This window comes from Rana temporaria, chromosome 9 (assembly GCF_905171775.1).
Source record: "Rana temporaria chromosome 9, aRanTem1.1, whole genome shotgun sequence".
NCBI lineage: Eukaryota > Metazoa > Chordata > Amphibia > Anura > Ranidae > Rana > Rana temporaria.
Genome location: NC_053497.1, coordinates 166,932,893 through 167,221,250, shown reverse-complemented (window position 1 = coordinate 167,221,250; position 288,358 = coordinate 166,932,893). Strand labels below are relative to the sequence as shown.

At 46.5% G+C, this 288,358-nt stretch overlaps 3 protein-coding genes across 3 annotated transcripts; all 3 read left to right on the top strand.

Annotated features, from left to right (window-relative positions):
- Positions 1 to 46,608: 46,608 nt before the first annotated feature.
- On the top strand, positions 46,609 to 76,005 carry LOC120914300 (class II histocompatibility antigen, M alpha chain). The gene is made up of 5 exons (XM_040324933.1): positions 46,609 to 47,081; positions 53,814 to 54,071; positions 59,990 to 60,271; positions 67,595 to 67,723; positions 75,753 to 76,005. Exons 1-5 carry the CDS (start codon positions 46,994 to 46,996, stop codon positions 75,764 to 75,766), a joined length of 771 nt encoding a protein of 256 aa, XP_040180867.1. The 5' UTR covers positions 46,609 to 46,993; the 3' UTR covers positions 75,767 to 76,005.
- Positions 76,006 to 110,462: 34,457 nt separating this feature from the next.
- On the top strand, positions 110,463 to 159,314 carry LOC120914299 (HLA class II histocompatibility antigen, DM beta chain-like). The gene is made up of 6 exons (XM_040324932.1): positions 110,463 to 110,670; positions 114,203 to 114,490; positions 119,167 to 119,442; positions 122,392 to 122,508; positions 150,410 to 150,466; positions 158,704 to 159,314. The coding sequence occupies exons 1-5, from the start codon at positions 110,502 to 110,504 to the stop codon at positions 150,436 to 150,438; spliced, it is 879 nt and encodes a 292-aa protein (XP_040180866.1). The 5' UTR covers positions 110,463 to 110,501; the 3' UTR covers positions 150,439 to 150,466; positions 158,704 to 159,314.
- Positions 159,315 to 172,263: 12,949 nt separating this feature from the next.
- On the top strand, positions 172,264 to 242,444 carry LOC120914293 (class I histocompatibility antigen, F10 alpha chain-like). Its single transcript, XM_040324924.1, has 7 exons — positions 172,264 to 172,399; positions 204,101 to 204,361; positions 209,758 to 210,036; positions 224,410 to 224,685; positions 230,153 to 230,275; positions 232,270 to 232,311; positions 242,183 to 242,444. Exons 1-7 carry the CDS (start codon positions 172,300 to 172,302, stop codon positions 242,185 to 242,187), a joined length of 1,086 nt encoding a protein of 361 aa, XP_040180858.1. The 5' UTR covers positions 172,264 to 172,299; the 3' UTR covers positions 242,188 to 242,444.
- The last annotated feature ends 45,914 nt before the right edge of the window (positions 242,445 to 288,358 follow it).

Here is a 288,358-nt window from a genome sequence, read left to right as displayed (position 1 = left end):
TTCCGGTAAGCCTGCACTTTTTCCGGTGATGGGATTGTCACGTTAAAGGAGTCACGCTTTTTCTATTTATTCACCTTTTCACTTGAATGACTTGTGGATGTTGATGAACTTTGCTACATACCTCGGATCATCACACTTAGGAGTTTTTGTTGGACTTTGTTTTTATGTTTGATACCACCTTAGGTGCATCAGTTCACGTGCCAGTTGGCACTGTTGTCACCCCTCGCTACAGAGGAATCTCACATGTTTCACAATTTGTGTCTAACATTTATTAATGTTATATGTGTTTTATTTTTTACTATACACATTTTTTGGTATTTTGATATTCATTTATTAATTTTAGCGCTACACATACGTATTTTTTTGGTTGTTTTGCTTTTTTGAATAAGCCGTGTCAGCAGCTACCATTTACGCACACCTGGCAGCGCAGGGTATCCACCCCCCCACAACCATTTATTCATAAGTCCTTCAGTTTGTAGTCCATATAAAAAGATTCTAGCAATGTGATCGGTTGTGTAACCATAAAATGTCCATCCACAAATGGAAGTCTCCACAAGGGGATTAGTAGCAAAATCCAGCAGGAGCTCCAGAGTATAAAAGAGAAGAGAGGCACCTGTAAGTGTAGCAATATGTTACTAAATGTCGTACCTTCATTACATGTAACCATATTGCTCTTAGAGGTGCCTCTCTACTCTTTTATACTCAGACATCGCTTGTAGATCAAGTCAAAACTTATCAAAGAAATTAGCTTGTCTTGCAAAATACTCTCAAACCAAGGTTTTACTTTATATACAAAACAACAAAAGGTTGCTGACCTTATACAGCAGCGGCGGTGCGTCCATAGTGGGCGCAGGAGCGCCGCCCCCTCTTTCCCCTGCGCCATCACTCAAGTCTACAATACATAGAGATTCATGCATTGCATGAATCTCTATGTATTGTCGCCGGCGCCGCTGCCGCCCACTATTCAGATGACCGGCCCCCTGGTGAGCGCCGGCCATCTGAATAACAGCAGTTTGTTGGCTTTTGGAAGTTTCTATCAGAGCCAGTGGCCTGTTGACTCTAATCGGCTTCCAAATAGTTAACCAGGGGACGCACATGTGGTGCGTTCCCTGGTTAACACTGACACGCGTCTCAGCCAGTCAGGTTCACCAGGTCTGGTTACCGGTAACCTGATTGGCTGAAGCGACATCGAGGGCAGGACTCGGGAGAAGACATTGCGGGAGCGCGGAGGGAGGATGGCTGACCTGAGAAAGGTAAGTGCCGGGCGACTGGGGGGGGGGGGGAGCAATCTGGCGTTTTTAGAGGGGGCACAGTGGCGACAATTGATGGGCACAGTGGCGACAATTGATGGGCACAGTGGCGACAATTGATGGCATGGCACAGTGGCTGCGTTTCATGGCATGACACAGTGGCTGCATCTGATGGCATGGCACAGTGGCTGCGTTTCATGGCACAGTGGCGACAATTGATGGCACAGTGGCAACAATTGATGGCATGGCACAGTGGCGACAATTGATGGCATAGCACTGTGGCGACAATTACTGGCACAGTGGCGACAATTGATGGCATGGCACAGTGGCGACAATTGATGGGCACAGTGGCTGCATTTGATGGCACAGTGGTGACAATTGATGGGCACAGTAGCAAAAATTGATGTGCACAGTGGCTGCGTTTGCTGGGCACAGTGGCAGCAATTGATGGGCACAGTGGCTGCGTTTGCTGGGCACAGTGGTGGCAATTGATGGGCACAGTAGCTGCATTTGATGGGCACAGTGAGGCTGCAAGTGATGATTTTAATTTTTTTTGCTTATTTGCGCCCCCCCCCCCCCCTCAAAATTTTGAGCACCAGCCACCACTGTTATACAGTATACCCCAGGCAACACCTGTGAATCCCAAACTTTACGCTGTCCTGACACGGGTACACTGGTACTCCAGAACAGAGGTGCAAGTTTGCCAATATGGCAATATGCGTGCCAGGAACTTCTGCCGGTATCCTGCGTGGGTACGCTTGTTTGTACAAAAATGCATGCAGGTTTGTTTAACTGATGACTGTGCATGCATCCAATTCAAGAATGGCACCAAACACCCTATTTAAGGGAAGAAGCTGTGACAGATGATTGCTGGTTGATCTTCAGCTTGTAAGTGACCCATGCTTCTGTGTATCCTCACTACCTGTATCCAACTCGTATTCCCCTCTGTCCGATCTCTGGCTGTGACTGCGGCTCTTTTAACCTCTTGCCGACTAACCTCCGTCACGATCACGTGAGCTGTCGTAACTGTATGTCGGCTCCTTAAAGCGGGATAGCAGGCGCACACGCTGTGGTGCCGATGCTCGTGACTGCCGGCCACGAGCGGTCGTGGGCATGAGAAGCAGAACAGGAACATGTATGTGTAAACACACAAATCCCTGTTCTGTGAGGAGAGAAGATGCAGATCGTGAGTTCCTAATAACTAGGAACCGCGATCTGTCATTTCCTCTAGGTCAGTCCCACCCCCTACAGTTAGAAAAACACGAGGGAACACAATTAAACCATTGATCGCCCCCTAGTGTTAACCCCTTGCCTGACAGTGAAATTTTTACAGTAATCAGTGCATTTTTATAGCACTGATCGCTGTATAAATGCCAATGGTCCCAAAAATGTGTCAAAAGTGTCCAATGTGTCCGCTATAATGTCACAGTCCCAAAAATCGCCATTATTAGTAAAAAAAAAATAGAAATAATAAAAATGCCATAAATCTATCCCCTATTTTGTAGACGCTATAACATTTGCGCAAACCAATCTATAGACGCTTATTGCGTTTTTTTTTTACCAAAAATATGTAGAATACATATCGGCCTAAACTGAGAAAGAAATTTGCTTTTTTTTTTAAAAAAAAATGGGGATATTTATTATAGAAAAAAGTTAAAAATATTGGGCCGTATTCAGATACCTCAGCGTATCTGTCCGGCCGGCGTAACGTATCTCCGATACGTTACGCCGCTCTAACTTTGGGCGCGAGTTCTTTATTCAGAAAGAACTTGCGCCCTTAGTTACGGCGGCGTAATGTATGTGTTGCGGCGTAAGGCCGCGTAATTCAAATGGGGATGTAGGGGGCGTGTTTTATTTAAATTTATGTTCACCCCGCTTTTTTTACGTTTTAGTTGAACGCGCATGCGCCGTCCGTAAAATTTCCCAGTGTGCATTCCTCTAAATGACGTCGCAAGGACGTCATTGGTATCGACGTGAACGTAAATTACGTCCATCCGTATTCGCGAACGACTTACACAAGCAACGTCAAAAATTCAAAACTTGGCGCGGGAACGACGGCCATACTTAACATTAGCTACGCCTCATATAGCAGGGGTAACTATACGCCGGAAAAAGCCGAACACAAACAACGTAAAAAAAAAAGCGCCGGGCAGTCGTTCGTTTCTGAATCGGCGTAAATCCTCATTTGCATATTCCTCGCGTAAACAAACGGAAGCGCCACCTAGCGGCCAGCCTGGAATTGCAGCCTAAGATCCGACGGTGTAAGACACTTACACCTGGCGGATCTTAGGGAGCTCTATGCGTAACTGATTCTATGAATCAGGCGCATAGATACGACCGGCCGGACTCAGAGATACGACGGCGTATCAGGAGATACGCCGTCGTATCTCTTTCTGAATCCGGCCCATTGTGTTTTTTTTTTCAAATTTGTTGCTCTTTTTTTGTTTACAGCGCAAAAAATAAAAACTGATAATCAAATACCACCAAAAGGAAGCTCTATTTGTTGGGGAAAAAAGGATGTCAATTTTGTTTGGGTGCAACGTCGAATGACTGCGCAATTGTCAGTTAAAGCTACGCAGTGCTGAATCGCAAAAAAATGGCCTGGTCATTCAGCAGCCAAATCTTCCGTGGCTGAAGTGTTTTTTCTCCTACTGATCATCTGTGCATGACCCCAGCTTTGTTTCCTGACTACTCTGATGTCTTTACCCCTCTAATCCTCTGTGTATGATCCTGGACCTGGCTCCTTACACTATTCCAGTTCCTTTCCTGCTGGCCATATCCTGCACTAGCTTTGCCTATGACAGATGTCGGCATCCTGCCAGCTGTTGTGTCTGACCTGCTTCTTCCACAATGTTTCCTTGTGTTCCTGCTGAGACCCTTGTCTGCCTGAGAGCTATCTCACTGATCACCTCCTGGAGCAGCCATTAGCGAAATGGTCTATATGCACCCCTACTCTTTTGAGCCCTGCACTCCCTGTCATCACCTCCAGGGGAGTCGCAAGGAAACCCCCCTCATCCCTTCCGCATTCAACCAGGTATGTGACAGACACATGCAATCAATATCCAAAAAAATAGGGTCTACTTAGCTATTTACTCAACTGTACATTTAATGCATACATTTGGATATACAGTGGAACCTCGGATTGCGAGTAACGCGGTTAACGAGCGTTTGACAATATGAACGCTGTATTTTTAAAAATCGTAACTTGGTTTGCGAGTGTTGTCTCGCCACACAAACACGATTCAGGCCAAAGCAGTGTGCAGTACCACATTTGGCCTGAGGTGGGGGGGGGCGCCGGAGTCGAACAGCGCCGATCGTAGCCGATCGGTGCCCTTCGCAAATGCACAAAAAGTCCCAAGGACAGCTCGGCTGACCGCCGCAAACCTCGGGAACAGAGTCTTTCTGAGGTTTGCCGAGGTCAGCTGAGATGTCCTTGGGCCTTTCCGGCCATTTTCAAGGCTCTCCGGCACCGCCCCCACATCTGGCCACATGCGGTATTGCATGCCATTGAAGTCAATGCGGGAAAAAAAATATTTTCGTTTCCATTGACGTCAATGGGGAAACTCGCTTTGATATGCGAGTACTTTGAATTACGAGAATCTCCTGGAACGAATTATGCTCGTAATCCGAGGTTCCACTGTACAAGTTAACACATTTTAAGATAAAAAGCCTCGAACCATTCACACAGTGGGCCAGATTTAGATAGAGATACGACGGCGAGTTCCGTCGGTCGGATCTATGCGATTCATAGAATCAGTTACGCATAGATCTCCCTAAGATCCACCAGGTGTAAGTGACTTACACCGTCGGATCTTAGGCTGCAATCTCACGCTGGCCGCTAGGTGGCGCTTCCGTTTGTATACGCGACAAATATGCAAATGAGGAGTTACGCCGATTCAGAAACGAACGGCCGCCCGGCACTTTTTTTAAACGTCGTTTGCGTTCGGCTTTTTCCAGCGTATAGTTACCCCTGCTATATGCGGCGTATCCTATGTTGAGTATGGCCGTCGTTCCCGGGTCGAATTTTTAATTTTTTACGTCATTTGCGTAAGTCGGTCGCGAATACGGATGGATGTAATTTACGTTCACGTCGTAACCAATGACGTCCTAGCGACGTCATTTGGAGCAATGCACGCTGGGAAATTTAGGGGACGGCGCATGCACAGTTCGTTCGGCGTGGGGACGCGCCTGATTTAAATTCTACACGCCCCCTAGCCGCGGAATTTGAATTCCGCCGGGGGATTTAGGATACGCCGCCGCAACTTTAGAGGCAAGTGCTTTCTGAATACAGCACTTGCCTCAAAAACTTGCGCCGGCGGATCGTAAATCAGATCTGAATCTAGCCCAGTGTGCTTATTTAGAAGAACAATTGTACATTGTGGTGCAGCGCATTAAAGTATAACTAAAGGCAAACTTTATTTTTAGTTTTGGATAGAATGGAGGTGGATTATAACACCTGTCAAGTTTTATTGCAGTCTGTGCCCCCACTACGGAGATTCACCCTCTAAAACCATCCATAGATTGATTGAATCTCAGCCGGTTCAGCAGGGACCAGCCAAGATTCTGTCCATGTATGGGCGCACTGACTGCACAAAGTAATCATTGTGTTCTACCGGAAGCGAAGACTCTCCACCGGCAGAACACAATAGCTTTTTGGGAGGAATTCCCCATCAACATTGACTGTATTGATGGGGGAATCAAGCAATTACCGTATTTATTGGGGTATTGCGCGCTCCGGCGTATAGCGCGCACCCCTAAAGTGGACCCACATTCCTGTAAAAAAAAACATTTTCGTACTTACAGTTTTGGTGTCTTGCGCGGCGTCCATCGGTGGCCTTGTCGGGTCCGGCGTCCGTCTGCAGCTTCGGCGGTATCCTCCTCGTCGGGTCCGGCGTCCTTCTGCGGTGTCCACCCTGGTCGATCCCCGCTTCCCGCACTGAGTTTGAACTACTGCGCCGGCATATACCGAGCGCAGTACACTCGTGTATAGTCAGGCAGGCTCGGCTCCTCTCGCGGTCACGTCCTGTGCGTCCTGTACATCCAGGACGTGACTGCCAGAGGAGCCGAGCCTGCCCGAATATACACGAGTGTACTGCGAGAGGTATATGCCGGCGCAGTAGTTCAAACTTGGCGCGGGAAGCGGGTATCGGCGTATATCGCGCACCCACAATTTTGCCCTGAATTTCAGGGCAAAAAATTGCGCGATATACGCCAATAAATACGGTACATAATCTATGGGCTGCTTTAGAACTTCACTAAGGCCCCTTTCACACTGGGGCGGGAGGCGTGGTGGCGGTATAGTGCCGCTAAAAATAGCGGCGCTACACAGTCGGATTTGCCGAGGGATTTGGCCGCTAGCGATGCGGTATTAACCCCCCGATCGTTTTTTTTCCATCGGTTAATTTTAAAACAAGTTTCACATTTTTTAGTCGATGGATAAATAACCGATGTGGCCCACACACGATCGGTTTGGTCTGATGAAAACGGTCCATCAGACTGTTCCCATCGGATTGACCGATCGTGTGTACGCGGCATAACGGTCTTTATCACTGAGAGAAAGAGTGAAAGAACCAGAACAGGAATAAAAGGGAACTCTTTCAGTGGGGACACTAGTTCTGGTGACAACCGGGGATTCCCTGACTTTGGAGGGATTTCCTTTCATTTCCTGTTTTTGCTACGGGACAGGAAGTAAAGGGAAATCTCCTAAATTAGACACAGATGGCAAAAAACTGAAGAGGCTATAACCCTTCCCTACTCTATCTAAATGGAGAAAAGAAAAAGCATGTCCAGTTTTCTGGTGCCCTAGTAGCCAATTCAGTGGTGGCTGGTGCTCAAATTTTTTTTTGGGGGGGGCACAAACTTACTGAAAAAACAAAACATCAATTGCAGCCACTGTGCCCATCAAATGCAGCTACTGTGCCATCAAACACAGCCGCTGTACCCATAAATTGCCGCCACTGTGCCATCAAACGCAGCCACTGTACCCATAAATTGCAGCCACTGTGTCATCAAAAGCAGTCACTGTACCCATCAATTGCTGCCAGTGTGCCCATCAATTGCCGCCAGTGTGCCCCATCAAATGCTGCCAGTGTGCCCATCAATTGCCGCCAGTGTGCCCCATCAAATGCTGCCAGTGTGCCCATCAATTGCTGCTACTGTGCCCCATCAGATGCTGCCAGTGTGCCCATCAATTGCCACTACTGTGCCCATCAAATGCTGCCAGTGTGCCCATAAATTGCCACTACTGTGCCCATCAAATGCTGCCAGTGTGCCCATCAATTGCTGCTACTGTGCCCCATTAGATGCTGCCAGTGTGCCCATCAATTGTTGCTACTGTGCCCATCAAATACTGCCAGTGTGCCCATCAATTGACACTACTGTGCCCCATCAGATGCTGCCAGTGTGCCCATCAATTGCCACTACTGTGCCCATCAAATGCTGCCAGTGTGCCCATCAATTGCCGCTACTGTGCCCCATTAGATGCTGCCAGTGTGCCCATCAATTGTTGCTACTGTGCCCATCAAGTGCTGCCAGTGTGCCCATCAATTGACACTACGGTGCCCCATCAGATGCTGCCAGTGTGCCCATCAATTGACACTACTGTGCCCATCAAGTGCTGCCAGTGTGCCCATCAATTGCTGCTACTGTGCCCCATCAGATGCTCCCAGTGTATCCATCAATTGTCGCTACTGTGCCCCATCAAATGCTGCCAGTGTGCCCATCAATTGCCGCTACTGTGCCCCATTAGATGCTGCCAGTGTGCCCATCAATTGTTGCTACTGTGCCCATCAAGTGCTGCCAGTGTGCCCATCAATTGCTGCTACTGTGCCCCATCAGATGCTGCCAGTGTGTCCATCAATTGTCGCTACTGTGCCCCATCAAATGCTGCCAGTGTGCTGATCAATTGTCGCTACTGTGCCCTATCAGAGATGCTGCCAGTGTGTCCACTAATTGTTGCTACTGTGCCATATCAAATTCTGCCAGTGTGCCCATCAGTTGCCGCTACTGTGCCCCATCAAATGCTGCCAGTGTGTCCATCAATTGTCGCCACTGTGCCCCATCAGATGCTGCCCGGCACTCACCTGACTTGGAGTGGGTCAACAGCGGTCTCCTGCATGTCCTCCATGTCTTCTTCCGTCCTCTCTCAGGCGTCCAATCAGAGAGCCTGATGTTTCAGCCAATCAGGTGACCGGTAACAGACGGTTCAGTGTTAGCAAAGCGATTTCCTTCGCTTTGCTAACACAAAGTGGAGTGATCAGCGAACGCCTAGCATGGCGCCCGCTGATCACTGTTTTGGGCACCAGGTGGTTCCAAAAAACACACTCTCCACTGTAATTCAGGTACCCTGCGCCCGAAAATGGTCCGGGCACCTGAATAGGGGTGTCAGCAGCGACCATAGATAGATTCATGCACGCACCGCCGCAGAGCCGATTCAAGGTGAAATGACTACCAAACACAATGCACATTAACACATGAAATAGTAGTAGAGGTATAAAAGCTGCCTCAAGGTTGTTTGAAATGACTTATTGTTGTGCGTTAAAACGCATGTACCTTGTAGCGTTGAAGTGCCATTGAAATTGACTGTCCAGGCGATGTACCTGTGTGTTGTGCGGTAAAACGTACGCTTTACCACAATGTAGAAATATGAATTCGCTCCTAACCAAAAGTGAAATCTGCTGGGTCAGTCTCACTTGGGATGTGTGACAAGGACCTAATGTAATCCTCTTTGAATAGATCAAGATAAGCTTGGGGCGAAAAGGCAGATAATTGGCCCCCGCCTTCCTATACGAATATTCTATTCCATGTCAGCTTGTAACTAATCTGCAATTCTATGGATGAGGCCACAGCTTTTGTTGTCAAACAGTTCTGGCCGTGTAAGAGAAGTCTGAAAGACAGCATGAGACGCTAGAAGGATTCTAAAGCTGGCCATACACTGGTAGATTTTCACACAAACGTTCATATGAATATTCGTATGAGAATTCTCATCAATACGTTCTATGACTTGATCAATGTCATTTGTCCTCAAAAACAGTGGCGGCTGGTGCTCAAATTTTTTTTGGGGGGGAGTGGCGCAAACGAAAAAGAAAAAAATTGCAGCCTCACTGTGCCCATCAAATGCAGCCACTGTGCCATGCCATCAAATGCAGTCACTGTGCCATGCCATCAAACACAGCCACTGTGCCATCAATTGTCACCACTGTGCCATGCCATCAAACGCAGCCACTGTGCCCCTCAATTGTCGCCAGTGTGCCAATTGTCGCCACTGTGCCAATTGTCACCACTGTGCCCTTTAATTGTTGCCACTGTGCATGTCACTGTGCCCTTTAATTGTTGCCACTGTGCCCATTGTCACCACTGTGCCCTTTGTCACCACTGTGCCCATTGATGTTACTGTGCCCTTTGTCACCACTCTGCCCATGGATGCCACTGTTCCCATTGTTGCCACTGTGCATGTCACTGTGCCCTTTAATTGTTGCCACTGTGCCCTTTGTCACCACTGTGCCCTTTGTCACCACTGTGCCCATTGATGCCACTGTGCCCTTTGTCACCACTGTGCCCATTGATGCCACTGTGCCCTTTGTCACCACTGTGCCCATTGATGCCACTGTGCCCTTTGTCGCCTCTGTGCCCATTGTTGCCGCTGTGCCCTGTAAAATGCACTTACCTTACTCCTTCCACGTCCCTCGATGTCCTCTCCCGCCTTGGTGACGTTTCAGCCAATCAGGTTACCGATAACCAGAATCGGGGAACCTGATTGGCTGAGGCGGCCGTCAGTCTTATCCAGGGAATGCACCCCCCCCCCCCCCCCGTACGTTCCGGGAGCCGAGGGCTGGCTCTGATAGACACTTCCGCACAGCCAACCAGCTGCCGTTATTCAGGTGGCCGCCGGCGCTCAAGTTCCGGCCATCTGAATAGACCAGCGGCAGCGGCAACAATAACATACATTCATGCAATGCATTAATGTATGTTATTAGACTCAGTGGCGGGTGAGAGCCAGAGGGGGCGGCGCTCCAGCGCCCTCTATGGACGAACTGCCACTTCTCAAAAATAAATGTTATTCTAATGCCTCGTACACACGACCGGTTTTCCCGGCAGGAAAACTGCCATGAGAGCTTTTGGCCGGGAATCCCAGCCATGTGTATGCTCCATCGCAGTTTTCCCAACAGAAAATCTGCGGGGAAAAAAAGAGAACGTGTTTTCTTTTTTCCCGCTGGCGGACTTTTTCCCTTCGGGAAAACCACTTGTGTGTGTGCTTTTCAGAGGGGAAAAAAAAGCGTATGCTCAGAATCAAGTACGAGACGGGAGCGCTCGCTCTGGTAAAACTAGCGTTCGGAATGGAGATAGCACGTTCCTCACGCTGTAACGGACTGAAAAGCAAGAGGCTGAAAAGCGCGAATCGTCTCTCACCAAACTTTTACTAACACAAGGATCAGCAAAAGCAGATCAAAGGGTGGCGCCGTTTAAATAGAAACTTTCCCTTTATAGTCCCGTCTTACGTGGTGTACGTCACCGCGCTTTGGACGGGCGGTATTTGGCCTGAATGTGTGTATGCAAGGCAGGCTTGAGAGGAATCCCATCGGGAAAAACTTTGGGTTTTTTTTCCTGCCAAGAAAAAAACGGTCGTGTGTACAGGGCACGATGTTTGATTTTGGAGAAAATAAATTTTCTCAAACAAGAACATTCACTGTTAGATAATGTTTCACTGCGGTTGAAAACAAATGTGGATTTGACCCCCACTAATCATTAGGAAAGCCGCTTAGGGTGCACTGCTGCCTAGGAGCCCCCCCAACAACACATTTCCCCCTTTACATCACAGTAGGGTTGCCACCTGAGTTTTGACTCATGTGCCCGGGTTTCAGTCCTCTTGAAACCTCCACACATTCAGACCGGACTGTAGCTCCCTCTATGCAGACTTCCAGGAGAGTCAGTTTATTGCAGAGGGATGAGGATGGCAGGAAGTGGTCAGTATAGTGTACAGACTCCTCCCTTTACAACATGGGCTGCTCACCACAAAGGCTCCTCCCCCCGTACACGGTCCTTGCACACTATCACTCTGCCCAGTTCACTCACATATCAGCATTCCGGTCAGTGCAGACCCCCCCCCTCCCATCCCCCGTTCTCTCTTTATCTTTGCAGCTGCATGCATGTCCGAGATTGTCCCAGGTCTTTTACAATCTACAAACAAAAAAATTGTCACGTGCTGCTAAAGTGTTCGGGTTTGGCTTGAAGAAAGGGTGGCAACCTTACATCTTTGTTAGATCAGGTTAGATCAATCATTGTTTGCGTTAGATTTACACAGAAGAAGCAATATTAACAGTTATTTGCTGGGGGGGCTAACCCGTCACCAGCCCCCCCTTATCAAATTTTCTGGCCAAAAATCATTCAGGCTAATAGATATTCGTTAGATCCGGTAAGATCAAGTGGTAAATATCTATTAGCCTGAATGAGTTTTGCCCAGAAAATTTGATAAGGGGTGGCCAACCCGTCCATATGTCCATCCATAGGTACCACCTAAAATCTATTTTTCTATGTGGAATATCTCAGAAACGATGTGAGATGTAACGTTAAAACCACTTGATCTTACCGGATCTAACGAATATCTATTAGCCTGAATGATTTTTGGCCAAAAAAAATGATAAGGGGGGCCAGCCCCCCCTCATTAATCACTTAATAAGTCTCTAATTATATGAGATATAATGTTAAAAACACTTGATCTTACCGGATCTAACGAATATCTATTAGCCGGAATGATTTTTGGCCAGAAAATTTGATAAGGGGGGGCTGATGACGGGTTAGCCACCCCAGCAAATAACTGTTAATATTGCTTCTTCTGTGTGTGATATAACGCAAACAATGATTGATCTAACCTGATCTAACAAAGATCTGACAAACTAAATAAAAAAAGTCAACATTTTTTATATGGGGGGGGGGGGGGGCTAACACGGCAGAGGTCACAGACACCACTATACATCACAGTACCCCTTTACATCAGTGTCCTCATCCCCCCTCTAGATCACAGTTCTCCCTTTACATGACAGACATCCCTCTACACCACAGTACCTCCTTTACATCAGTGTCCTCAGCCCCCCCACTCTACAACACAGTTCCCCTTTACACCACAACCCCCTCTCTACATCACAGTACCCCCTTTGCATCAGTGTCCTCAGCCCCCCTCTAGTTCACAGTTCCCCCTTTACATTACAGACACCCCTATACATCACAGTACCCCCTTTACATCAGTGTCCTCAGCCCCCCTCTACATCACAGTTCCCCCTTTACATCACAGACACCCCTATACATCACAGTGCCCCCTTACATCAGTGTCCCCATCCCCCCCATCTACATCACAGTTCTCCCTTTACATGACAGACACCCCTCTACATTACAGTACCCCCTTACATCAGTGTCCTCATTCCCCCTCTAGATCACAGTTCTCCCTTTACATGACAGACATCCCTCTACACCACAGTACCTCCTTTACATCAGTGTCCTCATGCCCCCAGTATAACATAGTTCCCGCTTTACATCACAGACACCCCTATACATCACAGTACCCCCTTACATCAGTGTCGCCAGCCCCCCATCACAGTTCCCCCTTTGCATGACAGACACTCCTCTACATTACTGTACCCCCTTTGCATCAGTGTCCTCAGCCCCCCCCCAGTTCACAGTTCCCCCTTTACATTACGGACACCCCTATACATCACAGTACCCCCTTTACATCAGTGTCCTCAGCCCCCCACTACATCACAGTTCCCCCTTTACACCACAGACACCCCTATACATCACAGTACCCCCTTTACATCAGTGTCTTTAGCCCCTCTCCCTCTACAACACATTTTCCCCTTTACATCAGACACTCCTATACATCACAGTACTCCCTTTACATCAGTGTCCTCAGCTCCCCTCCGCGGGGGGCACTGGATGAAGAGGCGGAGCCAGAAAAACCGGGGGACCCCAGAAAATGAGGACTGGTGGCGCTCTGTGCAAAACCCTTGTAAGTAAGTCCTTTTTGTTATTTAAAAAAAAAAAACCTTTACAATCACCTTAATATTAGTTACTGTATTTTTCGCTCAATAAGAAGAACCTGACCTTAAGACACACCTAGGCTTTAGAGGGGGAAAACAAGAAAAAATATTCTGAACCAAATGATGTACTAAAATATTTACCAGTGCCCATTTTCTGGGGGTGGAAAGTGCGTCTTATGGATCGAAAAATACGGTAATCTTTATTTTATTTAACCGTTATTATTTTCCTAATGCCTTAGTTTCCTTATTCCTTTTGCGACCTATTTTTATTTTTTAATGCTTTTAATTAGCATTTGTTTGTGTTTTTGTGGCAAAAATAATTTGCACCAGAAATGTACATTTGTAGTTGAAATTTCTGTTTTCCCTTATTATTTTTACTGATGCCCTGTACACACGATCGGAATTTCCAATGGGATAAAATCCGAAGGAATTTTCCGTCGGAATTACGTTCAAGCTGTCTTGCATACACGCTGTCCGACCAATTTCCGACCGTCCAAAACGCGGTGACGTAAAACACTATGACGAGCCGAGAAAAATTAAGTTCAATGCTTCCGAGCATGCGTCGACTTGATTCTGAGCATACATGTTTTTTTCTCCATAGGAATTCCACACAGCCGATCGTAATTTCCGATTTCCATCAGGAAAAAAATAAAACATTCTATTTCTAAACTCCGACGGAAAAAAGTCCGATGGGGCCCCCACACGGTCCGAATATCCGATGAAAAAATTCCGTCTGACTTTTTTCATCAGAAATTCCAATCGTGTGTACAAGGCATAACTCCTTCATTCCCTTTCCTTATTTTTTTTTTAACTGCTTAAGGACCGCCTCCTGCACATATACGCCGGCAGAATGGCATGGCTGGGCACAAGCACGTACAGGTATGTCCTCTTTAAATGCCCAGCCGTGGGTCGCGGGCACGCGACCCACGGACCCGGACCCGATCGCCGCTGGAGTCCCGCAATCAGTCCCCGGAGCTGAAGAACGGGGAGAGCTGTTTGTAAACACAGCCTCCCCGTTCTTCACTGTGGCGCCGTCATCGATCGTGTGTTCCCTTTTAAAGGGAAACACAATCAATGACGTCACACCTACAGCCACACCCCCCCATACAGTTAGAAACACAAATTAGGTCACACTTAACCCCTTTCAGCGCCCCCTTGTGGTTAAATCCCAAACTGCAATTGTAATTTTCACAGTAAACAATGCATTTTTAATGCATTTTTTGCTGTGAAAAGGACAATGGTCCCAAAAATTTGTCAAAATTGTCCGAAGTGTCCGCCATAATGTCGCAGTCACGAAAAAATCACTGATCGCCGCCATTAGTAGTAAAAAAAAAAAAAAATTATAAAAATGCAATAAAACTATCCCCTATTTTGTAAACGCTATAAATTTTGTGCAAACCAATCGATAAACGCTTATTGCGATTTTTTTTACCAAAAATAAGTAGAAGAATACGTATCGGCCTAAACTGAGGAAAAAAAATGTTTTTATATATTTTTAGGGGATATTTATTATAGCAAAAAGTAAAAAATATTGCATTTTTTTCAAAATTGTCGCTCTATTTTTGTTTATAGCGCAAAAAATAAAAACCGCAGAGGTGATCAAATACCACCAAAAGAAAGCTCTATTTGTGGGAAAAAAAGGACGTCAATTTTGTTTGGGAGCCACGTCGCACGACCGCGCAATAGTCAGTTAAAGCGACGCAGTGCCGAATCGCAAAAACTGGCCAGGTCCTTTAGCTGCCTAAAGGTCCGGATCTTAAGTGGTTAAATCCTGTGTTAGTTTTTGTAGTGCGGAATTAAGGGCCTGGATGGGAGCACATCCTCTCCCTGGGTACCAAAGGACATCCTTTGGCTTATTTTGTCCTATGGCGTAAGACGGACCATCTTCTAATCCAAGCATTCTGATGACAGTAAGGTCTTTACGGTGTACTGAATTCCAGCTCTGTTGTGTCTGATTCATACTGCAGTACCTACAGCTGCCACCAGATCATTTACGGATTACGCTCATGACTCATTCTACGCCAGTAAATCCACATCACTCTCCTGGAAATCAGCTGATTCACGAAAACATCACATCTGTCACTCCAATCCCGATGTACAAAACAAACGTACCGAGCGTGTGCTAAAAAGTGAAACAGCTTGGGGCGCACTCACATTTATAGCTTTGACATCTATGGTATCTATTTCCTTGACACAATCTCATCTTTTATGTATTACCAAAAAATGTCAAATTATATTGCGTTTATGTGCAGTAAAATTTGTGATTTTTTTTTATTTTTTTTTACTGGTTTGACAAACAATTGTGCTTAGAAAAAAATAAAATTACCATCATATTATCCATAAAACAAGGAAAAAGTCTCCGGCAGCCGATTAATTAATCCTCATTAAATACCTTAATACGTAGCGTACTAATTGCATTTTTTTGTGTGTGTTCAATATTATTCACCTATAGAAAACAGAAAAAAATAAAAATAAAATAGATAATATGCTGTATATGTATGCATGAAACAATAGGGGTGTAAATGTTTACCAGCAGCTTTTACAACGCAGCGCGTAACAGCTGTAAAGCAGTATTTGCATATGAAATAAGAACACTCCCACAACGGTCATGTCCTTCTCCAGAAAACTGTCATTACAAAATAAAATAACGGCGAGGATCTCTAGCTCCCTCTAGCTGCCACCTTGAAATACTCGTTTTCTCCTTTCCACTCCAGTCTGGATGGAGCCTTTGGCCCGGATTCACAGACATCGGCGCATATTTATGCCGCCGTAGCGTATCTCCTTTACGCTGCGCCGACGCAGCGCAGAGAGGCAAGCATGAAATTCACAAAGGACTTGCTCCCAAATCTGCGCTGGGTTTCCTCGGCGTAAGCCGGCGTAGGTGGAAGTAGGCGTGAGCCATGCTAATGAGGCGTGACCCCATGCAAATGATGGGCTGAGTGCCAGACAGATACGTATAACGTACGGCACATGCGCCGTCCCGTGGACGCATCTCAGTGCGCATGCTCACAATCACGTCGAAACTACTCCCTAAGATACGTCGGATTACTGCCTACGGCGTGAACGTAACCTACGCCTAGTCATATTCACGTCCTACGTAAAATACGTAAAATACGCCGGCTTGTGTTCCCTGGTGCATCCCTTTGCATGGATGCTGCTGAGTTACACCTCCTTTATGGGGCATAACTTTATGCCGGACGTATGACTTTACGCGCACTGCGTCGGACGGACGTACGTTCGTGAATCGGCGTATCTCCCTCATTTGCATATGTTAATAGAAAATCAATGGGAGCGCCAAATACGTCCAGCGTAAATATGCGCCCACTCTACGCCGGCGTAGGCAAGTTACATCGGTCGGATGAAGCCTGTTTTCAGGCGTATCTTAGTTTCTGAGTCCGGCGCATAGATACGACGGCGCACATTTGCACTTACGCGGCGTATCTGGTAGATACGTCGGTGCAAGTGCTTTGTGAATCCGGGCCTTTGTGTCTATAGAAGGGCTGTGTGCTGCGTGTGCTATGGACTGAATGCAGACAGCTCAATATCAAGAACATCATCTTTCACATTATACACAAAAAAAATCGGGCTAACTTTAGTGTTTTTAATTTTTTTTTATTCATGAAACAGTTGCTTTCCAAAAAAAAGTGCGTGAAAAATTGCTAAACAAATACTTAAAAGTTGCAACGACCACCATTTTATTCCCTAGGGTGTCTGATATATATATATATATATATATATATATATATATATATATATATATATATATAATGTTTGGAGGCTTGGAGTAATTTTCTAGCAAAAAAATTATGATTTTTACATGTAGGAGAGATGTGTCAGAATTGGCCTGGGGGGGCATTTGTCTTTTAGACACACCCCCTTCTATGACACTGCAGTGAGAGGCGTGCCTCCACTGCAGCATTTTTATTGGAAAGCTTAGGCCAAAGGTACTTTACCATTGGTTGAAGACTCCAAGCTGTTCATTGAGCTCGGTGCCTCTGACAAGAAGACCCCTTTCACACCGGGGCGGTTTGCAGGTGCTATTACACTAAAAATAGCGCCTGCAAACCGACCTGAAACAGCGGCTGCAGTTTCTCCAGTGTAAAAGCCCCAAAGGGCTTTCCACACTGGAGCGGTGCGCTAGCAGGACCGCTCCAAAAGTCCTGCTAGCCGCATTTTTGGAATGGTGAACACCGCTCCTCCACCGCTTCTTCCCATTGAAAGCAATGGGAAATCGCTCCTATACCGCCGTCAATGTGCCTCTGCAGAGGCGCATTGCCGGCGGTCTTAACCCTTTTTCGTCCGCTGGGGGGGGGGGGAAACCGCACCACTAGCAGCTGAATACCGCTGCAATTCCGACGGTAAAGCGCCGCTAAAAATAGCACCCTGTGTGAAAGGGGCCGAAGTGAGGAGAGGCACTGTGAGCCCATCCTCTCAGTCTGCTGCAGAGTGTGCCAGCTTGTATTTAAACTGGCCGCTCTGTATGTAGCTTCTGACAGGATACGCAAGGAGCCATGTATCTCCGGAACATAGATCCTAGGAGCCTAGTGGTTGACCAATGGTTGGGTAGGACTTCATCTACCTACCCCCCAAATTTAGGGTCTCTGTGTCCCCAGGTTGCCGAGGTACAACCCTTGAAGCTCGATTGTTTTTATTTTTATTTTTTTATTTTTATGGCAGGTGAGGCTCTGCCTCACTTGCCTCCTCTGACTGCACGCTCATGGTACAGACCGCCTCCATCCAACTTCTCAGTACAGTCCTCCAGCAAAGGACGCCCCAATCCCTCAACTTTATCAACAGCCCAAAGCAGCGGCAGTCCAGAGTGAAGGGAAGTCCTCCCCTGGATCTGTCATATGACCAGAGCAAGGAAGGAGGTTCCCTTCACACTGAACTGCCACTGTCAGGGGAGCACTGGGTGCTGATTTTTAGGGGTGCTATGACCACCTGACATACTTTTGTTTGAATGTCAGGCGGCCACAACACCCCCAGTGAGTGTGAACTGTACCCCCCCTTAGTACACCACTGGGAAGACTATCGTAAACGTACTTTGTGAAGATCCCCACACATTATTTCCTGGAATTCTTTGACACGTACTCACTATGGGTGTTATTTAGGCAAATCCACTTTGCACTATAAGTGCAAACTACAAGTGCAAAGTGCACTTGAAATTGCACTAAAAGTGCACTTGGAAGTGCAGTCGCTGTAAATCTGAGGGGTAGATCTGAAATGAGCGGAAGCTCTGCTGATTTTTTTATCTAATCTTGTGCGAGCTAAAATGCTGTTTTTTTTATTTCCCTTGCATGTCCCCCTCTGATCTACAGCGACTGCACTTCCAAGTGCAATTTCAAGTGCACTTTTAGTGCAAAGTGGCTTTGCCTTTTGTAAATTACCCCCTGTGTCTTGTATTGTTATTATAATGTTGATGTTATAAAAGTAAAGTGTATGCTCAGCCTGTGACTATAGATTTCCTTTAATGTAATCCATACAAGTCATTTTCATTGTTCTTATATCTGCAGCTTCCGTTGACATAGTTTTGTTGTCACCTTGTCACATATTTTCCCACACAGACCAATCAACAGCACTGTGGGTGGAGACATCTCCAACTGCCAGCTATTTTATTGTATTCTGACAGCTGTGAGCACCCCCCTGTGGTTAGTATGCAGAAGGGCAGCTACTCAACACTGGTCAGAGATGACAGCTGTCTATGACTATTCCTGACTACTTCAGTGATTGTCGGCTTCTACGGGAATAGGCAAGCAAGAGATATGGAGACTTACATTGATCCAAACCAGAGTATTTATTACAATTTAAAACCTAAACTTCAGCTTTAAAGCAGTACTGAAGGCAACACTTTATTTTTAATTTGGTAAGGATAAGGAAGGGTTATAACCACTGTATCTCCCTTCACTTCCTGTCCCGTAGTCCAATACAGGAAGTCCCAGGGTGTCACCAGAACTAGTGTCCCCATTGGAACATTTCCCCTCTATTCCTGTTCTGGTGACACCTCAAAATGTTGGATATTCTTTTACTTTTATTCTCAATGATAATGGTAAACAGGACAAATAGAGAGGATGAATCTCCCTGACGGGGACACAGACAGTAATAAAAACCTGACAGGGGTTCTAATCCCTCTCCACTATGTCCGAAAAAAATATCAATGGTCAATGGAAAGAATGATCCCCTTGCAGTGGAAGACAGAACACCAATAAAGTAGTTGTCAGTGAGAAGAGTGCCCCCCCCCCCATACATTGGTGGTCGGTGGGAAGAGTGCCCCCCTTACATTGGTGGTCGGTGGGAAGAGTGCCCCCCCATAATTTTTTTGGTCGGTGGGAAGAGTGCCCCCCATACATTGGTGGTCGGTGGGAAGAGTGCCCCCCATACATTGGTGGTCGGTGGGAAGAGTGCCCCCCCATACATTGGTGGTTGGTGGGAAGAATGCCCCCCTTACATTAGTGGTCTGTGGGAAGAATGCCCCCCTTACATTAGTGGTCTGTGGGAAGAGTGCCCCCCTTACATTAGTGGTCTGTGGGAAGAGTGCCCCCCTTACATTGGTGGTCTGTGGGAAGAATGCCCCCCTTACATTGGTGGTCATTGGGAAAAGTTTCCCCCTTACATTGGTGGTCTGTGGAAAGAGTGCCCTTCTTACATTGGTGGTCAGTGGAAAGAGTGCCCTTCTTACATTGGTGGTCAGTGGAAAGAGTGCCCTTCTTACATTGGTGGTCGGTGGGAAGATGACACATCAGTGTACAAGCTGCACTGTATTATATTTGTGTGCTCTGAGAATTAGTGCACAAAAACTGCAAATGTGTTTTATTTGAAATTGGTTATAATAAATGTGTCTAGGGCCCCATACACACCATTAGATTTTCTGCAGATTTTTGTCTTCAGATTTACCAAAACCATATAATATGAGGTCACACCTTAAGGCTTAATTTCCACTGACGTTTTTACAGCCACTTTTCTGAGCGTTTTTTTACAGCTTAAAAACGCCTGTCCATGTTATTCTATGGCATCATGCCCACATAGGCGTTTTTAAGCTGTAAAAAAAAGGCTAACACAAGTGGCTGTAAAAACGCCAGTGGAAATGAAGCCTAAGAGTTTCCGTTTGTATGCGATCAGACAGGCCCAGACCACTACATGGTTTTGGTAAATCTGCAGAAAACATAATAGTGTGTATGGGGTTCAGGACTAAAACTAGATCGAAATTTGCTGCCAAAAGTAACACTGCGAGTGATGCAAGTTTTGTGTGTCATGCGCCCTCTAGTGGACCGCTTGTAAGAATACATGACAGGTTCACCTAGGCTGGTGATAGTGGTAGGTTGACTGAAAGGGAGAGCTCACACTGTCATGGCTGTGGTCAGGGAGAACTCTCCTCTGGAGTTGTGTGTAGACATGAAGACCTTCCCCACTTCACCAAAAAATGAAAATCCCTTTGTGGGTAGAGCTGCTGCTCTAAGGAACTTCCGGCTGAAAGGGAATTTTAGATGCGGTTGTTGAAAGGAAACTGCAGGACCACCCTCAGCGTCTTTGTGGGCAGCAGTGGCGGCTGGTGCTCAACATTTTTGAGGGGCGCAAAAAACTGAAAAAACAAACAAACAATTAATTGCAGCCACTGTGCCCATCAAAGGCTGACACTGTGCCATCAAACGCAGCCACTGTGCCCATTAAACACAGCCACTGTGCCATCAATAGCCGCCACTGTGCCATCAATAGCCGCCACTGTGCCATCAATAGCCGCCACTGGGCCCATCAAGCGCAGCCACTGTGTCCATTAAGCGCAGCCACTGTGCCATCAAATGTAGCCACTGTGCCCATCAATAACCGACACTGTGCCATCAAACGCAGCCACTGTGCCCATCAAACACAGCCACTGTGCCATCAAACGCAGCCACTGTGCCATCAAACGCAGCCACTGTGCCCATCAAACACAGCCACTGTGCCATCAAACGCAGCCACTGTGCCATCAAACGCAGCCACTGTGCCATCAATAGCCGCCACTGTGCCATCAATAGCCGCCACTGTGCCATCAATAGCCACCACTGGGCCCATCAAGCGCAGCCACTGTGTCCATTAAGCGCAGCCACTGTGCCATCAATTGCCACCACTGTGCCATCAATTGCCACCACTGTGCCATCAAACACAGCCACTGTGCCATCAAACGCAGCCACTGTGCCCATCAAATGCAGCCACTGTGCCAACAATTGCCACCACTGTGCCCATCAAACGCAGCCACTGTGCCATCAAACGCAGCCACTGTGCCCATCAAATGCAGCCACTGTGCCAACAATTGCCACCACTGTGCCCATCAAACGCAGCTACTGTACCCATAAATTGTCGCCACTGTGCCATAAAACACAGCTACTGTACCCATCAATTGCTGCCAGTGTGCCCATCAATTGCTGCCACTGTGCCCATCAATTGCCGCCACTGTGCCCATCGATTGCTGCCAGTGTGCCCATCAATTGAACGCAATGCATGAATCTATCTATGGTGATAGAGGGGTGGCAGGAGAGTGGGCTCGGTGCCCGTGCGCCTCTTATGGAAGCACCGCCACTCTGCTGAGTAACACTCATTGTGATTAACTGATTTATGTTAAAAGCATAGTCCACCTTTTGAAAAAAATAAATAAAAAAAATGCACCAATGATAAAATAAAAAATGTATGTTTAAAGTTTTTTTTTAAAATAACAAACATGTTATACTTACCTCCACTGTACATATGGTTTTGCACAGAGTGGCCCTGGTCCTCCTTTTCTGGGGGCCCCGGGCGGTGCTGGTGGCTCCTCCCTGCATCGAGTGCCCACGTTGGAGAAGGCTCTCCTAAGGTGGACACCCGCACCCGCTTCTGTGTCCATTCACACAGAATGCCGGTCTCGGCCCCAATGCCTGGGAATGCATTAAAGCGGTAGTTTCCCCTCAAAAAAATTGTTACCCTTAGATTGAGGCTCATTTAGTCTAGGGGAATCGGCTAGTTGTTTTAAAATCGAAGCAGTACTTACCGTTGTAGAGAGCGATCTTCTCCGCCGCTAGACCTATAGCATTGCTTACATCCACATTCCCAGGTCCATACAGAGGTATAACCTTGTTATGTGGATGAGGGCATTCATGGACTACAAGTGTACTGACGTGGGACGTATAGCATCTTCATTGAGGGCTGGCTCACACCATAATTTGGTGATACTGGTGCATTTCTGCACGCACATTCTTGATGCGTTTTTTGTGTGTTTTCAACGTCTTCCAATGGGTCTTTTTCCTCTCTTTTGGGGTACACTCTTGTTAATTTTTTAAGCACTTAAGGACCGCCTGCTGCACATTTACGTCAGCAGAATGGCACGGCTGGGCACAAGCACGTACATGTACGTCCTCTTTAAGTGCCCAGCCGTGGGTCGCGGGCGCGCGCCTGCGACCCGGTCCGAAGCTGCGGGTCTCGCGGACCCGATCGCCGCTGGAGTCCCGCTATCGGTCCTCGGAGCTGAAGAACGAGGAGGGCTGTGTGTAAACACGGCTTCCCCGCTCTTCACTGTGGCGCTATCATTGATCGTGTGTTCCCTAATATAGGGAAACACGATCAATGACGTCACACGTCCAGCCCCGCCTCCCTACAGTTAGAAACACAGCTGAGGTCACACTTAACCCCTTCAGCGCCCCCTAGTGGTTAACTCCCAAATTGCAATTGTCATTTTCACAGTAATCGGTGCATTTTTAATGCATTTTTTGCTGTGAAAATGACAATGGTCCCAAAAATGTGTAAAAATTGTCCGAAGTGTCCGCCATAATGTCGCAGTCACGAAAAAAATCGCTAATCGCCACCATTAGTAGTAATAAAAAATAATAAAAATGCAATAAAACTATCCCCTATTTTGAAAACGCTATAAATTTTGCGCAAACCAACCGATAAACGCTTATTGCGATTTTTTTTACCAAAAATAGGTAGAAGAATACGTATCGGCCTAAACTGAGGAAAAAAAATGTTTATATATTTTTGGGGGATATTTATTATAGCAAAAAGTAAAAAATATTGATTTTTTTTCAAAATTTTCGCTCTATTTTTGTTTATAGCGCAAAAAATAAAAACCGCAGAGGTGATCAAATACCACCAAAAAAAAGCTCTATCTGTGGGAAAAAAAAGAACGCCAATTTTGTTTGGGAGCCATGTCGCACGACCGCGCAATTGTCAGTTAAAGCGACGCAGTGCCGAATCGCAAAAACTGGCCGGGTCCTTTACCTGCCTAAAAGTGGTTAATGGGACTCAAATAATATACATACATGCACCTGACCTCAAATTCATCACAACACATGCAACAGAAAACATCTTGGATATGTTTTTTGGTGTGTGGACTCCCCCCCAAAAAAATCCTATATCAATGTGCCTGTAACATTGTGAGGCCAGGCTAAGCTCCACCTACAATTATCTGTCTAATGAGACTGGCCAGTAAGGGTGCGCCCATTGCACAGGGGGGGTGGCAGTTAGTGGCGCTTATCTTTGAAGTCAACAAAAGCCAAACCTCTTCTGCAAAGTGAAAAGAAGGACCAGGGCCCAGGGTTGACCAGTTTCAATGGGCAAATGCAGCTTGCTTTTGATATTAATTTCAGAGTTCATTCCGAATTTATTGCAGGTGCAGCTGACCTGCTTTACAGTGAAGGAAACAGCAGAGGGCACCAGCTAAGTGCAGTATATAGAGAAAGGCCCGGATTCACAAAGCACTTACGCCGACGTAGAACAAGATACGCCGACGTAAGTGCAAATGTGCGCCGTCGTATCTGTGCGCCGGACCCACAAACCAAGATGCGCCTAAAAATAGGCTTCATCCCGCTCCCATGGATTTTCTATTTAAATATGCCAAAAAAAAGACAGACAATTTTTTTTTTTTGTAAATAAGTATGTTTTCTACTTGAATGACAGGCACTGATATGGTGGCTGCACTGACGGGCACTGATAAGGTGGCACAAATGGGCACAGATGAGGTGGCGCTGATGAGGTGGCACTAATGGGCACTGATAGGCGGCACTAATGGGCACTGATAGGCGGCACTGATAGGCGATATTGATGGGCACTGATAGGCGGCAATGATGGGCACTGATATGTGACACTGATGGGCACCAATAGGTGGCACTGATGGGCACCAATAGGCGGCACTGATGGGTACTTATGGTGGCAATGATAGGTGGGCACAGATGGGCACGGATGGGTGGCATTGCTAGGCATCACAGATTTAAAGGTCTTTTACAATGTTGCCAATCAGTACCCATTTGTGGTCACTGATTGGCACATATTTGGCATCAATTTGCATATGTGGATGGCCATGTGGGATGTACCTGGCCATTCATATGCTTGGGGCTTCCCTGGTGGTCCAGTGTGGCGATCCGAGGAGGGGCTGCGCTGATAAACAATCAGTGCAAACTCCCCCTGTCAGGAGAGCCGCCAATCGGCTCTCCTCTACTCGCATCTGTCAGACGCGAGTGATCAACGGCTCTTCCTATTTACATCGTGATCACCCGGAGGCTCTTTACTGAGATCGGAGATGCAGGGTGTCAGACTGACACCCCGCATCACTGATCACCGCTCTGCGTGCCCCCACGGGCGCGTGCCGACATGTTATCCTGCAGGACGTCAATAGACGTCCAGTCAGGATAACAGAACCACTTCCCGGACGTCAATTGTCAAAACATCTGCCTCACTGACAGGGAAAGGGTTAAAATCCTGACTTTCCATTAAAAGGTGTAAAGTCAGAAGTAAAGCCAAATCCTCAAAATATCCTCCTTACATTACTCGCGTACAAATGCAAGCAGAAAATGATGCAATTAATATATATATATATATTTGTTCTTGCTAACTGTGTAAATACAACTTGTTTTTTTCAAGAACACGACCCACGTGACCAGGCAGCCGAATATCATTCCCATGATGTCATTATGCAATCGTTAATAAGTAACAGGAACTGTTCACCTTTGTATCTCGGAGTATAAAGGCGTCTCCTGGATTCTTGGCTCGTACAATGCAGTTCTATGGAAAGTCCCTACGCTATGCGGACGTTATGCAGGTATATTACAGAAGGACGCCTCTGATTCCTCCAAACCAGCCCAGTCTGGGGAACTAGTCATCTTTTTTCCCTGTGGGTCACCAGAGAATTTTTTGCTTTTATTATTCTGTTTTCTGATTGTCTGCTTTGCCACTCTTCTATGCTGTATACACAAGCCATGGCTTGAATCATCATTACGGTTAGAGCCGAAAACTCATGACTTGCAGTTTCCAACTGTCCCTGATTTTCTGAGATACACTATATTACCAAAAGTATTGGGACACCTGCCTTTACACGCACATGAACTTTATTGGCATCCCAGTCTAATGCCGCATACACACGATCATTTTTCAGGTTGTAAAAAATGAAGTTTTTTTTTAATGTCATTAACCACTTCCCGACCGCCTCATGTACATATACGTCGGCAGAATGGCACGGACAGGCACATGTACGTACCTGTACGTCCCTGCCTTTCCGCGGGTCTGGGGTCCGATCGGGACCCCCCCCCCCCGGTACTTGCGGCGGTCGGGTTCCCTCGGGGAGCGATCCGGGACGACGGCGCGGCTATTCGTTAATAGCCGCTCCGTCGCGATCGCTCCCCGGAGCTGAAGAACGGGGAGAGCCGTATGTAAACACTGCTTCCCCGTGCTTCACTGTGGCGGCGTATCGATCGAGTGATCCCTTATATAAGGGAGACTCGATCGATGACGTCAGACCTACAGCCACACCCCCCTAAAGTTGTAAACACACACAAAGTGAACACTAACTCCTACAGCGCCCCCTGTGGTTAACTCCCAAACTGCAACTGTCATTTTCACAATAAACAATGCAATTTAAATGCATTTTTTGCTGTGAAAATGACAATGGTCCCAAAAATGTGTCAAAATTGTCCGATGTGTCTGCCATAATGTCGCAGTCACGAAAAAAAATGCCGCCATTAGTAGTAAAAAAAAAAAATTAATAAAAATGCAATAAAACTATCCCCTATTTTGTAAACGCTATAAATTTTGTGCAAACCAATCGATAAACGCCTATTGCGATTTTTTTTACCAAAAATAGGTAGAAGAATACGTATCGGCCTAAACTGAGGGAAATTTTTTTTTTTATATATATATATGTTTTTGGGGGATATTTATTATAGCAAAAAGTAAAAAATATTGAATTTTTTTCAAAATTGTCGCTCTATTTTTGTTTATAGCGCAAAAAATAAAAACCGCAGAGGTGATCAAATACCACCAAAAGAAAGCTCTATTTGTGGGGAAAAAAGGACGCCAATTTTGTTTGGGAGCCACGACACACGACCGCGCAATTGTCTGTTAAAGCGACGCAGTGCCGAATCGCAAAACCTGGCCTGGGCATTTAGCTGCCTAAAGGTCCGGGGCTTAAGTGGTTAAAAACGATTGTGTGTGGGCTTCAGAGCATATTTCGGGTTCTGAAAAACGGAAATTTTTTTTTCGAACATGCTCAATTTTTTAACGACGTTTTTAACGTTGTTGTTTTTCGAGTTGTAAAAAATGGTCGTGTGTGGGCTTTAACGACGTGAAAAATCCGTGCATGCTCAGAAGCAAGTTATGAGACGCGAGCGCTCGTTCTGGTAAAACTACCGTTCGTAATGGAGTAAGCACATTCATCACGCTGTAACAGACAGAAAAGCGCGGATCGTCTTTTACTAATGTAGCGCCCCCTTACTTTCAGTATGGGCACTACGCTAAAGTTAGTGGGGAATGGGAAAGTTATTTTGCTCCCATTCAAAATTTGCTAAATTAGGCTGCTGTCATTCCTGAACTATCCTGTGGGTCAGTCTGCGCTCCAGGGGTGCTGTTCCCACCCCTGGGCGACAGGTGGCGCTGGAGGGGTTCTGGCAGAGCTACTTTCCCCAGCAGCCAATTAGAGGAGTTTTCCCTCGCAGGGCATGCTGGGGAGGGGTATATCTGTGGCAGACACCATCTTTATTGGTTCTTCCCGCGGGTTCCAGGTGCGGCATCCACCTTTAGGGTGCGCGCATCCAACGGACCCCGGCGATGGCCTTCCAGGCTGGGGTCGCATGCTACGCGGAGCTCCATATTGCGGAGAGGGGTCCCAGTGACTTACTGGGTCCCCCGCTTTACTGAGAAGATCCCAGGCTGGGTGCCGCTCGATTGGGGGATCGGCTTGAGGAGAACCCGGAGGCAGGTTGTCCAACAGGGCTTGAACAAACCATCGGGGATCTGGTGACCGGGACATCGGCAGGTACATTTCAACTGTCACCCGGTGACCCTGACTTGATCTACTGGGAGGATCAGCTCAATTAATTCAGCTCATTTAAGTGTTAGGCCTGTGGCAGAGGCCTGTTCCTCCCAGCAACATAAAGTGACACTTCGGCTGCCAGGCTTGTGGCAGAAGTCTTTCCGGGGGTACTTCCCCTTTATAGTGTCATCGTACGTCACTGCGCTTTGCTAGAGCATTTTTTTTTCACGATCGTGTGTAGGAAAGGCCGTTTTAATGATCGGGTTGAAAAAAACGTTGGCCCAGATTCAGGTAGAATTTGCCCCTTTCTTACGGAGGCACAGGGCAGCATTTTTGCCCTGCGCCCCCGCGAATTTACTGCGCGACCCGCGATTCACGGAGCAGTAGCTCCGTAAATTGCGGGGGCGCTGTGTAAACTTGCCCTGCGTAAGGGCGCCTAATGTAAATGATCCCGTAGGGGGCGGGAATCATTTAAATTAGGCGCGCTCCCGCGCCGAGCGTAGAGCGCATGCTCCGTCGGGAAACTTTCCCGACGTGCACTGCGGCAAATGACGTCGCAAGGACGTCATTTGCTTCAAAGTGAACGTGAATGGGGTCCAGCGCCATTCACGAATCACTTACGCAAATCACCTAAATTTCGAACGTCGCGACGCGGGAACGACGGGTATCCTATAGCATTGGCTGCGCCTGCTATTAGGATGTGCAACCTTACGCGAAACCCGACGTACGCAAACTACGTAATTTGCGTACGCAGGGCTCGCGCAACGTTGTGAATCGGTGTTAGTATGCAATTTGCATACTATACACTGATCACAATGGGAGCGCCCCCTAGCGGTCATCGCTAGAATGCAGCCTAAGATATGCGTGGCATAAGAGCCTTATGCCACGCAGATTTTAGGCTGCAGTCGGCGTAACAAGCTCTCTGAATCAGGAGCACTCGTTACGCCTGGGCAACTAAGCAATTGCGCTGCGTAACTATGGTTACGCAGGCGCAATTGCTCTCTGAATCTGGGCCGTTGTTTTTTAGAGTTTTTTACAACCCGAAAAAATGGATCGTTTTCATCCGACGAACCGATCGTGTGTACAGGGCTTTAGACATGATGGCTGCATTCATTTTCTTTTTCAAAAGAACAAGCTCTCCAGCAGAATGTATCAGTTGCAGAGAAGAGACAAACCATTTAAAACTAGCAGAGTGCTTACAATGATCAGCTTTTATTTATGTAAAACATTGATCCCAAAAGGGGAAATAAAAACATTCCTGTAACTGCTTATAAAGTGTGAGCTGGAGTTTGGCTTTAATTTGTAATTGTATTTTAAATTGTACTTAAATCTGATAGTCCATCTAACACTCCCCTCCCCACCAGAGTGACAATGCTGCTGATTGCTATGCCTCCTGTTCTCCTTCATACAGAATGGGGGCACTCTAATACAGGAGGTGTGTTACTGGCCAGATCATCAGGTGAAAACAGAGGGGAAAAGGCCTAAATAAAAACGAATGCAGCCACCACAGCTGCAATATATGACATTTTTGGTTTTGGGTTTAATACCACTTTAAGTCTAGTGGTAGAGGAATAAGGTGTAATTCTGACTTTATTTCTCAGTCTCACTGGCAGACTTTGGGGGCCAGATTCACGTAGCTCAGCGGATCTATAGATCCGCTCGATCTACGTGAATTAAGATCTGCTCCCGCAAGTTTGAGAGGCAAGTGGCTAATTCACAAACCACTTACCTCCAAACTTGCGGCGGCGGATCCTAAATCCCCCGGCGGAATTCAAATTCCGCGGCTAGGGGGAGTGTACTATTTAAATCAGGCGCGTTCCCGCGCCGATTTAAATGCGCATGCGCCGTCCGGGGAATTTCCCAGCGTGCATTGCTCCCACTGACGTCGCTAGGACGTCAGTGGTTTCGACGTGAGCGTGACTTGCGACGCGCGTGCTTGTGAAGCGGCGTACGCAAACAACGTTAGAAAATTCAAATTCGACGCAGGAACGCAGGCTATACTTAACATTGGCTGCGCCTGATAAAAGCAGGGGTAAGTATACGACGGGAAAGCCGCTACGGAAACGTCGTAAGAAGACTGCGTCGGGTCCGCGTACGTTCGTGAATTTGCGTATCTCGCTGATTTACATATTATTCAAGGTAAATCAGCAGGAACGCCCCCGGCGCCATTTTTAAATTGAAAAAAAGATCCGACAGTGTAACACAGTTACACCTGTCGGATCTTAGCCCTATCTATGCGTATCTGATTCTATGAATCAGGCGCATAGATAGGACCAGTGTAAGTCAGAGATACGATGGTGTATCTGTAGATACACCGTCGTATCTCTTTGTGAATCTGGCCCTGGATGTTTTTCTCTACTCTCTGATGCTCCAGGTAGAGGTAATTACATACGATGCAGGGCTATTGGTTCTGCATTGTACTTTAAGGCCCGGATTCACGTAGATGCGCGTATCTTTGTGCGGGCGGAACGTATCCTATTTACGTTATGCCTACGCAACTTTGACAGGCAAGTGCCGTATTCTCAAACCAAAGTTGCAGCGGCGTAGCGTAAATAGGCCGGCATAAGCCCGCCTAATTCGAATGTGGATGATGTGGGCGTGTTTTATGTAAATTACATGTGACCCCGCGTATGCTCAAAATTACGCCGCAAATCGTCTATGCTTTAGACGTGAACGTAAATTACGTACAGCCCTATTCGTGAACGACTTACACAAACAACGTAACATTTTATAAATTCGACACGGGAACGACGTCCATACTTAACATTGGTACGCGTACGCCTCATATAGCAGGGGTAACTTTACGCCAGGAAAAGCCTAACGTAAACGGCGTATCTGTACTGCGTCGGCCGGGCGTATGTTCGTGAATTGGCGTATCTAGCTGATTTACATATTTCTAGGCGTAAATCAGCGTACACGCCCCTAGCGGCCAGCGTAAATATGTAGTTAAGATACGACGGCGTAAGAGACTAACGCCGGTCGGATCTAATACAAATCTATGCGTAACTGATTCTAAGAATCAGGCGCATAGATACGACGGCTCGGACTCAGAGTTACGACGGCGTACGTGAAGACCTCAGCATGCGACTTTCCACTGGAAGACCTTAGAGAGATGGCTTTGGGAATAGGAGACCAGTCATTTAGGGGGAGGGAGCCTGCTGGAGCTAGGTGTAGCACCCTCCTAGAGTAGGATGCTAAATAAATTCAGTTTTTGGCTCCTTCTGTAATCAAGGGAGAAGTGATTGTTTGGTCTGGTCTGTTCAGGTTTTCACAGGCTGGGAGTTTGATTGCTTCCCCCTGCCTCTGGAAGAATCTTCAAGAGCTTAGGGCAGGAGATTCAAAATGACAAGCCTGAATATTTATCAGGTTCCAGGCAATCCCTGAAGAGCAGTGTCCAGAAGGTGGATGAGATGGTGTTAAATAGTCTGAAGCACGGGAGAGCTGGGTTTCTTTTTCCCAGTAGGGTTCCAGAGCTGGAGGGGCTGCTGCCTTCAGGCAGCCGATGCACTAAACAGTGTTTCTTGAGGCCTCAGCGTTGTCAGGGCTGAGGGCCTGGATGCCCTTTGCTGGAAGTTGATTGCAGAACCTCACCACTAGACATGTGGCCTGGAGAGGGACCATCTTACTCAATGGACCGTGTCCAGAGGGAGCTGAAAAGTGGCAGCTGTCCTGGGGACTTGTGAGTAAAGACCCTAAACTTATCTCTGTGACTGTGCAGTGCTCTGGAGATTGCATCCGCACAATGTAACCAGATTCCAAAGAGACTTGCCTCATAGTCCTCAGCTGTTTGGTCCTAGACGGTCCAACACCCACAATTACTCAAGGTGAAGATTGCTCTCTAATCACTAAGGCCCAGATTCTCAAAGGGCTTACGATGGCGCAACGCAATGTACGCCGTCCTAAGTCCTAATCTGGGCCGTCGTATCTATGCGACTGATTCTTAGAATCAGTTACGCATAGATATCCAATAGATCCGACAGGCGTAAGGCTCTTACGCTGTTGGATCTTAAATGCAATTTTTTTTTTGCCGCTAGGTGTCGCCTCCGTCGTTTATGCAAATTAGCAAAATACGCAAATTCCCGAACGTACGCGCGGTCGACGCAGTGAAGTTACGACGTTTACGTTAGATTTGCGCGGCGTAAAGTTGCCCCTGCTATATCAGGGGCAGCCAATGTTAAGTATGGCCGTCGTTCCCGTGTTGAAATTTAAAAATTTACGTCGTTTGCGTAAGTCGCCCGTGAATGGGGCTGGACGCCATTTACATTCACGTCAAAACCAATGACGTCCTTGCGACGTCATTTAGCGCAATGCACGTCGGGAAATTTTAGGGACGGCGCATGCGCATTACGTTTGGCGCGGGAACGCGCTTAATTTAAATGCTCCACGCCCCCTACCCGGCTCATTTGAATTAGGCGGGCTTGCGCCGGGGGATTTACGCTACGCCGCCGCAACTTTACAGGCAAGTCCTTTGTGAATAAAGCACTTGCCTGTAAAACTTGCGGCGTTACATAAAGCAGATATGTTACGCTTGCACAGTTTTACGCCCAGATACGAGAATCTGGGCCTAAGTGCTAAGCGTATCCCATGCCCTAACCCCTTATCCCCTGTTGAAGTTCTTCAAGCAATAAATTACAAAAAGACCAAAAAGAAAACTCCTAGACTGATTGATTGGAGCCAGAGTATATGGACTGGTGCTTGGGTGACTGGCAGCCTCTGTACTTTGAGGGAAGATCCAGCTGTTGCTAAGGGCCTCTACAAGCAATCTGCACCCCATTGGTTGTTTTCTCTTCACTTCCTGTCCTGTAGACACAACTGAAAGTGAGAGGAAGCGTTTTCAAAGTCCGAGGAAAATCCGCTCTTAGACAGTGGCCATCAGAACAAGACCCCAGTTTAAAGGGGTTGTAATTGTTTGTGTTTTTTCACCTTAACCACTTAAGACCCGGACCTGGCCAGTTTTTGCGAATCGGCACTGCGTCGCTTTAACTGACAATTGCGCGGTCGTGCGACGTGGCTCCCAAACAAAATTGGCGGCCTTTTGTTCCCACAAATAGAGCTTTCTTTTGGTGGTATTTGATCACCTCTGCAGGTTTTATTTTTTGCGCTATAAACAAAAATAGAGCGTCAATTTTGAAAAAAATGCAATATTTTTTACTTTTTGCTATAATAAATATCCCCCAAAAATATATAAAAAAACTTTTTTTTTCCTCAGTTTAGGCCGATACGTTTTCTTCTACCTATTTTTGGAAAAAAATATCGCAATAAGCGTTTATCGAAATTTATAGCGTTTAACAAAATAGGGATAGTTTTATTGCATTTTTATAATTTTTTTTTTTTTACTACTAATGGCGGCGATCAGCGATTTTTTTTTTTCGTGACTGCGACATTATGGCAGACAATTTTGACACATTTTTGGGACCATTGTCATTTTCGCAGCAAAAAATGCATTAAAAATGCATTGTTTACTGTGAAAATTACAATTGCAGTTTGGGAGTTAACCACAAGGGGGCGCTGAAGGGGTTAAGTGTGACCTCATTTCTGTAGGGGGGTGTGGCTGTAGATGTGACGTCATTGATTGTGTTTCCCTATAAAAGGGAACACACGATCAATGACAGCGCCACAGTGAAGAACGGGGAAGCTGTGTTTACACATGGCTCTCCCCGTTCTTCAGCTCCGGGGACCGATCGCGGGACTCCAGCGGCGATCGGGTCCGCTGATCCCGCGGTCACGGAGCTTCAGACCGCGTGTGACCGCGGGCCCGTGACCCGCGGCTGGGCACTTAAAGAGGACGTACCTGTACGTGCTTGTGCCCAGCCGTGCCATTCTGCCGACGTATATGTGCAGGAGGCGGTCCTTAAGTGGTTAATGCATCCTATGTATTAAGGTGAAAAAACACCTCGCTGTCATGGGCCCCCCAGCCCCCCTGTTTTACTTACCTGAGCCCGTTTACCTGCTGTGCGTGTCCCCCGGCATCCTCTTCTCCACTGAGTCTGGCCATTGATTGGATAGATTGATAACAGCGCAGCCATTGGCTCCCGTTGCTGTCAATCACATCCAATGATGCGGCCGCCAGGGGGGCGGGACTAAGTCATACACTTGGCGTCTATGGATGCCAAACTGTATGACACAGGAGCGCGCCCGCCAACTAACCCCCTCGGGAAAGAGATTCCCAGAGGGGGTTAGCTTTAGCGGGGAGGAGCCGAGAGAGCCGCGTGTGACCCCAGAACAGCAGGATTGGGACCACTCTGTGCAAAACAAACTGCACAGTGGAGGTAAGTATGACATGTTTTTTATAAAAAAAAAAAGGAACCTATACAACCCCCTTTAAATTTTCCTTTATTTTCTGTCCCAGGAATAATGGTCACTAGAACAAACAGAATCTCCTCAAAAAGCATACAGCCAGCAACAAAAACCTGGCAGGGGATCTAACCCTGTCCTACTCTATCCAAAAACAAAGAAAAACTTGTTGGCTTTAGAAACACTTACTGTAACGCAGAAATTTAGGTAAAAAAATGCTAGATTCATAAAGGAGTTACGTCGGCGTATCTCCAGATACGCCGTCGTAACTCCGAATGCGGGCCGTCGCATCTCGGCGCCTGATTCATAGAATCAGATACGCCTCAATGTTGCCTAGATACGAGCGGCGTAAGGCTGCATTCACACCTCCGCGACAAGCAACGCCGCGTACGCGGCATATTTTGCCGCGAATAGTGTATCTTTTTATTTTTTTCAAATCCTTCCCATTGCTGTCAATGGCCGAACGCCAATGTCGCCTGAAAAAAAGGGTCCGGGAATTTTTTTTGGGGGGCAGGCGTACGGCGTCTATGAGATGTGAACCATCTCCAGAGACAGCAATGGGAATTCTCCCCTCTAGCGGCAGAAGCGTCCGGCGTCGGGCGTTTTGTCGCCTAGATGTGAATGGGCTCTTAGTCTCCTACGCCGTTGTATCTTAGGGTGCATATTTACGCTGGCCGCTAGGTGGTGCTTCCATTGATTTCCACGTAGATTATGCAAATGAGATAGATACGCCGATTCAGAAACGTACGTGCGCCAGGCGCATTGTTTTACGTCGTTTACGTAAGGCTTTTTCTAGCGTAAAGTTACCCCTGCTATATGAGGCGTAGCCAATGTTAAGTATAGACGTCGGGACAGCGTCGAATTTTGCGTCGTTTGCGTAAGTTGTACGCGAATAGGGCTGTGCGTAAGTTACGCTCACGTGGAAAGCATTGACTATTAGCGGCGTGATTTTGAGCATGCGCACTGGGATACTTTCACGGATGGCGCATGCGCCGATCGTTAAAAGCGTAAATTACGTGGGGTCACGATTATTTAGCATACAACACACCCCCTACCAGCCTATTTTGAATTAGGCGGGCCTACGCCGGCCCATATACGCTACGCCACCGTAACTTCGGGCGCAAATTCTTTCAGAATACGGGACTTGCCTGTCAAAGTTACGGCGGCGTAGCATATATGAGATACGCTACGCCGGCCTAAAGATAGGCATTTCTTACTGAATCTAGCCCATTGTGTGCATGCTCAGCAACTATCTAAAAAAATTGCTTAACCACCAACCGACCGCGCACCGTCATTATACGGCGGCAGGTCGGCTCTCCTGGGCGAGAGCCCGTAGCTATACTAGGGGCCGCTCGCCCCCGACTCCCGTGCGTGTGCCCGGCGGGCTCGATCGCCGCCGGGCACACGCGATCGCTCGGTACAGAGCGAGGAACGGGAGCTGTGTGTGTAAACACACAGCTCTCGGTCCTGTCAGCGGGGGAAATGCTGATCTTCGGTTCATACAATGCATGAACAGAAGATCAGTGTTTCCCCTAGTGAGGCCACCCCCCCCCCCCCCCACAGTAAGAACACACCCAGGCATACTTAACCCCTTCCCCGCCCCCTAGTGTTAACCCCTTCACTGCCAGTGGCATTTTTATAGTAATCCAATGCATTTTTATAGCACTGATCGCTATAAAAATGCCAATGGTCCCAAAAATGTGTCAAAAGTGTCCGAAGTGTCCGCCATAATGTCGCAGTACCGAAAAAAAAATCGCTGATCACCGCCATTACTAGTAAAAAAATATATTAATAAAAATGCCATAAAAATACCCCCTATTTTGTAAACGCTATAACTTTTGCGCAAACCAATCAATAAACGCTTATTGCGATTTTCTTTTACGAAAAATATGTAGAAGAATACGTATTGGCCTAAACTGAAAAAAAATATGTTTTTTTATATATTTTTGGGGATATTACAGCAAAAAGTAAAAAATATTAATTTTTTTCAAAATTGTCGCTCTATTTTTGTTTATAGCTCAAAAAATAAAAACCGCAGAGGTGATCAAATACCACCAAAAGAAAGCTCTATTTGTGGGGAAAAAAGGACGCCAATTTTGTTTGGGAGCCACGTCGCACGACCGCGCAATTGTCAGTTAAAGCGACGCAGTGCCGGAAGCTGAAATTTCGCCTGGGCACGAAGGGGGTTTATGTGCCCAGTAAGCAAGTGGTTAAGGAGCAGAGAGATGGCTACATTGTGTGCATGCTCAGCAACTTTCGAAAAAAATGCTTAAAATCCCGAGTCATTCTGGTCGCAGAAGCAGAACATTGCGCTGGCCATTAAAGGATTAAAATGCAAATGTTTATTTTTATTTATTCTAATAGCTTTTGTCGCAATAAGTATATGGCTTAATGGATTTGGGACAATCGAGTGCTTAGATAACCAATGAGATCAGCCCATTATCCCTGGACTTCTCTATATTATACAGAATTTGGAGGGCAGGTTTTGTTTTGAAAAACAAATATTGAAAGTTCAGGGACTTCCCATCACTTTTCACTGCTTTCGGTTTGAGTAATTCTGTGTGATGTATCCTCTATTCAGCCACTGGGATGGCTGCACACAGCAGTGGAGATGATCACCACCCGGGGGAGCTGTAACTCTATGTAGCTCAGCCCAGGAGTTTAATATTGCCACTGACATTATATAGTGTTAGTACAGCTACCTTGTATGGGCAGATGGTGGCGCTATTTTCTGTATGTCTGCAACTGTGAAAAGGGGATTTCCACTTTTACAAGAAGACAGGGCGGCCCCTTCTGTTAATAACGACTTGTTTTGGAAAACCCCATTCTGCCAGTTCTCATGATCTGCATATTCTGGTACGAGGGACTTCTTGTTACACCTAATTGTCTCATCCCTGCTGAGTAGCGCTGTATATTCAAGTACAGTCAAACCTTGGATTGTGAGCATAATTCGTTCCAGAAACATGCTTGTAATCCAAAGCACTTGTATATCAAAGCATTTTTTTTTACAGGGTATAAAAGAGAAGAGAGGAGCCTCTAAGTGTAGCAATAGGTTGCTAAATGTTGTACCTTCATTACATGTAGCCATGTTGCTACACTTGTGACATGACGCTACTCTTATATCAAGAAATAAGATGTATTAAAACATTTTGCTTGTCTTGCATAACACTCTCAAACCAAGGTTTTACTGTATGGCATCTTCAGTAATTGGAAGTATAACCAGGCAGCCTTTCTCACCTTTGAAATCATTTTCAGGTCTCCAGGTATAACATTTTATAGCGTCACCAGCAAGTTATTGATATAATACCAAACACAAAAATAAAGAATATGATGTACCTACAGTAGGTTTGACATAAAACAGAATTTTTTTAATACTCCTTTAACCACTTAAGACCCGGACCTTTAGGAAGCTAAAGGACCCGGCCAGGTTTTGCGATTCGGCACTGCGTCGCTTTAACTGACAATTGCGCGGTCGTGCGACGTGGCTCCCAAACAAAATTAGTGTAGTTTTTTCCCCACACATAGAGATTTCTATTGGTGGTATTTAATCACCTCTGCGGTTTTTATCTTTTGCGCTATAAACAAAAATAGAGCGACAATTTTAAAAAAAATGCAATATTTTTTACTTTTTGCTATAATAAATATCCCCAAAAATATATATTAAAAAAATATGTTTTCCTCAGTTTAGGCCGATACGCATTCTACATATTTTTGGTAAAAAAATCGCAATAAGCGTTTATCGGTTGGTTTGCGCAAAATTTATAGCGTTTACAAAATAGGGGATAGTTTTATTGCATTTTTATTATTTTTTTTTTTTTTACTACTAATGGCGGCGATTTTTTTCGTGACTGCGAAATTATGGCGGACACTTCGGACAATTTTGACACATTTTTGGGACCATTGTCATTTTCACAGCAAAAAATGCATTTAAAATGCATTGTTTATTGTGGAAATGACAGTTGCAGTTTGGGAGTTAACCACTAGGGGGTGCTGAAGGGGTTATGTTTCACCTAGTGTGTGTTTACAACTGTAGGGGGGTGTGGCTGTAGGAGTGACGTCATCGATTGTGTCTCCCAATAAAGGGGATGACACGATCGATGCAGCCGCCACAGTGAAGCACGGGGAAGCCCATTTGGCGTCCATAGTCGCCGAGTGCAGGACTCGGCCCCGCCCCTAGCGCCCGCGTCATTGGATTTGATTGACAGCAGCGGGAGCCAATGGCTGCACTGCTATCAATCTATCCAATGAAGAGCCGAGAACCCCGGGGAAATATCAAACACGTTCTCAACGCGGGACTTTCCAGGGCTCAGGTAAGTAAAATGGGGGGCTGATAACTGTCAGATGTTTTTCGACCCCTTTAAAGGCCATGCAATACGAAAACAAGGATCTTTACCAGTACACTTTGGCATAGTAATAATCTTATTTGTCATTTGCATATACTAGTGTAGCACCCTGGAGTTTAGGCAGGGATGCGCCTCACACATTTACCTGCCAGGAGTAGTTATCCTGATTGATTGTAAAGCCTTGTACACACGATAGGTTAACCAGAGGACAACGGTCTGAAGGACCGTTTTCATCGGTCAAAACCGATCGTGTGTGGGCCCCAGAGGTTATTTAACCTTTGGTTAAAAAAAAGACAACTTGCTTTAAAATTTAACCGCTGGTTTGGTAACCGATAGGTCAAAACCGATCGTTAGTAGGCACAACCATCGGTTAAAAATCCACCCATGCTCAGAATCAAGTCGACGCATGCTTGGAAGCATTGAACTTCGGTTTTTTTCAGCACGTTGTTGTGTTTTACGTCACCGCGTTCTGACACGATCGTTTTTTTTAACTGATGGTGTGTAGGCACGAAAGACCATCAGACCGTTGTCCTCTGGTTAACCTATCGTGTGTACGAGGCCTTAGCGATCTATTGATTTCTCCCTCAAGCCTCGTACACACGACCGAGGAACTTGACGGGCGAAACACATCGTTTTCCTCGTCAAGTTCCTTGTCAGGCTGTCGAGGAACTCGACAAGGCACGTTTCTCCATTCCCGTCGAGGAAAAAGAAGACATGCTCTCTTTTTGGCTCGACGGGATCCTCGACAGTTTACTCGTCGAAAAATGTACACACGACCGGTTTCGTCGGCAAAAAAAAAATCCCAGCAAGTTTCTTACTGGTTTTTGCCGAGAAACTTGGTCGTGTGTACGAGGCCTAAGTTTGGCCTTGTTGCACTTTTCCTCTTCTACCACTAGGTGGCCAGGTACTTTGTGATATTTGGTATGAGAAGGGCAACCCAAGGCCAGGTTATGGGTATATGGGGTATCTCAGCCAATGCGCAGGGGTTTTCTTGAATCCCTTGGCCTGCTGGGAGAGCCTGTGTAATCGGGTGAGGTCAGGTGATCTATGTTCTGTGCCACCTGGACAGCTGTCTGGGTGAATGTGTGTCATGTTCCCCCGGGCTTATAGGCCAGAGATTGTGCCTATCCCGGAGGCGTCTGGCTGCTAGGCTGTCTGAGGGCCTATCCAGAAGCAAGAGAGCAGCGCAGGGTTGGGATTGCAGCTTGCAGTCCAACCAAAAGTGACGGTACTGTCGGCCGAAGAATCTATTAGTGGTCGAAGGTAGAAGGGACCAACCACCTTATTACCAGGGACCACAGTGAGTAACTGAAGCAAGTACCGGAGCAGTATTCTCATCGAACGGGCACGTGGAGAATCGGGAAACTTTAGGCAGTGATCAAGTCAGGGACCCAGCCAGTGGAGGTGATGCTTGCAGAGCAGCCTTGTGTGTCAAGCTAGGGGCCGAGCAGGCCAGTGGGGTGAAGCTTGAGAAGTATATGGAGTGCCAAGCTAGGGACCCAGTAGGCCAGTTGGGTGAAGCTTGAGAAGTATCAGGACCCACCTTGGTGATCAGTGGGAGAGGTGCTCTCTTACCTTGGTGATCAGTGGGAGAGGTGCTCTCTTACCTTGGTGATCAGTAGGAGAGGTGCTCTCTTACCTTGATGATCAGTGGGAGAGGTGCTCTCTTACCTTGATGATCAGTGGGAGAGGTGCTCTCTTACCTTGGTGATCAGTGGGAGAGGTGCTCTCTTACCTTGATGATCAGTGGGAGAGGTGCTCTCTTACCTTGATGATCAGTAGGAGAGGTGCTCTCTTACCTTGATGATCAGTGGGAGAGGTGCTCTCTTACCTTGGTGATCAGTGGGAGAGGTGCTCTCTTACCTTGATGATCAGTGGGAGAGGTGCTCTCTTACCTTGATGATCAGTGGGAGAGGTGCTCTCTTACCTTGGTGATCAGTGGGAGAGGTGCTCCCTTACATTAGTGGCCAGTGGAGAAGCCCCCCCCCCTTACCTTGATTATCAATGTGAGAGGTGCTTCCTTAGACTGGTGGCAAATGAAGAAGTCCCCCTTACCTTAATTGATCAGTGGAACGGGTGCCCCCCTTAATTCATGACCAGTAATGAAGCCCCCTCTTACCTTGATGATCAATTGAAGAAGTGCCTTCTTGCATAGGTGGTCAGTGAAAGAAGGCCTCCTCAACATTAATGGTCATAGGAGTGCCCTCCTACATGATCAGATCAGAGGGAGAAAGAATGCCCCTTACATGGAGAGCCAGTGGGAAGAATATCCCCTAATTTGGTGGTCATTGGTCAGAGTGAGGAAGAATGTCCCTTACATTGGGGGTCAGTAGGAAGAATGTACCTTCCATTGGGGGTCATTAGGAAGAATGCCCCTTACATTGGGGGTCAGTAGGAAGAATGCCCCTTACATTGGGGGTCAGTAGGAAGAATGTACCTTCCATTGGGGGTCATTAGGAAGAATGCCCCTTACATTGGGGATCAGTAGGAAGAATGCCCCTTACATTGGTGGTCAGTAGGAAGAATGCCCCTTACATTGGGGGTCAGTAGGAAGAATGCCCCTTACATTGGGGGTCAGTAGGAAGAATGTACCTTACATTGGTGGTCATTGGTCAGAGTGAGAAAGAATGCCCCTTACATTGGGGGTCAGTAGGAAGAATGTACCTTACATTGGTGGTCATTGGAAAAAATGTCACCTTTACAGACAGCTCAAAAAGTTAATTGATGGCAGTGACTACATATCAGAGGGAGGAGGGGAGAGACTTCATTTTTCCAACACCACTGACTCTGCCAGGTGACGTTGGCCTCACTATACAGGCACCATTGGGCAAAAGTAATTCTGCAGCTGCTCAAAGAACCCCTAGCAATCTTTGGAGGAATACTAGGGTTCGATAGAGCCCTGGTTAAGAAAATTAGATAGCAGTTAGTCACCCTGTAAAATTGCTGGTGGTTGGTCAGCAAGTGGTTAAAGATATTGTGAGGGTTTCCTCCTGCAAAGTGCAAGCTTTGCAATCTTAACCGCTTCTGGACCACCCCATGCAGATATACTGCGGCAGGGCAGCCCTCCTGTGCAGAATCACGTACCTGTACATGATTTCATGCATGGGGTCTGGGTTGCACGTGCATTCCCTTCGGGACCCGCTGATCATTCAGAGGAGAGGCAAAACGGCAGAAACATGGATCTCTGTCTTCCCCCAGTCAAAGCACCCCCCCATAGTTAGAACGCATTCCCTAGGGACACACTTAACCCTTTCATCGCCCCTGATGTTAACCCCTTTCCTGCCAGTGCAGGAAATTTAGCACTGATCACTGTATTAGTGTCACTGGTCCCCAAAAAGTGTCAGTTAGGTGTCCGATTTGTCTGCCGCAATGTCGCAGTCCCGCTAAAGATTGCCTCCATTACTAGTGAAAATAAATAAAAAATTCATCAATATATCCCATAGTTTGTAGATGCTATAACTTTTGTGCAAATCAATAAATATACGCTTATTGAGATTTTTTTTTTCAACAAAAATATGTAGCAGAATACATATTGGCCTAAATTGATGAAGAGATTCGATTTTTTACATTTTGTCTATTGGGCATGTTTTATAGCATTAAATAAAAAAATATTGGGCCAGATCCTCAAACGAGATACGACGGCGTATCTACTGATACGCCGTCGTATCTCTGTTTCTAACTATGCGACTGATTCTTAGAATCAGTTACGCATAGCTAGCCCCAAGATCCGACAGGTGTAATTGAATTACACTGTCGGATCTTAAGGATGCAATTCTAGGCCGGCCGCTAGGTGGCGAGGCCATTGCGAGGCCATTGCGGCCGGCGTTTCCGTCGAATTACGTCGCGTAAAACTAGGGCTGAGTCCTATTTGACTAAGCCATGGTAAGTATGGCCGTCGTTCCCGCGTCGAAATTTAAACCTCAACGTCGTTTGCGTAAGACGTCCGTGAATGGCGCTGGACGCCATTTACGTTAACGTCTAAGCAAATGACGTCGGTGCGACGTCAGTTAGCGCAATGCACGTCGGGTAATTTACCCGACGGAGCATGCGCAGTACGTCCGGCGCGGGAGCGCGCCTAATTTAAATGGGACTCGCCCCATTAGATTGGGCACGCCTTGCGCTGGACGGATTTAAGTTACACCGCTGCAAATTTCCAGGTAAGTGCTTTGTGGATCGGGCACTAATTTGGGAAATTTGCGGCGGTGTAACTTAAATGGGAAAAGTTAAGTTGCGCCGCCTGGCTGTGGATCTGGCCCTTTGTTTTTTTATTGTTATTGTTTGAGTTTTTTTTTTTTTTTGATTATTGGTAGAAAAGGGAAGGAGGAAGAGCGTAACTTCTGCTTTTCAGTGAAGTTCCGCTTTTAAAGAGCTTGAGAAAGTTCGAGGGGCTGGAGAAAGTATTGATGGACATTAAGTGTGGTAATATTACCGCACTTGTGTTCCGTTGAAAGCTACGGGTCTGCCATAGGCTTATCATTTACAGATTCCTGTGAATGAATGATGCAACTGTGCAGGGGGAGCCATGCACAGCTGTGCCAAATAAAAAAAAAAAGCTCCCATGGCAGTTTTCCTGCCGGGAAAATCAGCCGTGTGTACGAGGCATAACAGGTTTTCTTCTTTTTTTTTTTATAAATTCTTTATTTTTTATAATTTTCAAATTCACATTATCATTTTTTAGAAACAGGTTTTCTTCTGAGATTTCCCTGTATTTGTCTCCATCCATCTTCCCATCAACTCTGATCAGCTTCCCTGTCCCTGCTGAAGAAAAGTATTTCAATGATGCTGCCACCACCATGTTTCACGGTGGGGATGGTGTGTTCAGGGTCATGTGCAGTGTTAGTTTTGCGCCACACATAGTGAGGTAGATTCAGGTAGCTTTGCCCCTTTTTTTACGGAGGCGCAGCGCACCGTTTTGCCGCTGCGCCTCCGTAAATTTCCTGCGCTACGCGCGATTCACGGAGCAGTAGCTCCGTAAATTGCGTGTGCGCTCCGGAAAACTGCCCGGCGTAAGGGGGCGTAATTTAAATGATCCCGTAGGGGGCGTGGATCATTTAAATTAGGCGCGTTCCCGCGCCGAACGTAGTGCGCATGCTCCGTCGGGAAACTTTCCCGACGTGCATTGCGGCAAATGACGTCGCAAGGACGTCATTTGCTTCAAAGTGAACGTGAATGGCGTCCAGCGCCATTCCCGATTCACTTACGCAAACGACGTAAAATTTAAACTTTGCGACGCGGGAACGACGGGTATACGTAACATTGGCTGCCTCTGCTATTAGCAGGAGCAGCCTTACGCGAAACCCGACGTACGCAAACGACGTAAACTGCGTATGCAGGGCTCGCGTAGGGTTGTGAATCGGCGTTAGTATGCAATTTGCATACTATACGCTGACCACAACGGGAACGCCCCCTAGCGGCCAACGTAAGAATGCAGCCTACGATATGACTGGCATAAGAGCCTTATGCTAGTCATATCTTAGGCTGCCGTCGGCGTAACGAGGTTCCTGAATCAGGAGCATTCGTAACGCCGGCGCAAGTAAGCAATTGCGCTGCGTAACTATGGTTACGCAGGCGCAATTGCTCTTTGAATCTACCCCAGTGTTTTGCTTTTAGGCCAAAAAGTACAATTTTGGTCTCATCTGATCTCATCTCATTGCACTTTCTTCCACATGGTTGCTGTGTCCCCCACATGGCTTCTCGCAGACTGCAAACTGGACTTCTTATGGCTTTCTTCCAACAATATCTTTCTTCTTGCCACTCTCCATAAAGGGCAGATTTGTGGAGAGACCACTAATAGTTGTCCTGTGGACAGATTCTCCCACCTGAGCTGTGGATCTCTGCATCTCCTCCAAAGTTACCATGGGCCTCTTGGCTGATTCTCTGATTAAAGTGGAAGTAAACCCTCCTATCGTTTTCAGCCAAGGAAGCGGCCATCTTGACCTCTGTTTAATTTGCAACTGCCATGATGCTGTACATGTGACCTGTTATGAAACCAGCCATTGGATGGTTTGGCAGTTTGGTTGAGAGCACAAACAAATGTGACAGCTAGCATTTCCGGCATGCCGGGAATGTTAACTGTTTTTGTAACTATGAAATTGAAGGGTTTACTTCCACTTTAAGGCAGGCCATACATGGGTCGAATTTCAAAAGAATTTTCTTTAGAAAATCTTATCTAAGAATTTTCGTTTGAATTTCGCACCATTAGTGGGCTGCAGTAATAGACGATTTACGTGTGCCCGTCGAATTTAAGTAATCAGACATGTTGGAAATTTTTTGAAAATCTAAATATTTTCTAATCAATGATGGGAAAACCGTGCGAGAAATGTAATCAAAAAATAAATGCGCATGTGCAAGAAAAGAAAATTCCCGGAAAGAAGGGGAAAATGAAAGGCCTGGTTGGTCGAATTTCAAAATCAATGGGGGCATCATCGGATCACAAAACGCACACAATTTTTGATTTTCAAAAGAAAATTATTTCGAAATTCGACCATGTATTGCCAACCTTATGCTCTCCTTGCCCGGCCTGTCAGGTTAGGTCGACGGCCAAGTCTTGGTAGGTTTGCAGTAGTACCATACTCTTTCCATTTTCGGATAAAGGATAAAACAGAGCTCTGTGAGATCTTCAAAGCTTTGGATATTTTTTTATAACCTAACCCTGCTTTATACTTCTCCACAACTTTATCCCTGACCTGTCTGGCGTGTTCCTTGGCCTTCATGATGCTGTTTGTTCACTAAGGTTCTCTAACAAACCTCTGAGGGCTTCACAGAACAGCTGTATTTATGCTGAGATTACATTACACACAGGTGGACTCTAATTACTAATTAGGTGGCTTCTGAAGGCAATTGGTTCCACTAGATTTTAGTTATGGGGTATCAGAGTAAAGGGGGCTGAATACAAAGGCACGCCACACTTTTCACATATTTATTTGTAAAAAAAATTGAAAACATTTAACATTTTCTTTCCACTTCACAATTATGTGCCACTTTGTGTTGGTCTATCACATAAAATCCCAATAAAATTCAATTACGTTTTTGGTTGTAACATGATAAAATTTGGAAAAATTCAAGGGGTATGAATACTTTTTCAAGGGGCTGTAATACTCATTATGTAAGAGATTGAGTCATGCAATACTGCTTTTGTTGGTGACATGGAAATAAAGGATTGAGTTATAGTTCTTGGTGACATTATGGGCCAGATCCACGAAGCGCGGCGCTTCTTTACGGCCGGCGTAGTGTATCTCAGATACACTACGCCGCCGTAACTTACAGCGTATTTCCCGTATTCTCAAAGAATTTGCGCCGTAAGTTACGACCGCGTAGTGTAACTGTGTCGGCGTAAGGGCGAGCAATTCAAATGGATGAGATGGGGGCGTGTTTTATGGTAATATGTCTTGACCCGACGTAAATTACGTTTTTCTGAACGGCGCATGCGTCGTCTGTGGGGGTATCCCAGTGCGCATGCTCAAAATTAACCCGCAACAAGCCAATGCTTACGAGGTGAACGTCATTCTACGCAAAGCCCTATTCGCGAACGACTTACGCAAACGACGTAAAAAATTTCAAATTTCTAGGCCGGAAGGAAGGCCATACTTAACATTGAGTACGCCTCATAACAGTAGCTTTAACTATATGCCGGAAAAGAGCAAACGCAAATGACGTAAAAAAATGCGCCGACCGGACGTATGTTCGTGGATCGCCGTATCTAGCTAATTTGCATACTCGACGCGGAAATCGACGGAAACTCCACCTAGCGCCCTGCCGAAAAATTGCAGCTTAGATCTGACGGCGTACTAAGACGTACGCCTGTCGGATCGACCCGAGATGCCGTCGTATCTTGTTTTGTGGATACAAAACAAAGATACGACGCAGGAAATTTAAAATTACGCCGGCGTATCAATAGATACACCGGCGTAATTCTTTTGCGGATCTGCCCCATTGTGTTTTTTTTTTCAAAATGTTGTCTTTTTTTCTTTATAGCGCAAAAACTAAAAATCGCAGAGATGATCAAATACCACCAAAAGAAAGCTCTATTTGTGGGAAAAAAACTATAAAAATATATTTTGGGTACAGTGTTGTATGACCGCGCAATTGTCATTCAAAATGCGTCAGCGCTGAAAGCTGAAAATTTGTCTGGGCACGAAGGGGGTTTAAGTGCCCAGTAATGAAGTGGTTAAAGGCTAATGTTTGTGAGATTGTAACTTGCTACCTAATAATTGTTACACGTGTAATGCTGTACTTGTCCTAATAAAGTTGATCTGTAAAAAAAAAACGATATATATAAATGAGGAATATTCATTACTTTATTTGCATCCTGACTACATCACAGTATTAAATTCAGAAATTTCATTGGGATTTAATTCTTCAACAACTTAGAATAAACGTCTACCTAGCAACAAGTGATGTACCAGCTAGGAGCCCTGCTATTGGCTAGAAGTTTTATAACAATGGGCGTTGCAGTTTGCTACACTGTAGCAGCTGCAATAAAATCATTGTCTGTAGAATGTATCATGTCGAGTCTGAGTTGCTGAAATAACGATCCAGGCGGCTCCTGGGGACTCTTGCGCACATGACGGGACGGAGAGACGCTGTTGCTGAACACATTGGACGCGCCATTGTTCTGGATGTTAGTGGTAATTCATCACATTCTGCTGGACTTGTTCTGTAATGTTGAAGACGTTTCGTAGTTTCTCCAAGTCACTTCTGGATGTGTCACGTCTGGTAGCAGCGCTCGTCCCCGTGTTATGCGCTGCAGGATCTGAATAGAAGGTGGACTGCCCGGTTTGGTGTTGGATGTGAAGATTCCTACTGGAGAAGCACCGATAATCAAAATCTGGAAAGATGCTCACCCCAGACACTCAGCGACCAATCAGGATCATCTGCACTGTGCTGCTAGTGCTCCCTCTGCTGGCGGTGCAGGCGCAACAGGGTAATTACTAAACTGGGGCTGTTGGAAGTGCCAACCTACAAGGTTACAATGCTACATAGAGTATTGGAGTCAGAGGCCCGGATTCAGATACATTTGTGTATCTTTTGGCGGGCGTAAGCGTAACTTAGGGCGCAAGTTCCGTATGCAAAAAGAACTTGGGGCCAGATTCACGTAGAGCGGGCGCAATTTTACGTAACCGGTTTACGTTACACCGCCGCAATTTTTCCAATTTAGTGCCCGATCCACAAAGCACTTACCTGGAAATTTGCGGCGGTGTATCGTAAACAGGTTAGGCGCAAGGCGGCCCAATTCAAATGGGGCGGGTACCATTTAAATTAGGCGCGCTCCCGCGCCGGATGTACTGCGCATGCTCCCGTCGCAAATTTCCTGATGTGCTTTGCGCGAAATTACGACGCGCCGACGTTTTGTGAATCACGTGACGTGAAAAAAGAGTTACGCCGGGAAAATATTTTTTTTTAAAAATAATTCAAAAGTGACGCGGGAAAGACGGGCATACTTTAACATGGTGGAGTACTTTTACACCATGTTAAAGGTGCACTATCTTTGCGACGGAAATCTAACACTCGCGACGACGTAACGACGGGAAAAAGCTTTGTGGATCGCCGTAACTCCTAATTTGCATACCCGACGCTGGTTTACGACGCAAACTCCCCCCAGCGGTGGCCGCGGTACTGCATCCTAAGATCCGACAGTGTAAGTCCATTACACCTGTCGGATCTTCTGGCTATCTATGAATCAGTCGCATAGATATCTCTTTTGTGAATCTGGCCCTTACTCCCTAAGTTACGGCGGCGTAACGTCTGTGATCCGGCGTAAGCCCGCCTAATTCAAATGGGGATGATGTGGGCGTGTTTTATTTAAATGAATGATGACCCCGCGTATTTGACGTATTTTACGAATGGCGCATGCGCCGTTCGTGAAAAAATCCCAGTACGCATGCTCGAAATTACGCCGCAAATCGTCATTTCATTAGACGTGAATGTAACTTACGTACAGCCTTATTCGCGAACGACTTCAGCAAACGGCGTAAACTTTTCAAAACTCGATGCGGGAACGACGTCCATACTTAACATAGGATACCCCTCATATAGCAGGGGTAACTTTACGCCGGAAAACACCTAACGTAAACAACGTAAAAAAATGCGCCGGGCAGACGTACGTTTCTGAATCGGCGTATCGATCTAATTAGCATATTCATCGCGTAAATATACGGAAGCGCCACCTAGCGGCCAGCGTAAATATGCAGCCTAAGATACGACGGTGTAAGACACTCACGCCGGTCGGATCTTAGGGAAATCTATGCGTAACTGATTCTATGAATCAGTCGCATAGATACGACCTCCCGCAACTCAGAGATACGACGGCGTATCCGGAGATACACCGTCGTATCTCATTTCTGAATCCGGGCCAGAGACATGGTGTAGGTTGAGCTGCGTAAATCTGCATAGATCGATGCAAGGGCACATAAAAAAAAACATTTGTTCTTTATATGCGCTGTAATATATGTGCGGTGGTGTGCATTGCGTAAAACTGGCAGCTTATGTGCATTTTTTCACAACGCAACTCACAGCACCGCCTGTTACTGCGCTGCAGCGCTTTACAACATGCTGCTGTGCATAGAGTTGAATGATTTGTCATTTTGTGACATTTCAATAAAGTTAAAAAAGTAAACAGCATGATGTGTTGTAAGGCATTGCCCCTACATAACACACACTAGCATGGCCCATTATCCGGAGCATAATCCATACCAGCTGGTATGAATGAGGCCTTAGAGAAGGGGTTTCCAAACTTTCTAAATGAAGGACCAGTTTACTGTCCCTCAGATTTTTTTTTTTGCGGGGGGGGGGGGGGGGGGTCAGACTGTGGCCAGCCTCAGACTTGTTGGTCAGTGGAAGTAAATAAATTACATAGTACCTGTGATCAGTAGGAGGGTGAATAGTGGCCCATTATGGGTATCAGTGGGAGGAATAGTCTCCCATCATTGGTGTCAGTGGGAGGATAAGTACCCCATCATTGGTGTCAGTGGGAGGATAAGTACCCCATCATTGGTGTCAGTGGGAGGATAAGTGCCCCATCATTGGTGTCAGTCAGAGGATAAGTACCCCATCATTGGTATCATTTGGAGGAATAGTGCCCATCATTGGTATTAGTGGGAGGAATAGTGCACCATCATTGGTATTAGTGGGAGGAATAGTGCACCATCATTGGTATCAGTGGGAGGAATAGTGTCCCGTCATTGGTGTCAGTGGGAGGAATAGTCCCCCATCATTGGTATCAGTGGGAGGAATAGTGCCCCATCATTGGTGTTAATGGAAGGAATGATGCCTCGTAATTGGTATCAATGGGAGGAACAGTGCCCACTCGTTTATATCAGAGGGAGAAATTTTGCTCCATCATTGGTGTCAGTGAGAGGAATAGTGCCCCATTATTGCTATCAGTGGGAGAAATAGTGCCCCATTCATTGGTATCAGTGGGAGGAATAGTGTCCCGTCATTGGTGTCAGTGGGAGGAATAGTGTCCCGTCATTAGTGTCAGTAGAAAGAATAGTGCCCCGTCACTGGTATCAGTGGGAGGCATAGTGCCCCATCATTGGTGTTAATGGAAGGAATGATGCCTCGTAATTGGTATCAGTGGGAGGAACAGTGCCCACTTGTTTATATCAGAGGGAGAAATTTTGCCCCATCATTGGTTTCAGCGAGAGGAATAGTGCCCCATTATTGCCATCAGTGGGAGGAATAGTGCCCAATTTATTGGTATCAGTGGGAGGAAAAGTGCCCTATCATTGGTGTCAGTGGGAGGAATAGTGCCCAATTTATTGGTATCAGTGGGAGGAAAAGTGCCCTATCATTGGTGTCAGTGGGAGGAATAGTGCCCCATCACTGGTGTTAATGGAAGGAATAATGCCCCGCAATGGGTATCAGTGGCAGGAACAGTGCCCAATCATTTATATCAGTGGGAGGAATAGTGCCCCATCATTGGTGTCAGTGGGAAGAATAATGCCCCATATCAGTGGGAAGAAAAATGCCCCAAAGGCTGGACAAAGGCAAGTAAAGGGCCGCATTTGGCTGGTGAGTTTGGAGACAATTGCCTTAGAGCAGTGGTTCTCAACTCCGGTCCTCGGGACCCACTTACAGGCCAGATTTTAAATATTGCTTTGAGGAAAACGTTTCAGTTAATTTCAGTTATTTTGAAAACGTGACCTGTTAGTAGGTCCCGAGGACTGGAGTTGAGAACCATTGCCTTAGAGGGTCATGTCAGGGCTCATTCACACTGGTGTGTATAATGCTGCGGTTGTCTGGGGGCGCCGTGGTGCTTTATTACATCACAATGCACTGTTTGCGTTTATCTTTTTGTAATGTGTTGAAATGACACAAAATTACATTTTATTTATCTCTATACAGCACATTGCTCTGTGATGAGTTGTAGTGCGTCACACAAAGCCTCGCATAAATAAATGATTTGTCCGACTTTCTTTGCGCACTCCGTCCGATGCAACGCATTGGTGCAAACTAGAAGAGTAGGACATAAGGTGAATTGCTTTGTCCATGTACCGTCCAATGGGGCTGTGTGAATGATCCCTCGGTCACATCACTCCAAGCATCATGACCCGTGTTATAACACACCCTGCTGTAACACACTGTGGCACATGTGAAGTGTAATGCAAAATGAAAAGCACCCCCAGTGCACATCTCTACACCTGGGGGGGGGGGGGGACACTGCTCTGCAACACAAAGATGCACGCTCTCAATGTATTGCATTGCTCAGTGCTGGAAAAATAGGACAGGACCTTTTTATTTCATGCATTGACCATTTATTTCCAGTGGCCAGCTAACGCAGTGCGCCTCAATGCACAAAGCGTGTGGGTGTTGCGGTGTACAGTATGTTAGGGTTTGACCGGGTTTACTTACAACGTTTTTGTACAGTAAAAGCAGAACTGAATCTCTGACATAGGGACTCATCAGTGAGATAGGGGCTCATCAGTAAAATAGGGACTCATTAGTAACACAGGACCTCATTAGTAACATAGGGACTCATCAGTAACATAGGACCTCATTAGTAACCTAAGGACTCATCAGTGACCTAGGGACTCTTCACTGACCTAGGTACTCAAAAGTGACCAAGGGACACATCAGTAACATAGGGACTCATCAGTAACCTAGGGACTCATCAGTAACATGGGAACTCATCAGTGACCTAGGGACTCTTCAATAACATAGGGGCTCATATGTGACCTAGGGATTCATCAGTAACATAAGGACTCATCAGTAATGAAGGGACTTATCAGTGACCTAGGGACTCTTTCCTCATCTAGGGACTCTTCAATAACGTAGGGGCTCATCTGTGACCTAGAGACTCATCAGTAACATAAGATCTCATCATTAATGTAGGGACTCATCAGTGACCTAGGGACTTATCAGTGACCTAGGGACTCATTTGTGACCTAGGTACTCATCAGTGACCTAGGAACTCATCAGTAACGTAAGGACTCATCAGTAAAGTAGGGACTCATCAGTGACCTAGGGACTCATCTGTGACCTAGGGACTCATCAGTGACCTAGGGACTCATCTGTGACCTAGGGACTCATCAGTGACCTAGGGACTCATCAGTGACCTAGGGACTCATCAGTGACCTAGGGACTCATCTGTGACCTAGGACTCATCAATGACCTAGGGACTCATCAATGACCTAGGGACTCATCTGTGACCTAGGGACTCATTAATGACCTAGGGACTCATCAATGACCTTGGGACTCATCAGTGACCTAGGGACTCATTAATGACCTAGGAACTCATCTGTGACCTAGGGACTCTTCAGGGACCCAGGGACTCATCAGTGACCTAGGGACTCATCAGTAACATAGGGACTCATCAGCATATAGGGACTCATCAGTGACTTAGGGACTCATCAGTAACATAGGGAATCATCTGTGATTTGAGACACATCAATGTAACATAGGGACACATCAGTGACCTAAGGACTCATCAGTGACCTAGGGACTACTCTTAGACCTAGGGACTTTTCAATAATGTAGGGGCTCATCTGTGACCTAGGGACTCATCAGTAACATAATGACTCATCAGCATATAGGGACTCATCTGTGACCTAGGGACTCATCAGTGACCTAGGGACTCATCTGTGACCTAGGCACTCATCACTGACCTAGGGACTCATCAGCAATCTATGAAATTTATCATTGACCTAGAGGTCAGAGGATGAAACCACAGCACAAGGTGGGGGACACTGAATGTTGAAGAGAATGATGAAAGCTGCAGCCCTGGAACAAAGTGGTAGGAGGCAAGCCCTGCATGAGAAATAATAATAATGGCTCTTCTCTGGCAGGGAATTTCAGGAAGGAAGTTTTGTGGAGACTGGAAGTCTTTTCAATCTCTTCCTGCCCTACTCCTGTGTCCCTTTAAGGTCTTTATACGCTGGGGGTGGGAAAAATATATATATAATATATACAACTCTATGGCACAATGTCAATGTGACAATCAGTTCATATCAGTCCTGTTGGGCAGTGCATCCAAAATCCAGTGCTGTGCACACCACGCAAAAGTGACATTTATTAATCCATGTAATCCAATGTTTTGTCCATGTGCTCCACCACTGTGCCTAATGGCCGCTTACCTTAAGATTCAATGTAACTCTCTTCTATTAACAGATCCAAACTTCTGGTCTCTGCTGTGACCGGAAGTGACGTCACCTGGCTCCTCCCAAAGCGTTGCGTCACAGACACGTGACTTTCAAAGCACCGTTTGTTACTTTTATACTCATTATCACAGTTACAATACACATTTCTGGATTTAGCGCCACACCATTTATGTTCTAACAGTTTACTGTGTATGTGGTGACACTACAGGTGTTGGCGTCATTGTCCTCTATTAGTCAGTCTACTACCCTTGTGTTTTTATTTTCATTTTCACTTAATTTTTTTTTTTTTTTTTTTTAAATACCATAGTTACATAGTTAGTTACATAGTTACATAGTTAGTAAGGTTGAAAAAAGACACAAGTCCATCCAGTTCAACCACAAAAAAAATAAACAAACAAAAAAAAACACAATACAATCCTATACACCCAACTCCATACCCACAGTTGATCCAGAGGAAGGCAAAAAACCCCAGCAGAGCATGATCCAATTTGCTACAGCAGGGGAAAAAATTCCTTCCTGATCCCCCGAGAGGCAATCGGATTTACCCTGGATCAACTTTACCTACAAATCTTAGTACTCAGTTATTTTATGTACATTTAGGAAAGAATCCTTTGGTACATACCTTTATCATCAAACACAGCGTAGCGCACAAGTTATTACACTCTTTATACACAGAGATTAAACAAATCCTCCTACTTTTACCTGTTTAGCTACTGCACTCTCTCCTCTAGAGTCATCCAAAGTGCAGCATTTATAAAGCTTGTCTGAGCTTTCAAAAAAGCAGGAGGTGGGAACTGAAGTTACACTCTGCAGAGCTCAGTGAGGAGAGCTATGAGAACTGATTGGAGGGTGGGGACTGGGGACACCCCCCCTCCTTCGTACAGCACACAGAAACAGAGCTGAGGCTGTCAATCACAGGCTGTATGCTGGAGCTCCTTCCCCTGTCACCATTTTTCTTTTGCATTGTTCATTTTTTATGTCTAAGTTTTACGAACACTTTTTAATTTTATATAATTTCATTTTTTTTCTTTACCCTTTCTTATTTTTTTGTCTCCTAGTTGACCATCTGTTGAGTCAGGTGCTCTTCTGTCAGCCCAACACATCGACCCCGGGGCTCCTGAAGATGTTTGATGATGAACAAATGTTCAGCTACAACTTCAGCAAGAAAACCACCTCCGCCTGGCTTCCTGACTTTGACCAATGGAGCGATCAAGCCTTCCCCAATGCAGCGAACATTTCGGCTTTTTTGTCTCTTTGTAGCAACCTTCGCGAGGCTTTAACTGAAACACTAAAAGACATCATGCCGGAAGCCAGAGGTGAGTGTCTATATTGTCCTGTAGGCTGTTGGGTCTAAAATATAGCCATATACAACAACAGTGTATCTGGGCTTCCGAGATCAATTTGTCCTTTGCTTTTATTCCTCAAAACAGGCAGGGAAAACACAGAGGCCCGGATTCTCGTATGAGTTACGCCGGCGTATCTCCAGATACGCCGTCGTAACTCTGAGTCCGAGCCGTCGTATCTATGCGCCTGATTCTTAGAATCAGTTACGCATAGATTTCTATTAGATCCGACCGGCGTAAGTCTCTTACGCCGTCGTATCTTAACTGCATATTTACGCTGGCCGCTAGGGGCGTGTACGCTGATTTACGCCTAGAAATATGTAAATCAGCTAGATACGCAAATTCACGAACGTACGCCCGGCCGACACAGTACAGATACGCCGTTTACATTAGGCTTTTCCCGGCGTAAAGTTACCCCTGCTATATGAGGCGTACCAATGTTAAGTATGGACATCGTTCCCGCGTCGAATTTTGAAAATTTTAAGTCGTTCGCGAATAGGGCTGGGCGTCATTTACGTTCACGTCGAAAGCATTGGCTTCTTGCGGGTTAATTTGGAGCATGCGCACTGGGATACTTTCACGGACGGCGCATTCGCCGTTCGTAAAAAGCGTCATTTACGCGGGGTCACGTAAAATTAACATAACACACGCCCACATCTACCACATTTGAATTAGGCGGGCTTACGCCGGCCTTTTTACGCTACGCCGCCGCAACTTTCATTTGAGAATACGGCACTTGCCTGTAAAAGTTGCGGAGGCGTAACGTAATTAGGATACGTTACGCCCGCACAAAGATACGCGCTTCTACATGAATCCAGGCCAAAGAGGTGTATTTATAACAACTCCTTATAGAAATTCACCCTTTGGAAAGTGCATGTACATTCACCCTGTGAGAATGGGGCGAGAGAATTTTTCCTGCCAGGTGTAATGTTTTTCATTGATTTAAAATGGAAAATACCACATTTGGCAGATAGATGGTGCTAAGTATCTCAAGAAATGATACGCATCGCCATCTAGTGGCTGAACGCTGTCTTTCCATTTTACATCAATAATAAACATTCTAACAGCACAGCAAATAGCCCAATAGCATCTCTTTTTTTCCCTTATTCACAAAGAACAAGAGTACATTTATTTACTGGATGAATTGCTATGCTAATTTATTTATAAATACACCCTATAGTAAACAGAGTATAAACTCTTCTTATGCCGCGTACACACCATCACTTTCTGCGATGGAAAAAAACGTCATTTTCAAAAACGTCAATTTAATTGACCGTGTGTGGGCAAAAACGTCGTTTTATGTCTTCTAAAAAACGACAGAAAAAAATTGAAGCATGCTTCAATTTTATGTGTCGTTTTTCAAAAGTGCACTTTTTACCTCACAGAAATTGACCGTGTGTAGCAAAAAACGTCGTTTTCTAAGACGTTTTTTCATCTACGCATGCCCAGAAGCTAGCTTCAATGGTAAAACGTGGTGGAACGTAACCTGACTTTGCAAGATCATTGTGAGAAAACGATGGTGTGTATGCAACTTCGTCTTTGAAAATTGAAGTTTCAAAAACGTCATTTTTTACTTCACAGAAAGTGTCGTTTTTTTTCATCACATAAAGTGATGGTGTGTACGGGGCATTAGGCTTCAGCAACTTTGTCCACCCTTTCACTTATTTAACTGTTCTAATTAATATTAGGATCTCTTTAGGAATTGTCTCTTGGTTTGATTCACGTGAGAACAATGAACATAGAACAACTTTTTAAATGAGATATGGTGGAAAGCTGGCCATGGATGGATTGAAATTCAGCCAGTTGAGCAATAGGCCGTCCTGTTTGAAATATACTATATTACCAAAAGTATTGGGACGCCTGCCTTTCAACACACATAGGGTCAGATCCACGTAGCGTGGCGCATATATCCACCGGGCTTATCGTATCTAAGATACACTACGCCGCAGTAACTTTTTTTTTTTCGAATCCTCGAATCCTCCGGCGTAGTGTATCTTTGGCGGCGTAAGGGCGGGGAATTCAAATGAGTGTGATGGGGGCGTGTTTTATGTAAATACGTTGTGACCTGACGTAAATTACGTTTTTTTTTGCGCCGTCCGTGGGGGTATCCCAGTGCGCATGCTCGAAATGAAACCGGAACAAGCCAATGTTTAAGACGGTGACGTCATTCTACGCAAAGCCCTATTCGCGAACGTCTTACGCAAACGACGTAACATTTTCAAAATTCGACGCGGGAACGACGGCCATACTTAACATAGGATACGCCTCATAGAACAGGGGTAACTATATGCCGAAAAAAGCCTTACGCAAACGACGTAAAAAAATGAGGCGGCCGGACGTACGTTTCGTGGATTGGCGTATCTAGCTAATTTGCATACTCGACGCGGAAATCGACGGAAACGCCACCTAGCGGCCAGCGTAAATATGTACCTACGATCCGACGGCGTACTAAGACGTACGCCAGTCGGATCGAGCCCTCATTCAGTCGTATCTTGTTTTGTGGAAACAAAACAAAGATACGACGGGGGAACTTTGAAATTACGCGGCGTATCCATAGATACGCCGGCGTAATTTGTTTGTGGATCTGGCCCATTAACTTTAACGGCATCCCAGTCTTAGTCCGCAGGGTTCAATATTGAGTTGGCCCCGCCCTTTGCAGCTATAACAGCTTCACCTCTTCTGGGAAGGCTGTCCACAAGGTTTAGGAGTGTGTCTATGGGAATGTTTGACCATTCTTCCAGAAGAGCATTTGTGAGGTCAGGCACCGATGTTGGATGAGAAGGCCTGGCTCGTAGTCTCCGCTCTAATTCATCCCAAAGGTGTTCTATCGGGCTGAGGTCAGGACTCTGTTCAGGTCAATCAAGTTCCTCCACCACAAACTCACTCATCCATGTCTTTATGGACCTTGCTTTGTGTACTGATCTAAATCATTTGGTGGAGGGGGATAATTGTGTGAGGTTGTTTTTCAGGGGTTGGACTCAGCCCCTTAGTTCCAGTGAAGGGAACTCCTAAGGTGTCAGCATACCAAGACATTTTGGACAATTTCATGCTCCCAACTTTGTTCGCACAAGTGTGAACCAAGCCTTAAAGTGTTTGTAAACCCTATTTTGCTACTTCTACCTATAGGTCTGCCTAGAATTATGCCGCGTACACACGATAATTTTTCGGCATGAAAAAAAACGTTTTCAGCATGTAGAAAAAACATTGTTTTTCCAACTTCATCATTAAAACGTCACACCTTCGTTTAAAAAAAATGCTCTAGCAAAGCGCGGTGACGCACAACACGTACGCCGGCCCTATAAAGGGGAAGTTCCATTCGGATGGCGCCACCCTTGGGGCTGCTTTAGCTGATTCCGTGTTAGTAAAAGACGATTCACGCTTTTCTGTCTGTTACAGCGTGATGAATGTGCTTACTCCATTATGAACGGTAGTTTTACCAGAACGAGCGCTCCCGTCTCATAACTTGCTTCTGAGCATGCGCGTGTTTTTAACACACGCGATCATTTTTTACAACTCGAAAAACGACATTGTTTAAAACGATGTTAAAAAATGCAGCATGTTCGAAAAAAATATTTGTAGTTTTTCAGAACCTGAAAAATGATGTAAAGCCCACACACAATCATTTTAAATGACATTTTTTTAAAAACAAAGGGCCTAATCCACAAAAACCCGGCGCAACGTAACTTTTGCCATTTAAGTTACACCGCCGCAAAATCTCTACCCAAGTGCCCGAGCCACAAAGCACTTACCTAGAAATTTTGAGCGGTGTAACTTAAATCCGTCCGGCGCAAGGCGTTCCTAATTTAATGGGGCGAGTCAGCGACGCGGGATAGAAGGGTCTACTTTTACAAGGTGTAAACAGTTTAGGCCTTGTAAAAGCAGCCCTAATATTGCGACGGCAAATTAATACTTACGGAGAAAAAACGAAGCTTAAAAGCTTCGTGGATCTCCGTAAGTGCTAATTTGCATACCCGAAGCGGCATTTTGACGAGAAATGCCCCCAGCGGTGGCCGCGGTACTGCATCTTAAGATCCGGCAGTGTAAGTCCCTTACACATGTCGGATCTTCTGTCTATCTATTGGAAACTGATTCTGTGGATCAGTTCCATAGATAGAAACAGGGATACGACAGCGTATCCCTTTTGTGGATTACCCCCAAAGTTTTTTTCATGCTGAAAAATGATCGTGTGTACGCGGCATAAGGCTTACCTATAGGAAGAGGAAATATCTCCTAAACGTGTGCCATTTAGGAGATATTTCACTTGTAGTACGCCGATCAGAGCCAGCCCTACCATGGGACCCACTGGTCCCATGGTACCAGGCGGCACTTTCAAGGGGGCGGCAAATTGCCGCCCGCCCGCCAGCTCCGCTTCCCGCTCCACTGTCTGAGAAACAAATTGCCGCATTGATCGCCGCAAGCACCTCACATCCCCCCCCCAGGAGACAGACGGGGACCGTATATAACACAGCGCTGCTCTGGGACTCCAGCCTGTCCCTCTGGTGCGGCGCTGTGTGTCTGTGTGTGCAGCGGAGGGGCGGGGCTCAACGGAGATGGGATCATTGAGAGGAGCAGCTGCTCTCCCGCCCAGCGATGACTCCATGGAGTGGGTGGATGGCGCTGGCATGGTCCCTGAGCAGAGCCCTGATGATGGTCGATGAAGCCACAAACAGCAGAGGTAAGGGAGGAGGACGGATCCTCACCGAACTACATTGAGCTGTATGGGGGGGGGGGGTGGTGTGTGTGAGTAGTGCAGGAAGTAAAAGTCAGTTGGGTCAGTGAATGTGTCAGGCAAGGGGGGGGGGTCAGTGTATGTGTCAGGTATGGGGGGTCAGTGTATGTGTCAGGCAAGGGGGGGGGTCAGTGTATGTGTCAGGCAAGGGGGGGGTCAGTGTATGTGTCAGGTATGGGGGGTCAGTGTATGTGTCAGGTAAGGGGGGTCAGTGTATGTGTCAGGTATGGGGGGTCAGTGTATGTGTCAGGTAAGGGGGGTCAGTGTATGTGTCAGGTATGGGGGGTCAGTGTATGTGTCAGGTATGGGGGGTCAGTGTATGTGTCAGGTAAGGGGGGTCAGTGTATGTGTCAGGTATGGGGGGGTCAGTGTATGTGTCAGGCAAGGGGGGGGTCAGTGTATGTGTCAGGCAAGGGGGGTCAGTGTATGTGTCAGGTATGGGGGGTCAGTGTATGCGTCAGGCAAGGGGGGGGGGTCAGTGTATGTGTCAGGTATGGGGGGTCAGTGTATGTGTCAGGTATGGGGGGTCAGTGTATGCGTCAGGCAAGGGGGGGGGGTCAGTGTATGTGTCAGGTATGGGGGGTTAGTGTATGTGTCAGGTATGGGGGGTCAGTGTATGTGTCAGGCAAGGGGGCAGCATTTGATTCTTGATACCAGGCAGCACAATGTCTTGGGCCGGCACTGCCGCCGATAATACAAAGGGTGCATGCGCTGGGAAGAAACAAAACTCTGTTGAACATATAGTATTACTATAAATGGTTAATTATAAGAATAAAAAAAAAACTGGAAGCTGATTGGTTTGCACCAGATTTTGCTTTCGCTCTTGACCCCACAATGTCAACAACAACTAGCGATATGTTGACATTGGATGTACTGTATAGTATGTTACGCAAAGGTGACCGCTGTTATTCTGCTCGGGGAAGCATTGTGTGTTGCTTGGTGCCATAAGAGCATGAAAGCCTCGTCTATCATGACACATGATATGCTTCAGTTTTTTAATTGAGGGGAAATTTTATTTTTATTTTGAAGTACAGCCAAGTTCCTACTTCTGATACTGTTCTACCACTACCCTGAGTGCACTATTTATATAGAACAGGGATTTCAGACTGGATCTAAGGATGCAGCAACAAACGGCTCTTCATCTTCCATGCTTTATCTTTAGGTGGTACTCAAACGAAGGTGTTCACAGCACATCCCCTCCGAATCGGGTCGCCCAACACATTGATCTGTTTCATCAAAGACGTGTACCCTCCTGCACTCACCGTCACCTGGAGGAAGAATGGAGAACTGTTGTCAAGAGAGCCACAATCTCCTGGATACTTTGCCTTGTTTGACGGGAGCTTCCAGGCCTTCTCATACCTCAACGTCACCCCCAACTATAATGATATCTTCTCCTGTAATGTGCAAGTGGCGGGCGATAGCAGGACTATCGTTGAATACTGGGGTCAGTATAACAGTCATGCTACAAATTGTTTTAGCTTCTTGAAGTTGACTTGCCTTAATGAAGTAATCTGTGATCATCAGGCCTTGTACACACGGTCGTTCCAAACCGATGAGAATGGTCCGACGGACCGTTTTTATCGGTTTACCGCTGAAGTGGCCTGATGGTCTGATGTGCGTACACACCATCGTTCCAAAAACCGATCCGGTCAGAACGCAGTGACGTCAAACACACGACGTGCTGAATAAAACGAATTTCAATGCTTCTAAGCATGCGTCGACTTGATTCTGAGCATGCGCGGGTTTTGAACCGATGCTTTCTGTACTAACCATCGGTTTGGACCGATGGGCTATACACACGGTCGGTTTGGACCGATGAAACTGAACCTCGGTCCATTCTCATCGGTTTTGTCCGACCGTGTGTACGCGGCCTCAGTATCAGATTTATACTTGCTGTTCCCCAAGGTCAGTGATGGCGAATCTTGGCACCCCAGATGTTTTGTAACTACATTTCCCATGATGTTCATGCACTCTGCCCTGTAGTTGAGCATCATGGGAAATGTAGTTCCAAAACAGGGTAAATCCGATTGCCTCTCGGGGGATCAGGAAGGAATAATTTTTTCCCCTGCTGTAGCAAATTGGATCATGCTCTGCTGGGGTTTTTTGCCTTCCTCTGGATCAACTGTGGGTATGGAGTTGGGTGTATGGGATTATATTGTGTTTTTTATTTTGTTTGTTTATTTTTTTTTGTGGTTGAACTGGATGGACTTGTGTCTTTTTTCAACCTGACTAACTATGTAACTATGTAACTATTGTGACAGGAAGTCAGGTAAATCTGTGGGTGTTGTCACTGATGGGACATACATTTCTGCCTTGTTTAGACGATACACAGATTATTATCGGGCGTCGGCTACAAACGTAGCCAGAGAAAGGCTAAAGGCCGTTGAAAAACTTTAGCTGTTCATAATGAGGCAATTAAGGCCTCTATAAGAAGCCCAGAGGATTACCACTAATTTGCTGCATCATTCCTAAGGCTTTGTGAGTAGGAGAGCAGCGTACTGAAAGTCTCCTGAGAAGGTGAGGAGACCATTGATTTTTCTGTGTGATAAAAATCAAAAGACTATTGTTTGTGCTGTATGACCAGCACTGTCTGCCCAGCGCTAGGCTGTGTTAGACTCCATAGGTAGGTTCCTGTGTGGAAGGTAGACACCCAAAGTGGGCTAGGGTTTATTTTATGTTTGATTTTGTTTATGCTGTTTGGATGCTTGCAATTGTTTTTCAGCAAGATGGAAAAATAAACCAAAAAACGTTGTTTTCAACTGTCTTCGACTGCCAGTCTGTATAAATTCAGTGTGTGGTGAACCCATTCAAGGGGTCACACACCCCGCTACCGAGCTAACCCCTCACACCATGTAAAATATCAAGGTTCGCCATCACTGCCCTAGGTCAACTGTCTTGTGCCGCTTCTCTCCTACCCTAGTCACCTGGCTAGCTTTAATATCTCACCAATGAGATTGATGTCATAGACCAGTGATGGAGAACCTTGGCACCCCAGATGTTTTTGAACTACATTTCCCATGATGCTCATGCACTCTGCAGTGTAGTTGAGCATCATGGGAAATGTAGTTCCAAAACATCTGGAGTGCCAAGGTTCGCCATCACTGTTCTAGACACACCATATGCGCCATTGCCGGCATAGGGGAAGGGGCAGTTTGCCTTCTCATTGTCAATAAATTTAGAACCTACCTAACAAGTTCTGTTCTAGGTATATGGACGCAACAAAAATGCACAAGCTTTTCAAGGACAGCAACTAAGAAGACCCAGATGGATTGCCTGAACAGGAAATAGGTTACCGACCATCAGAAATATGACTTCTGGGATGAATTGTACAACAGCTCCATGCCCTAGGCCAGTGGTTATCAACCCTGGCCCAAATTCAGGTAGCAATTGCGCCTGCGTAACTTGCGCCGGCGTAACGAGTTCTCCTGATTCAGAGAACTCGTTACGCCGACTGCAGCCTAAAATCTGCGTGGCATAAGGCTCTTATCCCACGCAGATTTTAGGCTGCATTCTTGCGTTGACCGCTAGGGGGCGCTCCCATTGTGGTCAGCGTATAGTATGCAAATTGCATACTTACGCCGATTCACAATGTTGCGCGCCCCCTGCGTACGCAAGTTACGTCGGTTGCGTACGGCATCTTTAGCGTAAGGCTGCCCATGCTAAAACCAGGGGCAGCCAATGCTAAAGGATACCCGGCGTTCCCGCGTCGCGACGTTCGAATTTTACGTCATTTGCGTAAGTGAATCGTGAATGGCGCTGGACGCCATTCACGTTCACTTTGAAGCAAATGACGTCCTTGCGACGTCATTTGCCGCAATGCACGTCGGGAAAGTTTCTCCGACGGAGCATGCGCTAAACGCTCGGCGCGGGAGCGCGCTTAATTTAAATGATTCCCGCCCCCGGTGGGATCATTTACATTGCGCGCGCTTACGCCGGGCAATTTTGCCGGCGCGCCCTCGCAATTTACGGAGCTACTGCTCCGTGAATCGAGGGCAGCGCAAAATATTTGCGTGGGCGCAGGGCAAAATCATTGCCCTGTGCCTCCGCAAATAAAGCGCAAGTAATACCTGAATCTGGGCCCCTGTCCTCAAGGTCAACAGGTCATGTTTTGGGAATTTCTCTTAGATAAAATAGCTGTCCAAAATACCAAGCCATTGACTCAGGCCTCGTACACACGACAGAGATTCTCGGCAGAATTCACCGAGAAACTCGGTCAAAACCCGGATTCTGCCGAGAATCTCTGTCGTCTGTACAGTTTTGGCTCGATAGAGCCGCCGAGGAACTCGACGAGAAAATAGAGAACATGTTCTCTATTTTCTCGTTGTCCTCGTTCTTCTATGGGAGAAGCCGGCCCGCCGAGCTCCTCGGCGGCTTCATCCCAAAACTCGACGAGGAACTCGACGTGCCAAGCACGTCGAGTTCCTCTGTCGTGTGTACGGGGCCTCAGATTTAAAGCATCTGTGCACGATAAAGGAAAACCTGCAAACATGACCTGTTGGGGGTACCTGAGGACAGGGTTGAGAACCACTGCCCTAGGCCACAGTCCATATTAGCTAAGCAGAAATCCACCCCTCGGGCTTACCAAAACACAGGGAGGGCATTTTGAGCACTGGTAAAAGCTTGTAAGAGAAGTTTTCATTCTGCTCTGACTGCAGGACCCCTGACCCTCTGTCTGGACAGTGCTGATAAGCCCTGTGCTGATCATATGCACCCGCCCCAAAAAAAAAAAAACACTCTCTAGCAATAAACACTAAACTGAGCATGTGCAGAGTGCCTCCAAGGCTCTGTTCTATCAGCGGATGGATTGGGGACAGTAAAAAGGGGGAGGATCAGAGAAGACAGGATCAAACAGACTTTTTTACACAATGCAGAGGATTAACCCCTTAGGTTCCACAGTGAGTATAACAAGCATGCTTTACTGCATTTACAGACTGAGTTTGCTGTTGTGGGTTTAGTAACACTGTAAATGTAAATCCCTATCCTGAAAAATATTCCACTGTGTACTTAGAATGATGTACAAAAACACTAATGTACCAAATCAAAATACAGATAAAGAGAAAAGCAGACTTGAATGATAAGCATGTGAGCCAAGACAGCAGCAATATTAAGCAGCAAAATACATTGTAATGTCCATGTAAGAGTGCAGAAAAAGCGAGCATAGATGAACAAAGAAATACAAAAGAGATAAATCGATTTAGAAATGGAAACGAAAATTCATGGTACATGTACTCTATTGTTTATCCATAGGTAGCTAACTTTATACAACTTTAGCCCTGGAGGATTTGGCTGCCTAATGACCAGGCCATTTTTTGCGATTCGGCACTGCGTCGCTTTAACAGACAATTGGGCGGTCGTGCGACGTGGCTCCCAAACAAAATTGGCGTCCTTTTTTCCCCACAAATAGAGATTTCTTTTGGTGGTATTTGATCACCTCTGTGTTTTTTATTTTTTGCGCTATAAACAAAAAAAGAGCAACAATTTTGAAAAATATCTATATTTTTTACTTTTTGCTATAATAAATATCTCCAAAAAATATATATATGAAAAAAAATATTTCTCAGTTTAGGCCGATACGTATTCTTCTACATATGTTTGGTAAAAACAATCGCAATAAGCGTATATTGATTGGTTTACACAAAAGTTATAGCGTCTACTATTGCGTCTACGTTGCGGCCCCAAAATAGGGGCCGCAACGTAGGGAATAAAATCGATTGCTTTCCCTAGTAAAAGTACAACATACAGTACACAAGAACCCTGGTTAGGCACACATTTAACACTTTGATCCCCTAGATGTTTGGGAGGGGAGTTGGCCAGACTTTTGAAACCGAAAAAGTTTGTCCGATAGAGCGTACACACAGTCGGATTTTTTGGAAAACGCTCATTTTGACGTTTGTTGGCAAAAAGTCCGACCGTGTGTACGGGGCTTAAGAGAAGGTATATCTCAATATGGATTAGCCGCGTGTTGTTATGTATTTACGAAATTTGAGTCTTACGAAATTACGAATCTTTACGAATCTACAGAACGAGACGAAACGGAACAAAAAAATACAAAACTTTTTGTTGTGCACATGTCTACAAACAACATTAGAATTCTACTTCTTATAGCTTGTGGGCGGAGCATTCGACCAGAAATGTATGATTACGGCGGCGTACAGTTTAGCTGGTTCGTCTAATCTTCTTAGAACATCCGACAGACATCATGGGGCATATCCACATAGATCTGCACCCGCGCAGCGTATCAGAGATAGGCTACGCCGCCGTACCTTACCTGGCGTTCTTTCAAATCCTCAAAGATTTCGCTCCATAAGTTACTGCGGCGTAGTGTATTTCTGGCGGCGGAATTCAAATCGGCGATTAGGGGGCGTGTTTCATTTAAATGAAGCGCGTCCCCTCGCCGAATGAACTGCGCATGCTCCGTTTCGAAATTTCCCGCCGTGCATTGCGCGAAATGACGTCGCAAGGACGTAATTTTTTAAACTTGGACGTGACTTACGTCCATCCCGATTCACGGACGACTTATGCAAAAAAAAGAAAAATTCTAATTTCGACGCGGGAACGACGGCCATACTTAACATGGCAAATCTAACTATACGCCGCAAAAAAGCAGCATTAACTATACGCTGGAAAAAGCCGACTAGAGACGACGTAAGAGAATGCGACGGCCGCGCGTACGTTCGTGGATCGTCGGAAATAGCTAATTAGCATACCCGACGTGGAAAACTACGCAAACTCCACCCAGCGGACGCGGAAGTATTGCATCTACGATCCGAAGGCGTACGAAGCCGTTCGCCTGTCGGATCAAACCCAGATGCCGTCGTATCTTGGTTTGAGGATTCAAACTAAAGATACGACGCGGGAAATTTGAAAGTACGCCGGCGTACTCTCACTGTGGATCTGGCCCCATAAGCCTTCAATTGACAGATTCGACCTTAATTTGGATTTTTGGACGAATTTATTTTTTAACGAAGCTGAATAAATAAAAACTAATTTTGGGAGTAACTAAATAAATGCATTTTTCGGAATAAGGCTTCATTCACACCAAGCGGATTCTGCCAGCTCAGCGGGAGATCTCTCCATTGAGCTCTGCTGAGCCAGCGGATGACAAGTCCCTCTCTGCTCACTGAGCGGGGAGGGGCTTGTCGAGCGCCGCTGTCTCCTATGGAGAGATCGGACAATAAACGGACAGCATGTCCATTTTCATCAGATCTCACCCGATCCGATCCGCCATGGACGGATGACGATGTATCGCCATACGTTTGATTGTAGTGGATCGGAGTGGGTCGGATGTCAGCGTACATGTCACCACTGACATCCGTCGCTCCATAGGCTTGCATGGAGCGCCCGTTCCTGAACGGTCCGCCCGTGTGAAAGAGGCCTAAACCTAAATTCCGAAACAAAATATTTCAGTGTCTAGCCATTACTAGTGAAAAAAAAAATTAAAATATCCCATCGTTTATAGATGCTATAACTTCCGCACAAGCCAATCAATATACTCTTATTGGGATTTGTTTACCAAAAATATGTAGCAGAATACACATTGACTTAAATATATTCCGAAATTATATTTTTTTATTGGATGGTTTTTTTTCGCAGAAAGTAAATAATATTATTTTGTTTTTCAAAACTATCAACATTTTTTGTTTATAGTGAAAAAACAAAAAAACAGAGGTGTTAAAATATCACCAATAGAAAGCTCTATGGCCCAGATTCTGAAAGGGCTTACGACGGCGCAACGCCATGTGCGCCGTCGTAAGTCCTAATCTGGGCCGTCGTATCTATGCGACTGATTCTTAGAATCAGTTACGCATAGATAACAATTAGATCCGACAGGCGTAAGGCTCTTACGCTGCCGGATCTTAAATGCAATTTTTTTTTCCGCCGCTAGGTGTCGCCTCCGTCGTTTTCCCGATCGAGTATGCAAATTAGCAAAATACGCAAATTCCCGAATGTACGACCGGCCAACGCAGTGAAGATACGACGTTGTACGTTTACGTACGATTTGCGACACGTAAAGTTGCCCCTGCTATATGAGGGGCAACCAATGTTAAGTATGGCCGTCGTCAAAATTTAAAAATTTACGTTGTTTGCATAAGTCGTCCGTGAATAGGGCTGGACGCCATTTACGTTAACGTCGTAACTAATGACGTCCTTGCGACGTCATTTAGCGCAATGCACGTCGGGAAATTTTAGGGACAGCGCATGCGCAGTACGTTCGGTGCGGGAACACGCCTAATTCAAATTTTCCTCGCCCCCTACCCAGATCATTTGAATTAGGCAGGCTTGCGCCGGAGGATTTACGCTACGCCGCCGCAACTTTACAGGCAAGTGCTTTGTGAATTAAGCACTTGCCCGTAAAACCTGCGGCGGCGTAACGTAAATGAGATACGTTATGCCGCCGCATTTTTAAGCCAGTCTACGAGAATCTGGCCCTATTTGTGGGGAAAAAAGGACTTGCATTTTATTTGGGTACAGAGTTGCACAACCGCGCAATTGTCAGTTAAAATAACGCAGTGCCGTATCGCCCAAAATTGCCTGATTATAAAGGGGTGTAAATCTTCCGGAGGTCAAGTGGTTACATTTTATTACAACTGTCTCTTTTTTAGGTACCTGAATTTAGAGAACTTTTTACACCTTTTAATTCTGCGTCATCCAGCAGTCACACAAAGCAATCTTCTGTCTGCCCCTTTAAAAATCACGGAACTCTCACTTGTACATGTACAGTCAGATCCATCTATATCTGTATTTCACTTTTGCTCTCTATTTCTAGTTCCAGACTACCCGGTTCCCTCTGATGTTCAGGAGAACGCATTGTGTGGGTTAGGTTGCGCTCTTGGTATTGTCTTCCTCTTCCTGGGTTTCATGTTCCTCTGTCTTTCCAAAAAAATACAACAGACGGGTAAGTTCGGGACTTCTTGTGCTTGTGTTCAAGAGGAAGAAATTAGTTTTGTGATTTTAAAGTATGTAAAGAGGAAATGCAGATTTCCATACATAGAAAAGTATATATACAGTAACATATAATATTGACTTTGTTTTTGAAGCTGTGAGGCCCCGTACAGACGAGGGGACATGTCCGATGAAAATGGTCCGCGGACCGTTTTCATCGGACATGTCCGCTCGGAGATTTCGGTCTGATGGCTGTACACACCATCAAACCGAAATCCCCGTGGACAGACAGCGCGGTGACGTGGCGGTGACGTTGAAAAACCTGTCTGCTTGGCTGTACACACGGTCGGATCAGTCCGCTGAAACTGGTCCGCGGACCAGTTTCAGCAGACATGTTCGATCGTGTGTACAGGGCCTGAGAGTTTGTTCTTACTGGCCCTTAGGGACGGGCCGAACGACCCCCTGTTCGGTTCGCACCAGAACTTTCAAACATCGGGAAAGTTCGGAACCGAATAACGAACCCCACTAAAGTCCCCCGAACGTGAAAAATCAAAAGTACCAAGTAATTGGGCATACAATGGTTACGGGGGTCTGGGTACTGCCCTGGGGGACATATATCACTCTTTATATCTAGAGGAAAAGAGATTTCATCTCCAAATACGGAAAGGTTTCTTCACAGTAAGAGCTGTGAAAATGTGGAACAGACTCCCTCCAGAGGTGGTTCTGGCCAGATCAGTAGATTGCTTTAACCACTTAACCACCGCACGCCGTAGAATAAAGGATGGTTCCTTAACTCCTGAGGACCCGGCGCATTTCACGGATCGCCGTAAATCGCTGCTGATAGCGGCGGTTTACCACGTGATCGCTCCGTCCAATGACGGAGCGATCACTTGTAAACAAACCGGCGTCATGTGATGACGCCGGTTCCTCCCTCCTCTCTCTGTACCGAACGGCACAATGTGAGAGGGGAGAGAGCGGAGGCAGCAGCAGTGCTGCGGGCTGGATCTGTGACAATTGCAGTCACAGATCCAGCCATCCATCCATCCCTGCTCAGCCATCCCTGCCCAATACATACAATACCCTGCAATACTCTGCCCCATACTGTGCAATCTCTGCAATGCCCCGAAATACTCTGCAATACCCCGCAATACTCTGCAATGCCCCGCAATACTCTGCAATGCCCCGCAATACTCTGCAATGCCCCGCAATACTCTGCAATACCCCGCAATACTCTGCAATACCCCGCAATACTCTGCAATACCCCGCAATACCCTGCAATGCCCCCGCAATACTCTGCAATACCCCGCAATACTCTGCAATACTCTGCAATACCCCGCAATACCCCCGCAATACTCTGCAATATTCTGCAATACCCCGCAATACCCCCGCAATACTCTGCAATACCCCGCAATACTCCGCAATACTCTGCAATACTCTGCAATACCCCGCAATACCCCCGCAATACTCTGCAATATTCTGCAATACCCCGCAATACTCTGCAATACCCTGCAATACCCGGCAATGCTCTGCAATACTCTGCAATACTCTGCAATGCTCTGCAATACCCTGCAATACCCTGCAATACCCTGCAATGCTCTGCAATGCTCTGCAATACCTCGCAATACTCTGCAATACCCGTTTTTATTTATTATTGTTTGCGGAAAAACGTGTCAAACTAAAATAAGGTAAAGTAAAGTGAACAATAAAATATATATATTTTTTAAAGCGCCCATGTCCCCGTGTGCTTGCATGCTGAAGCAAACGCACGCGTAAGTCCCGCCCACATATGAAAACGGTGTTCAAGCCACACATGTGAGGTATCGCTGCAAACGTTAGAGCGAGAGCAATAATTTTGGCCTTAGACCTCCTCTGTAACTAAAAACATATAACCAGTAAAAATATTTAAAATGTTGCCTATGGGGATTGGGCACATAGGACAACATGGACACATAGAACAATATGGACACATAGGATAACATGGACACATAGGTTGACATGGACACATAGGATGACATGGACACATAGGATGACATGGACACTTAGGATAACATGGACACATAGTCAGTCAGTCAGTCAGTCAGTGTCAGCGGTGGAGTAGGGTGCTTCGGACCTTCCGCTTACGAGCCTGCTCTCACCCAGACCTGGCAGTCAGAAGCTAGGCAGACTCTCCATACCTGCGCTGCACAAGAAACAGCTCCTAGGAACCAGGAACCAGCTCCTCTCTCTCCTCGTGGACTCCATCTTTTCTCCGCAGGTAAGACCCTGCCTCTCAGGGCCTGACATCCTGGGGAACCACTGACGGCCGTCCTTCTCAGGGCAGCCGTCACACAGACCCCACTCTGCGGCTCTCTGCCCCGTCTTTTCGCCCGGCATCGCCGCCCGCACGGCCACCCACGATTGTGGTGGCCCCCAGACACCCCCCCTGGGTGTATTTTCGGCGTTTCTACACGCCCGCGCCAGCCTGCTCCTTTTCGCGGCCGCCGCACCTCAGGAAAGTCCGCGGCTTCAGCCGCGGCCTACCGGCGCGCCGACCGTTCTCCCTGCACTTACTACCAATAGTGCAGATTCTCTCTGGTTTTTCGCCCCCGCACCCCTAGAGGTCCCCTCCACCCCCTGTTCAGCAACCTGATCGGTAAAATTATTGTTTTTACCAAGCTGACAGCCCCCCCAGCCTGGGTCCTGTGTTTTGCCTGGCGGCCATCTTGGTACACCCCAGCAGCAGTGACACCCAGCATCCCCCCCTTTTCCCCTCCATAGCCTTCAGTCTTTGATCCAGGGTTTGATCCGATCGCCTTTAGGGATCAGGAAGGAATTTTTTTCCCTGCCGCAGCACATTGGCCAGCTTGCCCAGGGTTTTTTTTGCCTTCCTCTGGACCAAAAACTCCCTCGAGCAAGGATTCTGCGAATCCTCTCTCACCCAACACCCGCACCCCCGCCCACGGTGACTGGCAACAATGGTTAAATTGCGATACTCTGCAGAAACCATTTGGGGTCTGAGACAATTCGCAACAATATTACCTGCCGTCGCCACAAAAGCCTTAAAATCCGATCAACTTTTGAGATTCGATCGTCGATCGATCATCAAAAATTTCAACCATTCAACACAGCTCAAGCACATATCATGTGCGTTGCTTAACACTAGATCGGCAGTAAAACACCGATCAGAAATCCATGATTTCTTACTACAAAACGATCTAGACTGCCTCTTTATTACAGAAAGTTGGCTGTCAGACGACTGCAACACCATTCTCGGAGAACTGGTACCAGCAAATTATCGCATCTTAACGGAAAATAGAATAGGGCAAAGAGGAGGAGGCCTGGCGGTGATTCATAAGTCTCATATTGCAATCACTAAACCGGTCCTTCAAAATCCTCTACCTTTTATGGAAACCCTTACGCTTCAACTTCAAGCTCACTCCCAGGAGACCGTTCACATTTCTCCTCTGCTATAGGCCCCCATGGCCCAAATCGCAGTTGCTACCAGCATTAACAGAGTTCATATCCGCTTACTCCCTTAACAGCAATCATCTTTTGCTGCTCGGGGATTTCAATCTGTGGGCCAACTCCTCACAGGATCCCATCGCGGAGGCCTGCATCGACCACCTGGAAGGGATAGGACTTCAGCAACTTATATGCGGACCCACGCATGCTTCAGGTCACACACTCGACCTAATTTTCAGACAAAATCAGAAAATAAACATTTTGGGTAATGAACCTTTGCCATGGACAGACCACCATGCAATTAGCTTCATAATTCCCAGAATTCCACTAGTTATGAAAGCGCACAAGCCGGTGACAATACACTGGGCTAGATCTCAGAAGAAGCTCCACTCGGAACTCTTCAAATCTACCCTGGGAAACCGAATTGGGGCTATTCCTCCTCAGCTAGCAGCCTCAGATACATTGGATGCCATAAATGCAGCTCTGCTACAGTCAGCCGACTTAGCAGCACCAAAGCGCAAAGTCCGCAGCCGGGAAAAAAAGTCCAGCTGGTTCAATAACCAGCTGTCGCTACTGAAGCAAGAGCGCAGAAGGGCGGAAGCCGCCTGGAAAAGAAGTCCTTCAGAAGACCGCCTCAACTTCTACAAAGCAGTAACAACACGATATCACAAAGAAATTTTCAAAGCCAAAAAACTTCACTTTTCCATGGTGATTAACAGCGCAATGAATCGCCCACGCGAACTCTTCAGGATGGTCACCCAGACCATGAATCCGGGATGTCTTGAAGTCCCCACTTCAGACACCCAAGAGTTCTGCAATGAACTATCGGATTTCTTCATCAACAAAATTGAAAAAATTCGGGTAAGTATTCGGCAAAACAATACTCCACTCAGCCCCCTCTTCAATCAACTACAAAACACCGACAGAAAGCCTCTTCAATCAACTAAGTTCACTCTGGAACCCGTCTCCATCGATACCACCAAAAATATCATTGGAGCGTTGCGCAACAGCACAGCACCCAATGACATCATTCCCACCAAGCTACTGAAGGAATGTGCCGACATCCTGGCGCCTCCAATCACACAGCTTATAAATCAGTCATTTAAAGAAGGCATAGTGCCTTCCCTGCTGAAAGAGGGCACAATCCTGCCGATCTTGAAAAAACCTAATTTGGATCCTATGGACCCAACTCACCGCCGTCCCATAACAGGTCTAAATGCTCTGTCCAAGATAATGGAGAAAGTGGTGGTAAAACAGCTGCAACAGCATCTGGATACCCACAACCTACTGGATCCATTTCAATCCGGGTTCCGTCCCGGACACGGGACAGAAACGGCCTTACTGAAAATATGGGACGATGCGCTCGAGGCCGCAGACGAAGGAGAATCGTGTCTCCTGGTTCTGCTGGACCTAAGCGCAGCTTTTGACACAGTAGACCATAAATTGCTACTGAGACGACTAGCAGAAGTCGCCGGAGTCACAGAAGATGCTTTACCATGGTTCTCCTCCTTTCTCGGAAACCGATCACAAACAGTGAAACTGGGATCTTTCACGTCAGAAAAACGCACGGTGCCATGTGGGGTCCCCCAAGGATCCCCCCTATCACCGGTGCTGTTTAATATCTATCTTCGTCCTCTCTTTGATATTATCAGTAGCCAAGAACTACTCTATCACTCTTATGCAGACGACACGCAGCTGTATTTTCGCATCTGCCACAAAAAGGATCATCATCTCAGATTAGAGAAATGTCTCTCTTCAATAGAAAACTGGATGACTAAGAGTTATCTTAAACTCAATAGCGCGAAAACAGAACTCTTTATGTTTGATGCCAGTCGGAAGAGTCAACTGGCAACAAACTGGACACCATCGCCCATTCTGGGACAAATCATCTCCCCTAGCTCCAAAGTCAAAAGTCTAGGAGTCATATTCGACACCTTCATGACAATGGACGCACAAATAGGGTCAGTAGTCAGCGGGGCGCACCATTTGATGCGCCTACTACGCAGACTTATTCCATTTATCCCCAAAGAAGACGTAGCAGTCGTGGTGGGAACAATCGTGAATTCCAGACTGGACTATGCAAATGCCCTTTACCTCGGGCTCCCCAAGTACCAAATCGCTCGTCTACAAGTCGTACAGAATACGGCCGCTAGACTGGTGACTGGGAAAAAATCTTGGGAATCAATCTCACCTTCACTGAGATCCCTTCACTGGTTGCCAGTGAAAGACAGAATTGCATTCAAAGCACTCTGCCTGACACATAAGTGCATCCATGGGAAGGCTCCAAGATATCTATGCGACAAGATCAAACCGCACAATTGCAACCGCATTCTGCGATCCACCGACCAAAATCTGGTCAAGGTTCCAAAAACCAAATACAAGTCCAAAGGAGAAAGAAGGTTTGCTTTCCAGGGCCCCAGGCTTTGGAATGCTTTACCAACCAGCATTCGGTTGGAGCAAAACCACCTGTCTTTCAGAAGGCAGATCAAAACCCTGCTTTTCTGAAGGCATGAGACACAAACAACCAGCGCCCAGAGGCGATTCAGTTCGCATGTGCCGCGCTATATAAGTTTTTCATTCATTCATTCATTCACATAGGATGGCATGGACACATAGGATGACATGGACACATAGGATGACATGGACACATAGGATGACATGGACACATAGGTTGACATGGACACATAGGATGACATGGACACATAGGATGACATGGACACATAGGTTGACATGGACACATAGGATGACATGGACACATAGGATGACATGGACACATAGGATGACATGGACACATAGGATGACATGGACACATAGGTTGACATGGACACATAGGATGACATGGACACATAGGATGACATGGACACATAGGATGACATGGACACATAGGATGACATGGACACATAGGATGACATGAACACATATGATGACATGGACACTTAGAACAACATGGACACTTAGGATAACATGGACACATAGAATAGCATGGACAAATAGGACAACATGGACAAATAGGACAACATGGACACTTAGGCTGCGTACACACGGTCGGTCAAAAACTGATGAAAACGGACTGAAGGACCGTTTCATCGGTCCAAACCGATCGTGTGTGGGCCCCATCGGTCAATTATCCTTCGGTCAAAAAAAAGAGAACTTGCTTTAAAACGTAACCGATGGACTGATAACCGATAGGTCAAAACCAATGGTTAGTATGCAAAAGCATCGGTTAAAAACCCACGCATGCTCAGAATCAAGTCGACGCATGCTTGGAAGCATTGAACTTCGTTTTTTTTGCACGTCGTTGTGTTTTACGTCACCGCGTTCTGACAAGATCGTTTTTTTAACTGATGGTGTGTAGGCACATCAGACCATCAGTCAGCTTCATCGGTTAACCGATGACAACGGTCCTTCGGACCGTTCTCTTCGGATGGACCGACCGTGTGTACGCGGCCTTAGGATAACATGGAGACAAAGGGCAACATGGACACATAGGATAACATGGACACATAGGATAACATGCTGGGGAGTTTACTGACTGTAGAACAAAACATCTGATGCCAAAAACAGCAGCTGTAAAAACATCCAGTATGCATGAGACCTAACTCTGATAAAAGCTGTAAAACACGACTATTCGGCATTTATCAGCATTTTTTAACCATAAGCTTTTGTGGGAGTACAGGACCAAATCCTCAAAAGAGATACGACGGAGTAATTGCTGTAACGCCGTCGTATCCCTGTTCCTATCTTTGGAACTGATCCACAGAATCAGTTTCCCATAGTTAGGACGAAGATCTGACATGTGTAAGGGACTTACACTGTCGGATCTTAGGATGCAGTACCGCATCCGCCGCTGGGGGCATTTTGCGTCGAAATGCCGCCTCGGGTATGCAAATTAGCACTTACGGAGATCCACGAAGCTTTTCAGCTTCGTTTTTTCCCTGTAAGTTATATTTTGCAAACGCAAAATTAGGGCTGCTTTTACAAGGTGTAAACTGTTTACACCTTGTAAAAACAGACCTTTCTTGCTCGCGACGCGATTTTTTTTAAATTTCAAATATTTTTTTTGGCGCCGTATCTTTTTTTTTACCCGACGTAACTTTATTGTCCCGTCGCAATCCACAAAGCCCGACGTAACGTAATTTCGCGCTATGCACATCGGGAAAATGATGTCACGAGCATGCGCAGTACGGCCGGCGCGGGAGCACGCCTCATTTAAATGGTAATCGCCCCCTGGAGAAGAGGAACGCCTTGCTCCGGCGGAATTTAAGTTACACCGCTGCAAATTCCCAGGTAAGTGCTTTGTGGATCGGGCACTAACTTGGGAAATTTGCAGCGGTGTAACTTAAATGGAAAAAGTTAAGTTACGCCGCCTGGCTGAGGATTTGGCCCATAGCTTCTAAAAAAAAAGCTAAAAAAAACTCTACAGCTAAAAAATGCTGCACAACTCATTCTACAGCTACAGCTAACGCCACCAGCATTTTTATGGCATCCAGTGTGCATGAGGCCCTATATAGCAACTCTGTTCATCTAGTTTCTGATCTTGGGAAATGTTTTTGACATGGATAATAAAGTTATGTTATTGTTCTCTATTATGTTCCCTACAGACTATTCCAGTTGAATTCAGAAAAATCTCAAGTCATCTTTTTTGAAGACCAAATAGTTCTTGTGATGACTTACCTACTGTAGTGTCATGATATTCTCCAACCATGATGTGGTGCCTCTTTTGTGTCAAAATTACATTTAATTGTTAACCGGCAATGACTATGCATCTATGCTTTGCCTCCAGCATTCAACTGATTCTCAAGTGTTGATTCTGTGAAAATAAAGTATATATTGTTTTTTTTTTCCTTCCCTCTATTCTTGTTCTTATTTCCTTTACTCTGCAACAGAAGCTAAGTGTTAGAAGTTTACAATACTAAGAGGAAATACCTTTGCACTTTGACGTCTGTGTTTATTACAGTATTTTAATAATTCGTTTTCGCAGAAGTTTAGAGCAGCCTTTTTCAGCCTGAGGTGCCTTGAGGTTTCTTCAGAGGTGCCTTGGCAAAATGCCTAAAAATTGCTAAAAAAATTGGGGTAGATTCAGGTAGCTATTACGGCGGCGTATCTCCAGATACGCCGCCGTAATTTCAAATCTGCATCAGAGTATCGTTATGCCGATTCTCAAAGGCAGATACGCTCAAAAAATAGGCTTCCTCCGCCGACGTAACTTGAATGCTGCGGCGTATAATTGTGTGCAATATTACGTTGGCCGCTAGGGGCGCTTACGCTGTTTTCGGCGGAGAATATGCAAATTACCTAGATACGCCGATTCACAAACGTACGTACGGCCGGCGCAATTTATTTACGTCGTTTACGTTAGGCTTTTTCGGAGTAAGGTTGTTCCTGCTATTAGGAGGCGCAGCCAATGTTAAGTATGGACATCGTTCCCGCTTCGAAATTTGTTTTTTTTTCATCGTTTGCGTAAGTCGTTTGCAAATAGGGCTGGACGTAATTTACGTTCACGTCGAAACCAATACGTCGTTGCGGCGTACTTGGGAGCAATGCACACTGGGATATGTACACGGATGGCGCATGCGCCGTTCGAAAAACACGTCAATCACGTCAGGTCATCACACATTAGCATAAACACGCCCCCCCTTCCACATTTGAATTACGCGGGCTTACGCCGGCCCCATTTACGCTACGCCGCCGTAAGTTAGGCGGCAAGTGCTTTGTGAATACAGCACTTGCCTCTCAAACTTACGGCGGCGCATCGTAAATACGATACGCTGCGCCGCCGTACAAATGGGCGCAGCTACGTGAATCTAGCCCAGTGTATACAAGCCGATGTTCTGCCCAAAAAAAACAACTCGCCAAAATCTCCAACCGCGTCACTTCCGGTGACTCTCCAGCAGCAATAATTGGAGATTTTGACAAGTTGGTTATATTCACAGAACATCGGCACAGCGTATGCACTAAGTTATATGATATAATGAGTGGACATTGCTAGTAACCAACAACATGGTCTCCCCCAAGGCGGAAACAACTTTTTCCCTCCTTACCCAGTGTTCTGTCCAAACAGCTAACTTGTTGTGTACTGTAGTGTGTATATACGCTGTCGGTGTTCTGTGAAAACAGCCAACTCGTCAAAATCTCCAATTAGTGATGCTGGAGAGTCACCAGAAATTACGTGGATGGAGATTTTTACGAGTTGGAGTTTCCGGCAGAATACCGGCATGTGAAGGCAGCCTTTTTAGTTACACAAAGCTACGGATTTTCATTGTGCTAGCTGCCAGCGACCAATGGCATCAACAGTTGATAAGGAGGATGACAGTTGCCTTCATAGCATTCCTGTTTGCCCCTCCCCTTTCCTTCTCCATCAGCGTTGGGGGTCACATTTTAGCTGAGTGATGGTGAAAAACTGAGGGAGAAGAGAAACACTGGAATACTAGTCAGTACCAGTTTTTGCTTTGGAAGAATAAATCACCTCCAAAGTTGGGTGTCCTACTTGTGTCGATATTGCTGCATTATGTAAAATGATTAAAATAGTATTTATATTTTAGAATGGGGCGCCTCATTTTAAAGTGTGCCCAGACACTGATCATAATTTTTAAAGGGTGCCTCAAGATTGCCTATAATTCTTAAAGGAGTTGTAAAGAATCCCCCCCCCCCAATGCAACCTATGCATTAAGATGAAAAAACATCTGATGCTGATCCTTTTTTTTGGTATTGTGATGATGTAACTTCCTTTTAGAGCAGGGGTCTCAAACTCAAATTACCTGAGGGCCACAAGACAAGTTTTCATATCTCATGGGGGCCGCATGCAAACGTTCAAACTTCAAAAACAACAGCACTGGTGTCAGCGAACGCATTATTAACCCCACCAGCACCGGTGTCAGCTGACGCATTATTACTCCCAGCACTGGTGTCAGTGGATGCATTATTAACCCCAGAACTGGTGTCAGCGAACGCATTATTACCCCCAGCACTGGTGTCAGTGGACGCATTATTAACCCTGACCACTACACTGCACACCGACCACTACACTGCACACTGACCACTATACACTGTCCACTACACTGCACACTGACCACTACACTGCACACTGACCACTACACTGCACACTGACCACTATACACTGTCCACTACACTGCACACTGACCACTACACTGCACACTGACCACTACACTGCACACTGACCACTATACACTGTCCACTACACTGCACACTGACCACTACACTGCACACTGACCACTACACTGCACACTGACCACTACACTGCACACTGACCACTACACTCCACACTGACCACTACACTGCACACTGACCACTGCACACTGACCACTACACTGCACACTGACCACTACACTGCACACTGACCACTACACTGCACACTGACCACTACACTCCACACTGACCACTACACTGCACACTGACCACTACACTGCACACTGACCACTGCACACTGACCACTACACTGCACACTGACCACTACACTCCACACTGACCACTACACTCCACACTGACCACTACACTCCACACTGACCACTACACTGCACACTGACCACTATACACTGTCCACTACACTGCACACTGACCACTACACTGCACACTGACCACTACACTGCACACTGACCACTACACTGCACACTGACCACTACACTCCACACTGACCACTACACTGCACACTGACCACTGCACACTGACCACTACACTGCACACTGACCACTACACTGCACACTGACCACTACACTGCACACTGACCACTACACTCCACACTGACCACTACACTGCACACTGACCACTACACTGCACACTGACCACTGCACACTGACCACTACACTGCACACTGACCACTACACTCCACACTGACCACTACACTCCACACTGACCACTACACTCCACACTGACCACTACACTGCACACTGACCACTGCACACTGACCACTACACTGCACACTGACCACTGCACACTGACCACTACACTGCACACTGACCACTACACTGCACACTGACCACTACACTGCACACTGACCACTACACTGCACACTGACCACTACACACTGACCACTACACTGCACACTGACCACTACACTGCACACTGACCACTACACTGCACACTGACCACTGCACACTGACCACTACACACTGACCACTACACTGCACACTGACCACTGCACACTGACCACTACACACTGACCACTACACTGCACACTGACCACTACACTGCACACTGACCACTACACTGCACACTGACCACTGCACACTGACCACTACACTGCACACTGACCACTGCACACTGACCACTACACTGCACACTGACCACTGCACACTGACCACTACACACTGACCACTACACTGCACACTGACCACTGCACACTGACCACTACACACTGACCACTACACTGCACACTGACCACTGCACACTGACCACTACACTACACGATGACCACTACACTGCACACTGACCACTACACTACACACTGACCACTCACCATCAGGGCACAGCACATCAGGTATTTATTTCCACGCTATAGCTGGTGCTCAATATCTTTGGGGGGGGGGGGGCGCAAACAAACTGAAAAAAAACCCCATAAATTTCAGCCTCACTGTGTCCATCAATTGCCGCCACTGTGCCCATCAAACACAGCCACTGTGCCCATCAAACACAGCCACTGTGCCCATCAAACACAGCCACTGTGCCCAAACGCAGCCACTGTGCCATCAAACCTAGCCACTGTACCCACAAATTTCCACTATTGTGCACATTAAACGCTGCCACTGTGCCCATCAAGCGCAGCCACTGTGCCCATTAAACGCAGCTACTGTAACCATCAATTGCTGCCAGTGTACCCCATCAATTTCTGTCAGTGTGCCCCATCAATTGCCGCCAGTTTGCCTCGTCAATTGCCACCAGTTTGCCCCATTAATTGCCACCAGTGTGCCCCACCAATTCCCAATAAGCGTTTATTGATTAGTTTGCGCAAAAGTTATAGCGCCTACAAAATAGGGCATAGTTTTATGGCATTTTTATTAATATTTTTTTTTACTAGTAATGGCGGCGATCAGCGATTTTTATCGGTACTGCGACCTTATGGCGGACACTTCAGACACTTTTGACATATTTTTGGGACCATTGGGATTTTTATAGTGCTATAAAAATGCATTGATTACTATAAAAATGGCACTGGCAGGGAAGGGGTTAACACTAGGGGCGAGGAAGGAGTTAAGTATGTTTCCTGGGTGTGTTCTAACTGAAGGTGGGGTGGGACTGACTGGGGGAAATGACTCATCGCTGTTCATACATTTTATGAACAGACAATCAGGCATTTCTCCCCTGACAGGACCGGGAGCTGTGTGTTTACACACACAGCTCCCGGTTCTCGCTCTGTAACGAGCGATCGCTGGTGCCCGGCGGTGATCGCGCCCGCGGGGCACATGAGTCGGGACCGGGGGTGAGCGGGGGGTGCACGCGCCCCTATTGGCTGATTCACGAGATGACGTATAGCTATGTGATCTTGCGCAGCCGAGCCGACCTGCCGCCGTAAAACTGCGGCGGCTGGTTGGCAAGCGGCAACCTATTTAGAAAATAAAAAACAAACCTTTACAACCTCTTTACATTTTTGCCCATTCTTCTTTGCAAAATAGCTCAAGCTCTGTCAGATTGGATGGAGAGCGTCTGTGAACAGATTCCATTACCATTCCATTGTAGCTCTGGCTGTATGTTTAGGGTCGTTGTCCTGCTGGAAGGTGAAACCCCCCCCCCCCCCCGGTCTCAAGTCTTTTACAGACCCTAACAGGTTTTCTTCTAAGATTGTCCTGTATTTGGCTCCATCCATCTTCCCATCAACTCTGAGAAGCTTCCCTGTCCCTGCTGAAGAAAAGCATCACCACAACATGATGCTGCCACCACCATGTTTCACAGTGGGGATGGTGTGTTCAGGATGATGTGCAGTGTTAGTTTTCCACCACACATCACATTTTACTTTTAGGCCAAAAAGTTCAATGCTGGTTTCATCTGACCAGAGAACCTTCTTCTACATGTTTTCAGTGTCCCCCACATGGCTTCTCCCAAACTGAAAATGGGACTTCTTATGACTTTCTTTCAACAATAGCTTTCTTCTTGCCACTCTTCCATAAAAGGTTTGTGGAGAGCATGACTAATGCCACATACACACAATTGGGAATTCCGACAAGAAAAGTCTGATGTGAGCTTTTGGTCGGAAATTCCAACCGTGTGTAGGCTCCACTGGAATTTTTCTGTCGGAATTTTTGCCAAGATTTTTAAAGACTGGTGCCCCCATCAAACACTGGTGCCCCCATCAAAGACTGGTGCCCCCATCACAGACTGATGCCCCCATCACAGACTGGTTCCCCCATCACAGACTGACCCCCCCATCACAGACTGACCCCCCCATCACAGACTGACCCCCCTATCACAGACTGACCCCCCATCACAGACTGACCCCCATCACAGACTGGTGCCCCATCACAGACTGATCCCCCATCACACTGGTGCCCCCATCATAGACTGACCCCCCATCACACTGGTTCCCCCATCACAGACTGACCCCCCATCACACTGGTGCCCCCATCATAGACTGACCCCACATCACACTGGTGCCCCCATCACAGACTGACCCCCCATCACACTGGTGCCCCCATCATAGACTGACCCCACATCACACTGGTGCCCCCATCACAGACTGACCCCCCATCACACTGGTGCCCCATCACAGACTGACCCCCATCACACTGGTGCCCCATCACAGACTGACCCCCCATCACACTGGTGCCCCCATCACAGACTGACCCCCCATCACACTGGTGCCCCTATCATAGACTGACCCCACATCACAGAATGACCCCCCCCCTCACAGACTTGTCCCCCCATCACAGACCCCCCTTGATAGTAGACTCCTGTCCCCATAACAGCACAGCACTCCCCTTCCCCACAGAGCATTACCTTATTCAAGTTCACACACAATGAGAAGCACGGCAGCCCTGGACAACGGGCGGGAATTTTCATGTTAAAAGTGAGTGATTGATTGCTGGGACCGCCCCGCTGCGTAGCAGCCAATCACCCACTTCTTAACTTAAACAGTCCGGTGCTTTGTCCAGAGCGGCCGAGGCTCTCATCTTGTGTGAATAAGACAGGCAGGGGATGGGGCCCCCACCCCCTGCCTGTCTTATTCACACAAGATGAGACGTGGGGGCAGTGCTGTGATCTTACCGAACGGACAGATTTGTGTGCGGCGCGCCTGCAATCTCAATGCAGCTTGTGAACATAGCAGCAGGCAGACAGACAAGCCAGCTTGGGGGCCCCATTCTAGCTCAGGGCCCCAAGCAATTGCTTGGTTTGCTTGTCCTGTTGCGACGGGCCTGCCCCAGATGACCCCAAACACACTACAAAGCAACATTTGAGTGGTTTAAGGAGAAACATTTAATTGTGTTGGAATGGCCTAGTCAAAGCCCAGACCTCAATCCGATAGAAAATCTGTGGTCAGACTTAAAGATTTCTGTTCACAAGCACAAACCATCCAACTTGAAGGAGCTGGAGCAGTTTTGCAAGGAGGAATGGGCAAAACTCCCAGTGGTAAGATGTGGCAAGTTCATAGAGACTTATCCAAAGTGACTTGGAGCTGTGATAGCCGCAAAAGGTGGCTCTACAAAGTATTGACTTCAGGGGGTGAGTAGTTATGCACAGTGGGCTGGATTCAAGAAGCAATTGCCCCTGTGTAACCATAAGTTACACAGGCGCAATTGCTTACTTGCCCGCGGCGTAACGAATGCTCCTGATTCAGGAACCTTGTTACGCCGACTGCAGCCTAAGATATGCGCGGCATAAGGCTCTTATGCCCGCATATCTTAGGCTGCATTCTTGCGATGGCCGCTAGGTGGCGTTCCCGTTGTGCTCAGCGTATAGTATGCAAATTGCATACTAACACCGATTCACAACGTTGCGCGAGCCCTGCGTACGCAATTTACGTCATTTCCGTACGATCCCTGCGTACGCAATTTACGTCATTTGCCGCAATGCACGTCGGGAAAGTTTCCCGACGGAGCATGCGCTCTACGCTCGGCACGGGAACGCGCCTAATTTAAATGATTCCCGCCCCCTACGGGATCATTTAAATTGCGCGCGCTTACGCCGGGCATTTTGCCGGCGCGCCCACGCAATTTACGGAGCTACTGCTCCGTGAATCAAGGGCAACGCAGTAAATTTGCGGGGGCGCAGGGTAAAAAAAGCGCAATTCTACCTGAATCCAGCCCATTGAATTTTTCTGTTATTTTGTCCTATTTGTTGTTTGCTTCACAATAATAAAAAAAAATCTTCAAAGTTGTGGGCATGTTCTGTAAATTAAATGACGCAAATCCTCAAACAATCCATGTTAATTCCAGGTTGTGAGGCAACAAAACACGAAAGATGCCAAAGGGGGTGAATACTTTTGCAAGGCACTGTATCTCCCACAGTACACAGAACATGGAAATGCAATTATTTTAGTAAATATAAACTGCTAAATACCTTTTCTCATCAGCATTCTATAGCAGTCTTATTATATAGCATTATATATCAGTGTCCAGCACTGGCTAAAGCTTGTAGGAGGAGTTTTCATTCTCCTCTGATTGTCCTATGAGGCTGCATGACTCCCGACCCTCTGTCTGCACATTGCTGATTGGCCCAGCCCACTGATTCCATGGGGTTATATACATATATGTATATACATATTTTTTATTTACACCCAGATTTTCACGATCAACCATCCCCTTGTCCGCCGCGGGGGGAACCCGGTCTCCGCGCATTATCTATTGACCCATCGGGTAAGCGATTATCAATGTTTTTTATTATTTGCACATTGTATTGCTGATGTTTGTTACATGCTCTTATTGCATTATTCTATAGATTGGCTGTCCTGACGAAGCGGCAACCCCGCGAAACTAGTCGACGTTGACCAATCATTGAATTGTACAATTGTTTGTTTTGCAATTTTATATATCAATAAACTTTTTATACTATTATGTTTTATGCATTTTCATCAGTACCGAGATAATCCCCCCCCAAACCACTGAGTGGGCAGCTTCAGGTCTAGTTTCAGCTACTATTCCTTCGCCCCCACTCTCCCTTATTCTCTACATTGCTGATTGGCCCTGTGCTGATCACATGCACTCTCCCCAAAAAAAAAACCTCTCTAGCCGTACACACCAAACTGAGCATGTGCAGAGTTCCCAAAATGCTCTCTTCTATCAGTAGATGGATTGGGGACATTAAAAGAATGGGAGGATCAGAGAAGACAGTATCAACCAGCCTTTTTACACAATACAGAGGATTAATCCCTTAGGTTCCACAGTGAGTATAACAAGCATGCTTTACTGCATATACAGACTGGCCCAGATTCAAGAAGCAATTGCGCCTCTGTAACCATAGGTTACACAGCGCAATTGCTTACTTGCCCCGGCGTTACGAATGCTCCTGATTCAGGAACCTTGTTACGCCGACTGCAGCCTAAGATATGCGCGGCATAAGGCTCTTATGCCCGCATATCTTAGGATGCATTATAGCGATGCCCGCTAGGTGGCGTTCCCGTTGTGCTCAGTGTATAGTATGCAAATTGCATACTAACACCGATTTACAACGTTGCGCGAGCCCTGCGTACGCAATTTACGTAGTTTGCGTACGTCGGGTTTCGCGTAAGGTTGCACATCCTAAAAGCAGGGGCAGCCAATGCTAAAGTATACCCGTCGTTCCCGCGTCGCGAAATTTGAAATCTACGTCGTTTGCCTAAGTGATTCGTGAATGGCGCTGGACGCCATTCACGTTCACTTTGAAGCAAATGACGTCCTTGCGACGTCATTTGCTGCACTGCACGTCGGGAAAGTTTTTCCGACGGAGCATGCACTCTACGCTCGGCGCGGGAGCGCGCCTAATTTAAATGATTCCCGCCCCCTACGGGATCATTTACATTAGGCGCCCTTACGCAGGGCAAGTTTACACAGCACACACGCAATTTACGGAGCTACTGCTCCGTCAATTGCGGGTAGCGCAGGAAATTTGCGGGGGCGCAGGGCAAAAACGCTGCCCTGCGCCTCCGTAACTAAGGGGCAAATCTACCTGAATCCGGGCCACTGACTTTAATGTTGTGGGTTTAGTAACACTTTAACATACTTCCATATTATGGCAAAAGCTCCTGGGGGCCCCAGAATTCCCAAGCAGGTTATTTCTGCTTTAAAGTAACTGGATGTGAAGTTTTAAATGTTTTTCATCCCTCCAACCTTCCACATTTCATCGCATTTGTCTGGACTCGGCTGTGAAAGTACATGGACCATCTCTAATTACAGAAGTGAAACAAAAGTATTTCTGCTTCTTAGGAAAATATTGCAAGACCTTAATAAATATTTTTAGATTTTGTTTTTCTAACCATTTCCTTTTGTTTGTAACAGATGTGAAAGTTTTCATTTTGATGTTAGCAATACCTAGCAATCGTTCATTAACGAGGTACCGAGCTCTACAAGGCATTTGTAGCATTGTCAATTAACCACTTAAAGCGGGAGTTCACCGAAAAAAATTTTTTAACCTTAGATTGAGGCTCGTTTTGTGAAGGGGAATCGGGTGTTTTTTTTAAATCAAAGCTGTACTTACCTTTTTAGAGAGCGATCTTCTCCGCCGCTTCCGGGTATGGGCTGCGGGACTGGGCGTTCCTATTTGATTGACAGGCTTCCGACGGTCGCATCCATCGCGTCACGAATAGCCGAAAGAAGCTGAACGACGGTGCGGCTCTATACGGCGCCTGCACACCGACGTTCGGCTACTTTCGGAAAATCGTGACGTGCTGTATGTGACCGTCGGAAGGCTGTCAATCAAATAGGAACGCCCAGTCCCGAAGACCATACCCGGAAGCGGCGGAGAAGATCGCTCTCTAAAACGGTAAGTACGGCATTGATTTAAAAAAAAAAAAAACCCCGATTCCCCTTCACAAAACGAGCCTCAATCTAATGTTAAAAATTTACTTTTCGGGTGAACCTCCACTTTAAGACCCGGACCTTCAGGCAGCTAAAGGACCTGGCCAGTTTTTGCGATTCGGCGCTGCGTCTCTTTAACAGACAATTGCGCGGTCGTACGACGTGGCTCCCAAACAAAATTGGTGTCCTTTTTTTCCCACAAATAGAGCTTTCTTTTGGTGGTATTTGATCACCTCTGCGGTTTTTATTTTTTTCGCTATAAACAAAAATAGAGCGCCAATTTTGAAAAAAAAATCAATATTTTTAACTTTTTGCTATAATAAATGTCCCCCAAAAATATCGAAAAAAATATTTTTTTTCCTCAGTTTAGGCCGATACGTATTCTTCTACCTATTTTGGTAAAAAAATCGCAATAAGCGTTTATCGATTGGTTTGCGTAAAATTTAGGGCGTTTACAAAATAGGGCATAGATTGCATTTTTATAAAAAAAACATTTTTACTACTAATGGCGGCCATCAGCGATTTTTTTCGTGACTGCGACATTATGGCGGACACTTCGGACAATTTTGTCATTTTCACAGCAAAAAATGCATTAAAAATGCACTGATTACTGTGAAAATGACAATTGCAGTTTGGGAGTTAACCACAAGGGGGCGCTGAAGGGGTTATGTGTGACCTCATCTGAGTTTCTAACTGTAGGGGGGTGTGGCTGTAGGTGTGACGTCATTGATTGTGTTTCCCTATAAAAGGGAACACACGATCAATGATGGTGTAGTGTCACAGTCTGCTGCCTATCGTAGAATGCTGCGGAAGTCACGTGGCGGCCAACTGCGCATGCGATATGCGTTTCAAACGCAAGTGCGATGCGTTCCAATAGATTTACGACAGTACACACCAGCAAACCCAGCATTCAGGGCGACGTGGATTTAGAGGAAAGTGGCCAGTCGGCTTCACGTCCTCGCTGCGCTCGGACGGCTCGTTCCGCTCGCTCGGCCTCCTGGCTCTTTTTTTAACATCCTCCAATCCACGGGGATGTTAAGGAAAGAGCCTGGATGCCGACCGAGGTTTCACTGGTGTGCACTGTCGTGAATCAATTGGAACGCATTGCACTTGCGTTTGGAACGCATCGCGCATGCGCAGTTGGCCGCCACGTGACTTCCGCAGCATTCTACGATAGGCAGCAGAATGTGATAATACAACGGCGCCACAGTAAAGAACAGGGAAGCCGTGTTTACACACAGCTCTCCCCGTTCTTCAGCTTCGTGGCCACGGTCACGGAGCTTCAGACCGGGTCCCGTGCACGTGCTGGCGGCGCGAGCGACCCCACGGCTGGGCTTAAAGAGCAACGTACAGGTACGTGGATGTGCCCAGCCGTGCCATTCTGCAGACGTATATCGGCGTGAAGGGGTCCTTAAGTGGTTAAATGCTAAAAATGTATTCTGTTCTGCAACTGACATATTTTTTTAAGAGAAACTTAAAAGCAGAACTTCAACTTTTTTTTTCAAGTTTAGGGAACAGCGGAGAAGAGTTAAAACCCCTGTCTGGTTTTAACTGCTATCTCCTCCTATTGGGGTGAAAGCAATTTGAAATGGTTATTAGATTGTAAGCTCTTCTGAGCAGGGCCCCCTTAATCCTCTTGTATTTTATCTTATTATAACTGTATTGTTTCCCTTTTATATTGTAAAGTGCTGCATAAACTGTTGGCGCTATATTAATCATGTACATTAATAATAATGGTCACCATCAGTGGCGGCTGGTGGTATTTTTTGGGGGGGAAAACAATCCAACCGCTACCACCCCCCTGGTCAGTCGGGTCATCCAACCCTATACCACATCTAGGTCGCGGGCAGCCAGCGCTTTCTCCGGGCAGTGGGCGGCGTCTCCTCCTCTTGGTGCTTCACGGGCGGCTTCCCCTGCATCTCCTCCTCGGCAGACAATATTATTGTTTCTCCTCCCGACCAATTGGGTGGGGGGTCTCAGGACCCTCTTCCTGATTGGCCAGGAGGAGAATCAGGAAGACAATAGTGAATATTAATTTGCTATTGTCACACAAGTGGGTGTGATTGGAGCGCAGTGCTCTGCGCCCCAAGTCCACCCTTTTTTTAAGCCTATTAGATCCTCTGGCTCAAACCACGTGCTTCAAAAAAATAAAAACCCCATTGGAATCCATGCGTCTGGCGCCCCACATGTAGATTAGGGGGCCGGACACATGGATTAGGGGGCATGCATTTCGGGCTACCACTAGTCATCATTAGTACTGAAGAGAACACGGAGGTAATTCCAAGGGGCATTAGTTATGATGATGGCTTGCAAGGTAACCCTTTCCCTAGTTCCACTCACTTCTTGTTGTGTCTCTAAAACAGAAAGTAAAGGAGAATCTCCAAATTGGGACAAAACCCAAGTAAAAACTTGACTGAGGACCTATCCTTTTCAGTATGTAACTAAAACTTCAAAATACTTTGGGGTTGATTTACTAAAGGCAAATAGACTGTGCACTTTGCAAAGACCCAGTTGCAGTTGCTCCAGAGCTTAGTGAATGAGGTAAAGATTCACTGTGCAAAGACCCAATCTCGTGCAAGGAAAATAAAAAAACAGCATTTTTGATTGGATGATGGAAGTCGGTAGAGCTTCTAGTCATTTACTAAGCTCTGGAGCAACTGTCTTTAGTAAATCAATCCCGTTGACTGTAGTTCTACTCAGTTTTGGCGAAAGGAGTAAAACTATTAGACCCCTTTCACATTGAGGAGTTTTTCAGGCGGTACAGCGCTAAAAATAGCGCTGGTATACCGCCTGAAAAACTCCTGCCCAGCTACCTCAATGTGAAAGCTGGAGGGCTTTCACACTGAGGCGATGCGCTGGCGGGAGAGAAAAAAATCTCCTGTCAGCAGCATCTTTGAAGCGGTGAGAGGAGCGGCATGTATACCGCACCTTCACCGATCCTTCCCATTGAAAACAATGGGAAACCGTGGCAATACCGCCCGCAATGCTCCTGAAGCCCCCACTCCCCTCCCAAAAAAATGGCATGCCAAATGTGGCATGTAAGGGGGCAAGGAGTGGATTAAGCGGAAGTTCCATTTTTAGGTGGAACTCCGCTTTAAGTGCTCTAGGAAGATGATTGATGCTCCCTGTCAGTGTGTAACTGCCTGCCTGTATGGGGTATGAGCAGACAGCTTACACTGACAGTCTGCAAGAGCCCTGCATTGCACCCACGATCTTCTGAGCACGGGTGCAATGCTTTGCAGACTCCTAGTAAAAAAAAAATATATATATGCCAATAAAAAAATTCAAAAAGTTGTGCGTTTATTTTATTTCTTTTAAAGGTGAACTTATCCTTTAAAAATGTATACTATAAATATAAGAATCCTATTATTGAGATTATTATTATTAAGCTCAATACAGTGGAACCTCGGATTGCGAGTAATGCGGTTAACGAGCGTTTCGCAATACGAGCGCTGTAATTTGAAAAATCCTGACTCGGTTTGCGAGTGTTGTCTCGCAACACAAGCAGGATTAAAGCCAAAGCAGTGTGCAGCACCGCGTTTGGCCTGGGGGGGCGCAGGAGCCGAGTAGAGCGGAGCTGATCTGAACCATTCAGAGATGTTCGGAAATGCTTGGAAAACGTTGAAAATACTCCATTCCCGAGCCTTTCTGAGGTTTTCCTGAGTTCAGCCAATCTGTCCTCTGGCCTTTCCGGGTGTTTCCAAGGCTCTCCGGCGCCCCCCGTACCTCTGGCCACATGCAGTATTGCATGTCCGTAAAGTACATCCAGAATTTTTTTTTGTTTGTTTTCATTGAAGTCTATGGGGAAACTCGCTTTGATATGCGAGTACTTTGGATTGCAAGCATTCTCCTGGAATGGATTATGCTCATAATCCGAGGTTCCACTGTAATAGGATTTTTATATTTACCATACATTTTCTTTTCGTGGAGTTCTTTGAGAGATACAAGACATCTTAATTTTCAGGTTATAGTGTGGCCTACAGGAGGATTGGACACTGGCAAACAAAAACGTGTCTGTGGGCCAGACCAGGAAAACCCTTCCTAATATCAGCATGCCTCCGTTTTTTTTTGCAAAGCAGTTCTGAAAGCAAGATCATAAGCATCACACATCGCCACTGTGCCCATCAAACACAGCCACTGTGCCCATCAAACGCAGCCACTGTGCTCATCAAACACAGCCACTGTGCCCATCAAACGCAGCCACTGTGCCCATCAAACGCAGCCACTGTGCCCATCAAACGCAGCCACTGTGCCCATCACACGCAGCCACTGTGCCCATCACACGCAGCCACTGTGCCCATCACACGCAGCCACTGTGCCCATCAAACGCAGCCACTGTGCCCATCAAACGCAGCCACTGTGCCCATCACATGCAGCCACTGTGCCCATCACACGCAGCCACTGTGCCCATCAAACGCAGCCACTGTGCCATCACATGCAGCCGCTGTGCCCATCAAACGCAGCCGCTGTGCCCATCAAACGCAGCCACTGTGCCATCACATGCAGCCACTGTGCCCATCAAACGCAGCCACTTTGCCCATCAAACGCAGCCACTGTGCCATCACACGTCGCCACTGTGCCCATCAAACGCAGCCACTGTAACCAATTATATACTATTTGTGTCCAATTTTTAAATAAAAGTTTGGATTTTATTATATTGACTTGGAGCTTTTTAATTCTGGTTATTTTAAATCAATGAAGCTAATTAAAATGTCTCATGTAATACATACAATTATTGAAAAAAAATTGAAATAGGGGGAAAAAAGAAAAGTCATTTTCGGTTTTGGTTTCGGACTGAATTTTTTTTTTATTTCGGTTTCGTTTCGGTTCTGAAATTTCCATTTTGGTGCATCCCTAATTGTAACACAGGAAGGTTGTAGGTGAGAAACACCAGTTTGTAGCCCTGAGAAACCACTTCTTAACCGGTTAACGCCCGCCGCATGTACATGTACGTCCACAGAATGGCACGTACAGGCATATGGGCGTACATATACGTCCCCGCCTTTCCGCGGGTTGGGTGCGATCGGGACCCCCCCCCCCCCTGGTACATGTGGCGGTCGGAAACCCGCGGGGGGGGCGATCCGGGACGAGGGCGAGGACGGGACGAATAGCCGCCCCCCTCGCGATCGCTCCCCGGAGCTGATGAACGGGGAGAGCCCTATGTAAACACGGCTTCCCCGTGCTTCACTGTGGCGGCTGCATCGATCGTGTGATCCCTTTTATAGGGAGACTCGATCGATGACATCAGACCTATAGCCACACCCCCCTACAGTTGTAAACACACACTAGGTGAACCCTAACTCCTACAGCGCCCCCTGTGGTTAACTCCCAAACTGCAACTGTCATTTTCACAATAAACAATGCAATTTAAATGCATTTTTTGCTGTGACAATGACAATGGTCCCAAAAATGTGTCAAAATTGTCCGAAGTGTCCGCCATAATGTCGCAGTCACGAAAAAAATCGCTGATCGCCGCCATTAGTAGTAAAGAAAATAAAAAATTATAAAAATGCAATAAAACTATCCCCTATTTTGTAAACGCTATAAATTTTGCGCAAACCAATCGATAAACGCTTATTGCGATTTTTTTACCAAAAATAGGTAGAAGAATACGTATCGGCCTAAACTGAGGGAAAAAAAATGTATATATGTTTTTGGGGGATATTTAATATAGCACAAAGTTAAAAATATTGCATTTTTTTTCAAAATTGTCGCTCTATTTTTGTTTATAGCGCAAAAACTAAAAACCGCAGAGGTGATCAAATACCACCAAAAGAAAGCTCTATTTGTGGGGGAAAAAGGACGTCAATTTTTGCACGACCGCGCAATTGTCTGTTAAAGCGACGCAGTGCCGAATCGCAAAACCTGGCCTGGGCATTTAGCTGCCTAATGGTCCGGGGCTTAAGTGGTTAACCGCGTTACTCGCAATCCGAGGATCCACTGTACATGGTTGATTGTAAGCATTTAGAGGAAGCAAACAGGTTGCCAGAATATTTCCAATCTCCAAGGAGAAATAATTGGGAGAAATCTTTGTGACCTTGGGAGTTTTAACCAGTTCCCGACCACCGCATGTACATATACGTCCACAATATGGCACGTACAGGCACATGGGCGTATAGGTACGTCCTCGCCTATTAGCGGGTGGGGGGTCCGATCGGGACCCCCCCCCGCTACATGCGGAGGTCGGGTCCGCTCGGGGAGCGATCCGGGACCACGGTGCGGCTATTTGTTTATAGCCGCTCCGTCGCGATCGCTCCCCGGAGCTGAAGAACGAGGAGAGCCGTGTGTAAACACGGCTTCCCCGTCCTTCACTATGGCGGCGCATCGATCGCGTCATTCCCTTTATAGGGAAGACACGATCGATTACGTCATTCCTACAGCCACACCCCCAAACAGTTGTAAACACATACTAGGTGCACCCTAACTCCTACAGCGCCACCTGTGGTTAACTCCCAAACTGCAACTGTCATTTTCACAATAAAGAATGCAATTTAAATGCATTTTTTGCTGTGAAAATGACAATGGTCCCAAAAATGTGTCAAAATTGTCCGAAGTGTCCGCCATAATGTCGCAGTCACGAAAAAAATTGCTGATCGCCGCCATTAGTAGTAAAAAAAAAATAAAAAATAAAAATGCAATAAAACTATCCCCTATTTTGTAAACACTATAAATTTTGCGCAAACCAATCGATAAACGCTTATTGCGATTTTTTTTACTAAAAATAGGTAGAAGAATACGTATCGGCCTAAACTGAGGAAAAAAAATGTTTTTATATATGTTTTTGGGGGATATTTATTACAGCAAAAAGTAAAAAATATTGCTTTTTTTTCAAAATTGTCGCTCTATTTTTGTTTATAGCGCAAAAACTAAAAACCGCAGATGTGATCAAATACCACCAAAAGAAAGCTCTATTTGTGGGGAAAAAAGGACGCCAATTTTGTTTGGGAGCCACGTCGCACGACCGCGCAATTGTCTGTTAAAGCGACGCAGTCCCGAACTGTAAAAACACCATGGGTCTTTAGGCTGCATATTGGTCCGGGGCTTAAGTGGTTAAATGACCCAAAGCTGGAGACAGTCTGCTTTAATTTGTGGGTAATAGCAGTAGACTTCAACTCCTCAGGGGCAAACTCATCAGTCAAGGACTGAAATGATTCAGGAAAGACAGATTCTCTGGGCCAGATTCTTAGAGGAGATACGACGGCGTATCTCCAGATACGCCGTCGTATCTCTGCGTCCGGCCGGTCGTATCTATGCGCCTGATTCTTAGAATCAGTTACGCATAGATATCTATTGGATCCAACAGGCGTAAGTCTCTTACGCCATCGGATCGTAACGGCATTTTTACGCTGACTGCTAGGGGCGTATATGCTGATTTACGTGTCGAAACATGTAAATCAGCTAGATATGCAAATTCACGAACGTACGCCCGACCGACGCAGTACAGTTACGCCGTTTACATTAGGCTTTTCGCGGCGTATAGTTACCCCTGCTATATGGTGGCGTAAGTGCAGCGTACCAATGTTAAGTATGGCCGCCGTTCCCGCGTCGAAATTTGAAAAAGTTACGTCGTTTGCGTAAGTCGTCCGTGAATGGGGCTGGACGTCGAAACCAATGACGTCCTTGCGGCGTACTTTGGAGCAATGCACACTGGGAAATTCCACAGACGGCGCATTCGCCGTTCGGGAAAAAGGTCAATCACATCGGGTCAAGCCTGTTTTACATAACACACGCCCACCTCTTGACAATTTGAATTAGGCGGGCTTACGCCGGCCTATTTACGCTACGCCGCCGCAACTTTTTTTTGAGAATACGGCACTTGCCTGTAAAAGTTGCGGAGGTGTAACGTAAATAGGATACGTTACGCCCGCACAAAGTTACGCGATTCTATGTGAATCTAGCCCTCTGTGTCTCAAAGCTTGGAACCTGCTAAGGCCACAGGAAAATCATATATATAATCTACGAAATAGGGCAAGGGAGTGGTGTGCTTGTGGCCTCTGAGATCAGAGTCAGTAAATAACTGTGTAATCTGGGTCATAAAATGTTGCATGACTACAGTAAAAGTCTCAGCCAAGAAAGGAGACGGCCCAGACACACTTGATAGAGCCAAGGAGGATTGCAGATATGGAACAAACTCTTACGATCAGTGGATAACATGATTTCAGGTTGCAGACGATGGCACCCGCAGAAGTCATGCAGCCCCAGAACCATTAGTAGAATATGAGCTGGTGGGACCTTGTACAGCGTGATTGTTCCCCTGTGCCAAAAAGCAGACAAGGCGGCACTGATAAGCACTGATAAAGGTGGCATTGATGTGTGCTGATGGGGCTGCACTGATGTCTACTGATAGGCGGCACTTTGTAGGACCAATATATATGACAGAAGCAAGTAATCAGCTTTTTTTCTCCTGTCCAGTTTTGGCAAGGTTGATTTCACCATTCTTCCAGTGAGATCCTGGGAATGTCAAGGATTTCAAAGAAGCTATTTTCCTCATCAACAAGGGGACAAGGTGCTTTGCCAGGTGCTCCCCATGTTAAGAGCATGTGGCCTGTGGCCTGCCAGGTTGCATGCCCCTATAAGGGTCTAGTGTGAATCTTGGAGCAACCACACACTTTTTTTTCTTGTTTTGATTTGCATGTGTAGCGGGGGCAATTTTTGCTATTAAGAATGCTCAGATCTGAAGTGGTAGAATTGATAGTCTTATAATGTAAATAAGCGTCTGATGCCATCTACTGGCGAAGAAATGGAACGGCGTGTTCAAGGTTTGTTTTTTTCAGAACATCCAGAAGGGATATGAATAATTACCCAGGAACACTCAGGGCTGCAAGGCATGCTGGGAAGATATAAAAGACCTTGTGTGGCCATTTTTAGCTCTCTCGGCCTCGGGACCCACATCCTGGAGGAACCCTTTCACAGTGTGTTTGGTGGAGTTCTGGCCTACCTCGTGCGGAAGCAAGCCATCGGTATCCAGGCAAGTGTTGGAGGGTTCCCGATCGTCTCTGAAAGTGGGAACTGGACAACCAGACGAGTGCAGAGACCAGGTGGAGGCCGTGTGTGGTGAGAGCATCCAGTCATCTGGGCCTCGTGTGGTGAGAGGGCTCGGGCCCAAAGCTTTGTACTGTTTACACACACACACACACTTAGACTGCCGGGGAGTGCTGCTGGGACCGTTAGTTCCACGCTGCCAGTGTGTTTCCCTAAGCCACATGTGCCAGGACCTGAAAGCCTTAATCAACTGCTTGATGGCCGGCCATTGAATATTGTGTATTAACCAGGAAAGAGTGCGCAGTCACCCTCCACGTTTAATCCGCAGTCCCTGTTTGCATCAAACTACTATTAAAATACCTGTGGATTACAAATTGAGTTCACATTGCTAGCGAAGAAAGAAGATCAAGGACTAATACTACTACATTTTATTGGCAAGGCCTTGCAGCGCTGTTACTGTTAGACAGATACTGTCATAGGGAAGTTACTGAGTGATTACCCGTTACGGTTGTGTTTTATTCTGTTGGGTGTTGCGTGGCGCATACTGTGTGGTTGTGTACTGGAAGTGGGAAGGCGCGCAGCTTGAAGTAAGGCCTGCGCGCTAGTCCCACTTGGAGACACCAAAATACCTGCGGCCGTAGGGGGGGTGTAAAGAAATTGTTGCGCACAGCCTTTCGCAATACTGAATGTGCACCACTTATGTTCCGATTGTGTATTACAACAACTGTTTTAGTAAAGTCAATGATTATTTAAGTTTAACTTGTGTCTAAACGGTTCCTTTGTCGCTCATAAACTATTGTGTCAGTTTGCACCACAGCTGTGACCAGGGGAGTGAGACCTAGAATACTGGGGGGGGTAATAAAGCAGAGTGCAGGCCCAAAACAATTAGCCGCTCCTTCGGGGGTAAGCGCTACACGTGGGGGCTCGTCCGGGATCCTGTACCTCTGCAAATAAAACCCATCCCTGGTATCAGCATGGATCCTATTACAGTGGCTCGGTGGTGTGGAACTGAAGGCGCCCGTTCCGAAGCGAGCGTAGCCATCGCCCTCCCGGGAGAAACCTGGGATAGTGAGCAGATCAAAAAGATTGTGAAGGCACTGTCCCCAAATAGAAAGGCCTGGGTGATCGCCATCAGACCAGACTGTGAAACCTCCCACACCTATGCCCTATTGGAGTGGAGGACGGAAGTTCCGGAGAACTTCAGGGGTCCGAGTGTACAGCTAGCTGGAGGAACCAAGTTATACCTGACACATCCAGAAGGGTCTGGTCAGAGCACTGCCAACTCTAGCCTTGTAAAGCCAACGGCGCTGGGATTTGATCAGAAAACAACCCCAGCCCATACCAGTTCAAGACCCCCTCAAGGGAAGGTAAAACCTGTATATGGAAAGTACAGGGGAGGTTCTCAGTCAGAGCAGCAGCTATCTGACCTGAAACGGCAGTGCCGCACCATACAGGAAAGGTTCAAGGAGGCCTCTGGTGTGATCGCAGGACACATTGAAGAGCTAAGTGTCTCGTGCAAAGATTCAAATAACAGTAAGCTAAGCTCGAGGTCTGCCTCAGTTCCCTCGAGACGTACCAAAAATCGCCTACCTGAAGTGACGATCCGGAAGGATTTTAAAATCGAAGGACGGATAGGGGAAAAAGACCAAGGGGGAAGCCTGTCCTATACAAATCTCTTACATCAGGTGGAGCTGGGACTTCAGAAGGGCTATCATGAATCTGAGATCACAGAGGCCGTAGTCAACGCCATTAGCCCGGATCTGAGCATCAGAAGGATGTTGGAGATGAAGAATGGGTTAACTCTGACACAGCTCAGGAGGATATTAAAAAGTTACTATAAGGAGGAAGATGCTGCGGAATTGTATCATCAACTAATAAATATGGCACAAGACACCCAGGAGACCCCGCAGAATTTCCTGTTCAGGGCCATCGCTCTGAAGGATCGCTTGTTGTCCGCCTCCCGAGAAGAAGACTCGGATGGACATCTTGGGCCAGAAGTCATCCAGAAGAAGTTCTTGAGGTCTGTGGCTACAGGACTGAGGAGTGACTATGTTAAATTCCAGTTGCGACAGTACCTGGATGATCCTTCCACCTCAGATGAGGTGCTCATTGAAGAGACCAATGAGGCGGCCCGGATGGAAACAGAGGGAGAGAAGAAGCAAGGGAAAGCTCAGTCCAGTATCACCGCAAGGATCAGATGGCATAACGCTGATGTCTCACAGAGCTCCCCGGAGACTAGTGTTTTGACAGCAACCGCTGATGATATGCCCCGTTCTGAACTAGGAAAGCTATTTCAAGTGCAGAAGGAAATACTGGAGATGATGACTTTGTTGACCGCTAGGCCAGAGGGCCCACAGAGGCAGAAGGCCCCACCGGACCCCGCAGTCACTCAAATTGAGAGACCGGTGAGGTCAAAGACCTGTTTCAACTGTGGAGGAGTGGGACATTACCGCCAAGTGTGTCCAAGCCCGCCGAAGACAGAAGCAAGGGCCCAGAAGCCGGCGGAAAACTCCAGAGGGCCCCAGTGAAGGAGTCAGCTGGGCGCCCGGTCACAATAGTAAACTCCAAACAACCATACGCCGTCCCGGTCCCTAGTGACCCCCGGGGGTCGAAGTTGGAAAAACACCCCCGGAAGAAGGGTGTAAAGGTACGAACCACCAAACAGACTAACCTTGCCACCCCACGTGGATTCCCCCCTGAATTAGTGGGGCCCTCTCCCATTGTCCCTATCCAAGTGGAAGGAATCTATACCAAAGCCCTGCTGGATACTGGAGCTCAAGTAACTCTCCTTTACAGGGACTTCTATGAGAAGCACCTCAGGCACCTGCCTCTCCAGAAGCTGGAGGAACTGGAGATATGGGGTCTAGGAACTCAGAATTTCCCATATGACGGTTTCCTGCCTATTAAGCTCACCTTCGACCCAAGCGTGGCCGGGGAGGCTGAAGTCTTCGATGCTCTGGCAGTAGTATGCCCCCGCCCACCAGGGGCGGACAAGAGTTCCATCATTATTGGGACCAACACCAACCTAGTCCGGAGACTCTTGACACCACTTATGCAGAAGCAGGACACTTCAGCCATAAAAATACACCCCATACTGACCCAGGTGTATCAGAACTTACTGCATGAGCAGAGGGCCCCAGCCGAAGGAGTGGGAAGAGTCTGGCGTTTGGATAGACGAGAAAAGGTGATACAGCCTGGTGAGGTGGTCTGCCTGCGAGCTTCTGTCAAGCTCACTTGGGAACAACCAGGACCTTTCATCGTCCTTGAGACGGACAGAAAACAGGGGAACAACGAGTTGGAGATAGTCCCCGAATTGCTACCAACTAAATTACTGAAGAGAAAAAGAGGGAAAGTCTCCGTCAGCGTCCGGAACACCACAACATCCCCAGTGAAGATGCCGGCTAGAGTGTTGTTAGGGGAAGTGCAGCCAGCAACCCCAGTTCCTCCGTATGAAATGCTGAAAGAACAAGGAGAGGAGATCCCTCTGGGAGAATTCTTCCCAAAAAACACCCCCCTGTCACCCGAATGGATGGAGAGAGCAAAGACCCAGCTACTAAAATGGAGGATGGCTTTCTCAAAAAACGAGTTCGATGTGGGGCTGGCCAAAAGTGCTGAACACAAGATCCGGCTGGAAGAGGACAAACCTTTCCGGGAAAGGGTCAGGCGGATTCCACTGGGAGACCTGGAAGATTTGCGAGAGCAACTGGCTGAGCTGAAGAGAACAGGCATCATCCGGGAGTCTCGGAGCCCCTATGCCTCCCCGATAGTGGTAGTGAGAAAGAAGAATGGGTCGTTACGGCTGTGCATTGACTACAGGACACTGAATCGGAGGACCATTCCCGACCAATACACCACCCCCAGAATAGAAGATGCCTTACAGAGCTTGTCGGGGGCGAAGTGGTTCAGTGTGCTGGACCTGAAGAGTGGGTACTACCAGATTCCCATGCACCCTGAAGATAGGGAGAAGACAGCTTTCATTACCCCGGTGGGGTTTTTTGAATTTAACCGCATGCCACAAGGCTTGTCAGGGGCCCCGGCCACTTTCCAGAGGTTGATGGAGAAGACTGTAGGTGATATGAATTTAATTGAAGTGCTGGTATACCTGGATGATGTGATAGTGTTCGGCAGAACACTGGAAGAGCACGAAGAGCGCCTGGAGAAAGTCTTGAGTAGACTCCATGAAGAGGGCCTGAAGCTTTCGATGGAAAAGTGCAAATTTTACCAGTCATCAGTGAGTTATCTGGGTCACATAGTGTCCGCGGAAGGAGTGGCCACGGACCCGCAGAAGCTGGATGCTGTCACCTCATGGCCCCGGCCAACAAATGTGACTGAACTCAGGTCTTTTCTGGGATTCTGCTCCTACTATCGCAGATTTGTTGAAGGGTTCGCCAAGATAGCTCACCCACTCACTGAACTATTAAAGAACCAAGAGGGGGCTGGGTCGGACCCTGATGGACCTGGGAAGCCTAAGGAGGGTCCCAGGAAGAAGAAAGAGTCGATTGAAGACCAATGGACCACTCAGTGTGAAGAGGCCTTTGTACAGTTGAAGCGGAGCCTCACTACTGCCCCGGTTTTGGCCTACGCAGACCCTGCCAGGCCTTATGAACTGCATGTGGACGCCAGTCGAGATGGACTGGGTGGAGTACTCTACCAGGAGTATGACGGGCACCTACGACCCATTGCCTATGTGAGCCGAAGTTTGACACCCGCTGAAAGGAATTACCCAACTCACAAACTTGAGTTCCTGGCTTTGAAGTGGGCAGTAGTGGACAAACTGAGAGACTACCTATATGGTGCAGAATTTGTGATCAAGACAGATAACAATCCTCTCACCTACCTACTCACCACAGCAAAATTAGATGCTACAGGGCATAGGTGGCTGCCTGCACTCTCTGGATTCACCTTCAGTCTAAAATACCGTCCAGGGGTCGGAAATCGGGACGCTGATGCATTATCCAGAAGGCCCCACTACGATTGGAACTCGCCGGAAGGTTGGACCCAACTTACCCCTGAAGGTGTGAGGGCTCTTTGTGAAGGAGCAGAACAACCAGCGAAGGGTGGAGCCAGGGCTGAGGAGGTAGGAGTGTCCGCTGTGGGAGTGCCTAGGGGCTACTGTAATGTCACTCAAGTGGTGGATGAGGGTTTGCCTAAACTGTCCAGGAAGGACCTCCGAAGAGATCAGCAAGAAGATCCCCTCTGTAGCCTTGTGTCGGAGGCCTTGGAGACTCAACATTCTGATCTACTCCTACAGAGCGCCAAGAAGGAAGCTCGCCTGTTATGCAAGGAGTGGAGTCGGTTACAGCTGAAACAAGGAGTGGTGTACAGGAGGGCCCCCTCTGAAGATCTGGAGGAGAAGTGGCAGTTGTTCCTGCCGGAGAAACATAGGGAAAGAGTTCTGATTGCTCTGCATGACCACCATGGCCACTTGGGATCGGAAAGGACCCTTCAATTAGTGAGAGACAGGTTTTACTGGCCATACATGCGATCTGAAGTGGAGAATTACTGTCGCTCTTGTCTCAGGTGCATACAAAGGAAGTCTTTACCTCAGAGAGCCGCCCCAATGGGCCATATGGAAAGCCACGGACCCATGGATCTAGTATGTATAGACTTCTTGTGTGTGGAATCCGATCTCAGTGGGCAAGGAAATATTTTGGTAGTCACGGACCATTTCACCAGATATGCTCAGGCCTTTCCAGCCAGGGATCAACAAGCGCCTACTGTGGCAAAGATCTTGGTGGAGAAATTCTTCATCCATTACGGCATGCCTCAGCGGATCCATTCAGATCAAGGAAGGGATTTTGAGAGCACCCTCATTAGGCAGCTACTGGACTTGCTGGATATAAAAAAATCTAGGACTACCCCCTATCACCCACAAGGGGATCCACAACCCGAAAGATTCAATAGAACTCTCCTCAACATGTTAGGAACACTGGCCTCGGAGCAGAAACAACAGTGGAGTAAACACATTGCAGCCATGGTACATGCTTATAACAGCACCGTGAGTGATGCCACAGGATATTCACCCTATCGCCTAATGTTTGGTCGGGAAGCTCGTTTGCCGGTGGATCTGGCGTTTGGTACTTCTTTAGACCACACTTCGGAGGCCTCTCATCGAGGATATGTGGGCAGATTACGGAAGAGTTTGAAGGCCGCATATGAGAAAGTTCGGGCCACCTCAGATGCGAGGGGACGCAGGAATAAGAGGAACTTTGACCTCAGAGTGCGGATCCAAGACCTGCAACCTGGAGACCGAGTGCTATTGAGAAATCTGGGTGTACCAGGAAAACACAAGTTGGCTGATCGCTGGAAGTCACAGCCATTCATCATATGCAGGCGCCTCCCGGGATTACCGGTGTACGAAATCAGACCAGAAGGGAGTACTGGACCACTGAAGGTATGGCATCGGAATCACCTTCTGCCCTTAACAGAAGCAGTCAGGAAAACTCCACGACGGGAACTATCGCCTATGGCTGAGCCTCGACCTGTAACTAGGTCTCAGTCAGGATCCCTGGCCACAGAAGGTAGTGAGAAAGAGGATGGGATGGAGATAAGCTGGTTGTGGTCGCCTGAGATGCCGGAAACTGATACTAATTGCTTACCTCATGAGCAGGAGACAGACACTGTGACTTTGAGACCTGAGGCCCCGGAATTTGTGCCGCAAAGTGGGCATTCTGAGGATCACTCACCCGCTGACACTGAGGTGCAAGAGTGTGAGGCAGAAGAAGAGACAGCGCCTACTCCTAAAAGACAAAGAGTCAAGAGGGAAGTTCATGCGCCTAAGAAACTGACTTATGATATTCTGGGCGAATGTTCTGAACAGGCCTGGCTTGCCCCCAAAAGAATTCCTGATATGCCTGGTCTCCTTACTGTAAACCTAGAAGGAGAGAACCCCAACTCACCCCTGGACACATCTGTACCAGACACTGCGGTGTCACCTGAGAGTGCACAGAACAGCCTCCCATCTTATGAAAAGTGGTGGGAGGCTCCTCTGTCTGTATTGAGCAGCCGCATAGAGGCAAAAATGTGCAGTAGAGTTAAAAATGTCTTTGGGGACCAAAGATTCAAAGTGGGGGGAGTATGTAGCGGGGGCAATTTTTGCTATTAAGAATGCTCAGATCTGAAGTGGTAGAATTGATAGTCTTATAATGTAAATAAGCGTCTGATGCCATCTACTGGCGAAGAAATGGAACGGCGTGTTCAAGGTTTGTTTTTTTCAGAACATCCAGAAGGGATATGAATAATTACCCAGGAACACTCAGGGCTGCAAGGCATGCTGGGAAGATATAAAAGACCTTGTGTGGCCATTTTTAGCTCTCTCGGCCTCGGGACCCACATCCTGGAGGAACCCTTTCACAGTGTGTTTGGTGGAGTTCTGGCCTACCTCGTGCGGAAGCAAGCCATCGGTATCCAGGCAAGTGTTGGAGGGTTCCCGATCGTCTCTGAAAGTGGGAACTGGACAACCAGACGAGTGCAGAGACCAGGTGGAGGCCGTGTGTGGTGAGAGCATCCAGTCATCTGGGCCTCGTGTGGTGAGAGGGCTCGGGCCCAAAGCTTTGTACTGTTTACACACACACACACACTTAGACTGCCGGGGAGTGCTGCTGGGACCGTTAGTTCCACGCTGCCAGTGTGTTTCCCTAAGCCACATGTGCCAGGACCTGAAAGCCTTAATCAACTGCTTGATGGCCGGCCATTGAATATTGTGTATTAACCAGGAAAGAGTGCGCAGTCACCCTCCACGTTTAATCCGCAGTCCCTGTTTGCATCAAACTACTATTAAAATACCTGTGGATTACAAATTGAGTTCACATTGCTAGCGAAGAAAGAAGATCAAGGACTAATACTACTACATTTTATTGGCAAGGCCTTGCAGCGCTGTTACTGTTAGACAGATACTGTCATAGGGAAGTTACTGAGTGATTACCCGTTACGGTTGTGTTTTATTCTGTTGGGTGTTGCGTGGCGCATACTGTGTGGTTGTGTACTGGAAGTGGGAAGGCGCGCAGCTTGAAGTAAGGCCTGCGCGCTAGTCCCACTTGGAGACACCAAAATACCTGCGGCCGTAGGGGGGGTGTAAAGAAATTGTTGCGCACAGCCTTTCGCAATACTGAATGTGCACCACTTATGTTCCGATTGTGTATTACAACAACTGTTTTAGTAAAGTCAATGATTATTTAAGTTTAACTTGTGTCTAAACGGTTCCTTTGTCGCTCATAAACTATTGTGTCAGTTTGCACCACAGCTGTGACCAGGGGAGTGAGACCTAGAATACTGGGGGGGGTAATAAAGCAGAGTGCAGGCCCAAAACAATTAGCCGCTCCTTCGGGGGTAAGCGCTACACATGGGTTCCCCCTTAAAGTTTGTATCAGGCCCAAAGGTCCTGGTATTGAATCTGGGGGGAATCCCAAGCCATTTTCTATTTTTGCTCCAAGTCTCCCTTGACATCCATGCCAGACCCTCATCAAGGATAAGGGTCTAGCATGTATTTTTAGGGGAGCCTCGTGCCATTTTTTTATTTATGGTGGAGTTCCCCATTAACATCTATATCAGACCCTCATCTAGAATAAGTGTGTGGTATAGATAAAGGAATCCCCAGACAATTATTTAAAAAGAAGTAAAGTAGCAGAAGATGCAATTTGGATTTTTTCTATTTGTATCATCATAGAGTGGTACTGTGGACAGGGCAGCCATCACAAATTTTGGGGCCCCTTACACAGCTTTAGGCAGGGCCCCCCTGGAGCAGAGAACTGGGGGGGGGTCGGGTGCTGACGAAAAAAAAAAGTGTAATCTCTTCTCTCCTGACGCGAGATAATAAGCCTGGGGGGGGAGGGGGTGTTGGGCCCTGGGGACCATCGGGCCCCTTACAGGTGTAATGCAAAAAAAATGGGAGGGGGCCTGTAAAGGGCCCTGGGGACCATTGGGCCCCTTATAGGTGTAATGCAAAAAAAATGGGAGGGGGGCTTGTAAGGGGCCCTGGGGACCATTGGGCCCCTTATAGGTGTAATGCAAAAAAAATGGGAGGGAAGCCTGTAAGGGGCCCTGGGGACCATTGGGCCCCTTACAGGTGTAATGCAAAATAGATAAATAAAAAAATAAAAAAAATAAAAAAAAAATGGGAGCGAGGCCAATCCGGGCCTGTAAAGCGCCCTGGGGACTATTGGGCCCCTTACAGGTGTAATGCAAAAAAAGACGAGAGGGGGGCCAGCCAGGCCCCTGGGGACCATCGGGCTCCTTACAGGTGTAATGCCTGTACCCCCTGATTTCAGCCCTTACTGTGGATACAAAGGCGAGTAAAAAAGTGCCACGTCCCGATAGACTTGAGATTAAAGAAAATTGTTGAGTGATGGACTTTACCACCAATTTAAATGGAAATCTTTACTTTGTATAAAGCCGGTTAGTAGATTGGCAGCGCATATTCTGATGACAGGCAACGCCTAGATCCCTTTGGCAGTCTACCATTTATTGTCACCACATTAGAGTTTACTAATTATTTTTGAAGCAAACTAAAACCAGTTGGTTCAGACCCTTAACCCCCCCCCCCCCCCCACTTATAACGTGTGATATCATTACAGAAGAGGAAGTAAAGAGCCATCTGCTATGAAAATACAGGACTCACTTCCTCCTTTGTAAATAAGGTCTTAACCTACTATCACTATTTATTTAAAGTGATATTAAAGCGAGGTTCGAAGCATAATTAAAAAATTTTTTGCAAGCTAAAATTAATCACATTAAATAGTCCCTAAAACATATTAATAGCTCCCCAATCGTTCCAGAAATCATTGCAAACACTTCCCTTATATCCTGCAGCTCATGTTGTTGCCGTATCCATCATATGTGTGGGCGTATCCATCATATGTGTGGGCGTATCCATCATATGTGTGGGCGTATCCATCATATGTGTGGGCGTATCCATCATATGTGTGGGCGTATCCATCATATGTGTGGTCGTATCCATCATATGTGTCGGTGTATCCATCATATGTGTGGGCGTATCCATCATATGTGTGGGTGTATCCATCATATGTGTGGGCGTATCCATCATATGTGTGGCCGTATCCATCATATGTGTCGGTGTATCCATCATATGTGTGGGCGTATCCATCATATTTGTGGGCGTATCCATCATATGTGTGGGTGTATCCATCATATGTGTGGGCGTATCCATCATATGTGTGGCCGTATCCATCATATGTGTGGGCGTATCCATCATATGTGTGGGCGTATCCATCATATGTGTGGCCGTATCCATCATATGTGTGGGTGTATCCATCATATGTGTGGGTGTATCCATCATATGTGTGGCCGTATCCATCATATGTGTGGCCGTATCCATCATATGTGTGGGCGTATCCATCATATGTGTGGGCGTATCCATCATATGTGTGGGTGTATCCATCATATGTGTGGGCGTATCCATCATATGTGTGGGCGTATCCATCATATGTGTGGGTGTATCCATCATATGTGTGGGCGTATCCATCATATGTGTGGGTGTATCCATCATATGTGTGGGCGTATCCATCATATGTGTCGGTGTATCCATCATATGTGTGGGCGTATCCATCATATGTGTGGGTGTATACATCAGATGTTTGGGCGTATCCATCATATGTGTCAGTGTATCCATCATATGTGTGGGTGTATCCATCATATGTGTGGGCGTATCCATCATATGTGTGGGTGTATCCATCATATGTGTCAGTGTATCCATCATATGTGTGGGCGTATCCATCAGATGTGTGGGCGTATCCATCATATGTGTGGGCATATCCATCATATGTGTGGGCGTATCCATCATATGTGTGGGCGTATCCATCATATGTGTCAGTGTATCCATCATATGTGTGGGTGTATCCATCATATGTGTGGGCGTATTTATCATGTGTGTGGGCGTATCCATCATATGTGTGGGCGTATTCATCATATGTGTGGGCGTGTGAAGCCCAGTTCCTTTTGCTTCCTGGTTTTCAGGGAGAGGTGCATGCTGGGTGATTTTTAGGCACAGTAATGCCCAGAGACTCCTGGGAAAGGAGTGTCATCATTTCCCAGGAGGCAATGGGGTCTTAGGACAGGAAGTTGAACCACCTAGGACCAGGAGATAGGCAGATTACGAAATCTTCCTAGTAACAGCCAGATAGAAGTGAGTAAAAAAAAAAATAATAATAATTTTTAATTTTTTTTTACATTAACCACTAGCCGACCAGCCTCCGCAGTTTTACGGCGGCAGGTCGGCTCTGCTGCACGAAATCACGTAATATAACGTGATTTTGCATTTCCGCCACTAGGGCCGCGCGCGCACCCCCTGTTCGCCCCTGGTGCCAACACGTGTGCCCGGCAGGCGCGATTACCGCCGGGCACCTGCGATCGCTCGTTACAAAGCAAGAACCGGGAGCTGTGTGTGTGTAAACACACAGCTCCCGGTCCTGTCAGGGGGAGAAATGACTGATCGCATGTTCATACAATGTATGAACAGCGATCTGTCATTTCCCCTAGTCAGTCCCAGCCCCCCTCTTCAGTTAGAACACACCCAGGGAACATAATTAACCCCTTCCTCGCCCCCTAGTGTTAACCCCTTCCCTGCCAGTGACATTTTTACAGTAATCAATGCATTTTTATAGCACTGATCGCTATAAAAATGCCAATGGTCCCAAAAACTTGTCAAAAGTGTCCAAAGTGTCGGCCATAAGGTCGCAGTACCGGAAAAAATCGCAGATCGCCGCCATTACTAGTAAAAAATAATAATATTAATAAAAATGCCATAAAACTACCCCCTATTTTGTAGACGCTATAACTTTTGCGCAAACCAATCAATAAACGCTTATTGTGATTTTTTTTACGATAAATATGTAGAATCAAATACCACCAAAAGAAAGCTCTATTTGTGGGAAAAAAAGGACGCCAATTTTGTTTGGGAACCACGTCACACGACCGCGCAATTGTCAGTTAAAGCGACGCAGTGCCGAATCGCAAAAAGTGGCCCGGTCATTGACCAGCAAAATGGTCCGGGGCTGAAGTGGTTAAAGGCAAGCTGTTAATAGAAAGTTCATTTTTAGGGTGGAACTCCACTTTAAAGTGGTTGTAATCTTTCTTACGCCACTTGTATCTACAGGTAAGACTTACCTGTAGGTACTGTAAATATCTCCTAAACCTGCACAGTTTAGTAGATATTCACTATATATGCTGCTGCCAACTTCACCAGCGCATGCTCACTGAAGAAACGTGCCATTTCTTCAGGTCCCGCTCTGTGACCGGCAGCTCCAGCCAATCACAGCACTGGAGCACGTGGACCCGGAAGAAACGCCGGTGAAAGATGTCGGCTGTGGGAGCGGAGTGCGGGCAGCACTGCAGGGCATCGTTCTAAGTATTTCATAATGTGCTAGTATGAGATGCATTATGCCTTTGTCTTGTAGATTTTTTTTTTTAAGGTTTACAACCTCTTTAACCACTTCCATACCAGGAACTTACGCACCTTCTTGCCCAAGCCAATTTTCAGCTTTCAGCGCTGTCGCACTTTAAATGACAATTGCGCGGTCGTGCTACTCTGTACCCAAATGAAATTTTTATCATTTTGTTCCCACAAATAGAGCTTTCTTTTGGTGGTATTTGATCACCTCTGCAGTTTTTATTTTTTGCGCAACAACTAAAAAAAGACCGACATGTTTTTTTATTTTTTTCTGTTAATTTTTTTTGTAAAAAAGTAAATTTTCTTCTTCAATTATGGGCACTGATATGGCGGCACTGATGGGCACCGATGAGGTGGCATTGATGGGCACCGATGAGGTGGCACTGATGGGCACCGATGAGGCGGCACTGATTGGCACCGGTTTCTGATCATGGTGGTCTCTGCGGCGAATTCGCCGCAAGTTCACAGTTATCTGTGGCGGGAGAGGGCCCTCCTCCTGCCGCTCTCCCGTGCCCTCCGCCGCTTACCGGAGCCGTCGGCAGCAGCGGAGGCGATCGGGTCCTTCCTGTGGCTGGGTATGGAGAGGAGTGAGGGGAAGATGGCCTCCAACCGTCTCCATATCAATGCAAGGCGGAAGCGATGTCAAAACCTCACTTCCGCCCATAGCTCTTAAAGGGACGTTTTTTATTTCTTTTTTCAAATGCCAAATTTTTTTTATTGCATTTTAGTCTAAATATGAGATGTGACGTCTTTTTGACCCCAGATCTCATATTTAAGAGGACCTGTCATGCTTTTTTCTATTACAAGGGATGTTTACATTCCTTATAATAGGAATAAAAGTGACACTATTTTTTTAAAAAAGAACAGTGTCAAAAATGTAAATAAAAGGTAAAATAAATACGTCCCGCCGAGCTCGCGCGCCGAAGCGAACGCATACGTTAACAAAACCCGCATATAAAAATGGTGTTCAAACCACACATGTGAGGTATCGCCGCGATCGCCAGAGCGAGAGCAATAATTCTAGCCCTAGACCCTCCTCTTTAACTTAAAACATGCAACCTGTAGAAGTTTTTAAACGTCGCCTATGGAGATTTTTTAAAGTTTAAGGGCCAGATTCACAAAAGAGATACGACGGAGTATCTCTCAGAGTATCTATGCGGCTGATTCATAGAATCAGTTACGCATAGATATCCCTAAGATCCGACAGGTGTAATAGTTTTACACTGTCGGATCTTAGGATGCAGTGCCGCGGCCGCCGCTGGGGGGAGTTCGCGTCGTAAACCAGCGTCGGGTATGCAAATTAGGAGTTACGGCGATCCACAACGGTTTTTCGCGTTTGCTACGTCGCCGCTAGTCTAGTTTCCCCGTCGCAAAGTTAGTCGTCGTTTTTGGTGCCCTAACTTTACACAGCACATGTATGTGCTGTGTAAAGTATGGCCGTCGTTCCCGCGACGAAATTTAAAAATTTTTCCTTCTTGCGTAAGACGTCCGGGAATACGGAAGTACGCTACGCACGTCGCCGTTCGAAAAAATGACGTCACTTCGCGCAAAACACGGCGGGAAATTCAAAAGGGAGCATGCGCAGTAGGTCCGGCACGGGAGCGTGCCTAATTTAAATGGCACACGCCCCTTTGAATTACGCGGGCTTATGCCGGAGGCCATCGGCGTAGGTTTTCATTGCAAGTGCTTTGTGAATCAGGCACTTGCGATGAAAACTTGCGACGGTGTAACGTATCTACGATACATTACGCCGCCGCACTTCTACGTGAATTTGGCCCCAAGTTTGTTGCCATTCCACGAGCGGGCGCAACTTTGAAGCGTGACATGTTGGGTATCAATTTACTCGGCGTAACATTATCTTTCACAATATAAAAAAAATTGGGCTAACTTTACTGTTGTCTTATTTTTTTATTTAAAAAAGTGTATTTTTTCCCCCAAAAAATTCGCTTGTAAGACCGCTGCCTGAATACGATGTGACATAAAGTATTGCAATGACCACCATTTTTTTTCTAGGGTGTTAGAAAAAAAAATATATTGTTTGGGGGTTCTAAGTAATTTTCTAGCAAAAAAAAATGTTCTTAACTTGTAAACACTAAGGGCCAGATTCTCAGTGGAGATACAACGGCGTATCTCTGAATCCGGCCGGTCGTATTTATGCACCTGATTCTTAGAATCAGTTACGCATAGATATCTATTAGATCCGACAGACGTAAGTCTCTTACGCCGTCGGATCATAACTGCATATTTACGCTGGCCGCTAGAGGCGTGTACGCTGATTTACGCATCAAAATATGTAAATTAGCTAGATACGCAAATTCCCGAACGTACGCCCAGCCGACGCAGTACAGTTACGCCGTTTACGTTAGGCTTTTCCCGTAGTATAGTTACCCCTGCTATATGGTGGCATAAGTGCAGCGTACCAATGTTAAGCCGTCGTTCCCGCGTCGAAATTTGAAAAAGTTACGTCGTTTGCGTAAGTCGTCCATGAATGGGGCTGGACGTCATTTACGTTCACGTCGAAACCAATGACGTCCTTGCGGCGTACTTTGGAGCAATGCACACTGGGAAATTCCACGGACGGCGCATGCGCCATTCGGGAAAAACGTCAATCACGTCGGATCAAGCCTGATTTACATAACACACGCCCACCTCTTCACAATTTGAATTAGGCGGGCTTACGCCAGCCTATTTACGCTACGCCGCCGCAACTTTTTTTTGAGAATACGACACTTGCCTGTAAAAGTTGCGGAGGCGTAACGTAAATAGGATACGTTACGCCCGCACAAAGTTACGCCATTCTACGTGAATCTAGCCCTTTGTCTAAAAACAGGCTCGGTCCTTTAGTGGTTAAAGTCACGGCTGATCAGTGTATACATAGACAAATGTTGTGCATGCAAATGAATACAAAGACCTTTACAGCAAATGTATTCATATAAAAACTCCCCGAACACACCTTTGGTGTGTAACTTATAATTGTGACATCTGAAACAAAAATCCCCTACCAGTAGGCGCAAGTTACCTAGTAACAGATGATGTCATCGCCTCCTGATTTTCCATTGGCTGCAGAGTTCAGGACAGAGAAACAAACTTCTGGGTTTCAGTTCTGCCCGAGGACTGAATTAGACGACTCTGCAGAGATGAACGCCGCTTCTACCGCACTTCTGCTGATGTACGGCTCGTTATGGCCGTTCGGATCAGGTAATGTATTTATTCATCTATATTACCATCTGTGTAGGAGGAATAGCTTATGAAGAATGTGAATTATCTACCTAATTCTGCATCGTAAATTACCCCCATAGCTCCCTCTGTCCCTGATTTCGAGGGACTGTCCCTGATTTGGAGCATTGTCCATCTGTCCCTGATTTCGAGGGACTGTACCGTATTTGGAACAATGTCCCTCTGTCCGTCTTTCCTCCTCATTTGTCCCTCATTTTGGTCTGATCCATATAATTGTATATAAAATACACTACTTATCTTTCAAGAAGTGTTTCCCAGTGCTAAACCTTCCATCCAATTTCTACATTGTTGCATTTGTAAAATTCAAAAGCCAATATAAAGGAATAGTAGAGGTAAGGCAAAAGCTAAAAACTAATATTTTTTTGGGTATAATTCCCCTTTAAGGGGCGTGACAGGTGGGTGTGTCCTATGCCTACATACTGTTCCTAATAGGTGTCCCTCGTTAACCTCTTTCCAGTGTGCTGGGGTTCTATGCTGAGAGCATGCACACTGACCGAGCATGCACACTGACCGAGCTAGCAGGGAGGGCTTCTGATCATGTGACTGTGTAATAGCCAATCACATCGATCATGTGATAAGGACACGGCTCCACCTCTCACCCTTAACCACTTTAGCCCCGGACCATTTTGTTGCTAAATGACCGGACCACTTTTTGCGATTCGGCACTGCATCGCTTTAACAAACAATTGCGCGGTCGTGCGACGTGGCTCACAAACAAAATTGGCGTCCTTTTTTCCCACAAATAGAGCTTTCTTTTGGTGGTATTTGATCACCTCTGCGGTTTTTATTTTTTGCACTATAAACAAAAAAAAAAGCGATAATTTAAAAAAAAAAATTCTATACTTTTTACTTTTTGAGATAATAAATATCCCCAAAAAAGATATAAAAACATTTTTTTTCCCTCAGTTTAGGCCGATAAATATTCTACATATTTTTGGTAAAACAAAAGTGCAATAAGCGTTTATTGATTGGTTTGCGCAAAAGTTATAGCGTCTACAAAATAGGGGATAGTTTTATGACATTATTATTAATATTTTTTTTTTACTAGTAATGGCGGCGACCTGCGATTTTTATCGGTACTGCGACAAGTGCTATAAAAAATGCACTGATTACTGTGAAAATTACAACGGCAGTGAAGGGGTTAACCACTAGGGGGCGCTGTAGGGGTTAAGTGTGACCTCATGTGTGTTTCTAACTGTAGGGGGGCCGGCTGGACGTGTGACGTCAGTGATCGTCATTCCCTATATCAGGGAACAGAGAAGAACGGGGAAGGTTTGTTTACACTCGCCTCTATTCATTCTTCAGCTCCTGTGACCCGATCGCGGGACTCCCGCAGTGATCGGGTCCGCGGGTCCAGTGGGCGCGGTCAGGGAGCTTCGGACCGGGTCGTGAGCGCGCCGCCGGTGGCGCGCTCGAGACCCACAGCTGGGCTCTTAAAGGGGACATATATATATATATATATATACGCCCTTGTGCCCAGCCGTGCCATTCTGTCGCCGTATATAGTCGTGCGGCGTGGCTAAAAAAAAATCCTGATCACTTCTGTAAACATCCCTTGTGACAGTAATAGGCAGTGACAGGTACTCTTTATGGAGGGATCTGGGATCAAAAAGACCCCAAACCCCTTCTCTGCACTTCAAAGTATTCAAAACACCAAGATCGGCGCTTTTGAATAATGTGGATTTTTTAAATCTGCTGCCGAAGCAAACCGGAAGGGACGTCGCTTTCGGGTTACTACATTGGTAACTGAATCAAAGCCGAATCCGGATTTGTTCAGGACTCCGGCCAGCTGGTGAGATGTGCCGGGCCGGAAAAATCCACGCATGCTCAGAATTAGAATTTTTTTATATATTTTTGGGGGATATTTATTATAGCAAAAAGTAAAAAATATTGCATTTTTTTTCAAAATTGTCGCTCTATTTTTGTTTATAGCGCAAAAAATAAAAAACGCAGAGGTGATCAAATACCACCAAAACAAAGCTCTATTTGTGGGGAAAAAAGGACGCCAATTTTCTTTGGGAGCTACGTCACGCAATTGTCAAATTAAAGTTAAAGCGACGCAGTGCCGAATCGCAAAAAGGGGCCTGGTCCTTTACCTGCATAATGGTCCGGGTCTTAAGTGGTTAAAGGGACAGTGTAAAAATAAAAAATAAGATTTTTATTTTTTTTAAAGCGCTCCATCCCTCTGTGCTCACGCGCTTAAAGAAAACACATACGTAAGTCGCGCCTGAAAATGTAAACAGTGTTCGGTTCACACATGTGAGGTATTGCTGTAATCGTTAGAGCGAGAGCAATAATTCTAGCACAAGTTCTCCTCTGTAACACTAAACGGGTAACCGTTACAATTTTTTAAAGCATCACCTATGGAGACTTTTAAGTACTGTAGTTTGTTGCCATTCCGCGAGCGTGTGCAATTTTAAAGCACGACATGTTAGGTTTTCTAATCGCCATAATATCATCTTTCACGTTATACAAAAAAATTGGGCTAATATTAGTGTTTATTTTTTGTTTAATTCATTAAAGTGTATTTTTTTCAAAAAAATTGCATTTGAAAGACTGCTGCGCAAATACAATGGGCCAGATCCACAAACGAATTACGCCGGCGTATCTATGGATACGACGCGTAATTTTTAAAATGCCCCGTCGTATCTGTGTTTTGTATCCACAAAACAAGATACGACTGAATCTGGGCTCGACCCGACAGGCGTACGTCTTAGTACGCCGTCGGATCTAAGGTGCATATTTACGCTGGCCGCTAGGTGGTTCCCCCCAAAATCTATACCAGACCCTTATCCGAGCACCAGCCCGGCCGGTCAGGAAAGGGGGTGGGGACGAGCGAGTGCCCCCCCCCTCCTGAGCCGTACCAGGCCGCATGCCCTCAACATAGGGGGGTGGGTGCTGTGGGGCAGGGGGGCCCTGAACCCCCAACCCCAAAGCACCTTGCCTCCATGTTGATGAGGACAAGGGCCCTTTCCCGACAACCCTGGCCGTTGGTTGTTGGGGTCTGCGGGTGGGGGGCTTTTTAGAAACTGGGGGCCCCCTTTAATAAGTCGTTCGCGAATAGGGCTTTGCGTAGAATGACGTCAACGTCGTAAGCATTGGCTTGTTGAGGGTTAATTTCGAGCCTGCGCACTGGGATACCCCCACGGACGGCGCATGCGCAGTTAAAAAAACGTCATTTACGTCGGGTCAAGACGTATTAACATAAAACACGCCCCCATCACATACATTTGAATTGCGCACCCTTACGCCGCCTAAGTTACACTACGCCGCCGGCGGAACTTCTTTCAGGATACCAAAAAAAACTGTAAGTTACAGTGGCGTATACGCTACGCCGGACGTAAGAATGCGCCACGCTACGCGGATCTTCCCCAGTGTGACATAAAATATTGCAACAATCCCCATTTTATTCTCTAGGATCTCCGCTAAAAAAATGATATACTGTATAATGTTTTGGGGGTTCTAAGTAATTTTTGATCCATTTTTCTTGCAGGGTATGTGATGCAGGAGATTTCCATGTGCTTATTCGATGATAACAAGGAAGGAGACATCATATTTAAATATCAGATCACTTTCAATCGCCAACCATTTCTGTATTATAATGAGAATGACAAACAATTTAATGGGTGTTTCAACTGCATTCCCCAGATGCAGTATCTCTCAGACCAGGTTGCTCAGCTGTTGAATAAAAATCCAAAGTATGTGGACCTAGTAGAAGGAGAGGAAGGACGGTGCAAGGAGGACGTTAGGACCTTCTGGAACAAGACAGTGGAAAGGAAAGGTGAGTTCCTCTATTGGCTGCCTGGAGACTGGGATCCCTATATCCCATAGTAGGAGGTTATTATCAGATCGGGATTTGGAGTTTCCACCCCTATTGCTCCCCTGTGCTTCTGCATGCATTTCATGTCAGCGGAAGATAACCATTCCTACAAGTTCCCCTGATGAAGCAGACTGGATCCATGAAACGCGTTGAGGATATATTCCTTATCAACCAACATAGGGCTAGATTCACATTGAACCGCGTATATTTGCGGTGGCGTAACGTATCCGATTTACGTTACGCCTTCCGCAACTTAGGCCCCATACACACGACCAAACATGTCTGCTGAAACTGGTCCGCGGACCAGTTTCAGCGGACATGTTCGGTCGTGTGTACGGCCGACCGTTTTCCAGCAGACAAATGTTTCTTAGCATGCTAAGAAACATGTCCGCTGGAAGCCTGTCCGTCGGACATGTTCGGTCTTCTGTACAGACTCACCGGACATGTCCGATCGGCCGCCATCCCTCGCATGCGTCGAAGTGATTCGACGCATGCGTGGAAGCTTTAAACTTCCAGGGCCGCGCACGTCGCCGCGTCATCGTCGGGGCGACGGGGCGGCCACGTCCCCGGGTATCGTGTACGCGTGGTACACACCATCAGACAGAAATCTCCAGGCGGACATGTCCGCTGAAAACAGTCCGGCGGACCGTTTTCAGCGGACAGTCCGTCCGTGTGTACGAGGCCCAAGACGGGCAAGTGCTGTATTCTCAAAGCAAGTTGCAAGTTGCAAGTTGCGGCGGCGTAGCCGCATTTTTGGATCAGGGGGGCGTGTTTTATGTAAATGTACTGTGACCCGACGGGATTGACGTTTTTCCCGAACGGCGCATGCGCCGTCCGTGGAATTTCCCAGTGTGCATTGCTCCAAAGTACGCCGCAAGGACGTCATTGGTTTTGACGTGAACGTAAATGACGTCCAACCCCATTCACGGACGACTTAGGCCTAGTACAGATGAGAGGATTGATCCGCGGATACGGTCCGCCGGACCGTATCCGCGGATAAATCCTCTCGAGGATTTCCACGGATTTTGATCCGATGGAGTGTACTCACCATCGGATCGAAATCCGCGCCGAAATCCCATCGCGATGACGTGTCGCGCCGTCGCCGCGATGATGACGCGGCGACGTGCGCGACGCTGTCATATAAGGAATTCCACGCATGCGTCAAATCATTACGACGCATGCGGGCGATCCATTCGGACGGATTGATCCGGTGAGTCTGTATAGACCAGCGGATCAATCCGTTGGGATGGATTCAAGCGGATAGATTTGAAAGCATGTCTTCAAATTTTTATCCGCTGGAAATCCATCCCAGGGGATAAAAATCCGCGGAAACAGATCGGCTGGATTGTACACACCAGGGGATCTATCCGCTGGAGCCGGTCCGCGGATCAATTCCAGCGGATGGATCCTCTCGTGTGTACGGGGCCTTGCGCAAACAACGTAACTTTTTTAAATTTCGACGCGGGAACGACGCCCATACTTAACATTGTTACGCCGCACTTACGCCACCATATAGCAGGGGTAACTATACGCCGGGAAAAGCCTAACGTAAACGGCGTAAATGTACTGCGTCGGCCGGGCGTACGTTCGTAAAATCGCGTATCTAGCTAATTTGCCTACTCAACGCGGAATTCGACGGAAGCGCCACCTAGCGGCCAGCGTAAATATGCAGTTACGATACGACGGTGTAACACAGTTACGCCAGTCGGATCTACGGGAAATCTTTGCGGGAAATCTATGCGGGAAATCTACGGGAAATCTATGCGCAACTTAGAGATACGAGTGCGTATCTGGAGATACGCCGTCGTATCTCGTTTGAGAATCTGGCCCCTAGATTTTATGAGATTAGACACATAACTACTGTACTGTACATGGATAAGATGATTATGGGGTAGTAGATTTGGATATAAAAAATGAAATGGAATGCAAGATACATGCTCATTGGGGGATACTTTCATGCTGCTGCTGTGCTTTTAACACAGTCCAGCATTTGCGTCCATAGAAGCAGAATGTAGGACTCCCCAGCCCCCACATCATTGGATTTGACAGCAGCAGGAGCCAATCGCTGCGCTGCTATCAATCTATCCAATCAAGAGCCGAGAACCCAGGGCAGAGAGGTATAGCGCTTTTCCGCCGATGGATCGAAGGGGGTCAGGTGAGTAAAATGGGGAGGGGGCTGGGGGGCCGGTCACTGTCAGACGTTTTTTCACCTTAATGCATAGGATGCATTATAGTGGAGTTCCACCCAAAAATGGAACTTCCGCTCTTTAACCACTTAAGCCCCGGACCAATATGCTGCTAAATGCCCAAAGGCGTTTTTACAATTCGGCACTGCGTCGCTTTAACTGACAATTGCGCGGTCGTGCGACGTGGCTCCCAAACAAAATTGGCGTCCTTTTTTTCCCACAAATAGAGCTTTCTTTTGGTGGTATTTGATCACCTCTGCGTTTTTTATTTTTTGCGCTATAAACAAAAATAGAGCGACAATTTTGAAAAAAATGCAATATTTTTTACTTTTTGCTATAATAAATATCCCCCAAAAATATATATAAAAAATATTTTTTCCTCCGTTTAGGCCGATACGTATTCTTCTACCTATTTTTGGTAAAAAAAAATCGCAATAAGCGTTTATCGATTGGTTTGCGCAAAATTTATAGCGTTTACAAAATAGGGGATAGTTTTATTGCATTTTTATTAATTTTTTTTTTTTTACTACTAATGGCGGCGATCAGCGATTTTTTTCGTGACTGCGACATTATGGCGGACACTTCGGACAATTTTGACACATTTTTGGGACCATTGTCATTTTCACAGCAAAAAATGCATTTAAATTGCATTGTTTATTGTGAAAATGACAGTTGCGGTTTGGGAGTTAACCACAGGGGGCGCTGTAGGAGTTAGGGTTCACCTAGTGTGTGTTTACAACTGTAGGGGGGTGTGGCTGTAGGACTGACGTCATCGATCGAGTCTCCCTATAAAAAGGATCACTCGATCGATGCGCCGCCACAGTGAAGCACGGGGAAGCTGTGTTTACATACGGCTCTCCCCGTTCTTCAGCTCCGGGGAGCGATCGCGATGGAGCGGTTATAAACGAATAGCCGTACCATCGTCCCGGATCGCTCCCCGCGGGTTACCGACCGCCGCATGTACCGGGGGGGTCCCGATCGGACCCCCGACCCGCGAAAAGGCAAGGACGTACGTGTACGCCCATGTGCCTGTACGTGCCATTCTGTGGACGTACATACACATGCGGCGGGCGTTAACCAGATAATTGTCACTGGTCCCAAAATAGTGTCAAAAGTGTCCGCCATAATGTCGCTGTCCCGATAAAAATCGTAGATCGCCGCAATTACTAGTAAAAAAGAAAAAATGCCATAAATCTATTCCCCTATTTGTAGACGCTATAACTTTTGCGCAAACCAATCAATATACGATTATTGCGATGTGTAGAAGAATACATATAGGCCTAAACTGTGAAAGAATTTTATTTTCAAAACCAGAGGTGATCAAATACCACCAAAAGAAAGCTCTATTTGTGGGGAAAAAAAGGACGCCAATTTTGTTTGGGTGCCACGTCGCACGACCGCGCAATTGTCTGTTAAAGTGACGCAGTGCCGAATCGCAAGAAATGCTCTGGTCAGGAAGGGGGTAAATCCTTCCAGGGCTGAAGTGGTTAATGAACACTGTAGATATAAAAGAATTTTAAAAATTATAAAAAAAACTTTAAAGATGATGGGCTGGATTCAAGAAGCAATTGCGCCTGTGTAACCATAGGTTACACGGCGCAATTGCTTACTTGCCCCGGCATAACGAGTGCTCCTGATTCCGGAACCTCGTTACACCGACTGCAGCCTAAGAAATGCGCGGCATAAGACTCTTATGCCCGCATATCTTAGGCTGCATTCTTGCGATGGCCGCTAGGTGGCGTTCTTGTTGTGCTCAGCGTATAGTATGCAAATTGCATATTAACACCGATTCACAACGTTGCGCGAGCCCTGCGTACGCAATTTACGTCGTTTCCGTACGGCGGTTTTTGCGTAAGGCTGCCCCTGCTATTAGCAGGGGCAGCCGATGTTACGTATACCCGTCGTTTCCGCGTCGCGAAATTTGAATTTTACGTAGTTTGCGTAAGTGAATCGTGAATGGCGCTGGACGCCATTCACGTTCACTTTGAAGCAAATGACGTCCTTGCGACGTCATTTGCCGCAATGCACGTCGGGAAAGTTTCCCGGCGGAGCATGCGCTCTACGATCGGCGCGGGAACGCGCCTAATTTAAATGATTCCCGCCCCCTACGGGATCATTTAAATTGCGCGCGCTTGCGCCGGGCATTTTGCCGGCGCGCCCACGCAATTTACGGAGCTTCTGCTCCGTGAATCAAGGGCAGCGCAGTAAATTTGCGGGGGCGCAGGGCAAAAACGTTGCCCTGCGCCTCCGTAAATAATGCGCAATTCTACCTGAATCCAGCCCGATATGTTTCAGCAATTGTTTCAGCAATTGTGTGTACATTTGCTGTATTGTGTCGGAGTGTTCTATGTATCTGTTTGTGATAACCCCAATATAAAATATCCATAGAACAGCGCATAGAAGTTTTAGCATTTTTTTGTTTCTAATGTCTCTAATTTTCTCCCCATCCAGTGAAGCCGTCAGTGGAGGTCTTTTCACCAGTTCAAATCCATCCTGAGGGCCTCCCGGTTCTGGTCTGCCATGTGTGGGGATTTTACCCCCCAGAAATCAGTGTAGCCTGGTTTAAAAATGATGTTTTGGTGAAGAACTACACAGAGGCTGAGCGGAGCGGAGACTGGACCTACCGTATCATGGCCGTCCTGGACATGCGGGACTCCCTCCCCGAAGACAACTACACCTGCCTGGTGAATCACCCGAGCCTGGGCATGGCAATAACCAGGAGCTGGAGTGAGTGTGACCACCCTATCGAGACGGGCTTCCTGCACCCCCAATGTGTCTCTGTTACCCCCCTTATTAAAGCTCAACTCCGGGAAAAATAGATTTTTTACATTAACTACTTCAATACCGGGCACTTTCACCCCCCTCCTGCCCAGGCCAATTTTCAGCTTTCATCACTCTCACGCTTTGAATGACGATTGTGCGGTCATGCTACACTGTACCCAAGTTACATTTTCATCATTTTTTTTTTTTTTGTAGACCGATAGAACTTTCTTTTGGTGGTATTTAATCACAAATGAGTTTTTTATTTTTTGCTTAAGACAGAAAGTTATAAAAAAAAAGGTTTTCTTAGTTTCTGTTAGAACATTTTGTAAATAAGTAATTTTTCTTCTTCACTGATGTGTGCTAATGACACTGCACTGATAAGGAGGCAATAATATGCAGCACTAATGGGCACTGATAGGCTTTACTGATAGGCACTGATGAGGAGTCAATAATATGCAGCACTGATAGGCTGTACTGATAGACACTGATAGGCTGTACTGACAAGCACTAATGGGCACTGATAGGCTGTACTGATAGGCACTGGTGAGGAGGCAATAATATGCAGCACTGATAGGCTGTACTGATAGACACTGAAAGGCTGTACTGATAGACACTGATAGGCTGTACTGACAAGCACTGATAGGCACTGATAGGCTGTACTGATAGACACTGATAGGCTGTACTGATAAGCACTAATGGGCACTGATAGGCTGTACTGATAGGCACTGATGAGACGGCACTGATGAGGAGGCAATAATATGCAGCACTGATAGGCACTGAAAGGCTGTACTGATAGACACTGATAGGCTGTAGTGATAAGCACTAATGGGCACTGATAGGCTGTACTGATAGGCACTGATGAGACGCACTGATGAGGAGGCAATAATATTCAGCACTGATAGGCACTGATAGGCTGTACTGATAGGCACTGATGAGGAGGCAATAATATTCAGCACTGATAGGCTGTACTGATAGGCACTGATGAGGAGGCAATAATATGCAGCACTGATAGGCACTGAAAGGCTGTACTGATAGACACTGATAGGCTGTACTGATAAGCACTAATGGGCACTGATAGGCTGTACTGATAGGCACTGATGAGATGGCACTGATGAGGAGGCAATAATATGCAGCACTGATAGGCACTGATAGGCTGTACTGATAGACACTGATAGGCTGTACTGATAAGCACTAATGGGCACTGATAGGCTGTACTGATAGGCACTGATGAGACGCACTGATGAGGAGGCAATAATATTCAGCACTGATAGGCTGTACTGATAGGCACTGATGAGATGGCACTGATGAGGAGGCAATAATATGCAGCACTGATAGGCACTGATAGGTGGCTCTTATGGGCACTGATGGGCACTGCCTGGCATCACTGATGGGCACATTTGGGGCTGCACTGGGGTTGCCACCTTTTCTCCAAGCCAAGCCCAAACACTTTAGTGACCTAGGATACCTTTGGGTGCCCCAAGGAGAGTAGTAATGCGATGCGCATAGCGTGCCACAGCGAACAGTGGGTGTGGCTAAATTGCTCTTGCAGACATCATCGCCCTGCCCCCCAGGGATGCCGAACCTGCCCACAGACAGCCGCCCACACTTTCTGGATGGCAACAGATTTGTGTGTGACTATTTAGTTTTTTGGGGGCCACAGCCTGGTCTGAATAATGTGTCTGTGTTTCAGTCCACCTGAAACCCGGACACAAGATTCAAAACTCGGACTGTCCGGGTGAATCCTGGACAGGTGGCAACCCTAGGCTGCACTGATGAGCAGGAGAGGAGGCCTGATTTTCCTCTGCTTCAGTTCAGTAAAACCTACAGGTCTTGCCCCTCCCTTAGCTTGTGATTGGACAGTGAAGAAAAAAGCAGCAGACTGCTGACCTCTCTGTCACTCTGCTCTCTCCTCCTCTTAGCATGCTCCTTTGTTAGCGCATGAGCACGGCAACACTACTGATTGTCTCGTTTTGCTGCTTCTCCCTCTCATAGTCTGAGCTCTGCTCTACTGTACATGGGATTGCGGGGGGCTGAGGCCAAGTCAAAGTCTGTTACATTTGGGAATGTATTATTGAATACAGAACGATGTCTGCCTGGAGTTCAGCTTTTTATTCTTCTCTGGCCCAGATTCAAGAAGCAATTGCGCCCGCGCAACCATAGGTTACACGGCGCAACTGCTGACTTGCCCGGCGTTACGAATGCTCCTGATTCAGGAACCTCGTTACACCGACTGCAGCCTAAAATCTGCGCGGTATAAGGCTCTTATGCCCGCATATTTTAGGCTGCATTCTTGCGGGGGCTGCTAGGGGGCGCTCCCATTGTGTATCAGCGTGTAGTATGCAAATTGCATACTACCACTGATTCACAAGCTTGCGCTGACCCCGCGCAAGCCAGGTACGGAGTTTCCGTACGGCTACTTTAGCGCAAGGCTGCCCCTTCTAATAGTAGGGGCAGCCTGTGCTAAAGTATAGCCGCCGCTCCCGCGCCGTGAAATTTGAATTTCACGGCGTTTGCGTAAGTGATTCGTGAATGGCGCTGGACGCCATTCACGTTCACTTTGAAGCAAATGACGTCCTTGCGACGTCATTTGCCGCAATGCACGTCGGGAAAGTTTCCCGACGGAGCATGCGCTGTACGCTCGGCGCGGGAGCGCGCCTAATTTAAATGATTCCCGCTCCCCGGCGGGATCATTTAACTTGCGCGCGCTTACGCCGGGCAAATTTGCCGGCGCGCCCTCGCAGTCCTCGTGAATCGAGGGCAGCGCAAAATATTTGCGTGGGCGCAGGGCAAAATCGTTGCCCTGTGCCCGCGCAAATAAAGCGCAAGCCATGCTGAATCTGGGCCTCTGTCTTTTGTTGTTGAAGATTCTCAGGAATATAATTCACCTTCATCTCCTTGTTTTTGTTTGGACAGAACACGGCTTGACCAACATACAGATCATCAAGATCGGCGTCGCTTCGGTGGTCTTCGCGTTGGGACTCGTCTTCCTTATAACAGGAATAGCTTGTTGGAAGAACGCCAAGAGAAGCGGTAAGACAGCCAATAAAGGGGACTAATGCGCCGTTGTACGTGGATCTACCCCAATTGTCTTTTTTTTGTGCTAGGAGGGGAAATAGTTTTTTGGAGGGAGATTTGTACTAGTAGGGATGTTTGGGGGGCATTTGTGCTAGGATGGGGAAATGGGGGAGTTGCGCTAGGATAGAGGGTTGGGGGAGGTGAATTTGTGCTAATAGGTGGGATTTGGAATGGGGGGGGGATTTGTGCTCGGAGGGAAAATATGAGAGGTATAGGACGTGTGCTGTTAAGGGGGATTTTTTTTGGGGGGGGTGGGGGATTTTGCTGGGAGGATATGCGGAATGAGAGTATTTGTGCTGGGAGGGGGGATTTCAGCAGGGGGTGGATTTGTACTGAGAGGAGGGGAATTTATGCTTAGAGAGTAAGCATGCAGATAAGTGCTCAATTTTTTTGGGGGGGGGGTTGCAGGCAGATATTGCTCATACATCCCCAAAAAGACTTGCAGCTGTAATTGCAGAGAAAGGTGGTTCTACAAAGTATTGACTCCGGGGGGCGCCATACAAATGCACCCCCCACTTTTCACATATTTTTATTTGTAAAAAATGTTGGAAACCATTTATCATTTTCCTTCCACTTCACAATTATGTGCCACTTTGTGTTGGTCTATCACATAAAACCCCAATAAAATACATTTACGTATTTTGGTGTGGAAAATTTCAAGGGGTATGAATACTTTTTAACCACTTGCTTACTGGGCACATATACCCCCTTCCTGCCCAGGCAAATTTCAGATTTCAGCACTGCGTCGTGCCTCCCAAACAAAATTGGCGTCCTTTTTTCCCCACAAATAGAGCTTTCTTTTGGTGGTATTTGATCACCTCTGCGGTTTTTTATTTTTTGCGCTATAAACAAAAAAAAGAGCGACAATTTTAGGCCGATACGTATTCTACATATTTTTGGTAAAAAAAAAAAAAAACGCAATAAGCATATAGTGATTGGTTTGCGCAAAAGTTATAGTGGCTACAAAATAGGGGATAGAATTGTGACATTTTTTTTTTTTTACTAGTAACACGGCGATCTGCGAATATTATGGCGAACACATCGGACACTTTTGACACATTTTTGGCACCATTAACATTTATACAGCGAACAGTGCTAGAAAAATGCACTGATTACTGTATGAATGTGACTGGCAGGGAAGGGGTTAACACTAGGGGGCGAGGAAAGGGTTAAATGTGTATCCTGGGAGTGATTCTTACTGTGGGGGGAGGGGACTGATTGGGGGAGGTGACCGATGGTTGTCCCTATGTAAAGGGACACGGCATCGGTCTCCTCTCTCCCTGACAGAATGTGGATCTCTCTGTTTACACAGAAATCCACGTCCCTGCTCTGTCATTGCCAATCGCGTAGTGTAAACGCGGCAGGCGTAAGGGCGCCTAATTCAAATGGGTTGGAGGGGGGCGTGTTTAATGGTAATGAGGCTTGACCTCACGTTTTTGACGTTTTTTTGTCACTGCGCATGCGCCGGGCGACTACATTTCCCAGTGCGCATTGCGGCTAAGTACGCCGCACGGGCCTATTGATTTCGACGTGGACGTAAACGAAGTAACTCCCGATTCGCGGACGACTTACGCAAACAACGTAAAAAATTCGAACCTCGCGGCGGGAACGGCGGCCATACTTTAACATTGTTATTCCACCTCATAGGTGGAATAACTTTAGGCTGCCTAAGGCCTTACGGAAACGGCGTAAATCGACTGCGGCGGCCGGGCGTACGTTCGTGAATCGACGTAGAAACTCATTTACATATTCTACGCCGGCCGCAATGGAAGCGCCACCTAGCGGCCATCCGAAAAATTGCAATCTAAGATAGAACGGCGCAAGCCGGCCTATCTTAGATATGTTTAAGCGTATCTCTGAGCATATGCCTAAACATAAGTCGGCGTAGATTCTGAGTTAGGTCGACTTATCTACTGATAAGTCGGCCTAACTCTACCTAACAGGTTATACGCCTAGTGCGAGGGGCGGCCTCAGTTGCTAATTTTAACATTATATACGAAACGGCTTCAGGGAACCTTAATTCTGAATGTTGCACTGACACCTTGTGGCAATTGTTGACCACTGCAGGCTTATGCAATGAAAGGCAATTTGTATGAACTGATGCAATGGTTGGATATCCGATGAAGCTGACTTTCATCAGGCTTGCCTACACACCATCAGTCAAAAATCCGACCGTGTCCAAACGCGGTGACGTATAACACTACGACGTGCTGAGAAAAATGAAGTTCAATGCTTCCGAGCATGCGTCGACTTGATTCTGAGCATGCGTGGATTTTTGACTGATGGACTTCCACACAGACGATCGTTTTTTTTTTTTTTCTATCGTTTTTAAATCCATAGGAAAAATTTAAAACATGTTCTATTTTTTTAACCAATGGAAAACAAACCGATGGGGCCCACACACGATCGGTTTGACCGATGAAAACAGTCCATCGGTCTGTACAATCGTGTGTACAGGGCATTGCGCGGTTAACAAGCGTTTCGCAATACAGGCAATATGTTTGTTTAAATCCTGACTCGGTTTGCGAGTGTTGTCTTGCAAAACGAGCAGGATTCAAGCCTCTGTGATGTGCAGTACCGCATTTGGCCAGAGGTGCGGGGGGCGCCGGAGCCGATCTGAGCCATTCGGAAATACTCAGAAAAACTCAGTTCCTGAGTGTTTCTAAACCTTTCCGGGGGTTCCCGAGGGTAGTCGAATGATCTCTGAGTATTTACGAGTCTCTCCAGCGCCCTTCTACCTCTGGCCACATGCGGTATTGCATGCCATAGAAGTCAATGTGGAACAAATTATTTTGATTTCCTTGACTTCTATGGGGAAACTCGCTTTGATATGCAAGTGCTTTGGATTACAAGCATTCTCCTGGAACGGATTATGCTCGTAATCCAAAGTCCCACTGTATCTGGGTTTTGCAAAAGCATTTCATACAGTTCCCCATAAATGCTTAAGCAGGACATACACGGTCAAATTTCGAACAAATTTTCTTTTCAAAATCAGAAAGTTTGTGTTTTTGTGATCCGATGATGCTACCATTGATTTTCAAAATTAGGTCGACCAAACCTTCATGTTGCCGGGAATATTCGTTTCTCTCCGGGAATATTCGTTTCTCTCCGGGAATATTCGTTTCTCTCCGGGAATATTCGTTTCTCTCCGGGAATATTCGTTTCTCTCCGGGAATATTCGTTTCTCTCCGGGAATATTCGTTTCTCTCCGGGAATATTCGTTTCTCTCCGGGAATATTCGTTTCTCTCCGGGAATATTCGTTTCTCTCCGGGAATATTCGTTTCTCTCCGGGAATATTCGTTTCTCTCCGGGAATATTCGTTTCTCTCTGGGAATATTCGTTTCTCTCCGGGAATATTCGTTTCTCTCCGGGAATATTCGTTTCTCTCTGGGAATATTCGTTTCTCTCCGGGAATATTCGTTTCTCTCCGGGAATATTCGTTTCTCTCCGGGAATATTCGTTTCTCTCCGGGAATATTCGTTTCTCTCCGGGAATATTCGTTTCTCTCCGGGAATTTTTTTTTCTATTACATTTCTAGCACAATTCTCCCCATCATTGATCAGAAAATCGTTTGTTTTTCAAAAAATTTCCAATATGTCGGATTCCTCAAATTTGGAAAATCGGCTGTTGCTGCAGCCCACTAACGGTGCGAAATTCGTACGAAAATTAGTTGATACGATTTTCTAAAGAAAATTATTTCGAAATTCGAACCGTGTATGGCCGCCTTTAATCTACAAACTGAGGTCTACAGGTGTGGACCATAAAGTCTGTTCTTGGATAAAAAAAATGGTTACAGGGGTGTGTCCAAAGGGTGGTGATAAATAACAAATCCTCAGACTGGTCTAGAGTGGTAAGTGGGGTACCCCAGGGTTCTGTATTGGGACCAATGTCTGTTTAACCACTTCCCGCCCGGCCTATAGCCGATTTACGTCCGGGAAGTGGTTATGAAATCCTGACAGGACGTTCTAGAACGTCCTGCAGGATTTCATGCCGCGCACGCCCGTGGGGGCGCGCATCGCGGCGATCGGTGATGCGGGGTGTCAGTCTGTTACCCTGCATCTCCGATCTCGGTAAAGAGCCTCCGGCGGAGGCTCTTTACCACGTGATCAGCCGTGTCCAACCACGGCTGATCACAATGTAAACAGGAAGAGCCGTTGATGGCTCTTCCTCACTCGCGTCTGACAGACGCGAGTAGAGGAGAGCCGATCGGCGGCTCTCCTGACAGGGGGGGTTTCGCGCTGATTGTTTATCAGCGGAGCCCCCCCTCGGATCGCCACACTGGACCACCAGGGATGCCCACCCTGGAGCACCAGGGTGGGCAAAAAAAAAAAAAAAAGTCTAAAAAATAAATAAAAAAAAAAGCATAAAGAAATAAGATGCCAGTCAGTGCCCACAAATGGGCACTGACTGGCAACCTGGCAAAAATCAGTGCTGCCACCCCAGTGTCCATCAGCGCCACCCCAGTGTCCATCAGTGCCACCCCAGTGTCCATCAGTGCCACCCCACAGTGCCCATCGATGCCCAGTGCCCACCTATCAGTGCCCATCTGTGCCACCCATAAGTATCCATCAGTGCCGCCCATGAGTGCCCATCTGTGCCGCCCATGAGTGCCCATCTGTGCCGCCCATGAGTGCCCATCAGTGCCGCCTATGTGTGCCCATCAGTGCCGCCTATGTATGCCCATCAGTGCCGCCTATGTGTGCCCATCAGTGTCGCCTATGTGTGCCCATCAGTGTCGCATACCAGCGCCGCCAATCAGTGCCACCTCATCTGTGCCCGTCAGTACTACCTCATCGATGTCCATCAGTGCCATCTCATCGGTGCCCATTAGTGCCGCCATATCAGTGCCCGTAATTGAAAGAGAAAACTTATTTACAAAAAAATTAACAGAAAAAAATAAAAACGTAATTTTTTTTCCAAATTTTCAGCCTTTTTTTAGTTGTTGCGCAAAAACAAAAATCGTAGAGGTGATCAAATACCACCAAAAGAAAGCTCTATTTGTGGGTAAAAAAGGACGCCAATTTTGTTTGGGTACAGTGTTGTATGACCGCGCAATTGCCATTCAAAGTGCGACAGTGCTGAAAGCTGAAAATTGGCTTGGGCGGGAAGCTGCGTAAGTGCCTGGTATGGAAGTGGTTAATTTATTCATAAATGATATAGAGGAAGGGATAAATAGCTTGATCTCAATTTTTGTGGACGACACAAAAACAAGCAGGCCAATAACTTCACATCAAGATATAGAAATGTTACAGAAAGACCTAAACAAAATAATGGGGTGGGCAACTACATAGCAAATGAGGTTTAATGTAGAGAAATGTAAAAGTAATGCACTTGGGGGGCAAAAAACATAACTCACTAGGGGGAGAACCTCTGGGGGAATGAAGGATGGGGAAAGATCTGGAGGTCCTAGTAGATGACAGATTGAGCAATAGCATGCAATGTCAAGCTGCAGCTACCAAAGCCAACAGAATATTAGCATGCATTAAAAAGGGGAAATACTCCAGAGATAAAACTATAATTCTACCACTTTATAAAACTCTGGTCCAGCCGCATCTGGAGTATTCTGTCCAGTTCTGGTCACCAGTCCTCAGAACGGATGTGCTGGAGAGAGTCCAAAGAAGGGCAACTAAATTAATAAGGGGACTGAAGGATGTCAATTACGAGGAATGACTACAAGCACTAAATCTATTCTGACTGGAATATGCGGCAGCTGTCATTGGTCACAGCTGATCACATGGTAAGGAGCTGCCATCAGAGGCTCCTTACCACGATCGGAGATGCGGTGTGTCAGACTGACACGCTGCGCCAGCGATCACCATGCTGCGTGCCCCCCGCGGGCATGTTATCCTGAAAGATGTCATATGACGCCCAGTCAGGATAACAGAACCACCGCCTGGCCATCATTCTGCTATAGGCCGGACGGGACGTGGTTAGAGAGGTCATACAGACTTCCTTAATTAAGTGATTGTGAACGCATATATATATATATATATATTTTTCTTTAAAACAACAAACATGTTATACTTACCTGCTCTGTGTAAGGGTTTTGATCATAGCAGCCCTGATCCTCCTCTTCTCAGGTCCCCCTCTAGCTCTCGTGCCCCCTCTTTGCTATGGGGGCACTCATGCGCACTCACTCCCAAGCTGGCTCTGTGTGTCCAGCTCCACCTAACTTCCTCCTTACTGGCTGTGATTGATAGCAATGGGAGCCAATGGCTTCTGCTGCTGTCTCTGAGCCTATGAGGAGGGAGAGAGACACTGCTCTCATGCACATTGCTAAATAGAGATTGGGCTCAGGTATGTATAAGGGGGGCTTAGAGAGAGCTGCACTCTTCATGCAGAGAATGCATGAAAAATTATACTTACCTGCTCTGTCTAATGGTTTTGCACAGAGCAGCTCCGATCCTTTTCTTCTTGGGTCCCCCGGCAGCACTCCTGGCTCCTCCCCCTCTACAAATGCCCCCAAAAGCAAGCGGGCACCGGTGCGTTCTTGCTCCCGAGCCCCGCTCTGTGTATCCATTAGACACAGATCCATGGCTTGGCCCATCCTCCTCTTTTTCCTCATTGGCTCACTGGCTGTGATTGACAGCGGTGGATGGCAATGGCTCCCACTACTGTGTTTCAACCAATAAGGAGAGAGAGAGACCCGGGACAGCCGAGGTACATGCCGTGTATTGAGAGGGGGCTCAGGTAAGTATAAGGGGGGCTGCGGGGGGAGCAACACACAGAAGGTTTTTACCTAAATAATTGAAATGCATGAAAGTAAAAACCTTCAACTTTTACAAACACTTTAATCCCTTGGCGCAGGCTCTTTTAAGAGGTTTGGCATTCCAAGAGGCAGGGCGGGGCTTGTGACCATGTGGCCACCGTGATTAGCTGTCATGGCGGTCACATGATCGGAAAACTACCAATCGTGAGAAGTGATCGGGAGTTTTTCGTGAGCCTGTCGGTCACTGATCCGGGAGTGCGCAGGGCGTGTGCTCTGGGCACAGCTCTATCGGCACTAATGCACACAATTATGTGGCCCCCCAGCCCCCGAGAGGTCACCGATTTGCGTACACCTAGGGGTTAATTTTAGGGTTGTCCCGATACCACTTTTTTAGGACCGAGTACAAGTACCGATACTTTTTTTCAAGTAGTCGCTGATACCGAATACCGATACTTTTTTTAAATGTGTCCCCCCACATATTGCAGCCATGTCCCCCCACATATTGCAGCCATGTCCCCCCACATATTGCAGCCATGTCCCCCCACATATTGCAGCCATGTCCCCCCACATATTGCAGCCATGTCCCCCACATATTGCAGCCATGTCCCCCACATATTGCAGCCATGTCCTCCACATTCCAGCCGTGTCCCCCACATTCCAGCCGTGTCCCCCACATTCCAGCCGTGTCCCCCACATATTCCAGCCGTGTCCCCCACATATTCCAGCCGTGTCCCCCACATATTCCAGCCCTGTCCCCCACATATTCCAGCCATGTCCCCCACATAATGCAGCCATGTACTCCACATTCCAGCCATGTCCCCCACATTCCAGCCATGTCCCCCACATATTCCAGCCATGTCCCCCACATAATGCAGCCATGTACTCCACATTCCAGCCATGTCCTCCACATTCCAGCCGTGTCCCCCACATTCCAGCCGTGTCCCCCACATTCCAGCCATGTCCCCCACATTCCAGCCGTGTCCCCCACATTCCAGCCGTGTCCCCCACATTCCAGCCGTGTCCCCCATACCTGGATGCCGCACGTGCCGCCGTTAATCAGCGTGCGGGGGAACAGCTTTCGTTTAAATAGCTGTATCCCCGCCGCGTATAGACACTCCCCCTTGCGCGGGATTGGACAGATCGTCCGTCCAATCCTGCGCAAGGGGGAGTGTCTATACGCGGCGGGGATACAGCTATTCAAACGAAAGCTTTTCCCCGCACGCTGATTAACGGCGGCGGCTTTGCGGCGACGGGTTTGCGGCGGCGGTGGGGGAAAAGTATTCTATTTTAGTATCGGGGGTATTTGCGGGAGCACGAGTACTCCCGCAAATACTCGGTATCGGTCCCGATACCGATACTGGTATCGGTATCGGGACAACCCTAGTTAATTTAATTTTATAGTGACCCATACAGTCTATGACCACTGATCACACGCTCGGATCTCATTAACATCTCTGCACCTTCTTTCAGAGGTTTCCATAGTGGATGAAGGATCTGTGACTAACGTATCCACGTCTCCTCTGCTTCCTTGTCCCTCACTAATGGAAGAAGATATGGATCTCGGGGAGGAGAGTGAGACCCGCTCAGTGCAGGGGGAGCTGTCAATGGGGGATCTATCAAGCCTCTCCTCCTGGGGGGTTTCCACCATCCCTTTCTATCAGGGGTGTGCACTAAAGGATGGGGATGAAGCACAGGCTAATGACAGACGCTGTGTCCCCATTTAATGTCACCATCTGTAAAACAGGCTACTAACACAGCAAAACTCAGCAGCCGTTATTGCCCCATAGCAACTAAATAATTTATCTTTTTTTTTTAAGCCCCCATTCACACCGTCATGCGATTTGACAGTTCGCACTCCATTGCCGTCAATGGAACCGTTCATGAAAAAGGTTCCTGCACTACTGTTTACCGATTTTATTGCGACTTGTATAGACTGAAATGAAGTCACAAGTCGCAATGAAATGGGCAATGCAAATCGCACTGGTGTGTGGCTTTTAATCACATAGAAGTAACATGATTTCAAAGCTGCACCAGTGTGAACGAGGGCTAAGAGATGAAAATAAGAATAATCTGGATGCTATGGGGCAGCAAGACTTCCCTAAGGCCCCTTTCACACTGGGGCGTTTTTCGAGCATTATTCGAGCGAAGCCTCATCTGCAATCCCAATGTGCTGGTAAAGCGCCGCTAAGACCCTAACGTTTTAGGGCATTTTTGCAGTGCCTCAGTGTGAAAGGGTAAGGCGTTTTTACAGCGCTTTCAATTCATTTCAATGGAGAGGGGCGTTTTTGGAGCGTTTTTTTTTTCAGCGCCCAAAAGCTACTCCAAAGATGCTGCTTGCAGGACTCAGTGTGAAAGGGTCAATTGAGATGCATGGAGAGCGTTTTATGAGCGTTTTCATAGCGCTATTTTTAATGTTAAAACCCTGTAAAAACGCCTCAGTGTGAAAGGGGTCTTAGGCCTTGTACACACGGTCGGACGAAACCGATGTGACTGGTCCGTCGGACCGTTTTCATCGGTTCACCTCTGAAGTGGCCGTACGGCCTGATATGCGTACACACCGTCAGTCCAAAATCCAATCGGGTCAGAACGCGGTGAGGTCAAACACACGACGTGCTGAATAAAACGAAGTTCAATGCTTCCAAGCATGCGTCGACTTGATTCTGAGCATGCGCGGGTTTTGAACCAATGCTTTTCTGTACTAACCATCGGTTTGGACCGATCGGTTCGATTTTGAAGCATGTTTTAAAATCTTGGACCGAAGGAAAACAGACCGATGGGCTATACACACGGTCGGTTTGGTCCGATGAAACTGAACCTCGGTCCATTCTCATCGGTTCGGTACGACCGTGTGTACGGGGCCTTAGAAACTCTGGTAAATGGGGCTCTGCGATCTCTATTGCTGTCTGATGTAAAGTCCTATTGTAGTTTTTCTATGAATTACATGCGATGAGCAGCCAAAAGAAATAATAAAAAATTCTTACATTTGTAATGAGGCCAACTGATCCCCATAGTGAGGCCAAAGAGCTATTGACCTTAAAGTGGTTGTATATCCCTTTCTTAAAGGGGTTGTAAAGGTACATATTCTTTTCCCCTAAATAGCTTCCTTTACCTTAGTGCAGTCCTCCTTCACTTACCTCATCCTTCCATTTTGCTTTTAACCTCCCTGGCGGTCTTCCCGAGACTGACACGGGGTTAGATTTTCTTGCTACTATCGGTAACCCCGTGTCAGTCACGGGCTTGCCTCGCTAGATCCACAGGCACTTTTTACTTACCTTGTCCCTGGATCCAGCGATGCCACCGCGCTGTGTGAGCGAGTGGGACCTCGCTCGATTCACATAGTGCCTCCGTGTGACGCCGATCTCCGTTCCCTGCGACGTTACGACGCACGGGGACGGAGAACGGCGCCAAATTCAAAAACGTAAACAAACACTATACACACAGTATACTGTAATCTTATAGATTACAGTACTGTATGTAAAAAAAACACACCCCCCTGTCCCTAGTGGTCTGCCCAGTGTCCTGCATGTCATTTTATATAATAAAAACCTTTTTTTCTCCCTGCAAACTGTAGATTGTCCATAGCAACCAAAAGTGTCCCTTTATGTCAAAAATAGTTTTAGATCAGCTAAAAAACAGCGATAATAAATTATAATCACTTGCAGAATTGTGCGATAGCGATTTGTGGGGAAATTCGTCATAAAAAAATAAAAGTAATGACAGCGACAATTCTGCAACTGAGCAAATTTCAGTGATTTTGATTTGATTACATTATTGAATAATTTTTATTATAATTATATTATTATTTGTTATAATTATTTATAATTATTTATTATATTATAATTTATAATTTTGTTTTTAAAAAAATGTAATACACGGGATGCCTATTAGAAGCTTGTTTGGTCAGATTTAAGTGAGTTATTTCTAAAAATTACAGACCTACAATATAAAACGCCAAATTTCCTTGCAAATAATGGTACCGCTTTTAGCATGTTTTTTCTGAAAGAATCATACCGCCAGGGAGGTTAAATGTCCTTATTTCTTCTGAGAAATCCTCACTTCCTGTTCTTCTGTCTGTAACTCCACACAGTAATGCGAGGCTTTCTCCCTGGTGTGGAGAAAGCCCCTTGAGGGGGCGAGCAGGCATGTCAGGACACTCTCTACTTTGCAGATAGAGAAAGGAGCTGTGTGTTAGTGGGCGTCCTGACACTCCTGCTCGCCCCCTCCCCCCTCAAGAGGCTTTCTCCACACCAGGGAGAAAGCCTTGCATTACGGTGTGGAGTTACAGACAGAAGAACAGGAAGTGAGGATTTCTCAGAAGAAATAAGGACATTTAAAAGCAAAATGGAAGGATGAGGTAAGTGAAGGAGGACTGCACTAAGGTAAAGGAAGCTATTTAGGGAAAAAATGTTTTCCTTTACAACCCCTTTAAGGCCCATACACACAATCTGACTTTTCGACAACAACGGTCCGACGGACGTGTTTAATCGCATAATCCAACCGTCTGTATGCTCCATCGTAAAATCCAAAGTACAAACACGCATGCTCCGAACCAATCGGACAACAATAGTATAAGTTGCCCAAAGGGTGGCAGTAAAGAGCTGAAAAACCACCTGATTTGGTGAATGTTGGCTAAAAAAGTCCTGCTGTGTGTATGCAGAACAGGTTCACGGACAACGCCCTTCGGACCAAAATCCACGGAAAAGTCAGATGGAAGTAAAATCATGTGTACGAGGCTTAACATTTTTACCTACAGGTAAGCCTATAATCAGGCCTATAATAAGGCTTACCTGTAGGTAAAATGAATATCTCCTAACAGTGGCGTAACTAGAGACTTCAGGGCCCCGGTGCAAGAAATCATGAAGGAAAGAAAAGACTGATTTTGATACTTAATTTTTTTACACTATACAACAAAGTAAAACAATTCTGTTTCCAGAATTGGTTCCAGCGGACACGTTTCTTAGCATGCTAAGAAACATTTGTCTGCTGGAAACCTGTCCGGTCGGCCGGAAAATTGTCCGGTCGGCCCTACACACGACCGAACATGTCCACGGAAACTGGTCCGCGGACCAGTTTCAGCAGACATGTTCGGTCGCGTGTACGAGGCCTGAGAGGGAGGGTCAAGCGTTGCAAAAGGTAATAACTGTGGGGGATGGGCTGATGGATAAAATAAATGTACAGTTGTTAGGTGGGTGCAGGGTAGGCCTCTCTGAAGCAATGACTTTTCAGGGATTGTCTAATGCCACGTACACACGATCAAATTTTCCATCGGAAAAACCTTGGATGGTTTTTCCGACGGAATTCCGCTCAAGCTTGGCTTGCATACACACGGCCACACGAAAGTTCTCTGAACTTTCGACCGTGAAGAACGCAGTGACGTACAACACTACGACGAGCCGAGAAAATTAAGTTCAATGCTTCTGAGCATGCGTCGAATTGTTTCCTAGCATGCTTCGAAATTTTGCATGTCGGAATAGCTACAGACGATCGAATTTTCCGCTTGTAATTTTTTCCTTCTAAACATTTAAGAACCAGCTCTCAAACTTTTGCTGGCAGAAATTTCCGACAGGAAAAGTCAGATGGAGAATACATACGGTTGGAATTTCCGTTTAAAAGCTCACACCTGACTTTTGCTGTCGGAATTTCCGATCGTGTGTACGGGGCATAAAGGTTGACAGAGTAGGGGATAGTGGGATTAACTGGGGTAAGGAGTTCCAGAGGATGGGAGAGGCTCTGGGGAAGTCCTGGAGGCGAGCATGGGAGGAGAAGTCAAGAGAGCTAGAGATTACAAGAGGTCTTAGGAGGAATGAAAGGAATGATTTGGTTGGTATTTTGAGACAAGTTTGGTGATCCTTAAAGGGGTTGTAAAGACAAAAATATTTTCCTCTTAAATTAAAGTCTGACAGGAGCTGATAAAGTAAAAAGTAATGTTTTGCATTATAACTACTTTGATACCTGTTGAAATTGAGCTGTTTTATTCACCTCCGTCACTCCTGAATCATTATTCTCACTGACTTCCTGGTTTGCGGTGCGCATTCATTCTTGCTACATCACGGCCCAATGGGAACTACAGTTCCCATTAGGCTTAGCCTCCATGCCTGTGGGGGATAAGAGAGCATCTTCACGCAGGGCTGTAGTCATAGGGAGGGGGTGAGCACATTCTGCTTTCCACCATGCAAAACAGCTCAGATGCTGGTGGAAAGCAAGAAGAGGAGTGACAGGAAATGGCATTTTCAAACCTGGATTACTGTATTTTGGAGGGCAAAAGGGAAAAACGAGGCAAGTGATATTTAAATGCTCTACCCTACAGCAATCAATTGATCTAATAAAAAACAAACCTTTAGTGTTCCTTTAAGGCTCCATTCACAGTTGTGCGACTTGTCATGTGATTTTAGACACATAAAGTTGCATGACAAGTTGCATCCTATGTATTTCAATGGAGGCTGTTCAGATCTATGCCACTTAAAGTCGCAGCAATTTTAACCACTTCAGCCCCGGAAGATTTTACCCCCTTAAAGACCAGAGCATTATTTGTGATACAGCACTGCGTCGCCTTAACCACTTCAGCCCCAGAGGATTTGGCTGCCAAATGACCGGGCCACTTTTTGCGATTCGGTACTGCGCCGCTTAAACTGACAATTGCGCGGTCGTGCGACGTGGCTCCCAAACAAAATTTACGTTCTTGTTATCCCACAAATGGAGCTTTCTTTTGGTGGTATTTTATCACCTCTTTGGTTTTTATTTTTTGCGCTATAAACCAAAATTTGGGAAAAAAAGCAATATTTTTGATTTTTTGCTATACTACCGTATTTATTGCGGTTTAACGCGCTCCCTCGTATACCGCGCACCCCTAAAGTGACCCCCAATCCTGTGGAAAAAAAGTTATTTTTGTACTTACAGTTTTGGTGTTTTGCGCGGCGTCCATCGGCGGCCTCGTCGGGTCCGGCGTCCTTCTGCGGCTTCGGGTGTCCTTCTGCGGCTTCGGTGTCCTTCTGCGGCGGGTCCGGTGTCCTCTTCGGCTGGTCCGGTGTCCTCTTCGGCGGGTCCGGTGTCCTCTTCGACGGGTCCGGTGTCCTTTTCGGCGGGTCCGGTGTCCTCTTCGGCGGGTCCGGCGTCCTTCTGCGGCGTCCTCCCCGCTCGTTTCCTGCGCCGAGTTTTGAATACTGCGCCAGCATATACCGAGCGCAGTACACTCGGGCAGGCTCGGCAACTGTCGCGCTCACGTCCTGTACGTCCAGGACGTGACCGCGGAAGAAGCCGAGACTGGCCGAATATACCCGAGTGTACTGCGCTCGGTATATGTCGGTGCAGTATTCAAAACTCGGCGCAGGAAAGCGGGTATCGGCGTATATCGCGCACCCACGATTTTGCCCTGATTTTTTTTACTTTTTGCTATATTAACCAGGGCTTTTTTTCAGGGGGAACTTGGGGGAACTCAGTTCCACCACCTTTGGCTCAGACCCTTTGGTGCCCGCTCACCACAATCACTTGTAAACACAGAAGTCTGGTTTCTGTGTTTACAAGTGACAGCTTTGTAACCCCCTGAACTCTGCACTCTGTATGTTATGCAATTCTGGTATTTAATGCCCCTTTAAGACCCTTCTACTGTTTGTGAAATCTGAACGGGTCGTGGTTGAGTTCCTGCACCTATTTTCTGAGAAAAAAAGCTCTGATAATAAATATCCCCCAAAAAAGTATTACCGTGATGCAAAATAGACCAGTGGGAAGTTTTTGCCCCTTTACTTATATTTCTTGTCATTCCAATCGTTTTTTATTAGAGGAAGAGAAGTAAACACCTTTATAACAAGTATTTCAGAACACAGAATTCTAGAACAATTCTGATGTTTTCTTTATGCATAAGTGACATTTAGACGTACTGTACTGCGGTTGTCATGGCGACCTACATACAGGAGAGAAGTGTTCTGAAAAACAAACAAAACAAGTTCAATGCCAGAATGTAGGATTTTAAAATCAACAAATATAATTAGATGTGACATGTGCCCGGATATTAACCACTTCAGCCCCGGAAGGATTTACCCCCTTCCTGACCAGGCCATTTTTTGCCATACGCCATTGCGTCGGTTTAACTAACAATTGCGCGGTCGTGTGGCGTTGTACCTAAACAAAATTGACGTCCTTTTTTCCCCACAAATAGAGCTTTCTTTTGGTGTTATTTGATCACCTCTCTGGTTTTTATTTTTTGCGTTATAAACAAAAAAAGAGCAACAATTTAGAAAAAAAGCAATATTTTTAACTTTTTGCTATAATAAATCTCCTTCAAAAAATATATATATATAATAAAAAAAAGAATTTCTTCCTCAGTTTAGGCCGATATGTATTCTTCTACATATTTGTATTAAAAAAAAATAAAAACAATGGGGCAGATCCTCAAAGAAATTACACCGGCGTATGTCTCGATACGCCGTGTAATTAAAAATTTCGGGCGTCGTAACTTTGTTTTGGTATCCACAAAACAAGATACGACGGCATCTGTGTTAGATCCGACAGGCGTACGTCTTTGTACGCCGTCGGATCTTAGATGCAATTTTTCGGAATCCGCTAGGTGGCGTTCCCGTCGTAATCCGCGTCCAGTATGCAAATTAGCTATTTCCAACGATCCACGAACGTACGACCGGCCGTCGCATTTTTTTACGTCGATTCCGTTCGGCTTTTTCCGGCGTATAGTTAAAGCTGCTATATGGTGGCGTACTCAATGTTAAGTATGGCCGTCGTTCCCGCGTCTAATTTTGAAAATTTTACGTCGTTTGCGTAAGTCGTCCGTGAATGGGGCTGGACGCCATTTACGTTCACGTTGAAAACAATGACGTCCTTGCGACGTCATTTGGAGCAATGCACCCTGGGAGTTTTTACGGACGGCGCATGCGCAGTTTGTTCGGCACAGGGACGCGCTTCATTTAAATGAAACACGCCCCCTACCTGCCCAATTTGAATTCCGCGCCCTTACGCCGCGAGAGATACACTACGCCGCCGTAACTTACGGCGCAAATTCGTTGAGGATTCAAAACAAAGCCAAGTAAGTTACAGCGGCATAGCGTATCTTACATTTGCGCCGGGCGCAGAGTATGTATGTGGATCTGCCCCAATAAGCGTTTATTGATTGGTTTGCGCAAAAATTCTAGAGTCTACAAAATATGAAATAGATTTATGTCATTTTTATTTTTATTTTTTTTACTAGTAATGGCGGCGATATGCGATTTTTATCGGGATTGCAACATTGCGGTGGACAGATCTGACACTTGACACATTTTTGGGACCAGTGACATTTATACAATGAACATTGCTAGAAAAATGCACTGATTACTGTGTAGATGTCACTGGCAGGGAAGGGGTTAACACTAGGGGGCGATCAAAGGGGTTAAATGTGTTCCCTGCTAGGTGTTTCTAACTGTAGGGGGGATGTGATTTACTAGAGGAGGAGACATGTCACTGTTCCTACTTAGTAGCAACACACTTCTGGAAGAATGGTCAAACATTCCCATAGACACACTCTTAATCCTTGTGGACGGCCTTCCCAGAAGAGTTGAAGCTGTTGGCAAAGGGCGGGGCCAACTCAATATTGAACCCTACAGACTAAGACTGGGATGTCATTTAAGTTCATGTGCGTTTAAAGGCAGGCGTCACAATACTTTTAACATATATAAAACCATCATAAAACCATCAGGTTAATGGTTAGACAGGTCTTCCCGATCAGATGTAATCCAGCCCTGCATTAGTGTGCACCGGGAACAAAATAAAATATATTAGATTTTATTGCAGCACATTGAAATGCATCAGAATGTGTTACAACACAGCGCAATATGCAGCAGGCAAAAAAGTGATCTCATGTGAGTTACTTACAGTCCAGAGAAGAAAGCACACACCAAAACCGCACTGCACTTGCAGTTCCCGTGCGGACTGCGATTTTCTGAAATGCTGCGGGGACCCTTTTCTTGTTTTTCAGGAGGCACAGCAAGCCCATTCAAATGAACGGGCTGCTGTGCCTGTCCAAAACATGGCCCTCAGAGCCCCAGAAATGTGAACCAGGCCTAATGACTCACGCATATTACTTCTGCGCTTTTTTTTATCGGTGGTTGTGGCTGCAGGAACAGGTGCGTTTCCCCAGCGGTAATCACCGGCACAGATGTGAACTTAGTCTTACTGAGCAAAACAAGCCTAGCCTGAGCTCTGTAGTGTAGATGTATGTTCTGTCCATGTTCTATGTCTGTATCTGTTTCTCTTTGTATCACTTGTACTAACCTGTTTTGTACACGGCATGCTTTATGTATTTCCTGTAACATTGTATGTTTTATGTCTGTATTGTATGTTTACTGAGCACTGTTATGTGTTTCTTCTTGTATATGTTTGTATATGTATTCTTTACTTGTTTTGGTTTTTTTTGCTACTAAAATGAATTGCCTGTCTATATATAAATGTATCACTTTGTCCTTTTGTGTGTTTCTGTTATTACTATCGGATGTTTGTCAATTAATGTCTATTGTAAAACAAATCTGCTATAGTTTCCTGCTGGAAACGTGAAGGTTGTGCTAAGATGTTTCTGTCCAATCCCAGTGCCTGATATGAACACTTTTATTTTACATGGATTACTGAGGTTAACCACTTCAGCTCCGGAAGGTTTTACGCCTTTCATGACCAGTCTAATTTATTCGGCACTGCGTTACTTTAACTGGCGATTGTACAGTCATGCAACACTACCCAAACAAAATTGCTCATTCACACAATTAGAACTTTATTTGGTGGTATTTAATCACCACTTGGTTTACATTTTTTTGCTAAATAAGGCCCCTTTCACACTGGGGCGGGAGGCGCGGTGGCGGTATAGCGCCGCTAAAAATAGCGGCGCTATACCGTCGGATTTGCCACGGGATTTGGCCGCTAGCGGTGCGGTATTAACCCCCGCTAGCGGCCGATAAAGGGTTAATACCACCTCTGCAGAGGCGCATTGCGGGCGGTATTGCCGCGGTTTCCCATTGTTTTAACCACTTAAGGACCGCCTAATGCCGATATACGTCGGCAGAATGGCACGGCTGGGCACAATCACGTACCTGTACGTGATTGTAGAATGCCCAGCTGTGGGTCGTGGGCACGTGCCCTCGGCGCTCACCCGTGGCCCGGTCCGAAGCTCCGTGACCGCGGCCGTGGGACTCGCGGACCCGATTGCCGCTGGAGTCCCGCGATCGGTCCCCGGAGCTGAAGAATGGGGAGAGCTGTGTGTAAACACAGCTTCCCCGTTCTTCACTGTGGCGCTGTCATCGATGGTGTGTTCCCTTATATAGGGAATCACAATCGATGATGTCACACCTACAGCCACACCCCCCTACAGTTGTAAACACACATGAGGTCACACATAACCCCTTCAGCGCCCCCTAGTGGTTAACTCCCAAACTGCAATTGTAATTTTCACAGTAAACAATGCATTTTTCATGTGAAAAAATCGCTGATCGCCACGATTAGTAGTAAAAAAATAAAATAATAAAAATGCAATAAATGCTATAAATTTTGCGCAAACCAATCGATAAATGCTTATTGCGATTTTTTTACCAAAAATAGGTAGAAGAATACGTATCGGCCTAAACTGAGGAAAAAAATAGTTTTTTTATATATTTTTGGGGGATATTTATTATAGCAACAAGTAAAAAATATTGCATTCTTTTTTAAATTGTCGCTCTATTTTTGTTTATAGCGCAAAAAATAAAAACCGCAGAGGTGATCAAATACCACCAAAAGAAAGCTCTATTTGTGGGGAAAAAAGGACGCCAATTTTGTTTGGGAGCCACGTCGCACGGCCACGCAATTGTTAGTTAAAGCGACGCAGTGCCGAATCGCAAAAAGGGGCCTGGTCCTTTAGCTGCATTTTGGTCCGGGTCTTAAGTGGTTAAATGGGAAGGAGCGGTATACATACTGCTCCTCTCACCGCTCCAAAGATTTTTTTTCTCTCCTGCCAGAGCATCGCCTCAGTGTGAAAGCCCTCGGGCTTTCACATTGAGTATGCAGTGCAGGAGTTTTTCAGGCGGTATAGCAGTGCTATTTTTAGCGCTGTACCGCCTGAAAAACTCCTCAGTGTGAAAGGGGTCTAAACAAAAAAAAGTTTTTCATATTTTGATATAAAAATAAAAATTTTCAAACAGGCAATTTTTCTCCTTCACTGATAGGCTGCACTGATGGGTTGCACTGGTGGGCACTGATCAGGAGGCACTGATGGATGTCACTGATGGGCACTAATAGGTAAAACCAGAAGCAGTGCGTCCATAGTGCGGCCCCCCTCTCTCCTGCACCCGTCACTCAATAATAGATATATTCATGCATTGCATGAATATATCTATTGTCTCCACTGCTGCCCACTATTCAGGTGTCCGGCCCCCCTGTTGAGTGCCGGCCATCTGAATAACAGTGGTGGGTGTGTTTTGGAAGTGCCTGATTAGAGCCATCGGCTCTAAAAGGCTTCCCGATTAGAGCCTGTGGGCTCTAATCGGCTTTCAAATGGTTAAACAGAGGGTGCACGGCTGTGTGTTGCCTGTTTAAACCATGCTGTTAGGTAATCGCTTCCCTAACACTGACCCGCCTCTCAGCCAATCAGGTGCACCGGGTCTGGTTACCGGTCACCTGATTGGCTGATGCGACATTGAGCATGGCAGGAGACATTGAGGGAGCGTGGAGGAGGACGGCGCTAACCCGAGGAAGGTAAGTGCCGACTGGGTGGAAACTGGCTGCATTTGGGGGCACAAACTGGCTGCATTCGAGGGGACAAACTGGCTGCATTTGGGGGGAAATAATGGCTGCATTTGAGGGGGCAAACTGGCTGCATTTGGGGGGAAATAATGGCTGCATTTGAGGGGGCAAACTGGCTGCATTTGGGGGCAAACTGGCGGCGTTTGATGGGCACAGTGGCTGCGTTTAATGGGCACAGTGGCTGCGTTTAATGGGCACAGGGGCTCTGTTTAATGGGCACAGTGGCTGTGTTTAATGGGCACAGGGGCTCTGTTAATGGGCACAGTGGCTGCATTTAATGGGCACAGGGGCTCTGTTAATGGGCACAGTGGCTGCGTTTAATGGGCACAGGGGCTCTGTTAATGGGCACAGTGGCTGCGTTTAATGGGCACAGGGGCTCTGTTTAATGGGCACAGTGGCGGCAATTGATGATTTTTTTTTTGTTTTCACCACCCCAAATATTTTGAGCGCCAGCCGCCACTGGGTGGCACTGATAGGCGGCACTGGTGGGCACTGATCAGGAGGCACTGATGATGAGGCACTGATTGGCAGCACTGATAGGTGGCACTGGTGGGCACTGAGTAGCAGTACTAATGGGCACTAATGAATGGCACTGGTGGGCATGGATTTGCAGCACTGGAAAGCACTAAGGGCACTGTCACACTGAGGCACGGGGAAGTCGGCGAAACTCAATAATAGATATATTCATGCATTGCATGAATATATCTATTGTCTCCACTGCTGCCCACTATTCAGGTGTCCGGCCCCCCTGTTGAGTGCCGGCCATCTGAATAACAGTGGTGGGTGTGTTTTGGAAGTGCCTGATTAGAGCCATCGGCTCTAAAAGGCTTCCCGATTAGAGCCTGTGGGCTCTAATCGGCTTTCAAATGGTTAAACAGAGGGTGCACGGCTGTGTGTTGCCTGTTTAAACCATGCTGTTAGGTAATCGCTTCCCTAACACTGACCCGCCTCTCAGCCAATCAGGTGCACCGGGTCTGGTTACCGGTCACCTGATTGGCTGATGCGACATTGAGCATGGCAGGAGACATTGAGGGAGCGTGGAGGAGGACGGCGCTAACCCGAGGAAGGTAAGTGCCGACTGGGTGGAAACTGGCTGCATTTGGGGGCACAAACTGGCTGCATTCGAGGGGACAAACTGGCTGCATTTGGGGGGAAATAATGGCTGCATTTGAGGGGGCAAACTGGCTGCATTTGGGGGGAAATAATGGCTGCATTTGAGGGGGCAAACTGGCTGCATTTGGGGGCAAACTGGCGGCGTTTGATGGGCACAGTGGCTGCGTTTAATGGGCACAGTGGCTGCGTTTAATGGGCACAGGGGCTCTGTTTAATGGGCACAGTGGCTGTGTTTAATGGGCACAGGGGCTCTGTTAATGGGCACAGTGGCTGCATTTAATGGGCACAGGGGCTCTGTTAATGGGCACAGTGGCTGCGTTTAATGGGCACAGGGGCTCTGTTAATGGGCACAGTGGCTGCGTTTAATGGGCACAGGGGCTCTGTTTAATGGGCACAGTGGCGGCAATTGATGATTTTTTTTTTGTTTTCACCACCCCAAATATTTTGAGCGCCAGCCGCCACTGGGTGGCACTGATAGGCGGCACTGGTGGGCACTGATCAGGAGGCACTGATGATGAGGCACTGATTGGCAGCACTGATAGGTGGCACTGGTGGGCACTGAGTAGCAGTACTAATGGGCACTAATGAATGGCACTGGTGGGCATGGATTTGCAGCACTGGAAAGCACTAAGGGCACTGTCACACTGAGGCACGGGGAAGTCGGCGAAACTCAATAATAGATATATTCATGCATTGCATGAATATATCTATTGTCTCCACTGCTGCCCACTATTCAGGTGTCCGGCCCCCCTGTTGAGTGCCGGCCATCTGAATAACAGTGGTGGGTGTGTTTTGGAAGTGCCTGATTAGAGCCATCGGCTCTAAAAGGCTTCCCGATTAGAGCCTGTGGGCTCTAATCGGCTTTCAAATGGTTAAACAGAGGGTGCACGGCTGTGTGTTGCCTGTTTAAACCATGCTGTTAGGTAATCGCTTCCCTAACACTGACCCGCCTCTCAGCCAATCAGGTGCACCGGGTCTGGTTACCGGTCACCTGATTGGCTGATGCGACATTGAGCATGGCAGGAGACATTGAGGGAGCGTGGAGGAGGACGGCGCTAACCCGAGGAAGGTAAGTGCCGACTGGGTGGAAACTGGCTGCATTTGGGGGCACAAACTGGCTGCATTCGAGGGGACAAACTGGCTGCATTTGGGGGGAAATAATGGCTGCATTTGAGGGGGCAAACTGGCTGCATTTGGGGGGAAATAATGGCTGCATTTGAGGGGGCAAACTGGCTGCATTTGGGGGCAAACTGGCGGCGTTTGATGGGCACAGTGGCTGCGTTTAATGGGCACAGTGGCTGCGTTTAATGGGCACAGGGGCTCTGTTTAATGGGCACAGGGGCTCTGTTTAATGGGCACAGGGGCTCTGTTAATGGGCACAGTGGCTGCATTTAATGGGCACAGGGGCTCTGTTAATGGGCACAGTGGCTGCGTTTAATGGGCACAGGGGCTCTGTTAATGGGCACAGTGGCTGCGTTTAATGGGCACAGGGGCTCTGTTTAATGGGCACAGTGGCGGCAATTGATGATTTTTTTTTTGTTTTCACCACCCCAAATATTTTGAGCGCCAGCCGCCACTGGGTGGCACTGATAGGCGGCACTGGTGGGCACTGATCAGGAGGCACTGATGATGAGGCACTGATTGGCAGCACTGATAGGTGGCACTGGTGGGCACTGAGTAGCAGTACTAATGGGCACTAATGAATGGCACTGGTGGGCATGGATTTGCAGCACTGGAAAGCACTAAGGGCACTGTCACACTGAGGCACGGGGAAGTCGGCGAAACTCAATAATAGATATATTCATGCATTGCATGAATATATCTATTGTCTCCACTGCTGCCCACTATTCAGGTGTCCGGCCCCCCTGTTGAGTGCCGGCCATCTGAATAACAGTGGTGGGTGTGTTTTGGAAGTGCCTGATTAGAGCCATCGGCTCTAAAAGGCTTCCCGATTAGAGCCTGTGGGCTCTAATCGGCTTTCAAATGGTTAAACAGAGGGTGCACGGCTGTGTGTTGCCTGTTTAAACCATGCTGTTAGGTAATCGCTTCCCTAACACTGACCCGCCTCTCAGCCAATCAGGTGCACCGGGTCTGGTTACCGGTCACCTGATTGGCTGATGCGACATTGAGCATGGCAGGAGACATTGAGGGAGCGTGGAGGAGGACGGCGCTAACCCGAGGAAGGTAAGTGCCGACTGGGTGGAAACTGGCTGCATTTGGGGGCACAAACTGGCTGCATTCGAGGGGACAAACTGGCTGCATTTGGGGGGAAATAATGGCTGCATTTGAGGGGGCAAACTGGCTGCATTTGGGGGGAAATAATGGCTGCATTTGAGGGGGCAAACTGGCTGCATTTGGGGGCAAACTGGCGGCGTTTGATGGGCACAGTGGCTGCGTTTAATGGGCACAGTGGCTGCGTTTAATGGGCACAGGGGCTCTGTTTAATGGGCACAGTGGCTGTGTTTAATGGGCACAGGGGCTCTGTTAATGGGCACAGTGGCTGCATTTAATGGGCACAGGGGCTCTGTTAATGGGCACAGTGGCTGCGTTTAATGGGCACAGGGGCTCTGTTAATGGGCACAGTGGCTGCGTTTAATGGGCACAGGGGCTCTGTTTAATGGGCACAGTGGCGGCAATTGATGATTTTTTTTTTGTTTTCACCACCCCAAATATTTTGAGCGCCAGCCGCCACTGGGTGGCACTGATAGGCGGCACTGGTGGGCACTGATCAGGAGGCACTGATGATGAGGCACTGATTGGCAGCACTGATAGGTGGCACTGGTGGGCACTGAGTAGCAGTACTAATGGGCACTAATGAATGGCACTGGTGGGCATGGATTTGCAGCACTGGAAAGCACTAAGGGCACTGTCACACTGAGGCACGGGGAAGTCGGCGAAACGTGCCGCTAGTTTTAGCGGCGCTTTACCATCGTTTTAGAGCCGCTTTTCAGGCCTTTTCGCAAGCGGTGCCATACAGTTGCTGTATAACAACGGGCAGCCGGGAAGTGGTCAATCACACTTTAGGATTCCATTATTATGTTTATGTCCCAATCATTCCACATAAGAATCAGATCCTCCAATCAGAGTGGCAGTCTATAGATATTTTACCCATGCACTGATATACAGTATATGGTATAGAGAGCGGAGACACACTGCAGTATAAATGATCTTTATATAACACCCAGCAGACTGAAATCACGTCTCATCTCTCGCTCTCCGGTCTATTGTGCGCCAGAGAATACCGTGTACTTCAGCAGCCTTGAACCCGTCCATTGCGCTTACATATTTCTCTGACACACACCACGCAATTCTGTGACCATGAATCATTTCATCGATTTTTACCCCGCAAGCATAGAGCAAGCCAAAGCAGTCACTGTTTGAGAATTTTTGTATTATTGTAAAGCCAAATAGAACCTTCTCAACCACTTGACCTCCGCAAGGTTTTACCCCCCTTCATGACCAGGCCAACTTTTGCACAAACCAATCAATAAACATTTATTGCGATTTTTTTTACAAAAAATATGTAGAAGAATACGTATCGGCCTAAACTGAGGAAAATATATGTTTTTTTATATATTTTTGGGGGATATTTATTACAGCAAAAAGTAAAAAATATTAATTGTTTTCAAAATTGTTGCTCTATTTTTGTTTATAGCGCAAAAACTAAAAACCGCAGAGGTGATCAAATACCACCGAAAGAAAGCTCTATTTGCGTGAAATAAAGGACATCAATTTTGTTTGGGAGCCACGTCGCACGTCCGCGCAATTATCAGTTAAAGCGACGCAGTGCCGAATCGCAAAAAGTGCTCTGGTCTTTGACCAGCAATATGGTTCGGCAGTTAAGTGGTTAATAAAATACTTTTTTTATTATAATTCTTGTATTCTGACCTATTAATAGCACCCTGAAAGTCCCCCACTCCCCAATAGAACTTTTGTATTATCTTAAAAAAATATATTTTTTAATACTAGAAATGGCAGTGATCAATGACCTATAGCAGGACTGCGATATTGTAGCAGGCAATGGGACACTAACTGGCACTTTTGACAGTTTGTGGGAACCAGTGATGTTATTACAGTGATCAGTGCTAAAAATACACACTGGCCCAGATTCAGAAAGAAGTTACGCTGGCGTATCTATTGATACGCCGCGTAACTTCTAGGATGCTCCGGCGTATCTTTTTTCTGTATTCAGAAAACAAGATACGCTGGAATTTTGCTAAGATCCGACTGGTGTAAGTCTCTTACGCCGTCGTATATTAGGTGCATATTTACACTGGCCGCTAGGTGGCAGTTCCGTCGATTTACGCAAGGAATATGCAAATTAGGTAGATACGCCGATTCAGAAATGTACGTCCGCCCGGCGCATTTTTTTACGTCGTTTACGTTAGGCTTTTTCTGGTGTAAAGTTACCCCTGGGTCTATGAGGCGTACGCAATGTTAAGTATGGGCGTCGGGCCAGCGTCGAATATTTTGTCGATTACGTCGTTTGCACAAGTCTTTCGCAAATAGGACTATACGTAAGTTACGTTCACGTCGAAAGCATTGACAGTTTGCGGCGCAATTTGGAGCATGCACACTTGGAAACGTTCACGGACGCCGCATGCGCCGTTCGTAAAAAAACGTCAAATACGTGGGGTCACAATTAATTTAAATAAAACACGCCCACATCATCCACATTTGAATTAGGCGGGCTTACGCCGGACCACATACGCTACGCCGCCGTAACTTAGGGCTTAAGTTCTTTATGAATACGGAACTTGCTCCATAAGTTACGGCGGCGTAACGTATCTGAGATACGTTACGCCCGCCAATAGATACACAATTGTATCTGAATCCGGGCCTCTGTCACTGTACTATGGACAATGACACTGGCTGGGAAGGGGTTACACATCTAGGGTGATGAAAGAAAAACACAGGTAACTGTCAGATCAGTAACAGAACAACAAGTAAGTAGTCGGCACTGGTAACCAAGGGATATACTGAAGCAGTAACTCGCAATATCATGTTCCAGTGGATTAAGGCATGGGGTTAAAACAATAATTCAAGAGAAGGAGGAAAAAAGGAGAGAAGGTAGAAAATAGGAAGGAGAAATAAATAAAGAAAGAGGCTGATGGCTCCAAGCAAGCAAAGGACTGAAGCTATAACAAATACAATGGGTGAGGACTCAGGGTTCGAGGAGAGACTCATCGAAACCAGTGAGTAGAAAATGGTCCACTCAGGGTTGCCAGATTTCAAGGTGTTTTGTTATTTTGTCTTGGATGGTAGCTTCAATTGCACTGTGGATCATAGCCTGGGTTATCCTATGATTGGTTTCAATAATGCAAAGTGTGGGAGACTTCAAGGTTCATGCTATGGTTTGTTTGGCCGCTGTCATGACCTGCAGTATAAGACTGAACTGAGCTCTGGTGCAGTCCAGTGTGTTATGGTTCAGCAACGGGCCTAAGTAGGATTGCCACCTATCCGGGATTCACCCGGACAGTCCGGGTTGTAGATTCTGTGACCGGGTTTTAATCCACCTGAAACCCAGACACATCAGTGGCAGTACTGCAGCACCAGTCCTCCTATCCCCCTCCCCCCATTGGCTTTCAGTGTTTTTAATTATATTGTGGGGGAAGGGGGCTTTAACTGGGGTACAGACTGGCCTGGGTTGATTATACAGGGGGACAGATGGACCTGGGGGGGGGGGGGTGTACTGGGGGATAGACTGACCAAGTAGGCATTATACTGGGGGACAGACGGACCGGGGGGGGGTGTACTGGGGGATAGACTGACCAAGGAGGCATTATACTGGGGGACAGACTGACCTGGGGGGGGTGTACTGGGGAAAAACTGACAATGGAGACAGAACATTGGGAGGTTGATTTTGGGGGGCTGTATGATGGAGAGACAGAACATTGGGGGGGTTGATTTTGGGGGGCTGTATGATGGAGAGACAGAACATTGGGGGGGTTGATTTTGGGGGGCTGTATGATGGAGAGACAGAACATTGGGAGGTTGATTTTGGGGGGCTGTATGATGGAGAGACAGAACATTGGGGGGGTTGATTTTGGGGGGCTGTATGATGGAGAGACAGAACATTGGGAGGTTGATTTTGAGGGGCTGTATGATGGAGAGACAGAACATTGGGAGGTTGATTTTGGGGGGCTGTACAATGGAGAGACAGAACATTGGGGGGGTTGATTTTGGGGGGCTGTATGATGGAGAGAAAGAAAATTGGGAGGTTGATTTTGGGGGGCTGTACAATGGAGAGACAGAACATTGGGAGGTTGATTTTGAGGGGCTGTATGATGGAGAGACAGAACATTGGGGGGGTTGATTTTGGGAGGCTGTACAATGGAGAGACAGAACATTGGGGGGGTTGATTTTGGGGGGCTGTATGATGGAGAGACAGAACATTGGGAGGTTGATTTTGGGGGGCTGTACAATGGAGAGACAGAACATTGGGAGGTTGATTTTGGGGGGCTGTATGATGGAGAGACAGAACATTGGGAGGTTGATTTTGGGGGGCTGTATGATGGAGAGACAGAACATTGGGAGGTTGATTTTGGGGGGCTGTACAATGGAGAGACAGAACATTGGGAGGTTGATTTTGGGGGGCTGTATGATGGAGAGACAGAACATTGGGAGGTTGATTTTGGGGGGCTGTATGATGGAGAGACAGAACATTGGGAGGTTGATTTTGAGGGGCTGTATGATGGAGAGACAGAACATTGGGAGGTTGATTTTGGGGGGCTGTACAATGGAGAGACAGAACATTGGGAGGTTGATTTTGGGGGGCTGTATGATGGAGAGACAGAACATTGGGAGGTTGATTTTGGGGGGCTGTACAATGGAGAGACAGAACATTGGGAGGATTATTTTGGGGGACTGTACGATGGAGAGACAGAACATTTGGGGGGGGTTGATTTTGGGGGCTGTACAATGGAGAGACAGAAAATTGAGGGGTTGATTTGGGGGGGGGGGGGTCTGTACTTTGGAGAGACAGAAAAATGAGCACAACCAGTGTGTGATTGCTAGCAGTCAGCTGAAGGGGACCAAGATGGCGGTGTGGGACCCAATCTATTTCAGTCAAACAGTAGATTGCAGAGGGATGATGCAGGTTTCACTGTGCGGGTCAGTGTGCATTCAGAGAAGAACGCAGCAAAAGAGGTAAGAGGGAGATAAAAAACATGGGGGGGGGGTAAGTATCACTTGCAGATACTGGACCTTTTGAAAAATCCCCTTTATGTCCGGACATTGCCTGATTATGGCTGATTAACAGTATAATGTCGATCTCTTTTCTTTTTTAGGTTACTCTCCAATTCCAGGAGTCCAATAAATAATGTTGTTGATTGATTCCTCAGCAGGTATGTACACAGCTAATAATTCTGTAGCGCTACCCCCGGAGGAGCCGCTGATTAGATTTGGGATCGGCGTGTTTAAGTTACCTCTGTTCTGTGTCTAGGGGTGATGGTAGTGTCAAGAGCAATAACAGAATATCCAGGACCGTCGGCTGCGTTTTCAAATGCTTTATTTTTCCCGGTCAAACACAACCAACATGTGAACTTAAGGTAGACAGGATAGGTTGGTGAAGGTAGAGCAACTTCACAGTATCAGGCTATGGATAGTAAAGGCAGTCCTGCCCTCTGTAATTATATTCGTCCGCGTCACCACTCCCGCCGGAGTGGGTAAAGGTGCCCCTGGACAGACCTCTCTCACAGGCCTGGCAGCCAGAGCGCCACTTACAGCTTCTGGGAGAAACAAGTCTCTGCCACCGACTTGGCTCTGATTAAATTAAGATGTTGGATGAGACCTCTGCCACAGGCCTAGTGCTGAAATTGTGAATGATAACAACCTGTCAGTGTCCGGTTACCCAGATCCCTGATGGTTCGTTACAGTCCTATTGGATCACCTGCCTCCAGGTTCTCCTCAGACCGATCCCCCACCGAACAGCACCCAGCTTGGGATCTTCTCAATAGAAGTGGGGACCCAGTAAGTCACTGGGGCCCCGTTGCAGCACATGTTGCTCTGGGCCATGAGAGCCCAGAGTCAGGAACTCCGTGTAGCACGCGACCCTGGCCTGGTAGGCCATAGTGCCGGGGCCCGTGATGTGCGCACACCCTAAAGGTGGGTGCCGCACCTGGAACCAGGAACCCGCGAAGAACCCCGAACAACGGCCTCCGCCACAGAAATACCCCTCCCCAGCATGCCCCGCGAGGGAAAACTCCTCCAATTGGCTGCTGGGAAGAAGCGGCTCCGCCTGGACCCCTCTACCGCCACCTGCCGCCCAGAGATGAGACTGCATCCCTGAAGCACAGACTGACCCACAGGACAATCCAGATTTGGCGACAGCCAAATTTATCAAATCACAGAATGAGAGCAACATAACTCTCTCATTCTCCCACTAAATTTGAATATAGCACCTGTACACAGGCGCTACATACTCCCCCCACTTGAAATGACACTGTCCCCAGTGTCCTAAGGCATTCAAGCCTGAATGCCAGCCTGATATCTGCTAAAAACATTAAAGAAAGTAGGAAAAGGAGAAAACATTTGCAACATTTTTAATTACAAATACCAATGTCATTAAAATATGTTTGCAAAAACTAAGACATTACACAACATACACAACCCTATCTATCTATGCTGCCCATTCTCCGACAGTGTTGATAGTAGGTGGGTCCAATAACCTGCATAGGAAATATATATAAAAAAAACCCGAGCGCGAAATTTCCCTTCCTCCCAGGGAGTTCAACCATAAGTGCTGAAAGAGAAAATTTTACTCTGTTGCAAGAGATAAACACAATATATATACACTTCAGTCCTGCAATAAGAACGTTGCAGAACACTGCCCCTAGCGGTCAGTGCGCTGGTATCACACGGCAGTTCAAGTTCAGTGCAAAAGATGTAGCAGCAAGAGGGAAATAAAAAATAAAACATTCCCTTCACTGAGTCCTCTTTCAATGCTGTAAAGAAGTTGGCAAGGACCCCCTCTAAACTGGCTGAACCCACCCCCCAAAGTTCTTCACATGAGCTGTAATGTGGATCCGGAGAGGCACGGGGGGAAAAGGGAAAAACAAAAACACAAACTTGAGTGGGGGCGAGAACCCTTGTCCAGTACTTCTTCAAAAGGAATAGGCCAGATACAACAGGCATGCAGCTTATTTATAGAAGCGTGGGTCTGGCAAAATGACAATGTCACCATTTACCATCGTAGAGTGGTCTTCTCTCCCAGGAGACTTCAGTACAACCCGGTCACTATAGATGTGCCGGCCCCAGCTCCACTCTTGGTGACAGCGTTCAAATAGGCCAACTTCAAGTCCGCACCCTTGATAATGCGGGGTATCTTTAGGTGTGCCCAAATGGCTTTGTGGCACCATGCCTCTCCCGGTATTTGATCACCTCTGCGGTTTTTGTTTTTTGCGCTATAAACAAAAATAGAGCGACAATTTTGAAAAAAAATCAATATTTTTTACTTTTTGCTATAATAAATATCCCCCAAAAAGATATAAAAATACTTTTTTTCCCCTCAGTTTAGGCCGATACGTATTCTTCTACCTATTTTTGGTTTTAAAAAAAAAAAATCGCAATAAGCGTTTATCAAATGGTTTGCGCAAAATTTATAGCGTTTACAAAATAGGAGATAGTTTTATTGCATTTTTTATAATTTTTTTTTTTTACTACTAATGGCGACGATCAGCGTTTTTTTTCGTGACTGCGACATTATGGCGGACACATCGGACAATTTTGACACATTTTTGGGACCATTGTAATTTTCACAGCAAAAAGTGCTATAAAAATGCATTGCTTACTGTGAAAATGACAATTGCAGTTTGGGAGTTAACCACTAGGGGCGCTGTAGGGGTTATGTGTGACCTCATATGTTTTTCTAACTGTAGGGGGGCGGGCTGGACGAGTGACATCATTGATTGTGTTTCCCTATAAAAGGGAACACACGATCAATGAAGCTGCCACTGTGAAGAACGGGGAAGCTGTGTTTACACACAGCTCTCCTCGTTCTTCAGCTCCGGGGACCGATCGCGGGACTCCAGCGGCGATTGGGTCTGCGGGTTTCCACGGCCGCGGTCACGGAGCTTAAAGAGCACTTTAAAGGGCACTTAAAGAGGACGTACAGGTAAGTGCTTATGCCCAGCCGTGCCATTCTGACATCGTATATCTGCAGGAGGCGGTCCTTTAGTAGTTAAACAGCTTCCTTTACCTTAGTGCAGTCCTCCTTCACTTACCTCATCCTTCCATTTTGCTTTTTAATGTCCTTATTTCTTCTGAGAAATCCTCACTTCCTGTTCTTCTGTCTGTAACTCCACACAGTAATGCAAGGCTTTCTTTCTGGTGTGGAGTGTCATGCTCGCCCCCTCCCTTGGATTACAGGAGAGTCAGGACGCTCTCTACATAGCAGATAGAGAAAGGAGCTGTGTGTTAGTGGGCGTCCTGACTCTCCTGTAGTTCAAGGGAGGGGGCGACTACGACACTCCACACCATGGAGAAAGCCTTGCATTACTGTGTGGAGTTACAGACAGAAGAACAGGAAGTGAGGATTTCTCAGAAGAAATAAGGACATTTAAAAGCAAAATCGAAAGAAGGGGTAAGTGAAGGAGGACTGCACTAAGGTAAAGAAAGAAGCTATTTAGGGAATTTTCTTTTTACTTTTACAACCCCTTTAAGGACATGGCAGCCAGCTTCCTGGCCCCGCTTCTTAACAACCAGCTATTCACTGCCCAATCAGAGCGCAGAATGCATTGTGCAGCATGCCATGCATTGCAGGGTGTTTGGCGGGGCAAACACCTGCTGAAAACCCTGCAATTTTGGGTGTTCCCAAACGGTGCAAACAGCCAATTTTCAGCCCGAACTGTTTGCCCAATACTACTATACACTGTCACTGTATTTATGACACTAACTGGGAAGTGGTTAACATCTAGGGTGATCAAAGTGTTAAATGTGTGCCTAACAATAGTGTACTGTGTGATGATTTTACTAAGCAATGTGCTTTGCAGGGAGAAAATAAACATCACATCACTGCTGACAGTGGAGAGCCCTGTGTTGTTTACCAACACAGGGCTCTCTTCTGTCATTCACTCAGCTGATCAGTGGGCTCCAGCCATAAATCATTGGCAGGGACCCGATGATCGTCTTGGGCTGCAGCTAACACAGCACAGCAAGCAGGCGTGGGCTCATGCACCCCCTACCCAGGAATGTCAAATCACATACATGTTTATCATTTGGCACAGCAGGGCAACACTGCCACACATGGGCACAGAGAAACAAACAGCTATTTCCTTTAAAATAACAAAAGGTTGGAATTTGCAACAGTGGCCCAGATTCAAGTAGAATCGCGCAATATTTGCGTGGGCAAAGAGCACATTTTTTTCTCTGCGCCCACGCAAATATTGCGCTTTGCCCGCGATTCACGGAGCAGTTGCTCCGTAAATTGCGCGGGCAATATGCTAAGCAGCCGGGCGCAAGGCTGCCTAATGTAAATGATCCCGCCGGGGGCGGGAATCATTTAAATTAGGCGCGCTCCCGCACCGAGCGAACAGCGCATGCTCCGTCGGGAAACTTTCCCGACGTGCATTGCGGCAAATGACGTCGCAAGGACGTCATTTGCTTGTAAGTGAACGTGAATGGCGTCCAGCGCCATTCATGGTTTACTTACGTAAACGACGTGAAATTTGAACGTCGCGAGCGGGAGGCGCAGCTATACTTTAGCATTGGCTGCGCCTGCTATTAACAGGAGCAGCCTTATGCTAAAGGCGCCGTACGGAAACTCCGTACCTTGCGTGAGAAGGGCCCGCGCAACTTTTGTGAATCGGAGGTAGTATGCAATTTGCATACTACACGCCGATCACAAAGGCCGCGCCCCCTAGCGGCCAACGCAAGAATGCAGCCTGGGATGTGAAGGCATAAGGAGGCTTATGTTTGTCACATCCTAGGCTGCATTCGGTGTAACGAGGTTCCTGAATCAAGAGCACTCGTTACACCGGAGCAAGTAAGCCCTTGCGCCGCGCAACCTATGGTTGCGTGGGCGCAAGTGCTTCTTGAATCTGGGCCATTGTTTTTTAAAATCCCTGAAGGTACATAGATCACCCAGAAGGAAATGTTTTCTGCTTTCAGCGCTGTCGCACTTTGAATGATAATTGCGTGGTCATGCAATGCTGTACCCATATGAAATTTTTATCATTTTCACACAAATAGAGCTTTCTTTGGTGGTATTTAACCACTTCCAGACCTTAGGTGTTTTTCAGATTTGGTGTTTGCAAGACTAAAACATTTTTTTTCTGCTAGAAAATTACTCAAAACCTTTTTTTTCTAACACCCTAGAGAATAAAATAGTGGTCATTGCAATACTTTTTGTCACACCGTATTTGCGCAGCGGTCTTACAAGCGCACTTTTTTTGGAAAAAAATTACTTTTTTGAATTAAAAAATAAGACAACAATAAATTTGGCCCAATTTTTTTATATATTGTAAAAGATAATGTTACGCCGAGTAAAATTATACCCAACATGTCACGCTTAAAAATTGCGCCCGCTCGTGGCATGGCGTCAAACTTTTACCCTTAAAAATCTCGATAGGCGACGTTTAAAAAATTCTATAGGTTGCATTTTTTGAGCTACAAAGTAGCTCTAGGGCTAGAATTATTGCTCTCGCTCTAACGATCGCGGCGATACCTCACTTGTGTGATTTGAACACCGTTTTCATATGCGGGCGCTACTCGCGTATGCGTTCGCTTCTGCACGCGAGCTCGTCGGGACGGGGCGCTTTAAAAAATTTTTTTGGGGGTTTTCTTATTTAATTTTATTTATTTTATTACTTTTTACACTGAAAAAATAAATAAAAAATTTGATCACTTTTATTCCTATTATAAGGAATGTAAACATCCCTTGTAATAGAAAAAAGCATGACAGGTCCTCTTAAATATGAGATCTGGGGTCAAAAAGACTAAAATGCAAGAAAAAAAATAAAATAATTGAAACTGTCATTTTTTCAAATGACAAAAAAAAAAATGTTTCTTTAAGAGGCTGGGCGGGACTGACGTTTTGACGTCACTTCCGCCCAGCAGAGCTATGGGGACGGGTGAAGGAGATTTTTCCTTCAGTCTCGTCCCCAGTCAGCAGCCGAACGCACCCGATCTCCTCCACCGATAACGGCAATCTCGCGGCGAATCCGCCGCGAAGACCGTCGTTATCGTGTACAGGACCGCGCACACTAAAGATGGATACCTCGGTTGTGGCAGCAGCTGCTGCCGTTACCGAGATATCCATCTTTAAAAAGAGGACGTACATCGTCGTGCGCAGGTCTGGAAGTGGTTAATCATCTGGGATTTTTATTTTTTGCTCAAAAAAAAGAAACGTTTCTCTTAGTTTCTGTCAGAAAATGTTGTAAATAAGTAACTTTTCTCCTTCACTGATGTACACTGATGAGACGGTACTGAAAAGCACTGATGAGGTGGCACTGATAGGCAGCATTGATGGGCACTGATGGGGTGGTACTGATGAGGAAGCACTAATATGCTGTAGTGATGGGCACTGATAGGTGGCATTTATGGCCAATGATAGGTGGCACTGATGGGCACTGAAAGGCAGCACTGACTTGCATCACAAATTGGCTCAAATTGGTACCACTTCTGGGCACAGATTGGCATCACTCCTGGGCACTGTTGGGGCTGCACTGATTATCAGGACACTGATGATCAGTGCCCTGATTATCTGTACAGTCTCCCCTGTCAGTGTGAGGCAAGGAGAATCGAGTACGGGCACTTCCTTGTTTACACGTGATCAGCTGTGATTGGACATATCTGATCACATGGGTAAAGAGCCAGCTCTTTGCCGAGATTAGGGTCGAGCTGTGTCCTCCCGCGGACATGATGAGACTGGGGTGATGTCATATGACGTCGTTCCAGAACGAGACGGTATAGACAAATAACTTAGAGCGAGAGGTAGGTAAACAAACACTTTTTTCTTCTACTTTACAAATACCGTTTTCCCACTTCCTGGTTGAGTAAGGCACTGGTGATGTAACCCTGGCCTCACTGATGCATCCTAGGAAGTTCCTGTCACATGTTCTAGGGGGGCAACCAGAGTTCTACGAAGTAAAAGGAGAAGGATTCAGCTGCCCTTAGTGAAAATGGCTGCCATAAGAGGGATGTGGAGGTAAAAGAAAATAAAGCGTGGAAAGAAAAAAAAAAGCAGCAATTATCTATAAGTATCTGTTTGTAGATTGTTATTCCTAAACATTTCTAACATTGCCTTTGTTGTAATTTTTATGATAGAGATGAAGTTCCTCTTTAAAATGCTTTACAATGGCTATCATGTACAGTGGAACTATGGATTGTGAGTAACGCGGTTAACGAGCGATCCGCAATACGAGCATTGGCCCGTATTCAGGTAGAATTGCGCATTATTTACTTTTTTGCCCTGCGCCCCCGAAAATTTGCTCCGCTGCCCTTGATTCACGGAGCAGAAGCTCCGTAAATTGCGCAGGCGCGCCGGCAAAATGCCCGGCGCAAGAGCACGCAATTTAAATGATCCCGTAGGGGGTGGGAATTATTTAAATTAGGCGCGTTCCCGCGCCTATCGTAGAGCGCATGCTCCATCGGGAAACTTTCCCGACGAGCATTGCGGCAAATGACGTCGCAAGGACGTCATTTGCTTCAAAGTGAACGTGAATGGCGTCCAGCGCCATTCACGATTCACTTACGTTAACTACGTAAAATTAAAATTTCGCGACGCGGGAACGACGGGTATACGTAACATGGGCTGCCCCTGCTAATAGCAGGGGCAGCCTTGCGCGAAAACCGCCGTACGTAAAAGACGTAAATTGCGTACGCAGGGCTCGCGCAACGTTGTGAATCGGTGTTAGTATGCAATTTGCATACTATACACTAAGCACAACGGGAACGCCACCTAGCGGCCACCGCAAGAATGCAGCCTAAGATATGCGGGCATAAGAGCCTTATGCCGCACAGATCTTAGGCTGAAGTCGGCGTAACGAGGTTCCTGAATCAGGAGCACTCGTTACGCCGGGGCAAGAAAGCAATTGCGCTGTGTAACCTATGGTTACACAGGCGCAATTGCTTCTTGAATCTACCCCACTGTATTTAAAAAAAAACTGACTTGGTTTGCGAGTGTTGTCTCGCAAAATGAGCAGGATTCAGGCCAAAGCGGTGTGCAATACCTGGGGTTGGGGGACGCCGGAGCCGAGCAGAGCTGAATGGCGCCGTTCAGAAATGCTCAGAAAAATGCCGAAATACTCCATTCTCGAGCCATTCCAAGGTTTTCAGAGTTCAGTCGAGGTATCCTCTGCCCTTTTCGAGTGTTTACGAGGCTCTCCGGTGCCCCCCCCGCCTCTGGCTGCATGCGGTAGTGCATGCCATTGAAGTCAATGCGGAACAAATTTTTTACGTTTCCATTGACTTCAATGGGGAAACTCGCTTTGATATGCGAGTGCTTTGGATTACGAGCATTCTCCTGGAATGAATTATTCGCGTAATCCGAGGTTCCACTGTAATAGAATATAGAGAAGGAAATGGACTAATTTCTAGGCTGGATTACACATTTAAATTATATTCCTACTTCTAATTCCTGCAGGTCTCGGCAGACATGTTTCTCTGGAGGAAGAACTCCGCACAGACTACACCTAGTTCCTGGTGTGACCTCAAGGCCTTTTCTTGTGTCTCTGAAGACAATCACTGTGTGAGAAATGTCGAAAAAATCCCCCAACATTCCCCATTCCTTCATACACCGTCATTGCGGATATCTTGTGTTTCGATTAGAAAGTCAAACCCCCACCATCCACAGCTCCACCAATGAAGTTCTACCTATAAGGACATTCCTGGATCATCTTAGATACCAACACACCAGCATGTCCCAATCCTAGAGCTACCTTCTACTCCTAAGTACTTTGGGACGATAATAAAGTCTGAAAGTCAAACTGTCTGAGATACCCAGCCAATCAGATACTCACTTTCATTGTAAAAACTGCTAGAATTATGAAGAAGCTGATTATGGAACAATACGGGCTGTTCTTCTTTCAGGAACTGTGATATATGAAGACCATTATTGGATGTTTACTATTCACTTTATGCTGTTTTAGCTTTCTGCAGCATCTTTGTCTTACTACTGTATATTTTTCTTAATCTAACACTCCTTTCAGCTCTGTGGCCGGGGTTCAGGCTTTAATTACAGATTTATTTGGTCTACACTTGACCCTTTTGTAAAAAGTGTAAAAAAAAAGCCTTCAAGTGGTTAGAAGAGTGATGGATATGTTGCATAGACATGTGCGGTTCGTTTCGTTTCAAATAAAAAATTGTTATTCGGAAATTCGGATGTATCCGAATTTCCGAATTAGAATAGTACCGAATTTAACCACTTGGGTGCCGAGTGGACGTCTTTGGACGTCCTGTTGTTGTCATTCCCCGTGTGCGCCGTTGGGGGTGCGCAGCGGGGAAACAACGTGCCCGACGCATTGCTGGGAAGCCGATGCGTGTACCTGGCGGCCGCCATGTCCGCCGGGTACCCGCGATCGGCGGTGACAGCAGGGACGTGGAGCTCTGTGTGTAAACACAGAGCTCCACGTCCTGTCAGGGAGAGAGGAGACCGATCTGTCCCTTGTACATAGGGACGCAGCATCGGTCACCTCCCCCAGTCAGTCCCCTCCCCCCACACAGTTAGAACACACCCAGGGAATACATTTAACCCCTTCCTCACCCCCTAGTGCTAACCCCTTCCCTGCCAGTCACATTTATACAGTAATTAGTGCATTTTAATAGCACTGATCGCTGTATAAATGTGAATGGTCCCAAAATGTTGTTAAAAGTGTCCGATACGTCCGCCGCAATATCGCAGGCCTGACAAAAAAATCGCAGATCGCCGCCATTACTAGTAAAAAAAAAAAACATAAATCTATCCCCTATTTTGAAGGCGCTATAAGTTTTGCGCAAACCAATCAATATACGCTTATTGCGATTTTTTTTAACAAAAATATGTAGAAGAATACGTATCGGCCTAAACAGAGGGAATTTTTTTTTTTTTTTTTTTTAAATGGGATATTATTATAACAAAAAGTAAAAAATATTGTGTTTTTTAAAATTTTCTGTCTTTTTATGTTTATAGTGCAAAAAATAAAAATCGCAGAGATGATCAAATACCACCAAAAGAAAGCTCTATTTGTGGGGAAAAAAATGATAAAAATATAATTTGGGTACAGTGTTGTATGACTGCGCAATTGTCATTCAAAATGCATCAGCGCTGAAAGCTGAAAATTGGTCTGGGCACGAAGGGGGATTAAGTGCCCAGTAATGAAGTGGTTAAACAAATCCGAAATAACAAAATTAGAATTCGGACGAAATTGGTTTTTGAATTTGAAAGTTTTTGAATTTGAAAAGTTTTCGAAATTCAAATAGTTTTTCAATTTCCAAAGCGAAATAAGTTAGAATAAAAAATAAAGGAAAAGAACAGAAAAAAAATGATATTCCTTTATTTTCTATTATATCTTATTCTTCTTGGAAATTGGAAAAAAATTTAAATTCAAAAACGTTTCGAATAGATTCGATAATGAATAAACAAAACGAATCCCGAAAACAAATGAAACACATTTATGTGAATAACAAATGGAAACAAAACACATTTTTTCATTCTGCACATGTTTTGTTGTATAAGCTTCTGATGTTGGGCATACAATGCCAGGACTGTTCACCCCCCCCCCCCCCCCAATGACCCCTTTTTGGAAAGTATACACCCCAAGCTATTTTTCCAAAAGTAATATGACAGATACAAGCATTGCAAAGTTCTGGTTTTCGTGGTTTCACTAATCCTATAGAAAAGCCTATTTTCGGTGTCCCTCTTAATATTGGTGGGTGGGTAGTTTCAGCCCAGCACTCATTTTTGGCCATATAGAGGTTTGTCTCCATTATACTGGATCTATATTTATAGGGCTAGATTCACGTAGCCTTTACGTCGGCATATCTATTGATACGCCGCGTAAGTTAGAAGATGCGCAGTCGTATCTATGCTCGCTATTCAGGGAGCTAGATACGCCTGAATTTCAGCTTCCTCCAACCGACGTAAGTGTTAGTACGCCGTCGTATCTAGGGTGCATATTTACGCTGGCCGCTAGGGGCGCTTCCGTAGAATATGTAAATTACCTAAATACGCCGATTCACGAACGTACTTGCGCCCGCTACTCCGTTTACGTAAGGCTTACGTCCGGCGTAAAGTTATCCCTGCTATATGAGGCGCTGCCAATGTTAAGGTATGGACGTCGGAACAGCCGTCAAATTTTACGTCGTTTACGTAAGTAGTACGTGAATGGGGCTGTGCGTAGGTTACGTTCACGTTGAAAGCATTGAGCCAACCTTTCTTAGGGAGTATTTGCGACGTGATTCTGAGCATGCGCGCACATGCGCCGTAAGAACGGCCATTAATTTACATGGGGTCACGGCTAATTTAAATGAGGCATGCCCCCTACCTGCCTATTTTGAATTTGGCGGGCTTACGCCGGCCTAATTACACTACGCCGGCGCAACGTACGGCGCGGAATCTTTCAGAATCCTGTTATGGGCTCCCTGATTTACGTCAGCGTAGCGCATATGAGATGCGCTACGCCGGCCAAAAGGTACGCCGCTGTACCTGAATCTAGCCCATACTGTTTCAATTACCAGAAACACATAACTTTTTCTTAAAGCGGAGGTTCACACAAAAAGTGAACCTCCGCTTTTTGGATCCCTCCCCCCCTCCGGTGTCACATTTGGCACCTTTCAGGGGGAGGGGGTGCAGATAGCTGTCCGAGAATAAGGCTTTCATATAGGTACTATAAATATCTCCTAAACATTCAGACATCACTGGTGCATGCAATCTGAAGGAACGGCCACCCAGGCCCTTCCTTTAGAATCCTGTGCTTTAAACAGCGGCTCCTTTGTGCATGCATGGGCGTGATGTCATTGCCGCTCCAGCCAGTCACACAACCGGAGTCCGCGGACCCGAAAAGAAGACGGGTGAAGATGGAAGCGACCTCCAGCGGTGACAGCGCATCGCTGGAATGCTTCATTTTCAGACAAGTTTCACATAATGTGCTAGTATATGATGCCTTTACCTTTTAAGGTAAAAGAAAAAATAATTATTTACCCAGTGGTTTACTACTACTTTAACCACTTCAGCCCCGGAAGATTTGGCTGCTCAATGACCAGGCCATTTTTGCGATATAGCACTGCGTCGCTTTAACTGACAATTGCACGGTCTTGCGACGCTGTACCCAACCTTTTTTTCCCCCACAAATAGAGCTTTCTTTTGGTGGTATTTGATCATCTCTGCGGTTTTTATTTTTTATGGTTTTATAAACAAAAAAAGGCAGACAACTTTGAAAAAAAACAATATTTTGTACTTTTTGCTATAATAAATAGTCCCAATTAAAAAAAAAGAAGCAAATTTCTTCATCAGTTTAGGCCGATATGTATTCTACATATTTTTGGTAATAAAAATCTAAATAAACGTATATTGATTGGTTTGCGAAAAAGTTGTAGCGTCTACAAAATAGGGGAAAGATTTATGGAATTTTTATTATTATAATTTTTTTTTACTAGTAATGGCCGCAATCTGCGATTTTTATCGGGACTGCGACATTATGATGGACACTTTTGACACATTTTTGGGACCATTGTCATTTATACAGCGATCAGTACTATAAAAATCCACTGATCAATGTAAAAATTACACTGACAGGGAAGAGGTTAACACTAGGGGGCGATCAAGGGGTTAACTGTGTTCCCTATTGTGTGTTCTAACTGTAGGGGGATGAGAGTTACTAGAGGAGATGACAGATCGTTGTTCCTAGCTATTTGGAACACATGATCTGCCTCTCCTCTCCTCACATAACAGGGATTTGTGTGTTTACACACACACACGTCTCTGTTCTGGCTCTAATTCGTCAATACACATCGGCACCCCCGCAGTGCAGTGGGCACGCGCGCCTGCTTTCCCACTTAAAGGATGTACAGCTACGGCGGTTTGCGGGATAGTGTCGACCTGCCGCAGTATAATGACGGTGGCTGGTCGGCAAGCAGTTAAAGCAGTGCAGTGCAATTAAAAGTCAGCAGTTACACATACTGTAGCTGTTGACTTTTAATATTAGGACACTTGTCCTGGAATCCAGCCATGTTGGCACCACAGCCGATGTTTTGGCTCTGGGCGCTGCCGCCGCCATAACTTGTAAGGGAAACCCGCAGTGAAGTTGCGGCGTCACAGCTGATTTCCTACTGCGCAAGGGCGAAGAGCGCTGTGCTTTCTGAACGGCCCGGCGGTGGAGAAGGTGGAGGGGGGCCAAACTTCTGATGGACCTCGCCGCACTGAGGTCCGACGAAAGTGGGGATGGGTACCTGTCAAAAAACTGGTGCCCCCCCCCCCCGTAATGTGCCAAATGTGGTACCGGAGTGGGGGAGGAGACAGATCAGCAGAGCCTCCACTTTGTGGTAGAACTCGGCTTTAAGCAATTTGGTGACTAAACAGATAAAGCACCACATTTTAGTGTAATATAAAATCTGGTCCTAAAGGCGGCCTATACCTTTAACCGCTTAAGCCTCAGGCCATTATGCAGGTAAAGGACATGGCCCCTTTTTGTGTTTCGGCACTGCGTCGCTTTAACTGATAATTGCGTGGTCGTGTGACATGGCTCCCAAACAAAATTGGCGTCCTTTTTTTCCCACAAATAGAGCTTTCTTTTGGTGGTATTTGATCACCTCTGTGGTTTTTATTTTTTGCGCTATAAACAAAAATAGAGCGCCAATTTTAAAAAGAATTCTATATTTTTTATTTTTTTGTTATAATAAATATCCCCCAAAAATATATATAAAAATTTTTTTTTTTCTTCAGTTTAGGCCGATGCATATTCTTCTACCTATTTTTGGTAAAAATAATCGCATTAAGCGTTTATTGATTGGTTTGCGCAAAAGTTATAGCGTTTACAAAATAGGGGATAGTTTTATGGCATTTTTATTAATATATATTTTTTTTTACTAGTAATGGCGGCAATTAGCGATTTTTTTCGTGAATGCGACATAATGGCGGACACATCAGACACTTTTGACACATTTTTGGGACCATTGTCATTTTCACAGCGAAAAGTGCTATAAAAATGCACTGATTACTGTGAAATTGACAATGCCAGTGAAGGGGTTAACCACTAGGGGGCGTTAAAGGGGTTAAGTGTGTCCTATTGTGTGTTTCTTACTGTAGGGGGGTGGGGCTGGACGTGTGAGGTCACTGATCGTCGTTCCCTATGACAGGGAACAGACGATCAGTGACAAGCCACAGAGAAGAACGGGGAAGGTTTGTTTACACACACCTCTCCACCTTCTTCAGCACCTGTGACCTAATCGCGGGACACTGGCGGCGATCGGGTCCGGCGGGCGCGGTCATGGAGCTTCAGACCAGGTCGCAAGCGGGCCGCCATTGTCGAGCTCGCCGCCCACAGCTGGGTTCTTAAAGGGGACGTACAAGTATGCCCTTGTCAAAATGTAATATGCAAATACAGTGCTACCTGATGTGAAAAAAGGTATCAAATGTGATATTAAGCAGCGCTCAAGAGAATCAAATAAAAAAACACACATATAATATTGCTAAACTATTAAGTGAAAAATAATGAGTGATCCACCCTCTATGTGAAACAATATATCAGTGTCAAAAAATAGGTGTCAATAATACACCCAAAATAACAGGTTGGCAAAAAATAAATCCATAAACTGATTGTGTGAACGTAAATGAAGTTCATAAATGGAGAACAGAAGAAATCCCTTCACGATCTTCAGACAGTGCTTTCACCACACCACAGTGACTGCGTGATTCCACCACCCATCAGAATGCAAACTCACCACAATAAACGGCCTGACACTCTCGTGTTAAGGCACACAGGCTTTTTAACTGAACCACTCAGTTTAATTGATGGAACTCCCTCTTTGGAAACTGGAGCACTCAGTTAAATAAATGGAGATCCGTTGGAAAAAGGAAAAACTCCAAGATGACAGCCACATGTATAATGAAGAGAGAGAGCACAATAGTGTGATATTGCAACACAACTTTTAATAAAAACACTAAAAATCTCCCAATAGATGCACTCACAAAAATGACTCTTGTCATAAGCAGTGATTAAATCCAAACATCACACGGTGTAAACACAAACGAAAATTTTCCTCCAGGTGAACCAGTGGTCACGGCGGACCAACAAATAGCCCAGGTTTACTCACAGCCCTATGAAGGTGTACTGGAGTCGCTCTTCAGATGACTATATTGGTGACAGATGGACCGTTCCACGCCCGACCAGTTCAGTTTAAGGTATGCGGTTGTAACTTAGTACCCACGCCCCGACATGTTTCATCATACTGATTTAATCATGGGGATGCTTACCAGATGTCACATGCCGCTATATGTAGCTGCCAAGGTCCCCCCCTCACTTGCACATTGGTGCACGCCTTCCGTTCATTACAAGCATCAGCTGTGTGGACAAACGTCCCACTCAGCTGTGCTGGCATGCAAGTGTGCAGCTCTGACCAAACAGAGCAGCATAATCATGTGTGCGAGGTGGAGGCCCCCAGTGGTGACGTTGGTGTACTACACCTAATCACACTGCCTGTATTCAATGAAGTGTCTATCACCAGTGGTCAAACTGGTGTATGACACCCATTCCCACTGCCTATATTCGATACAGTGCCTAACCCCAGTGGTGAAACTGGTGTATGACACCCATCAAGCATAGAGTGTACTGCAAACTGAAAGAAGGGGGATATCCCTCTAAGAAATAACTAACAGCCATTCGGGTGTCCCCATGACCACGAGTCACCTCCAGGTCTATACAAACACGATCTAACAGTGTAAAGTCAGAAACACAAAGTACAATATCTCTCATTAATCTAAAGTGAGAGCATACTACATGGTTATATGAATCTAAAAAAGAATATATATTATTCCAAAATCTAAAAACACATAATCAACCATAAATATATATAAAACTGAATTAAATACATATAGTATAGGCGGTATTCCTAAAATTATATTGAAGAGTTGCATATATTATTATCCATCATAAAATTTCAATAAAATGGTAGTAATCAAAATGAATAAAAAATGTCTACACATATATACATACATACATATACACATATACATATATATATATATATATATATATACATACATACATACACACATAAAAATTATTATTTTTAAAAAAGATTCTATAAACTGGAAAACGATTTTACACTGGGGCATGTACTTTGAACGAGATATACATAAATATGGGCAAGTTTAGACATGCAATGGTTCAAATTAAAGTGGGTGAACTTCATCATCTCCATATGCATGGCATAACAAAAATTTAATTATATAGTCATACAGAGCCCATGATCATAGTGGGTGGCCCAGTTGTCTGGCCCCCTTGTACCAACATAATTCATGACCATACTATATATATGTACACCTTAAAACCTGCTCCTAGTCTAAACATTACTGATGAAGCAGTTCACGTCCAACTCTATGTTGAGGCCCCTCGGAAATTGACTTTTTAAAAGAAAGATCCATTGAGTTTCTCGCTGCGATAGATCTCTCACCCTGTTTGAACCTCTCCATGAAGGGTGTACGCAGTCAATGCCACAGAACTGAGCTAGCGAAGGATCTTTGTTATGTTTTTCCTTAAAGTGGACTGACACACTGTGGTAATCAAAGCCCTTCTTTATGTTTGCCAGGTGTTCAGCCACTCGTATCCGCAATAACCTCTTAGTTCTTCCTACATAAAGTAGTCCACATGGGCACCAAATCAAATATACTACATGAGAAGAGTTGCAGGTGATAAATTCTTTAATAGAGAAAATCTTCCCATCACTGCTCGTGACCTGTTGTTTTCCTCTATTACTTATCTGCACAGTTCTGCAACAAATGCATTTCCTGCACGAGTAGAACCCCTTGAAATCTATTCTGAGGGCCTGCTGATCTGGGGGATCTAGAATCTTGCGGACCACCTTGTCGCCGAAATTAGGAGCCCTCCTATAGATGAATCGTGGTTGACTCGGAAGTATTTCGGCAAAGTGTCTGTCCTTCCCCAGGATGTGCCAGTGATTCTTGATGATAGCCTCTACCTCCCTGTATTGGGCATGAAACCCAGACAGGAAGCCCCATTGGTGTTGGTTATTATTTGGCTGTTCTACCTTCTTCTCTAAGCATTTTTCTCTAGGGATAGCAGCAATTTCTTCAATCATTGTGTTCAGAGCTGGCTCATCATATCCCTTCTGAACAAATTTATTCTTCAGTGTTTGTGCTTGTGAGAGATAATCATTGGCATCTGAGCAATTGCGACGAACTCTTAAAAATTGCCCCTTAGGGATATTTTTAATCCATGCTGGGTGGTGTCCACTATTAATGGACAAATAACTGTTACGATCAGTTGGCTTGAAAAAGACTTTAGTCTTTAGTTTATTTGCTTCTCTTTGGATAGTGACATCCAAAAAGTTGACCATATTTCCGCTAATTGTATATTCCAATTTAATGTTGTTGGGATTACTATTGAGGTCTTCCAGAAACTTTAGTGCATCTTGCTGCGATCCTTCCCATATAAATAAAATATCATCTATAAATCTCCGATAAAATAATAATTGGGGTCTCCGGTTATGAAAAACATGCCTGTCCTCCCACTCAGCCATGAACAGGTTGGCGAGGCTGGGGGCAAACTTTGCCCCCATAGCCACGCCAACCTGCTGGGAGAAGAAGGAGCCATCGAACCAGAAATAATTATGGGACATGCAGAACTCTAATACATGTCCCATAAATTTCTTCTGAGTATGCGGTATATCATCCCTCCTGCTAAGTGCCCAGTTCAACGCCAGTGCCGCATCATCATGCTGAATAATGGTATACAGTGATGCCACGTCAGCTGTTACCAAAAAGATGTCTGTTTCAGGCCTGATGCTCACTTTGTCTAGGGACTGTAGCAGGTCGGTGGTGTCTTTCAGATACGCCTTGGTTGTGCAAACACTCAGTTGGAGAAATCTGTCAAGGTATTCTCCCAATCTGGCTGTGACTGATCCAATCCCGTTAACTATTGGTCGGGCAGGTGGGATAATTTCATTTTTGTGGATCTTAGGCAAAGTGTAGATCACCGGTATCCTACACGCTGAGGGAGCTAAGTACTTTTTCTCTTTCAGATTCAAAGCTCCAGTATAATAGCCCCAATCTACCAACACATCAAGTTGTACCTTGTATGGTTCGGTAGGGTCTGATGCTAGTTTTCTATATGTAGAAGTATCGCTCAGCATATTGGACAACTGGGTGCAGTAGAACTCCTTATCCAGGACCACCACCCCTCCCCCTTTGTCCGCTGGTCGGATCACAACATTCTTCTTATCCTCCAAAGATTCAATACCTTCTTTAATATAGCAGGGATTCACACCCTTCTTCACAGGTAATTCCTCAATGTCTTTGAGTACCAACTGTTTAAAAACCTCTATAAAATGATTATTGGAAATCTGAGGATTAAATAAGGATTTATTCTTGAGTCCACTGTCAACTTTCGTTGCCACACTGGTACTTTTCATAGAAGACGTGACAGGGTGGCTCAAGAAGTATTTTTTCAAATTCAGAGTCCTGACAAATTTGTGTGTGTCTATATAGACGTCAAATTTATTCATTGTTCTTCTAGGAGCACACTTTAAACCCGTGTTGAGGATATTGAGCTCTTTCGGGCTCAACGTCACCTTACTCAGGTTGTATATTCCTGTGGTTCCACCTCCCTCATTCTTTTTTTGGGATTGTTTCCTTCGGCCTGCCCTGCATCCACGTCTTCTCTTTGATATGTTTCTGGTCCTCTTTGCGGAAATTTCGAAACGACATGCTTGTCTCCTCCTTTGTTGTTCCTGGTCTGTGAGTTCCTCCTCGGAGTCCCACCTCTCCCCCCCCTCCCCCGATGCCCTAAAAAAGGCTGTTGAGAGTAGTATCCATTATGATAGTCCTCTGCCAGAGGTTGATATCTATTGCCCATATGCCCATACTCTGGTCCTGGATAGTATCCTGGAGGGGGCGGATGGTGGGACCACTGTTGGTAATTATGTTGTGGAGGATAATTAAACTGATCTTTCCTCCCATAAAATTGTGGTGTCCGTGGGGACTGATATTGATAGCCATACTGTTGTCCATTTCTCTCCTGCCTTGAAGGTCCAGGTGATGCCTGTTGAGAGGCATATTGATCTTTTTTACCAGTGTTACTACCACTTCCTCGAGCTTGATTCGATGAGCTCCGATCAAGCTTCGATTTTTTATTATTGTTGGTGCTTATTGTTGGTGCTTAGACCAGGATCTAAAGATCCGCTAACCTATCTGAATCTAGCCCAGTATATTTTATTTTATAATAATTTTTTTTATATATTTTTTTATTTTATTTTTGGTACAAGAATGTAGTATGTGTACAACATTTGGCCAATATACTAAAACAAGAAAAAAACAGGGCTAACCATATTATTTTTGATGGTATAGATTAAGATTGAACTGGTGGTACTGGATCTAGTGGTAAGCACTAAGCAGTGCGTGTTGGATGGATGGCGGTCCTCATAATCAGTTTGTAATTTATCCTGCAGATTTTAGGATGTATAATTGATTTCCGGGATTTTCAATAAAAATACATTGACTGTAATATGATTTCTTCAAATGTTATTGTACCTCAAACATGGGAGGGGGATCCCACCCTCCTCGTCATTACTGTCATTTAAAATCACATTATGGAAACTGCAACAGGGTCTCTTCTGCTGCAGCAGGAATAGTGAGACTCCACTGTGCAGATGGGAAATCTGGAAGGCATATTTTGCTTTATGATAATATATTGAGGGTCTAGCCTGCCAGTGTCTACCCACAGGCAAAATCAGTGCAGGGGCAAGTGCCTGTGATACCCAAGGCCAGGATGTGAAAATAAATCCCCCCCCCCCCCCGAAGGCTCTATTCAGCATACTGCCCATATTTTTGAGATGGAAATGAGGGACACCTATCAGCAAAAGTATGCAAGCACAAGACACACCCCTTGCCACGCCCCCTTTAAAGGAAAATTGTACAAAAAAACAAGGATTGGTTAAACCCACAGGTGCTTTTTTTTTTTACCACTACTATTCATTTATATTGGCTTTTGGAATTTATAAATGCAGAAATTTAGAAATCAGATGAAAGGTTTAGTGCTGGGAAACACTTTTTGAAAGATAAAAAGTGCATTTTATATACATGTATATGGATCAGACCAAAATGAGGGACAAATGAGGAGGAATTACTGACAGAGGGACATTGCTGCAAATCAGGGACAGATGGGAGCTATGCATCAGTGCTACCAAAACTAATAAAAATGATAAAAAAAGATAACAAAAAAAAGAAAAGGGAATGAAGGAATCAATACAAATATGAATTGTAAAAACAACAAATTTGGGGGGGGGGGGGGGTTAAAAAAACTAATTAGGGTCAACTACAAATGTTTTTCTACGATTGGTCCCTTTTATAAAAAAGTCACATTTATGTTTCTGGCACAACGCATTTTTTTATTTGGTTCTACAAACACGAAGGGATGCAGTTAAAAAAAATGTACATAAATGAGTTAATTAAAACAAATTAAGATTAACATAGGACTGATAAGGGGTATAAAAAAAAAATTCTTCTCCTACACTTCTTCGAGGAAAACAAAGAAAATAGGTGAGAGGACTGAGCCTCCCGGACCTTAATTATCTCTCTACACTTGCACTTAAGTGGATGTTTCCACAAATTAAAAAGGACGGTACTGATCTACTGTGACTGCCCCGACCTTGGCGAAAGGAAGTCGTAATGGCTCTCGAGTGGAGGCTCCCGCTGCCATATTGGGAGGACGTGAGCCCCACTGAGACTCGCTAGTGATAGATGCCAAATGTGAAACCACTACGCCTTATGTTTTACTGCCTTCCTTTGATTGTATGTTGACTCCACTAACTACGTTGAAATGTCTGTATATGATGCGGTCCCACCAGGACCAGCTCCTCTGTTTATAAATAAAACTTTTGAAAAAAAAAATAATAATTCTCACTTAACATTAAATGAATGAAAGCTACAATACAAACTTTCAGGCTGCAGTAGGGGGCAGTGTGGTACATGATTCAGTGCATCCCCTGGCTCTCTTTTTTATTTTTGGACAAACTTTATTTATAATGTACAAAACACACACTTCATCCATGACAATGTACAGCAGGGGTGCCCAACCTTTTGAAGGCCGAGGGCCACTACAGCGACTAAGGCCCCATGCACACGAGACGCCGGTGCAAACTCTGCTAAACGCATGTTTTTAAAGGCTGAAACCGGTGTTTAGAAATGCCGCGATTGCAGCAGCGTTTAGCAGCGTTTTCGTCTATAAGCGTTTAGTTAGGAAACCGCCCACAGCTCCTTGATGGCAACAGATTTATGTGTGACTATCTTGGTAACTTGTGGAGTCACAGCCCAGTCTGAATATTGTGTCCGGGTTTCAGTCCGCCTGAAACCCAGACACATGATTTAAAACCTGGACTGTCCGGGTGAATCCCGGACAGGTGGCAACCCTAGTGGGCACCCGGCCGTGACAGCTTTCGGCTTCACGGCCGGGCACCCACTGCGCATGCGGGAGCGGCACTGCGCTCTCTCGTTGGACAGGCGATTGCATGGGACCTGTCATGTGTCCCAGGCGATCGCCTACAGGGAGGGACTGCAGTAAGGCGATTAAGCTATTCGCCTTACCAGCCCCTCGGCGGAAGGAGGAAGTGGGACAGGAAGTCCCACTCCTCCTGAAGTCCCCACTCCCCCCCCCAAAAAAAATTACTTGCCAAATGTGGCATGTAAGGGGGCGAGGAGTGGGTTAAGCGGAAGTTCCAATTTTGGGTGGAACTCCTCTTTAAGTGTTTGGTTATAACATGACAAAATGTGGAAAATGTCAAGCGGTATGAATACTTTTTCAAGGCACTGTACTGTATACATTGTGTGAAGAACACCTCAGGATTTTACGTTCACTCTCCCTGTTTATTTCTCAGTCTTTCCCTCCTGTTCAGTCACCCTCTACCCAGCAACTAGTGACAGTCTGTGTATTAATTTTCCTATTGGACAGAGAGCCAGCCTCATCCAATCAGCACAGTGCTTCCTGTACACAGAGCTGACTCACACTGTCTCCTCAGAGCGTCTCTGAAGTTGATGGTGTCGTGTTGTGGAGATTCTCTGTATAGATCACCCCAGAGGATGGAGATGACACCCCTCATCCTGATCATTCTGGGGGTGTCAGGAGGGTATTGTGGTGAGTATTGGGGGGTTATTGTTGTAGAATTGTGAAATATCCTGTAATATATTCCTTTATATCAGAGGAAACAGAGAGGACATTACTGAAAGTGAAACTTTTCCGTCCTCATTGTGTTATGTAAGTGTTCCTTTGTTATTTTGACCGATAATAATGGACTAATATTACAAATATATATATATATATATACATACACACACACACACATACACTATATTACCAAAAGTATTGGGACGCCTGCCTTTACACGCACATGAACTTTAATGGCATCCCAGTCTTCGTCCGTAGGGTTCAATATTGAGTTGGCTCCGCCCTTTGCGGCTATAACAGCTTCACCTCTTCTAGGAAGGCCGTCCACAAGGTTTAGGAGTGTCTATGGGAATGTTTGACCATTCTTCCAGAAGAGCGTTTGTGGATGAGAAGCTCTGGCTCGCAGTCTCCGCTCTCATTCATCCCAAAGGTGTTCTATCAGGTTGAGGTCAGGACTCTGTGCAGGCTAGTCAAGTTCCTCCACCACAAACTCACTCATCCATGTCTTTATGGACATATATATAGATATATATCGATACATATATAGTCATAGCCAAAAATAAGACAATGCACTGCTTCGCCCAGATAATTGTTGCACTTACAAATGTTTATGCATTCTCATGTTTTGTCTTTGTCTTTGTCCATTTTTGGAGTTTTGCATGGAATGTGTGAGATTTGGCTTTTTGTTTCTCCACTTTTTTGTGTCATACCAATACAAACAAAATAAATAAACATGAATGTCTAAACAGAATTTTCTGGGCACAGTGGTGCGTTATCTGAAATGCAGGGGTGCCAATATTTTTGGCCACGACTATATTAGAGCCGCACGATTCTGGACAAAATGCTTTTTACGATTTTTTTGCTTAGAATAAAGATCACGATTCTCGCGGCGTAAAACCTTTCACATTATACAAAAAAAAATTGGGCTAACTTTACTGGTTCGTTTTTTTGTTTTTTTATTCATTAAAGTAATTTTTAAAAAAAAAAATGCATTTGAAAGAACGCTGCGCAAATACAGTGTGACATAAAATATTGCAACTGCCATTTTATTCTTTAGGGTCTCTACTAAAAAATATATATAATGTTTGGGGGTTCTAAGTAATTTTCTAGCAAAAAAAAAAAAGATTTTAACTTGAAACCAACAAATGTCAGAAAAAGGTTGAGGCCTAGATTCAGGTAGAATTGCCCAGGCGCAGCGTATCAGAGATACACTATGCCGCCGTATCTTACCTGGCTCTAAGTCGAATCCAGGAAGATTTTGCGCCGTAAGTTACGGCGGCGTAGTGTATCTCTCGGCGCGTAATTCAAATCGGCGGGTAGGGGGCGTGATTCATTTAAATGAAGCGTGTCCCCGCGCCGATTGAACTGCGCATGCTTCGCTTTCGAAATTTCCCGCCGTGCTTAGCGCGAAATGACGTTGCACCGACGTCATTTTTTTAACGTAGACGTGAGGTACGTCCTTTCCTATTCACGGACGACTTACGCAAAAAATAAATACATTTTAAATTCGACGCAGGAACGACAGCCATACTTTTCCATGGCAGGTCTATCTATACGCCGCAAAAGAGCAGCTTTATCTTTACGCCGGGATAAGCCGACTAGCGACGACGTAAGAGAATGCGACGGCCGCGCGTACCTTCGTGGATCGACGTAAAAAGCTAATTAGCATACCCGACGCGGAAAACAACGCAAACTCCACCCAGCGGGCGCCGAAGTATTGCACCTACGATCCGAAGGCGTACAAAGCCGTACGCCTGTCGGATCGAAGCCAGAAGCCGGCGTATCTTGGTTTGAGGATTCAAACTAAAGATACGACGCGGCAAATTTGAAAGTACGCCGGAGCATCAGTAGATATGCCGGCGTACTCTCACTGTGATTCTGGCCCTTAGTGTTTAACCACTTGCTTACTAGGCACATATACCCCCTTCCTGCCCAGGCCAAATTTTAGGTTTCGGCGCTGCGTCGCTTTAACTGACAATTGCGCGGTCGTGCGACGTGGCTCCCAAACAAAATTGGTGTCCTTTTTTTCCCACAAATAGAGCTTTCTTTTGGTGGTATTTGATCACCTCTGCGGTTTTTATTTTTTGCGCTACAAACAAAAATAGAGCGACAATTTTGAAAAAAATGCAATAATTTTTACTTTTTGTTATAATAAATATCCCAATAATAAAAAAAAAATAATAATATTTTTTTTCTCAGTTTAGGTCGATACGTATTCTTCTACATATTTTTGGTATAAAAAAATCAAAAAATCGCAATTAGCGTAAAGTGATGGGTTTGTGCAAAAGTTATTGCACATACAAAATAGGGAACAGATTTATTATTTTTTTTATTTTTTTTTACTAGTAATTGCGGTGATCTGCGATTTTTTAATTGTGACTGCGACATTATGGCGGACACATCGGACACCATTGACACATTTTTGGGACCATTCACATTTATACAGCGAACAGTGCTATAAATATGCACTGATTACTGTATACATGTGACTGGTAGGGAAGGGGGTTAACTCTAGGGGGCGAGGAAGGGGTTAAATGTGTTCCCTACTAGTGATTCTAACTGTGGGGGGTGGGGACTGACTGGGGGAGGTGACCGATCTGTGTCCTTATGTACAAGGGACACAGCATCGGTCTCCTTTCCCTGACAGGATGTGGATCTCTGTGTTTACACACACAGATCCACGTCCTTGTCTGCGTAACGGCCCATCGGGGCCGCCAGGCACGCGCATTGGCACCGTAGTGATGCGCCAGGCACGCGAGGACGGTGGAGCCAAGGACGTCGAACCTTGTGGCCGTCAATGTACAATGCCGGGGCTCCAAGTGGTTAAACTTTCCTAATTTACATACAGAAGTCTATTCCTTTGATGTAAAAGACAAATTGTTACAATGTTTTGACTAAGACCCCTTTCACACTGAGGCCCTTTGCAGACGCTATAACGCTAAAAATGTCTCTCCAGTGTGAAAGCCCTGAGGGCTGTCACATTGGAGTGGTGCGCTGGCAGGACGCTGAAGCAGCACTTTGCGGGTGGTTTTAACCCTTTTTCGGCCGCCAGCAGGGGTTAAAAGCAATACGCTAGGACAGGGTTTGACAAATTTGCTTGGAATCTAGGAGCCAGCTAAAAAAGTTAGGAGCCAGAAAACGCGCCCCGTCCCGACGAGCTTGCGCGCAGAAGCGAACACATACGTGAGCAGCGCCCACATATGTAAACGATGTTCAAACCACACATGTGAGGTATCGCCGCGATTGGTAGAGCGAGAGCAATAATTCTAGCCCTAGACCTCCTCTGTAACTCAAAACATACAACCTGTAGAGTTTTTTAAACGTCGCCTATGGAGATTTTAAAGGGTAAAAGTTTGTCGCCATTCCACGAGCGGACGTAATTTTGAAGCGTGACATGTTGGGTATCAATTTACTCGGCGTAACATTATCTTTCATAATATAAAAAAAAAATGGGGATAACTTTACTGTTGTTTTATTTTTTTATTAAAAAAAGTGTAATTTTTTCCCAAAAAAAGTGTGCTTGTAAGACCGCTGCGCAAATACGGCGTGACAGAAAGTATTGCAACGATCGAAATTGTATTCTCTAGGGTGTTAGGATAAAAAATATATGTATATAATGTTTGGGGGTTCTAATTAGAGGGAAGAAGATGGCAGTGAAAATAGTGAAAAATTACATTAGAATTGCTGTTTAACTTGTAATGCTTAACTTGTAATACCAACGGCTCACCACCAGATGGCGCCAGCTCACAAAAAAAGCGACCTGGTGACCGGGATTTGTCGAGCCCTGCACTAGGGGCCGAATAGTGCAGTGAAATTGACGGTAAAGCGATTTACCGCCGACGCACGCACCGCCCCAGTGTGAAAGGGGCCTTAACGTTCCACTAATAAAGAATGTTGTGATACTTGGCAGACTGCCCGGATTTTTTCTTCCTTTCTTTTGAGAGCAGAGAGAATTCTCTGCATACAAAAGATCGGGAAATACTTTGTCAAGATCGCAACAGAGAAAAAATCACGATAACGATTATATATAATAGCTCTAATATATATATATATACAAATAGTAGAATGTGTGCTCACATATGGATATTACACCTCCTTATAAAAGTTTTTATTTGTTCATCTTTTTTTCCAAAACTGCAAACTTTTTTATTAAGTTGTCCAAAAATTCAAAAGTGCATAAGAATGCCAACAAACAATCTGATCATGGAGGAAATTGATGTGCTATAAGTGATACTAAAGTCTTGTTTTTTTTTTTTTTCAAAATAACAAACATGTTATACTTACTTACTTACCTCCTCCTTGTAGTTGATTTGCACAGAGCAGCCTGGATCCTCCTCTTCTCGGGTCCCTCTTCGGCTCTCCTGGCCCCTCCCTCCTGTGGAGTGCCCCCACAACAAGCAGCTTGCTATGGGGGCACCCGAGCCAAGCTGCAGCTCCCTGTGTCCATTCAGAGCCCAGGGCGAACAGGCCAAACTGCACCCCCCCCCCCCCCCATCAAGATGTATGATCATTATGTATCAGCAAACCCCCCCTCTCCCCCACAAAAACACAGAGCACTAATCTGCATGCTTACCCCGTAAGCATAATTCCCCTCCTCACAGTACAAATTGCCCCCCCCTGCAAAAATGCCCCCCTCTCAGCACAAATCTTTTCTACCTCCAAAAAAAATCACCCCTCCTAGCACAAATACACTACCCCCAAGAGCCCATTCACACCTAGGCGTTTTGTCGCCTGTAGCGCGACGCTCACAAACGCCAGAGGGACCAAAATACATTAAAGTCTATGGGGATGGTTCACATCTGAACGCTGATGCGCCTGACGCCCATCGCCTGTAGCCAAAAAAAGTTACCGGACCCTTTTTTGTCGCGCGTATCGGGCGGTTTGGGCGTATTTGAGCGTTTCCATTTCCCATAGAAAGTAATGGAAACGCTCGATTCAAGCGACTTGCGCGACAACGGGCGTTTGCTACGGGCGTTTCGTCGCTTTAATCAATAGAACTTGTCGCCCATGCAGAAGATTACAAAAATCTACCAACATAGCAACAAGTGATGAAAAGATGATAGTTTTTCCTATTGGCTAAAATAAAAAACGTCAAAGTACAAAAACGTCGGACAACGCTGTATGCAAACGCGCAAATAAGCATGAATAAGCGCGACAAAACGCCGGAAAAAAACGCCGAACGACCGACGCTCAGGTGTGAATGCAGCCTAAAATGTATACTCCTAGTACACATCTCCCCCCCACTTAAAATTCTCCTCAAATCCCCCCTCCTAGCACAAAACTTCCTCCCCTTTCCAACACAAATCCCCCTAAATCACCACCTTACCTCCCTGCCACCCTCTGAACCCTCCCCCCCCCAAACTCCTTGTGGCATCCCCCTACCTCACATGATACCACAGTGCCCAGGGCTTTTGTCCCTCATGCCCAGGGCAATTGTCCCTCCTGCCCACCCCTTGTCCCGGCCCTGGCTGCCAGCTTGCCTTTTTTTTTTATGGTGAATGCCTATTTTGGTAATCACTTGATGAATCCATTAACCACTTGCCGTCATTAAACTGTGGCAGGTCTGCACGATCCCGCGAGCCGCCGTATCTGTACGTCGGTTTCTTTAAGCGGGATGGCAGGTAAAGGTAAATGTTTTTCACCTTAATGCATCCTATGCATTAGGGTGAAAAAACATCCGGCAGTACCGCCCTGGCCGTTGATTGACTAGGTTGGACGGATCGATAGCAGCGCAGCCATTGGCTGGCGCTGCTGTCAATCACATCCAATGACGCTGGGGGCTGGACCAAGTGATGGCCGCCGCTGTATCACGGGACCGTGCCCTCAAGAGCTTTTGCGGGGGAGGAGCCGAGACAGCTGCCGAATGACCCCAGAAGACCAGGTTTGGGGACACTCTGTGCAAATCACACACTGTGCAGGGACCGCCCTGTCTTTTCTCCGCTCCCCCCTATGGGGGATCGGATGACCGTATGTCCGTGTTCACCCAATCCGATCCGCCAGACGGAAGAAAAAGTAGGTTTTTCCTCCGTCACACTTTGGCGGGTCGGATGTCAGCGGGCATGTCACCGCTGACATCCGCGGCTCCATAGAGGAGCACGGAGCGCCCGTACAGGTCCGCAAAAAAAACTGACAGACGGACCTGTACGGGCGCTCAGTGTGAAAGAGCCCTTACTGTTTTTAAAACTTTTTGTTGCATTGATACATGTCCCCTGGGGCAGGACCCGGGTCCCCAAACACTTTTTATGACAATAACTTGCATATTAACCTTTAAAATGAACACTTTTGATTTCTCCCCATAGACTTTTAAAGGGTGTTTCGTGGCTTTTCGAATTTGCCGCGAACACCCCAAATTGTTCGATGTTCGCTGAACGGGCAAACAGCCAATGTTTGAGTCAAACTCATGTTCGACTCGAACATAAAGCTCACCCCTACTTCTCATAGGCAAGGGAAATTCCTGGCATCGGTAGACTTATCTACACATCCCCATCTCAACCCTTCCGGCTTGACCAAACACTTCTCTCAATTTAATGCTCCTTCGTCCCCTCCCCATGGACTCTTCTCCCCTTTTCTTCCCTTTTATTTTTGGTGTTTTCTCCTTCTTTCAGGTTTCTTCTCTTCCCTTTTCCTTTTCTGTTCAATATGCTTTATGTATGAAATTAATACGTTTATCAGGTCGCCAGGTATTGTCCTGGTCAGGATGGTTATTTTGATAAATATTGCGTTTTTTTTTGTATCTTTATTTTTATTTTATTTTAGGTTATATCCTCCCCAATAGGGAGACTCTAGACCAGGGGTCGCCAAACTGCGGCCCAGGGGCCAGACACAGCCCTTCTGCTTGCCTTTATCCGGGCCTTGGGGCACATTTTCTTCCACTGACACCAACAATGGGGCACTATTCCTCCCATTGATGCCAATGATGAGGGGCACTATTCCTCAAACTGACACCAACGATGGGGCGCTATTATTCCCACTGACACCAATGATGGGGCACTATTTTTCTTACTGACGCCTACGACGGGGCACTATTATTCTTACTGACGCCAACGATGGGGCAATATTATTCTTACTGACGCCAACGATGGGGCACAATTCCTCCTATTGACGCCAATGATAGGGCACTATTCCGCCCACTGACACCAATGATGGGGCACTGTTCCTGCCACTGACACCAGAAATTGGGCACTATTCCTCCCCCTAATACCAAAGATGCATTTTTTACTCTAAAGTCTGGAGCACAGTAAACTGGTCCTTTGCTTAGAAAGTTTGGAGACCCCTGTACTAGACTGCTGCAGGAGGTTGTGGTCATTGGTAAACCGTGGTCAGTTTACAGGGGGAGGGTCTAGCCAGGCAGGATCAGCCAGGTTTTTTAGGTGACAGAAGGGGCCAAATGAACACAGCACAAGCACTGTGCTGTATAACATGCTTTAAGGAAACAGGATCTGTGTTTTTTTTTTCTTTAGGGTACACAAACACAATGTATTGCCATTTTTTTTATGAACTATAAAAGGTTTGGTTACACCAAGTAAATAGATACCCAACTCCTTAAATTTACATGGGCCGTTGAAATGGTAAAAAACGTTGGTGCCCTACATTTTCCATAGGTTATGCTTTAAACCCTTAGCGCCGACTGCATGCAAATATGCGGTCCCTCAGATCCTGGTCCTTGGCACTGAGAGGACGTATATTTGCAGGAATTGCTGTCACTAGAGATGTGCAGAGAGCGCATATGCTACATGCTCCCGGCGCCTAACCGAAAGCAGCAATCTGGAGTTTACAGATCATGTGACCGCCATGACAGCCAATAACGACGGTCACATGATCTTAACCACTTCCCGCTCGCCATGATGGCTGGAAAGTGGTTGCAGGATAAGCCGCTCATGCACGCCCCCGGGGGCAGGCAGCGCCACGATCGGTGGTGTGTCTATTTGACACACCGCATCTTCGATCTAGGTAAAGTGCCTCTGATGTAGGCTCTTTAACACGTGATCAGCTGTGCCCAATCACAGCTGATCACAATGATAACTATGAAGTGTCGTTTATCGGCTTTCCTCCATTCGTGCTGACAAGGCGCGGGTAGAGGAGAGCCGATCGGCGGCTCTCTTGACATCAGAGCGTTGATTATCGGTGCAGACCCATCAGCAGTGCCCCACCAGTGATGCCCACCTGTATGCCAATCAGTGCTCCTGTACCCACATATGCCAATCAATACCCAAAAAGGATGCCAGTCACTGCCATCTATCAGTGCCCATCATTGCCACCCATCATTGCTGCATATCAGTGCCCCCTCCTCAGTGCCCATCAGTGCTGCCTCATCAGTGCCCATCAGTGAAGGAGAAAACGAATTAATTTGAATTTTTTTTTAACAGAAACAAAACAAAAACTAAAAATAAAATTTGGTCTTTTCATTTGTACCGCAAAAAATAAATAAGCCAGAGGTGATCAAATGCCACCAAAAGAAAAAGGAAAATGTATATGAAATACTTACCGTAATTTTCCTTTCCTGATGGACTCCATGGCAGCCTACGTGTGGGTTAATCCCGCCTCTCATACCTCATAGGACCCTACTCCCATAAAGCTTTGCTTCTAGCCACAGACTGTGTTCCGTAATATAGCTTACTCCAGCAAAGGGAGGGAACTCCTGCTGCCATGGAGTCCATCAGGAAAGGAAAATTACGGTAAGTATTTCATATAAATTTTCCTTTTTACTGACAGACTCCATGGCAGCCTACGTGTGGGAAATGACTAGCCAAACACACCCGGGTGGGCAATTGCTGGTTAACGAAAAAAAAGTTTAATTGACATTGTCAACAGATAAAACATGTAAACCAAAATTAACCGACGACAAGGAAGCCAGTTCTACGCAATAGTGCGTCACAAAGGTATTTAAAGACGACCAGGAAGCTGCTTTGCAGATGACTTCCGGAGAAACATGTCGGGCAGCCGCCCATGATGTCGAGATGCTCCGAGTGGAATGAGCAGTTACCGCTTCAGGAGGGGCAAAACCTTTTGCCTTATAAGCCCTTTGGATAGCTTGGATGATCCATGCTGAAATAGTTCTAGAGGAAGCCTGCATTCCTTTGTTCTTCCCATGAAATGAAACAAACAAATGATCGGTTTGGCGGAAGGATGCTGTAGCCTCCAAATATTGTTTTAGGACTTTTCCAACATCCAGAGGATGAACAATAGAGTCCTCAGAGGAACGAAAAGTGGGAAGGACAATTTCTTGGTTTTCGTGAAAAATTGATGTTACCTTGGGTTTGGACCCCAGCATCGGGACTAACACAACACGATCTGGAAAGAAAGTGAGAAATGGTTCTTTGAATCCTAGAGAACCAATTTCAGAGACTCTTTTGGCAGATGTTATGGCCACAAGAAAGACAACCTTGAGGGAAAGATCTTTGATAGATAGACGATCCATATTTCGATCTTCTGAGAAAAAGTCCAAGACCAATGGGAGGTCCCATTTGGAGAACCTTGGTTTCCTTAGAGGTCTCAGCCTCATAGCTCCTTTAAAGAACTGTCTGACAAGGATGTGTCTAGCCCAGGATATTCCTGTGAAGGCAGATATTGCTGAAACTTGAACCCTCAAGGAACTGACTGATAATGGTAGATCCAGCCCTGTCTGGAGAAAGCCTAAAACGTCTTGAACTCTGGGATCTTTAGGAGAACCATTCATGGAGCAGGTGTAGTCCTAGAACTTAGACCATATTCTTTGATAGACCCTGTTGGTACTTGCTCTCCTAGCATTTAGCAAAGTAGAGATTGCTTGACTTGGGCAACCTAGTGCTTCCAGCCTTTCCCTCTCAAGAACCAGGCCATTAGATGCAGATGGTTCGGGCAAGGGTGAGGGGTCACTCCCTGTAACAAGAGATCTGGTCTGTTTGGGAGCGGAACTGGATCCCGGAAGCTCAGCTGAAACAGCAACGGAAACCAGGGCCTGTGTCACGTACCTGATGGGAGACTGAGATGACGAGGTCGGCCTCTCTTGTATCTCCCGCCCTGGCACCGCTGGAGATGAAACAGAGGACACCAAGGGACAGGAGGAACACGAGTGCCTGCAGATGAAGACTCCGACAGCAGTAGCGGGAGGTGCGAGCCGGGATGAGTAGGAGGCACTCCGCGGGAGCAGCGACACTGGATATCAGATGAGGTGTAGTTCCTGGAAGACTTGTAGCAGGAAGTCGCAGGAGCAAGTCGCAGACACTGGGGGGTTGCCAGGGCTCAGCACAGGAAGCAGATGCGGGGTCATACAGAAAGCCGGGTCAAGTGGAAGGCGGGCAGCGAGGTACCAAGCAGCAGGCGGTAGCAGCGTCAGGTGAATAGCCAGGATCAGAAACCGGTAGTCAGGGGATAACAGAGTTCAGGAACGGGGTCAGGGCAAGCCAGGTTCAGCAACAGGAGATCAGCAAGGTAACAGCAAGATTCAGGGTATCAGGGTATCAAGGTACAAGCTGAAGACCAGTCAGCACTGCCTGATGGTCAGAGCTCTCTTTAAATAGGCATCAGGAAGGATCTTCCTGTCACATGATGAGCCTATGGCTCCCATTTCATCTACTGGCAAGATTGCCAGTAGAAAAAAGGCTTGCACCAATCTTGGTGCATGTATGTTAGAAGCCGGTTCCCAAGAATTTTCTTCCGGACCGTAGCCCCTCCATTTGATTAGAAACTGGGTTTGACCCCTTCTCTTCCTGCAATCAAGAACGGTTTCGACCACAAATTCCTCGTTTCCTTCGACAAGCACAGGGGCTGGGGCTTCGGGTTCACGATCAGGGAAGGGGTTAGCAATGGATCGTTTCAAGAGGGAGACGTGAAACACTGGGTGAATCCTCAAACTTCCCGGCAGGCTAAGCTCAAAGGCAACATCATTAATCCTCTTCTTAACAGGAAATGGGCCAATGTACCTGGGTCCTAATTTCTTAGAGGGGCAAGCCAACTTTAAATTTGCAGTGGAAAGCAACACTTTATCCCCTGGTTGAAGGTCAAGGTTACCTCTCCTCGTCCTATCGAAGAACCTTTTGTTGCTTTCTTGGGCTTTAGTGATGGTTTCCTGCAAGAGTTGGTTGTTGGACCTCCAGAAGTCCAGACGATCCTGTACTGCTGGGACTGAGGATTCCTGGGGAACATCAGACAAAAAGGATGGGTGGAACCCATAGTTAGCAAAAAAGGGGGTTCGTTTTATTGCAGAATGAATAGAGTTATTGTATGCAAACTCTGCTAACGGCAAGAGAGAGGCCCAGTCATCTTGTGCGAATGATGAAAAACAACGCAGATACTGCTCCAGAGTCTGGTTTGTCCTCTCTGTTTGCCCATTAGTCTGAGGATGATAGGCAGAGGACAAACAGTGTTTAATGCCCAGAGCTTCACATAGGGACTTCCAAAATCGGGATGTAAATTGCACCCCACGGTCAGAGGTGATGTTAGCAGGAATGCCGTGTAGGCGTACAACTTCTCTGATAAAGGAAGAGGCAGTTTCCGCTGCAGAAGGGGTACCTTTCAGGGGCACAAAGTGGGCCATCTTAGATATCCGATCCACAATTACAAAAATGGTGGTAAACCCTTCGGAAGGGGGTAACTCGACAATGAAGTCCATAGAGATCATAGACCACAATTTGTCAGGAACAGGAAGGGGTTCCAATAGGCCCCAATTCTTAGCCCTATCAGACTTATTCCGAAGGCACGTTGTGCAAGATTTAACATAGTCCCTGCAGTTTTGCAACAAGTGGGGCCACCAGAAGGAGCGCAGGACCAAATTTGAGGTCTTATAGGCTCCAAAGTGCCCTGCCAAGGGATGGTCATGGCACATGTAAAGAACTGCCGTTCGTAGGTGCTCAGGAACAAAAATTTGCTCACCGTGGTAGTAGAGCCCTTCCTTACATTGAAGATGGATTTCCGGAGGTGGAGGATGGTTCTGGACTGCTGACTTGATTTGCGAGATGAGATCACTCTGTAACAAAAGAAAATTTTTAGCAGGCAAAATGGTATCAGGTTCAGGAGGAACCTCAGTGTCTTGGAACATACGGGAAAGGGCGTCTGGCTTCCCGTTCTTAGACCCTGGCCGATAAGTAATATGGAAGCAGAATCTTGCAAAAAAGAGAGCCCATCTAGCCTGGCGGGGTCTTAGTCTCTTGGCTGTTCTTAAATACTCAAGATTTTTGTGATCGGTGAACACAAGAATAGGATGGGCCGCTCCTTCGAGAAGATAGCGCCATTCTTCCAGGGCAGACTTAATAGCGAGTAATTCCCGATCACCAACGTCATAGTTCCTTTCCGAGGTACTTAGTTTCCTAGAAAAGAAGGCAACAGGGTGAAGTAGGGACTTTGTCCCCAGTCGTTGAGACAATATGGCTCCCACAGCAATTTCGGAGGCATCAACCTCAAGAACATAGGGCAAAGCAGGATCAGGATGTCTCAAGATGGGTGCAGAAGTAAAAAGGCCCTTCAATTTTTCAAAAGCAGCTTGAGCCTCTAAAGTCCATGAGAAGGTTGTGTGTGATCTGGTTAATTGTGTGATGGGAGATATGATACCTGAAAAGTTCTTGATGAATTTCATGTAAAAGTTAGAGAATCCCACAAACCGTTGTACAGATTTTTTATCAGTCGGGGCTGGCCATTCGAGAACTGCAGAGACCTTTTGGGGGTCCATAGCAATCCCATCCGGGGAGATAACAAGACCCAGGAACTGAATGGTGGACTTCTAGAACTCACATTTTTCTGCTTTGGCATAAAGATGGTGTTTCCTTAGTCTGTCTAGTACCTTCTTAACATGGACTCGATGACGCTCAAGGGAAGTGGAGAACACCAATATGTCATCTAAGTAAACGATGGTAAACACATCAAGAAAGTCCCGAAACACATCGTTCACAAAGTGCTGGAAGGTCGCTGGCGCGTTACAAAGCCCAAAGGGCATCACCAGGTACTCAAAGTGCCCAAAACGAGACCTAAAGGCCGTCTTCCACTCATCCCCTTCTCTGATTCTGATCAGGTTATATGCCCCTCTTAGATCCAACTTGGAGAAAACACATGCTTCACGCAGTCTCTGAAACAACTCAGGGATGAGGGGTAGAGGGTATCGATTTTTAATGGTAACCTTATTTAAGTCCCGATAATCGATACAAGGCCGAAGCGTGTGATCTTTCTTTTCAACAAAGAATATCCCCGCTCCGGCAGGGGAAGAAGAAGGCCGGATAAAACCCTTGTCAAGGTTTTCGTTGATATACTTCTGTAATTCCTCAAGTTCAAGTTCAGAAAGGGGATAAATTCTGCCAAAGGGGATCTCAGCGCCAGGTAGCAGTTCAATAGGACAGTCGTATGGTCTGTGAGGAGGGAGAGTGTCGGCATTCTTTTTATTGAAAACATCTAGGTATTCATGATAGACGGAAGGCACAAGTTTAGCAGTCTCAGGATCCACAGTGATGCAGAGGAATGGTTTACCTGGGCTGGGCGTGTGAGGAAAACAGTGTTTCTTGCAATAATCAGAAGAGAAAGACACCTCCCCAGAGGACCAGTTGATGAGAGGATTGTGTGCCTTCAGCCAGGGTTGCCCTAGGATAACTGGGAACAGAGGGGATGTGATGACATCCAGACGTAGGAGTTCATGATGCCCAGAAGCCGTGGAACTGGGAATAAGTGCAGTCTCAAGCGTGACGGGTCCCGATTTAATACCTGAACCATCCGCTAGATGAACTAAAAAGCTGTTTTTCTTGGCGCACAATGGCAGTTCATGCATGGTAGCGAAGGAAGAGTCTACAAAACAGCTACAAGCCCCAGAATCCACAATAGCGGGGACAGTAAGGATCTTTCCTGAAAACTGGAGAGAAATTGGTAGTGAGGTGTGGTTCTGGCCCAGGCTTGGAGAAGCAACCATCTGGGATGGAGGAGAGGGTCTCCTACGGTGTCTTCGAGGACAAGACTGAAGGAAATGGCCTTCATCGCCACAGTAGAGGCAGAGTCTATTATGATAACGCCGAGATCGTTCTTGCTGAGTCAGAGGAGATCTCGGAAAACTGGCAGGCGGAACCTTCTGGGTGTCTTTCGGCATAGCTGCGGAGGAGGCGGGTAAAGGAAGTTTGGAATGAACAGGCAACAAGTGGGAATTCAAGGCTTTTTCAGACTGTCTTTCCCGCAGACGACGGTCAATCTGTATAGCAAGAAGAATCAGGTCATTCAAGGAAGAAGGTGTGTCCACCCTGGCTTGCTCATCCTTGATAGTTTCCGACAAGCCGAGACGAAAATGGAAACATAAGGCAGAATTGTCCCATTTGGTATCAGCGCTCCATAAGCGAAAGTCCGATACATAGTCCTCAACGGGCCTGGAGCCCTGTTGCAGGTGACTCAGAGTAGCTTCCGCTGTGTGATGACAGAAAGGGTCAGCATATAGTTGAGCCATGGCCGCAAAAAAGGAGTTCACGGAAGCCAAGACAGGATCATGTTGCTCTCGAAGCCGGTGGGCCCAAGCCTGGAGTTCATCCAGCAATAAAGAGATAAGGAATCCCACTTTAACTTCTTCCGTAGAGAAGGTGCGGGGTAGCAGAGAGAAGTAAAGTTCACAGGCACTTTGGAAAGTTCTGAATCTTTTACGATCTCCAGAGAAACATTCAGGTAGGGGCACTCTTGGCTCAGGGGAACAGGAAAGTTCAACATGGTTGCAAGTCACGGTTTGAGCAGCAGAATGCCTGATTCCCAAGTCCTCAGAGGTAGAAGCCAGGCTGGGTGCAAGCTGCAATTGGTCGTGAAGCTGAACAAAGTCCTTATGTAACCCTTGCACCGTTTGAGAGAGTGCGGTAACAGTCCGACAGAGGGTTTGTAGAAGAGAGACCTCCCTTTCAGACTCCATCACTGGCTGACTGGTACTGTCACGTACCTGATGGGAGACTGAGATGACGAGGTCGGCCTCTCTTGTATCTCCCGCCCTGGCACCGCTGGAGATGAAACAGAGGACACCGAGGGACAGGAGGAACACGAGTGCCTGCAGATGAAGACTCCGACAGCAGTAGCGGGAGGTCCGAGCCGGGATGAGTAGGAGGCACTCCGCGGGAGCAGCGACACTGGATATCAGATGAGGTGTAGTTCCTGGAAGACTTGTAGCAGGAAGTCGCAGGAGCAAGTCGCAGACACTGGGGGGTTGCCAGGGCTCAGCACAGGAAGCAGATGCAGGGTCATACAGAAAGCCGGGTCAAGTGGAAGGCGGGCAGCGAGGTACCAAGCAGCAGGCGGTAGCAGCGTCAGGTGAATAGCCAGGATCAGAAACCGGTAGTCAGGGGATAACAGAGTTCAGGAACGGGGTCAGGGCAAGCCAGGTTCAGCAACAGGAGATCAGCAAGGTAACAGCAAGATTCAGGGTATCAGGGTATCAAGGTACAAGCTGAAGACCAGTCAGCACTGCCTGATGGTCAGAGCTCTCTTTAAATAGGCATCAGGAAGGATCTTCCTGTCACATGATGAGCCTATGGCTCCCATTTCATCTACTGGCAAGATTGCCAGTACTTCTTCTATGGCCATTTCTTCTACTGGCAAGATTGCCAGTACTTCTTCTATGGCCATTTCTTCTACTGGCAAGATTGCCAGTACTTCTACTACGGACATTTCCCTGACACTCCGTCCTTTCCTTACAGCCTGTTGGGCCAGTAAGGAATTATCGCCACAACCTCGACACCTGAGTCTCGACAGGAACCAGAGAATGACCGGGACTGGGGGAAAGGCATAGGCCCTGTGGAACATCCACTGGTCTGTTGGGGCATCCACCCCAAACGCTTGGGGACAGCGATTTCTCGTGAAAAACGTATCCAGTTTAAAGTTGCACGGGGATGCAAATAGGTCTACTTCTGGCACAAACCCCAGTGACAGGATCCAGCTGAATACTTCGCTGTGGAGAGACCACTCGTTGTTGTTGAGTGTCGTTCTCGAGAGGAAATCTGCTTGTAGATTCTGATCCCCGGGGAGAAAAACCACTGTCAGATCTGTCAGATATGTCTGAGCCCAAGACATAGTTACATAGTTAGTCAGGTTGAAAAAAAACACAAGTCCATCCAGTTCAACCACAAAAAAATAAACAAACAAAATAAAAAACACAATACAATCCCATACACCCAACTCCATACCCACAGTTGATCCAGAGGAAGGCAAAAAACCCCAGCAGAGCATGATCCAATTTGCTACAGCAGGGGAAAAAATTCCCTCCTGATCCCCCGAGAGGCAATCGGATTTACCCTGGATCAACTTTACCTACAAATCTTAGTACTCAGTTATTTTATGTACATTTAGGAAAGAATCCAGGCCTTTCTTAAAGCAATCTACTGAGCTGGCCAGAACCACCTCTGGAGGGAGTCTGTTCCACATTTTCACAGCTCTTACTGTGAAAAAACCTTTCCGTATTTGGAGGTGAAATCTCTTTTCCTCTAGACGTAAAGAGTGCCCCCTTGTCCTCAGTGTTGACCGTAAAGTGAATAACTCAACACCAAGTACACTGTATGGACCTCTTATATATTTGTACATGTTGATCATATCCCCCCTAATTCTCCTCTTCTCAAGAGTGAATAGATTTAGTTCTTCTAATCTTTCCTCATAGCTGAGCTCCTCCATGCCTCTTATCAGTTTGGTTGCTCTTCTCTGCACTTTCTCCAGTTCTCCGATATCCTTTTTGAGAACTGGTGCCCAAAACTGAACTGCATATTCCAGATGAGGTCTTACTAATGATTTGTACAGGGGCAAAATTATATCTCTGTCTCTGGAGTCCATACCTCTCTTAATACAAGAAAGGACTTTGCTCGCTTTGGAAACCGCAGCTTGGCATTGCATGCCATTATTGAGCTTATGATCAACTAAAACCCCCAGATCCTTCTCCACTACAGATCCCCCCAGTTGTACTCCCCCTAGTATGTATGATGCATGCATATTCTTAGCCCCCAAGTGCATAACTTTACATTTATCAACATTAAACCTCATCTGCCACTCAGTCGCCCAATTAGACAGAGCATTGAGGTCGGCTTGTAAATTGGCGACATCCTGCAAGGACGTTATTCCACTGCATAGCTTGGTGTCATCTGCAAAGACAGAAATGTTACTTTTGATCCCAGACCCAATATCATTTATAAATATATTGAAAAGTAAGGGTCCCAGCACTGAACCTTGGGGTACACCACTGATAACATTGGACCATTCAGAGTAAGAATCATTAACCACGACTCTCTGAATTCTGTCTTTCAGCCAGTTTTCTATCCATTTACAAACTGATATATCCAATCCTGTAGACCTTACCTTACACATGAGCCGTGTGTGCGGAACTGTATCGAACGCTTTTGCAAAATCCAAATATATCACGTCCACAGCCACGCCTCTGTCCAGGGTTTTACTTACCTCTTCATAAAAGGAAATCAGGTTTGTCTGACAACTTCTGTCTTTCATGAATCCATGTTGTCTGCTGCTTAAATAGTTTGTTTCCAGCAAGAACTCATCCATGTGGTCTTTTATTTAACGTTCCAGTATCTTCCCAACTATAGAAGTTAGACTAACAGGTCTATAGTTACTTGGTAAAGACTTTGTTCCCTTTTTAAATATAGGCACCACATTGGCTCTACGCCAATCCAGTGGTACTATTCCTGTCATTAATGAGTCCCTAAATATTAGATACAGTGGCTTTGAAATGACAGAGCTCAACTCACCTAGGATCCGTGGGTGGATGCCATCAGGTCCAGGTGCTTTATCCACCTTTATTCTGTCTAAATATTTCTGGACCATATCACTTTTGAGCCATTGTGGATTTGGGGCTGTGTCACTCCCACCCCCATTTTGGACATGAGCTCCCCCATGCTCCATTGTATACACAGAGCTGAAGAAAGCATTTAATAAATTTGCCTTCTCTTTGTCCCCAGTCACCCACTCCCACATGATCGGCTCTACCTCCTTCAGTAAGGAAAGACTGCGAGTGCCTCCCTGTCTCTTTATGTATGACACAGCTGTCGTATTGTCCATCCTTGGGAGGACTGATGACCCCTTGGTTAGATGAGTAAAGGCCTGAAGGGCACAAAAGGCTGCACGGAGTTCCAGGACATTGGATACCACCTTCCGAGGTGACCAGTCCCACTTCCCTTGAGCTACTTCCTTTAGGCAAAGAGCATCCCAGCCTTTGCTGCTGGCGTCGGATGTAATTGTGATCCAAGAGACGGGCTATTGAGAGACAGTTGAGGAGGTTCTCTCGTAGAAGCCACCAGAACAGACTTTCCCGCATCGACCAGGTTATTCGTATCAAATGATCCCGGGAGCTCGGATCCCATTGCTGAAGAAATCCCTTCTGGAAGGGACGCATCCTCCACTGTGCCCACCTCACCATGGGAATTGTGGACACCATGGTGCCTATTATCTTGAGACAAAGTGAGGCTTTGAGAAAAGGAGAATCCAATGCTAGACGAATCCTGTCCCGGACTATTGGGATTTTTTCCAAGGGTAAGGAAATGGTGCTCTTGACCGTGTCGAATTGGGCACCGAGGAAAACAAGAGACTGTGTGGGGAATAGATGACTCTTCTCCCTGTTCAGAAGCCAACCGAACTCGGTCAGAGTGAGAATGACTTGGGCCCGATGTATCAGTAGTTGTTCCTTGCTTTGCGAAAGTAACAGCAGGTCGTCCAGATAGTGGTGTAGATGAATGCCTTTTGTTCTGATCAAGGCTACGACAGCCAGTAAGAGCTTTGAAAACACTTGAGGCGATGTTGTAAGCCCGAAAGGGAGACAAGTAAATTGGAGGTGAGTACTGACACTGCAAAGCGAAGGTACTTCTGAAATTCTACCACTACTGGGACATGAAAGTAGGCATCTTTCAAGTCGATTGATATCAGCCAATCGCCCGGTAGAATCGTCTGGAGTATTGTGAGTAAGGACTCCATTTTGAACTTCTCTTTTTGATGAAGGTGTTTAGGTGTGTCAGGTCTATCACTGGCCTCCAGGAGCCGGTCGTTTTTAGAGCCATAAACAGAGGCGAATACATTCCTTGAAATTTTTCTGCCGTTGGAACCTGTATGGCGGCGCCCTGGGCCAAAAGAGTGTTTGTGTACGTTAGAAGAACTTGTTTTTTCTCTTCTGAGCAGGGTATAGTTGTGGGAACAAACTGGAGTATAGGTGGACTGACAAACCTTCAAGAGTGACCCGAGGATACTGTTTTGATTGTCCAAAAATCTTTGATCGAGGCTGCCCAGACGTGCCGGAATTGCAGAAGTCGAGCTCCAACCTGTTCTGTCTGAGCCGACCCTATATCAAAAGGACTTAGGGGCGTCACGGCCACCAGAAGCTGCCCCTTTTGTGGCCTTCTGACCAGAAGGTCGGTTTTTCCTCCAGTTCTTCCTGAACTCTCTACCAGGTTTGTACCGACGAGCCTCCCTTGAACGATCCTGATCTTGTCTGGGAAAAAACATTCTCTGATTGAAGGGACGGCGATCCTGGGGAAGGAATCCTGACTGACCCGGGTGATAGCACTATCAAGTTTATTCCCAAACAGGGAGGACCCCTGAAAGGGAATCCGACACCATGCCTGTTTAGAGGCTGGATCGGCTACCCAAGGACAAAGCCATAGGGCACGTTTAGCTGTGACAGAAGAGAGCCTGACCCGTGCCACTAAACGGATAATATCCAGGGAGGCCTCACCCAGAAAGGCGGTCGCCATTCTGAGTTCATGGACTGGTAGATCTCTGAACATATGATCGGATAGATTTGACAAGGTAGAATCCACTTCATCTGTCCAGGCTTCCATTGCCTTGGATAGGGCTGCAAGGGCCAAAGCTGGTTTACAGGCCATACCTGCTGTGATGTATATGAGTTTGAGATCTGTATCAATCTTCCTATCCAAGCCGTCTTTAAAGGAAACGGTATCTTCCAGGGGTAGAGTAACATGTTTCATTAACTCTGCGTCAACCAAGGGAGCAGATTCTAAATGTTTAACATCTTCAGTTTTGAACGGATACATTTTTGCGACTTTAGAAAGCAATTAATTTTTCCTTTCCGTGGCTGTCCACTCATCAGTAATCATCTCTCTAAGTTCCCCTAGGAGGGGAAAAGTGGGACGCTCCTTTTTGAGGTGCTTGAAATACTTCCTCTGTTTGGAAGGCGCTTCAACCGGATCTTCCCACTTTAATGCGGCTTTGACTGCTTTAACTAAATTTGAAAGAGAGAAATCAAATCCTGCAGAATTGACAATACTTTCTACTTCACTAGCAGAAGACAAACTTGGGGAACGATTACGCTGAGAAGGACCCGGCATTTTAGAGTCATCTTGTATGGGAATTGGAGCTGGAACAATTGGAGAAGGAATGCTACAATTGGGATCAAGTTTGTTCAAAGATTCCTGGACCACCTTTCTGACCAGAGCCTCCACCTGTTGATCACCATTCACTCTTTCTCCAGCAGCACAAGCATAACAGGGATCACCTTCTGGAACTTGAGCTCTGCACCCCCAGCAGGCTTTCCTTCCAGAATGGCTGGAATGACGGTGGGAATGACGGTCAGATGTGGTCTTAGATTTTTCACTATGATGTTTAGAAGGTGATCTGGGACGTCTAGAGCTTGACATGAAATGACGATGTCGCGTTCTAGAAACATCTATCTCTTCATGTACTGAGGGCTGTCGATCAGACCTAGAAGGGCTGACGGTGAGGAAAAAAATGAAAAACTTGCACCTAAGAACCCAACAGACAGGTAGAGGAAAACAAAATTCCATCCTACCTGTGGCGTAAGGGTTGGCCACTGGGGGGCGGTGACACATCCATAATAGCAGGGATATACACTGTAAGTAATGCATTTAGAGAAAAATAACCATAAGGGCAAGGCATTTAATATAAAAAACAGACAGCATAGATGTAATCAGAGTGCCACAAGGCACCTACCTTAAACTGCAAGTGATGCGCCTGGTAGCAGCAACAAAATGAGCCAGGGAAATCCCAATAACAGCTGAGACTGACAGCTTTTTAAAGCTGCCGCCTTGGATGACGTCACCGCGCCCGCCGTGTATGCTGCACGCCTGCGCTTGTGTCTGGCGTGACCCCAAGTACCTCGCGCGCATGCGCGAACAGCGGTACCAACCGGAAAAAGCTTGCACACGCGCAGAAGGCTGCAGGAGGAAGAGGCTGGAACGCAGGTGCGTTCGAGCAGCCATAACCCAGAAGACAAACAATAAACACACAAAAACAGCTGCCAAATGTAAAACGAATCAATACATTGCCAAACACCATCCGACCAGCCTGGGAGCAATGAAGCTCATTATCGCACCATCAGGGATACCGTCTGTGAGGGGGAAGCCTCCTGCTAATAGTCAGGACGTTTGGCTATCATGTAGCTTGCCTGCCAATGGCTGGTTAATAAGCATCACAGAGTATAGGAACGAATACCGCTTATATCCACCCTGCTAATAGCTGGGACTTGTTGGACTCCAGAAGATGTATTCTCCCTCAAAGTGCAACGACCAGAACTGGACTGAAAGGTATTTATCTTTTAACTTTTTTTAAGGTAAAACTACCTAGGTCCTAGGACAGGGATATGTAATTAGCGGACCTCCAACTGTTGTAGAACTTCAAGTCCCATGAGGCATAGCAAGACTCTGACAGCCACAAGCATGGCACCCAGAGACATGATGGGATTTGTAGTTTTGCAACAGCTGGAGGTCCACTAATTGCATATCTTTGTCCTAGGAGGAGGACAAAAAAGGAACACAGTCTATGGCTAGAAGCAAAGCTTTTTAGGGAGTAGGGTCCTATGAGGTATGAGAGGCGGGATTAACCCACACGTAGGCTGCCATGGAGTCTGTCAGGAAAGCTCTATTTGTGGGGGGAAAAGAGATTAAAAGCCCCAGCAGGTCATCGGCTTAGAGTTGACTAAGAAAAATGGGTCTAGAATTATTGCTCTCACCGCAGAATGCATTGCGACATGTAACAGGTGTAGCACAGTCAGTTTTTTTTATGTCATTGCCCCAGCATGTGTTTACATTAATATGGGGGCTTGACATTTTTTTTTAGGGGTTTAAATGCTTGGGTGTAACTTTATATATTTACACTTTTTACATTAAACTTTACTTTTTACCAGATGGGGAACCGAAAGTGCAGTATGTGATACTATTGTGTTATACCTGTTTTTTGTTGATGAGATATCAGGTGTCTTTTAGACCCCTAATGTCTTACCTGTCCGCCTTTGAAGCTAATAAAGTACAGATAGTGCTCCATTAGCTTCATCCCCAGCCACAGCAGCCAGGCAAAGTGACAGCTGAGTCCTGAAATTATGTAATACAAGTTGCTTGCAGGTTCTTACAAGGTCGAGGAGATTTGCTGCTGGTCTGCCTTCCTGCTACCCAGTGACACCCACCATACCCACAGATGGGAGTATAGAGCCTGGAAAACTTAAAGAAGTCACACAAGGGGGAGGGGACAAATGTACTGGGGGTGTGCGAAAGTGAATGGACGGCTGTGCAGCTGCCTGATAACTTTCATCTTAAAAGGGTCAAACGTCACCTCGGTGCATCTGCATTGCAGCGTGTCCCAACACACAGCAATGCGAGAAAAATATTGTTTCTCCCCAGCTTTTTCCAGCTAGTTACTTAGGGCCAGATTCTCGTAGTTTGGCGTAACTTTGTGCGGGCATAACGTAACCTATTTACGTTACGCCTCCGCAACTTAGACGGGCAAGTGCTGTATTCTCAAAGCACTTGCTCCGTAAGTTGCGGCGGCGTAGCGTAAATAGGCCGGCGTAAGCCCGCCTAATTCAAATTTGGAACAGGGAGGCGTGTTTTATGTAAATGTTCTGTGACCCGACATGATTGACTTTTTTCACGAACGGCCCATACGCCGTCTGTGGAAATCTCCCAGTGTGCATTGCTCCTAATACGCCGCAAGGACGTATTGGTTTTGACGTGAACGTAAATTACGTCCAGCCCCATTCACGGACGAGTTACGCAAACAACGTAAAATTTTCAAATTTCGTCGCGGGAACGATGCCCATACCAAACATTGGTACGCCGCACTTACGCCACCATATAGCAGGGGTAACTTTACATCGGGAAAAACCTAACGTAAACGGCATATCTGTACTGCGTCGGCCGGGTGTACGTTCGTGAATTCACGTATCTAGCTGATTTACATATTTTGACGCGTAAATCAGCATACACGCCCCTAGCGGCCAGCGTAAATATGCAGTTACAATCCGACGGCGTAAGAGACTTATGCCTGTCGGATCTAATAGAAATCTATGCGCAACTGATTCTAAGAATCAGGCGCATAGATACAACCGGCCGGACTCAGAGATACGACGGCATATCTGGAGATACGCCGTCGTATCTCTTTTGAGAATCTGGCCCTTAGTGTCTCCATCACTTATGCAGATGTGATCGGTACTGATAGTCCAAAGACTCATCATTGGGACAGTCACAGGCGGGGCGAAGGACTCAACAGCACACTACTAATTGTTTGAGATGATGCCAGCAGAACAGTAAGGCCCAGTTTAGAACAACTGCATTACATACACCTCAATTGGCTGCACACAGGTGCTGATCATGCAGATTGCAGAGGTGGCCATTATTGGGCACCATACATAAAAGAGGATACCAGGCAGCAGAATCCCCTGAGGGGGGGGGGGAAGAAACTGCAGCTGCTTCCTGGTGTCAGCAGATCAGGCTCTGCCAGTATTTTAGCAATAGGTATGTGACAGGTACTCTTTATGGAGAGATCGGGGTATAGAAGACCCCAAATCCCTCCTCTGCCCTTAAAAGCATTCAAAACACCAAGATCTGTGTGTTTGAATAAACTGCATCTGCTCTCTGGTGTCAGCAGGTCTGAAATCGGGTGCATTGTTGTCTATAGGACAGTGCACACAGCTGCCTAAAGATCAGTAACACAGTGAAGTATTCAGAGCCATAAAAAAAGTGTGTAATATTTTATTTACATGTAAACTGCAACAATCCAGCAAGATCTTTTCATGTACATATTAGCAAATTATTATGTCTGTGTGCCAGAGGATTCACTCATGTTTGCTCTGTTCATTCCACAGACATCCCAGCCTGCAAAACCTAATTTCAGGAAGGTGGCGCTTCGCTCCCGCAACCCTCCCCATGGCAAAATATTTTCTAAATCACCTTTTCAATATTTTTTCACAGTGCTTTTTTGGGGGAGGGGGTTTGGGCATTGGACAGTGTTGGCAAGGCAGGGGAGAGTGGTGTCAGTATTTATTTATTTTTTACACTTTTTTTTCATTTTCTTTTTTTTTTTTTAACAATATTTGTTTTATTTTTGTGAGGGGCTTTGGTGAGATATCAGGGGTCTAAACCAGGGGTTGACAAATTTGCTTGGAATCTAGGAGCCAGCTAAAAAAGTTAGGAGCCAGAAAACGCGCCGCATCCCGACGAGCTTGCGCGCAGAAGCGAACACATACGTGAGCAGCGCCCGCATATGTAAACGGTGTTCAAACCACACATGTGAGGTATCGGCGCGATTGGTAGAGCGAGAGCAATAATTCTAGCCCTAGACCTCCTCTGTAACTCAAAACATGCAACCTGTAGAGTTTTTTAAACGTCGCCTATGGAGATTTTAAAGGGTAAAAGTTTGACGCCATTCCACGAGCGGGCGTAATTTTGAAGCGTGACATGTTGGGTATCAATTTACTCGGCGTAACATTATCTTTCATAATATTAAAAAAAAATTGGGGATAACTTTACTGTTGTCTTATTTTTTAATTAAAAAAAGTGTAATTTTTTCCCAAAAAAAGTGCGCTTGCAAGACCGCTGCGCAAATACGGCGTGACAGAAAGTATTGTAACGATCGCCATTTTATTCTCTAGGGTGTTAGGATAAAAAATATATATAATGTTTGGGGGTTCTAATTAGAGGGAAGAAGATGGCAGTGAAAATAGTGAAAAATTACATTAGAATTGCTGTTTAACTTGTAATGCTTAACTTGTAATACCAACGGCCACCACCAGATGGCGCCAGCTTACACATCTGGTGGTAATAACTTGTAATACCAACGGCTCACCACCAGATGGCCCCCCCTTCAAAGCCAAGTCGCCAGGACACTATTTCTAGTCGCCATGGCGACCTGGCGCCCGGGATTTGTTGAGCCCTGGTCTAACCAGACCCCTGACATCTCCCCTCTGAGACAGACAAAGAGACTGAGGACACAGATTCCCCAGTTCCTTTTCTCAGCACTGAAGATGAATGGAGAGGAGACGGAGGCTCCTGTTTATTCATAAACTGTTTACTCTGCTCAGTTATCACAGGACACTGGAGTGATCTCGCTCACTGTGTCCAATTCCAGACAGTTCCTCCAGCAGCAGCCGGGAGAGGAGAGGAGGGGAGCCGGCTGCAGGGGACGAGGGGGGGGGGGCAGAGGAGGAGGACAGGAGGGGCAGAGAAGAACACGGGGTCGGAGGAGAACATTGGGGGGGGTGGCGGAGAAGGACACGGAGGGGGCTGAGGGAGGAGCACACAGGAAGAAACAGCTGGGAATACTCGTGTGGTGGGGAACAGCTGTGAACACCGATCTCTATAGCTTTTTAGCTGACAGCCGCGGGAGGGAGAGAAGGAGAAGCGGCTGTCAGCTAAAAATCTATACAAAGGAGATCGGTGTTCACAGCTGTCCCCCCGCACCGATCTTTCCCGGGAGATCGGGAGGCGGTTACGGGTGTGCGGGAGACTTGAGATGTCTGACACCACAGCTCATCTGGAATTTGTGTTTTTCAGGGAGTATTCTGGAGAAATTGTGAATTAAATGTATTTTTTGTACTATAGTGGAGATGAGGGAATGAATTGTACATCTCAGTGTGTCCTGGTCCAGCGTGGTTACACATAATGTTCCTCTTCTATTGTATAGAATCAGGTTGTCATTGTTCAGTATACACTGTGCTGTGTAATGTGTGATATAGTAATGATTACCTATGTGTATATACAGTGTGATGTGTACAGGATGTATATATAACACTCTGTATGTAATCATTATATACATTATACAGTGTGATGTGTACAGGATGTATATATAACACTCTGTATGTAATCATTATATACATTATACAGTGTGATGTGTAGGGGATGTATATATAACACTCTGTATGTAATCATTATATACATTATACAGTGTGATGTGTACAGGATATATATATAACACTCTGTATGTAATCATTATATACATTATACAGTGTGATGTGTACAGGATGTATATATAACACTCTGTATGTAATCATTATATACATTATACTGTGTGATGTGTACAGGATGTATATATAACACTCTGTATGTAATCATTATATACATTATACAGTGTGAGGTGTACAGGATGTATATATAACACTCTGTATGTAATCATTATATACATTATACAGTGTGATGTGTACAGGATGTATATATAACACTCTGTATGTAATCATTATATACATTATACAGTGTGATGTGTACAGGATGTATATATAACACTCTGTATGTAATCATTATATACATTATACAGTGTGATGTGTACAGGATGTATATATAACACTCTGTATGTAATCATTATATACATTATACAGTGTGATGTGTACAGGATGTATATATAACACTCTGTATGTAATCATTATATACATTAAATCATACCTCCCAACTGTCCCGGATTCCGCGGGAATTTCCCGCGATTTGAAGTCAGTCCCACGGTCCCGCGATCAGGGCTAAATTCCCGCAGCCCAGTGCCAGAACAAGTGAGTTCCGACACTGGGCACCACTCAGTGGAAGTATCCTCACTGCAGCCGGTAAGGATTTCTGCCAGCAGGATTTGATATGTCAGCTTCCCTCTCCCCTTCCCCTCAAACTTCTGTATAGGGACTGGTTACCAGGACCGCCGGCGTCCTGGTAACCGATGACGTCATTTGCAGGCGCGCACTGTAAGGAAACTACCTCTGATCAGAGCGGCTCTCTCCCAGCTCGGCCCCCCCGAATCCTGGCTCCAAGCTGCAAAGGTAAGAGCGGGGGTGGGACAAAAGCTAGACAGGTTCTGTGGAGTGGAGGCAGAGCAGATTACATCCCTTCGGCAGCCCACTGAGCTCTTCCCCTGGCTGCATTCACTAAAGAAAAAATCCGCCCCTCAGTCTCGGCTCAGCCACGCCCCCTCCCCGTGTGTGGCAGAATGCCAGCCAGCCCAGGAGTCTGCACAGAAGTTCAGCAGGTCAGTTTACTGTATATGAATGTGTGTATGTATGTGTGTATTGGTTTGCAAGTCCCAGCAGTCTGTATATTTGTTTTTTTTATACAGGAACTACAAGTCCCAGCAGTCTGTGTCTGTCTTGTATACAGGAACTACAAGTCCCAGCAGTCTATGACGGTCCTGTATACAAGAACTACAAGTCCCAGCAGTCTGTGTGTATTTGTCTTGCATACAAAAAATACTAGGACTACAGGGGGGTCTGGTGTTTACCCCCTGTACTCCTAGTGAACACCAGACCCCCCTATACCCCCTGTACTCGTAGTTTAGAGGGGTCTGGTGTTAACTAGCAGTACAGGGGGGTCTGCTGTTAACTAGGAGTATAGGGAGTCTGTTGTTATCTAGGAGTATAGGGGGTATAGAGGGGTCTGGTGTTATCTAGGAGTACAGGGGGGGGGGGTCTGGTGTTATCTAGGAGTACAGGGGGGGTTCTGGTGTTATCTAGGAGTACAGGGGGGGGGGGTCTGGTGTTATCTAGGAGTACAGGGGGGGGGGGGGCTGGTGTTATCTAGGAGTACAGGGGGGGGGTCTGGTGTTATCTAGGAGTATAGGGGGGTATGTTGTTAACTAGTAGTATAGGGGGGTCTGGTGTTATCTAGGAGTACAGGGGGGGGGGTCTGGTGTTATCTAGGAGTACAGGGGGGGTCTGGTGTTATCTAGGAGTACAGGGGGGGTCTGGTGTTATCTAGGAGTACAGGGGGATATAACACCAGACCCCCTATACCCCCTGTACTCCTAGATAACACCAGACCCCCTATACCCCTGGATAACACCATACCCCCTGTACTCCTAGTTATCTAGGAGAATAGGGGGGTCTGGTATTAACTAGGAGTACAGGAGGTATAGGGGGTCTGGTGTTAACTATGAGTACAGGGAGTATAGGGGGGTCTGGTGTTATCTAGGAGTATAGGGGGGTCTGGTGTTATCTAGGAGTATAGGGGGGTCTGGTGTTATCTAGGAGTATAGGGGGTATAGAGGGGTCTGATGTTATCTAGGACTACAGGAGGGGAGGGTCTGGTGTTATCTAGGAGTATAGGGGGGTATGTTGCTAACTAGGAGTACAGGGGGGGGGGTCTGGTGTTATCTAGGAGTACAGGGGGGGGTTCTGGTGTTATCTAGGAGTACAGGGGGGGGGTCTGGTGTTATCTAGGAGTACAGGGGGGGGGGGGTCTGGTGTTATCTATGAGTACAGGGGGGGGGGGGTCTGGTGTTATCTAGGAGTACAGGGGGGGGGGTCTGGTGTTATCTAGGAGTACAGAGGGGGGGGGGTCTGGTGTTATCTAGGAGTACAGGGGATATAGGGGGGTCTGGTGTTAACTAGGAGTATAGGGGGTTCTGGTGTTATCTATGAGTACAGGGGGTATAGGGGGGTCTGGTGTTAACACCAGAACCCCCTATACTCCTAGTTAACACCAGACCCCCCTATACCCCTGGATAACACCATACCCCCTGTACTCATAGTTATCTAGGAGAATAGGGGGGTCTGGTGTTATCTAGGAGTATAGGGGGGGGGGTCTGGTGTTATCTAGGAGTACAGGGAGTATAGGGGGGGTCTGGTGTTATCTAGGAGTACAGGGAGTATAGGGGGGGTCTGGTGTTATCTAGGAGTACAGGGAGTATAGGGGGGGGGTCTGGTGTTAACTAGGAGTATAGGGGGGTCTGGTGTTATCTAGGAGTATAGGGGGGGTCTGGTGTTATCTAGGAGTACAGGGAGTATAGGGGGGTCTGGTGTTATCTAGGAGTATAGGGGGGTCTGGTGTTATCTAGAAGTACAGGGAGTATAGGGGGGGTCTGGTGTTATCTAGGAGTACAGGGAGTATAAGGGGGGGGGGGTCTGGTGTTATCTAGGAGTACAGGAAGTATGGGGGGGGTCTGGTGTTACCTAGGAGTACAGGGAGTATAGGGGGGGGGGTCTGGTGTTATCTAGGAGTATAGGGGGGGTCTGGTGTTATCTAGGAGTACAGGGAGGATAGGGGGGGGGGTCTGGTGTTAACTAGGAGTATAGGGGGGTCTGGTGTTATCTAGGAGTATAGGGGGGTCTGGTGTTATCTAGGAGTATAGGGGGGTCTGGTGTTATCTAGGAGTATAGGGGGGGTCTGGTGTTATCTAGGAGTACAGGGAGTATAGGGGGGTCTGGTGTTATCTAGGAGTATAGGGGGGGGGTCTGGTGTTATCTAGGAGTACAGGGGGGGTCTGGTGTTATCTAGGAGTACAGGGGGGGTCTGGTGTTTTCTAGGAGTACAGGGAGTATAGGGAGGGTCTGGTGTTATCTAGGAGTACAGGGAGTATAGGGGGGTCTGGTGTTATCTAGGAGTACAGGGAGTATAGGGGGGTCTGGTGTTATCTAGGAGTACAGGGGGGTCTGGTGTTATCTAGGAGTACAGGGAGTATAGGGGGGTCTGGTGTTATCTAGGAGTACAGGGAGTATAGGGGGGTCTGGTGTTATCTAGGAGTACAGGGAGTATAGGGGGGTCTGGTGTTATCTAGGAGTACAGGGAGTATAGGGGGGTCTGGTGTTATCTAGGAGTACAGGGGTATAGGGGGGTCTGGTGTTGTCTAGGAGTACAGGGAGTATAGGGGGGTCTGGTGTTATCTAGGAGTACAGGGAGTAAAGGGGGGTCTGGTGTTATCTAGGAGTACAGGGAGTAAAGGGGGGTCTGGAGTTATCGAGGAGTAAAGGGGGGTCTGGTGTTATCTAGGAGTACAGGGAGTATAGGGGGGTCTGGTGTTATCTAGGAGTATAGGGGGGTCTGGTGTTATCTAGGAGTACAGGGAGTATAGGGGGGTCTGGTGTTATCTAGGAGTACAGGGAGTATAGGGGGGGGGGTCTGGTGTTATCTAGGAGTACAGGGAGTATAGGGGGGTCTGGTGTTATCTAGGAGTACAGGGAGTAAAGGGGGGTCTGGTGTTATCTAGGAGTACAGGGAGTATAGGGGGGTCTGGTGTTATCTAGGAGTAAAGGGGGGTCTGGTGTTATCTAGGAGTACAGGGAGTATAGGGGGGTCTGGTGTTATCTAGGAGTACAGGGAGTAAAGGGGGGTCTGGTGTTATCTAGGAGTACAGGGAGTATAGGGGGGTCTGGTGTTATCTAGGAGTATAGGGGGGTCTGGTGTTATCTAGGAGTACAGGGAGTATAGGGGGGTCTGGTGTTATCTAGGAGTAAAGGGGGGTCTGGTGTTATCTAGGAGTACAGGGAGTATAGGGGGGGGGGTCTGGTGTTATCTAGGAGTACAGGGAGTATAGGGGGGTCTGGTGTTATCTAGGAGTATAGGGGGGTCTGGTGTTATCTAGGAGTACAGGGAGTATAGGGGGGTCTGGTGTTATCTAGGAGTACAGGGAGTATAGGGGGGTCTGGTGTTATCTAGGAGTATAGGGGTATAGGGGGGGTCTGGTGTTATCTAGGAGTACAGGGAGTATAGGGGGGTCTGGTGTTATCTAGGAGTATAGGGAGTATAGGGGGGTCTGGTGTTATCTAGGAGTAAAGGGGGGTCTGGTGTTATCTAGGAGTACAGGGAGTATAGGGGGGGTCTGGTGTTATCTAGGAGTATAGGGAGTATAGGGGGGTCTGGTGTTATCTAGGAGTATAGGGGGGTCTGGTGTTATCTAGGAGTACAGGGGTATAGGGGGGTCTGGTGTTATCTAGGAGTACAGGGAGTATAGGGGGGTCTGGTGTTATCTAGGAGTACAGGGAGTATAGGGGGGTCTGGTGTTATCTAGGAGTATAGGGGGGTCTGGTGTTATCTAGGAGTACAGGGAGTATAGGGGGGTCTGGTGTTATCTAGGAGTATAGAAGGTATGTGTTTGTGTGACTTCAGCTTGTGGCACAGCAATCAATGTATATTGTATAGGTACTAGGAAGTCCAGGTTTTGTTTTACTGTGCCTCTTTAGCCCCCACCACTGTTTGGTCGCACCTACTTTTTGCTGCGGTGCACACAGCGCGCTGCAGGTCACTATCTCCCTAAAATGTCCCTCATTCTCAAGTTCCAAAGTTGGGAGGTATGCATTATACAGTGTGATGTGTACAGGATATATATATAACACTCTGTATGTAATCATTATATACATTATACAGTGTGATGTGTACAGGATGTATATATAACACTCTGTATGTAATCATTATATACATTATACAGTGTGATGTGTACAGGATGTATATATATAACACTCTGTATGTAATCATTATATACATTATACTGTGTGATGTGTACAGGATGTATATATAACACTCTGTATGTAATCATTATATACATTATACTGTGTGATGTGTAGGGGATGTATATATAACACTCTGTATGTAATCATTATATACATTATACAGTGTGATGTGTACAGGATGTATATATAACACTCTGTATGTAATCATTATATACATTATACAGTGTGATGTGTACAGGATGTATATATAACACTCTGTATGTAATCATTATATACATTATACTGTGTGATGTGTACAGGATGTATATATAACACTCTGTATGTCTCTCTATCAGACAGTCACTCTCTGCGGTATTATTACACTGGAGTCTCCTCTCCGGGATCCGGACTCCCTGTGTTCTCTGAGGTCGGATATGTGGATGATAAGGAGATAACAAATTATAACAGTGACACCCGACAGAATCTTCCCAAGACTGAGTGGATGAAGAAACTGGGATCTGATTACTGGGAGGGACAGACACAAAGAGGTCGGAGCAATGAGGCTGTTTCCAAGTACAATGTACAGACAGCGATGAGACGATTCAACCAGACTGGAGGTGAGAGAATTCTTACACATTTATTTAACAAAATATTAAAAACACTGCAGAATGTGTATATTGGACGTGGCAGATTGTGATCATAATGCTGTCACTTCACATAACAAATAACATTTCACAAACAGCGATCCCAGAGAAAAGTATGATAACAGTGCTGTCCATCTCAGTGCTGGAGGATGGGATCTGTCAGGTTTAGGAATTCTACAATAAACCAGCAATAGTGATTTAACCACTTCAATACCGGGCACTTACGCCCCTTCCTGCCCACAAATAGAGCTTTCTTTTGGTGGTATTTGATCACCTCTGCGGTTTTATTTTTGCTAAATAATTTTTTTTCTTAGTTTCTGTCATCAAATTTTGTTTTCCCCTTCACTGACGTGCACTGATGAGGCGGCACTGATGGGTACTGATGAGTTGGCATTGATAAGGTGGCACTGATGGGCACTGATGAGTATGCACTGATATGTAGAATTGATGGGTACCAATAGGCGGCACTGATAGGTGACACTGATGGGCACTGACAGGCAACTGTGATGGGCACTGACAGGCGGCTGTGATGGGCACTGACAGGCGGCTGTGATGGGCACTGACAGGCGGCTGTGATGGGCACTGACAGGCAGCTGTGATGGGCACTGACAGGTGGTACTGATTGGCACTGACAGGTGGCACTGATGGGCAGCATTGATGATGCGGTACTGATTGGTTACTGGCAGGTGTTACTGCTGGGCACTGATTGGCATTGTGGTGGGCTCTGATTGGCACTTTATTGGGCACTAGCAGGGGGTTATGATGGGGCACTGATTGGCAGTTATTTTTACAATTGATGGGGGCTGTGCTGATAATCAATGTGCTGATTATCAGCGCAGACTCCCCCTCTGACAGGGAGAGACGCAGATCGGCTCTCCCTGTCAGCGCGAAAGGAGGAAGGCCATTTACCGGAACTTCCTGGTTCACGCTGTGATCAGCTGTGATTGGTCACAGCTGATCACATGGTAAGAAGCCTCTGATAGAGGCTTATTATCACGATCTGAGATTTGGGGTGTCAGACTGACATGCCGCACTAGCGATCGCCGTGCTGTGCTCCCCCACGGGCGCGCGCCGGCATATTATCCTGCTGAACATCATATGACGCCCAGTCAGGATGACAGAACCACTTCCCGGACATCATTCTGCATACAGGGGGCGGGAAGTGTTTAAAGTGGTTGTAAAGCTTTTTTTTAAATAACAAACATGTAATACTTACCTCCACTGTGCAGTTTGTTTTGCGCAGAGTGGCTCCAATACGCATCTTCTGGGGTCCCTCGGTGGCTGTCTCGGCTCCTCCCCGCATTAGCTAACCCCCTTCATTGGAAGCTCTCTCCCTAGGGGGTTAGCTTGCGGGTGCGCTCCCGTGGCTATAGCCGCCGACTGTATCACTCAGCCCCACCCCCCGGCTCGTGTGATTGACAGCAGTGCAAGCCAATGGCTGCGCTGCTATCAATCTATCCAATCTAGCCAAGCAACGGCCAGACTTCATGGAGAAGAGGACTTCGGAGGCGAGCACATCAGGTGAACGGGCTCAGGTAAGTAAAACGGGGGGCTGGGGGGGGCGTCATTGCTAGGATGCATTAAGGTGAAAAAACACGAACCTTTACAACCCCTTTAAAATATAATTTTACTTCAAACTTTTTCTCCTATTTAGTGTTGTATGAAGTGGAAAAGGGTTTGATCCTCTGTAAGATTTTAGTTGCTGTCTATCTCCCTGATGGGGAGGTTTCCTTCTACATCCTCACCACTTTACATAAGAATCACAGTCTGTTATATTGTTTGTAGCTAATATCGTGTTCTGTATGATGTCTGGGACAACCAGATTTGAACACTATGGCCCGGATTCACATACATCGTCGCATATATATGCCGCCGTAGCATAGCTCGTTTACGCTACGCAGACACAACGCAGAGAGGCAAGCATGGAATTCACAAGGCAAATGCTCCCAACGTTGCGCCAGCGTAACGTAAATTTGTAGGCGTAAGCCAGCCTAATTCAAAGTAGGTGGAAGTGGGCGTGATCCATTTAAATGAAGCGTGACCCCATGCAAATGATGGGCCGAACTAACAGTGCATGCGCCGTCCCGTGGATGCATCTCAGTGCGTATGCTCAGGCCTCGTACACACGACAGAGATTCTCGGCAGAATTCGCCGAGAAACTCGGTCAAAACCCGGATTCTGCCGAGAATCTCTGTCGTCTGTACAGTTTTGGCTCGATGGAGCCGCCGAGGAGCTCGACGAGAAAATAGAGAACATGTTCTCTATTTTCTCGTTGGCCGCGTTGTTCTATAGGAGAAGGCGGCCCGCCGAGCTCTTCGGCGGCTTCATCCCAAAACGAGACGAGGAACTCGACGTGCCAAGCACGTCGAGTTTCTCTGTCGTGTGTACGAGGCCTCAGAATCACGTCGAAAATACTCCCTAAGATATGTCGAATCACTGCCTACGACGTGAACGTAACCTACGCCCAGCCCTATTCACGTACTACGTAAACGACGTAAATAACGACGGCTGTTTTCCCTGGTGCAGCCATTGGCATTGATGCTGCTGACTTACACCTGCTTTATGAGTCGTAACTTTACGCCGGACGCACGACTTACGTAAACCGCGTATATAAATGTGCCGGGCGCAAGTAGGTTCGTGAATCGGCGTATTTCACTAATTTGCATATTCAAATCGTAAATCAATGGGAACGCCCCTTGCGGCCAGCGTAAATATGGGCCCACGGTACGACGGCGTAGGAAACTTACGTCGGTCGGATGAAGCCTATTTTCAGGCGTATCTTGCTTTCAGAGTCAGGCGCATAGATACGACAGCGCATATGTGCACTTACGCGGCGTATCTCGAGATACGTCGGCGTAAGTGCTACGTGAATCCGGGCCTTTGTATGTAGAGGATCACCAGGGACAGCTCTAGCTTACGGACTCCAGAGACAGAGATATAATTTTGCCCCTGTACAAATCATTAGTAAGACCTCATCTGGAATATGCAGTTCAGTTTTGGGCTCCAGTTCTCAAAAAGGATATCGTGGAACTGGAGAAAGTGCAGAGAAGGGCAACCAAACTGATAAGAGGCATGGAGGAGCTCAGCTATGAGGAAAGATTAGAGGAACTGAATTTATTCTCTCTTAACCTCCCTGGCGGTATGATTCTGTCTGGAATTACATACCAAAAGCGGTACAATTATTTTGCAAGGAAATTTGGCGTTTTATACTGTAGGCCTGTAATTTTTAGGAATAACTCACTTAAATATGACCAAACAAGAGACTTGTAGGCATCCCGGGTATGATTTTTTTTTTTTTTTTAATAATAAATTAGAAATTATAATATAATAAATAATTATAAATAATTATAACAAATAATAATAATATAATTATAATAAAAATTATTCAATAATGTAATCAAATCAAAATCACTGAAATTTGCTCAGTTGCAGAATTGTCGCTGTCATTACTTTTATTTTTTTATGACGTATTTCCCCACAAATCGCTATCGCACAATTCTGCAAGTGATTATAATTTATTATCGCTGTTTTCTAGCTGCTCTAAAACCATTTTTGACATAAAGGGACACTTTTGGACAATCTACAGTTTTCAGGCAGAAAGAATAGTTTTTATTATATAAAAGTACATGTAGGACACTGGGCAGACCACTAGGGACAAGGGGGGTGTGTATTTTTTACATACAGTACTGTAATCTATAAGATTACAGTATAGTGTATGTAATGTGTTTATTTACTTTTTTGAATTTGGCGCTGTTCTCTGCTCCCGTGCGTCGTAACGTCGCAGGGAACGGAGATCGGCCGCACACGGGGACACTGTGAATCGAGCGAGGAGGACCCGCTCGCTCACACAGCGCGGTGGCATCGCTGGATCCAGGGACAAAGTGAGTAACTTGTCTGTGGATGCTGCGAGCAGGTAAGCCGCGCCGATGCACACTCTGCACATCTACCCCGAGCGTGACTCGGGGATACCGATCGCAGCATGAAAAACCCACTCCGAGTCCTGCTCGGGGATACCGCCAGGCAGGTTAAGAAGAGGAAAATAAGGGGGAGGATATGACCCACATGTACAAATATATAAGGGGTCCATACAGTGAACTTGGTGTTGAGTTATTCACTTTACGGTCAACACTGAGGACACAGGGACACTCTTTACGTCTAGAGGAAAAGAGATTTCACCTCCAAATACAGAAAGGTTTCTTCACAGTAAGAGCTGTGAAAATGTGAAACAGACTCCCTCCAGAGGTGGTTCTGGCCAGATCAGTAGATTGCTTTAAGAAAGGTCTGGATACTTTCTAACTGGGTACTGACATTTATAGGTAGAGTTTATCCAGGGAAAATCCGATTGCCTCTTGGGGATCAGGAAGGAATTTTTCCCCTGCTGTAGCAAATTGAATCATGCTTTGATGCAGTTTTCCGTCTTCCTCTGGATTAACTGTGGGTATAGAGTTGGGTGTATGGGATTGTATGATATTTTATTTTATTTATTTTTAATGGTTAAACTGGGATGGACTTGTGTTTTTTTTCGACCTATGTAAGTTCTCCACTTGGAATATGGTGGTATACTACAGGAAAAATGTGAAAAGTGGCACAGTCATTGAGAGACAATTTGTGTTAGACCAACAGGTGAACATTTGCAGAAAGCAAACAGGGAAAAAAATCAAACGCAAACCTGAAATCACATTGCACTATGATCGAAATAGTCCCATCCACCTGCACCCCCTCCAGAAATAATCCACAGCAGAAATGGCAATGTTCTAGGCAATTCGCTAAAACAGCGTCTCTAACCTCCTATATAAATAAAATTGGCACCCCCTATATGGGACTCTTTCCCCGCGCCTGCCGACGCTGGCTGCGTGGTGGAACAGTGGGTGGGTATGCCTCCGAACATATACAGCCCTGCATGTTGCCATGCATGATTGGAGGCTCAGACGTAAGCCGCCCGGCCTCCGTGTTGGGGTAATCCCAAGCTACAAGTGACATGAGCAGTGTCACCTGGCTTAGCAACTGGTGAACAGAATGGAAGGACAACACCGGGCCACAAATTACCAAACTCCTGCCCCACCAAGAGCCCAAATTTCCTGCCCAACCTCAGAAAGAGCATCTCCAACCTCAACCTGGGGTCACATGACAGACACCAAGGCAGGTGATGGGACAAGGTTGTGAGCACACAGGAGTGATATATTTTACACATGACATGTTTCATACTCTGGGGTCCTTCATCTTGTGATACGGGAGAATAACTTTTTTTTACATATCCCATGTTTACAGTTCATCTTCTTTATAATCACCTTCTACACCGGATTGTCTTCATATCACACACATGACACGCTCTGATCCCGGGTTATTTCATCTTCCTCTTCTGTCTGCAGGGATCCATATTGTACAGAGGATGTCCGGCTGTGAGCTGAGAGATGACGGCACCACTGAGGGGTATGATCAGTACAGATATGATGGGAGAGAATTCATGTCTCTGGACACACAGAATGGGATCTATATCCCGACCATGAATGAGGCTCAGATCACCACACAGAGATGGAACAGTCCGGAGGAGAGATGGGGGGAGAGACAGAAGAATTATGTGGAGAATGAATGTATAGAATGGCTGAAGAAACACATCAACAATGGGAGAGAAGATCTGGAGAAGAGAGGTGGGTATACATAAATGATGATAAAAATATAAATATGTTTATATAATATGGAGTGTATAAATTATATTGGGTATATACAATCTTTGCTGTGTATAGTGATAACATACCGTGTATATAGAGTGCAGAGTGTATACACAATTGTGTGTGTGTATAGTGTGCACAGGGCGGTAGATAACTTTTTTTCCTTTGGGGGGTCGGGGTTCATCAATCTCAAATTCTAATAGCTGGATTCAGGTACAGTTACAACGGCGTATCAGTAGATACGCTGTCGTAACTCCGAATCCGTGCCGTCGTATATTTAAGCATATGCTCAAACTGAGATACGCTTAAATGTTGCTAAGATACGACCGGCGTAAGTCTCCTACGCCGTCGTATCTTAGCTGTCTATTTACACTGGCCGCTAGGGGCGTGTACGATGATTTACGCCTATGTAAATCAGCTAGATACGCCTATTCACGAACGTACGCCCGGCCGTCGCAGTAAACATACGCCGTTTACGTAAGGCGTTTTCAGGCGTAAAGATAAATCCCCAAAAAGATGGCGCAGCCAATGTTAAGTATGGACGTCGGAACCGCGTTGAATTCTTCACGTTTTACGTCGTTTGCGTAACTCGTCCGTGAATGGGGCTGGGCGTAAGTTACGTTCACGTCGAAAGCATTGACTTTTTGCGCCGTGATTTGGAGCATGCGCACTGGGATACGTCCACGGACGGCGCATGCGCCGTTCGTTCGAAGCATCATTTACGTAAGTTTATGAATAATTTCCATAAAACATGCCCACCTCTTCCACATTTGAATTAGGCGGGCTTACGTCGGCCAATTTACGCTACGCTGCCGCAACTTACGGAGCAAATGCTTTTTTGTGAATACTGCACTTGCCTCTCTAACTTGCGGCGGCGTAACGTAAATAACATACGTTATGTCCACACAAAGTTAAGCCGCCGTACGTGAATCTACCTATAAGAGTTTATATAGTTAGTCATTCACAATTGTGTTTGGGGCAGTAATACCATGCAGTTAAAGAGGAAGTAAATCCTGGTAGGATTTACTTCATCTTTTGATCCCTGCAAATTAAAAGCATAATGGGCTAGTATTCATCGCATACTAGCCCATTATGTGACACTTACCTGCAAACGAATACAGCGCTGTCCCCTGTGCAGGCTGCGTCCATCTTCTCGCCCCTCTTTCTTCTGGGGTCCCGGACTCTGTGATTGGCCGGAGCCGCGTGACGTCACTCCCGCACATGGGCGTGTGAGCCGCCGCTAACAGCACAGTCTTAACGGAAGCAATGGCACAACGTGCCATTGCTTCAGTGCGCATGTGCCGATGACAGGGGATATCTCCTAAACCTCTCAGGTTTAGGAGATATCCAGGGTAGCTACAGGTCAGCCTCATTATAGGTTTGCCTGTAGCAAAAAGTGTGTTGTAAAGGTTTACAACCACTTAAGCAGTGTTTTTACCATCCCCCAACCACTTCCCATTTAGATGAAAAGGCTGAGGCCGGGGATGTACACATACCACAGTGCTTTTCCTTGTTGCAGAAGTTCAAGTGAATGGGGGCCACGCTGCACCTGTCCCATAACTTCATGCATAGCACACAGTTGTGGTGCAGTGGTGAGGCATTTAGGGGGTGAGGAGGTGACATATCTGCTCCTCACCACCTGTATAATGCTTGGATCATTTTTCAGAGGAACAGCAATCTTTGTTGCTACATGAACAAGCACTAAGCCGCCAGTCCTATGTTTCATTCCTATATTCTTTATGGACATAGTGCACCTAGTATACTGCAAATCATTTACCGTTAGAGACAAATGTTTGATCCAGGATTATTTCATGAGATAATTTATAAGGGCGTGTTTAGGGGTGGGATTAGGGGCATGGTAGGGATTGGATGGGGAAACTGGTGGCGAGCAACCCTTAAAGTGACACTAAAGGTTCCTTTTTTTTTTTTTATAACAAACATGTCATACTTGCCTTCACTGTGCAGTTCATTTTGCACAGAGTGGCCCCGATGCTCCTGTTCTGGGGTCCCACGGCGGATCTCTCAGCTCCTCCCCGTATTAGATAACCCCCTGGGTAAAGCACTCTCCCGAGGGGGTTACCTTGCGGGCGTGCTCCCAAATCATTAATTCGGCATCCATAGCCGCCGAATGTATGACTCGACCCTGGCGCCGGCATCATTGGATTTGATTGACGGTAGCGGGAGCCAATGGCTGCGCTGCTATCAATCTATCCAATCAAGAGCCAGGAACCCGTGGAGAGAGCAAAGGTGGGTCGCGCCCAGGGAAATTCGGGGATCAGGTAAGTAAAACCTGGGGGGCTTATAGGATGCAATAAGGTGAAAAAACTTGAAGGTTTACAACCCCTTTAAGGCCTAGTTAGTAGCTCAGGACTTGAAATGTTGAGCCCTGTACATCAGGGCCAATCCTGGGCGGGTGCACGGGGTGCTTCCATCCCTCCTACTCTCCTTGATCCGTGCTAAAGCTTTGTTATGCGTAGAAAACACACTTACAGTGACACTAGCATTGTTAGGAGCGCCAGGAGGAGCCGCGGCCGCCCGCTTACATTTGTTTTCTTGTTGTGGCTTCACTCCGAGCGGCGCGTCAATCGGAAGAGGTCGCGGACTACAACTCCCAGAAGCCACGGCGGCGGCCATCACTGACCATCTCTTGTATCATGCCTGCAGTCTCTGACCATCTCCTATATCATGTCTGCAGTCTCTGACCGTCTCCTGTACTATGTATGTAGTATGTCTGGGGGCTCTTTCTACCAGACTCTCTAACAGAAGCCCTCTCTGTGTCCATCAGAGAGACCCCCCCAGGTCCCATTAGTGTACTCTCTTCCTGTAATTTGTTTATTTTTAAGAGATCATTGGAGGATCCCAGGATAATGAAGACTTCTTAAAGGAACACTAAAGGTTCGTTTTTTATTAGATCAATTGATTGCTGTAAGCTAGAGCATTTAAATATCACTTACCTCATTTTTCCTTTTGACCTCCAAAATACAGTAATCCAGGTTTGAAAATGCCATTTCCTGTCTCTCCTCTTCTTGCTTTCCACCAGCATCTGAGCCGTTTTGCATGGTGGAAAGCAGAATGTGCTCACCCCCTCCCTATGACTACAGCCCTGCGTGAGGATGCTCTCTTATCCCTCACAGGCATGGAGGCTAAGCCTAATGGGAACTGTAGTTGCCATTAGGCCGTGATGTAGCAAGAATGAATGCGCACCGCAAACCAGGAAGTAAGTGAGAATAATGATTCAGGAGTGACGGAGGTGAATAAAACAGCTCGATTTCAACAGGTATCAAACTAGTTATAATGCAAAACATTACTTTTTACTTTATCAGCTACTGTCAGACTTTAATTTAAGAGGAAAATATTTTTGTCTTTACAACCCCTTTAAGGGAGCATCTCTGTGTCTGAGTCGTTGCCATAGAAACATTTGCAAGGTGGAGGAGTTAGTAAGATGACCACGCCCATGTGGGGGCGCCAGAAATATTTCTGCACCCAGGCACCTGTGACCCTAGGATCGGCCCTGCTGTACATGCAGATACAGTACATGCTAGTATCAGTAAACAGTCCTGGCTCTTTCTGGTGTAGAGGCTGAGGGAGTGCCAATAACTGAAACATATGGTATGCCGGATGCAGATATTCACAGTATGCTTGCCACACCATGGCCATTATGAATGAATGAAAGAAGACAAACACTTTATAATAACCAATCTTGGCATACAACCTGTCCTGAGCTGGTGCAATGGGCAACATCTGTGGTAGGCTGTGAGTGCCTTTTGCACTTGCTCAGGTGGCACACTTGATCATTGCCAACCTAAAGCTGGCCATAGTGAAATGAGAGAGTGGGTAACCGCTCAAAGAGAACCAGGTAATCTGATTCCTGTGGTCCGAGCCAAGGGTGCAGGCAGTGCAATCAAAATGCAGGTTAGGATGAAGGAAAAAAGCTGGGACAGCCGCACTCCAAAAAAACTCCTCCTTTAATTAAAAATCACAAAATACATGCCACAGCAAAAAACATGTATTTTGTGATTTTTAATTAAAGGAGGAGTTTTTTTGGAGTGCGGCTGTCCCAGCTTTTTTCCTTCATCCTAACCTAAAGCTGGCCATAGATGACGATAGCAACCACGGCCCTCACAGAGGGCATGGATTCATACGCCCCATGTGAATGAGGCCTAAAAAAATTATAAAGCAGGCACAATATGATGCTCTTTGCACCTGCTTATTAAGCATATTGGGCCAGATTCTCGTAGAATCCGCGGCGGCGTAGCGTAAGCCATTTACACCACGCCGCCGCAACTTACTGGAGCAAGTGCCGTATTCTCCAAGCACTTGCTCCGTAATTTGCGGCAGCGTAGTGTAAATGGCCCGGCGTATGGCCGCGTAATTCAAAGGGGCCGGCTTGTATTTAAATTAAGCACGCCCCCGCGACGATCACATTGCGAATGCGCTGGCCGTAAAAATAGCCCAGTGCGCATGCTCAAGCTCATGACGGAAAACGTCATTGAAGCCGACGTGAGCGTCATTAACGTAAAGCCCTATTCGCGAACAACTGAGTAAAACGACGTAAACTACGGAAAAAGACGACGCTGTCCCGACGCCATACTTAACATGGCATACGACGGACCTTCGTAAACTTACCCCTCATATAGCAGGGGTAAGTTTACGCTTACGGAAACGACGTAAACGACGACGAGTGCGGCGCAAAAACGTTCGGGAATCGGCGTATCAGGCTCATTTGCATAGACAAATGAGATATCGTCGTAAACGCCATCTAACGGCCAGCGTGGAATTACATCTAAGATCCGACGGTGTAAGTGACTTACGCCAGTCGGATCTACGCCGTATCTATGCGTAAATGATTCTAGGAATCAGACGCATAGATACCCGGGGCCAAAAACAGAGATACAACGGTGTATCTTGAGATACACCGTCGTATCTCTTTTGAGAATCTGGCCCATTGTGTCAAGAGGCATTTTGTTTTATCTGTTAATCTGAACATTTTCGACAATGACATGAAGGGGAGGGGCTTAGTCATCACATAAAGGCCATGCCAGGGTCCCCCATATAGATATCCCTTTAGAACAGACCAGGGCAGGTCCCTCATAGAATAGATCCCCTTTACTTAGTCTTCTTACTCTTAACTTTTTTTTACCTCGCTGTACCCATCAATGCAGCCCCATCAGTGTCCATCAAATGCAGCCCCGTCAAGTACTTACCAAATGCAGCCCCATCAAGTACCCACCAAATGCAGCCCCATCAAGTGCCCATCAAATGCAGACTCGGTCTGTGCCCATCAAATGCGGACTCGGTCTGTGCCCATCAAATGCAAACTCGGTCTGTGCCGATTAAATGCAAACTCGGTCTGTGCCCATCAAATGCAAACTCGTCTGTGCCCATCAATACTGCCTCACCGGTGCCCATCAATACTGCCTCACCAGTGCCCACCAATGCAAAAGTGGTCTGTGCCCACCGATGCATGCTCGGTCTGTGCCCACCAGTGCCTGGATCACACAGCGGGTATCTCCTGCTGTGTCACGGAGCTTGCGTCTGATTTATTCGGTGGCGCTGTAACAAAGTCCCGCCTCCTAGACCTCCTGTTCCGTCTATCACAGGAGGAGCTGCTGGTCTAGGAGTGAGGACTTTGTTACAACGCCGCTGAAGAATTTAGAAGCTCCGTGACAAGAGGAGGAGAGAGGTAGGGGAGGACTCTGCACTTGGATCGGCCCTGGGCACCGCTGCAGCCACAGCTCAAAGCGCCCCCCTGCACAGACGGCCTGCTGATCCCTGATTCAAGGGTGGGGCGCTTGATCCCCCTTGTGGATACCCATGACCGGTGGTCTGTGATAGGCTGAGCAGTTGGGTGTGGGATCTGAGCAGATGCTCTGATATGATCCAGTTATCAAGGTCATGATTGCCTGTGGCTGCAGCGCAGTGTGCGTATGAACAGTCTCCAGACCATTGATGATAATTCCTAGCCGCTGCTGGATCCATTTACTCCCGAGTTGGAAGAAAACATGTTAGTAGTCTTTGTTCTCACTATAGACCTCACAGTTTCCTTTTTATTTATGACACAAGGACATTTATATATGCACCGTGTTTGTTTGCACGTTTGTTGTTACTTTTATGCACAGTCAAGTGTTGGACGTATAACTGCAATTTATTGAATGCTGTTCCACATTGCACTAATATTGCATTTTATCTACTTTTTCTAATTGGAACATGCATGTTTACATATTGCTTTTTGCACTTTATTTGCTTTTTCATATTGCAATTTTTTGCACATTATTTGTTAGATCTATAGCACTGCTTTGACACATATACACTGTTAGCCAGATTCAGGAACAGTTACGACGGCGTATCAGTAGATACGCCGTCGTAACTCTGAATCCGCGCCGTCGTATATATTTAACCACTTCCATACAGGGCACTTACGCACCTTCCCGCCCAAGCCAATTTTCAGCTTTCAGCACTGTCGCACTTTGAATAGCAATTGCGCGGTCATGCTACATTGTACCCAAACAAAATTGGCGTCCTTTTTCCCCCACAAATAGAGCTTTCTTTTGGTGGTATTTGATCACCTCTGCGATTTTTTTTTTTTTGCACAACTAAAAAAAGACTGAAAATTTTGAAAAAAAATTACGTTTTTATTTTTTTCTGTAATTTTTTTTGTAAATAAGTAAGTTTTCTCTTTCAATTACGGGCACTGATATGGCAGCACTGATGGGCACAGATGAGATGGCACTGATGGACATCGATGAGGTAGTACTGATGGGCACAGATGAGGTGGCACTGATTGGCGGTGCTGGTATGCGGCACTGATGGGCACTCATAGGCGGCACTGATGGGCACACATAGGCGGCACTGATGGGCACACATAGGCGGCACTGATGGGCACTCATGGGCGGCACTGATGGGCACTCATGGGCGGCACTGATGGGCACTCATGGGCGGCACTGGGCACTCATAGGCGGCACAGATGGGCACTCATGGGTGGCACTGTGGGGTGGCACAGATGGGCACTGTGGGGTGGCACAGATGGGCACTGTGGGGTGGCACTGGACACTGTGGGGTGGCACTGATGGACACTGTGGGGGACACTGATGGACACTGTGGGGCGGCACTGATTTACTTATGTTGCCAGTCAGTGCCCATTTGTGGGCACTGATTGGCATCTTTTTTTTTTCCCAGACTTTTTTTTATTTTTTCCCCCAAAAAAAATTCCCCCTCTTTTTTTTTTATTTTGCCCTTCCCTGGTGGTCCAGGGTGGGCTTCCCTGGTGGTCAATGTGGCGATCCGAGGGGGGGCTGTGCTGATAAACAATCAGCGCGAACCCCCCCTGTCAGGAGAGCCGCCGATCGGCTCTCCTCTACTCGCGTCTGTCAGACGCGAGTGAGGAAGAGCCATCAACGGCTCTTCCTGTTTACATCGTGATCAGCCGTGGTTGGACACGGCTGATCACGTGGTAAAGAGTCTCCGTGAGAGACTCTTTACCGAGATCGGTGTTGCGGGGTGTCAGACTGACACCCTGCAACAACGATCGCCGCGATGCGCGCCCCCGGGGGCGCACAGCGGCTCAGAATCCTGAGGACGTCATATGACGTCCAGTCAGGATTCTACAACCACTTTGCCGACGTCAATTTGTCATTGGCGGGCGGCAAGTGGTTAAGCGTATGCTCAAACTGAGATACGCTTAAATATTGCTAAGATACGACCGGCGTAAGTCTCCTACGCCGTCGTATCTTAGCTGTCTATTTACGCTGGCCGCTAGGGGCGTGTACGCTGATTTACGCCTAGAATATGTAAATCAGCAAGATACGCCTATTCACGAACGTACACACGGCCGTCGCAGTAAAGATACGCTGTTTACGTAAGGCGTTTTCAGGCGTAAAGATAAACCACCAAAAAGATGGCGCAGCCAATGTTAAGTATGGACGTCGGACAGCCGTCAAATTTTTCACGTTTTACGTCGTTTGCGTAACTCATCCGTGAATGGGGCTGAGCGTAAGTTACGCTCACGTCGAAAGCATTGACTTTTTGCGACGTGATTTGGAGAATGCGCACTGGGATACGTCCACGGATGGCGCATTCGCCATTCGTTCGAAGCGCCATTTATGTGAGGTCACGAATAATTTCCATAAAACACGCCCACCTCTTCCACATTTGAATTAGGCGGGAGCAAGTGCTTTGTGAATACTGCACTTGCCTCTCTAACTTGCGGCGGCGTAACGTAAATAACATACGTTACGCCGGCACAAAGTTAAGCCGCCATACATGAATCTACCTTTATATTACCAAAAGTATTGGGACGCCTGCCTTTACACACACATGAACTTTAATGGCATCCCAGTCTTAGTCCGTAGGGTTCAATATTGAGTTGGCCGGCCCTTTGCAGCTATAACAGCTTCAACTCCTCTGGGAAGGCCGTCCACAAGGTTTAGGAGTGTCTATGGGAATGTTTGACCATTCTTCCAGAAGAGCGTTTGTGAGGTCAGGCACTGATGTGGACGAGAAGGCCTGGTTCGCAGTCTCCGCTCTAATTCATTCCAAAGGTGTTCTATTGGGTTAAGGTCAGGACTCTGTGCAGGCCAGTTAACTTTCGCCACCCCAAACTTGCTCATCCATGTCTTTATGGTCCTTGCTTTGTGCACTGGATCTACCTTGAGCTGAAGAGTGGTATAGGGTCCATTCACACAATATCACAGTGTGTTACCATTACGGTTGCCACCTCATCCCTTTAAAACAGAACACATATGAATTACACAGGTTCTGAGGCTAATTTAATGCAGGTAAGGCACCAAATGAGTCTAATTACCACCTTAATTAGCCTCAGAACCTGTGTTCTGTTTTAAAGGGATGAGGTGGCATGGTAACTTACCATTGCGGTACACTGAGTTGCAGTGCATTACACAGCCCATTGCAAATGAATGGTGTAAAATACACAGCAATGCTCACAAATTTGGAGCTTTCTGCATTTTAGTGCAGAAGAACACTGGGCTAGATTCAGGTACCTTTTGCGCTTTTTTTACGGAGGCACAGGGCAACGTTTTTGCCCTGCGCCCCCGCAAATTTTCTGCGCTACCCGCGATTCACGGAGCAGTAGCTTCGTAAATTGCATGTGCGCTCCGGCAAAATGCCCGGCGTAAGCGCGCGCAATTTAAATGATCCCGTAGGGGGCGGGAATCATTTAAATTAGGCGCGTTCCCGCGCCGAGCGTAGAGCGCATGCTCCGCCGGGAAACTTTCCCGACTTGCATTGCGGCAAATGACGTCGCAAGGACGTAATTTGCTTCAAAGTGAACGTGAATGGCGTCCAGCGCCATTCACGAATCACTTACGCAAACTACTTAAAATTCAAATTTCGCGACGCGGGAACGACGGGTATACGTAACATTGGCTGCCCCTGCTAATAGCAGGGGCAGCCTTAAGCGAAAACCACCGTACGCAAACGACGTAAACTGCGTACGCAGGGCTCGCGTAACGTTGTGAATCGGCGTTAGTATGCAATTTGCATACTATACGCTGAGCACAACGGGAACGCCACCTAGCGGCCATCGCAAGAATGCAGCCTAAGATATGCGGGCATAAGAGCCTTATGCCACGCATATCTTAGGCTGCAGTCGGCGTAACGAGGTTCCTGAATCAGGAGCATTCGTTACGCCGGCGCAAGTAAGCAATTGCGCTGCGTAACGATGGTTACGCAGGCGCAATTGCTCTCTGAATCCGGGGCACTGTTTTCTAGGGGTGCTGTTCACTATGAACGAAGGTAACACGGCTTACCATGCATTGTGGTTATGCACATGCACACATTACTGAAAAGGAAGGGGGAGTATGAATGGGATACAGAACAAACTCTGCTACTGAAACCACTTTGGAGACCGAGCTGCAAACAGAGAACTGCCAACCTCACTGCTGACATTACTATGACTGGGAATTTATTTCTATTTTATTTTTTTTCATAATTGACAATTTTTATTAAATGTTAGCATTTTCAATACGAAGGTATAAAAACACAGTTAAGGGGGGAAAAAAGGTGGTAGTAACTGTAGCACTACCCCCGGAGATGCTGCTGGTTGTTTGGGTGGCACATTTACCTCGTGGCTCTTCCGAATTCCTAGGGGTGAATGGTGTGTATAGCAGAAGTAAAGGAATGTCCGCAACAGGTGTCTGCTGTGCTCTTTATTACCCAGCCAGGAACTGGTGATGAAAGGGATAGAGTTTGCAGGAAGATGGAGAACTGTACAAATTGTGTGCCTCCTGCATCTGGGACCGTCCGACCGTCACCTCCTGGCTCCCTTTTCTGTTTGTTTACTCCCCCTATGGAGGAGTAAGTTGGTCCATTCCAGTGGCGTGAGCGGCGTGACGTCACGGCCGGAGGCACAGGGAGCTGTGTCGGCGCTGCTGAGCTTGCAACTGCAAGGACTAGTCACGAGGAGCCTGCCTGCCTGCCTACAGTCACAGTGCCTAGGAACCAGCAGTGTGCTACTGCAAAGAAGAAGACTACTAAATCTGAACTTGTCTGAACTAAAAAGTAAGCAGAACAGAACATGTTAGAGAAAATAATTATGGCTGTATTGGGGGGGGGGGGGGGGTTGCTTGCCTAGTTGCCTTCTCTGACTAGTGAATTTTTTTTTTTATCAATTGCAGCCTCACTATGCCACCAAACGCAGCCACTGTGCCATCACATGCAGCCACTGTGTCAACACACGCAGCCACTGTGCCATCAATTGTCGCCACTGTGCCCATCAAATGCAGCCACTGTGCCCATCACACGCAGCCACTGTGCCCATCAAACGCAGCCACTGTGCCCATCAAACGCAGCCACTGTGCCCATCAAACGCAGCCACTGTGCCTATCAAACGCAGCCACTGTGCCATCAATTGTCGCCACTGTGCCTATCACATGCAACCACTGTGCCATCAAACACAGCCACTGTGCCATCAATTGTCGCCACTGTGCCCATCACACACAGCCACTGTGCCCATCACACGCAGCCACTGTGCCCATCACACACAGCCACTGTGCTTATCAAACGCAGCCACTGTGCCAACACACACAGCCACTGTAACCATCAATTGTTGCCAGTTTGCCCCATCAATTGCCGCCAGTGTGCCCATCAAACGCAGCCACTGTGCCCATTAAACGCAGCCACTGTGCCATCAAACACAGCCACTGTGCCATCAATTGTCGCCACTGTGCCCATAAAACACAGCCACTGTGCCATCAATTGTCGCCACTGTGCCCATCACACGCAGCCACTGTGCCCATCACATGCAGCCACTGTGCCAATCAAACGCAGCCATTGTGCCCATCACACACAGCCACTGTGCCTATCAAACGCAGCCACTGTGCCAACACACACAGCCACTGTAACCATCAATTGTTGCCAGTTTGCCCCATCAATTGCCGCCAGTGTGCCCATCAATTGCTGCCAGTGTGCCCATCAATTGCCGCCAGTGTGCTGCCAGTTTGCCCCATCAATTCCCACCAGATTCTTTCTTAAAAACGGAGGGAGGGGGGGCGCACTTTGCCATCTTCGCCCTGGGCACCAAATGGCCTTGTCCCAGCACTGCCCGTATGTAACACTTTCCGTACCACTCCTGCCTGAGTATCACTCGAAATTTGTAGGATAAAGTCTCTGCCACAGACCCTCCTAGATGGACTTCAGGGAGACACCTCTGCCACAGGCCCTCTCTGATTGCAGTTACGGAGGTAATCCTCCTTAGGTAAATTACGCCTGGATCTCCTTCTTAACCACTTAAGACCCGGACCTTTAGGCAGCTAAAGGACCCGGACAGTTTTTGCGATTCGGCACTGCGTCGCTTTAACTGACAATTGCGCGGTGGTGCGACGTGGCTCCCAAACAAAATTGGCGTCCTTTTTTTCCCACAAATAGAGCGTTCTTTTGGTGGTATTTGATCACCTCTGCGGTTTTTATTTTTTGCACTATAAACAAAAATAGAGCGTCAATTTTGAAAAAAAAACAATATTTTTTACTTTTTGCTATAATAAATATCCCCCAAAAATATATAAAAAACATTTTTTTTCCTCAGTTTAGGCCGATACGTTTTCTTCTACCTATTTTTGGTAAAAAAAAAATCGCAATAAGCATTTATCGGTTGGTTTGTGAAAAATTTATAGCGTTTACAAAATAGGGGATAGTTTTATTGCATTTTTATAATTTTTTTTTTTTTTTTACTACTAATGGCGGCGATCAGCGATTTTTTTCGTGACTGCGACATTATGGCGGACACTTCGGACAATTTTGACACATTTTTGGGACCATTGTCATTTTCACAGCAAAAAATGCATTTAAAATGCATTGTTTACTGTGAAAATGACAATTGCAGTTTGGGAGTTAACCACAAGGGGGCGCTGAAGGGGTTATGTATGACCTCATCTGTGTTTCTAACTGTAGGGGGGTGTGGCTGTAGGTGTGACATCATTGATTGTGGTTCCCTGTATAAGGGAACACACGATCAATGACAGCGCCATAGTGAAGAACGAGGAAGCTGTGTTTACACACAGCTCTCCCCGTTCTTCAGCTCCGGGGACCAATCGTGGGACTCCAGCGCCGATCGGGTCCCGCGGTCAAGTTCACGGAGCTTCGGGTTGTGGGAGCGCGCCCGCGACCCACGGCTGGGCACTTAAAGAGGATGTACCTGTACATGCTTGTGCCCAGCCGTGCCATTCTGCCGATGTATATGTGCAGGAGGCGGTCCTTAAAGGATCACTAAAGGAAAACATTTTTTTAGCTAAATAGCTTCCTTTACCTTACTGCAGTACTGGTTTCATGTCCTTATTGTTCGTTTTTGCTTTGAAGTAGCTGTAATTCTGCTGTGATCTCCACACTTCCTGCTTGTCTGGCTCCTTATGAAAAAACTCATGGGAGCTTCTCACTGTGGTCTAAGCTGTGTGTCTAAAACTCCTCAGAACCAATCAGATTCATTTTAAAAACAAAACACTGCCCTGGATTTGTTTGTTTTTGTTCTGTGGGTCTCTTTACTTCACATAAACATGAAACCAGTTTAAAACCGAAAGTGAAACTAGAGGCACATTATATGATTGAATTTAATCTATTTTTAATCATTTTTAAAAGGAATCAGTTAACTTATGTCTCTATACCCTGTAAACAGTCATTTCAGCAAAAAAAAATGTTTTCCTTTAGTGACCCTTTAAGTGGTTAATGTCACCCAGGTACCGACTGACAGGTGATCAATCCTTCAGTGTCCGGCTACCTTGATCCCCGGTGGTTTGTCGAGACCCTATTGAATCGCCAGCCTCTCATTGGCGGCGCTCAGACGGACTCCTCACCAAACAGCAATACAGCTTGGGACCCTCAGAGGTGGGAACCCAGTCGCTCACTGGGTCCCTGTCGCTGCTCAAATGTTCCCGGCCAACATGGCCCCGGAACCAGGAACACCGCGTGGCACGCACACCCTGGCCAGGTAGGCCATAACGCCGGGGCGCCGTGATGTGGCCACCCTAAAGGTGGGTGCCACACTGGACGAAGAAGAAGAACCCAGAACCAATGGCGTCTGCCCCATAAATACCCTCCCCCAGCATGCACAGCGAGGCTAAGCCCTCCTGATTGGCTGCTGGGGAAGAGCACCCAAACCTTGACTCCACTGCTGCCATCTACTGCACAGGGGTGGGAAGAACACCCCAGTGCAACAGAATGAGCCCACAGCACAGCCAAGCCGAGACAGAGATCCTGTTTTAAGCATAACAATTTGGATAAGAGTTTAACTACACTCTGATCTCCCTTTAAAATTAAATAGCACCGGTACTTCAAAGTAACCAGGCGCTACATAACAAACCTCTCTGGAGAGGTCAGACTCATAGATGGTCTTTGATACATCAGGTAAAACATAATGTCTGGTGACATAGTTAGCTAGGTCACAACTCTATAGAGCAGAAGGGCACAATACTGGAAAAATAGTAGTGAGAGTTTTCTGTCAGACATTTCATTAGCATTTTCCGTCATTTATAATTGTGTGGCTTGCTTTTCCAGAGATTTTAAAAAAAAATGGGGGAGTGAAAGGGGGAAAGATATAGAAAAAGCTCCAATCAGTTGGGCTCGTCTCTTCTGGGCTCCAGGTGTTTATGGTATACAGAGCGGGGGGGGGGGGGGGTCTCAGGGAATCAGGGTGGATCCATCCATCGATGCCAAGGATCTCATGTTGCCGATTGTCGGTCTACCATCAGTCTAGCCGACATGGACTCCATGACCTCCACATCCTTGATTCTGGCGAATTTATTTCCATATTCTGGAGATCATAACATATATTTAAATCATCTCACAGGAGGAACATGGATTACATTTGTCAGTAGATCACATATATTGTTTTCTCTTTCTCTCTCTCAGTGCCCCCAGGGGTGAAGGTGTGGGGTCATCGTCAGTCGGATGATGTGACCAGACTTCAGTGCCTGGTGTACGGGTTTCACCCCCGACCTGTGGATGTGAAGTGGGTGAGGAATGGAGAAGACCATATTCCTTCATATGAAATGACTCCAATTCTCCCCCATCCTGATGGCACCTATCAGATCAGAGTCAGTGTGGAAGTGCCAACAAGGGAGGGAGACTCTTACTCCTGTCATGTGGACCACAGCAGTCTGGAGGATGTTCTCAGGGTGAAATGGGGTGAGTATGGAGAACCTCTACTGTCCACATCTGGTAATGCTAAACATGTAAATGTCACAAAATGTAACTTCTGCTTTTCAGATTCGCTTCCACTTCCGGGCATAGATCGCCGCAGTATCCGCAACGATCTACGCCATGTCTGGCCCCTCCTTCATCCCCCTCGCTGTCTTCTGGGAGACCCACAGGTCCCAGAAGACATCAGGGACCACTGAAACATGGTTGCCAACCGCCAGTAAATTTACTGACAGTTTGTAAAAATCTGTGATTTTTTTACAACTGCCAGAAAATATTAGGGCTGATCATGTCATGCTGTGTTGACTTTTTAAGTGTAAATCAAGCAAATTACTTGTCAGTGTTTCCATATCATGTTCAAATATTCACTGTGTTAGTTTTCCAATAGGATTTGGGGAATTTATCAGGTTGGCAGTAAAAAATTTGCTCCGCAGTAAAAAATGCTGCTGGAGGTTGGCAAGCCTGCACTGAAATCACGCAGCGTGATTCACGCATGCACAGTAGGGAACCAGGAAGTGAAACTGCAAGGCTTCACTTCCTGAGTCCCTTACCAAAGATGGCGGTGCCTCCGCCCGAGGGACAGATCAGCTTCGGGTGCCGACATCACGGGCGCCCTGGACAGGTAAGTTTCCATGTATTAAAAGTCAGCAGCCGCAGTATTTGTAGCTGCTGACTTTTAATCATTTTTTGCTACAGCACACGTTGATCTGGTTTATGAAATGACAGTGCAGAGCCTGTTTACTAATGACACAGGGCTCTGAATGGAGAGCAGCAATGTGCATGTTTTTTGTCTTTGCAAAGCAGGGAGAAAAAACAAACACATTGCTTAGTAAACCCAGCACACATTACACATTGTTGGCACACAGTTAACCCCTTATATGTTAACCCCTTCCCAGCCAGTGTGATTGGTACTGTGGCAGTGTATCGTATCCAGTACTGATCACTGTATTAGTGTCAGATTTCCCACTGCACTATTATAGACAAATTGTAGGTCTCTGATTACCGCCATTATTAGTATAAAAAAAAATCATATATATATATATATATACACACACACACACCATAGTTTGTAGACACTATGGCCCGGATTCACATACATCGGCGCATATTTATGCCGCCGTAGCGTATCTCATATACGCTGCGCCGACGTAGCGCAGAAAGGCAAGCACAGAATTCACCATGCACTTGCTCCCAAATCTGCACTGGGTTTCCTCAGCGTAAGTCGTCGTAAGTGGAAGTGGGCGTGAGCCATGCAAATGAGGCGTGACCCCATGCAAATGATGGGCCGAGCGCCAGACAGATACGTATCACCAACTGCGCATGCGCCGTCCCGTGGACGCATCCCAGTGCGCATGCTCAGAATCACGTCGGGAACTAACATATGACGGATCACTGCCTACGGCGTGAACGTAACCTACGCCCAGCCATATTCACGTACAATGTAAACAACGTAAAATACGAAGGCTTGTGCTCCCTGGTCCATACCTTTGCGTGGGTTGCTCCTCACATATGGGGAATAACTTTACGCCGGACGTACGACTTACGCAAACCGCGTATATTATGCGCCGGGCGCAAGTACGTTCGTGAATCGGCGTATCTCCCTCATTTGCATATGTGCATAGAAAATCAATGGGAGCGGCAAATGCGCCCAGCGTAAATATGCGCCCACTATATGATGGCGTAGGCAAGTTACGTCGGTCGTAGGAAGCCTATTTGTAGGCGTATCTTAGTATGTGGGTCGGCGCATAGATACGATGGCGCACATTTGTACTTACGTCGGCGTATCTTGAGATACGTCGGCGCAAGTGCTTTGTGAATCCGGGCCCCAATATTTGGCCTAGATTTATGAAGAAATTGTATTTGTTTTCGACAATTTTTTTATTGGGTATGCTTTTTGTATAGCACAAATTAAAATGTTCAGTATTTTTTCATTTATATAATAATAAAAAAAAAAAAAAACAGTAGTGATCAAATACCACCAAATGAAAGCTCTATTTGTGTGAAGAAAAAAAATTATATAAATCTTAATTGTGTACAGTGTGGCATGACCGCGCAATTGCCAATTTAATTAGTGCGGTGTTGAATAGCAAACAATGCCCTGGTCATGAAGGGGGTAAAACCTTCCAGAGCTAGGGAGCGGCGGAACTGATGGACCCTGCTGGCCCTTTTGGCCTAGACTATATGAGAGCCCTGCAACTCAGCCACTTTTTGGGCGCCCCCTGAGAACGCGACTGCCCCACCCACGACGTTTGAGGATCTCTGCACGGAGACCGGGATGCTCTCTCATGCGCTTTCCCTGACGTATAATATGCTGATTACACCACCAGCTGACGACCCAATCCCCTGCATTGCCAAATGGGAAAGAGACCTTAATTGCCAATTCACCGCTAATATGATACATCATGTACTCACCTTCACACATAAGTCCTCTCTGAGTTCTAAGGTGCAAGAGACAAATTACAAAATACTTACCCAATTGTATAGGACGCCCAAACTGCTTCACAAGCTGTTCCCGGAGACGACCGACTTGTGCTGGCGCTGTTGGGAGGAGAAGGGTTCACTTTTACACATATTCTGGTCATGCAGTAGGTTACAGGGCTTCTGGAGAGAGGTCCGAAGCTGACCTGGTCGGCCCACGCGCAAATGCACTGGCTTCTGGAAGCTAGAACCCAGGCGCGGAATTAGAGCCCATTGGGCCCTGAGTGACCTGTTGTGGAGACCCACGATTCGCACCCACAAACAATACCAGGCACTGTGTATTGTATGAATCTTGAGGGGGAACTCCACGCCAATTTTTAAATAAAAAAACGGCATGGGTTCCCCCTCCAAGAAAATACCAGGCTCTTCGGTCTGGTATGGATTTTAAGGGGAATCCCCTACGCCAGAAGTCCATACCAGCCCCTTATCCGGGCACCCAGCCCGGCGGGTCAGAAAAGGGGGTGGGGATGACCGAGCGGTCACCCCTCCCTAACTGTAGCAGGCTGCATGACCTCAACATGGGGGGGCCCTGCGCCCCCCTTCCCCAAAGCACCTTGTCCCCATGTTGATGAGGACAAGGGCCTCTTCCCGACAACCCTGACCGTTGGTTGTCGCGGTCTGTGGGTGAGGGGCTTATTGGAATCCGGGAGCCCCCTTTAATAAGGGGACCCCCAGTTCACGGCCCCCCACCCTATGTGAATGAGTACTGGGTGCATTGTACCCCTACCCATTCACCTGGGGGAAAAAAGTGTCAATAAAAAAACTACAAAGGTTTTTAAAGTAATTTATTAGGCAGCTCCGGGGGGTCTCTTCCGACTTCCCCGTGCTCTCCAGTTCTTCTCCCGCTGTCCAGTGTCTTCTGCCAAGCTCCTCCGCTATCTTCTGCTCTTTTGCCCGTTCTTTTCCTAGCAGTTGTCCAGTCTTCTCTGTCGTCTTCTTCCCTCGCTCTTCTTCCGATGTTGACACGACACTCTCTTCCGCTGTAATGCCGCGTGCACGACGACTTATTTTGGCATGGGGCACCATGCACACGGCATTACAGCGGGAGAGAACGTTGCATCAGCATCGAAAGAAGAGCGAGGGAAAAAGACGATGGAGAAGACCGGGCAACCACTAGCAAATAAGCAGGCAAAAGAGCAGGAGATAGCGGAGGAGCCCGGCAGAAGACACCGGACAGCGGGGGAAGAACTGGAGAGCGCGCAGAAGAGGCCAGAGAGAGTGGAGACATTTTGTAGTATGTGTTTTTTTTTTTACACTTTTTTCCCCCAGGTGAATGAGTAGGGGTACAATATACCCCATACTTATTCACATAGGGTGGGGGCCAGGATCTGGGGTCCCCCATATTAAAGGGGGCTCGCAAATTCCGATAAGCCCCCCGCCCACAGACCCCAACAACCAACGGCCAGGGTTGTCAGGAAGAGGCCCTTGTCCTCATCAACATGGGGACAAGGTGCTTTGGGGTGGGGGGCGCAGGGTCTCCCCATGTTGAGGGCATGTGGCCTGGTACGGTTCAGGAGGGGTTGACCGCTCGCTCCTCCCCACCCCCTTTTCTGACCAGCCGGGATGTGTGCCCAGATAAGGGTCTGGTATGGATTTCGGGGGGACCCCCAGGCTGTTTTTTCAGGGTAGGGGGTTCCCCCTAAAATCCATACCAGACCGAAGGGCATGGTATGCTCTTGGAGGGGGAACCCATGCTGTTTTTTTATTAAAAATTTGGCGTGGAGTTCCCCCTCTTCAGAGCACAAGTCGCATGCCAAAGTTAGATCATGCAAGACGGCGATCCTACTTTGATCCAACCTCAGTGATATTCAATGGGCTGAAGTAAGATCAAAGTCGGACCAAAGTAGTGCAGGGAGCATTTTCCGACCAGTTAAGACTGCTCCTATAGGGAAAAATTGATTTTCACACGTCATGCGTCATAAGCTCCCAATGTCGGAGCTTTGTCGCACCAGTGTGAACCCAGCCTCCACGTTGATTTCAATTGGCAGGGGCGCTACAGCGCCTCCAAGATGCTTGCAGGACTTTTTTAGCGTCCTGCCAGCGCACCACTCCAGTGTGAAAGCACTCAGGCTTTTACACTGGAGTGAAAGGGAGAGGCTCTTTCAAGGCATTTGCAGTCAATATATTTAGCGTTATAGCGCCTGTAAAGCTCCTCAGGGTGAAAGCAGTCTAAATCATTCAAGTGTTGGGAAAAAAGAGTTCAGAAGGTGTGCAAAAAAAATCTATCCACATGATAAATGTGAAGGAATCCAAAAAAGGCTAAATGGATAGGGGTTCCACCACCACACTAAATGTAAAGCCTTCTGTGACACTCAAACATGTGTTTAGGGACGCTTACCGGACAGTGAGGACCACCTATTGTTAGAATGGTCACACAGGCACACATAATAACCTCTGCAGGGTATTGGTAATGGATGGAGCCTCTCAAGTGAAGAGGAGGATCTTCACAGTGCGGTATCCAGACCGGCCGGAACCAAAAGATAAAACATGCAAAAAGGCTCCAATAGTGTGATACGGTATAAATCCTATATTTATAGAAAGCCAAAAGGCTACTTACAATAGATTAAAATCAACACAGCCTTGGTACAAACGTTTGCTGGCAAGCACAATGTAATACACCTGCACTTCCGGAATAATGTGGGATGCGATGGCGTCAGCGCGTAGTCCCACCCTGTGTATTATCCATGTGTATTATGTCACATTCAATGTTTGATATTGTGATTAGCGCAACTTTTTCATTAGTGTAAGTTTTTAATCCGACTGTGCTTGTTCTTAAATGAAAATCTCCTCTCTGTGTGTTGTAGGAAGAGGTCTACCTGTAGATTCTTATGTAGAAAATCTGTTTATCACCTTTGCCGGAACTCCTATAATAATATAAGAACAATGAGCTTCTATGTAATCCGCTGAGTCTGTGGCTTCATACAGAATATTCTAAGAACTACTCACATGTCATGTTATCTTTGTGTTTCCCTCTTAGATCCCAATGAAAAGTCTAAGCACAATATTCATGTAATTATCCGTGTTGTTGTTACTGTTGCTGTAGTGCTGATTATCACGTCTGTTATTGGAGTCATATACTGGAGGAGACGTTCAGGATCAGGTGAGGAGATCATCACACGTTACACACAGCAGAGATCTATTCACCATATAAGAGAACCAGACATGATCCCAGCACACAGCAGGAAGCAAATAAATAATTTTCTATTTTTCTTTCACTATATTATGATGATTATTATTATTATTATTATTAGACAAAAAAATAATGACATCAGTCAAACACTAACCATGAGACCCGGTTCACACAGGGGCGGCACGACTTTGGGGGCGACTCGGCAAGGTGATCTCAAGACGACTTCGGAGGCGACTTGCAAAATGAGTTCTGTATTGAAGTCAATGCAAGTCACCCCGAGTCACCCCAAAGTTGTACAAGAACCTTTTTCTAAGTCGGAGCGACTTGAGTTGCTCCTATTAGGCCTCGTACACACGGCCGAGGAACTCGACGTGCCAAACACATCGAGTTCCTCGGCGAGTTCAGCCCTGAAGCCGCCGAGGAGCTCGGCGGGCCGAGTTCTCCCATAGAACAACGAGAAAATAGAGAACATGTTCTCTATTTTCTCGACGAGTTCCTCGGCGGCTCCATCGGGCTGAAAGTGTACACACGACAGAGTTTCTCGGCAGAATCCGGCTCTGACCGAGTTTCTCGCTGAATTCTGCCGAGAAACTCTGTCGTGTGTACGAGGCCTCAGAACGGTTCCATTGAACAGAGCGGAGCGCGACTTGTCAGGCAACTGTGTGAACTGGCTCTTAATAAAAAAAGTTTTTGTGTTATCATTCATATTCTCTGAAAAAATGGCCAAGAAATCATAAATTCTGCCAGGGTATGTAAACTTATGAGCACAACTGTATGTCAACTTACCCAGAGGCATAATGATGCTGGTAAATTAGGCCTTTATATCTAGACATCAGTCACCTCTGTTCACAGAGAAGTTAATGTGGAGTTCCACTCAAAAGTGGAACTTCCGCTTAAGCGTCCTCCCCCCCCCCTCCGGTGCCACATTTGCCACCTTTCAGAGGGGGGAACAGGTACCTGTTTTTGACAGGTACCTTCCCCACTTCTGGGAGACGGGGCTGCAGCCCACATCTCTCTGAAGTTCGCACCCCCCCCCCCCTTCTTCCTCCCCTGCACCAATTAGAAAGCGCAGCGCGCTTCACGCATGCACAGTAGGGAACGGCTGTGAAGGCGAAAGGCTTCACTGCTGGGTTCCCTTAATAGGAAGATCGGCTGGGATGTCAACATTGCGGACTCCCTGGACAGGTAAGTGTCCATATATTAAAAGTCAGCAGCTGCAGTACAGTATTTGTAGCCGCTAACTTTTATTTTTTTGTGGGGGGCTGGACCTTCCTCCTCAACCACTAGGCCCTAGTAGTAAATATTAGGGCTGGATTCGCACTTATGCGAATTGGATGCGGAGCCAATTTTGATGACAGGAGAGTGTGACCTGTTCTCTATGGAGCCGGTTCACATATCTCCAGGGCGGCCGCAGAGCGCACTGCTCAAAGGTCCTGTGCGTCTTTGGCTCTGTTTCAGTCCCGAATTCAGGCAAAAATTTGTGCCTGATTTGTCCCTGAAACGGAGAACAGGGACGCATCCCCTGCTGTGAGCCGCATCCGTATTAAGTGTGAACCCAGCCTGCAGCTTTCAGCCCATATCTCTCATATGAGTTGACTGTTTACAAGCTGCAGGGATTGTAACTGAACTATGAGAGCGCTCATCATCATTCAGAACTGCAAGTTGTCAGCCGTAGTGGATTATGGTTCTTGTAGTTCTCTCATTCAGAAATTACTGTGAATGATTGACACTGTGTGGGTGGATCTGTAAAAGAGGATCAAGAGTGCAGGGGGCAGATCTGGAGCATGTTACACATGAAATATGGGTGTAATGAGCTCAGAAAAGTGAACTTTAAATGGAGATCATGTATTAAGTCAGAATTAGCTGAAGATATACACCTGACTGATCTTATTCATGAGAAGCTTGAAGGATGTAAATGATTTCCTACTACAGGTTCCTAATCTATTCATCTCTATGTATTATAGGGAGGACGTCTGCTAGTCCTATTATTTATGTTCCGGCTTCCAGTAAGTAACATTATTATTATGTCTTCTGTCCCCTCTACAGTGTCTTTTAGTCATGTGACTGATATATAGAAATAGTGGCCCAGATTCTCAAAGGGCTTACGACGGCGCAACGCAATGTGTGCCGTCGTAAGTCCTAATCTGGGCCGTCGTATCTATGCGACTGACTCTTAGGCCCCGTACAGACGAGAGGATCTATCCGCTGGGATTGATCCACGGATCAGTTCCAGCGGATAGATCCGGTCGTGTGTAGGCCCGAGCGGACAATTTTCAGCGGATAAGAATCCAGCCGACGGATTCCCAGCGGATAAAAATTTTGTAGCATGCTACAAAATCTATCCGCTGGTATCCAGTCCAGCGGACTGATCCGGTCGTCTGTACAGACTCACCGGATCAGTCCGTCCGCTCCCATCCCTCGCATGCGTTGTAATGATTCGACGCATGCGTGGAAGTGTTTACCTTCCAGCGTCACGCACGTCGCCACGTCATCGTCACGGCGACGGCGCGATACACGTGACCGCGGATGTTTTACGCGCGCATTTTGATCCGATGGTGTGTACAAGCCATCGGATCAAAATCCGGAGGAGGAATGTCTGCTGGAAACGGTTCGGTGGACCGTTTCCAGCGGATAACCCCTCGTCTGTACGAGGCCTGAGAATCAGCTACGCATAGATAACCATTAGATCCGACAGGCGTAAGGCTCTTACGCTGTCGGATCTTATATGCAATTTTTTTTTTTCGCCGCTAGGTGTCGCTTCCGTCGTTTTCCCCATCGAGTATGCAAATTAGCAAAATACGCAAATTCCCGAACGTACGCGCGGTCGCCGCAGTGGAGATGCAACGTTTACGTTAGATTTGCGACACGTAAAGTTGCCCCTGCTATATGAGGGGCAACCAATGTTAAGTATGGCCGTCGTTCCCGCGTCAAAATTTAAAAATTTACGTTGTTTGTGTAAGTCGTCCGTGAATGGGGCTGGACGCCATTTACGTTCACGTCGAAACCAATGACGTCCTTGCGACGTCATTTAGCGCAATGCATGTCAGGAAATTTTAGGGACGGCGCATGCGCAGTACGTTCGGCGCGGGAACGCTCCTAATTTAAATGCTCCACGCCCCCTACCCGGATCATTTGAATTAGGCGGGCTTGCGCCGGGGGATTTACGCTACGCCGCCGCAACTTTACAGGCAAGTTCTTTGTGAATAAAGCACTTGCCTGTAAAACTTGCGGCGGCGTAACGTAAATGACATACGTTACGCCACCGCAGTTTTGCGCGATTCTACGAGAATCTGGGCCAATGTGATCGATTTTGATAGATTTTGATATAGAGGATGTTACTCCTGTGAGCCCTGGTTCACATTGATACTACTTTCAAATCGCATTAATTCACTTGAAGAATCGCAATTTCAAAGTAGCAAGGTCAGCGCAATTTCAGGTGCTACCTGATAAACATCTGTGGCTTCATATACAGATGTCTATTGAAGTTGCACCTGAAATCGGCAAAAGTAGTGCAGGAACTTAATTTCAAAATCGGTGCGGTGCCGCAAATTCAGCGTCGCACTGTCGCACCATTGCCTCCAATAGGCTGTGACTTTTCATGCGATTTGATCTCTCAAATCACATGACAAATTGCTCAAGGGGCCGGCGTACACCTAGGGCAGTTTGCGGGATCGTGCCGACCGCAAGTGGTGAATGTATTTAGCAAAAACGAAAAAAGCTAGGGGTGATGAAATAACACCAAAATAAATCTCTGTTTACCGTATATACTCGAGTATAAGCCATTTTTTTTTGCAAATTTTTTTCTGCTGAAAATGCCCCCCTCGGCTTATACTCGAGTCACCTTTTTGCGTCTGATCTCCGGGACTTTGGGGACCTGGTACCGGCCGGGTCCCACTCTTCCTCTACAAGTGTGCAAAGTTTGTTGTCCAGGGGACCTACGGCCGGGGAGCACCAAATTTTCAAAGCCGGGCATCCCTTCCATAGACTCCCATGTTAAACGGTCATTTCTCCAGGGACTTTGGGGACCCGGTACCGGCCGGTCGTAGGTCCTCTGGACCCGGAACTTGGCACACATGTAGCCCGGTTTTTCAAAGCAGGGCACCCCTTTCATTGACTCTCATGTTAAATGTCAGTCTAGTCATGGGCACAACGAGGCATGGGCACAGTGAGGCAAAGTGAGGCATGCAGATGGACACCCTAGTTTTATACTCGAGTCAATACGTTTTCCCATTTTTTTGTGGTAAAATTAGGTGCCTCGGCTTATATTCGGGTTGGCTTATACTCGAGTATATACGGTATGTGAAAAAAATTATACACTTTTTTGGGGTACAGTGTTGCATGACCACGCAATTGTCATTCAAAGTGTGAGAGCACTGAAAGCTGAAAATTGACTTGGGCAGGAAGGGGGTAAAAGTGCCCAGTAGGCAAGTAGTTAATGGCAATGGGCCAGATTCTCAGAAGAGTTACGCCGGTGTATCTACTGATACACCGGCGTAATTCGAATTTCCCGCCAGCGTATCATTATTTTGTATTCACAAAACAAGATACGCCGGAATTAGGCTAGGATCCGACTGGTGTAACTCACTTACACTGTCGGATCCTAAATGCAATACAACGCCGACTGCTAGGTGGCGATTACGTTCAGGTCTCATTTGTTTATGCAAATGAGCCTGATACACCGATTCCCGAACGAATTAGCGTCGCGTAGCCGTCGCTTACGTCGTTTCCGTAAGCGTAAGGTTACCCCTGCTATATGAGGGGTAACCTTACGCCAGTCCGCCGTATGCCATGTTAAGTATGGCGTCGGCTCCGCGTCGGCTTGTTCCGTCGGTTACGTTGTTTTCCTAAGTCGTCCGCAAATACGACTTTACGTCAATGACGCCCACGTCGGTGTCATTGACGTTTTCCGTTGAGAACTGGAGCATGCGCACTGGGCTATTTTAAGCCCGGCGCATGCGCAGTTCGATCGGCACGGGGGCGCGCTTAATTTAAATACAAGCCGCCCCCTTTGAATTACGCGGGGATACGCTGGGCCAATTACACTACGCCGCCGCAAATTACGGAGCAAGTGTTTGGGGAATACGGCACTTGCTCCTGTAAGTTGTGGAGGCGTAGTGTAAATGGCTTACACGACGCCGCCGCAGGATCTACAAGAATCTGGCCCAATGCCTGTAAATGCTTGAATTAAACTTATTTTAGCATTGTTTTGTGATTTTTTTTTTTAAGCTGTAAGAACTTCTCTCCTCCCCCAGTGCTTTCCTAGAACAAAATGCCTAAAGCTTGATTGAACATGTAAAATGCTTATAAAACACTGAATTATGTTTGCAAAAAAAGTCTGAAAATGCTGAATCATTCTGCCTGGGTGTCAGTGGAGACCAACTGGAGATGTCTGGCCATAGATAGAATTTCAAACACAAATTCTTAGGAAAAGAATGTTCTAGGAAAATGACAGAAGTCTCTGTTTTTCTAATCATTCGTGGGGTGAAATCGAAGTTTGTTTTTGGCAGCAGAAATGAGAAAATTCAAAGGAGCAGGATGGAGATTTTATTCTTGAACTAAAAAAAATCCACGCCAAATTTCAAATTAAAAACCGGCATGGGTTCCCCCTCCAAGAGCATACCAGGCCCCTGGGTCTGGTTCAGGAGGGGGGGCACTGGCTCGTCCCCACCTCCTTTCCTGACCGGCTGGGCGCTGCTCGGATACGGGTGTGGTATGGATTTTGGGGGGACCCCCACGCCGTTTTATCGGCGTACGGGGGTTCCCCTTAAAATCCATAGCAGACCCAAGGGCCTGGTATGCTCTTGGAGGGGGAATCCATGCCGATTTTTTATTTGAAATTTTGTCGTGGAGTTCCCCCTTAAGATTCATACCAAACGCAGCTGACACAGTGCACTGCGGTTACCTGCGGTTATGTGCCGATAGCTGCAGGACATCGCAGCTCGACGCATTCAATTCTATTTTTCCTGACTGACTCCATGGCAGCCTACGTGTGGGTTAATCCCGCCTCCTCTCCAATGCTATAGGACCCCATACCCATAAAAGTCAGCTCACCTATCAGTACTGTGTTCCTTTTTTGTCCTCCTCATGGACCTACATCACGTTTGGTCCTGCTGGCATCCGTTTGGAATATTTCCCGAATTTTTGGCATATCATCCATGCGGTACAGCTCAGGGCTGAGCTACGAGTTGGCCTGTGCATTTCTTTGGCAGTATACACTCCATAGAGAAGAAGGGATCTGCCGCTCCAGCTGAGTGCACTAAGCAATCAGTGTCCTCTCAGAAGCCTGGGTGCAGGCAATGCATGGAAACAAAGCTTGAAAGGAAAAAGGTGAACAACTGCACTTCCAAAAATATATACCCCAGTGATGGAATGGAGGTTGCCACGGTATGCCTGAAGGTGGACGCATCAACGGCTGGCAAGGTCTGAACCTTTTTCACTTCCTCCATGGCAGTCGCCTCTGTGTCTATTTGTTTGTTTGTTTCCCTTTATTTTCTGGTACTCTCCGGTACCTCTGTGTCCCTTCACGGCGCATGGAATGCATTTGCGTTCCAGGGTGCCATGGTACTTCCGGGTCACGGGCGCTGCCGCCGCTCTGCGCATGTGCGGGGCCTCTGTGATAGTAAGGCCTGGCTCTCGTGTTCACGCAGTGGCAGGTGGCCCGGCGACAGCGCAGGTGCCGTTAGGCTGTCTTCACGGCGCAGGCGCAGGCGCGAGGTGGAGGGGGCGGTGACGTCACCAGGCCGGGGATTCGAAGGTCTGCCTCCTGTCAGTGCGGAAATTTTCCTCAGACAGTGAGCGGTGGCTTCCCCCAAGCTGAGTCTGCACCAGGATGCACTATATGTTAAAAAAAAAAAAAAAAGGTATATGTATATTTTTATAATATAAAAACAAAAAATAATAAAAAATAGATGTTTTTTCTTCTGGTTGGCTTCCCTGGTCTGGGTAGCATTTATGGGTCATCCGCAGACTGTATGTATTTTTTGCTGACGTCCTGTCCAGAGGTTATGGACAGGTCACTGCCTTTTTGCAGCCAGCCCTTGCGCACTGGGTAGGTGCAGGCAAGGGGAGGGGGCTGAGGTTGCATTCTCAAGGGTTTGAGATTGCGTTTGGTGTCCCCACCCCCCAATCTTTCTTTCGCAGCTCTTTCAAAAGATCGGACCAGCAATTTGTGGTCCAGGATGTCCGAGACCTTGCCAGACCACAACTTTCTCCATTTATTGTCTAGATCTAGACAAGATTCGCCGTCTAGACAGAAGAGGAGAAGTCACATTCCTCCTGCAACTGGAGGTGAAGTCGCATTCCTCCTGCAGCTGGAGAAGTCGCATTCCTCCTGCAGCTGGAGAAGTCGCATTCCTCCTGCAACTGGAGAAGTCGCATTCCTCCTGCAACTGGAGAAGTCGCATTCCTCCTGCAACTGGAGAAGTCGCATTCCTCCTGCAACTAGAGGAGACGTCGCATTCCTCCTGCAACTAGAGGAGACGTCGCATTCCTCCTGCAACTAGAGGAGACGTCGCATTCCTCCTCCGACGAGAGGAGAAGTCGCATTCCTCCTCCGATGAGAGGAGAAGTCGCATTTCTCCTCCGACGAGAGGAGCAGTCGCATTCCTCCTGCAACTAGGAGAGGTCGCATTCCTCCTGCATCTAGAAGACGCAGCATTCCTCCTACATCTAGGAGACGCAGCATTCCTCCTGCAACTGGAAAGAGACGCAGCATTTATCCTGCAACTGGAAGGAGATGTAGCATTACTCCTGCAACTGGAAGGAGACGTAGCATTCCTCCTGCAACTGGAAGGAGACGTAGCATTCCTCCTGCAACTGGAAGGAGACGTTGCATTCCTCCTCCAACTAGAGGAGACGTTGCATTCCTCCTCCAACCAGAGGAGACGTTGCATTCCTCCTCCAACCAGAGGAGACGTTGCATTCCTCCTCCAACCAGAGGAGACGTTGCATTCCTCCTCCAACCAGAGGAGACGTTGCATTCCTCCTCCAACCAGAGGAGACGTTGCATTCCTCCTCCAACCAGAGGAGACGTTGCATTCCTCCTCCAACCAGAGGAGACGTTGCATTCCTCCTCCAACCAGAGGAGACATTGCATTCCTCCTCCAACCAGAGGAGACGTTGCATTCCTCCTCCAACTAGAGGAGACTTTGCATTCCTCCTCCAACTAGAGGAGACGTTGCATTCCTCCTCCAACCAGAGGAGACATTGCATTCCTCCTCCAACCAGAGGAGACGTTGCATTCCTCCTCCAACTAGAGGAGACGTTGCATTCCTCCTCCAACTAGAGGAGACGCTCCATTCCTCCTCCAAATAGAGGAGACGCTCCATTCCTCCTCCATTCACCTTACCCACTGCCGTGACAGCCGCTCTGAACGCAGAGCCTGCTGGGGATATGGGACACGAGTCCCGGAGGGCAAGTCCTTATGTGACCAATGTGATGCCCAGGCGGTTGAGGGAAATAGAGACTGGAAACTATGAAGTATAAAAAGTCTCTGGTGAAATTTGTGGTAGATCAATCCCTAAAGAAATGGGATACATCCCACACACGGAGCCAGTCCACCATTCTACATGGCTCCTTGGCTGATGCGGCCCAAAGGATTTGGATCCTTACAGCCCTACGCTGCTTCTCCGGATTCTTCGGTCAGCGAGCTGGAAGGTGATGTAAAGTGTCAGCGGCCTTGATGGCTCTTTGGCTCCCCCACTAGTCAGGATGGTTAAGGAGACCCTTAGGTGGGTGGACCCTTCCACCCCCGGCTAAGCGAAGAGGTTCTTTAAGATTCTTAAGGAGTTAAAGGATATCATCGGAGTGGACTATGGTGAACATGAAAACTGCTTCATAAAAAAAAAAAAAAAAACATTTCCAGAGTATACCCCTTCATGACAGAAGAAGTGAAGTCTCTGGGAACACTCCCCCCATAGTTGCAGCATTAATACGGTTGGCTAAATGGGTTACCATTCTTTTAGAAGATCCTGCATCCTTCAGGACGGGCTGGAGAGAAGAATAAGCCAAGACCCAAGAAAATCTATGGGATGGCTGTTGACCTGACCTGGCGCTAACAGCTATGGCTAAGGCTTTGGAAACCTGGACAGAGAACATATGTCTCCATACTCAAGCCTCGGTCACGGCTAGTGGGCCTTATACTTACGTCTTCCCCAAGGTTAGGCGTCTGTTTGTTCGGAAGAGTTTCTAGTATGGAAGGTTCTGAATGCACGGGAGAAGCTCACCCTTAAAGGCCTGGCTGGAACTTCTGGCACATCTGTGTGGACTTAAATCGTTGAAGTCACAGGGAGCAGCGGTACATGTCCCAAGGGATGGAAATTCCCAGGGGGTATACCCCCCCCCCTCTCTCGTAGCACAAGAGAAAAGGTTTATGGCGACCAGTGACAGTCTTAGCTTACCTAAACAAGTATATGTAGTATGAAGGGTAAAATGTAGACTCCGTCTGGCTATTCTTAATCGACTTAAAATACTTACCTCCGTGTTCTGGTGGCGAAGGAGTTTCTCAAATACCTCCGGTTGCAAGTTGGACGATAACATCTACATTTCATCTTCCTTCCTTCCTTTTGGGCTGTCAACCCCACCCAAGTCTTCTCTAGAATTCATCTGGCCATAGTGGCTCTCATCAGAACGTACGTCCTTTCACTACTTCAACCTCCTGTTGCTGTCCCAAGACAAAGGGTAGCTGCTGGTTCACAAGGAGAAGGTAGTCTCCACCTTGGCCAGCTGTGGATGGCTCCTAGATCAGTGAAAGAGCCACCTAGAACTAGTCCAGCGCCCGCTGTACTTTGGAGCCCAGCTTTGTTTTTTCTATAGTGGAAGGCACCATCCCACTCCCAGTGGTGAAGATCTCGTTTTTTCCAGAGGAGAATTTAATTTCTCCATGGCTGAAGACCTCATGGTATCAAAGATTATCGGCCCAATGGGCTCCACGATCCCTATGGTCAAGTGGTCCCTGCAGACGTACGCCCTTCTTTCCAGCTAGGTTGTCGACAGCAACGGAAACCAAGGGGCAACAGTCAACCTATTTCACGTATCGAGGATGAGGGGCCACCTCTTCTGGTGGCTTCAGTTCTAAACCGGCGTAATTGCCCCATCTCATGGGTCATGGTCACGACTTATGCCAGCAGTTCCGGTTTGAGAGCCCTCTGCAGAATGGATCCTGCTCCAAGACAAATTGGCTATGCTTCTTCTCATCCCAGGCTAGATCGTTCTGGAGCCTCAGGCAGCTTAGGGTGCCCTTCAGTCCTTCTCCCGTCTCCATAAGGGGGAGTCAGTTTCATTAAGAATGGTCGACACCACGGCGATCTTCTATATTAAGAGTTTGAGGGAGCACTCGGGTCGAGGTCAAGCCTATTCTGTCTTGGGACCAGAAGAACCTGTCCAGCATTTCAGCGGCTTGCATCCCCGGAGCCCAGATTGTCCAAGCGGACTTCCTGACGCGTATTCAGTTAAACACCAACAAGTGGTCTATTCATGTGCAGACATTCAAGTGGATCCTGTTCCTGGGAAGTCAATTCCGAAGTGGATCTATTCTCTTCACTGGCAACTTCAAGCTTAAGAGGGATTTCACTCAGGGCCGTACAGTTAAGGCCTCCGGTATGGATGTCCTAACAAATCGATTGGGTTCCAAGAGGGCATACGCCTTCTGACCACTCGCATTCATCCTCACGTTCCTAAAAAGACCTCATGCGGAAGCGATCTAAGTGATGGTAGTAGCTCCTTATTGGCCGCACAAGCTTTGATTTTATTTTCCCTCCTGAGCTAGCTCAGCTTTTGGGATCAGGTGCCTCATCCTCTCAGGCTGGATTCTTTTTTCCTCGAGGGTCAGTTCTGCACCCCTCTCCGGTTTGGGTGCGCTTTAAGTCTGTTTTTTCATTCTCATGAGCTCTAAGGAAATGGGCATGAATTAGGTATTTAGGGAGGCTGAGCCTCTGTCAAGAATGATTGCAGCCTGAATCGTTCAGTCCATCCAACAAGCTTGTAGAGTCAAGGGCTTGGCTCCTCCGGAGCCAGTGAAGGCACTTTCCACCAGGAGTATGGTGGTTTAATGGGCAGCAGTCCAGCACATTGCTCCAGATGTTATCTGTGAAACGGCCCTATGGCCTCCATTAAGACCTTATGTCACTTTTGTAGTGAGCCTGCTTCGCTATCTTCTGTGATTTTGTATTTGTAAATCCTGTTGGTTGACGGGTCAAATTGAATTTTTTTCTGTTCATCATACCCACCCGTGTGGTTTGGCTAGTTATTTCCCACACGTAGGCTGCCATGGAGTCAGTCAGGAAAAGGGAAAATTTATTATCAATACTTACCGTAATTTTCCTTTCCTGATGGACTCCATGGCAGACGGAGTTCCCACCCTAAAGGTTAATAAGGGGTCCAAGAGTCGGCTAGTTACGGAACACAGTACTGATAGGTGAGCTGACTTTTATGGGTATGGGGTCCTATAGCATTGGAGAGGAGGCGGGATTAACCCACACGTAGGCTGCCATGGAGTCCATCAGGAAAGGAAAATTACGGTAAGTATTGATAATAAATTTTCCCTTTTTCTATCCGCACAAAACCACAGGTAACCGTAGTGTGGGAAGGGTGTCATAGGAAAGCATTGTGTGCTTCTAGCTGTGGTAAAATCCGCAGCTAAAAGCATCATTCTATCCGTCCGTGTGAAAGGGGCCTTATAGTTTCCATATGAAAAGACTTTTCCCTACGAATTTTCATTTGAAGTTCTATCCATCTATGGCCAGCTTTATTGTTATCTCAGTATTTGTTAAGGTAAAGTGAGTTTATTATACAGATTACTACTAGAGGAAATATTTGCTAGTCTGTAGCTAAATAATACAGAGCTGGAAATGTTTTTAACATTATTATTAATATTTACAGGATGACAAATGTCTGAAGATCTTCTACAAGGAAACTGAACAAACTCCAAACCCCGTTCTGATCTGCTTTTGTCTTTCTGGCTTGCTTTATGTTTTATTGTCCGCTGAAGAGTTCAAAGTGAAGAATGTGAAGTGCACCTGTCCTTTTAAAGTGGGTGTAAACCAATAGGAATGTTAGAGAGAACAAAACCCTGCAGGCAGAGGAACATAAGCTGATCATCGGCAGAATGTGTCTGGGGTGGGCAGTGGTAGGAGAACTTATCCTATAATCGATTATGACGCGGCGACGTGCGCGACGCTGTCATATAAGGAATTCCACGCATGCGTCAAATCATTACGACGCATGCGGGGGATCCCTTCGGACGGATGGATTCGGTGAGTCTGTACAGATCAGCGGATCCATCCGTGGGATCCGATTCCAGCGGATAGATATTCTGTGCATGTCGACAAATATTTATCTGCTGGAATTCGGAAATATCCGCGGATAAATATCCGCCGGAGTGTACACACCATAGAATATATCCGCTGAAACCCATTCGATGGGATTTATCTGTGGATAGATTCTATGGTGTGTACGGGGCCTGACACTCGCAGACATGACTAGGCATGATGGGAATTGTAGTTCCTGAGCAACTGGAGGGCCGTAGTTTGAAGACCTATGATCTAGACTGTTGGAACTGAGATCACATTTTTGGATATTGCAAAAAATATAATTTTTCATCCATTATAATGTAAGATAGAGAAGCTCCTCCTTCCCAACACCATTCATTTCTACAAAGGTAGATTAAACCGTATACATCATAATATTCTAAAGTGATTATTATGCAAAACCCTTGTTTTAGTTATGTATAGGCTGTGGAAGGGTTAGACCCTGTGCCAGGTTTTTATTACTGTCTGTGCCTCCTATTGGGGAGATTCAATCTCTTAGTTCTGGTGACCATTGTCACTGAGGGAAAAAAGTGATGGGAAATCCAAAATATTAGAGGTGTCCCAGAACAAGAGGTAAGGGGAAATCTTCCAATGGGGATATCTGTTATCTGTTCTGCATTTCATGTAATAAAGATTCCGCACAAATTGAGCACTGATATCACTAAAGTAATTGTAAAAAATAAATAAAGTGAAAATGCCACAATGGTGTGCAACTTCAAGAATGACAAGCCTTAGGACACCATTTCCTGCGCTGGTTCTTGGAAATAATGGTTCCCATAATAAACACCAGAACATTCTACAGCAGCACGGTGCAAGGGGTCTTTTGGTGCATTTACATTTATTTATTTGTGAGCAAATCCTAATGTCTGACACTGGTAAACTATTGGTGGTGTAGAGTGAGAAACTGCAACAGTAAATTTAAATGCAAATCTGTTGCCAAAATGTCACAAATAGAATCAAACTTTCAAATATGTCACAGTGACCATAATAAGAAGTCCGCCACCACCTACTGCTTGGTACATTAAGCACCTTTCACACGGAGGAGGTTTTCAGGCTAGAAATGGCCTCCAACACCTGAAAACGGCCTCCCATTCATTTGTGTGACTTTTCACACTCAGGCGGTGTGCTTGCAGGACGTTCTGAAAAGTCCTGCAAGCAGCCTCTTTGGGGCAGTTTCGGATCGCTGTACACACCGCTTCTAAAACGCCCTGCCCATTGAAATGAATGGGCAGCGCTTCGAAAGTGCCTAAAAAGCGCTTCGGTAGCACCGCAACACGAGCATTTTTAACCCCTTCTTTGGGGCTGCTAGCGGCCGAAAAGCACTATTAACCACTTGCCAATTGCAGATTGACGTCGGCAAAGTGGTTTCAATATCCTGAGTGGACATCATATGACATCCACAGGATATTGAGCTGAAGCGCGCCCCCCGCGGCGATCGTTGTTGCAGGGTGATCAGCCGTGTCAAATCACGGCTGATCACGATGTAAACAGGAAAAGACGGTAATCGGCTTTTCCTCACTCGCGTCTGTCAGACGCGCGTAGAGGAGAGGCGATCGGCTGCTCCTCTGACAGGGGGGGTTTGTGCCGATCGATTATCAGCACAGCCCCCCCGAGGATGCCCACACTGGACCACCAGGGATGCAACTAGACCAAGTGATAATAGGTGACAAATAGTGTATAGCGCAACCCCCCAAAAAAAAATTAAATTAAATTAATAATTTTTGTGAGCATATGGTGAAATATCAACTGAAAATTTAAAAAACGGACAAACTGATACACTGTATCCACTAGCAATCAGTCAGAAGGATAGTAATTCTCAGATGTAATTTTCAGCTGTGATGAACATGTGGTAAACTGATCTGGATAAGGGCACTATGTCATTGGCTTGGCAAACAGTGAAGTAAACCTTTTCACACACAGACCAATGTATCAACCTGAGAGACAATCATAGGGTTAATAGTTCAATCTAAATGAAAGCGCTGTGTCACTGGTTTAGCAGACAGTGTGTTAGAAGAGCTTTCATACACAGATCAATGTATCAACCTGGGAGACAGTTATAAGGTGGAAAAATTCTTGAATGAAATAATCATATGGTCCACTGAAAGCGCAGAGTCAATGATTCAGCAATGTTTCACAAACTGATCAAAGTATCAAACTGGAAGAAAAACACAGGGCTATCAGTTCTCAATTGAAATGAAACACATATTCCCCTGATCTGTATAAGAGCGCTGAGTCACTGGTTTAGCAGATATGGTAACTAAATTATCCACATAAGGAAACAGTGTATCAACTGGAAAGTAAAATAAACACAAGGCTGACAGTTCTCAAAGGGAAGGAGGATAGTCCACTGGTCTAATTAGGAATGCTGAATCGTTGACTGGCAAACAAAGTGAATGAATCTTCTAAGCAGAAAAACAATGTGTCAGCTGAAACTTAATCACAGGGCTGGCGATTCTCATAGACCATAGGTTCAAACAGTAAATTCACTGGATCATTTGGCAGAAAATATGGATGAATCTTCCACACAGTGGTACTTCAGCATACAGGAAATAATAATTGAAAAGTGAGCAGGGTGGCTCCTTACCACAAAAGTTGGATCTCTAACCAGAGATCATTAAAGCATATGGTAAGGATTCCTTATGACCGGAGGCGTGCAGGAGAGGAGGATCCGTCTTCACAGATTTCCAGAGGACACTGACGATCAGCTCAGCTCCACTCAATTACAAATCTCCCGGATATGGCGTAGTCAGCAAATATAATTAGAGGAAAGAAATAGGCTTCATAGCGTATTAAGTTTTGACAAGTTCATAGAAACCTCTTTATTAAAAAATGTTGTGGTGGACATCAAGGGTTCAGCAACCACATTTCCATAGAAACAACAAATTAAAAAGAGGATATAAAATATCTGTCAGAGACAGAAATTCTTTGTAGCATTCGGTAATTACCGACCTGCTACGTAGTGGCTGTGTCTGATAATTGCTTCAATCCAACGCTGCGTTTCGCCTCAAAAATGGCTTCGACAGGGAAAGGAGGCAGTCTGCCTCCTTTCCCTGTCGAAGCCATTTTTGAGGCGAAACGCAGCGTTGGATTGAAGCAATTATCAGACACAGCCACTACGTAGCAGGTCGGTAATTACCGAATGCTACAAAGAATTTCTGTCTCTGACAGATATTTTATATCCTCTTTTTAATTTGTTGTTTCTATGGAAATGTGGTTGCTGAACCCTTGATGTCCACCACAACATTTTTTAATAAAGAGGTTTCTATGAACTTGTCAAAACTTAATACGCTATGAAGCCTATTTCTTTCCTCTAATTATATTTGCTGACTACGCCATATCCGGGAGATTTGTAATTGAGTGGAGCTGAGCTGATCGTCAGTGTCCTCTGGAAATCTGTGAAGACGGATCCTCCTCTCCTGCACGCCTCCGGTCATAAGGAATCCTTACCATATGCTTTAATGATCTCTGGTTAGAGATCCAACTTTTGTGGTAAGGAGCCACCCTGCTCACTTTTCAATTATTATTTCCTGTATGCTGAAGTACCACTGTGTGGAAGATTCATCCATATTTTCTGCCAAATGATCCAGTGAATTTACTGTTTGAACCTATGGTCTATGAGAATCGCCAGCCCTGTGATTAAGTTTCAGCTGACACATTGTTTTTCTGCTTAGAAGATTCATTCACTTTGTTTGCCAGTCAACGATTCAGCATTCCTAATTAGACCAGTGGACTATCCTCCTTCCCTTTGAGAACTGTCAGCCTTGTGTTTATTTTACTTTCCAGTTGATACACTGTTTCCTTATGTGGATAATTTAGTTACCATATCTGCTAAACCAGTGACTCAGCGCTCTTATACAGATCAGGGGAATATGTGTTTCATTTCAATTGAGAACTGATAGCCCTGTGTTTTTCTTCCAGTTTGATACTTTGATCAGTTTGTGAAACATTGCTGAATCATTGACTCTGCGCTTTCAGTGGACCATATGATTATTTCATTCAAGAATTTTTCCACCTTATAACTGTCTCCCAGGTTGATACATTGATCTGTGTATGAAAGCTCTTCTAACACACTGTCTGCTAAACCAGTGACACAGCGCTTTCATTTAGATTGAACTATTAACCCTATGATTGTCTCTCAGGTTGATACATTGGTCTGTGTGTGAAAAGGTTTACTTCACTGTTTGCCAAGCCAATGACATAGTGCCCTTATCCAGATCAGTTTACCACATGTTCATCACAGCTGAAAATTACATCTGAGAATTACTATCCTTCTGACTGATTGCTAGTGGATACAGTGTATCAGTTTGTCCGTTTTTTAAATTTTCAGTTGATATTTCACCATATGCTCACAAAAATTATTAATTTAATTTAATTTTTTTTTTTTGGGGGGTTGCGCTATACACTATTTGTCACCTATTATCACTTGTTCTATTACTGTTTATTCCAGCAATACTTAGTTTGCAGCACCCACTCAGAGTTTTTCTCTGTCCCAATACCTACCAAGTTTTCTTTATACACACACACTTATGTTCTTATACATAAATTCACATCCTTTTCACTGAATAAGTTAAAGCCAATTAGCAGGTGTTGCCCTGCCCAACCTAATTATATTCCTTTATTATCACCACTTTTTGTTCTTTGTTTTATCATAGCACATTTTTCTAGGGAAGCGCAAATTCACCATTGCTTTACATGCAACTAGACCACCAGGGATGAAAAACACAGGGATGCAAAACGCACACTAGACCACCAGGGATGACAGAAATAATGAGTGCCCACAATGGGCATCACTGATTGGCAGGCATTGTTTGGCACTGATTGGCATCCATTAGTACAACACATACGTTAGTGCCACCTATCAGTGCCCATCCGTGCCACCTATCAGTGCCCATCCGTGCTGCCTATCAGTGCCCATCCATGATGCCTATCAGTGTCCATCCATGCCGCCTATCCGTGCCGCCTATCCGTGCCCATCCATGCCGCCTATCAGTGCCCATCCGTGCCGCCTATCAGTGCCCATCATCAGTGCCCATCAATGCCACCACATCAGTGCTGCCTTATCAGTGTCCGTCAGTGCAGTACTATCAGTGCCCATCAGTGAAGGAGAAAACATACTTATTTACAATGTTTTATAACAGAAACAAAAAATACTTTATTTTTTCTAAATTTTCGGTAATTTTTTAATTTTTTTTGCAAAAATAAAAATCCCAGAGGTGATCAAATACCACCAAAAGAAAGCTCTATTTGTGGGAACAAAATAATACAAATTTAGTTTGGGTACAGTGTAGCATGACCGCGCAATTGTCATTCAAAGTGCAACAGCACTGAAAGCTAAAAATTGGTCTGGGCGGGAAGATGTATAAGTGCCCTGTATGGAAGTGGTTAAAATGACGGTAAAGCGCAGCTAAAACGAGCGCCGCTTTACCGCCAACGTGGCTGCGGCCCCAGTGTGAAAGTAGCCCAACGTGCTTATTCTATGCATGTAAAATATACAGTGGTACCTTGGATTACGAGCATAATTCATTCCAGGAGAATGCTAGTAATCCAAAGCACTTGCATAGCAAAGCGAGTTTCCCCATAGAAGTCAATGAAAACAAAAATAATTTACTCTGCATTGACTTCAGTGGCATGCAATACCGCATATGGCCAGAGGTGGGGGGGGTGCCGGAGAGCCTCAGAAAGGCTCAGGGACTGCTCGGCTGAACTCAGAAAAGCTCAGGAACAGAGTTTTTCTGAGTATTTCCGAAGGGCTCTGCTCAGCTCTGGTGCCCGCACCTCTGGCCAAATGCGGTATTGCACACCGCTTTGGCTTGAATCCTGCTTGTTTTGCCAGACAACACTCGCAAACTGAGTCAGGGGTTAAAAAAAAAATAGATTATATTGCGAAACGCTCGTTAACCACGTTACTCGCAATCCGAGGTTTCACTGTATGCATGATTTTCAGTTATATGTCTCACAAATTGGAGGGATTTTTTATTTATGATGTATGTCGCCTTCCACGTGAATATTGTGATTCATTAGTCTTTTTTGGCACACTAATCTAAAATTCAAACCTGCACTATTTTAATGACATACCACTGATATATTATCTGGCCCATTGTATTTTTTGTATAAGTTGCCGTTTTATTGATCTCATTCCCTAGTGCACTTTAATCAAATATAAAGAACAAAACCAGTAAAATGTAGAAGTTCTCTGTACACTACAAACTGGGACGGCAACCTGTGAATTGAATATGAATGTACACTGCCAATGATCAGTAAGGGAACCAAGAATGCTCACTCACTCCCTTGTTATCTCTCGCCTTGACTATTGCAACTCCCTTCTCATTGGCCTATCTCTTCATAGACTATCCCCTCTTCAGTCTATCATGAATGCTGCTGCCAGACTTATCTACATTACTAACCACTCAGTATCTGCCAACCCTCTCATCCAATCCCTACACTGGCTCCCAATCTTCCAGCGAATTAAATTCAAAATACACAAAACATACAAAGCCATTCACAACTCTGCCCAGAGCTACATCACCAATCTTGTCTCCAAATATCCCCCAAACCGTCCTCTCCGCTCTTCTCAAGACCTCCTGCTCTCTCGTCTCCTCCTCCCATGCTCGTCTCCAGGATTTCTTCAGAGCCTCTCCCATCCTCTGGAACTCACTACCTCAACCTGTTCGGCTATCCCCTACTCTTACATAGTTACATATTTAGTCACATAGTTAGTCAGGTTGAAAAAAGACACAAGTCCATCCAGTTCAACCACAAAAAAATAAACAAACAAAATAAAAAACACAGTACAATCCCATACACCCAACTCCATACCCACAGTTGATCCAGAGGAAGGCAAAAAACCCCAGCAGAGCATGATCCAATTTGCTACAGCAGGGAAAAAAATTCCTTCCTGATCCCCTGAGATGCAATCGGATTTACCCCAGATCAACTTTACCTACAAATCTTAGTACTCAGTTATATTCTGTACATTTAGGAAAGTATCCAGGCCTTTCTTAAAGCAATTTACTGAGCTGGCCAGAACCACCTCTGGAGGGAGTCTGTTCCACATTTTCACAGCTCTTACTGTGAAAAAACCTTTCCGTATTTGGAGGTGAAATCTCTTTTCCTCTAGACGTAAAGAGTGCCCCCTTGTCCTCAGTGTTGACCGTAAAGTGAATAACTCAACACCAAGTTCACTATATGGACCCCTTATATATTTGTACATGTGGATTATATCCCCCCTAATTCTCCTCTTCTCAAGAGTGAATCAATTCAGTTCCTCTAATCTTTCCTCATAGCTGAGCTCCTCCATGCCTCTTATCAGTTTGGTTGCCCTTCTCTGCACTTTCTCCAGTTCCCTAATATCCTTTTTGAGAACTGGTGCCCTCTTGCTACCTTCAGGCGATCCCTGAAAACTCAGTTCTTCAGGGAAGCCTATCACGTCTCCAACTAATCTTTTACCACTTCCATCAGCTCATTACCCACAGTAACAACCTTTTGTACCACCTGCCCCTCCCTATTAGATTGTAAGCTCTTCTGAGCAGGGCCCTCTTAATCCTCTTGTATTTTATTGTGTTATAACTGTATTGTCTCCCTTTTTTATATTGTAAAGCGCTTCGTAAACTGTATAAATCCTGTATACAAATAATAATAATAATGGTATGTGTGCACATTTGCGCTCATGGGAACCTGCATTGCAAGTGTGCTTAGTGACTTCTCTCTGATCTCATGCATTTCCTTTAGTAAATCAAGACCATAGTGTGTGCCTTGCAGACTTGTTTTCTAAAATTGCTTTTTTATGTCAACTTGTTCCCCAGAGTGCCAGAGTTGTATCAGAATCTCATAAATACTTGTTTAGATCAGGGCCCGGATTTAGAAAGATTGGCGCATATTTAGTCGGACGTAGCGCATCTCATATGCGCTACGCCACCCTAACTTAGTGAGGCGAGTACCGTATTCAGAAAGAACTTGCGCCCGACGTTACGGCGGCGTAGCGTATATGGGCCGGCGTAAGCCCGTGTAATTCAAAGTAGGCTGGTAGGGGGCGTGTTGTATGGAAATGAATCATGATCCCACGTAAATGACGCGCCTAGCGAACGGCGCATGCGCGCGCATGCTCAGTATCACGTCAAATTTTCTCCCTAAATTACGCCGGCTCAATGCTTAGTCGACGTGAACGTAACCTACGCCCATTCACGTACGACTTAAGCAAACAACGTAAAATATGACGCTGTTCCGACGTCCATACCTTAACATGACTTACCCCTGCTTTATGAGGGGTAAAGTTACGCCGGTCGAACGCCTTACGGAAACAGCGTATTTTAATACGCCGTGTGCAAGTCCGTTCGTGAATTGGCGTATCTAGCTCATTTGCATATTTGACGCGGAAATCAACGGAAGCGCCACCTAGCGGCCAGCGTAAATATGCACCCAAGTTACGACGGCGTAGGAGACTTACGCCGCTCGTATCTTGGCCGAATTCAAGCGCAAATGATTCTAAGAATCAGGCGCGTAGATACGACAGCGCACATTCGGACTGAAGGCGGCGTACGCGGAGATACGCCGTCGTAAGTCCTTTGTGAATCTGGGCCCAGATGTTTTGTTTTACACATTTTGGTAACCTGTTTATGCACATATATATGCTGTGGCAGAGCTGGTGGGGCTTAATGCCAGGCGCCGCATATACAGTATGTCGTTGTCTTGTTCTGGGGTGCACTCCATCAGCACCCCTAGAACTGTGGCTGAGCTGTCAGGGACCATTCATGGTCAACTACTGACAATCAGGAGCTGGTAAGACAGGCTGCTGATGATGGAAGCATGGTGAAGCCAATCACAGTGCCACACAATTGGGAACTCCTCCTACTGGTCGCAGGCGTCATGGCCCATTTATAGTGCCGATGTCCCTGGCATAAAGGGGTTCATCTACAGCAAAAACCTAACAATCTGTAAATCTGGCAGTTGTCAATTCTGAATTTTGGAATGTATGAGCAAGAAATAAAAAATAACAGCATTTTAGCTTGCACATGATTGGATGATAAAATCAGCAGAGCTTCCTCTCGTTTCAGATCTACCCCTCAGATTTACAGAGACTGCGCTTCCAAGTGCACTTTCAGTGCAATTTAAAGTGCACTTGTAGTTTGCACTTGTAGTGCAACGTGGATTTGCCTTTCATAAATAACCCCCATAATGTGTTTTATGTATTTTCATGCATTGCCAGCCCCTGGAAGTAGATCCTTCCAATGTCCACAACAACTGTGTCATTGCAGGAGATCAATCCTCATTGGGCAAACCAAAAAGCGCATGAAAATGTGTATGCATTGGACTGCAAGGCATAATGAAAACAGCGGATATTAAAGCGTTTTTTCACAATCCCCACCCTGCATTTTTGTTATTAAATCCCTACCTTCATGATGGTGAGATCGGCACATTTTTAGATCCTCACCCACACAGCAGATCCAGCACTGTTCCGTGGGGATCCTCCTCTGTGCTAACAGTGCTTGGTCCTGCACTGCCATGTTTTGCAGTGATGTAATCAAGGGGCTTTAGGCTTTTCTGGGTTAAAGGGGTTGTAAAGTCAACAATATTTTCCTCTTAAATTAAAGTCTGACAGTAGCTGATAAAGTAAAAAGTAATGTTTTGCATTATAACTAGTTTGATACCTGTTGAAATCGAGCCGTTTTATTCACCTCCGTCACCTCTGAATCATTATTCTCACTGACTTCCTGGTTTGCGGTGCACATTCATTCTTGCTACATCACGGCCTAATGGGAACTACAGTTCCCATCAGGCTTAGCCTCCATGCCTGTGAGGGATAAGAGAGCATCTTCACGCAGGGCTGTAGTCATAGGGAGGGGGTGAGCACATTCTGCTTTCCACCATGCAAAACGGCTCAGATGCTGGTGGAAAGCAAGAAGAGGAGAGACAGGAAATGGCATTTTCAAACCTGGATTACTGTATTTTGGAGGTTTAAAAGGAAAAACGAGGTAAGTGATATTTAAATGCTCTAGCTTACAGCAATCAATTGATCTAATAAAAAACGAACCTTTAGTGTTCCTTTAAGTCATCACGTCTCACGATGACACCCCGCTAGGTCCATCCCCTTCTCTTTTACTGTATGATGACGTTCATATCCCTTTGGGTCTGATATAGATTTTAAGGATAACCCCAGGCTAAAATAAAAAATAAAAAAAAATGGCATGGGGTCCCCCCCAAAATCTATACCAGACCATTATCCAATCATGCAGCCTGGCAAGATGGGAAAGAGTGGGGGAAGGAGTGAGCGCCCCCTCCTGAACCATACCAGGCCACATGCCATGTTAATGGGGACAATGGCCTCTTTCCGACCACCCTGTGCTGTGGCTGTGGGGTTCTGTGAGCAGGGGGTTTATCGTAATCCAGAATGCCAACTCCGCTATTTAAAGTTCTAAATAGGTAAGGGGCAGAGCCACCTGGTGACATCACCTGGTGGCGCTGCCCCTTGTGACATCACAAGCCAGCATGCACTGTTTGATGACATCACAAGGGGGCAGGGCCACCAGGTGACCCGCCCCTTACTTCTTTAACCACTTCAATAACAGCCACTTCCGCCCCCCTCCCCCCTCATGCCCAAGCCAATTTTCAGCTTTTAGCGCTGTTGTTTTTTAATTGCTAATTGTGCGTCATGCAACACTGTACACAAACTACATTTTTATCATTTTGTTCCCACAAATAGAGCTTTCTTTTGGTGGTATTTTATTTTTTTGGTAAACAAAATACGTTTTTATTTGTTTTTATTATAAAATTTCATAAATAAGTAATTTTTTTCCTTCACTGATGGGCACTGATGAGGCTACGCTGACGGGCACTGATGAGCTAGCACTGATGGGCACTAATATGCAGCACTGATATGGGGCACTCATAGGTGGCACTGATAGGCGACACTGAAAGATTGTACTGATGGGTACTTATGAGTGGCACAGATAGGCAACACTGATAGATGGCACTGATGCGCATCACTGTAAAGGAAGCACTAGCAGGCATTACTGATGGGCATCGTGTGGCATCATTTTTTGGCACAGATTGGCATCCCTAATGGCCATTGGTGACATACCTGGTGGTCATCCCTGGTGGTCCTGGGTGGGCATCCTCAGCATGGCTGCGCTAATTACCAATCAGCGCAGACCACTCCTGTCAGAAGAGCAGCCGGTCGGCTCTCCTCTACTCGCATCTGTCAGACGATACACAGCTCTTCCTGTTTACACCGTGATTAGCTGTGATTGGACACAGTTCATCACGTGGTAACGAGTCTCCATCAGAGATCGGTTTTGCAGTGTTCAGACTGAAATGCTGCCCCGCCAATCGCCACAATGTGTGCCCCCCTGGCTGTTATCCTAAAAGCTGTCATATGACATCCAGTCAGGATAACTGAACCACCGCCAGGCCGTCATTTTGCTATAAGCAGGAAGTGGTTTAGAACTGTCAAACAAAAGAGCCGGCATTCGGCGATAAGCCTTCTTAGCGGGCAGAGCAGGTTTTTTTTCCGGGTACCGAAGGCATCGTGATCTACATCCAGGGACATGTTTTTTTTTTAATAAAGGAATTGTTAAAAATTGCCTCCGGTCTATTTATTTTAGAGACTTTTTTGGTGAATGAGTAGGGGTACAATGTACCCCATACTCATTCACATAGGGAGGGTGCTGGGATTTGGGGGGCCCCCTTGTTAAAGGGGCTTCCAGATTTCGATAAGCCCCTGCCCACAGACGCCCACAACCACAGGGTTGTCGGGAAGAGGCCCTTGTCCCCATCAACATGGGGACATGGTGCTTTGGAGCATTATAAATGTCAATTTTGCTGCAGCGGGTTCTATACACGGTACAGGTGCACAACTTTACAGGCAGACTATAGGGAACCCCCAGGCACTATATTTAAAGGATTTTTTTCATTCTTATTGTTTCACTTTAAGCATATATAATATCACTGCTCCTGTAAAAACAATCTTTAAATCTTGTAGCCAATAATTTGAATATAAGCCTTCAAAATGGTGACTTTTGTTTTTTGCGGGTTCCGTAGACTTCAATTGGGTTTGGGTCTGAACTTTTTGGGTGTTCAGCCCATCTCTAATGCCGCATACACACGATCAGATTTTCCGACAACAAATGTTCGATGTGAGCTTTTGGTCGGATATTCCGACCGTGTGTAGGCTCCTTAGGACATTTGCTGTCAGAATTTCATACAAATGTTTGAGAGCTGGCTCTCAATTTTTCCGACAACAAGAAATTCTGATCGTGTGTATCCAATTCCGACGCACAAAAATTCTACGCATTCTCGGAATCATTGTACTTCATTGCACTCGTCGTAGTGTTGTACGTCACCGCGTTCTTGACGTTTGTAATTTCCGGGCAGCATTTGTGCGACCGTGTGTATGCAAGACAAGTTTGAGCCAACTTCAGTAGGAAAAAAATCCACAGTTTTGTTGTCGGAAATTCCCATCGTGTGTACGCGGCATAATACTGTATATTGTGTGATAAACGCCTCAGGATTTTACTTTCACTACAGTATGATCCCACTTGGGGTGAGCGGTAGCAGAATATCAAAATTCAGATATTGTACCTTAAAGTTATTATTACTTCTGGCTATTCATTCCTCAATTTTTGTAATTATCTTTTCAATGCAATATGATAAGCAATACCAATTTATTGTATTCATCTATATTGGAATGTATTTTGTCAAAAATAATAAAAAATTCAAGTAAAAAATAAAAAAAAGGATTTTACTTTCACTTTCCCTCTACCCAGCAACTAGTGACAAACTGTGTATAAATTTTCCTATTGGACAGAGAGCCAACCTCATCCAGCACAGTTTCCTGTACACAGATCTGACTCTCACTGCGACTCCTCATAGCTTCTCTGAAGATTCTCTGTATAGATCACCCCAGAGGATGGAGATGACACCCCTCATCCTGATCATTCTGGGGGTGCCGGACAAAGTTACATACCGAGCTGTGATTAGGTTCCTTCATCTTCAAGGGAAATCTGCTAAAATAATCCATGAAGAGATGTTAGCTGTGTATGGACCATGGATGAAAGCTGGGTATATCTATATGATCCTGAGACTAAAGAAATGGGTAAAACATGGAAACCTGCTTCATCACCCACCCCCATTAATCACTGCTCGGCATTTAACTTTTTTCATCCATGGTCCATACACAACTGACATCTCTTAGCCACTTCCCACCCTCCGTATGCAGATTGCTGGTGGGAAGTGGTTCTGTTATCCTGACTGGGCTTCATATGATGTCCAGCAGGATAACATAACATGCCGGCACGCGCCCGTGGGGGCACACGCGATCACGAGTGTGGCGTGTCAATCTGACACACCGCATCTCCCATCGCGGTAAGAAGCCTCTGACAGAGGCTTCTTACCACTTGATCCTCACAGCTGATCGTGTGAACCAGGAAGTGCCGGTAAACAGCATTCCTCGGTTCGCGCTGACAGGGAGAGTGGATCAGCGGCTCTCCCTGTCAGAGGGGTGGTCTGTGCTGATAATCAGCACATTGATTATCAGCACGGCCCTCCATCAAATGTACCCATCAGCTGCCAATCGGTGCCCAGTCAGTGCCCCATCATAACCTGCTGGCAAATACCACCCAAAGAAAGTTCTATCTGTGTGAAGAAAATTATAAAAATGTAGTTTGGGTACAGTGTTGCATGACCGCGCAATTGTCATTCAAATTGCAACAGATCTGAAAGCTGAAAATTGTCCAGGGTAGGAAGGGGCGAAAGTTACTGGTAATGAAGTTGTTAATGGATTATTTGGGCAGATTTCCGTTGAAATGGTGAGGGTAAGAACTTAGGTCCAGATTCACGTAGAGCGGCGCAAATTTAGTTTGTCCTAACATATGTCATTTAAGTTACGGCGCCTTAATTTTGTGACGCAAGTGCCGTATCCACAGCGCATTTGCGCCCAATTTTGCGCCTGCGTAACGTAAATACCGAGGCGTAAGGCGAGGTAATTGCAAGTGGGAAGGAAGTTGGCTTGCTCCATTGAAATGAGCCGTGACCCCATGCAAATGAAGGGCCGGCCGTACTGCGCATGCGCGCACGAATCAGAACTCGGCCCGACGCAATCAGTGAGATAGGAAAAAGGCCAAGCATACTTAGTGTGAGAATCGCCCTTTGCTTAAATAGCCCCAGACAAACGCCCTTCAATTCCAAAATGAATTCCCTGTGTTCCCTTTCCTAAAGCAATTGGCTTTTGCTCTGTTGTCTGTTGGTGTTTGTTGGTGAGTGTAGTATTGTTATATTAAAGATTTATAGAAGTAGGTGTTTGTAGTAGGTGTTTGGTTTTTCTGACTGTTTTTTGGTGTTTGTTTTTTTGCTGTGTTTGTTTTTTAGTTTGTATTAGCTGTCTGCTTGTTTGGTTTGATCTTGCTGTCTGCTTTTTGCTGTGTGTTTTTTTGTTGTTTTTGTTCTGTGTGTATTTGTGTCTGTTTGTTCTGTTTGATTTTTGTGTGTGTTTGGTGTTGAGTGTTGGGTGTTATGGCACCAAAGCGCAGGAAGCTCAACTTCTCGTTGCGTGAGAAGCACTTGCTTGCAAGGGCCATCACCCGATTTGGGCGATTTTTGCATGGCCCTGAGAGCCAGGAGACCCCCCGGCCAGGAAGAGGGCGATCCTACAGGAAATTACGGATCAGATCAATGCGGAGGGGGGGGGACGAGGACCCCCAGTGGGATTGCCAAGAAGATAAATGACCTGAGGAGCCTGGTCCGTGAGAAGTTGGCCAAGATAAATGCCCATGCCAGGGGCACTGGTGGCGGACCACCCTGCACTGTAAGGTGGACTGAGGAGGAACTTGCGGTGGCCCAGTGCTTCCATAGCCAGCAAGTGGTGGGCCTGCCTGGCTTTGAATCTGATGATCCTGTGAGGACAGGTATTTTTTTTTTTTTTCTATCTGGTGTGCAGCATGTGTGGGGGGGAAGGGAATATGTGCCAAGTGTGTGGATCCTCCAACCTGTGAATGTTTTGTGTCATCCACAGATGGGCAGGAGATTGCTGGGCCATCAGGCCAGTCCGCACCACCCCCAGGACGTCAGGCTGCTGAGGAGCCCCAAGAAAGCCAGGAGTCCCCAGGGCAGGGGAGTGGCCACACCTCACCTCAGGAGGAGGTTGAGGGGGAGGAGGTTGAGGGGGAGGAGGATGAGGGGGGGAGGATGAGGGGGGGTGGTCGAGGATGATCTGATGGCCATTGGCAGGGAAATCCTTGTGTGTTTGCAGGAGGATCCCCTTGTGGCTGCCCCTGAGGCTGGCAGCAGTCAGGCCTCCATCAGGGGTAGCCCCTCCCACTCCTCCCCCAACAGGGCTCCCACCACAAGGGTCTCTCTCTCCCCTCCTCCCAGGCTACAAGCCTCAACTGCAGGCAGGATGGCCACCCAGAAGACCAGGGGGGTGGCCAAGTTCCTGCCTGCAAGTGTGCAGAGGGACCAGGCCCGGCAGACCCAACATCTGGGTCAGGTCACCCGGACTTTGGCCCAGATGGAGGACAGCCTGGGCTCCATTAAGGAGTCGGTCAGTGAATTGAGCTCAAACTCGGTGGCGTACATCAACTGTTTCAACGACCTGCAGGCCGCCACAGCAGGCGTGGCCCTGGAGGTGGCTGCCCTGACCCAAGCTGTCAACGCCAATACCCAGGCTGTCCAGGCCAATACGGCAGCCCTCATTCTGGGCCTGACCAGGATCATCATGGCCTTGGAGGGCAGGCCAGCAGGTGACCAGCCACCATGGGAGGCTCCTCCTTCCCCTGTTTCCCCCCCCCCATGAGTCTCCCCTGGTTGGCCGTGGCCGGCCCAGGCGTAGCTCACGCCGCCGTTGATGATTTGGGATGTTCTTTTGTTTGTTTTTTTTATGATTTTCTTCTGTGATTATGATTTGTTTTATGTGTGTGAGTGATGTATGAATGTGGGGGTGACATTCCTGGTAAAAAAGGGGTGTCACCCTAATTTTTGGTGGAGTAGGGATCCCCAGGACCAGGGAGAAGTGATCCCAGGTCCATGTGAATGGTGTATGAATGCACAGTGACATAATTGGAGCCTTGGCGTGGCGTTGCTGCTCCCTAATACCATTTGGTTTACTTGGGTCTAATCCAATTCGATGTGCATGTGGGGTGTGTGTGCTAGGGACCACAGTGGTGTGCATGCATGCATTCTCATTGTGCCATTTTTAATGTGTGTGTTTACTGTGCAAAGATGCTTTCTGCGAGGCGTCTCCTGGCTGCTGTTCCCTCAGTAGACGGGGGACCCTCAGGCAGGGGGGGATTGTCTGGTTCTGGGGTCAAGTCATCATGTACGTCAATCTCCAGGCCCCTTCTCACTGCGAAGTTGTGCAGCATGCAACATGCACCGATGATCTGGCACACGAAGTTTGGGGAATACAACATTGTCCCCCCGGATTTATCCAGGCATCGGAAACGGGACTTCAGGAGGCCAAATGTGCGTTCCACCACTGCACGGGTACGTATGTGTGCAGCATTGTAGTTTTCCTCTCCTGGGGTTTGGGGGTTCCGGAATGGGGTCATGAGATGGGGTCCAAGTGCATATGCAGAGTCACCTGGAAGGGAAAAGACAGGAGGATGTTAGTCATGCATGTGCCCCTCGTGATGTCTGCATCATGGGGGGGGGACAGTCATACCTGACACCCATGTCACTCACCAACCAGCCAGCTGTCCCCATACACATTCTGTTCCAATTCTCTGGAGATGTTGCTGTGACGGTATATGTAGCTGTCATGGCTGGATCCTGGGTGTTTGGCACGGACGTGCCATATGAGGCCTTGGGCATCAACTATCACCTGTACATTGATTGAATGCCAGTGCTTCCGATTGCGGTACATGTGCTCTGTCTCATGGGGGGGCTGTAGTGCCACATGTGTGCAATCAATGGCCCCCACAGTGCGTGGGAATCTGGCAATTTTATAAAAATCTGTCACTGTGTTCATTCGCTGGACCTCCTGGGTGGGTTTGATGATTTGGTTGGCCATGCGTCTCAGGATTGCAGGGACAACCTGGTGCACACATCTGCTAATGGAGGATTGTGACATCCCAGCCACACCTCCACTTGTGCGCTGAAAAGAGCCAGTGGCCAGGAAATGCAGTGTTGCCAGGACCTTGATCAGTGGCTCCACTGCATGTGAGCGGTGTGTTGGACTGGTGAGGTCATCCTGCAGGGTTCTGGTTATTTCCAGGATTGCTTCACGGTTGAATCTGAAGTTGCGATACACCTCTGCTTCCCCCATAGCAAAGACATCTAGGTGTCTGCGGTATATCCTCTCCTGTGCCCTCCTCCTCCTCCTCTGTTCCCTCCTCCTTCTTTGCGCCTCTAAAGTCACTAGTATAGCTATGAGCATGGATGCCCCTGGCATGTTGGCATACAGATTGTTGTCCTGCAAGTGTGTGTGCTCAGCTCTTCCTTAATGGTGTTGCTTTAGCTGACCTTTACACGGCTGGAGCAAAGTTAAGGCACCTTTTATAAGGTGTAACTTTACTCCGGGAAACTAACAGATGCGCACAGGGCGTAGCCTACGCCGCACAAACTTAATTTTGTGGATCGCCGTATCTCCCTCATTTGCATCTTTGTCTATCAAAACAACGGTGTGTCTAGCGTATTTTGCGCTCAAAGAAGTGCCGGTGTAATCGTTTTACGTCGGACGGAAAAAACTGGTTTTCAGGCATATCTCGTTTTGAGGATCAGGCGCAAAGATACGCGCGGCGCATTTTTCAATTACGCCGCGCATCTCTAGATACGTCGGCGTAAGTGCTTTGTGAATCTGGCCCTTATTGGCCACCCCTCGTATTTATAGTGGCCGGATGTCTTTAACAGACAATTGCGCGGTTGTGCGATGTGGATCCCCAAAAAATATCTAAAAAAACATTTTTTTTCCTCAGTTTAGGCCGATACGTATTCTTCTACCTATTTTTGGTAAAAAAAATCACAATAAGCGTTTATCGGTTGGTTTGCGCAACATTTATAGCGTTTACAAAATAGGGGATAGTTTTATTGCATTTTTTTTTTTTTTTTACTACTAATGGCGGCAATCAGCGTTTTTTTTTCATGACTGCGACATTATGGCGGACACTTCGGCCATTTTTGACACATTTTTGAGACCATTGTCATTTTCACAGCAAAAAATGCATTTGAAATGCATTGTTTATTGTGAAAATTACAATTGTAGTTTGGGAGTTAACCACAAGGGGGCGCTGAAGGGGTTATGTGTGACCTCATGTGTGTTTACAACTGTAGGGGGGTGTGGCTGTAGGTGTGACGTCATCGATTGTGAATCCCTATAAAAGGGATCACACGATCGATGCCGCCGCCACAGTGAAGAACGGGGAAGCTGTGTTTACATACAGCTCTCTACGTTCTTCAGCTCCGGGGACCGATTGCGGGACTCCAGCGGCGATTGGGTCCGCGGGTCCCAGAGTTTCCCGGACCGGGTCGCGACCCACGGCTGTACAATAGCACAGCACGTGCCTGTACGTGCATCTGCCGACGTATATGTGCAGGAGGCGGTCCTTAAGTGGTTAAGGGCGTTTTGCAGGTGCTGTTTTTAACACCATAGCGCCTGCAAAATGCTCCAGTTTGAAAGGGGTCTAAATGTTTTTTTTCATTGTGCATTGTTGATTCACTTACATTTTCCTTCGATTTGCCTTCTAAATGTTTTTTTTCTTTGTCTGAATTTCTCACTTCCTGTTCCTCCCCAGTAAGCTTGCCCCCATCATCCGAGCTGTTCTGGCTGGGGGTTAGTCGGCATTCTCGCCCCCTCCCTTGGGACTACATTCCTGCGGGGAGAGCGTCTCCCCGCAGGAATGTAGTCCCAAGGGAGGGGGCGAGCACGCCGACTAACCCCCAGCCAGAACGGCTCGGATGATGGGGGCAAGCTTACTGAGGAGGAACAGGAAGTAAGAAATTCAGACAAAGAATTTTTTTTTTTTAGAATAGGGTGACCAGACATCCCCAGTTTCAGGGGACAGTCCCCTGATTGAGGACACTGTCCCCGGACCAAGTCTGTCCCTGGTTTTGTCCCCAGATTGGATTTAATAGGGGGCAGGGGCAATTTCAAAGACAGTCAGTGCAGAGTTAAAATAAAAAAAATTGAATTACACACCCCTGTTCCGCAGTGCCTACTAGCTTAGGGGGGTTGTATCTTTCCCATTATCGGTGCCCCTTTCAGATGATCAAGTGCTGGTCAGAGCGGAGGGAATATTTCTTCAGTTTTGGGTGTATGCCCATTCAGCTTCACTCGCATGTTCTTCTGCCTTGGCTCAAATCATGCCCAGCCACCGGCCTATCTCCTTGCCTTCCCTGGCGGAGTGATCTTCCTCCGCTCCCCATCCAGTAGTAGCCGGGGCCCAAAAAGTAAGACTTGAGAGGCTGTGCGGCGGGCGGCGACGGGCAGAGGGTCGCTGATTGTTGCCATTACTAGTAAAGAAAAAATATGTCCCCGGATTTCATTTAAAAAATCTGGTCACCTTAATTTAGAAGGCAAATCGAAGGAAAATGTAAGTGAATCAACAATGCACTAGCTTAAAGGAACCTATTTAGAACATAAAAAACAAACTTTTACAACCCCTTTAAGTCCGAACTACATCGGGTTCCTGGAATTACTCAAAAGATCACCATACACAGGCAGATCTTTCATTGTAACTGAATCACAAATCTCAACAGATCATTGGCTAGTCACAGAGCTGCAAAAATCTGCCCCAAACGCTAAATATTTTCCACTGAATGCGGAGGGCTAGATTCAGGTACGGCGGCGCTTCTTTATGTTGGCGTAGCACATCCCCTTTGCACTACGCCAACGTAAGATAGTGAGGCAAGTACTGTATTCACAAAGCACTTGCCTCCTAAGTTATGTCGGCGTATGGCCCGGCGTAACCCCGCCTAATTCAAAATAGGCAGGAATGGGGCGTGTTGTATGGTAATGAATTCACGATTCATTACCATACATGTAAATGAAGCGCCGATCGTACGGCGCATGCTCAGTATCACGTCGCAAATACTCAATGCTTTTGACGTGACCGTAACTTACGCCCAGCCCCATTCACGGACGACTTACGCAAACGATGTAAAATTTGGAATATTCAACGCTGATCCGACGTCCATACTTAACATTGGCTGCGCCATCTTTTTGGTGGTTTATCTTTATGCCTGAAAACGCCTTACGTAAACGGCGTATCTTACATGCGACGCGCTTGCGTACGTTCGTGAATAGGCGTATCTTGATCATTTGCATATTCTCAGCGTAAATCGACGTACACGCCCCTAGCGGCCAGCGTAAATATGCAGCTAAGATACGACAGCGTAGGAGACTTACGCCGGTCATATCTTAGCAAGATTTAAGCGTATCTCAGTTTGAGAATACGCTTAAAGATACGACGGCGCAGATTCAGACTTACGACGGCGTATCTAGTGATACACCGTCGTAAGTCTTTGTGAATCTAGCCCTATGTATATGATATAATGACACTGCTAAACCTCATACACATTTCAGCTCAAAGAAGCGGCTCCTACAGGCTTTTGAACTTTTTGAACTCTGAATTTTTTCTGCCTGGAAACTCCCCTCCATGTTGGCCAATGGCTTGGGTTTCTTTTTCCTGATTGTTGGGTATTGGGTGGGTTCATCACCAGTGGAGATGGGAACCCAGCACAGTAATCTCTTTGTAAGCCTGAACAACATATACTGTAGGGCTGCAACTAACGATTATTGTCATAGTAGATTAGTTGGCCGATTTATTGTTTCAATTAATTTGATTAATCACTTCAATACTGGGCACTTATACACCTTCCTGCCCAGACCAATTTTCAGCTATCAGCGCTGTTGCACTTTGAATCACAATTGCGCAGTCATGCTACACTGTACCCAAACTAAATTTTTATAATTTTGTTCCCACAAATAGAGCTTTATTTTGCTGGTATTTGATCACCTCTGGGATTTTTATTTTCTGCAAAAAATAAATAAAAAAAGAGCGCAAACTTCGGTTACAAAACTTTGCAAATAAGTAAGTTTTCTCCTTCACTGATGGGCACTGGTAAGGCGGCACTGATGGGCACTGATGAGGTGGCATTGATGGGCACTGATTATGGGCACTAATATGTGGCACGGATGGGCACTGATAGGTGGCACGGATGGGCACAGATAGGTGGCCACGGATGGGCACAGGCAGCACGGATTGGCACAGATAGGCGGCACGGATGGGCACGGATAGGCGGCATGGATGGGCACTGATAGGCAGCATGGATGGGCACTGATAGGTGGCATGGATGGGCACTGATAGGTGGCACAGATGTACTGTAATGTATTTTACTGATGAATGCCAATCAGTGCCAAACAATAATGCCTGCCAATCAGTGATGCCCAATGTGGCCACTGATTGGCATCCATTGTGGGCACTGATTGGCATTCATTAGGGGTGCTGTTTGGCATCCCTGGTGGTCTAGGGTGGCATACCTGGTGGTGGGCATCTCTGGTGGCATCCCTGGTGGTCCAGTGTGGGCATCCTCGGGGGGGAGGGGGGGCTGCGCTGATAATCGATCAGCACAAACCCCCTCTGACAGAGGAGCAGCCGATTGGCTTGCTTTTTATAGAAAATCACCCCTCTGTGTGTTGTAGGAAGAAGTCTGCCTGTCGATTTTTATGTAGAATATTCATTTATGGAACCCTGTGAGCAGTGGCGGCTGGTGCTCAAAATTTTTGGGGGGGCGCAAAGGAAAAAAAAAATTGCAGTCTCACTGTGCCCAAACGCAGCCACTGTTACATGCCATCAAATGCAGCCACTGTGCCATCAATTCGCACCACTGTGCCATGCCATTAAACGCAGTCACTGTGCCATGCCATCAAATGCAGTCACTGTGCCATCAATTCGCACCACTGTGCCATGCCATTAAACGCAGTCACTGTGCCATGCCATCAAATGCAGTCACTGTGCCATCAATTCGCACCACTGTGCCATGCCATTAAACGCAGTCACTGTGCCATCCATTGTCACCACTGTGCCATGCCATTAAACGCAGCCACTGTGCCATACATTGTCACCACTGTGCCATGCCATTAAACGCAGCCACTGTGCCATACATTGTCACCACTGTGCCATGCCATTAAACGCAGCCACTGTGCCATCCATTGTCACCACTGTGCCATCCATTGTCACCACTGTGCCATGCCATTAAACGTAGCCACTGTGCCATCCATTGTCACCACTGTGCCATTAAACGCAGCCACTGTGCCCTTTAATGGTCGCCGCTGTGCCAATTGTCCCCACTGTGCCCTGTAAATTGCGTTCTCCCCCCCGGCACTTACCTTTACTGGAGTCAGGCATCCACGTCCCACGGTTTCTTCTCCCGCCCTCGATGACTGACAGGCGTCTCAGCCAATCAGGTTACAGGTAGCCAGAACCGGCCAACGTGATTGGCTGAGACGCCTGTCATCTTATTCAAGGGGCGTACAGTCTGTGCGCTCCGTGAATAAGCTTCCAGGACCAGATGGCTGTATTGGGAAAGCCTATCAGAGCCGTTGGCTTTGATAGACATTTCCCTACAGCCAACCAGCTGGCGTTATTCAGATGGCCGGACATTGAGCGCCGACCATCTGAATAACAGCGGCAGCGGCGAAAATAACATAGATTCGTGCAATGCATGAATCTATGTTATTTCACTCAGTGGCGGTGAGAGCCAGAGGGGGCGGCGCTCCAGCGCCCTCTATGGACGAACCGCCACTGCCTGTGAGAATAAAGTAATGTGCTTCTATGTAATCAGGTGAAGTTGGGGCTACATTGAGAAAATTCTCAGAACTTACATGTCATGTTTGTGTTTCCCCCTCAGATCCCAATGTAAACTCTAAGGACAATATTCCTCTAATTATCGGTGTTGTTGTTGCTGTAGTGCTGATTGTCGCTTCTGTTATTGGATTCCTCGTATACCGGAGGAGATTTTCAGGTGAGCAGATTCCCACATGTTACCAGAACTCTATTCACCATATATGAGAACTAGACATCAGTCCGGCACAGACTCATCAGTTGGAAGCACAATCAAAAGTATAAAACAGGGTATCAAATACCCGACAAACATCTCACAAAACACAATTACTAGTGCTACCAGTAAGAATTCAAAACAATACAAAAACTAGATCTTGCCCCTCCCCCCTAGTGCAATACCACCCAGGAGTAATGTCCAGACCACAGGTTTAACCTCTGAAAAGAAGCAACACGACATAACAATTACTACAACAACCATCTCAGAGCCCATGTCTACTAGCAGCGAAAGCCTACAGGTACCCTAATCAGACCATAACTCCATCTACCATGAATCAACCAGCACCCAAAGCACATTCATGGGGCAGATTTCATCACCAGGTCAGAACCAGACCCTCCTCACGTCAATGTTGAAGAATCAGATATGAAGGAAGAAAAAACGACGGCCGCACACCGTTGAAGGCATCTTTATTGATATCTTGTGTAGCAAAAATAATGGCACTCACAATAGTGAAATACCATAGTATAAAGTGTAAAATTTATTGAGATAAAACACTTACAGGAGAACGATCTCATAGAAGCATAAAAATAAACCCGGCCGGCTTAAAACGAACGCCCGTTCACTCGGACTGTCAAGCAAAACGTCAGCACGTCTCTTCTCCCGACGCGCGTTTCGTCACACAAATGATGCCCCAGACAACGTCATTTGTGTGACGAAACGCGCATCGGGAGAGGAGACTGTCATTTTGTGTGACAGCCTGAGTATAAAGTGTAAATTTTTTTCTGAAATAAAACACTTACAGGAGAACGATCTCATAGAAGCATAAAAATAAAGCCGGCCGGCTTAAAAAGATCGCCCATCCACTCGGACTGTCACGCAAAACGTCAGCACGTCTCCTCTCCCGGCAAAGATCCGATTTTGCGGACGGAAGAAAATCCTATTTTTTCTTCCGTCTGTGGATCGGTCCATGTTCATCTGATCCTCCCATAGGGGAGAGCGGAGAAAAGACAGGGCGGTCCCTGCACAGTGTGCGGGGACCGCCCTGTCAGCCGACGGCTCAGCTGGGATTTTACGGAGCGATCCCCGCTGAGCTTACGGACACACGGAGGCGGATCATTACTGATCCGCCTCCGTGTGAAAGGGCCCTTATTCTTGTTGTGCACTGCATCTGCAAGAATTGTGACTGAGCTGTCACAGACAACTCACGATCAACTACTGACAATTGCAAGCTGGTAAGACAGGCTGCTGAAGATGGAAACATGGTGCATCCAATCACAGCGCCACACAATTGAGAACTCGTTCTACCGACCCGAGTTTTTTTTTTACCCATTTACAGTGTTGTTGCCCCCTGGCCTAAAGGGGATAGTTTTCAGCAAAAACCTAACATTTTGTATATATGGCAGTTGCTATTGTTTATGTGTCAAATCATGTTATTTTGTGCTTAAAATATTCATATTGTCAATAAAACGTTTATAAACGAATGTCTTGGACTTGGAGTTTTATGATATTGTGATTCTTCCATAGTGAAAACAACTAGACAGGAAGGATTTTGTACAGAGATCAGCACCCCATAGCACACAGTCACATCAATATATTCAGTCTCTGATAAGAAGGGTCCTGTAGTGGAAGCTGTGGAAGGACTGGTCTGTACAATGTATAGTACAAAACACTTTAGGTGACCCTGTCATTCCTAAAATCAAGGAAAAGAAAAACCCTTAATGACAAAGTGGAATCAGAGGGAATAGAGAGTAGAGAGATTTTATAGGAAAGGTCCATCACACCTGCCATAATGCAGAATTTGTTTTAATTTTCTGTAGCTAACAGATTGGCAACTGAGACAAACTATCTTTTATTAGTAACCTATCAGTCCACATGGCTGCTGAGAAGCCTAGGCATAAACATATATATATATATATATATATATATATATATAACACGGCAAATGTAGCTACACTGAAATTAACCTCCCTGGCGGTATGATTCTTTCAGATTTTAGGTGCTGAAAGCGGTACCATTATTTTGCATGGAAATTTGGAGTTTGTAATTCTTAGAAATAACTCACTTAAATCTGTCCAAACAAGAGTCTAGTAGACATCCCGGATATGATAAAGTTTGAAACACAAAATCATAAATATAATATAATAAATAAATATAAATAATTATAACAAATAATATAATAATAATAAAAATTATTACTTTCAGTGTTTGATGACGAATTTCCCCACAAATCACTATCGCACAATTCTGCAAGTGATTCTAATTTATTATCGCTGTTTTCTAGCTGGTCTAAAACCACTTTTGACATAAAGGGACACTTTTGGTTGCTATGGACAATCTCCAGTTTCCAGGCAGAAAGAATCGTTTTTATTATATAAAAGTGCATGCAGGACACTGGACAGACCACTAGGGACAAATGGGGTGTGTATTTATTTCATACAGTACTGTAATCTGTAAGATTACAGTATACTGTATGTGTACTTAATTTTTTTGAATTAGGCGCCGATCTCCGCCCCCGTGCGTCGTAACGTCGCATCTAAACAATTTTTTTTTATAACAATTAACCCAAGAAAAATTACAAAAAGCAAAAGATGCATGTCAGATACCTTCTGTTCTTTTCTTTGTTTTAGAAATCAGTTTATTTACATTTTAAAGTATAGATATTTTGTCCTTTAGATCAAAAGAATAGACTTATGTGTGTAAATGAGAGAAGTTTAACCATTTAAACACTAATAGCTGGATTCACAAAGAGTTACGTCGTCGTCGGCGTATCAGTAGATACGCCAACGTAACTCGGAATCTAAGCCGTCGTAAGTTTAAGTGTATGCTCGAACTGAGAAACAATTAAACCTAGCTGAGATACGACGGATAGCGCCGTCGTATCTTAGGGTGCAATTTTTCCGCTGGCCGCTAGGTGCCACTTCCGTTGAGTTCGGCGTAGAATATGTAAATGACTAGATACGCCAGAACGTACGTGCGCCCGTCGCAGTAAAGATACGCCATGTCCGTAAGAGGTACGCCGGCGTAAAGATAAAGCTGCCCCTTAGGTGGCGTAGCCAATGTTAAGTATGGCCGTCGTTCCCGCACCGAAATGTGAAAATTTTACGTTGTTTGCGTAACTCATCCGTGAATGGGGCTGGACGTAATTTACGTTCACGTCGAAACCAATACGTCCTTGCGGCGTACTTTGGAGCAATGCACACTGGGATATGTACACGGACGGCGCATGCGTAATGCGTCATGAGTAATTTACATAAAACACGTCCCCCCATCCTCATTTGAATTAGGCGCGCCTACGCCGGTCCCATTTACGCTACGCCGCCGTAACTTAGGTGGCAAGTGCTTTGTGAATACAGCACTTGCCTCTCTGACTTACGGCGGCGTAGCGTAAATACGATACGCTACGCCGCCTCAAAGATGCGCCGCCGTACGTGAATCTGGCTATAAAACTTTTTCTGACATTTGTTGGTTTCAAGTTAAAATCATTGTTTTTGCTACAAAATTACTTAGAACCCCCAAACATTATAAATATTTTTTAGCAGAGACCCTACAGAATAAAATGGTAGTTGTTGCAATATTTTATATCACGCTGTATTTGCGCAGCAGTCTTTCAAATGCAATTTTTGGGGAAAAATCTACACTTTAATGAATACAAAATAAACAAACCAGTAAAGCCAGCCCAACTTTTTTTGTATACTGTAAAAGATTTTATTTGATGATAGGGGGCGCTAGTGCAATAAGGGAAATGATGACCCTATTGGAAGTGTCAGAGGTGTATATCTTAATATACATACATAGAAATAAATTAATATGCAAAAACCTAACACCGTATGTGATAAACAATTACAAGTGAATTGTGATATATTCAAAATGAATAAATAAATTATTAAATAAATAATAATAATAATATATATACAGTGCCAATATCCAATGAGATGGATATAAGTGGACAATCTGGAAACAAACTCGGTAAAAGAAAAGTGCTCCCAAAACCACGAGCCAAAAAAAGTCCAAAAGAAAATGTGAACACTGTCCGTGAATTCCAAAAGTGAGGATTATCCACTATTCCAAATGGTAGTTGTTAGAATGACATTAGGCTGTTTTTTAAAATTTCCTTGCCGTACATACCGTTTTATATATATATATGTTCACCGCCGCTTCCGGGTATGTAATCTGCGGGACTGGGCGTTCCTAATTGATTGACATGCTTCCCACCGGCGCATACAGTGCGTCACGAGTTGCCGAAAGAAGCTGGACTGCGAGTCGGCTCTATACGGCGCCTGCGCACCGACGTTCGGCTTCTTTCGGCAACTCGTGACGCGCTGTATGCGCCGGTCGGAAGCATGTCAATCAATTAGGAATGGCCAGTCCCGCAGAAGACATACCCGGAAGCCGCGGTGAACATATATATATAAAATGGTATGTACAGCCTAACGTCATTCTAACAACTCGGCTGAATGTAATGTTAAATTTTTTTTTTTTGGGTGAACCCCCGGCTTTAATTCAGGGTTCCCAGAGCATCCCTTACATCAGAGTCTGCACAATCTTGCAGTGTAAGACCCCTTTCACACTGAGGCGTTTTTCAGGCGCTTTTGGGCTAAAAATAACGCCTGTAAAGCACCTGAAAAACGGCTCCCCTGCAGTCTCAGAGGGCTTTCACACTGAGGCGATGCGCTGGCATGATGTTAAAATATGTCCTGCAAGCAGCATCTTTGGAGCGGTGAAGGAGTGGTGTGTATACTGCCCCTCCACCGCTCCTACCCATTGAAATGAATGGGCAGCTCGGCTGAACCACCAGCAAAGTGCAGATTTGCGGTAGTTTTAACCCTTTTTCGGTCGCTAGCAGGGGTTAAAAGCGCCCCACTAGCGGCCGAATACCTCCGCAAAAACGGTGCTTTACCGCCAACCCTACCCCCACCCCAGTGTGAAAGGGCTCTTATGCCGCGTACACACGAAAAAGTAGAAAAGTTCGATGTGAGCTTTTGGTCAGAAATTCCGACCGTGTGTAGGCTTCATCTGACTTTTTCAGTCGGAATTTCTGACAGTAAAAATTTGAGAGCTGGTTCTCAATTTTTCCGACAAGAAAAGTTCTTGTCGGAAATTCTGATCGTCTGTATGCAATTCCAACGCACCAAAAAAAAACACACATGCTCGGATTCAATTCGACGCATGCTCGGAATCATTGAACTTCATTTTTCTCGGCTCGTTGTAGTGTTGTAACGTCACCCTGTTCTTGACAGTCGGATTTTTGTGTGAGCGTGTGTATGCAACACAACAAGTTTGAGCCAACATTCTGTCTGCGAGTTCAGATGTAAAAGGGGAACTCTGTGGATTCAGATGTAAAGGAGACGCTTGTGTTATTAACTATGTTTATAAACTTTGTTTAGAAATGTTCTGTAATTGCAAAATATATGTATAGTTTATTCTACAAAAAAAATAATTGCTGTGTGCCGCTAAAGTGTTCAGGTTTGACTTGAAGAAAGGGTGGTAACCCTAATCTCAACTGCCTATTTTTACTGTCCCCCAGTTGCATGTGTGAAGGAGCCCTTAGTGCAAATAGGAAAGTATGATGGAGAGGACTGGGTTGTTTTGTTGCTGTGCTCTGATCTGGCCACAATCCCCTCATATATATTTTGTGACAAACACCTCAGGATTTTACTTTCACTTTCCCGCCTGTTCAGTCACCCTCTACCCAGCAACTAGTGACAGTCTGTGTATTCATTTTCCTATTGGACAGAGAGCCAACCTCATCCAATCAGCACAGTGCTTCCTGTACACAGATCTGACTCACACTGACTCCTCAGAGCGTCTCTGAAGTTGATGGTGTCGTGTTGTGGAGATTCTCCGTATAGATCACCCCAGAGGATGGAGATGACACCCCTCATCCTGATCATTCTGGGGGTGTCAGGAGGGTATTGTGGTGAGTATTGGGGGGTTATTGTTGTAGAATTGTGAAATATCCTGTAATATATTCCTTTATAGCAGAGGAAACAGAGAGGACATTACTGAAAGTGAAACTTGTCCATCTTCATTGTGTTATGTGAGTGTTCCTTTGTTATTTTGTCCAATAATATAATAATATTACATATATACTGTATTTGTATATATTTATTTATATACAGTAAAACCTTGGATTGCGAGCATAATTCGTTCCAGAAACATGCTTGTAATACAAAGCACTTGTATATCAAAGCAAATTTCCCCATAAGAAATAATGGAAACTCAGATGATTCGTTCCGCAACCATTTACTCATAGAATCTTCAGTTTATAGTCCATATAAAAAGATTCTAGCAATGTGATAGGATGTGTAACCATAAAATGTCAATCCACAAATGGCAGTCTCCAGAAGCCTAATCCAGCAGGAACTACAGAGTATAAAAGAGAAGAGAGGCGCCTCTAAAGCCTCGTACACACGATTGGACTTCAAACAAACTTTTCCTTGGATTTTTGTCCGAAGGGAGATGGCCGGGCACACCCATAGCATACACACGCTCGGACTTTTCTGCAAACTTTCCCAAAATCACATGTTTTTTCTGCTCTTTACCACCACCCTTTGGTCAACTTCTGCTATTGTTGGTTGATTTTAACATTAGTTCTGGGCATGCGTATTTGTACTTTGAACAAAAGTCCGATGGATTCCTGTACACATGGTCGGACTTTGCACCATCAAACTTTTGTTGCCGAAAAGTTTGCCCGTTTGCAGAGCGAACTTTTGCCCGATGAAAAAGTTTGTCCGATGAAGCGTACACACTGATTTTTTTGCAAACTTGCTCATTTTGAAGTTTGTTGGCAAAAAGTCAGACCATGTGTATGGGGCTTTAGTGTAGCAATATGTTGCTAAATATTGTACCTTCATTAAATGTAACCATATTGTTACACTAAAGCCCCGTACACACGGTCTGATTTTTTGACAACAAACTTCTAAATTCCCAGGCTTTCAAAAAAATCTGACCGTGTGTACGCTCCATCGGACAAACTTGTTCGGTTTTCATCTGACAAAAGTTCGCCCTGCAAACGGACAAACTTTTCGGCAACAAAAGTCCTACGGTGCAAAGTCCTGCCGTGTGTACAGAAATCCATCGGACTTTAGTCCGAAGTACAAATACGCATGCTCAGAACCAATGTTAAAATCAACCAACAATAGCAGAAGTTGACCAAAGGGTGGCGGTAAAGAGCAGAAAAAAACACGTGATTTTGGGAAAGTTTGCTGAAAAAGTCCTGTCGTGTGTATGCTATACAAGTTCACAGCCAACGCCCTTCAAACAAAAATCCATGGAAAAGTTTGTTTTGAAGTCCGACTGTGTGTATGAAGCTTTAGAGACACCTCTCTTCTCTTTTATACTCAGTTGTGAGATGACACTACTCTTATATCAAGACATCGCTTGTATATCAAGTTAAAATTTATTAAAAAATGTAGCTTGTCTTGCAAAACGTATACTGTATAGTAGGGTTGTCCCGATACCGATACCAGTATCGGGATCGGGATCGATACCGAGTATTTGCGGGAGTACTCGTACTCGCGCAAATACCCCCGATACCGAAATAGAATACTTCCCCCCCCCCCCGCCGCCGCATCGCGCCGCCGCCGCATGGGTTAAACGCTGTGCGGAAACATCACAGCTTTCATTTGAATAGCTGTAGTGTTCCCGCGCGTATAGACACTCCCCCTTGCCCGGGATTGGATGGGTCATCGTGATCTGTCCAATCCCGAGCAAGGGGGAGTGTCTATATGCGTGGGCAAAACAGCTATTCAAATGAATGCTGTGATCTTCTCCATGCGGCGGCGGCGGCAAAGGTATGGGGGACATGGCTGGAGAGACATGGCTAGAGGGACATGGCTGCATATGTGAGGGACATGGCTGCATATGTAAGGGACATGGCTAGAGGGACATGGCTGCATATGTGAGGGACATGGCTAGAGGGACATGGCTGCATATGTGAGGGACATGGCTAGAGGGACATGGCTGCATATGTGAGGGACATGGCTGCATATGTGAGGGACATGGCTGCATTTGGGGACACATTTAAAAAAAGTATCGGTATTCGGTATCGGCGACTACTTGAAAAAAAGTATCGGTACTTGTACTCAGTCCTAAAAAAGTGGTATCGGGACAACCCTACTGTATAGTGGCTCACAGGGAGCCTGGAAAGGTCCTGTTTGGGATTTATACATCTCCCAGGTTTCTGTCCTACACCTTTCAGGACCTCTGATTATCTGTCCTCTCCGGGTTTTACCTCTCCCTTGCAGGCCATGTAGGATCGCCTGGAGCTCTGAAGCCTGGGGGACAGACAGGTCATGTCTGTAAAGCCTTGTACACACAATATGATTTTTGGCCAACCGAGAGTCTGACTTTTGTCAAAAGGGCCTGTGCCAGGATTTTGTCTTGCATACTAATGGCACACAATTGTCGGCCAACAAACACGAACGTAGTAACGTACTACGAGGAATTTTAGCTCTTGAGCGCTAGTCTTTGGGCCCCTTCCGCTAATGTTGTGTTTGGTGAGCATTGATTCCGAGCATGCGTGTTTGTACTTTGACTTTTGTGCGAGGGACTTGTGTACAGACGAAAATCTGACAACAGACCGTTGTCCGCCGAAAATTTTCTAGCCTGCCATCCAACATTTGTTGGCCGAAAGGTCTGTCATCAGAAAATCCCTTGCCAACAATCAGAGCGTACAAGGCTTTCAAAGGTTGGGGAGAACTGTGTTTGTGAAGGCTGACAACTGGTAGGCTTGGATCACCGGATAGTTCTGATTATCTGGTCTATAGTCAGAGTTGGGACATGGCTGGGTTTTGTTTTGTGTTGTTATTTATTTTCCTCTGAAGCACATATAAGCCCCCTTTCACATTAATGCTCTAATCAGGGATGTCTGTCAGTTTGATCACACCTCATCAGATGGTCTATTCAGCCCTGTGGGCTGGCGGGTGTAAATGGAATTGTGTCTCTTTACACCCACCTACTTCCGATACGATAAAAAAAAGGAAGGGGATTTGCCCCCCTCCATCTAGGCGGGTCAGATCGAATGGCAGTTGGGTATAAATGGACAACAGAGTCCATTTACAGCTGGCAGATCCCCTGCTGATCAAAACAGAGTCCACCCCTTGTGATAGTCTATGTATTGCACCAATAAATTCACTGATTTGACACCATGTCCTTGCACTGATATTTGTGCCTGAAAAGGCTGCTCACCCCCAAGGAGCATTGCACCCGCTACACATCCCTGACTCACTATGCGCCCCCTATGTCTGCTGAAGATACGGTGTCACCTCCAGAGGCATGGGCGAGTTAGCATTTACTCCAGGGCTGAGTACATGGCTATAATGGGGAGTTCGGAACAGAAATTGGACACCAGTGACTTTTGATATTTTCAAAGCTTTAATGCATAACTTGAAAGGAGGTAGTAGGAGGGAGGGTTAGCGTCTCGGATTCCAGTAGCAGATCACTTACAGACTCCTTGGATCCAGAAAAAGTACAGCTTCACAGTAAAAGAACCTTTAACCACTTAAGGACCGCCTTCTGCAGACATACGTCGGCAGAATGGCACAGCTGAGAACAGGCACGTACCTGTACCTCCCCTTTAGGAACCCAGCCGTGGGTCGGGGGCGCGTGCCCGTCACCTGGCCCGAAACTCCGTGACCACGGGACCCGAACGCCGCCGGTGTCCCGCGATTGGTCACAGGAGCTGAAGAACGGGGAGAGGTGTGTGTAAACACACCTTCCCCGTTCTTCACAGTGGCAGCTTCATTGATCGTGTGCTCCCTGATATAGGGAAACACGATCAATGACATCACATGTCCAGCCCCGCCCCCCCTACAGTTAGAAAAACATATGAGGTCACATTAGCGCCCAGAAGCGATTCAGTTCGCATGTGCCGCGCTTTATAAATTTTTCATTCATTCACATATAACCCCTACAGCGCCCCCTAGTGGTTAACTTCCAAACTGCAATTGTCATTTTCACAGTAAACCATGCATTCTTATAGCATTTTTTTGCTGTGAAAATGACAATGGTCCCAAAAATGTGTCAAAATTGTTCGATGTGTCCGCCATAATGTCGCAATCATGAAAAAGATCGCTGCCATTAGTATTAAAAAAAAAATATTAATAAAAATGCAATAAAACTATCCACTATTTTGTACACACTATAACTTTTGCGCAAACCAACCGTTAAACGCTTATTGCGTTGAAGAATATGTATCGGCCTAAACTGAGAAAAAAAATTGTATCTTTTTTGGGGGTATTTATTATAGCAAAAAGTAAAAAAAACTATTTTTTTCAAAATTATCGCTCTATTTTTGTTTATAGCACAAAAAATAAAAACCGCAGAGATGATCAAATACCACCAAAAGAAAGCTCTATTTGTGGGAAAAAAAGGACGCCAATTTTGTTTGGGTGCCACATTGCACGACCGCGCAATTGTCAGTTAAAGTGATGCAGTGCTGAATAGCAAAAACTGGCCAGGTCCTTTACCTGCATAAAGGTCCGGGTCTTAAGTGGTTAAACCGGCGATACTGCAAACACGATTTCAAACCTAGAACAATATCCAGCTTCACAGCGTCAGAACCTTTAAGCCGGCAACACTGTAAGCACGTCCTTTTAGATGCAGGTGCGTCTTCCAAACGAGTCCCTAGGCCAGGTGTCTGCAACCCGCAGGTCTGGAGCCGCATGCGGCTCTTTTGAACCTTTGCCGTGGCCCTGGGGCACCTTTTGAGGGTAACGAATAATCTACCTGATTACTCTTACCCTCGCGGTAACGCCGTTCCCATTACTTGGGCAGCGTTACCATTGGATGTCTCCAATTTACAAGCCGACCTCAATGTTCTGTCTAATTTGGGCGACTGAGTGGCAGATGAGGTTTAATGTAGATAAATGTAAAGTTATGCACTTGGGGGCTAAGAATATGCATGCATCATACATACTAGGGGGAGTACAACTGGGGGGATCTGTAGTGGAGAAGGATCTGGGGGTTTTAGTTGATCATAAGCTCAATAATGGCATGCAATGCCAAGCTGCGGTTTCCAACGCGAGCAAAGTCCTTTCTTGTATTAAGAGAGGTATGGACTCCAGAGACAGAGATATAATTTTGCCCCTGTACAAATCATTAGTAAGACCTCATCTGGAATATGCAGTTCAGTTTTGGGCCCCAGTTCTCAAAAAGGATATCGGAGAACTGGAGAAAGTGCAGAGAAGAGCAACCAAACTGATAAGAGGCATGGTTGAGCTCAGCTATGAGGAAAGATTAGAAGAACTGAATTTATTCACTCTTGAGAAGAGGAGAATAAGGGGGGATATGATCAACATGTACAAATATATAAGAGGTCCATACAGTGGACTTGGTGTTGAGTTATTCACTTTACGGTCATCACTGAGGACAAGGGGGCACTCTTTACGTCTAGAGGAAAAGAGATTTCACCTCCAAATACGGAAAGGTTTTTTCACAGTAAGAGCTGTGAAAATGTGGAACAGACTCCCTCCAGAGGTGGTTCTGGCCAGCTCAGTAAATTGCTTTAAGAAAGGCCTGGATTCTTTCCTAAATGTACAGAATATAACTGGGTACTAAGATTTGTAGGTAAAGTTGATCCAGGGTAAATCCGATTGCCTCTCGGGGGATCAGGAAGGAATTTTTTCCCCTGCTGTAGCAAATTGGATCATGCTCTGCTGGGGTTTTTTGCCTTCCTCTGGATCAACTGTGGGAATGGAGTTGGGTGTATGGGATTGTACTGTGTTTTTTTTATTTTGTTTTTTTATTTTGTTTTTTGTGGTTGAACTGGATGGACTTGTGTCTTTTTTCAACCTGACTGACTATGTAATTACATCTACCGCGGGGGGGGGGGGGGGGTTTCATGTGGCCACAGGCCTGAGCTTGCCTGTGATTCGGTCACGGCGCATCATGTGACTCGCCACAGAGCTGGCCTGTCTGTGCTCGTGGCGCAGGCGCATGCACGCACCTGGAGTCTGCCGCCGGCCTCAGCCTGTCACTACTCAAGAGCTCTCAGATCAGCCGCCGACATATCCCCTGTGGAGGCTCCGCTCCGGATCAAAGACCGTGGCCCTGCAAAGAGAGAGAGACAGACGAAGAGTGACACAGACAGTAAGAGCACTAGAGCAGGCAGCGCAGGTGAGGACCGGCATCATGTGTTGATTGAAAGTGTCTGGGACTGGGGGAACGGCCTAGTCTAGGGCTGGGGGCTGGGGGCTGGGGCCAGTCTGGGCATGTGGAGGTGGAATCTTATCTGATATATTGTACAGTATTGCATTTGCTGGGCATGTGGAGGTGGAATCTGACTGCACGATCATGTATATAGCATTAAGGTAAGAAACAATATACAGGCATACCCCACTTTAAGTACACTCACTTTACATACACTCGCGAGTAAGGACATACCCCTGAGTGTATGTAAAGTTCCTTACAAGTACTGTACAGACATTTTGCAGCCGCAGTAGAAGGAGCTAAAGCTCAGAGAGCATAGCCTGCCCTGTTCCAGTGTGCCCCTGACACCCCCAATACAGCCCCTGAGACCTCAACTACAGCTCCTGACACCCTCACTACAGCCCCTGACCCCCCACTACACCCTAGAAGTGAAAAAATATATTGTTTCACTTTAAGTACATTTTCGTTTTACATACATGCTCTGGTCCCATTGTGTACTTAAAAGTGGGGTATGCCTGTATGCAGTGTTTTATTTGTTTTAAATGTCGCAATGGTTTTGCGGCTCCCAGTTTTTTTTTTCCCTTCGGAAACGGGTCCAAGTTGCTCTTTATGTCTTAAAGGTTGCAGACCCCTGCCCTAGGCTCTCCTGAGAGACAAGCCTTCATCCTGGCTCTCTCCAGCAAAAGGTCCTCCCCTGGCTCTTCTCAGCTTTGCTTCTTCCACGATGGGCAAAACAGCTTAAGGACCACCTCAGGTTTAGTAGGCCTTAGACAGGCTTCTGAAGCTACTTGCAAGGCTCGCTTCAGCAGCACGCCCTCAGGCCAAGAGAACCTGAGGCAAGAGAGAGCGAGCACATGGGCCCGCCCAAATATATATCCTTTCCCAGAATGCACCAGCAGCCAAGAACCTCCTACTGGGCTGGCTGGAAGAAGAATAAATATTCATAACTCCACCTAGTTGTACTCTCTCATACTGGCATGTGGTACCAGTGACACCTACTGGCGACAGTGAGAAATGCACAACCTCATTGAGATTAGGGAAAGACCAGATAAACTGTTCAATCAGTCTAGGCTTTCTACAGCTCAGCCAAAATGAAAATCTCAGGCTAATATTATATATATATATATATATATATATATATATATATACATACATACAATATCTCAGAAAAGTAAGTACACCACTAACATTTTTGTACATATTTTATTCTATCTTTTCATGTGACAACACTGAAAAAATGACACTTTGCTACAATGTTGTGTAGTGAGTGTACAGCTTGTATAACAGTGTAAATTTGCTGTCCCCTCAAAATAACTCAACACCATTAATGTCTAAACCGCTGGCAACAAAAGCGAGTACACCCTTAAGAGAAAATGTCCAAATTGGGTCCAAAGTGTCAATATTTTGTGAGGCCATCATTATTTTCCAGAACTGCCTTAACCCCCTTGGGCATGGAGTTTATCAGAGCTTCACAGGTTGCCACTGGAGTCCTCTTCCACTCCTCCATGATGACATCACAGAGCTGGTGGATGTTGGAGACCTTGCGCTGCTCCATCTTCAGTTTGAGGAGCCCCACAGATGCTCAATAGGGTTTAGGTCTGGAGACATGCTTGGCCAGTCCATCACCTCAGCTTCTTTAGCAATGCAGTGGTCATCTTGGAGGTGTGTTTTGGGTCGTTATCATGTTGGAATACTGCCCTGCCCAGTCTCCGAAGGGATGGGATCATGCTCTGCTTCAGTATGTCACAGTACATGTTGGCATTCATGGTTCCCTCAATGAGCCCCCCAGTCCCGGCAGCACTCATGCAGCCCCAGACCATGACACTCCCACCACCATGCTCTATTTGTGAGAAAAAAACCATCAATTTTGTTTAAGTACAGCATTGCACGACCACGCAATTGTCAGTTAAAGTAACGCAGTGTGGTATCACAAAAAAATGGCTCTGTCATTAACCACTTAAGCCCCGGACCAACATGCTGCCTAAAGACCCAAGGGGTTTTTACAGTTCGGGACTGCGTCGCTTTAACAGACAATTGCGCGGTCGTGCAAACAAAATTGGCGTCCTTTTTCCTCACAAATAGAGCTTTCTTTTGGTGGTATATGATCACCTCTGCGGTTTTTATTTTTTGCTCTATAAACAAAAATAGAGCGACAATTTTGAAAAAAATTCTATATTTTTTACTTTTTGCTATAATAAATATCCCCCAAAAACATATATAACATTTTTTTTCCCTCAGTTTAGGCCGATACGTATTCTTCTACCTATTTTTGGTAAAAAAAATCGCAATAATCTCTTATCGGTTGGTTTGCGCAAAATTTAGAAAATAGGGGATAGTTTTATTGCATTTTTATTTTTTTTACTACTAATGGCGGCGATCAGCAATTTTTTTCGTGACTGCGACATTATGGCGGACAATTCGGACAATTTTGACACATTTTTTGGACCATTGTCATTTTCACAGCAAAAAATGCATTTAAATTGCATTGGCCCAGATTCAAGAAGCAATTGCGCCTGCGTAATCATAGGTTACGCAGCGCAATTGCTTACTTGCTCCGGCGTAGCGAATGCTCCTGCTTCAGGAACATCGCTATGCCGACTGCAGCCTAAGATATGACTGGCATAAGCCTCCTTATGCCTTCATATCTTAGGCTGCATTCTTGCGTTGGCCGCTAGGGGGCGCTCCCATTGTGATCAGCGTATAGTATGCAAATTGCATACTAACACCGATTCACAAAGTTGCGCGGGCCCTGCCTACGCAAGTTACGGAGTTTCCGTATGGCGTCTTTAGCGTAAGGCTGCCCCTTCTAATAGTAGGGGCAGCCAATGCTAAAGTATACCCGCCGTTCCCGCGTCGCGACGTTCAAATTTTAAGTCGTTTGCGTAAGTGAATCGTGAATGGCGCTGGACGCCATTCACATTCACTTTGAAGCAAATGACGTCCTTGCGACGTCATTTGCCGCAATGCACGTCGGGAAAGTTTCTCGACGGAGCCTGCGCTCGGCGCGGGAGCGCGCCTAATTTAAATGATTCCCGACCCCAGCGGGATCATTTACATTGCGCGCGCTTCCGCCGGGCTATTTTGCCGGCGCGCCCTCGCAATTTACGGAGCTACTGCTCCGTGAATCGAGGGCAGCGCAAAATATTTGCGGGGGCGCAGGGCAAAATCGTTGCCCTGTGCCTCCGCAAAAAAAGCGCAATTGTACCTGAATCTGGGCCAGTGTTTATTGTGAAAATGACAGTTGCAGGTTGGGAGTTAACATGTAACATTTAGGGTTCACTTTGTGTGTGTTTACAACTTATGGGGGGTGTGGCTGTAGAACTGACATCATCGATCGAGTCTCCCTAATAAAAGGGATCACTCGATCGATGCACCGCCATAGTGAAGCACGGGGAAGCCGTGTTTACATACGGCTCTCCCCGTTCTTCAGCTCCGGGGACCGATCGCGACAGGGCGGCTATAAACGAATAGCCGCGCCGTCGTCCCGGATCGCTCCCCGAGGCTTACCGACCGCCGCATGTACCGGGGGGGTCCCGATTGGACCCCCGACCCACGTCAAGCAGAGGACGTACAGTTACGTGCATGTGCCTGTCCGTGCCATTCTGCTGACGTATATTTACATGAGGCGGTCCTTAAGTGGTTAAGGGGGTCATCAAGTTCCTCCACCCCAAACTCACTCATCCATGTCTTTATGGACCTTGCTTTGTGCACTGGTGTGCTGTCATGTTTTAACAGGAAGGGGTCATCCCCAAACTGTTCCCACAAAGTTGGGAGCATGAAATTGTTCCAAATGTCTTGGTATGCTGACGTCTTCAGCGTTCCCTTCACTGGAAGTAAGGGGCCAAGCCCAACCCCTGAAAAACAACCCTGCACCATAATCCCCCCTCCACCAAATAATTTGGACCAGTGCACAAAGCAAGGTCCATAAAGACATGGATGAGCGAGTTTGGGGTGGAGGAACTTGACTGACCTGCACAGAATCCTGACCTCAACCTGATAGAACACCTTTGGGATGAATTAGAGTGGAGTAGGGCCGAAACAACTAATCGATTAATCGATGATGAAATTAATCGATTACTATTTTCATAATCGAATAATCGGGCAGTAACATAATGGGGTTAAAAAAAACAAAAAATAGCCCTTTATAGTACAAAAAGAGCAAATCGCTACTGAAAATATTACTTTCACTGTCCCACAGTAAAAAATGAACCCTTACAGTAGCGATTATTTGCTCTTTTTGTACTAATTTTAGTTTTTATAACCCCATTATGTTACTAAACATCTCGGGCCTGGGTCACGCCTCTGTTTTATGGTGCTTTTTGCAGAAACACACTACAGTTCATTTTACATGGTTTCCTATGGGACACGTTCACATCTATGCTTTTCAGCTGCTGCGTATTTGGAAAGGGCAAAACGGTGCCATTCTGTTTTTTTGGTTCAATATACTTCAATGGAGAAGCTGCAGAAAAGCATGTAATCCTTTTTTGCGGAAATTTGTGTTTTTTAATCTGCCCAACAACAAATTGGCAAAAAAAATGTAAATCAACGCAAAATCACGTTTTTTAAGGTTATTAATCGAAACAATAATTGGCCAACTAATCCATTATGGAAATAATCGTTAGTTGCAGCCCCAGGGCTGTCTTAATGAGAGGGCACACCTGGGCACTGCCCAGGGGCCCTAGCTGCATGGGGGGCCCCTGCACTTTCCCCAAAGCAGCTGGTCCTTGAGCCCACGCTGCCCATAATTGGGGGCCCCATGATGGCACTGAGAGTGATAGATACACAGGGGAGGCAGTCTGCCTCCTACCTACTTGATGTCTGTTTACCGGCACTGTCATCATTGTAGGGGCCCCAGAGCATTACTTTGCCCAGGGGCCCATAATGCTATTAAGACGGCCCTGTGCAGCCCTAGAGTGGAGACTGTGAGTCAGGCCTTCTCAACCACATCAGTGCCTGACCTCACAAACACTCTTCTGGAAGAATGGTCAAACATTCCCATAGACACTCCTAAACCTTGTGAACAGCCTTCCCAGAGGAGTTGAAGCTGTTATAGCCGCAAAGGGCGGGGCCAACTCAATATTGAACCCTACGGACTAAGACTGGGATGCCATTGAAGTTCATGTGCGTGTAAAGGCAGGTGTCCCAATACTTTTGGCAATATAGTGTATGTACAATCCCCTCCAGCCACTGTGACAGGCTAAGGCCCCATGTACACAGGACGTTTTTCCAACCTCTCCTGAACTATTTAACTTGACGAATAGTAACCCACGTTTTAAAGGTCCGCTTTGCCGCACTTACATGCCGCGTTTAACGTAGTTTTGCCGCGTTTGCGTTTAGAAGCATTTTTCTTTCAAAATGGCCAAACGAAACGCAGCTTAACGCAAGTTACCGCGTTTAAAAGTGTTTGGCGCTCTAAATGCCTCTAAACTCAGCTTCTGAACCCATTTTTTTGCGTTACAAAAAAAGCCTCTAAACTCATCTGCCTGGAAATAACTATAAACGCCCCTGAGTACATGTACTGATAAGATAACAGAGGAGAGTTCAGGGGCTGCTAAAACAAAATGTCCAACGTCCGTTTACCAGCAGCCCTGTACAGGAGGCCTAAAGCCCCAGACACACGATAGGACTTTGACAAAAAAACTAAATAAGCAGGTTTTTCAAAAAATCCCATCGTGTGTACGCTCCATCGGACAAACTTTTTCGGTTTTCACCGGACAAGTGCTCGCTCTACAAACAGACAAACTTTCTGTTATATCCTCTGTGTTGTGAGGGACACAAGACTCTGGGCTGGAACAATGGATGTTTATTCAGCACATGCTGTACACTGGAACATGCATCTCAGGACATTACATATCTCTCTCTGCTTCCTACATGTGGTCTCTCTAAGATGGCTACTATGCCCCTTGACCCTTGTCATCACTGCTGGGTGGAGCCAGCCTTAAAGTGCCAGTACATGTGGAACCCTTCAGGTATAACACCTTCCATCCATCCCTAAAAAAAAAAAAAAAAAAAAAAACAATAACAGGCACAAAACATTAACTGATAGCTGTCCAATAACAGTCCTCCAAACACAGGAGAATTACGGAACTTCAAGCTTGCGGGGTTAATATGTCATCGGATCACTTCCGTCGGCCCCGTCGAAAGTCTCGTAACCGCTCTTGCAACTGAAACCGGTCAGGAGGGCGACAGTGTCGTTGAGGCCGGGCATCCAGCGATTCGGGACCGGAGGATACAGGGCTGGCCGGAATGGGTACCGGCGGGGCCAAGAAGGGATCCCCCAGCTCAGAGGGTAAACAGACCTCCGGACCAGAGCTGGAGGGCTCTGTTGGAGCTGAGTTCAAAAGTTCAGAGTCCCCACAATTATCAGTCTCTGTGCATCCTGATTCGCTGGGAGCAGATCCTTGAGACACTGGTGGTTCAGCCGGCATCAGGGATTCGGGCAGTTGAGAACGAGGACGCAGTTGGTCCGCATGACGTCTGCAAATGGAACCATCTTCCAGGCGGACCTTGTACATCTTGGGTCCCAAGGTCTCTGCAATGACAGCAGGAAGCCAACGGGTGTTGGAAGCCCCATAAGATCGGGCCCATACCTTTTGTTGGGCTGTGAATTGGGGGAGCTCATTGTGTTTGACCATCTTGTCTTGGGACTGTAGTACATGTTCCTGGACTGTTTGAGGGCGGAGCATATCCAAAACAGTCCATGGCTGCCGCCCCAGAAGAAGTTCTGCTGGAGTTTTCCCAGTGGTTGCATGTGGTGTGTTTCTGTAAGCAGAAAGGAAGGAGTCCAGCTGCTGGGGTGACAGGGACTGTTGTTTACTTGCAGCCACTGTAGCTTTGAAGTAGCGTTTAAAAGTCTGCACAAAGCGCTCTGCTTGACCATTTGTAGCCGGGTGGTAAGGTGCGGTCAACTTGTGCTTGATGTTGTGGGCAGTCAGGAAACGCTGAAACTCCTGACTGGTGAATTGTGCACCGTTGTCTGTGACGATTTCTCTGGGGTATCCAAACGTAGCAGCGAGATGTAACAGTATGGAAACCGTTGCCTTAGTCGTTGGCTGAGTAACAGGAATGACCTCAGGCCACTTTGAATGGGCGTCCACTATGATCAAGAAGGTGTGTCCTCTGATCGGGCCAGCAAAGTCCAAGTGTAGGCGAAACCAAGGAACCGTGGGCCAAGTCCAGGGCTGGACGCACCCTCGAGGAGGGTCTCTTGCCGTTTGTGCACATCCAGCACAAGCATTCACATATGTTGTGATATCTGAGTCTAGGTTTGGCCACCACACATAGCCTCTGGCCTTTTGTTTCATACGTGTGCTCCCGGGATGACCAGTATGTAGCAAGTCTAGAATGTGTCTCCGGAGGGTCTGTGGAATGATCACTCGGTCTCCCCATAAAACACAGTTGCCAGCCACAGTTAATTCCATACGCCTACGGAAATAAGGTTCATACTCCTGTGTGACAGTTGCAGGCCAACCGGAACGTACCCAGGAGAGTATGGTTTTCAGAAAGGTATCCTTGTTTGTATGGGCTGCTATCTCCCCAGAAGACAAGAAGGACAGGCTGGTGTAACGACAACTCTTGACCGGTGGAGAAGAGTCCATGGACCTCCCTGTCAGTCGGGACACTTTCCAGCAACAAAAGTCTTATGGTGAAAAGTCCTGCCGTGCGTACAGAAATCCATCGGACTTAAGTCCAAAGTAAAAACATGCATGCTCAGAACCAATGCAAAAGATCAGACTACAATACAGAAGTTGACCAAAGGGTGGCGGTAAGGAGCTGAAAATTACGTGATTTGGGGAAAGTTTGCTGAAAAAGTCCTGCCGTGTGTATGCATACCAAGTTCACGGCCAACGCCCTTCAAACAAAAATCCACGGAAAAATTTGTTTGAGGTCTGACTGTGTGTATGAGGCTTAAAGGGGTTGTAAAGGAAACATTTTTGTGTTCATAATAAGCATCCTTTACCTGCAGACATTCCTCTTTTCACTTCCTCATTGTTCGTTTTTGCTCAGAAGTTGCTCTATTTCTTCTCTGTTCTGTTCACTTCCTGCTGGTCTGATTGTTACTCACCGCTGTGAAGGGAGGCTTTACTGCGGTGGTCAGCGACGTGCTCGCCCCCTCCTGGGAACTACATCTGTGCGGCAGGACGCTCTCTACGTGTTAGAGACTTCAAGGAGGTGTGAATTACTGGGCGTGCCGCAATTCATACTGGGAAATGTAGTTCTTACATGAACAAGCACCGCAAACCAGGAAGTGGATGAGAGAACAGAAACTAGAATGCCGGAGGTGATATAGATGAAGGAATTAAATAGGTATTTACTCGTTTTTTAACAGAATCATTACACTATTCTGTCTGTCTACCTTGCAGACATTAATTTTAGGCAATTTTTTTTTTCCTTTAACCACTTAATCACTGCCTCATAGCCAAATTACGGCTACAAGGCGGTTCGTTAACTCTGGGAGGACGTCCATGGACGTCCCAGAATTCAGAGGACCCAGCGCATCACAGATTGCGGTAAATTGCCGCTAATAGTGGCCGTTTACCACGTGATCGCTCCGTCCAATGACGGAGCGATCACATGTAAACAAACCGGCGTCATGTGATGACACTGGTTCCTCCCTCCTCTCTCTGTACCGATCGGTACGGTGTGAGAGGGGGAGAGCGGGTGTCAGCAGCGCTGTGGCTGGATCTGTGACTATTGCAGTCACATATCCAGCCATCCCTGCTCAGCCATCCCTGCAACCCCCGCCCCAATACTCTGCAATACCCCCCTGCGCCAATACTCTGCAATACCCCCACGCACCAATACTCTGCAATACCCCCACGCACCAATACTCTGCAATACCCCCACGCACCAATACTCTGCAATACCCCCACGCACCAATACTCTGCAATACCCCCACGCACCAATACTCTGCAATACCCCCACGCACCAATACTCTGCAATACCCCCACGCACCAATACTCTGCAATACCCCCACGCACCAATACTCTGCAATACCCCCACGCCAATACTCTGCAATACCCCCCTGCGCCAATACTCTGCAATACCCCCCTGCGCCAATACTCTGCAATACCCCACGCACCAATACTCTGCAATACCCACGCACCAATACTCTGCAATACCCCCCGCACCCAGGGCCGGTGAAAGGATTTTTGACACCCCAGGCGGAACCTCATTTTACCGCCCCATCTGGCTCCGCCCCTGACTCCACCCCCATTGTCAGTGTTAAATTGTTTGATTCAACCCTGCAACTGCTACATGTGCAAGACAGCTCATTCTTTTGAAAAACAACAGACTTACTAGAAGGATCACCAAATGAATATAAAAGAGAAAACCTAAAACAAAACTAATGCCGCCACCCATCTAAGAATTGGTAAACTGCAGTATAATATTTTGCTTTGGTTTAAGTTGATAAAAGTTAATTCTGTTATACATCAGTGTATAGGCAGATGATGGGAAGGAAGGAGTTGAAACAGGAGATAAACAGACGAGAGAGAGAGAGATAGATAGATAGATAGATAGATAGATAGATAGATAGATAGATAGATAGATAGATAGATAGATAGATAGATAGATAGATAGATAGATAGATAGATAGATAGAGAGAGAGAGATCACTTGACGTTGTCCCCAGGGGCTGGCTCACTGGTTCATTCAGAGAGAGAGAGAAGGGGGGAGAGAGAGAAGGGGAGAGAGAGAGAAGGAGAGAAGGGGGAGAGAGAAGGGGGGGGGAGAGAGAGAGAGAAGGGGGAGAGAGAAGGGGAGAGAGAGAGAGAGAAGGAGAGAGAAAGGAGAGAGAGAAAAGAGAGAGGCAAAAGAAAGAGAACAGAGAGAGAGAAAAGAGAAAGAAAGTAAGAGATAAAGAGAGAGAGAGAGAGAGGGGGGGAAGAGAGAGATTAGACAGAGAAAGAGAGTCAGTGGAAGTGCTCACTCACTTGACGTTGTCCCCAGGGGCTGGCTCACTGGTTCATTCAGAGAGAGAGAGAAGGGGAGAGAGAGAGAAGGGGAGAGAGAGAGAAGGGGAGAGAGAGAGAAGGGGAGAGAGAGAGAAGGGGAGAGAGAGAGAGGAGGGGAGAGAGAGAGAGGAGGGGAGAGAGAGGGAGAGAAAGAGAGAGAAGGGGAGAGAGAGGGAGAGAGAGAGAGAGGGAGAGAGGAGGGGAGAGAGAGAGAAGGGGAGAGAGGGGAAGGGGAGAGAGAGAGGGGGGAGAGAGAAAGGAGAGAGAGAAAAGAGAGAGGGAAAAGAAAGAGAACAGAGAGAGAGAAAAGAGAAAGAAAGTAAGAGATAAAGAGAGAGAGAGAGGGGGGGGAAGAGAGAGATTAGACAGAGAAAGAGAGTCAGTGGAAGTGCTCACTCACTTGACGTTGTCCCCAGGGGCTGGCTCACTGGTTCATTCAGAGAGAGAGAGAGAAGGGGAGAGGGAGAGAGAGAGAGAAGGGGAGAGAGAGGGGGAGAGAGAGAGAGAGGGGGAGAGAGAGAGGAGGAGAGAGAGAAGGGGAGAGAGAGAGAAGGGGAGAGAGAGAGAGAGAGGAGGGGAGAGAGAGAGGAGGGGAGAGAGAGAGAGGAGGAGAGAGAGAGAGGAGGGGAGAGAGAGAGAGAGGAGGAGAGAGAGAGAGAA

Bases quoted from the DNA above. Each gene is read 5' to 3' on its own strand.
- LOC120914300 (XM_040324933.1), top strand. From the start codon at position 46,994: ATGCTCACCCCAGACACTCAGCGACCAATCAGGATCATCTGCACTGTG. The intron at 54,072-59,989 runs GTGAGTGTCTAT...CTTTATCTTTAG, and splicing joins CATCATGCCGGAAGCCAGAG to GTGGTACTCAAACGAAGGTG. The intron at 60,272-67,594 runs GTCAGTATAACA...CTCTATTTCTAG, and splicing joins GACTATCGTTGAATACTGGG to TTCCAGACTACCCGGTTCCC.
- LOC120914299 (XM_040324932.1), top strand. From the start codon at position 110,502: ATGATGTCATCGCCTCCTGATTTTCCATTGGCTGCAGAGTTCAGGACA. The intron at 114,491-119,166 runs GTGAGTTCCTCT...CTCCCCATCCAG, and splicing joins CAAGACAGTGGAAAGGAAAG to TGAAGCCGTCAGTGGAGGTC. The intron at 119,443-122,391 runs GTGAGTGTGACC...TTGTTTGGACAG, and splicing joins GGCAATAACCAGGAGCTGGA to AACACGGCTTGACCAACATA.
- LOC120914293 (XM_040324924.1), top strand. From the start codon at position 172,300: ATGGTGTCGTGTTGTGGAGATTCTCTGTATAGATCACCCCAGAGGATG. The intron at 204,362-209,757 runs GTGAGAGAATTC...TTCTGTCTGCAG, and splicing joins ACGATTCAACCAGACTGGAG to GGATCCATATTGTACAGAGG. The intron at 230,276-232,269 runs GTGAGGAGATCA...TATGTATTATAG, and splicing joins GAGGAGACGTTCAGGATCAG to GGAGGACGTCTGCTAGTCCT.